Here is a 226,128-nt window from a genome sequence, read left to right as displayed (position 1 = left end):
TTGATGGTTGTTTTCATATTATGGGCATCTGGCTACTAAGAGCTGGGCTGAGATCACCAAATCACAAGCCGCTTTAGAGATGTCTGTTTACGCATGCCGATCCCACAGTGGTGTGATCCAGGAAAGTATTTGGATATGCACATTTCGAGGGGTGGAGAGAAAAAACCAATTTCTGGGATGTGTGGTGAGGATCATTTGTTGCCTGTGCATGCTGCTGTTTTCCGATACCCCTCCTCTGGGACCCAAACCCACAACTTTCCAGTACTCCCAAAATAACCCTGGACTGTGGATGCTTTTCCTCCACTTTTACATCAACAGACTCCTAGTGACCTCTGAGGTACTTGTGATAAAAATAAAGGAAAACTAACATATTACACAGTGGACTCATTCATTAAGTCCTCCCCAGTTACTAGCCCTTTTGTAGCTACTCACGTCTGTGTGAATCACCACTTAGTAATGGCTCGACGATTCCTCAGACATTTCAGCTTTGGTTGCAGGGACGCTCTTAGTTTATAATATATACCAGACCAGGTTGCTGACATCTTCTGTTTGATGAATAAACTTTGACATCCAGGGTCCTTACCCAGAGCTTGATCATCTCTTTTTGTTAGTACCAAAGCACACAGGGGAGACCTCAGGAAGAGAGCGCTTCCCTCTCTTTCCATGCATCTGTTTGGATGTACAACAAAGGCTACAGGAACATTTTTCCTTGTACTTTTAATTGAAGTGCTTTAATATAAAAAAAAAAAAAGTACATACAAGTTCTAAACTCCTGTTTTCTTCAATCGTTTACACTGTTTCTAAGTTGCAACAGAATATTAGCTACGTAGGTAGTCAACACTGCTAACAAACTACAGTACAAGTTACTAATAACAGTACAAGATGCTTGGAATACATTCTTGCAAATGTGTATGAATACCAAAGAAATCCTGCAAAGATGAGAGGTTTCCAACACACATTGCCCTCTTCTCTCAAACCCCTGTAGGATTTCACTCACAGGTTTCCTAACCACCAAGACACAGAAAGGCTGATCCTTGGCTGGTGCAAGCTGCGGTAGCTCCATTAGCGTCCGTGGAGCAATGTCAGTGGTCATGAGCAAAGGGTGTGATTCACTCTGTGCTCAGATAGACACCTTCAGATGGGGGTGAAACATCATGCATGCTTCCATGCATGACAAACTGATGGGCCTTCTCAGTCAGTGCTGGCTTATAGCATTAAGCAACATATTTTTCTGAGGGTTTCAAGACTGATCTCTTTCTCCTGGAAGAAATCAGATCGGGATGACTGAAGAACAGTCAGGAGCACCCTGGATTCTCACACCACTCTAGGTAAAGCTGGCCACATTTCCCTCAAAAAAAGCCAAGCATAAGAACCCATCCCATCACCTCTCCTCCCCCACGAAAGGCTGGCAAAGCTATCAAGCACTTAATAAAACTGAATGTGAGACAAGAAGAGCAAAGGTCCTCCACACAAGCCATGTGAAAACAAATCTCTACATACACACATTATAACAATACAGTCACTTCAGAATTCAAAAGAAAGGTTCACACTTTACAAAGGAGGGAAAGGGGAAAAAAAATAACACAAGAAGCTGTCCTTACAATTATGTACTGGTTCCCAAACCTGTAACCTTAGTCTGTGGCCACCAAAAGTAAACGAATACCAAGCAGCATAGTGTAAACTCCAAAAATGCCTCACAGGGGTTTGCAACAGGCAACCTGGAGGTAGTGTACGTAGCTGAAAAGGAATTTGAAAGAAATGACAGGCATTTTTCTCCTATTCTGGTACATTTATATAATTCAAAGACATAGTGACAAACACACTACAGTGATGTGTCTCCAACCTTGTGAGCCACCTGCTTGCCACCCCAGAATCAGCCACAGAAGGGTTTTTTCTCTGAAGTGAGAGTGATATCTGGGGTATTTTTCAGGCAGTATCTGGGGTATTCTTCAGACAGGAGTCCTTATTTTTTCCCTCACTCAGTTGTTCTGGCTTGCCTCTGTACTTACCTGTGACTAACAGGACAATCAGTTTCACCTGAGACTGCTGGGTTTTTGTCACAAGCATCAATACAAAACCTCCTTATCACTATTGCCATGAAGACCAACATTTCAATGGCACGCTTCAGTTAGCAGCACCCAAAACTCTTCCAGGCTATTCACTGACCGGCATCAGATTATTCTGGTGGGAAGCTACGGAAGTTGGCAAACCCATGACAAGGTTAGCTTTTCAATTAATCAGCACATTCTGAAAAGACTGAACACCAATGGCTCCAGCTCAGAGTAAAGACACAAAAGTCAAGTTTTCTTCTGCTGCAAAGAGGATAAAAGGCTATTTAGGGGATACAGAAGTCGGCATATTGTAGAAAACATGGCGGTGGCTCAGAGTAAGAAAACGTCTTCAGCTTTATCTCCTTTTCAGCAACTTTGATTTTCTATTCATGTTAAGTTTTAAGTATTCCTAGTTTTCTCCAATCACATTATTTTGACACCACAGTTACTATGTTACAAAAAGCAACTATGATGCAGTCACTCAGCATACATATATATCATGTATAGATAGGGGTATGTAAAGTCAGGAGGTGGGGCAGCTTCCAACCCACATTGTGCTGTTTCCATAAGGGCAGGCAGATCCCAGTTAGGTGAGACAGAGATGACCTAGAGCATCCCCAATGTTGAAAAGAAGTTTGTGAGTATATGAGCAGATAGAAACCTCAAAAACAAAATCACAAGAATTCATGTTAGTAGAATATCCCTTGCTTTGTAGCTAACTCCGTTCCTCTAAAATCTCTCTTAGTTCAAATAATTTTATCGTGCAGAATGTGCAAAGAAAGATGTGTTCTCCCCCTGTAAATGCAGGGAATGGATGTGCTTTCACAGCATTGCCTAGAAGTTACCCAGTGTACCTGCTCTCCCCTAGCCCACTCTCTTTATAACAACAGTTCTTTTGCTTCAATGGCTAACTGGTAAGACAAGACTAATTATGAACAAACTTCAAGGTTAATGTATTAGAAGACTGGAAATAGATACCCTGCTACTTTTAAAACAAACGATGCATTGTACACTTAGTGCTTCTCTGAATCCTCTTTCCACACAGCAAAGCATCACAAGGGCAAGATTTCCATCAGTCCTGAGCTGGCACAGCCAGTTCTAAGAATTAAAATGTAGATCAAGCCTTCACAGTCTTTGGCTGCCCTGCCAAAAATGCTTCCTGTCCCCTAGAGAAGCCAGTTCATTCTGAATATTTGTGTGATGTAGACACTTCAGCACTTGGACCCACAGTGGGTCATCAATTTCTCTTATGCTGGCCACTCACCAGTCATTAGGAACATTTTTGATCACTTTGTCTATTTCTCAAACTATGTGCAATAAAAATGCAACTACGTACATTAAAAAATGAAAAACTCTTTATCACATACCCGAATTTATCTACTAGACTAGGAAGGACCACAGGAATGTACTGATGTCCTCAGAAAGTCCTTGGGAAACAAGTCAGGAGCTTCTCATGTTGTGGGATGTTTTTCACCTTTATGCCAAGTCAAGCTTTAGCCCACAACTGTTGTGTGTGTCATTGACCTTGCACTGAAAGGACTTTGAACAAGAAACAAACTTTGCTGATTTCATCACCACAGCATTGAGCATCATCCCGGGTAAAAGGCTTTCTGAAGACCAAAAGAGCCTCTCGGGAACACCTGTCTAACAGCCTTCTCATCAGACCACTCTGGACCTTCCATGACCCTTATAAAACCCCCTTCATTTTTTTACAGAGGGCTTCCAGGACACAATCTGACAAGAGGGAAGCCACAGAAATGGGTGATACCGTGGCTGGACACAGACTATGGCTTTACTCTCTCTGATGACAAGAAGTAGGATGGGAAGAGCCCAGCTAGGCCCCAGAGCTCAAAGCTAAACATTGTTTAAAATACCTTTTCACTTCCAAACTGAGGAGACTTGATAGCAAAATCAATAAGGTACCTCAAATAAAAGCCCTCAACTTACTGTTTGAAGACCTTTTTAAGGATAAACCAGTGCCAGATAAAGGATCAAGTCTCTGAAGTCAGAACACAGTTCTTGGATGTTTTGCTCCCAAATTGAATTATTCTTAAAAGGGGAAGGGAGTAACCTAAAAGCCTTCACAGTCTATTTTTAAATGAGAGGATGTTTTTCATTTAACTCTCTGTAACAGAATAATTTGAAAATGACTGAGGAAGCCATGTAATCCCAGATGGTCTGTGTTCTGTGTGCTCTTGTGAATCTGCTGTAACTCCACTGCATTAAGAAAAGACATACATTATTCTGTAGCAATTGTCCATGACACTGAGGCTTACAACATAAATATTGCAATACCTCATCCAGTTTCTGTATGACACACCATGTTTTATTGCAGTAATGTCTCATAATAGATGAAGGTGCTGCAGGGTCCTGTTTGGCCAATTGCTATAGGACCCTGGAGTGCACTTTCATAAGGAGGGAATATCTCCCGTGGGAAGGGAGTTAAGATGAGGACTAGATGCCAGAAGAACCAGCTAAAGGCTTCACATGCAATCTTAGGCAAATGTTTTCTGTGCCTCATTCCCCCCCACCGCCGCCCCCAGCCCCTCCATTAAATGGGAGGTTCGTTTCCCCACTTGCAGATAGCGCTGGATGCAAGGTAATGGAGCACAGCCCTGCTACGCACAGCAGAATGCCTCTAAATCAAGAAGCCAGTGTTTTTCGCCAACGTGACAGATTGAAAAATGCTTCTGGTACTTCCATGAGTGGGTTACTAAGCAACACTTTGGCTTCCAGGGAGTAGCCGTGCTGGATGTGATCTCATGCGCCGGCAGCCTGACCACATCCCCAGCTGGAGCACTGGGGAAAGGAGGGCGAGTGTGTGCCGGCAGCAAGGCTGCGCGGCTTCACTGGCTGTAAAACAGGTTCCTTTGAGATGAGCTGTAACCACAAAGGAGAGATACCCCAGAGGTGACTATGGGCCCGCTCATGGCGTGGCTAAAAGCAAAGACACTGTCAGGACATACCATTGGGAGAGAGGTAAAGCTTAGAAGGTTTAAGCACCACTCAGTAAACCTATGGCATATCCCGGTCATGCAAGCTTTCAATTCAGCCTGTCTCAGAGCAAATTATGCTGAAGAGGACTGACTCCAGGGACAGATGCTAAAAATGATAGGGGCTGGAAAAGATTTCCATGTGAGGAGACAGAGAGATCAAAAAGACTAGAACAGATTAGAAATGGGTAAGAGAGGGGAGGTTAGAGCTAAGTGAAGTGAGGTCTGAGACAGAAGAGGAAAATCATGCACTGCTGTCCACTGTTTCCTGATACAGCAGTAAGGGGTTGTTTACAGAAAATCAAAAGGCAATACACCAAAACCTGATGAATCAAGTTCAATCTCCATGGAGTTAAAGAGAAATTTGCCCTGGTTGCTGACTGCTCCATCGTTGTCTTTTGCTATGATGTCTCACTTTCCTTTGGAGCTTGTGACATGGCATCACCAGAACCAGGCTGAACCAGAAACAAGTGTAAACAGACCAAACTCATCTGGGACAGAAATACCTATTTTCTTACACATGTTGGGTGTGCTCAACTATTAAGCAGCATACATCTTTTAATAAAAAGTAAAGTCTAAGACTACTCAGACTGGGCCTCTTGTCTTTAAGACACCAGGCCAACCTCTTGGCTAAAGTCAATGGAGGAATGTTGATTAAGAGCAGCTGAGAATCTGGCCTATCTTTTAGAGTATTGGTACTCTTTCATGCGTCAATAAATCATGCTCCAAATAGGTTTGAGATTATGTTGTAAGGGATAAAGTTTTGCCTGATTTTGTTAGAATGCTGACACACCTTTGCAAAACAAATAAGATTTTCTCCCTCCTCCTCCTTCTCCTTCAAGTTGAGTAACACTTATTATAGGACTCTAGATCTATTCCTGATAGGTGAGCAATATTTACTGTAAATAACATTAATATGACACACAAATACATATATATTTACATATATAATTTGAAGTCTCCTTCTAATTAAATGCAGTACTACAGTATCACACAGTAAGGCTCTACCAATGTATTAATGGGAATGTCACTATTTCGGGATCATTACTTGAGCATTTTAAAAGTTGATGACATCACAGTTTTTATCTGAGACATCCACTATGATGTCACAGATTTATCATCCTTGTAACTCCCTTTTGAATAGTGGGCACAATGTTGTCCCAAAGTCAAATAAAGGATCAACAGCAAAGATCCCAATTCAGTCTTCCCCACCTCCAATTTTAGTTGGACATTTTTCTTTGCAATCACTTCCAGTGAAAAAACTATGTGTACACCAATGGCACACTCAGTCTGAAATGGCACATGAAGAAAAGGTGAAGCAATAACTTAACATGTACACAGACTTCTGGTTCTTAGGAGATCTGACTGTCTAGCACAGATGACAATTTACTTGAATGCTCTTGAGCCTCTATTTACATCTGCAATTCAGTGAAATAAATTATTCCCAGGCCTGTCTGACCCAGGCTGCAATGCCGAAAGAAAGTCAGAATAAACAAGAAGACTGTTGATCCCTGCTGCAGCACAAAAAATGGAAAGCCATCAAGGTAAAGAGGAAACGTTTCTCCCTGCATTTTTAAAGAACATTTTATGACTACAAAATAGTCTATATGAACTATTGTGTGACCTTTATGACGAGTTGGGATTAAGTCAGCACATGAGTTTGATTCCCTGCAATGATCAAGGGTTTGCTGAATGCTTCTAAGGGGGAGATAAAAGCTGATGGTTCGGTTTGGGCCTCTCTCTATTTCCAAATTGCTCTAGACCCTTCAAATCAGCTTTGGTACACATTGTCTCTGAAATCCAGAAATATATTGTAAGAGAAGGAAAAAATGAGAATGAACAATAAAGGATATTCTGTAATGAAGTTCAAAGGAGATGACACTTGGAAATTCCTCATGCGCTTGCCTTCCCAAAAGGATGCAGGGGCACGCTTCTTGTGTTACACTCCTAGGAGAGCTATGAAGGAAGAGTACATTAGGCATAACATTCATGTCTCATTCTCTGATTTTCAGCAGATACTTCCCTTTTAATGTTTCTGGCAAAGTTTGCACTGGCAGTGCATAGTGGACATCAAAATGCAGTCTTGAGTCCAGCAGCACCAGATGTTTGGGATGGAAACAGATCTGTGCTCCAGCAGAGTTCATGGGCAGTGGGGGGTTGGCCTTCCAGGCAGAAAATCTTGACAAATCTAAGGGAAATCCTTATCTTGATTTTCAGGACTGTAGACACATGGCTCCTTGATGAGCAGCTTCAAAGTCTTATATGGCAACAGCAGGAAGAGTCTTATCCAAGGGGACAAAACTTCAGACTGTGATATCTCATGCACAGGTGAGACATGCTAGCAAAGGCCCTTCAGACTGCTACAAAAAGGAGCACTCGCCCAGCCAACCAATTCAATCATTCAAGACATGGAAAGGAAATGAACATGAAATGGACTTGTCATTCTTTATCACTCTTCCAGAATACAAAGAATAAAAACTGCCCTTCTCTCTCCTTGGCTTCTGAAAAGTGGGGAGAGAGGAAACGTTTCCTGAGTCACTGTGGAGGTGAAACCTATAGTTTGTTACAATCAGATGGATGACTAGACTGACAGGAATCTGAAAGAAAACATCAATACCTGAAAAATCAGCAATTTCCTGGTATGAAGTGTTTTGTTGTTAACTTCACACACACAAAGGGAGGTAAGCTGATCTGGAAATAGTAGTTTACTTATTTCAAAACAGCATTAACAACATAAATTCTAAATGCACGGGTGAATACTGTAATAATGCTTTACATTTTCATCCAATGTGGCAGCAACACACACCAAACGTTAATAAGCTATTGGCTTGATTCACCAGCTGCAAAATGCCTGGCATTCTCACTGACACTTATGCAATAAGAGGGTAAACCCTAAAAACCCTTTTGTTCCCCAGAAGTAATTGCTATTGTTTATCTTTCCCCCCCTCCAGTTAAGCACCTCGATGCACAGTGGTGGTGGGACTCACCAAACTCCCCAGCAATGCAGCTGGAGAGACACCTCTCCTCTGCCCCACGCTAAGACCTGGCCATCAGGACAGCCAAATTGTGCTCACACATCTTGCAGCCTGGGTCCTTCAAGACAGCCACTGTCCCCCCAGGGCCAGGGATGCTGCCTGGCAGCGTTGGTCACTCTTGCCTTTGTCTGCAGCGCAGTGAGACCCTGTGCTCCAGCCGGCATCGCAGGGGCCAGAACTGGGACAGCTCCAGCACCCTCTCTGCAGAACTGCTCCCCAGGAGCAGGGACGTGATGCTCTGGCCCCGGCCAATGGCACCGGCACTGGTAGGGAGGAGGCTGCCTGAGCCTGCACTGCCATGGGCACTTGATGGGGAACAGGCTGGGCAGCTGCACTTGTAATTCGGTCCCCTTCAGACCAAAGACCCCCCCGCCTCTCCCTTCCCCTCCAGCAAAACTGAGGTTACCTTATGTAAACCAGACCGGGTTTGGTGCCTGCCCTGAAAAACCATTTAACTACTGCCAGGGCTGGAGGTCGTTGTTAGTAATTATATCACCATTGAAGATGGGTTTGGCTGCCTGCCAGTCCCAGCTCCTGCCCTCTTTGACCAGAGGAGAAGCACAGCCACAGTAACTAAAACTTTTCATTTCCTCTGCAGGGTCTCGGCCCTTCAGCATCCAACTTCTGGCTTCTCACCTGCTCCCATCTCCCCGGGCAGCGTCACGGGCCCGTGGCTGGCAGAAATAACTGGTGTAAGGAACAGCATGGGAGAGTTGGCTGTGCTTGCTCTGCCACGGCCTGGCTCTGCAGCACTGTAGTAAATGGCAGCACTCAGTGCTTGCATGCAGTTGGCGGGCTCCAAGTGCTTTACAAAACCAGCTAAGAATTGCCATCCTGCCTTTTCTCCAGAAGTGAGACACAGAGAGTTTGGGTACCTGCCCACAGCAGTGCCGCAATCCCTGTTGTAAGTGGAAATAAACCCCTCACTTTATAACTCCGCTTAGGTGCGGTGAAATGTCATGCTTCCAGCTAACCTCAGACTCTCCAGGCCAGCGGGCAGCCTGGCACAACCAGCAGCTCGGATGGATGGGCTCTCTCCCATTCGGGTCAGCTGCTGTCAACCGAGGCCTAAATTTGGCGATGAGTAAGTATGTGAGCACCTCTGTTTGGCTGGGGGTGGTTTCTACAGACACCCCTTGTTCTGGGGCCTGGGGCAGGAAAGGGACAGCACCTGCCTGCTCCTGCCCCAGCAGTGGTGGTCACTCTGCCCGGCTGCCTAAAGAAAAATAACGCATACTTCCCTTGCCCTGCCAAGTAGTATATCACGCAAAAGTATGAGATGCTAAGATTGTAACAAACCCAGCTCCTCTCTACAGATCTTCACAAAAATGTAGATCTGGTCAGCTCTTAAAATTTCAGGTCAGGACCTCCTCTTGTCCAGTCCACAGCCTCCCATAAAAAAATTGACAAGACAACCCATCTTTTAATCATCTCCTCGAAAGGATTTGCATTTTCTGCCCTCCCAGACTGGTGCCAAATTGCTCCCAATACAGTCTCTTTTGTTTTGTCCAGTTTTTTTATATATCAGGAAAACACAAAGCATTTCCCCCTTCTGCTCTGCAAGACAGTTTTATAGACTAACAGTTGGCATCTCCAACTGATTAGATAGACAGATAGACAAGTAAGATCAACCAAGATTTCTCACTCTAAGAAAGTGCTTCTAGCATTCAAGATTACATTTTCCTTCATTTTATTTATCTTTTTTTACTTTCAGATGAAAAATCAGATCTGAAAAAACTTTTCAGATGTTAAAGATTCTCATTCCTCCATAGCTGCTTTCTTTTAAGTCGATACTGTAAAGTTTTCTCTAATGCAGTTTGACATGCTGAAACTGAATTAACCAGATACACAGTGGTGGATATAACACAAGATCAGAAAATTTGGACAATTTCAATTCAGTTAGACCTGGAAACTACTGAGATCCACATTAAATATTTTGTATCAAATGAAGGCTACTTAATTTTCATTTTTTTCAAATATTGAAGTGATTCATTCTAAAAAGATTGAAACAAGTATTTTCAACTCTTCCAATATTCCCCCCATATTTCTTGTATGAAATAATTTGCCAGATTGAACTTGGACATGTGAATAATTGTGGTTCTCTGAAAAGCACATATTTTAAAAATATATTTATTCCATGCAGAAAAATCATGCCCAGCTCTACCTGGAATTTTCTTGCGCACAATGCACACTATCCCTCCAGCAGTAACAAGCTTAATTAATATTTCTTTCTACCCCCATCCACTCCTCACCTCCCAAATGACCTCTGTCACAACACCTGACGTAGGCGTAAAGAACAGGCAACAGCCCCATAACACTCCATGGTGCAGGAGAGTCTTCCTTTGGGGCAAAATTTACTAAACTCCTTTCAAAGAAAGCTGATTTTGAAGTTGTTTAGAGCAACATTTTCTTCAAAAGAACACACTTAATGGTGGCTTTCCTAGCTCAAGAACTGACCTAAGGTATGTTTACAGAAATGCTGTAAACTCAGTCCAAAGACATGTCTATGGAAGTACAGTTTGGAGACAGAATGGGACCCATCTCATACATGTTAAGGGTATTGCCTTTTCCAAGCTACGGGGGAGGCTCTGACGGTAGCAGGAGCTCACCTCCTCAGTGATACAACTTGGGTGCATCCACTTTTTATGACCATTTCTCCACCCCTCTGGTTTACGAGGCTGCCACTGTAGCAGCTCCCCTCCCCAGCCAGTCTTCCCACCATGGGGCAGAAAACTGGGCAACACAGCACACAAACGTGATGGAGGGAAAGCCAGGACCAAGCCATGCTTTCATGCAATATAGTCTGAATTGTTCAATCTCTGGAACAGCCTGAGATAGCTAACACCAATGTAGCTGCCATTGTGGGCATGAAGGAGGAAATGCTCAATTTACTGCATCGGTAAGGTGATTTTCTATAACTGAACTTTTTTAGGTTATCCAAAATGGGTTAAAAATGAGAAGGATCACGTTAATATGTTTAACTAACATACTTTAAGGCCATTATGCAGACACAGCTTGTATTTAAATACATCCTCTCCCACAGTAAACATCTGTTTTTATAATAAGAACAGGAAGAACAATTACATCATCCAGCCTGACTTCCTCTATAACACAAGCCCTTTTCAGTCAGACATTCCTGTGATTAACTAAAATTGCGTTTAATTAAAATATATCTTCTGGGAAGCTGCCCATTCTTGATTTGAAGATTTCAAGGGATGCAGGATCTACCATCTCCCATGGTAGTTTGCCCTGATTTGTGCTAAAATATTGCTTGTCTTGCCTACACAGAAGAGTTTTGAAATACACCAGAGTTTGATCACCTCAGGGGCTGCCAACAAACTTGCACATCCTGCCAGAGCAAGAGAGACAGAAGCATACAGAGCCAGAGTCCTCACGTTGTTTACTGCCCAGACCAGATCGCTGCTACGAGCGGCCTCAAGATTTGCCTGACAGTGGATGGTGTCACCCAAGTCGTTCATCCCAGTGGTCATGCAGGAAGGCTGTCCCCAGTGGGTACCAGGTGACAGGGAATCTGTTATCAGAGTTTCTGAACACCTCTTCCTCACCCCCATGGCCGTGCCACAACCTCTCCACATCTCAGTAGAGTGGGTACAGCATTGTTCGCTTGGTGGATCGATTAATATTTCTAAAGTGCACCAAAACGTATGGCTCTGAATACCTGCTAAAAACGTCACTCAGAGGTCTGTCCCAGCCCCTTATCTTATACTGAGCTAGTGAAGAAGGGAGACTGTATCTGGAGGAAGTTCTCAGCATGGGAGAGCTGGTATTTCATCTGCTGCCAAAGTCACCTGGTACTGCCTGGCTACACAGCGACACAGCACAAAGCTGAGGAGATGAAACGCAGCTGGACCACCTTGGGTAAGTACCCTATTACACAGATCTCAAACAGCAAACAATATTTTGCTGTTGAAGGTCTAGCAATCTCTCCTTCCATCATATTTCATTAGTGATAAACTTCGGCAAGGCAGCTGAGGAATATTTCCAAACATGAAAAACGCTGTTCACTGCAGAATGGTTGTGGGATGAGAAAACAGTCAGTGCTATGGATCGGAATCACAAAATAGGAAAGCAAGTGTGTGTGCAGAGCACAGCTCATTTAACACTGTCTCTGTCACAGGGATGGAGAGCACTGACTTTCTGCACCAGCCAGTCCCACCAACAAGGCTACCTGAGACTTACCTGATGAGCCACCACTGTCTCCCTAACGCACTGGCTAAAACAATATGCATTTTCCTTTCCATTTGATAATGCAGACATTGTCCTACTCCTCTTCCAAGGTCAATGAAAATACCAGGAAACTGGAAGGCAACGGACATTTTTATGACGGAACTCCCTAAGCCCAGCAGGGCTGGTAGCTGAGCACCAGCCCAAACCCTAACCTACCCCTTCTGCTCCCACCACCAGCACCACCACAAAACTTTCCTCCAGTTCACACACTTCCACTTCTCAGCTCCTGTCCCTCTTGCCAAAACACATGCTTTCCATGAGGAAGCCCAGCAGTGTCCTGGTGAACACATACAAGCACTCCTGGCCACAGCAGCAAGAGGATTTTGGATCAGTCTGAAGTGTACGATGGTCCCAAAGATCCAGGTCAGCAGGGTTCAACCACACCAACAGTGCAGGTGAGCTAGGTGGAAGGGCCAGGGCACTTCCAGACTGGGAGAAAGTTGTTTCATTTTACATTTTTTCTAGAGCTTTGTCCCAACAGGCACCAGACACCTAACGCAGGTCCATGGGGTTCTGCTTTACACTCCCTGCATCTGATGCTCAAATTTCTTTGTACTCTTAGCTCATCTGAGGGGCTGTCACATGGAAAGCCTAAGGTGTTTTCCAACGCAGATGATTCTGTGATTCTGTGATTCTGTGATTCGGTATTGATGAATTTCACAGGTAGCCAGTGCAACTGCTCCACAAGAGATTTGGTCCAATATGACTAGGATAAATACTTTATAAATCTTTTTTTAACAGGTTAAAATACTCCTGCTGCAGCTTGAGAAGAGGCTGCGACAGCATGTGGGAGAATCCCGCAGCTGACACGGCTACTTTTGGCATGCAAGTTGAACAAAATGCAAAAGGTGGAGAAACTATCTAAATAATGAGGGAAAGTGCATTAGGTCAGTATAGCTCATGCTAACTAAGTGTAATTAGCAGGAGCAGGAAGAAAAATTACCTCACCAGTATTCTTTCACAACGTCCTTTCAAGTGTTCAGGGACATTTAATTTTGCGGAAAAGTTTCAACCAATATAAATATGCCAAATATAATCTTTAGTGTCCTTACCTACTTGTACAAGCGACCTGAGTCACATGCTGCTTGGGACTCTCATAAATTTGTATTATAAACCCACTTAAATCTATGCATAGAAAGTAATATACATCATACTCAAGAAAATGGTCATTCTGGGCTACTTGGCAGTTCAGGGAGTTGCAGGTTTTTAACCTTAAAGATGTATCTGGTAGAAATTCTTTAATGTACTCACTTGTCCTCCTAGTGATGTCTTAAATTATTCAGAGAGACTCAACTGTAATATATTTTTTCAACTGATGCTCTTGCTTAATGTTTCTTCATTTCACACATAGAGGTTTGCTTAAATGAAGTACAGCTATTTCTATTTAAATTTAAAAATTATTATGAAAATCTTTCTTTTCATATTAGGTTCAGTAAATTATTCCCTTCTTTAGAGCTGGGGAAGGTTTTCTGACAACTTATCATGTTTGCCAAAAAAACAGTTGTAGAGAAATTGGGGGCAAAATTATTTGAAAATTCAGCTAGATCTTGATAATGACTTTGATTAAAAAAACAGTAACACTTTGGAAATGTTGGAAGTCCTGATTAGGCAATTTCCAGAGTAAAATGCAACTTTAAGTTGCAGAACACTTTAGTTTAGAAATTTCAAAAAATTAATCAAAAGTGCTTCATTTGACCCTAAGCCGAAGTTGTTCCTTTTTGCAGCTTACTTTAGACTGCTCAGAAAACTGACAATTTTACTTTCTATGATCAACTTAAGATGACGTTTTTCTTTTCTTTAATTTTCTGAGCTAAACAGCAAGTCAGTTACATACATAACCATTCACAATTTTCTGAACAAAAATAGAATGATGAGTCTGGACTGTATGCTGGCACTGCAGTGGGACAGTGGGCCTAAATATCCTGAAATCCCACAGACAGTAGGCTTTTCGAAACATCTGTGTGTGTACACACTGGCACTGTTCTTCCTTCAGAGATACTAAAACCAGATTTGATTTCTAAAGATCTGCCAAATCAAAGCATTTGATCCAAGGGAGAAAGCATCACCCCAAAAAATTTTGATCAGTGCTTCTCTCAATGACAACGTGTTGTTCATGACCTGGGAAGTATTGAACTAATGCAACTCTCAAAGCTCCCCTACAGATACAGAGTGGTTGCAGTAAAGAGATTTCTAGTCAAGCCTGTGAAGAGAAACAGCTGGTGCTGCTCCCAGCCAAAGTACTCACCAATAATTCCTTGGGAGATATCTTACTACTTCTTCTTTGAAAAGAATACTAAACAGAAAGCACAAGGCCATACAAAATTGACTTCTCCATGTCGATATAACAACCCTCCCCCTTCTATAATGCATGTGAGCCTGTAACAGCAAGCAGCAACCATGCATAGCAGTGAAGAGATTTCATCTGGAGCATCGGCAAAGTACATGATCCTTCTAGCCCAGGAGGTATGGCATTAGTGACAGTGAATACCAGATACCTCTTCCTGTATTTGAGTGTCCATTCGTTTTGATGTGGGTGTGTCTTTGTGTTCTGGATGGGAATTGTGTGCTGGTATGGCAACACCAGGAGCAAAGTGTTTCTTGACTGCTGGAGCTCCTCAGGCCTGGAAGCCAAAAGCTGACGCTCTCTCTCTGAGCAGCTCCCGGCACAAATGACAACTCCAGCTCCCTGCAAACGAAGAAATCTTTCTTATAGGAATGACATCAAATCCAGGCACTCAGAGTTTATGTCAAGATTGGCTTGAATAAGATATCAAATATCGCTAACTTTGGAATTGCCTGTATTTTTCTGAAGCAGACTCTGCTGCCCTTGGTGTTGTGTACGTAAGCTTTCTATACAAGTTACAACACAGCTGGGTGTGCATTGCCATTAGGTGTTTTATGTTTTCATACTTTTGCTACACCACTTCCCAGTCAAACAGAAGCCTTTAGCTAATTATTAGCTGCATTTCAAAATTTCCCCCTCCTGATTTAGTTTCCTCTTCATCAAAGTTACAAACATTTAGCTCCTGAATGCATGATTGATTTGTAATTATTCTTGTCTTGCCCCTCATGTAAGTGGCAGTCATTTGCACTCACATGTCTCCTTCTCCAATTCTACTGCTCTCTGCAGATTTTAGTCAAAGAATCAATAATGGTAAGAGACTAGTTCCTCTGCTCCACAACCAAGTGACAAACTACAACCAGTTGTACTATAGTCAGACTGAATCCCCTGCAGGGGACATGACTACATACCAAATGTAATATAGACTGGAAAACTCTCACCCTTCCGAGGCACAGACAGACCAGAGAACAAGGGAAGTCATTCCTCTTAATCCAGTCTCCTGACAACAGACCCTCAGCTATTCCAGAGAGGATCTCCCTGTCTGGGGCTTTCTCTCTGGGACTTTGACTTCTTAGGAAGTCCAAAGTCACAGTTCACAGGAGCTCAATTGAGTTGACTAAATTGAGCTGTCCAATGCCATCTGGGACATCCAGAGGTACCCATGTCCACAAGAGAGTCATGTCCTGGAAGAGGAGGTAGAGACCAGGCAGGGCTGAATAGGACATGTCAGAGTACACTAGACCTCCATGACTATTAATTTTCTCTTTCCAGTGCTACCTGCTTCTGCTTTGCTACAGCTTGCTTAACTCTGCATGGCCCAGGCCACCTTTCTGAAATTCTTCCCTTCTCCACAAGGACTTTATTGTGATTTTCAAAGCAGACTTCCAGCATATGTTACCTTCTGGGGGCTCAAAGACTGGTGGATTCAAGCAATACATGTGATAGCCACGGTCACAGTCATCACAGAAGAGCAGCTGGTCCTGAGGCAGGGTTGTTGGGGAGACAGTAGGGAAACAGGGAGAGAAGGAGAGGAGAAGAGAGAAAATGATGTAAATTAGTCTCTTGCCAAGATGTAAACAAAAGCATGGTAACCAGCAGTGCTCAGCTAGGAACGCAGAGCTGCAACATAGAGAGTAAGAGACTATTGGGAACGTAAAAGGCTACAGGCGTCATGTTTGCACATCCACGATCAACCACCGTATTTCTGAGAGGCTGCAGAGAGCCATTCTCATCACAAAGGGAGTTCAGTTTCTAACTGGAAAATCTCTCTGAGAAGTAGAGGACTTCCTCTCCAAGGTAGCCTCATGATGAAGGAGTCAAAGCTGTTAGGCTGGGGATATGCTGTACTGAGAGAAGAGGACAGGCTTTGCTGGGCTCCAATGTGACCACATGCTGGATCTCATCCCTTCAGGGAAACCTTTCTTGTCAAAAGCCTAGACTTAGCCACTTCTCCAAAACCCAACTGAGTAAATGCTCTGTGAAACAGATGGAAATGACATGATCCCACCATGTGGTCTGCAGCTCTTTCATATATTCGGGGAAAAAAAAGCTGCTCTGGAGCATCCCCTGATTCCTAACACAGAACAGCTCCCTGTTTTCAGATTTCCTTATTTACTGCTAAAGCAAAACAAAATTTCAGGCTTCACATTTATTCTGCTATAGGGAATGTAGTGTTAGCTAATTGCCTCCAAAGTTCTCCAGCCACTGTCAATTCTCCAAGTTTCTCACAGACTACCAAGGACCCTCTTAGCACCAGATTTTAACTGAAAACCCTGCAGAGGGGACACTGTTCAGCTGCAGGCTCTGGATGACAGTTTGAAATCAGTGGCACAGGTGATTAAGTGACTAGAGAGAGGCCTAACCATCCCAGTTCAAATGCTTTCTTGTTTCCCAAGTCTTGTAATTAAGATTTAAAAATCATGCCAAGGAAGTAAGCAAAATCAGGGACAGAAGAAACATACCTGCCATCTCTTGGGTTATCACCCATTCACATCTACTCCTGACTACCATATTGAAATGCTACTCTCTTGCAGCTCCCTGCGATGTGAGTTGATGGTCTCCAGCTAATTTCTATTGAACAAGCATACACACCACAAGTATCTCCATCTTAAGTGGCCCTATATGACACCCATGGTGATTTCAGCAGAGAGCAACAGCTGAACAGGGACACTGGGGAGAAGCCCATCTCTACTCTCAGGAGTGGCTCTTCCTCGGAGATGTATAGAAGCAGCAGTAAAGCCATGACCCACACCATTGCCACATGCTCCTCAAGGGCAGCCATGACAGTAGCTTGCAGTGACACTTATTTGCATGAAAAGGTAAAAGAACTCACATCGTTCTCAGAGGTCCCACAAAGGCTGCAGGATTTGCACTCAATGCACTGCCACTGATAGGTTTTAACAGCCTCAGTCATGTTTGTGGTGAACTGCAGGCAGGTCGGGTGTCCTGAGGAAGATCGGAAACAACTGTCATTGTTAAGGCTCACTTATTGCTCATTAATTAACCGGTATTAAATTTGGGAACAAAACGCACATGGACATGGACTGATCACAACATGGGCTGCAACTAACAGATATCAAAGAGGAAAGCAGGCATTAACCCTTTCGCTGCCGGGCACAAGAGAAAATCAGAGTCATCCCCACCCATTCCCCATTGGCAAAGCAGTTTTATTCAGAGCTCTTAAAAATGGTTTGGCTTTGGCTTTGGTTTTTGTGGGGCTTTTTTTTTTTTTGAAAGAAAACAAGAGAAAGGATGAAATCAGAAACAAACCCAATTTCAGAGAGAGCCCATCCATCTTAATAGAAATTGGACTACAGTTTCAATTAGAGTTGTTTCGACCGGACTGAAGGACCTGGTGGAAATGAGGTTATTCTCCATTTCAGAGCTTCCCTTCCTGGTGTCCAAATGGGCGGAGCCATTCTGTAAACTTTGCTTAAATGGAAGCAGTAGCGTACAGAGAAGAAGCAAGACAGGATGGAGGGATACAGCTTTTAATTTTTTTAAGAGCTCTGCCACTAGAGTTGGTTGGCACAGAAGAAACCAAATTGCACAGCTAACCTTCCAGGATCAAAACAAGAAACTGAAAGGAAAAAACCCCAAGCCAACTCCCACAATGAACTAAATGAAAGGAATAAAGAAGGGAAAGCTAGCAGAACAGTCACATCTAATCAGGAAGGACAAACTGCCAGAGTTACAACCCCCGCCCCTACATGCGTGTCGACTCCAGCTTTGCAAAACAGCGGTATCACAGTAGCAGGGTCAGCAATGGGCTTTCTGGAGGGGAAAATACAAACAAACAAACAAACCAAATGTAGGGTCAGTGTTCCTTCTGCAAAACAAAACAAGAAAAATATACCGCTGAAATAAAGTACTGTACTCCCAAACCACACCTATCAGGCTGAGGCAGTCCCTAAATCGCTTGCAAAAAGCCACTGCTTGCCTTCTTGGAAAGCCCCATATTTAGCCCCATCCCTCTCTGACACACGTAAGCACTAACACTGTGCATAGTCAGGGGCGGGGGGCATGGGACAGGGATAGCTAATTGCTCATCTATAGAGAACACAGAAATACAGGTACACACACCCAGCACTACCATGTGCTACTTCTAGAAACTCACACCATCAGGTGTGTGGGTTTTCACCTCTAGCCAATCTGCTGTACTTAGAATATAGCCAATGGGTAGGAAAAAAATCTTTTCCACCTCCACGAGCCTTAAGTGTCTTTTTAAGAGTGGAGAAAGAAAGGCTGCTTCTCCAGTAAGAAAAAAAGGCATGGAAAAAAAGGACATAGATGTGCTATCTTCATTACCAGACCTATCAGTCGTCACAGCACCCGACAAGAAGCTTCTGTATATTCCAGCTAGTGAAGCAAACAGTTGCTGAGAATTGGTAGGTAAGGCAATAATGCTGTGGGGAATATATTTCCTTTATGTGCCCATGATACCACCAAATGCTGTAATAAGGATTTTTGTTCTCCAGTTATATTCACATGGTTGTGATACGAAAACTAAGCCTGTCCAGCAAAGAAATGTGTGTACATAAGTTATTAAGGAAATTGAATAGAAAATAAAGGAGATATTTAAGGAAGGAGGGATCAATGACATTGCTCATATCACTCTTAAGCCTTTGAATAAAGAAATGTTTTGACAGCACTGATGAGCTCAGATGGGCTAAGAAGATCACTGGGTTTTGGAGCCCTTGAAATGTCAGCACAAAACAAGAGTCAGATTTTACTGAGATTTACAGTGGACCAAGCCCAAACTAAATTTCTGGGGACCTTGAAACTGCAACTGTGCAGAAGGAGATGTGACATGATACCTTTTCTTGCTGAGGGGACCTCACATAATTTCTGATACTACCAAACTAGCAGGACCTGACATGACACTGAAATGTTCCTCCAGATCTGATTTACAGCAAATGCGGAACCTCATTCCAACACCAGTAAATAGAACAAATGTGCCACACTACACATCGGGGAGGAATTCATCCCAACAGCAGAGAGTTGGCTTCCAGAAAGATTGTACAGTACTGGAATATATCACAGAAAACAACTCATACAGGGAGGTGAGTTAATCAGAGAGTTAAATAGCTTCAGTCACATTTGAAAAGAAACAGAAAGAATGGAATTAAACTTACAGAAATAAATCACAGCTAAATGCATACATGTATTCACGTGCTCACTTGCCTGCGTACACACATTGCTCATTGCAGAGACTCCAGCTAAAGACTCTCCCTTTCTCAAACGACATGAAGGTCAGGTTCTGTTCACTACTTTATCTCTGTCCCTTTGCAGCCATTGCTGCTCTCTTCCAGCTATCAGTCTTGACTGTCTTGTTCCTCATTTGCCTCAAAAACACCTCTGCGGGTTTTCTGTGCTGCATCTCGTATCGATGGTACCTCATCCTTGAAGTGATCCATCCTATTTTGCAGAGCCCTTCTTAAGAACCACACCTACCACAAGCCTAAAAGAAATGGGCTCTTGCAGGCTGAGGATTGCTTAGAAAATATTACAATGGAGTGAGGGCCACGGTGGCTTCTGTTTAGTGGCAATGCAGAAATATTTTGCAAAAATATACCGATTTATTCACTCCATTGGGCTCTGTCTCCAAATGCTGTGGCTACAAAAGAGTCCATAAAATGCCCACAGCCATGTCTGCATAGCTGCAGATTGCTCTCTGTTAGCCCAGGGCTTATGGCATGTCTAAGGGAAAAAGAATATCTTGTGGACATGTCCTTCTACAGCCTCTAAGTCAGATCCTCTTTCATGTTAAACAGCGTGCCTTCTGGTACCATGACCCCAACCTAATGTCGTTGGAAAGACTATTTTTACTTATGCCAGCAGCGCGATGAGGCACTGTAGTGTATGGCAAGCATGTCAGTAGATACTCAAAACATGAAAGTTGTTTTTCCTGCCCTCGCTGCTCTCCTTCTTCACAATCTCTCTGTTTTCCTGCTACTTTGGTTCAAAACCCAGTGTTTTTCATGACCAATGAGAAAATTCACACATCCAAGATTTCCCAGAACGGTGTTACTGAACACCATCCCTGCTCCATACTCTTCTTGGCATTCCCTCTGTGGCAGAATATCTGAAGACAAAGCCCTGTAGCTGCATATGGCAGGCTACTATAGGTAGATTCAAATTCCCTTTAAGAAAAAAAAAAAAACCCACAACAAAACAACCAAAGGCTAGTTCAGCCTACAAACAATATTGTTTTACACAAAGAGCAGTCCAAAATGTGGTTCAAGTTACAGACACTGTGGCAGCGCACAAGCCAGACAGCTGAAAGTCTTTCTTGCTTAATTTCATCACTTATGTGATCAAGATGAAGAAACAGTCTTATTTCGCTAATTGTGTGATAAATGGCATTTGCTATGGCAAAGGTGTGCAGCAAAGAGTCTGCAGCTGGAACTCAGTTAATAATTCAGGTGGTGGCTCAGCTCTGGCAACCCTGGATCATTCTCACATGTCTGTATCAGCTCTGCAGATCTAACAGGGGGGGAAGAAGTAACACATATTTATGGTGTCACCGAAGTCAATAGACAGACCTCTAAAATACATGCTGGGAGCAGTTCTGTTGAAGGAGAAGGTGGTATGTTAACATCGACAGTTTCTAATCTACCATAACTATCCTCTACCTAAACTTTTGCTATGCTGCAATAGCTATAAACAACATAGACAATAAAACTTGCAGTGGGAAGTTTTCCAACAGCTCATCCCTTTGTCTTAAAGCAATATTTTAAAGTATAGATCAGGACTGAAAGCTCCCTCATCTTTGTCGAAACTCTCCTCTGGTTCTGAACCCTGCAACTGAGACCATATTTTATAGTGACACCCATGTTTCACATGCCACTGGCTTTAATTGTACACTATGTCCACCAGACATCTGGTCAGAGGAGTCGGGGCTGAGCACATTCAGAGACCATTTCTTGTCTCTCACACCTGGTGTGATTGCAGGCTGGTGGCAAGGAGAATTTTGACACAAATACAAATAAATAAATTAAAAAAGGAAAAAAAAAAAAAAAAAAAGAAGATCTAAAAATCTCTTCTGCTTACACTGGCTGTATAACACTAAAGACCAAAACTGACATTAAAGGGCAGGAGCAATCTGCTGCTCCCAGGCGCTCTGTGACCAGTGAAGGCCTTAGAACGGCTCATTAGTGCTTCTTCAATAATGGATTCTGCATCGCAAGATTAATTGCAGCCATGTGCTCTGTCACACCAGCCACAGACTATTTAAATTAACAATCCAATCAATAACCTTTTTCAAACAAAGGCAGAGATTATCTTGAGAAAAAAAAAATAAGCAAAGAATCCCTTTTTAAAACAAATGTGAAATTATTTATACAGAGTAAAAGGAATTTTCAACCAGTTTCCAATTCTTTCCCTTATCTTCACTGTGTAGTGGTGGGCTTTTTAATCAATAGCATAATGAAAACCCACAGAGCTCCTGGCTATATCGCATCAGAATTTATTCCATAAACTATTCAGGTCCTTAAACAACTATAAATACATATTACAGACATAATGACCTATGTCACAGGAACCCCATCCAAATAAGTTTTACGTGCAAAGAAACTGCAAAATTTCCTCCTGCTAAGATTGAATAAGGACTGCTGTGACCACTGCCATTGTTAGACAGAATTATTACCATTACCATACGTACAACAGAAGGGAAAAAGTAACTTGTAATTCTAATAAGGGATATGATTTTATGGTTATGATATAAAAATTTAGCTCTCATTTGTCTGTCTAGGAAGGCATGCTTACAGATATGTAGTGTCAACAACAGACAGATTAGAAAAGGCCCTTAAAAACCCAAACCATACAAGCACACCAAAAGGCTTGGCTCTGCCAGAATCTCAGGGCTCAAGGAGCTGCAACTCTCAGAAGATGACCAAATGTACTAAGGGATGAGGATGCGGAGCTCTTGGCATCTTCCTGGCCCTTCCCATCTTGCAATGTCAAGAAGTTACGATGCAGGGCTGCATCTTGCCTGCTCAAATGGAGGTACTCATAAACAAAAGTCTTCAAAAGTGTTTGTGGGGGGAGGATCCAAGGCACCACTTGCCACAGTACCTCTGTGATACAGGGAAGCAGGAGTATTTCATTACAGAAAAATACAACAGCTTTCCTGGCCACCAGGGCAGGGGTGGGTGTCAGAGGCTGCAGGTGAAGAGCTCTTGTCTCAGCCCCTTCAGCACAGAGCCCTGCTGAATCCAGCTTCTTAAGAAAAACAAACAAACAAAAAAGGAAGTCTCACTCGTAGGCACCACTGGGTTTTATTACTATTAAACAGAAGAGGAGGAGAGGAAGTACTACCACTGTGAATTTCTACGTCCTGATGGAAATGAGAAAACCTGGCTGTTTCTCCCAGTGTCCGAGGCACTGTGTTCCAGCACCGCCAACTCTGCTACAGAAGTGAGTCCGAAAGGACTCGGAGGCCTCAGTGAATAGGCTGGTCAGTCTGATTTGGTCAGAGACCAACTTTCCTCTAATCTAATATGCCACAATGTGCCAGTAATTGTGGAAGAGTTAACGCCTTTAATAATTGATGGAACTCTGAAACCATTCAGCTGTAGAGGAGCTTATAGTTCCTATTATTTCATTTCCTGGCCCTGTAGTCATTCTGGCCAGCATGGACAAAGCTTAAACCGAGCCCGCAGAAAGGGAAGGGGCACTCTGCTGCATTAGCACCCGGGACTGGCAGCCAACTGCACTCCGGAGGTGGTGGTTTGCTTCTCGGTACTGCCAGTTCCAGTGGAAAGAGAGACATAAATTACAAGCAATTGCTCGAATATTCGGCATTGGTAGAAGAGAGCCCACTTATAATTGCTTACCCAAGGGACAAATAAAACCCTGTGCAAAAGATAGTGGTTCAGTCCCAGTCACAGTTACGCAGGTGTAATTAAAGTCAATGGGAACCGAAAGCAGGACAGACCTGTGTTTGAAAGCAATTAAAGCTCAAGATCTCTAGGAATTTATAAAATGGTGGTGTGTGGAAGGTGGCACTTACAGCTCGCCCTCCTGCTGTTCCTTTAACCATGCAAATATCAAAGGGAACAGGGGGGTAGTAAGCTCCAACCGAAATACCCCTCATCTCGAGGCACTCCCTGGAAAATGTTGTTGCCTGAGGAAAGTCCACCTGCCAGCTCAACTTGCTCCCAGCTTTGACTCTACAATGCTGCATAATTTCCTCTGAAATGTTTTGAAGCATCAAGAGCATCAGTTAGGACAAAGAGCCTGGGCTACAGAGGGTACATCAAGAGCAGAGCTTGGCTCAAAGGCTGCTCACGTGCATAAACAAAATGAAGGATCTGTGCATACACAGACTCACGTGCACCCAGAGAGATTAGCTGCAGACAAGGCAGAGTAACTCTGTCTGGCACGGGTCGGCGGGAGGAGCTGGGTGGGATTCAGGGGTGACCTCCAGAGCACGCAAAGAGAAAAGCCAGGAGTGAGTTATTCGGGGCATTCTAACGGTTTGTCAGTCAAATCACTCTCTCCCACACGCTATCCCCTTGGTAGCAAATCCCACAAGTCTTACAGGAAAACTGCTTGAGAAATGTTTTAAAACAGTTTTACTGTGATGGGTTTGTGTGTGCCTTTCCCTGCATAGCCCCCCTTCCCCGGCATGCACAGTCCATCCATACATATCTTAGCAGGGAGAAATGATGAACAGAAGTTACAGAATTTAAAAGCCTCTAAAAACTGCCGACAATTAACTTTGGTGTATACAAATCACCGTCCTGGGAGAACACCCTGATGTGGGCTGGTGGTGCTGCAGCCAGGCCCTCTGCTCCGGACTCAGGTTTGCCAGAGGGAGGATGAGCCCTGCTGGGGTGCCCGCTGCTCTGTGTGTGTCCCCCTCTGGCCAGGCACACCTGCCCCTCCAAAACCCCCTGGGACAGGCTGAAATCTGCACCTCTATTTCATATCACCCGGGGGTTTGGACTGGGGCAGGTCTGGGGCAGAGTCTTGCTCCTCTGTCTTCCCCCCAAGGCCGAGCAGCGGGGATTCAGGCACACGCCTGACACACACTGCTCAGTTCACTGCAGAGATGCTGTGGTAACGCAGAAATAAGGCGGCAAACTGGGCTCTGTGCATTTGCAACCTGGGGGATCAAAAATGGTCCCCAAACTTAAAGGCAAGGGAAATGCCACACACCCGCGATGTCCCATCTCAAAACCAGCCAGCACTCTGCTCCCTCCTGTTCCAGACCGGCCCCCATTAGCCACTCTTGGCTGCTGGACAAAATGGCTATTTCTTGCCTAAGAAAAATAATGTGGAAGCACTCAAATAACCTCATACTGAAGCATCAGCTTGTTAATGCACTGGTAAGTCATGCCAGCACTGTACAATTCCTGGGGGTGAATTAGGTCAGAGTGACCTCCAGAAAACCCACCAGGCTGCATCTCAGCGCTCCGCATTATGGGTAACGATCTGCTAATTGCCAGGAGGCACTTGGGCTGCTTACCAACACCAACAGGAAGGAAACCTGCCTGCAGGCACCGCACGGACTCCATATGCCAGGGACATAGCTCCTAATAACAAGAATAAACCCATTTATAGAGCACGAACTGGCCAGGAGGACGGGCACCGAATGCTAATGCTGCCCAGCAGGTACACCTCGTGGGGGTCAGCTGCGTGAGAACCCCCAGCAATACCGCCCGCGCAATGCAGGGCAGGTTTTGCATTTGGTCACACAGTGAAGTAGGGGTGAGGTAGATGGAGATGAAAATGCAGGAGTGGGAGGAAGACTGCTTATCCAGACAAGATGAATCACCACAACCTGGAAAGCCAACATCCCCTTTGCCCGGGGGACATTTTCGTTACCCTTCAACAAACTGCAGTGGAAAAAAACCTCCGGCGCGGCTCCGACCTCGTCGCTATGCACTGCAGGCTCCCCAGCCAGGCCAGCTCACACACCACAGAGCTTTCAATCAACTGGCAGGCTCACTAAACCCTTTCAAAATGAGCAACCAAGCAAAAATACTTGGTCATAAACACTAAAAATAGGAATGGAGGATTGGGTTTTGTTTTGCTTTTTAACTTGTTGAAGCCAGTTCTTCCTAGTGCATTAAATCCACCTCCCTGGCAGCCCATTTAGAACATCTCCTCCCCCCTGGGAGAGCCAAAATCCCCAGCTATAATGAGAGGAGCGGGGTGGTATTTAAAATGCGAGGGAAACGGCAGCCTGAATAGCCTTCCGTGAGAGCGTTACCTTTGTTAAAACCCCCCATAAAACAAGATATCAGCTCTATCCCTCCTCCCCTCCCTTTAACCTGAACAAGGACTCTGCTACCTGCTTGAACACATGTCTGAGTTCAAATACCTGGTCCTTCCACAATATTCCCAGTGTTAAATTGCCCCACTAACACAGCCAGACAGACGACAGCACGCCTGCAGGGACGCCCAGCGCTGCCCAGCCTACCCATGTTATCAAGGTAGCGCTCAAAAAGACTGGCTCCAGATTTCCAGGCTGACCCGACAAAGCGTCTAACCGGAGTTGGCAGCAGCAGTGGACGGGACATGTCGTTCCCCTGGGGCACTCCAACCGGGGCTTCTCCACTGGGATTACACGGGAGAGCACGACGGAGCAATGCTTCGTGACGTGGGCACCTCTTCACTAAAACCAGTGACCCAGTCAGTTCGGAGAGCATCAAGACAACCCCTTTGCACCACTGTGGTCCTCCTCATGCACTGAGGGCTGTGGGGAGAACTTGAGAGGTGATTTCACCCACAGGCCATGAAACAGTCATCTTATAAATGTAACTGTCAGTTGAAAACGGTAGGCTGATGAATTAGGGGACAGGAAAGGGAAAAAGGAGAGAGTATTACTAATCTCTGGACAAATTTTCTTTCTGAAAGATTAAGGAACAACTCTAGACTAATTCCCTGCCAACATGGTTCCAGAAATTTCAAATCAAATGGCAAACTTCAGAGAATTTATTTAAATATAATCATTTTAATATTAAATAAACTTAACTATGCAGAAGACACCATGCCATTGCATAGGCAGTGACCTCATTGCTGTTACATGAGGTAACCACGTATCATCCAGGTAACAAAATTCAGCACATGATGGGTAAATAGTTGATAACTGAGGCGAACACACTGAAATGCAAGAGGTCTGACTTTCCCACGCAAGCATAATTTACACTGTCGCTAATGTGATTGTATATTCAGTCATAAGTAGAACTGTCTCACTCAACTAAACACAAACAAAACCAGTTTGGAGCAAGTTACTTCAGTCCCTTGTTGATTTAAAGAAACCCTTTCAGCTGCCGAATGGGCAGTGTTCTCCACACACACTCTCCATTGTTTGTAATGCAGTGCCAAAAGCTGGAAAAATCCCATCATCTACTGATTTTTTTTCCCTTCTCTGTTAGTTAAACCCCCTGTCTGGTTGGGAATTTCTAAATACCAATTGAGATTTCATCAATAAGGCAGCCAGTTTTCACTTCCCCATCAAAGTCCCAGCAACATCAATACCTAGAGGAAAGTAAGAGCTATAACTACACCCTGCAGAGCATCAGTACGCACTCAGTAGGGGGGAGTGAAATGTCTCAGTTCACTCTCTAAAAAATGCAATTTCAGAGTGATCTAAACATCTGAGTGAAAGAGTGAATTTGAATGAGGTAGTTTCAGTCAAAAGCAAGCAGGAGGGGAGAAAGGGTTAAGAGGCGGCAGAGGGAGAAACTGATTTTTCAGAAAGGGTGAGACATTTTGTGCCAGTGTTTCACAAACAAGAAGTCGGACATTCATTTTGGAGCAGTACCTTGCTTTGAAAGTGAGCACGATGGAATTGTTTTTAACAGAGGAAAAAAATACTCACAAATGAAATCTTTCATTCAAGCCTGCGCACACTGGGCAGTGGGAAGGGGTAGTTTCATTGAGAAAAGGAGAACACCTTTCATTTCAAATCAAACCAAAATCTTTACTCCTCACCACGGTATTTTTCATTTCAGTTATTTGACCAGCTTTTTTGAGTAACTGTCCAACAAAATGCTGCCAGAGACACCAAAACAGGAGGATTTGTTTGTTTGTTTGTTTTTCACTGGAAAAACACCAGATTAAAATCCGTGATCTGTTTTCTCCGAGCTCACCAGACCTTCCACCCCAGATTAGCCAAGTCAAAGTGCAGGTCATTCTTTAACCTGTAACAAGTGAGTAGCATTGCTTTAACCTACACACCCAATACTTCATAGCAGCTAAATATCACATCACATTAAACAAGAAATTAGCTAGTTCCAATGCAGTGGACACAAATGAGCCCCATTAAACAGTTCACTAGTCCTGCTACTTTTCAGCACCAGAGGGATTGCTTAACAGAGCCTATACAAAAGTAGAATATTATGGTATTTAATGCCAGAAAATGATCTTCCATGGTACTATGAGGATCTGTGAGTCTTCTGACCCTGATTTTATCTGGCTGCTCCACTGGCTAGCGGGACTGTTGCTCGGTGGTTCTGTTAATGGCAAAGAGGTTGTGAAGTCCTCTCCTGCAGGCTGGTCTGACCAGGTTCTGGGCACCCCAACTCTTCTCACCTTTGACAGCTGTTGAGGGTGTTTATCACCTGTGATGTTCACTTTTAGGTGGGATCCCATCACCCATGAGATGTCTGGCAGTTCTCAATGATAGCTGTTCTGAGCCTAATGGGGACCAGTTCTTCTTCACATAATGCCAGACCCCTAAATATGTAAACAGCCACAGAGGAACCTAATGGGTGCAGATGTCTTTGGGAAATTCTTATCCATTTTTAACTTCAGAGCACTAAGCACTTGTAAAATCTCACCCTTCATGGAAGTGAGGAAGGGGTCTTGGAGAGCTAAGTAATGAAGAGGCTGACCTGACCTTGCAAGGGAAATGAATCTCCCTAAGCCAGGGAAGGTCCTCTTCTCCAGCTCTTGACCATCTGGATGTCTAAAGAGTACAACAGCAATCTGAATTCAACCTAGAGAGAGTTTGTGGATGTTAAAAACTCTACTAAGCCTCCAGGCTGATGGACACATTCAGAGACACAGTCAGTGTGGAAAGACCTGACAAGACCTGGGACCTGTTCTTTAAGAAGCCCAAGCCCAGATATTCCAGCAATGGATGAGACTACTGAGCCAAGATCCAGATGCAGAATCCACTGCACCGTAAAACAAGTTGCTGAGCCTGAGGAAAGGGCTGGAAAGACTTTAGTGTTGTTTAACACATTTAAGAAACTCCCAGCAGAGCACTGACGTGAAGCAACTGTGATTTGTACCAACAGAAAATTAATTTCTCAAACCCCAGCTTAAAACCACTCCATGTAAACTCCACTGGACAAAGTGCTACATGAGCTTGAAAGCTATGTCTCACTGGCTATCTGACACTAAAATCAAAGTACCCCTTTAGTGACAGCACAGCTTTCAGCTATTTCCCATCCAATGACTTCCTCTCACCTTGGAGAGCTGGCCTCAGTAGCGACTCTGGAAATCATCATATGAAGAAGTTAATGGCTGTTGTCTAATGAAAGAAATCCAAAATTAGTAAGCTAAGTGTTCATCAACGCTTGACAAAACTCTCTCCAGCATTATTTAAAATCTTAATCTTTTTCAGAAAAGAAGATTATATCTGAAAGACTTGCTCATGTTCATTCTCTTCCTGCAGTCCACAAATGAAGCCACCAACACCAGGACACTAACAGCGAAGTCTGAAGAAACATAATGAGAAGGGGCTTCAGTCCAGGCAAAAAATTACTCATAACACCTGTGCAAACCTAGAGACAAACTAGAAGGTCTTACTGAGAATTGGTTATGGAAGATAAACAGCACTGAGAAATGAAACTCCACTCCAAAAAAAACCATGCAGTGTAAGACAGGGAGGCTACATGTGTTCCTGCTCAAGAGATACCATCCATCAGCTGGAATCCCAAAGGAGTACCCCTCTGCAAGCTCCCCAGAGTGGCTGCCTCTCTCAGGCAGGCAGCAGTAGTTCCAAGAACTTCAAAGCTTTTCCACAGCAGCACCGTAGTTGGTTTGCAGGCCATTCCGAGCTACCACAGCTATTTTAGACAACATTAAACAAAACTGTTTCTAATTATATCCTGGATGGCAATATTAGCCACAACATTGTGTTCCAGAAATCTGTGCTTTTTTAAAGGTAAGTGCCATCCTTCTCCCATCATGGTGCACACACCATGAAATCATGAAGAATTACAGGCTGCAAAGACAAAACGTCATCAAATAACAGATGATATGGTAAAAGTTCCTAACACACACAGCAAGAGCATTTGTCGAAACAGAAAAAAAAAGCAGTCAGGTCTTAAAAAATACACTGGTGAAATTAAGATGCCACAGATGGATGGCTCTCATCTTAAGTCATTAAAATCAAAGATAGGACTAAACTGTGGCAAATGTCCAGCTTTGGTGCAGCAGAAGAAATACAATTTGACAATAATTTCCAAAGGACAATGGGAATCTTAAACACATCAAGCCACAATGTGGACAAGCCCAGCTAAAGCTAAGGGGAGTAGTCACTGCTTACGTGCTCTGCTACGTATGCTTTATGTAGTTGAGGTCCTACTCAGCCATCTTCAACACTAGGGATGGGATGGAGTACAGAGAAGTTTGTGGCATTGCTAATGAGCATTCAAAGCTTGGGTTTAGAGAGAAAGCATTATGGGTTTTTTTATCATCTGTAGGCTGATGAATCTGATTACAAGTAGGGCTCACAGCTCCAGAATGCAAATTTAGCTGGATTTTTTTTCTTGATTCCAAGCAAAAGTTTGGAATAAACCTTAAACCAGTGCAATAGTCTAGTTCAGGTCAAAGCAAAGAAGCTGATGCTGTTTTCAGCCCACCCAGAGAACTTGAGATTCAAGCCCTCAGCTTTGCCAGCCTTCAGCTCAGTCTCAGCCCAGGGAAACCTGGCTTTGCAGGCACCCATTAGCTGCCACAATGCTGGCAGACATTTTTATTCCTTCCTCCTGCCATGTCTGACTCTCACCAGCAAGAACCCTTCTCCAGACAAGAAAATAAGATACCTTCCTAGCCAGCATACCAACATAAATCTGCTCTAGGACTTCTTAGGGAAGAGTGGTATTTTTTTCTGTTCAGATAATTTCTGCAAAATTAAAACTTTCCCTTAGAACATTTCTATTTCCAGACCTGTGGCTTGAACCACCCCACCTCCCCTCCAAAAGCCCCAACAAACAAATAAAAAAGACACAAAAATATTCAAAGTAAAAAGACTTATGCAGAGTTGTTCTCTGGAGTCTGACAGACTGTAACAATAGTTCTGCTGTGGTGGGATAGATCCTATTCATCTAAACGGGGTGTTGACAGACATCCATAAAGGCCAATTTCAACGTACGCTTGTACTCCTGGTTACCTTAGGAGAAATGTCCAGCTCTGCTCTCTGCATCCATCACACTGGGGACAATGAAAATGACAACTGAGTTAGAATGGGAGATGACCTATTGAACAAGAAAAGTGCACTGATGCCACAAGGAGTTTCCTTCCTTCCTTCCTTTTCTTCAACTTTCCTTTCTTTGATTTGTCAGCATTCAGCTTTGCCCTTGGTCCAACCTCCGTCTGGGTCTCTCTGTCCTATGCAACACAGCAGAAAGCTCAAGAGGAGCTAGGAAAAGAACAACAAAAGCAGCAATGGCTGGGGGCTCAGGATCTGTCATCACAGACCCTCCCTCCTCTCTCTGCTTTGGGGCAGGAAAAGATTACTCGTCCCCCATGAAATCCCTATAGAAAAGTTGGTTTGTAGGCCTGCAACTCAGAGTATTGTAAGAATATCTGAGAGCAAATCGTAGAAGGGAAATTGGAAGTTGCTAGGAGGGGCTTTAAATCAGCAATCCTATCACCCAGTATGTGCTCTAAGGAGAGCATCATAGCTACCTTCTCAGCATGGCTCAGAAATACGGTTAGCACCTCACCCCACCTTTTCAGCTGCCTCTGGTTCCCAGTGCCCAACAGGTAGGTGAAAAGGAAGGAAAGACCTTTTTAGCCACAGAACAGCTGAAGAGAACCCAGTAAGGAGTCCATGAGCTGCTCTATCAGATCCCAAACAGGTTCCCAAGAGCCACAGTTACTGAGGACAGCCAAGGTAGCTGAAACTGACTTTTAGTTTCTTCCTTCCTCCAATGAATTGGCCAAAGGCCTTGCACAGGTAAAGATAAAGTCTGGAGGCAAGCAGTGAAGTTTTCAAGTCATATACACCTGAAGAAAGAGTGAAGAAACAAAACACTAATGGAAATTAAAATTACACATGTGAAAACCAAAACTTTATAGGGAAAGGCTGTAAAAGAAACCGGGAATTGTCTGCTGCAAAGACACACACTCTGTCACCCGCAACTGTTAGAAATGAGGCGGGTGGGAGCCCATCTGTACAATTCTGTACAATTCCTGCGTTACCTGACTGGATTAAATTCTGACCTGTTCTTTAGGACTTATTTGCCACTTAATCTGTGGGGGGCAGGGGGGGATAGTTCACTACTGTAAAGGATCTGTACCCACATCAGAAGATCTCTTAAAAACTACAGCTCGGATGCTATTTTTCCAAGCATCTGTCAAAGGAAAAAGGGCCATCTATAGCCTCTACTGGTAGCAGAAAAATTGATGGGAAGGCAGAGGAAAGGCAACAGAGCTTCATAAAAATGACAGCAGGCCTATCAGGAAAGAGGACACACAGAGTTTCCTAAAAAGACGGCATCTAATCTGAAACAGTATTTCCTCTTTTTCTTTCCATCCTATACAAACATACTACTAATCTAATGTGTGTAAAGGGAAAGGGAGCGTTCATGCCTGTGCTGTGAAATGCAGCAAAGGGAACAACAGTTTCCAGTTACTCCACTAACTGGATTAGAAATGGCATAGGTAGGGTCAGGACTATACGAAAGCTTTCATATAATTTAGATTCCACCTTTGAATGTAACTTAATGCAACTCTATTAATCTCATGGAGAAGGTTATTAAAATACAAACACATTTAGGAAGATCCTCTACTATCACCAAATGATAGGAAATACTCTTAAAATGAGTCCTACACAAAGCAGTATTTTATTTCCTGCCTATCTTCACTATAGCAAGCAACAGGGCCAGTTTCTGTTGTCCAATGAATGGAGAAGAGAAAGTAAAAGAGAAAAAGGAAGAGAATTCTTGCTTAACGTCATGCTTCATTAAGAAATACAAAACAAAATCCAGGGACAAAAGTCCTAATTTACAAAATGGAAAAGGAAAACAAAATCAATAGAGGAGGAAGTTTTATTTTAAGCTTCAAAGAGAGTATTATAAACAATGGAGAGCTTAGAAAAAAAAGTATATGTACAAGTATGTTATTCAACAATGTCTTTTTAAAAGAAGATTATTTGCACTAAAAAAGACCTTGTGGAATTGGTTTGATAAACTAATATTTACAGAGGAATATACAGTAGGGATGTTGGAAGCAGAACTTTTATTTGGAAGGAATATTACAGAAACTGAACACAGACCCTACAGTTTGCAAATCTTCATTACAGTTGTGCGTCTTGATATTTTTTGATGAAATAAAATTTAGTTTCTTTTTTTCTCTAGAGGCAGTTCACCACTGCAAGTTTAGAAACCAACAAAATGAACAAAACAAAACAATCCTGCTAAAGAGCCTGATTAGGACATAAATTTTGTCATTTAACTTAGTGGGAGCAGGACTCAGGCCTACCAGACATCTTACATGGCTATTTTTGGCCCTATGTGTTAATCTGGGAAGGAGCAGGAGAAGGGCAAGGGAGAAGATGACAAAATCTGCTGCTATTGACACACAGAAACCTCTCAGTGAGGTGAGTTTGAGTTTTAGGTGTGCAAGAAACACAATGCAGAATCGGGCTCTCTGACAGCTTCACCTAGTCAGGATGTATTTTTTGTAGACAGTTTTTTTCACTCCGAAAGCCAACATAGGCCACATTAACAAAACCACTTTTTCTAGCTATACCCTGGGTCTATACCAATAGGTACATCTGGCACCCCTCTTGCAGAGGAGAAGCTAATCTCAGAGTCAAATTCAATACCCTTCTCCTAGGACACAAAGCATCCTTACTACATCACACATGACAGCACACAGTCCTATCCACTGTGAGCAGATTTGACAGCCAACAAAATCCTCCAGTACTTGTATGAAGCAGAACACCTTATTTCACTGAGAAGATGGCTAACAACTTAGAATTTGGGATGTGAGCGTCCCTCACCGCTGCCTCACAGGACACTTCAGGATTGTAGCTGCAGGAACTCACATTCTTCTCCTGCTGAGTAACCCCTGTTGCTTACTGATGACATGCAGGTGCACCCATATGCTTTTCAAAGTCCATTACCACTTAAGAAAGGGCTGAAGTACACAAGGTTTCTACACATAGCATCATCCTTGACTCCAGCAGGAAGCTCCATGCCAAGAACACTTGAACATTTAGATACTTCCCTTACAACCAATTCACAATCAGCTGTGGAATTACCAAAGCAAAAAGTAATACTAAAATTAACAGAGTTGTTTTCCTTTCTTAAACCCCTCTTTCAGCAGAAGTATTTCACAGAGTTGCTCAAGAGCACACCTCTTTTACTGTGCAGAAAAGACATATCAATCTTACTGGGAGAAGACAGTCCTTTGAATCGGACACAAAATCTGGTAAATAAAAAATCCAGCCACTGAGCCTGGTCTTTGCTATTTCAACAGGTTTTGTTCAGCTTTGTGCCTAACACAATACAGCAAAGTAACTTTTAAGCATCTAATAGGATAATATTATCAAGGAGAAAGTAAACCAGAACAATCTTCACTTACCACATCCAATTTGCAAAAAACAAAGATACCCAGCACATGTATGAATGGCTTCTTTAAAGTAAGAGAGAGAGCAGAGTTGATCTTTATTTTCATTATTTTAAAAAAGTTTTTTCCTTAAAGTAAATATTCAGTCTTTATTTTACATTAAGTGCTTTTTAAAATTTCATGTCTTCACAAAATTGCATTTAAAATTTGAAGTAAAATGTATTTCAAACAAAAATACTGTGCAAATTCAGCACTTCTTTTCTCTCTTAAATATCGAAATAAATAAAATAGTTAAGTCTTTTTTCAGTTTGTTTGTTTTTCAGTCAGTTCTACTGTAGATCAATTCCAGTTTGACCTGGGTTTATACACACGCTTAAAAGAAAGTGAAATCAAGACTTTAAAAAACTTCTTTGTATTGCACCAGCTTAGGGCATCCCCAGAACTTCTCTCAATAGTTGGCAGCTGACTTCCCACAGTCCAGGCTCCTGTGCCAGATGAAACACGGGTATGGAAGGGTCAGGGCAAGGAGAGGAGAAGTATCAAAGCATCCTGGCTTCTCTCGGCCTTCTTCTGAAATGTCTTGCTTGAAGGATGCTGGAGTCCATGAGGGCAGGGCTGACTGCAGAGGGAAAGGCAATACAAAGTAAAACTAAACAAACTCAAACAGACAACAAAAGCAAGCGTTCAGAAAAAAAACAGAAGCAGCAGAAACCAACCTTCCAACACTGCTTGCATTCTAGTTCTTTGAAAACATAGCTCGACAGACTCAGTTTCAACTGACCGTGGGAGCCATAAGTGAATACAAAGCAAAAGGGTATGAAGGAGCATATCCAAAAGAAAGGCACCGAATGCTGTCAATCTTCCCTACGGTGAACATCATTGAATAACCTTCATCATTCAGGTTAGACAGCTGTCTCTTCACTACAGGTCAAGACTTTTGTTTATGAAATCCTGCTCTGATTACCTTGCTATATTCCTTATTATTTGTACAGAGCCACAAGTGTATGCAGCGCTGCACAAAAGACATTTTTAGAAGTCTGCACGACATGCATAGGGTGTCAGCAATGTGATAACTTCTGGAAATAATTGAAAGACTGCATTTTGCATTTCATTTAATCCATGAATTGACTAAGTTACATACTGCTAAAGTCCTGAGCAGTAATAGATAGCCAATAGAATAATCTTTGTACTTCCACAAAATGCAAGTGCCTCCCCCCACATCTTTCCCACACCCCTCATATCAGTTCTGGATGACACAAAGGTTCAAAATCTTAGGAGCTGTCGGTGATGAAAAGAACTCAAAGATATAAAATGGTGACACCCCCTTAACAGGGCTATCAGAATTTGAAATCGCAACAGCTGAGGTTTTTTTCTAAATGTTATTACAACTTGCCTTCTCTGAAATTGGCAACTTAACACTCATGGAAATACAGACAGGGACATGAACATAGTTCTAGCCCAATTTCAGTATTCTATGGTATTTATACAGGTTGGGTTTTTTTCAACCTTGGTAGATATCTGGCAAAGAGAACAAAGGTTGGTAGGGTTTATTGCAATGGCTCAGTCAGCAAAAATTCAGCCTGGCTACATTCCTGTGCTGTGAGGGTTTGTCAAAACAACCCCATGCCAGCATGAACACATGCATGTGCCTCATACTTTACATATAGCTACAAATTTTACATAAATAAGAAAAAATCACGAAGAATAAGAAATGGGTGTTTATTGGAAACATCTACATATGTCGCAGCACAAACTGGGCAGATTTTGCAGTTTTTATAATAAGATGACTCCCAGTGGGGTCAATACAATGTTTGCTTGAGGAATTCATTCAGTAAAACAGCTTGCCATGGGGGAAGAGGCAAATTGCATGAGGAGCCAGGCTTTGAACGCTCCATAGTTTGATGGTATTTGAATTATAATTTTAGCGCCCATCTCAAAAGATCATGGTAAGAATTAACCAAAGAAAAGCAAAGCAGGCAGGAGAGAACACAGTGGTGCCCCAGCACAGTCCGGGCTCAGCGAGTCTCTGGGTGTAGTTCTCATTTGCTCCATGCATCAGCAGGCAGCAAACTGAGTCTCTGTCTTCAATCAAGAGTCTAAGCTGAGGTCTGTAAAATGGCAAACTGGAACTCAAAATGAATAACTAATGTAAAAGCTCAAAGGCAAAACAATGTGGGGAGGGGATTCTAATAACACATTCTGCTGAAACAAATGGCCATCTCAGAGCTTGTCTACACCATACTAGCAAGCGTATTAACAGTGAGGTTTCATTCAATAAAAGCAATAGCTAAGAAAGCCCGGTGCTAATCCTTCTGAAGCCAGTGGCAAAGTTCTCTCTGGACCCTGTTTCAGCAGACTAGGATCATCATTTATGACCTTACCACATATGTACAAAGTTATTCCAAGCACCATTACATATACAAGAAATAAATATCCAACCCACAAAACTGGGGGGTGCCCAGGTAGAGGGAAGAGATGCAAAGTGAAGCAAGACAGATTTCAGTTCCACCCCTGTTCTGCCACATACCTCACAGCCTCCTTTAACTTTTTAACTATTATGCCAGAATCCTGTATTTTCTTAAAATTTTCACAATGTATCTTATCACGCTTAAAATTTTATATTGTTTTCATGCAAGAGCTGAGGTCTGTCCCTGCTAAAATGTCAACTAATTAAGTGCCACAAAAGGGAATATGCTAAGGATCAGTGCACACTCTATGCCGCCTTTCTTCCCCTTAATCAGCTGCTCAAGCAGCACGTCACTTCCTTATTTCTCCTGTTCCCATCTGTGAATCAGAGTTTGCAGAGGATGGCTCAGGAAATTATGTGTCCTTTCTAAGATCCTTTAGTATGGAGCAGTAGAAAGGTGCCTGAGGAGACAGCTCATAGGATTAAACACAGAAAAGTCTGAATTTAGGGCCTGAAATGAAACATGCCTTTATTCACATTTCACATCGGAGCTTATTTTGGTACATGGCTTGCGTTGGACCGTATGTTTCAGGAGAATCTTTGGACATCTTGCACTAACCTTCCTCTAATAAGAAGGATGACTGGAGGAGGACTGGAAGAGCCAGGCTTATGATTAGTTGAAGGACTACACCTTCAAAGATCTTCTTATGAAGCTCAGAACAGCAGGTCTCATTGAACTGCTGAAATCACTGGGGAATACAGAGCATCACATTCCTTTCTGATTTTGAAGATGACTGTATTTTTTAGGTACAACCCGGAATTCATATTGAAAACTCTCTTTATGCCCTCCTAGTTTGGTCTGGGGCTTATGTGTCTTTGGAGACGCAATTGACACCATGCAGTTCCCTCATTTCTGTCCTGGCTATGCTAGTGTCAGGCTCCTTTTTTTTTTTCTTTTCATTGCACTCATGAAATCTCCTCCTATATACTTTCTGCTTCATTAACAGTGTCATCTTCCCCTCGTCCATTTGAGAGGGTCTCATGTAGCAGTCCTATTGCTTTGCTTTTGTCTTTAGAAGCTACCAACATTCTTTCCCTGTTCTCAGCCTTCACTCCAGCAGTACCTGCCCTGAGAATATTTCATTTCCATATCAACACTCCATTCAATATTCACCATTAACACTACTTTACAACCTATCTTAAACAAGTACTCTTTTAGCTTCCATCTCTACATCTTAATTTCCTCACTATGATCGATGCCTTCCTATGGTCAGTACCACACTGCTCAGCCTGCTGGACTAAATTCATGTTCATTATCTCAGTCTAATAAGACATCTTGAGGAATCCAAGGACTACTCTGCTCTCCATAATGATGAATTTATTTTACCTTCCCTCCTCTCTCAGGACTAGATTGAACCAGTGACCATCCATATATACGTTAATGGTATAAATAATGCTGATGGATATTTTTCTATGCTATCTGTAATAAATGTCAGCTGGCAACTTTTATGCACTGTGTGAGCTGTTGCGGCTTCCTTCTGAGGGTACTGCGCTCCCCAGTTGTCACAAAGATGGGCGGTTAGGTTGCGAAAGGATTAAGACTGTATGCATTGTTATAGTAACTGCATTTGTGAAACTAAATCAAGACTTAATGAATTATGGGCATCTGATTATTGTTTGTATTCCAAAAGAGCCCAGAATGTGTTAGGCATGGTTCACAAAAGACAATGGTAAGGACTCCACTTGGAAAAAATTACATTTAGAGTATGCCTATTCTGCAGTTGATGCAGTGAGTGGAGTTCTTCAGAAAGACGTACCTGGGTAGGTTTCAGCTAGCTAGCTCAGGTGCTGCGAGGGCTATAGTTAGCACAGCAGCACGGAGCTCAGGATGGGCTGCAACAGCATGCAAGAAGCTGGGTAAATACAGCACTTAGTAAATGCTGAGCTGTGTGCTGCCATCCCTGTCCCAGTGGCCAGGTGTGTCAAGCCTACACCTCTCGGGCAGTAAAAGGTAGACAAATGAAAACTGAGCTCTCTTCAAGTCCTTGATAATTCAAGTCTTCATTACTCCTGAGAGCCTTTCTCTGACAGAGCATACTCTGATGGTATTTTGAGGAACACCTGATAGAATTTAAACTCTTTTCTTAACCTTCTAATCTGTGTGACATGACTGCTACATGGATAGAAGAAGTAGATGTAAGATGGATGCAAGAAATCATGTTGTTTGTTTAGCATGGATTTGGCACATTTCTGGGTACTTGCTCCCTTTCCATTTTCCCTGTTGTTCATATGGGCACATCACAGAGTAGCAAGAGAAAGAAAAAAAAATTTTTTTAAAGGGAGAGAATATAATACTAATGTCAAAACATAAGGGCAAGGATCGAAGGACAGGAGTAGCAGAAGAAATTAATCTGAACTTTATTTTTTTAAAATCTATAACATTTCAGGTTTGTGGAATTTCTTTCAGAAGTGGGAACAACTCTACTTCTGGACTAGATTCTGCTCTCAGTTGCATGAGCATAAATTTAGACAAAATCCACTGGACTTTACTGCTATTACTCTTTGCTTACAGCAAGGTGAGTATGGAACAAGTGAGCCCACAGAGCCTCACACAAGGGCTTGTTCCACCCATTCTTGGTTGGGAAGTATCTTCCATCTTGACTTCTGTTGCTCTTTTATCTTAATGTCTGCATTACCTATATGTGTGCATGTGTCTGAGTACATATATCTCTGATGTATGTTTACCTACACACACACACACACATATATAAAATGATACAGACAGGCAAATTAAATCCTAACTCTTTCAGGGATTTTGGAAAAGCAGATGCCTGTATGCCTGTGCCTCATGCCTGGAAACCACCTGAACTTTAAACTTTTAGTAAATACAGGAGAGTGGCAAAATATTACAAATTTATCTTGCATTATTTCAGAGAAAAAAGGACTGGTTGTGGAAGGAATGAATGTTTTTATCAGTTAAAATACACTTCTCATTGACAGCGCTAGGTCAAAATATCATTGATTTGACACTTGATCAATTATAATACACCAGCAGGAACAGAATAGCAACAGAAAAGGATTATCAATATGGGGAAAGCTTAAACAAGGCTTTCTCCCGGCAGGTGTGCATGGCTCCGGTATGCATTGTCCTATGGTATAAACACACATTTTTGTAATTTTGTATTTTGTAACACTTTGTAACACCATTCTGAAGGCAGATTATTAATGTAATCTAGACCCCAGTTAGCATGTATTCTGGATTTATGCCCATGTACCTAAAAGCAGAATCTGGCCACTGCTTATTCCATGTCTAAAGTGAAAAATAAAAAAAATTAGAGGCCGGATGCTTTCCCTTTTTTTTGAAGGTTTATTGAGGGGAGGGGCGGAAGTTGAAAGAGCTCTCACAGACAGTATTGTGCTATCCCAGCAAAATAAACAGGAGAAACAGAATCCATTTGGATAGGCTTCATTCATGCATTAGAACAATATATATCCAGTCTTTATTGCAAGGCTGAGATTCTTATTCTGGTATCAAAAACACACACCTCCAGTTTAAGGATTAGGCACTGTCCAGATAAATGTCTATTTTGCCTCTGATTTAAATGAGGTCATGATTTCACCCTGTTTGGAATCATACACATCAGCAAAAATATATCCTTAGAACCTAACCTTAGCCCCGCTCCAGGGAGATTTTTGCCTGCATTAGGACAGCAAAACGTCTCCTACACACTGACACCTTTTGAATCACTTCTGACTGTACGCAAGGCTGGATCCTCCTCCCACAGAACTTCCATTAGCTTCACCAGGGGTGTGAATGTGGCGCATACTCATAGCACAATTTAATCCATGGGACTTACTCCTACAACAAAGCTCAATCAAGGGTCTGTTGAAAATCCAGGGCACAGAGATTTCACAATTCAGTGAAAGACATTTCAGCTCGGACATACCTTTCAAATCCTGCTGCATGTTTCCTCCTTTCTGGGAAAGTCGCTGGGAAGGGAGTCACTCTCTTCTCCATTGCCCTTGGAACTTTAATGAGTATTGCTTTGGTTTATTTCAAGAGAAGCTATTGAAAAGCAAACAAAGTGTCTCACAAGACACCACAGAGAGAAAAAACTGGGCGACACAGGAAAAAATGCTGTGAATTAAAATTTAAAAATGGAAAGAAAAGTATAGGTGAGGTATTTTTCCATATCATTTCTTCCATGATTCTGCTCCTCCATCTGTTTTGTCTTTGACGTCTACGACTTGCCATTCATATTCCATCCCTATGCTTGGAAATTGCTGTCCATGAAGTGAAAGTGAAGGAAAAGAAGAAAAAAAAGTAGAACGGAGTAAGGAAGACATGAAGGGGTGCAGGGAGGAAGAGATCTATTGAGTGTAAAGGTGTCCAAAGGAGGGATGGAAATGTGTTCCCCAAGGTCATGGTCTTCAATGGTGCTGCTTGTATTTTCAGGCTGTTAAAGACAAGCGTAGCAGGTGTACAAGAAGAGCCAAACTCCACATGCTACAGTAAGTGCAAAATCTCAAAACGCAGAAGCCATCACATCACGGGTTTCCTCGTCCTCCGATAAGAGTCCGCCCACAGTGGTTCTCTAGAAACAGTTCTATTATCAAGTAGACATCCATTGCTTTTTTGTTTTTTTGTTTTTTTTTTCTATTTTTATTTAAAAAGTAGTTTTTCTAATAATATATAGAATATATAAATAATAATAATTAAAAAAACCTATTTGGGTTTGCTTTCTGCTCTCCAACCCATCTGTATTTTTCGTGGTTTGCTGATATATATATTAAAAGACAAGAAAATCAACTCTGCTCACTATTAAAAAAAATATTAAATCCACCTTTTATGTTTCCAGAGAGAAAGAGAAGGGGGGGAGGTGGGAGAAAAACAAATTAAAATGGAAAAAATAACAGGAAAACCAAAACCTTCTGTCTCTTCAAAGTAGTTGTCAAGAGCTTTAAACACTTGTGCTTTCAGTGTACACCCCACAGGAAAAGCAATAACAAAATTAAGAACCAAAAAAACCAAAAACCCAAGGACCTAAAATTTAAAAAAGAAAAAGGTAATAATAATCCTAGTAGTAAAAAGGACAGCAAATCGCTCAGAGTTTGTGTGTCTTTTTAGTTATTTTAGCAGCCACCCTTTTTGTCTGCAGAGGGAGAGCTGCCACCACAGCCACCTCCTCGGCTCGAGAGAGGCTCTTCCGCATCATCCTCGTCAAAGCCATGAAAGGTCGAGGTGTCGCTTTCTGACGTGGAACCGAACAAGTCCTCCGTAGTGCGTGCTGGCGCTGCTTCGTCCCTCCTGCCTTCTCTTCCCAAATGAGCTGACATGTATGATGAATATATCAGCACATGGGTTAAGCAACAGGCATCATCATCATCATAATTTTTTAAATCATCATTATTATTAAACAATTCAGACTATCGAGCTCATAAGTGTGTGCTTGTATGTGCCCGCGCACCTCAACAACATAGCTCGGTAGAACTGCAGTAAGAAAAATAAAAAAGGATCAGTTTCTTTTTCAAAGAAAAAAAACCTACAAACAACACAGGTGCCCATAGCTATGGCAGCGAAAGGGTTAATCATGTTTTCCTCTCTTCAAAAGACATTAAAATACTTCCTCATGATTACTTAGATCAATTTTTAAAGATTTTTAGACCGTATAAGTAATTAGACACCATTAGCTCTAAGCACAATGACTGTCCTTCAGACTGGCATCAACTGTCACAAATATACTGCTATAGAAATGTAACCCAGTAGATAGCTCATCAACCTCAGGACTACTTTTATCCCTGTCTTTCACCTAATCCTAAAGAGTCTCTTCTGTAGGTAAAATGAAATACATTTTGAAGACTAAGTGAAACTAACCTAAACAAATGCTTTTATTTCAATTTCATGGCATCTCCTTCAAAAATACCCCCCCCCCCAAACAAATATATACAGTTCAGCAACTAAAACAACTAAGATGAGAGGTGACCTGTCTTGGGGAACCCTAAAAAGTTAAAATGGGTGTGAGCCAATCCAACTTTCAATATGGAACAGGAAATTCTCCACACAGAACATCAATAGCAGCAGCAGCAGCAGCAACAACAACAACAACAACAACAACAAAAAGAAGACTCTTAAAAAGAGAAGTCAGATACTGAAATCTGTGAAACTGAGGTTTCAATCAAACATGTTATGTGATTAATAGTATAGCCTTCAAAATTCCTCTTCAGGAAAGGTAGAGAAAAAGATGTCTCTTGTGCCCTAGCAAAATGAAAGTGTGAGATTTTAGGGAACGGCTATTTTATTATTCAGAAACAGTAGCATGGTATTAAGCAACCATTTGGTCCCCGCTCCAGCTACAGGAATCAGTCATATAACAAGTACACTGCATTGCTTGAGACACGAAGAATTAAATCCTGTTCACAAAAAGAAAATGGATATAACAAAATAATTGGCAGATGAACCACCTTGTAGAGATGTGATTTTACTGACTTTGTGAACGGAAGAAACAATATAATTTCCATGACCTCTCTTTCAATATAATGAAAATGTTCTCCATTATCAAGAAAGAGAAAGATGGCAGACACCAAAGAGGTTTCATTGTTTTAGTTTAGAGATTAGTGTGTGGTTGTACCTTAATCGCTTTCATCACACATCAGTCACAGCATTGCATACCACTATGAACGACCCAGGTGGGTCAGTATTTGTACAAGGATAGCATTTAATGGAACTGATTTTGCACAATTTAGGTTACATGCCGATCTACTTGTTCTATCACACTAAGGAATCAAGGAAATTAATGTATTTGTGTTATATTCTGATATAATCACCATAGCAATGTTTAAATAGCAAAAAAATATGGATTCGTCTCACTGTGCTGTATCAGGACAATGCTGAAATTAGTTATATTGAACTATAACAATCAAGGGGAAGGGCAATGATCTTCCAAGATGGCACCACAGACCCCACAAGCTTCCCCCTTCAGTTATTAAGAAGCAAACACGTATACACTAAAAGGTCCATGCCCCTGACTGCACAGCATTCATAAGGACACCCCTGGAGAAAGCCAAAGGGGATGCCATCGGTCCTCTGGTGACCAGTCAGTATCACTTCAGAGTATCTTCAGAGGTCACAACAACGGCAGAAGGCAATTTGTGAGTTAGAGTCTAGTCCTGCGCCCACTGAACGTGGTAGAGGCTTACTATGAATTTCAGCAGGAGCATAAAAAGGCCATTCCCTTGGCACGAGAACACTCCACATTGCATTTCAGCCATCACGCAACAGACATCTTTCAGTGACTACAGTACAGAAGGAGCAGCAGCAACACTGAATTTCAAAGTCTCTTTGGTTTTCAGATTTCCATATGATGGTCTTATCACTACTAGTATCACCACTGTCCAGAAATATCACAACTGGAAACTTGGATCAAAGCTGGAATATGCAGTTGTTAAAGGTCTCTCATTCCCTCTACCACCGCCACCACCTCCCATGTGAGCTATAAATAACTGCTCAGCTGGGATAAAATTTCCCAGAAAAGGAGAAGAAAAAAAAAAGGAAAAAAAGAAGAAAGAAAGGAAGAAAACAACAGTCCAGAAATAAAGACAACTCAGAATGGGAAAGACACAATTGCCTACATTTAAAAAGAGAGAAGGGAAGAAAACGGAGAAATAAAAACCTCTTTAAACAAAATTAATGATAGTCATCTTGTAAGAGGATAATTCTTGACAGCTACCCCCATCCCTACCCTGTAATTTCCTCCCTCTTTCTTTTTTGGATGAAGAAATGCATGAAATGTGTAATCAATGGAAATGCTTGTCATGCAACTTTCATAAATCTTGTAAGTAATTTATAGTTATAATTGCAGCATTTGAAGACATTAACATTGTCATAGGATTTTCTCCTTCCATTTGAAGAACAACTAGTACACGTACCAATGTTCACAGAAGCCAATAAATACATTAAAACTTTATTATTTCATAAGACCCATTAGCTTAAAAATGTGAATCCAACAACAGGTTTTATGACAGAAAATTTCCCAGTCATCCTTTCCACAAACATAGACAAGAGGCAAGACTTCATCTTCTATCCCCTCCCAAATGCACTGCCTTTCTTCAAAATCTCCAGAAGGAGCAAAAAACAAATCACACAAATGCCTTTGTACAAGAAAGATGCAAGAAGGAGTCACCTACCAGAGCGCCCACAGTCTGAGCACGATACAAGTTCCTCAGGCCGGCCGCTTTTTTTGTTCATATTGGAGCCTCCAAGGCAGAAGTCACAGTAGTTATTGGGAATGATGACCCCATCTGGTCCTTTCTGGGCTGCAGTCGGGTTAGAAATCAGATTTACTTAAAGAGCATTCAGTTTGGACATTTCCCCCTTCTGCTTGATATGATGTTAGCTTGGTGAGTTTGCAGGCCACAGTCTTCCCAATATATTGTCAATCAGAACAAGAAATGAACTTACCTAATAAATTAGGTAGGTTTAATAAATTACCTCCATTTTAAATACACCCTGTGTTGTACCTATTTTGCCTGAAATGCACATCACCATTTCCTTTATAATGCCAGCCAGGCTGGTCCCTCACAAGGACCTCCTGCCCAAAACCTCTGTACAGTTCAGGGACTTTGTAACACATACAGGCATAGAAACAATCCCTAACGCAGAATCAGACCTACGCTGTCAGTAAGCCAAGCCTGGTTTTTCAGACAGCAGTCATGATCGTAAGCCCACAAAATAAAAATTCAGAAAGGAAAAATACATTCCCTGAAACTCAAAAACCAACAGGAGGGAGATGGGGGCATAGGTACCGTAGCTGGTTTTATTTCAAGTAGCCTTTTGGGGGATTACATCTCAAAGTGGCCGGGTGTCCTTAGTCAAGAAATCGGTTCAAATGCTCATGAATATTCACAGGCAAAGCCATTTGTGGGTGGTTCGCCCAAGGGTTAAGCTACCTGCAGCAGAGTGCAAGCCCCCTGGGAGGAGCGGGGAGGGCCATGGGTCCAGCACTACTCCAGCACCCAGCACAAGTGTAAAGAGTCAGCCCAGGGCAGATGTCCCAGCCGGCAGAGTTAAAAACTCCTTCAGCCAAGAAAAAAGGAGGGAAATTACATTCTTATTTTCCAGCTATGAATAGTTGGAAAGGAGCAGGCACACACTGGGTCTTAAGAAGAGGAGGAGGCAGTTCCCCTAGAAAGGAGAGAAGGGCAGAGGTCTTCTGCATTCCTCGTAGTTGAGCTGAACAGCAATGTGCTTTTTCTCTCGTTCACAACTGCCATTTTCCTCCTCTGCTCTCCAGAGAGGAAAAACTACTTGTTCCTGTACACTCTAACTAGAAGCTGGGGAAGGGAGAGGGGAGTGGAGGGAATGGTTTGTCTTTGTTTATCCTTTTTTAACTTAAAAATTCCAGTGGTATACCTGGCCTAAGCCTACCCCATGAAGATTTCCACAAACTATAAAATGAAGACCTTTAAACTGTACCATCCATATTTAATTATCTTTTTAATGCATATTTTGTAACTTGCAGATTTTTAACAGATGTTTTGACAGCCTTTATTAATGGTCTTTTTGTCCACATCCAAATTTCCCCCAAAGAACAATGACATTCTAAAGGTCTTCTGGTAGCAGTCCAAGACATACACTTAAAATTAAAATTTTCTCTGAGTTCAATCTGCTTTTCTGGTTTGGGTGCATCTAGTTATTCATTTACTTCCAGTTGTTGATTAACTGGGCTTTTTGGAGATTGGCAACTGAAAGATTGCAGGTAAGGTGAAATTAAGAAAAGAATTAAACCCCATAAGGCTGCAAATACATCAATATCTTCCTGCATGGTTGCTGAGTCCCTGACAGTATTTATGAAACAATGGACTTTGCTCTGAAATGGTCCTGGTTAGCAGACCCCAGTTCTCCCTAAACCAGTGAGAAGCTCCCAGTGTTAGGTTAGCATTTTGCCTGTTTGCAGAATGGCATTTAATACGCGTATGCAAAATAAGCAAAAAAAGAACAGGAACCAGGTGGAAGCCTAGTGCACAGGCTCATTTTAAGAGCTGTAACAAAATGATCATAAAGTTGCTACTGGTACATATTTTGTGTATAAAAAGCAGATCTCCCTAGCATTTATTTTTCCCACTACAGCCCCATTTTGAAAAAGTTAAGTAATTACTTCTTTATATTGTGCTGCATCTACAGACAGGCCATGTGCAATGCAAACTCAGCAAGCTCGGCATTTAGAGATTTTTTTCATTGTTGTTCCTTATTACATTACTTCACCTTTTATTTGAGTTTCTTAAAGTGCCTTACAGATACTAAGATCCTAATATTAACCTTCAGAGAGGTTAAAAGCCTCTTTTGCCATTGACTCTAACCAAAGTGTTGCTGGGCCCTAATTAAGTCTTGTGGTGAGGAGGCCACATTGCATTTTACAGCTGAAAGACTTGGAGGTAGAGTGATGAACTGGCTTACTCATGAACACACAACAATTCTGTGGTGAGGCCACAAATAAAAACAAGCATTCAAGGTGCTGGCCAGCTGACTTAGGAAAGAGCTCTTTCCTAAGCCGACTTCTACCACCGCTCAGAATGGTATAATTGATTTAATACTCCGCATATACTGACTTAAATTTTTCTAGTGCAGCTCACAACCCTAAGCTCCACTGACTGTTAAACTGGAAATGGGATAGGGGAACTTGTGAAAATACATATACTGATCAATTTGTCTGTGGTGTGGGGACAGGCAGAGGGTATTTGCTGGCTGTGATGAACCTGAAGGGATTCTCCTAGACTACTGGCAAGGCAATAAGCATAAGTTTTGATACCTCTCCTCTCCTCTCCTCTCCTCTCCTCTCCTCTCCTCTCCTCTCCTCTCCTCTCCTCTCCTCTCCTCTCCTCTCCTCTCCTCTCCTCTCCTCTCCTCTCCTCTCCTCTCCTCTCCTCTCCTCTCCTCTCCTCTCCTCTCCTCTCCTCTCCTCTCCTCTCCTCTCCTCTCCTCTCCTCTCCTCTCCTCTCCTCTCCTCTCCTCTCCTCTCCTCTCCTCTCCATTTAATTTTTAATGTGAGTGCCTATGTGCTCATTTATTGCTCATCACTCATAAATACGGACTTGGCTCAGTTGAGCATGCTAGAGATATCAGGCTTGAAAAGTCATACACAGATGAGAAGTTCCTGAAGTTACATCAATTATGTCTTAGATGATGTACCTCTAGAGCCAAATAAGACAGGCAATGTTATTCTCTTTAATGATTTTCTGTTCTAACAGGTGTAAAAACTAGAATCAAACCTGACTCAAGCTTATTTTCTTGATCAGTACTGTACAGTGAATTAAGCCTCAGGCTAAATCACAGAAATTTTGAAAATAGATTTCCAGATAGTAAGCAGAGTTCTTACTTTCAAAGGATTTTTTTGTGTGTACATCCTTGGAGTTTTTAGTTCTGTTTTACTGTAGTTCACAAATGATGAGGGAATTGAGAAACAAAGCAAAGATAGCAAGATAAAACATGCAATATTCATGAGAAGGGTATCATGCACCAAAAACCCAATCCTAATCCCACCCCTTAATCAATAAAATTATCTTACAAAAGTAAGTATGGGAATGGATTCATAAATGTAAGCAATTAAATTACTAGGGACTAATGTGTTGCTGCTTGTCATCTGAGACATAGTAATTACCTAGGTATCCACTTTTTGCACACATTAATCACAAAGTAGAAGGTGCTAACTTAAGACAAATGATAGTTCAGCTAATGAGAAGTAACTCACTAGTAGTGACCTCAGTCATTTGGATCAGGTGACAACAACCAAAGATTTTGTCTAAAAAATGTTCAGCCAGAATCAGAAACTGTTTTAAAGCGAAGCCTTGAAAACCAACCATGGTCTTGTCCTAACTTACTCAAAACTCCTCTGATTTTCTTTTACATTACAAACTGCAACAACAGATCAAAAGTTCTTGAGGAGCTTTGAAGAGTACTGCCTGAGCTAAGGTGTGCTTGTAGGGAGTGTATTTAAATCAGTGCCTCTTGCCATTTCAACTCGGTGTCACTTTCTAGTTTCATCAAAGGCTCTGTCTTCATCTACATCTGCCCCAAAATAAATAGAGTATAGAGTTGTTTAAAATACTTTTTAAAATGGATTAAGGAGAATCATAGAATTGTTTAGGTTGGAAAAGACCTTTAAGATCATCTAGTCCAACTGTTAACCTAGCACTGCCAAGTCCACCACTAAACCATGTCCCTAAGCACCACATCTACACATCTTTCAAATACCTCCAGGGATGGTGACTTAACCACTTCCCTGGGCAGCCTGGTCCAATGCCTGACAACCCTTTTGGTGAAGAAATTTTGCCTAATATCCAATCTAAACCTCCCCTCGTGCAACTTGAGGCCATTTCCTCTTGTCCTATCACTTGTTACTTGGGAGAAGAGACCAACATCCACCTCCCTATAACCTCCTTTCAGGTAGAGAGCGATAAGGTCTCCCCTCAGCCTACTCTTCTGGAGGCTAATCAACCCCCATGCCCTCAGCTGCTCTTCATAAGACTCTAGACCCTTCACCAGCTTCGTTGCTCTTCTCTGGACACGCTCCAGCACCTCAATGTCTTTCTTGTGGTGAGGGGCCCAAAACTGAACCCAGTAATCGAGGTGCAGCCTCACCAGTGCCAAGTACAGTGGTAAAATCACTTCCCTGTCCCTGCTGGCCACGTTATTTCTGATACAAGCCAGGATGCCATTGGCCTTCTTGGCCACCTGGGCACACTGCTGGCTCATGTTCAGCCACCTGTCAACCAACACCCTCATGTCCTTTTCTGTCAGGCAGCTTTCCAGCCACTCTTCCCCAAGCCTGTAGCATTGCATGGGGTTGTTGTGACCCAGAGAGACAGAGAAAGATTGGCACAGTTCTAATGATAGTTTCTCTGAACCTGGAAGTTGATTCATGTGAAGACAGGATGCAGACTGAGAATGAAGTCAATATTTCCAAATAACTTTGGTATGCATTTATTCTGAAATATTTTTTTTCTTCTTAGCCTAATCAAGTTAATTTCAACTATACCAAGCTAAGCAGACTAAAGACCTACTTAAAATATGGTACCATCATTCACAGGAGTCTTCTTGCAAAATAAGTACTGTAAATTAAATAAATTCTGTAGTATATCACACAGTAACTTTGTTTGGTAGACAAAACCTAAAAAGCTAAACAAACTGACTGAGTTTATATATTTAAAATAACTTCTGTGCCTTCTTGATTTTGAAGGCAGGGGCTCTAAACACATTCTAGCTTCCCTTCTCCTTTCACCAAGTAATCAAAAAAACCTGGAAGTTATCTTCCTCATGGTTTCAGTTTAATAATAATAGAAAGCTGCTTCTAGAGAAATAACATCAAGAAATTAGGATTTTTCTTTTCTACATCATGTCCTGGAGCCACATGACTCAATAAGAATCTCATTTTTCTAGCTCTCATGGCTGCAGAGAATATACTGAATGGAAGGCAAGTTCAGAAGAAGCAATTCTTGTCCCTGTTTTTTAATCAGAAATCTCAGAATACAGATATTTTAAACAGCTTTCCTTCAAAAAGTGACCTTTAAATACATACAGACAAACCCCCAAATAAATAGGATCTTACGGTTTTTCAATTTTCTGATTTCTAAGTGAAGTTATTCTGATGGTTTGGATCATGATCTTTAAAAACTTGCAGCTGGAACCAGTACTTAAAGGAAAAACTGATTTCTCTGTTTCTTGGTGCCAAATCACAGTCACATATATTTCTTCAGCCTGTAGGTAATGCAGCATAATACTTAACCATAGTTGAAGCTGGTGCATCTAGGTTTGGTAGCATTTTATGCCTATTTTTTATCATATCCACACTACTGGAAAGTCTGTGGAGAATGAGGAATAGAGTGCGTGCCTTGCTGTCTGGGTGGGGGGCTGTGCATCATTTATCTAAATGACTACAATGAATTGGCTACAGTCGGACATATATGTGCTCCCAAAGGGATTTTTCCTAGCACATTTGGTCCAGCTCTTACCTGTTTCTACTGGGCCTGATCCAAAACCAATAAAGTCCACTGGTGATTTTCAATTCAGTTCGAAAGGCTTTGAATCAGGCCATTTGCTCTGTTTGCAACAAAAATTTGCAGAGGACAATAGAGACCACGGGAACCTACGTGTAGGCTTGAATCAAGCCAGTGCACTTTGTGATGGAGGAAAAGGGATGTATTTGCTTTTTTTTTTTTTTTAAATCTACAAGACTCTTTGTCTGAGACTGGGGCCCGGTTTTCCTTTCTGACTCCTCCCTTTTTCTTGCTGTCGAAGTGCAAGTCCAATGTTTGGCCGCCTGCATAGCAAAACGCCAGCCAAGAGCCTGAGCCTGCGGTCGTCAAGCCCCTTGGAGGACTTGATGACATATAATCCCAACCTACAGCCTAAGTGCTCAGCCCGGACAGGCCTGGCCTGTCTCCATGGCGACCAGAGTGCCCAGCCAGGGCTGCCTCCAGCCTTGCCACCTGTTATTGCTTCATCTCTCAAGTGTAAGGAATCTCAGTGCAGTCCCTTCGTTTGTGGCTCAAAATGTATCAGTGGAGGATAGGCAGGCTCGTGCAAGAAATTACAAGGTGATAATTAAAGAAAAAAATGGTTTTAAGGAGAAGGGAAAAGAAAAGCAGCACTTTGACTGTGGCTTTTCTTGAAGGAAGAGGAGGGAGATGCTGAGCTGGGCACGCATCCAGTCATTGCTGGGGTGTAATAAGCAGTGGCGGGGGTCAGAGAGGCAGGTTGTGGAGGTGCTTCTGTGCTCAGGGCTAGACCCTGCCCTGGGAAGGAACAATAAAAGAACATACCTATAACTCCTGGTGCGGTGAGGAACAGGCCAAGTACAGCATTCAAGGCCATTGCTCTCCCACACGTATGCAGCCAGGCAGAGATGTGCACAGTCATTTCTGTGGCCTCCTTGCCAGTGAATTAAGTGCAGGGTTTCTTCATCACAGTTTTCCAGGAAAAAAATGTAAATCAAACTGAATGAGAGGAAATGGCTGGTCTCTCTGGGCATGTTTACTCTGTCGTTAACACCAGAGATAAGCATGCTGGCTAACCCCAAACTGGGAAGTGTTGGGGCACTTGATACAGAGACCCTCCAGCTGGCTGTAAGTAGAGCTTAGGTTGGTAGCGACACATCTGTGTCAATGTGGCACAGCATTCAACTGAATAAGCTCTGAACTTGGGTGTAGCACTGGGAAACGGCTGCTGTTCTGTTCCCAGAGTCAAGCTAATCAGCCTGCACAGCTCGATGGGCCTCCGCTCGCTCAGGCTCCCCACGCCGCACTCCCCCGCACAGCATGGGCATGCCCTTTGCTGGCAGCCAGAGTAGCAGGCTATGCTACTAAGAGAGGTGCTGCAAACCACCCACCCAAAGTACTGCCAGTTCTCCCTAGTAACTGGATTTTATCTCCTCTTTGAGTTAGTTGGCGCTGTGGGGATAGAGGAAGCTGTTGCCTTTGCACAGTTTTTAGCAGCTCTGACAGGTTTGCCTTTCCTACAGCCCCTGCTCACAGAGACGCACGGCCAAGGAGTGCTACAAGCTATAAGAAGTGCTACAAGAAGGAGGTACATCTGTAGGAGTCAGAGGAAGCCTCTGAATGCAGGAAAGGAAGAGCATTCGATCATGTCTTTTACAGGAATCGATATGTAAGGCCCTTAAGCTGGACAGCTAATGAATGAGCTCGGAGGTGGGCAGTGGAAGGTACAGGTAGGAAAATGCAGCAGCAACTGATCAGATCTTGTAGATCTAGGGAGTCAGCATTTCTGCACCATAAGGCAGCACTTCATAGAAATGTCTGTGCGCTGATCTTACAGGGTTCTGCAGGAACACCTTAAGCATAGGCCAAAATCCCACTGCTCACAGTAAATCATTGTAACTGGGTAGTGCCTCATGACAATAAACAGTAGGAGATACAGAATAGGAAGGCAGACAAGAGTCTGACATGTTAACATACAGACTGCCTGATTTTCAGGGGTACCTCTCTTGAGAATTGGCCTCTGGCCAGTAAAATGCATCATTCCCATTAGCTCAGTGAACTCAAGGAGGGATTATAGTGCCCAATATACAGCCCCATCCAGCAGCATCCCTCGGTATTCAGGTAAGAATGGCCAGCGTTGTGAAATGGGTCCCTGCGACATGTTGTAGGCTTTGGATCTGGAAATTGCTCCCTGGAGGAGTATGAGAAGGCAGAGCACCTAAGTGCAAATTCAGTCAAAACTTTTGGGTTTTACTTGGTTCAAATTCTACATAGAGGAGAAAAAAAGCAAGGACATAGCAAGAAAGGAAAAAAAAAATTATAAATACATAAATGATACCATTTTGTCTCAAGAGCTGATGTGTTATTGAAGCAACACATGGTTTTCAAAAACTATTTAGTCAAATTGGAAACGTGTTCCCATAAACTACTGAGAAGCACTACCTGCTTCTCTTCAGTGAGAGTTGCACATTGACAACATTTCAGGTCCTGCCCAGGCAGTATATCAAAAAAACCCCAAACTATCACCACCCCACCACCCCCCCCGCCCCCAACTGCAAACAAAACAACAAAAAGTCCCCTTTGTGTCCCTGTACATAGGAGACAAGTTTGGGATATTCCACTATTCCAAAACTCTAAACAACTTATTTTTTTCCTCAGCATTCTGAAACACAGGCACAAAAGTCTGAGAAACATACAGCTGCAAACAGGGTTTGAGTGGAAATCATTACACAGTTCCAAAGTCTGCAATCACTACAGTTTCTTTTAGTAGTCTGAGTCTTTTTCCTTATAAAAACAAGCTCTGGAAAAAGAAAAAAGCCAAACAGATTAAACTAATGAGAAGTCAACTCAAGGTAATGTACATATTTTCACTGAAAAGGCACCTGCTGCAGGGTATCTTGTTGCAAGGTGGGCCTTGATGCATCCTTGCATTCAGAAGTAGCTCCCATCATGGCCCCAGCAAGGATCAGCACTGAGGCAGGGAAAAAGTAGGCCTGATGTAGCTTTTCAAATTGATGCTGCTTGTGGAGAGGAACAAACAGCTCGTCTCCAACTGAGGGGCTGACTCTCGTCATTTATTCATGGCCAGCCCCCTGCCTGGATGGAAATAAAAATGTTTCAAAGATGACTGTGTGGGGGAGCTGGAGGACAGCTTGGAGGCACACTGAGGTTAGCACATTAATTTTTTATCTCTGGAGACTGGGTATCCAATTATGCTTAGAGTACACAAACAACTTTGGCTGGTCTCTCCAGTAGAGATTTATCCACATCATAAAATCTGCAATGGAACTGGGCACAACAGGCTGATGCCAAGAAATAACGTAGGCAGGTGGTTTTGCAGGTCAGATGCACAAGCTAGCAGAGTGACAGGAGGGCACACGACTGCATTCTCATTAACTACATGTATTGTAGGATGGACCAACCTGCACACAGCAGCTAGGCCAGCAACAGCCCGCACAACGTGCTTTATTTAGGATTGTCATTGGCCAAAGTGCTTGTGGGCATAAGATCTGTTCAGTTGCTGTTTACTGCACAGCTGCCTATAACTAACGTTTCACACAGCAAAATGCCAGTGAAAACTCTTCTCCTTTAAAGGAGAGGAAGTTTTTCTCCATGTAGACACACTATCCTATTCTCCCAGGAATTAAGGAAGAGCATTTATACTAGTACACTCATTCACACACACATTTCAATAGATGGAAGTCTAAATGTAATTCCTATATGAGAAGTGTCTCAAAATTTGTGAGCACCAGCTGCCCCCAGAGCTGGCCTGTACCCATGGAGTGAGATGGAATAAAACAGCAGGTGTTTTGTGGCAGGCTTGGATGCACCCTGGGCTCACAAATCTCACGCTCTCAGTGCCAACATGTGGAGGAAAAGCCAGCAGAAAAAAAAAGGCTGAGAATGGTGTGGGATCATTTCTTTTTATCAGTGGAGTTGGGGAAGGGGGGAGTTGACTTTTTCAAGGTTTTTCTATAACTTCCTTTTCACAGTTCCATACTTAGGTAAAAAAATCAGAGAGTAGGTCAAAAATAAATGTGAGTGTAGGCAGAGGCAAGACTAGGCACTGAGGAAGGGCTATTTATCTGTGTCAAAGGGCTAGATAAGACATACAAACAAAGTAACTAAAGCTCAAACAAAGCACAGACAAAGATGTTTTGGGAAAGGCAAAGGCCAGAGAAGACTGTTGAACTATCTTCTACCACTGAAGGGTAATCTATAGGTGAGGAAGGACAAAAGGAGAGAGACATGTAAATAAACAAACTTACAACAGTCAAGGACAGAGAGATGCGCCAAGGAGGTGAGACTTGGGGCTTGGGCCAGTCCCTGTTCTTTGATACACATCTATTCGGTGGTTCTCAATTTCAGATAGGTTGCTCCTATCTACATCTCTTTTCCAGACCCTGGATAATTTACTGAACTACCCAAATTGGTCTGTACATGAGGAGAAGAGTAAAGATAAAGGGGACTGGGTGTGAAGAAAGGCAAGAGGCCATCAGCTCTTGAGCTGGACCAGCTGGAGCATCAATAGCAGAATCCTGTAGAGACCCTGCTCCAGAAAGCTCCCACCTGCATCAGCACGGCTGCTGCTGTTACCGCAGGTACTGCAAGGAGCAGAGGCTGCAGAGGAGACACAGGTACAAAGGAAGGAAGTTCATGCTGCAGTCGCCCGCCTGAACTTTGCTGACCCAGTGCTCACCTCCCACAGCACGACAAATTCCAAATGGCTGGTTTGAATTTGCCTTGCCTTCTCTAAATCAGGCTGCTCATATCTCTCTGACACACTGCTAAGCAAATAACCAGACCCTGCTCTATACCGTATCTCTGGTCCTCCTGTTCAGTAGGTTGTGGATTAGCTGTTTGGATTAACATCCCCCCCGCCTTCCCGCCCTCCCTCCCTCGCCCCCACCCCCCAAGCCCATGCAGAGAGGATTCTTGAAGCCCCAGCCCTGCGACACTGCAGACCTGTCAAATCTAATTCATAACACATGCCTAGCAGTTCTTAGGGGAGAGGAAGGATCTGATGCCCTGGCTCCCCACCATCCCCCTGTACAAAGGGACCATTTAATGACTGCACATTAGCAATGTGGACAATTAGCATTCACATGGAAGATAAATGGCAGCATAAATTAAATATCAGTAAGTGAAAGAGCAAAGATGCAAGATCTGAGCTCAAGGCTGTAAACAAACAAACAGGCAAAAAGGAACAAACAGTTACTGCGACAGCTAAGCCATTTGGGAGAGTTACCTTCCGGCGCCTGGGACTTTCCCCAGGGGTGATTTTCACATTTGCATGGCTGTTGCCTGTACCTCACTGGCTCCTGGCTGGTTGTTAAGCAGATTCTTTCTGCTCAGGAACCTGGACCTCAGAGTGGTTTACCCCACTGGTTCTAAACTTCTGCCTGTTTGGGGATCTGTGCATCAGCAGCTTCCCTCTGCCACATGCATCACACAGGAGCTCTGGAGGAACACAAGCCCCAGCAGCTCCTGTTCTACCCTTTCCCATAGTGTAGAACACACATTTCTTTCCATGGGCCAAGGCTGGGCATTCCTAAGCTTACCACAGATTTCCTAGCTCCTCTTCTTGCTAACTTCTATCATTCTTAAGCACCAGAAATGTAAGGACTGAGACTGTCCTTGGCCTCTGTCAAAAGGAGGACACTACCCTTCTTTGTATGGGCATCTGTGCAAGGCCATTATCAATATTAATTCAATACAGACTTGCAATATGCCTTTCAGAAATGCAACTATTAGTGACTACTGCAGCAACAGGGGAAAAAAAAAAAAACCAAAAACACCAAAAAAACCAACAGAGATGATGCAAATGCTAAGTAAACAAAAGCTACTGGCTGAACACCAGCATTCTCCAGCCTGCCCAAGCAGTCACTCTTAGCGCATTGACAGCTCAAGTTTATCAACAGCTGGAGGAGTCAAAATTACTTTTGCTGTGAACCTACAAAACATGTGAATAACTAAAAGGTAGAGCATAAAAGTGACAGAAATGTAGGGACTGCCAAATGGGATCACACTAAACGGCCCTTCAAGCTCAGACAGTGGCTAGTAGCAGATGCTTTGGAGGAAGTAAGCCCCCTCCCACACCTCCCTGGGGACAATTATCAATTATCCTGCTTAGAAAGAAAATGTTTTCCTACTTCCAGATTTCTCCTAGTTCTTCTTAATGTATTAGAAAGTGTTTGCCTGGATATTTTTCCTCATAGGCATTTCATTGCTTTGTCCACATTGTTCATTACTTTGAACTAAAATGACACAGTTCACATGGCAATCTGAAAGGACTTTCTAAAAGTGAACAAAGCTATCTACACAAATCCCAAGGTGAAAGCAAACATCACATAGTATTGCACAACGGAAAACTGAGAAACAGGGGCTTAGAGACTTGCAAAACTCAGTCTCCTTGTCTCCCAGTTCCATGCCTAAGAAGCAGAGGAAGGACAGTCAAATAGGGCCATCCGGACTACTAAGATTTCTTTCATCTCTGTGGCAGAGCAGGGCATCTCGGCACATAACTCTTCTCTCCTCTCATGTTCCAGATGTCCTCCTTGCAGATCAGTACTGATGTTTTTTCATAGATTTTCCCAAACTGTAACTAAGAAGCAGCTTTTGGTAAAGTTGAGGGTAAGCCATTTGGGAAGGAGATGCGGGGACAAGGGGGACAGGTGTTGTGAATTTCATACCTAAAAAACTGAGACATGGATAAATGTCTCTTATTCAAAGGCAAAACAAAGGCACCCCCTTCAAACTACTGGATGTGTATTTCCTTGACATCCCTGCTAACAGCCACTGGGAGACTGCTTGATGATGGGCAGGTTGGGCGTCGCTTCTCTTCCCCCCTCTCCTTGCCACCTCCTCCCCACAGGAGCAGTAATGGAAAAGTGACTTGCTGCAGAGATAATGCTGGGTTTGAAATGAATTTCTGACTAGCTGAGCCAGCACCCGTGTGAGCTGCAGCTGATTAGCTCCAAGCATCCAGGTCCCAATCACTCACAACGGAGCCAGACAATCACGCCAGCCTCTGCAAGGCAAAGACAGGGTGGAGGCAACATCCCTGAAAAGGATCTCAAAGGCAAAGGGAAAATACTACTCACGTTTGTGGTTTTCATTTCTGTGGACAGGGGAAGAGCGGGTCTCCTGCTCGCGGGCTTCATCACCCTCTTCGCTGGCGAGGTGGGTGTGAGCATAGTGGTAGCTCAGCCCAGGCCTGTTCTTGTAACGCTTGCCACAGACTGGGAGGAAAGGAGATACGAGGGAGGGGAAGAGAGAATGGAAACATCAGTGTGACCTGTAACAATGGCAGCATCCTCTCAAGTAACGCTCCCTTCTCCCCCGAGAGCAGCACCACACAATCCACGTGCCTGCCTGAAACTCTTCCAACCAGCATTGGTGAAAGGTGACAGAAGGGCCATCCAGCAGCCACAGGTCCCCAAACAAGCTTTCTTCCCACTGTGCTGCCAGCAGTCCTTCCTACAGGCCTAGGCAAATGCATATTCAGTCTCTGCAGCTCATACAGCCCTAATCCTCTCTGCTAAGATTACTAACATGATTGCACACAAAATTAAATGAAATACCAGTTCCCATGTTGGTTCTGCACCATGCACAGCAAGGGGAACTGGACTGAGAAGAAAGGACACTATTTTCTTCATTACTAATCTCTGAGTAAAGGAAACAGTATTTTTATCTTTAAAAATAAATGTTTTCTGTAAAAGGGTAATAAATAGCTTTATTCGCAGATTCCTAGTCAAGGCAAGGAGATGGAAATCATCCACAGTTCCTTGCTAGAACAACATGTAGTAGTGATACTTATTTGCCCAGGTAAACTTCGTATTCAGCATCCCAATAAATAATGCAACGTGTGACAGAGAATCCTCCTTCTGAACTTCTGTTTATTTTAGGACTAAGTCAACAGATATTAAGAACAGGATCAAATAATTCAGGGTGATGAAAGGTCTACATTTTCACAGGGAGCTCACCACAAGGGCAAGCTTCATAAGATTCATTACATACAAATTCAGCTTCTATAAAGTTGTTAATTCATGTTAATGTCTCTAAAAGTTATCTCTTCATCTTCAAAGCAGTCTCCTAATGTCCATTTTCTTTTATACAGCTATTTCATCTAGCAAATACAATTATTGTCATTTTAAAAGATCAGGAAACAAAGGCAAAGAAGCTTAGTGCCCTTCCTGCAAATTTTTACTCCCAGCCACATTTTCAGCCACTTTATTAGCTTCATTAACCTCAAGGATTTCACACAAGAATAAATGTCATGCCCAGTAGTCTGTCTTGCATAGCTTGCTTAGGAAGGCAAAGGAAGTGATGCCAGAAGGGAGAGCTGAATGCAGCAGTCTTTAGTTCTCTGTCTTGTTTTTAGACCCCTTGAAAAAATCTCCAAGGGGAAAGTCACCATCCACTCCTAAAATCTTCACTCAGCCCCGATACTAAAAATGCATCCTGCAATGTATATAGATACTTACTTCCCATTCCCCAGACACCCAAGTCTGGGAATGTCATAAAGTTCCATAAATTAAAAAAAAACAAAAAAACAAAAAAACAAAAAAACCAAAAAAACAAAAAAACAAAAAAAACCCAAAAAAACCAAAGACCCACCCACCCCAATTATTCATTTACATGTAAGTAAAACTTCCATTATTACACCTTTCTGCTACTACTCACAAAAAGCCAATTGATGATCCACATTCTGGAAGAGATGATAGAAAATTGTAAATCAAAGCCTATAATGGTAACATATTTCATTCTCCATCTCTTCTAGCTGATTTGCAGACTCCCTCAAGGAAAATACTTTGCCTTATAAGAAACATGTAAAACAACCTCATGATATGAATGAGTGATCTGGAATATCAGATACTTTTATCCCAGTTTTCTCCATTCTGCAAGGTGATGATCACACAGTCATCATAACAGGACAAAAGCTTTTTCCAAATGTAATGTGTCCTTAGCCACAGTTTTCTTAAGTCTTTGAATGCTCTTGATTTAGAATTGAGAACTCATGCAGGAGGGAGGGGGGAAAGTTGGGGAGAAATAAAATGCCCAGATACATATGCACATCCATTCTTTGAAGCATCTGCTCTCATTTCGTATGTAAACCTAACTCCATTGCCAGACATTTTGAACAACTAGACTGTGGTTAGATGCATGCTCTCCACAAAACATCAGTTTGGTCTCCCTTCTTCTAGTACCAGCCATGTATTCTTCTAATGGATTCTGGAGAGGGAAATTACTCCTCTGCAGTCCTACAGAGCAAAGGACAAGCAGTGGAACAGAGACAAACATGCTGACAGAGAGTCAAACAATAAGATATCCACAGTTCTGTCACACTGTCTCCACTTTTTGAATAGCGGAAAAAGTGTAACACAAAAGTAATCATCAAAACAGGGAGAGCTACAAAATGTTCACTGTTTAAATTCTTTCAGAAAGATAACCCCCTCTAATTACACAAGTATTACACAGCATTTCTTAGAATGGAGAGAGAGATTTACATTTCTAGCAGATTATTGGAGTATCATACTAAGTATCCCACTCTATCCCTCTTCCTTGTGTGCATTTGAAGATGAAAGTTAAAAAAATAATTCTTCTGCTATGAATTACTGATACTGCTCAAAACCTTCTCTCTACTTAAATTATTTTCAGAGCACTACCAGATGATCAGTGCTGTACTGACAAAGGAGGAGGCACTTGAAGTGCTGTGTGATACATACTACCCAACTCTATCTTGCTCTTATATAGCTTGATCCTGTGTTAATGATAAGCTAGCTGCAAAATCAGATAAGATGTAAAACCCATTCCCATTTACCTATTAGAAGGAGTCTTAAATATCAAAACAAAATTATTTCTAGAAATTCTACCAGACTTCATTTCATTCAGGCCTACCTGAAAACATACCCACAGTTCTAGCTCTACTGTTGTTATCTTACAAGAGCACCATGTTCCTGAATATAGGTCTCATGCATCTCTCTCTGTCCATGCACAAAAGAAAACTTGCATTCCCTGCAGAAAGTCCCAAGGCTGTGGCCTTGCCTCCATTCCCTACAGGATCCTGCAGGGATTTTATCTGCAGAGTTCAGGATGGCATGGGAAATCAAACAGGTCTGCAGACTTGCCCTTCTCCAGCAAAAAAGTATCAGCTCACCAGGAAAAAACAGTAAGTATCAATATAAGCTGAGGCAGTACTAATTCTGTGGCTGAGCCCCTCCCACTGCCAAAACTCTTTCAGATGGCCTTCAAGGGTGGCAGCAAGCTGAGACATGCCTAGCTAAAAAGGAATTTAAAGGACTTTTTAACCAGAGCTGAGGCAAAAGAATTCTGTTTACACAGTCCCAGCAAATCCTTTGTAGGACCAAAGATTTGCAGCTTCCAGCAGCTTTTTTTCTTGGTGTCGAGACTTTTCCACCTTTCAAATCCATGTTCTGTCATGGAAAAAGTCCGAACCAATGCCATGAGTTGAAACTGCAGAGATTTCCTATTCCCCAAGCAAATTAAACTTTTGCAGGGGGAAAAGGGTATCATGATATTAGTCAGGCAAAAGAACCATTGGCTTCAGTGAGACTTTGCTAGAATAAAAGCTAAGTCAGAACTTCATGGTTTCTTCAGCAGATTGAATCTTCCTGAATTCACCCTAATCTCTTATTTTCCAGATAGAGCACATTTTATTAATCTACCATATCACTGTGCTAAGAAGTAGTTTCTATAAAAGGGCGATCATTAATAAACACTTAGCTCTTATATAACTCTTCCCACTGCAAGACTGGCTTTTCAAACATTAATTAATCTTCCTCCATATTCCTGAGTGGGAAATACTATTCTTATTTCACTTCTGAAAAAAAGAACCACAGAGGGGTTAAGTGACTTGCCCACACAGTGATCCTTTGTCATTACCAGGGCTGGAATTCATGAGTTCCAGCATCCAGACCAGTGCTTACACCACATCCTTCTCATTCTCCGAGCTGACAAACGCATAATGAGAACTGGTTCTCCCAGTCTGAAATGTATGCTACTGATTAGCTGTTAACACTATGCAGCTCACACATAGCAAGTGAGAGTATGCCTTTCATAAACTTTGCCGGGTGGCCTTGCCTTTTTTTCAGCAGCTTTGACTTTTTTTATCTTTAATTTTCCTTGCTGGATAGGCTCATCATCCTTGCATGTGGTAGATTTCATCCTGAATCTCAACACTGGGAAGTTGACTTGATCTTTAATTACGTAGCCAAGACCAATGAAAACAGCGGGAGTTTGTAGAATGTAACCCACTCCAATTCCTCCTGCATTCAAAGGATATATTTTTGCTATAACCTGATGTGAATGCCGTCTTAGGAACAAGCTGGGTAAGTAAGTAGTAATACTGTAGTGCAGATGAAACACCATAAATGGGGAAGAGGGAGAGATTTTATTAGGCCACCAGACACTCTGCTGTGATGAACCTTACTTTCCTTCAAGACTGAAATGAAGACGTTACACAACTGTGTTATGGGGAAAAAACATCATTTGCAGACTGTTTAATCACAAGCATTGAGTGTTTCATAAAAGAGAGCTCTGTTCTAAGTTCTGGCCTGTAACAGCCTGCAACTCTTTGGATAAGCAAATTCTCACTCTGTTTACATTTTTCAATGAGTAAAATTAATATAAAATACTTCCCCTGCTTTAAAAGCGGATTTGAAATCTATGACTTAAAAGACTTCCTCATCAAATATTTAATGGCTGTGTTGCTGTCATTTTGAAATTGTTACACATTTGGTCCTTGGCAGGCTGTGAGCTATGTTCCAGCCAGCTCTCCACATACATTTTGCACAATCTGTCACCAGTAGGAGACAGAAGGAAACAATCCATGTTTTTAGTGGAAACAGGAAATTGGGGGAGTACATGCTTTTTTTTTTTGTTTTTTTGTCACTGAATCTTGCCCCCTTCTTTGTCTTTCTTTGCTTTTCTCCTTTGCCTCCTGTTCTTTCTTCTCAGCTGGGCTGTGTCAAACACAATCTTAAGTTAACTGCTGGCAGGCAGTCATTCCTCAAAGTTATCTTCCTGTCCCACCATTCTCTCCACTCCAAAAAAAACATTCCTTGTTTTGCACTGGTTTGGTACTATAATCTCCCCTCTTACAGTTATGTCCACACTCTGGCACATCTAGAGATCTCGAATGCTAACAGTGTATTTTGACCTCCACTAATGGAAAGGCGTTACATTTGTCCCTCTTTGATCAGTACTGTCATGCTATACACCTCTAGTATTACAGCAGTATTTAGTGACTCATTTCTTAAGGGATCTTCTGTAGGTAGTAAACAGTCCTTGTTTCAGTGCCCCTAGAGGACAAGTCCCAGAATCTACCTGCAGTATCAAGATCACAGGAACACTGAACTCCAGCACAAAACATGAAGAAGTCAACAATATATATGTCCACATTTCAATATATTAATTGCTAGCAGGAGCAAAGGACTAAACAGGTAGCTTATATGAGTAGAAAACATTCAACTATCAGAGTCAACGCTATTCCTCTCTTACCATGTGCTCTACTCCAAGTCTATGTTATTCAATATTAAAAAAACCCCAAGTGTCCTTGCCTCTCTAATCTTGGATTTTCTACCAATAATGTAGTTGGTGAATGCCAAGTATAGCAGCTATGGTGGGAGGGTTGTTTGTTGGGCTCATCTGAACAATCATTTGTTCTAGATCTTATTGCTTATTAACTACTTAGGGATTCACTAGAAAGGATAATACCAGGAGATGATTTAGGGCTTAAACTGCTAATAGTTTAAAGGGAAGCTGAAGTCATGATGGAGATTTATGAGAAGCATGTAAAAACATAATGCTATAGTCAAAGCATTTTCAAATCAGCTTGTCATTGTGATATTTAACCAAAGGTCTGTGCTAAGAAGCAGCAGTTAGTAGTGTTGGACTCATTCATGGTAACTGTAAGAATTAAGACAACAGATTAAGTCTCAAAGAACTGGTAAAAATCAAGCTAAATCACTATTTATCTTGTAGGCCTTTTGTATTCCAGCAAACCTTCCAGAGAATCAATGAGATGTTTGTTAAACTGAGTATGACACGATCAGGTCCATTTCAAGCAGATGAGAAAGAAGGCAGGTGAAGTTAGCAAGGTAATTACAAGAGCTGTCACTTCACAAACATATACAATAAAATAGTCCCTAAAGAACAGGCCTCAAGGAATTGCATTTGGCAAGTCATGCTAGAACAATATAGCATTTAACTGGGATTTTCTAAGGAAACTAAAAGAGAGAGATCCTCAGTACCTATTGAAACTCAGTGGAATCTGTTAATCTTAAATCACTTAAACTACCTGAAGACTCCAACCTTTTGTTGGAAGGATCTACAATAAATTTAGGGGAGAAAGGGAATGGGGAAGAAAAAAACTAACCTCAAAATAATGACATTTCAATGGCCCGCTGGATGATGAACTTACAGAAAAAGCAGGAGGATGTTTCAAGCTATAATGATTTAGATGTAGGATCAAGCATTTTAAAAAAACAAAACCATGTTCTGAATAATTATTAGTAGTTCAAAGGCAAGTCCAAAGTGTCCACTTAGAGACCAAGTCTTATATGATCTGTAGGCACAATACAAGTAGATAGGCAGTTAGTAGGATATTCAGGAAAAACAATTTAGGATCCTACCTCCAGTTGAAATTGATGAGAATTAAGAGCCTAATTTTTTTAAAAACTTCACAAGGCACCTTCAAGCACCTGAAAGAGTCTATTTTGGGCCCAATTCTCACCTCTGTTTTCATCATTAATTCAGAGGATGGCATAGAGAGTGAAAGAATCAAACATGCAGAGAACTGACAGTTAGCAAAAATATTGGAATAATAATAAAAATATATCATATGAGCTTCATTAATCAAAGAATTATTTCAAACAGTAACATAATTAGTAAATATTAATATGACATCTAGTATAAATAAATAAAACACAGTATAAACAGGACAAAGCAGTATAATGAGGAAACTAAAGATGATAGCTAATCTGCCTGAGTAGAAGCAGGTTGAACAGGGAAGGAACAAGGAGCTAAAGCAAATGGTATATTAAATATGAACTCATATGGCGGACAAGGATGAAAAGTCCTTTGCCACTGAAACGTGACACAGCACTAGAGAGGAGCATCATGCACTGAAAAATGGTTTACTAAACAACCTATCAGGTCAGCCATCTCTGTACCTCTCATAGATACATAACAGAGCAAGTTGCATAAATCCAAGTTCTATAAGTAACTGTAAGTTACATGTAAATGTATCAACCACTCATCTTCTGAACTGCTTCTATCCTCAGAACAGCACATTCAACTTAGTTCTGGCCCTCGCTACTTAAATGAGACCCTTTGGAGATTCATCAGAGAAAAAAAATAATCTTAGTAAAAGATCTGAAGAAAACACAGTTGAAAGAAGCCCCAGTAACTGTTTACAGGCATTGAAAGAAGACATTGTTATCCACTAAGAACAGAGTAAGAACTGCTGGTCTTAGACTACAGCAAAGAAAATTCAGGTTAAATAACTAGAGAAACCTGAAAATGAAGTTTCTGACAAAAGAATCAGCCTCTACAAAACACTGTAGGATCAGTGTCTCTGGGTACATGCAAGGTTGCATTAGTCACTGATCCAGCAGAGATCATAGGAAGGTTTGAGTCAATTCTCATTTTGCACAAGGAATGGATCTGAATACATATCTCAGCCTCAGAGGGACTATGAATAAAGGATACAATACAAACATAAGTTGTTATGCTAAAATAGCAGTTTATACAGGAATAAAACTAAAAGGAGAAAAGGACATATTGGTAAAAGGAACAGAAAGAAACAACTCCTTTTAGAGATGGGTAAAAGAAATCTTCCACAGATAGAGGGACAGAAAACAAAGGTGGAAGTATGTACGTCGCTAAGTCTCTGTGGGAACATGAGAAGAATGAAAGCAGACAAATGAGGATGGACATCAGGAAAGTTAATCATTTGTAGAGATTCAGCACAAACTAACCGCTCTGGCTAAAGGAAGTAGACATCTGGAGTCATGAAGCTCAGGTGCTACAACAGTTTGCAACTTTTAAACCAGAATATAAGTTTCTAGATAAAACTTCAGAGAAGCTTTTTATATATATATATATATATATAGTGAATAATATATAATAATACAAAAATAGTAGAAAGTTTTTTAAGACGACTGCTGTGGTAGAACTGACGGTTCACCAGCTGATCATTTGACAATGACATGACATCAATTCTTATTACATACATAGGTATTCATACGTTCATTCACTCTGTCCCTCCTTTAAAAATCACATGCCCAGTTTAACGTGAACAGCTGTGGTGGCATATCTTCCACTTCTCTTGCTTGACATCAGAGGTTTTGCTTTGCTCCTCAAGCCCTACTTTTCACTATTCTTTAAGGCACCTGCTCTATCTCCTAGCCAGGTATTCAAGCTGTGTCTGGTCTGGTCTCATACAGCAGCTGACCCATTCAGCTACGTTACCATTTCCAGCCTATACCCATCTCACAGCAGGCTGTCCTGCCACTTTCATTATCCAAGCATTTATCCCAAAGGAGCTCAAGGCACAACACTATCTGATGTAACTGGTTGAAAATCTGACCAACTAGTTTTCCGCTTGCCAATTTGATGAAACAAGGCATTTCACGATGATGTTAGCAATTTTGTCGATGCTTTGCATGGTCAAACATTTTATTCAGAACTTATGATACAGTGCATGCTCAATAAAATCAACTGAAGTATTTTGTTCCACAAAACAAGCAATCAACCACCTTCTCTTAAAAGCACAGGATGATAAAACATTTTGAGCTTTGAAAACCTTCCTCCATATAGAAATTCCATATTTCCAGTCAGTTTTAATATTGGGACCAGGTTTAATATTGGTGTATAGCTGAATGTCTCCTCCAAAAAAGGCAGGCCTTTTCAAAAATAACATTGTTTTCTTCCAAAATAAGGGGCAGTGTCAGCTGGGTACTGCTCTTGCATCATCTTGCTGACACACAGACTAGTTTTTTCCCATAACTTTTTTATTACTGATGAAACCTGGTGATATATTCTTGTTTCCCATAAATATGAATGTGTAACTATGAAAAAAGAGCAGAGTAGTTCTTTACCACAAATCATTTTTTGTGCCCATGCAGTTAAATAAGAAAATTAATTTGGTTTAGATATGCTTAAGCTTTCTTTGTGGTCACTTTCCAAACTGAAATATCAGAACACTTGCAGAAAAAGCAACCTGGAGGTAAATTAAATAATATACAGAAAAAGTGAAGTGTCAACCCATTAAGGTAATTATTTATACCAATAATGTGATTGTGGGAATCATGTTTTCCCAAACAAGAAACAGATTCACTATTTTTGACCTGCATGTTTCCATGTAAAATAAAACTATCTGCCCAAAACCTCTGCATGCGGAGTACTGCAAACCAATTTCTAACCTAACACAATTAGATTGAGATTCATCCATAAAAATATTTAGCAAATAATTTAAAAGAAAAAATCGATTCAAGAAATCCACCCAAGCAGGAAAGAGGCCTCAACTTAAGCCAATTATTCACAATTAATTGTATGTAATATTTCTACAGAAAGTTAACAAGGACAGGATATTACTTCAGAATGATGGCATTACAATTGGGACAGTTCTTTCCTTCTGCTCCACAGTCAGGTAAAAGAGTTCTGCGACCACGTAGCCCTCTTCTCAGCTATCTATAATGAAAAAGGAGGAATCACTGCGTAAAGTCTGGATTCCAAAACTCCTTATGACTCACCCTCTAACTATAAGCTTTTAAAAATGAAGGTATCAGCCAAATGAAATAGGAAAGTTTGTATTTCCAAAACCAAAGAGGAAATTTATGCTCCAAAATGTAAGCCAAGGCAACATTCCATCAGTACAACAATGTACCAGAACCTTGACTTCAGCCCAGATTTCTGCTGCCTGCTTTGATATCTTAGATGTTTTATCTACTCTGTGCAAATCACTACTATGCATGTTGCGAGTTCCCTGTAAGATCCAAAAGCAAAGCAAGATAAGACAATAAAGAGTCATTACATTCAAAATTTCTACCACTGACAAGTGTCCTTGGATTTGGAAGGATGTTCCAGAAAAGAGATAAAGACATTTATGCATATACCAGCAGAGGCAAGCTGTGGATTTCAGCAAGATAGATACTGGGCTCCTGGAAAAGTCTTAGAAGACACATTTTAGTTCTTCAAACACACAAGGACAGCTATTTATCCACAGCAGAAATCTCCTGACTCTTCCTATCCTAAAGAGCTCTTCCTCCTTGATCATGTGTTCAGACAGTCCCATTCACGTTGCTAGTCTTTCCATTTCTACTCATTGCCCTTAGAATATTCACCTTGCTGTAGAATATTCACCTTGCTGAAGCAAAATACCCAACATGTCCATCACTGTACTGTGAAGAGTCACCTGGTCTCACCATAAAAGAATATGATTTGATCACATGGAATATAGTCATTTACCATCCATGCTCCTTATTTCTTCATGTTTTTAAAAATAAGCAGGAAATACCTCCATATATTGATATAGTAACCGTTGGTCTTTTAAGATCAGTAACATTGAAAGATAAGTAAATAGTGGAGAAAGGGGGATTCTAATTGTCCCCAAAACCACCAAACATTTTTGGATCACAGAAGTGAAGACCTCCTGCTATTCTCCTACTTCTATTAACTTTTGTTAACTTATTATCTTATAAGATAGAAGGCACCCAGTAGCACAAACTATCATTGCATGTACACTCTACAGTAAGCCTTAAGATGGGGAACCTCAAAAGCATGTGGGTAAGATAAGTGCTCTTCACAGAAATGACAAAGTGAAGCAAAAAAGAATATCAAAAGAAGGAGGAAAGCATCAAGGACTAGACTGTAAAAAAGAATACATTGTGTATAAAATATTGGAGTCCTTCCTCATATTAGGACTCTGGTATCCTTCTTCAGGTTGGGCATTGGGCTCTGGTATAATTTTTAAGTTGTGGCAATGCCTTAATTCGCCTGCAGTCCCACTGAGAGATGTCAAACAGCATGGCCATATTCAAAGGGAATCTGTATCAAAACAAAGCATTTCGGTTGTGTTTGTTTCTTAGGAGGGTTCAGCTCCTGATGATGCCACAAGAGTACTTTCTGAGTGAGGGATGAGAATAAGACCTTCAAAATTTAGCCCAGTGAGATTTTAAAAGGACTGAAGGAAAGAGAATCACCAAATATATGAAGAGATACAACAAGGGTGAAGTACCTTTGTCGGAGATTTTTGAGTTATGCTTTTGTTTGTAACTATCTGAAACAGAGAAAGAAATAGAGGGTGAATCTTACATGGGCGAAAGGAAGACAAAAGGCAGAGAAGCCAGAAAAAGAGAAAGAGAAAGAAAATATAAGAGATGATTTATTTATTATAGGGCAAAGGGAAGTGGAGTCTTGCCGAAGACTTAATTTTATTTCCTTCATGCAAAAACACCAACAGCAGCAGCAGCAGCAGGTGGCAAACATGCAAGTCAGAGAGCAGCCGAATATTTTGCTGGAAGGGAAAAGATGAAGCCCTGAGTGCACTGAGCTGGTAGGACCAGGCTGGAAGCAGAATCAGCTGTCTGGGTGCTACTTACTGTCACAAACATAGGGTTTGTCATGATCATCCTGGGAGGCAGCATCATTCCGTCTCCTGCCGCCTCCAGATCCCCGAGCCTGCAAGGACAAGAGGAATTGTTAACATTATTCCATCGCCACTCAGGTCTCCTTGTGCCCCTCACCCTCCTACGAAAAATGTGCAATATAAACTAAACAAGTCCTCAGCTTCCATACAGGTTTGTCAAGGGTGGGCTTGACCCTTCATCTCCTAAGATATGCACTATGTTAATGGACCTTGTAAGGCAGTGGAGATCCCCTCCACCAATAACCCAAACTGTTCATCCACAGCAGTAGGTCACTGCCAGCACATATTCAGTTGAGTATCATCACACATTCACTTCTGAAGATGTTCAAATACCTTGCTTAACTGAATATGAATGAATTAATAGATGAACAGGTGTTAGAGGATAAATACAACGATTAAATCAGCCAGAAAACAAGTCCCAAATAAAACAGAGGTAAAATTATTTCCTTTAATATTTTCAAAGGGAGGTTGTTTGTTTTGTTTTGTTTTCTAGCTGAAAAGCAATGTTTTGAAATGGCCTTCTGGGACAAAGGTACCATGGCTAATTAGAAAATGGAGCATTGGTCGGTTAGTGGAAAAGATTAGGTAACATGGCTACCTGCAATAACAGACAACGGGAATTACCCAGAAAGGTCTCTCCGCAGTTCTGTGTTCCTACGACATACCAAGTTGGCAGCCCTGGAAACTGAAAAGCTCTGTTTCTCCACAGCACAGACTGCTCTGTCCTGAGCTCCAGGGGTAAGAGTGGAATTCAGCATCAAAGCTACTTGGTCCTGGCCCTTCTCAGCTGAGATGCCAAAAAGGGGACAGCTCATATCTGTCCAATGGTGAAGGCTGTGATGTGGAACTGGGAACTGAGCCAAGGCCTTGAATTCTTTCATGTTCACTACTACAGTGTGTAGATGACAATAATTTTAGACTTGATCTTTATTTGAGGAAGTGATCTGCAGGTGGATGACTAGATAGCCCTTTATTAATTCTGCCAGCTACTCTATTCCTGGGTAAAAGAAACAAAATTGTTTCTGCTGCTCCTCTTATTAAACTGTTGATGTTTCTCACCCTAGACAAGACTGTCTGACTCAAATTCTTCAAGCTTTTGCATGTGAAAATAAGAAAGGGACAGAGCTTTGTCAAGTAAAGCTGGAGAAGATTTAGAAATTCTAAGAATATTAGTACCCCAAACACCAAGGGGTCTGTCCCCCTTCTATGGATTTGGGACTGAACTAGCACTATTTGAGCTGCATTCCACTGGACATCTAAAGACAAGGAACAAGGAACAGTTTTACACTGGCCTTACAAAGTCTGTCAAAACAGGGATTTATAAAAACTTCACATATTATTTCCTTGGGATTGTTCAGGTCTAACTCTTAACACAGTCCTGAAGGAAAGACATGGATTTGCAGCTGTCTGGATGGGTAAATACTGTTAGGTATGACAAGTATAGCTCTGACTTCGGCAAAGATCTCTGTGCAGATCAGCATACACGTGCAGAGTGAGATTTGTAAGGGTGAACTGAAAAGCAGTTTCACCCTGGAAAAGGCCCCAGCAACAATTGTTTGGTGGAAGCTACTTTACTGACCATATCACATAAAATGATTTTACTAGTCTGCTTTATTTTCTCTCTGACTGCCAGCTCTGTAAACCCCCTCTGGGCTATGAAATCAATCCCAGGCTTGTTCCTTTCTTCCCTCATTACTGCAAAATGTGCTGCAAGCTGAATTTCAGTCCATGGCAGCTCCTATACAACCCTCAGCTCATCAGAGAGTCTTCAGAGAGACAAGTGATTGGCCCTTAATAAATATTTCTGCTGGTACCTGGATTAGGATCTAATTTCCCTATCCTACCAGTTGCATTGGCTCTTCAGGGCTGCGAAAAAGCTGTAAAGTCTTATTTTTGTCACTAGTCAGTAGGTCTGACTCTGTTTACACACTGAGAATGGATCTGTTGAGTAACAAGGTACTATTTTTACATAGGCATCTTTCAGAATAGGATGGTAATTTAAGGTCTGTTGCTCAATTTCACTAGTCCTACAGCCAGCTGTTTCCCTTCAAACTGTTCTCTACAGAAATGCAAGGGTACAGCATTTGTGTCATGACCACACGTCAGATACACTTTTTCATGCACTGAACACACATGGGGAGATTTTTCAAGCCACTGACTTTCAATGGGACTTGGGTTCCTAAATGTCTTTAGTGCCTTTGAAATTGTCCCATGGGATATCCAGCTGAAGAGCAATCTGTACAGGTGCAGCTGCATTCCTCTCATATCTCCTAGCAAACTATCCTTCCCAGCTCCTACCACAGTCTCCCTGTCCAGCAAAGATACTAAAAAGCTCCTTCTGTAAATCCACCTCTTCGGCCTTCAGTGTCCTTCCTAATGCTCCCACAATTTCAGGGCTAGCCTTGAGGGGATAACAAACCAAGCAGCTGCCCCAGAGGCACTAAATTGAGTGCCCTGTGCTTGCTGTCGGCACTCTAGTCTGTTGAATTCAGTCATCCATGACTGCCTTCATTCTCCTGACAGGGTGCAGCAAAGACTACGAGACTTGATGTGTGAGGCCTGGAAGCCATGGCACAGAAGCCTTGGAGCAGCCCTGAAGCAGCCAGAGAGAGTGGCCAGAGGGACAGATGGAGAGTCCAGGATTAGAAATAAAATCATGCTGTAGGGAAAGGAAGGGGCATGTGCAATTTGGAACGTCCAGAGCAGTAATTCTGTCGCATTAATCCTGCATCGATGCTGTCAGCCCTTCTCCTTCTCTGAATCCCCGAAGGCCACACTCTGCAGGATCTAGTTTCCTATGCATGTCCTCCCCCTCTTCTGCCCTCTAAAAATACTCTAACCAACTCCTTCCCAGAAACAAAGTGCTGCCCAGGTTTCGCGTCCTCTAATTTCAAATCCTTAGCCTCAATTCCCTACACTGGGTCAGGCTCACATTAGAAAAGGGCTGCTTGAAGAGTGGCAAAACACTCGTGACCAGATGCAATTCAGGCTTACCAGTTTTCAACAGCTAGAGAATCTGGCCCCAATTTTGAAAACCTAATTTATACCACATTTTGCTTTGGTTATTGATGCCATCAAATAAAAACGAAAATTGCTCAAAGTATTTGGCACTCTTCAGACTTCTCTTTTTTGCACTGAATGAAGCCAGGGTACTAGCAGGGCAGGAGTTAGTTGCAAGAAAAAGGCAAGAGACCCTGCTGCTCCTGCACTTAATAGGGGGCCGTTTCTAGGGCAGAAAATAAAGACATAAATTTATGCTTCAAAATTAATGCAACATCTAGTACCCTCTAACTCTTTTCCCTACAGTAGCAGGGAAGAAGTTTCCTGAACAGGGGAGTAAAACTTTGCACATAACTGTAACTTCAGGACTTTCCTTGTGTAGGCCTGGGATATATGAGTACAGCAAATTCCCTTCTCCTGAGCAGTATATCTCTTTTAGCTATTCATTCCCTTTCACTCACCCTAACCAGCATGTGCAATTTATGTGAGAACAACTTATTAGAAAAGAGTTGTTAGCCTGGAATATTAGTTGATCACTACAGTCAAGTTTGTGTGCATGTATCGATTCTAATGCCTGGTTTTGGTTACTGGTTCATACAAATTTTCTGAAACTTACATTTTTCTGGAAAATTTTTTTCCAGGTGGGGGTCTTTGGCTAAGAAAGAAAGAAAGAAAGAAACTGGTTCAGGTGATTTTGAGAATAAGGAAGGTGAAATATATACTTATCCAATTATTAAAGTGCTTTGATCTTATATTAAAGGACTTAAGCTCCAAAATAAAGAGGAGCAGAAAACTGAAACAACACAACAACAGAGGAAACCAAAGGAGAGGGTCTGATGCATAAGTACATTGCAAGTATTCAATGTGGTTTCAGGTCTCTCTCTCATTCAAAAGCTATTATATCCTGCTCATTTAGCCTAAAATGTAGCCCTTCTTACTTGACTCCTACAAACAATCAAAAGGTACTTCTAGAGCTCCTGTGCCCCTGCAGCACCCACTGGAGCCAAAGAGAGATGAAAATGCTTGAAATTGCTGAGAATTGTGTTCATGTTTATTTAGATGCCTAGCTTATGGGGCCACAATTGAAAATGTTGATTCCAAGTTTTAAAATGTTGGCCTCATTACTTAACTGGTGCCCTGTTGAAATTGTGAAAAGACATCTTAGGTAAGAGAAGGGACACAGACTCCCCTAAGGATAAAATATTGCCCATTTTAACCAAATAGAAGATTTGCCATGGGCTCAAGAGGGCCAGTGTCAGCCACAAAGTGCTACCTTGGAGAAAGCTGCAAAATGTATTAATACAGTTCAAGTTACTTTTATTAATATTTTTTGGGGGGCTGTCATGACTGAATTTGTTGCTTTTCTGTAATTAGTAAATGTTGCTTTAAAGTAAGAGCATTGTAATAGCAGGATGTCATCATAATTACTACAGTTTACATTGCAATTGTAAATACACTACTGTAATAAATTTAATGCAACTTTTTACTCTCAAAATAGTCTTTTTTCTTGGTAATTCACAAAAATAAACTGAAAAAATATTAAAAATCTTTGACCATATGACTGAAAATTACCTATAGTGTTATCATTATCATACATCCATGGGTATACACTTTGCATATACAATACATATGACAAATATACACTAGAAAACAGAGGTTTGCTTCCTTCCTTTCCGTTCCAGTAAACTCTCCACCTACCCGTCCTCTAGGCCTGTTCTTTCGTTTTGGAATATCTTCTTCCAAATCCTCTTCCTCATTCACTTCATCTGCATTTTCATCATTTTCTAAAACCCTCTGTGGTTGAACAATAAACAGGAATGGTTAGAAGAAAAGATGACACATACTACCAACTGCGCTCTTTACCACAGAGACTGCAGGTTATTAAATTACAGTTGATTAATGATATAATGTCAAATCAGATCCCAGAACCCCCTACTTCTTTCCACTAAAGCAAAATTTGCTTTCCCTTCCACCCTCAGTTCTCCAGGGTGTTCTTATTAAAAAATACCACTGATATCAGTCAACTCGAAAAAAAGGTTCCTAAGAAATAATAGTGGCATCACTGAGCACCGATATCCCAAGACAACACAAGTATTAGTATGCATAACTGCAGGCCCTGTCTGGGAAATTGTTTGCATGATTTTTTAAATTTGGTTTCTTGCACCTTAGATTGTTTTGTTTTCTCCTAATGTTGAAAATGTACTTCAAAAAGACAGAAATCAGTGGTTTTCTCCTTGGCAGCTCACGGTTTTCTTTGTTTAGCAAAAATAGAGAAAATTCTTCCATATATTCCAGCGTGTTTAGTGGATCTAGAAAATAACATCTTTCAGGTCTTACACCACAGGTACAACTCTGTAATCTGGAAACAGGGGTCTTGCTGCATGAGAATGCTGAGGAAGTACAGGTCTCACTGAAGTTAATAGGAACAATAGCAATATTTCCTCCAATTAATTATTCAATAGGAGCAATAATTCATCATCTCACATAACTGTGAGATGCCCATGCCAGGGAATTTCAATCTTTTTATCCCGATCTTTTGAAATGTAACCTCTATAGAATCAAACACAGGTTGGCCACCCTGAAAACATACACAAGTCGGACATTGCATGGACAAAGGCAAGAGAAACCATCACAACACTAATGTGGAAAGAAGTCCTGTTGAAATCCCCTCAACCCTTGGTATGTCTGCTAGAAATACAGAAATGGGCCCCAGCCACTCCTGCCATTCAAGGTGCAGTGCCATTTCATAAGGGACCAGTCTGGAATCACTGACTCATCTTTGCCATGCCACCATTCATTTAAATTACAACATGCAACCATAATGTAGATTCAAATCAGTAACATTAAACTGATGAGGAGGTTTTTCAGTCTTGCTGTATTTGTCCCTTCCCTATAATTTCTACTTAAGAGCTATTTGAGAGACAGCAGAGGGAAACAGGAACAAATCACAGTTGCTTTCTCTTCTTCCTACATACCTCAAGCACCAAATTCTGAATTTGTGGGAAAGAACACAACAGAAATTTCACTTTCAAAAAAGCCTGTATTTGGAATACCAACTATACAAGTTTATTCTTATTTTATCAGCTAAATTTTTAAGATTAATATTGGACAGTGTCCCTTTTAAAAAGTACAAACAACTTCTAGAACATGGTAGAGGATCAAGACTTCATCTGGTTTTTGCTCCTTTTATTTTTAAATTTCAGGGGGCTGTTAATGAGGTCAGACCATCATGAAATACAATTTCACATAATACGAGAGTACTAAATACTAGAGGGTGTAAAAATTAAGCAAGTTGCAGTTCTGCATACATAAAATATTTCTTCAAAATTGATGCAATTTCATATATTACTTGACTTCATCTTAGGAAGCTGAAGCATTTGGAAAATGTTATACATGGGGAGACTAGTGATATGTAAGAAAATAAGCAAACTTACTGATACAAATTTGTATTTTCACATTGCTTCATATCTTAAAGTATCTCCAAAAAAAGAGAAGGCTGCAACCATATCGTATGTGGGAGGGGAAGGAGCTAGTTTACAACACTGATACTACACAAGAGCAGTTAAGAGAAATACTACAAACCACTTTCTATGTTTAAAATTGCAGCATCAATTTAGAAAAGAGATAATAAGTAACCAAGTGTGAATTTGATGACACTGCCAGGGTAATGACTTTAATCCTTGATAGAAGGGGCATAGCCTTTCTGTTTCATGGTCAAAAGGCTATTCTTAGCTTTCTCCAGTGAACGATGGAGACACACATTCAATACCAATTTACTGTAGGGCAAAATCCTCAACCCTGTTAAATACCAACTGTAAATAGACTGCATCTATTTAGCAGGGGGAACCCTTACGCTTTTTAGCAAAGTAACTTTTCCTTTCCTATTCTGTCTTTCTAAAACAGTTTCCCAGCCCAATGTACTTCAGTGCAGCAAAGCACTAAGTCTTCTCCTGACACATACTATGAGCTTGAGAGGGTGGTAGGTGGCTGGGACTGAGGTGGGAATTACCATTATGTCTATCCGACCTGCTCACTGTCACCGCCACTGAGGCTGGGCCCTTTCAAGTTACTGCACAGAAGAGCATGCAAAGGAACAACAGAGAGATTTGCATTCTCTTATTTGTCATACAGATAAAAGGCACTGATCATTATTTTAATCTGGTACAGTCTAGCTGCCAGGTGCCGAAGTACACACTGAAAGCTGGCTACTAGTAAAGGCTTCGGCAATCACTGGTGTATAGACTGAATCCAGATTAGCTGTGGTTGCATAAGAAACAACAGCAAGACGTGTCTTTTGCATCTGTTCTCACGAAACGAGCATCCAGGTGACAGGTTACAGCTACAGCAGTTTAGCTGAAAACTTTTTGTATATTTTTGCACCCCCTTCCTGCTCTGCAATGCCCAGACTTGTGTCAGCTCTACTGTCTCTAAAGTCTCTTTCCTTGGATGGCTGCTGGGGATAATTTGGGAGCTCAGATTGCACAGCGACATCCAAAGACACCTGTCAACCTCATAAGGATGCTGCACCATGACTTCTTGTGACTTTGGAAGCAGGTATAAACAGAGTTTTAGGGCTCTCAGCTTAATAGACCCAGATACACTACTGAAGAAGGAAACACAGAGCGGGTCTCGTGCCAAGCTCTTCCCCACTCCACAAGCATGGGATGCTTCCTCTTTGATGGTGCTCCTTTACCTGTGTAACTGGGAACACAAGACCCAATTTTGCTGCCCTTACACATGTGAAATTTCTAGAAAATAAACCAGTAGGACTGAGCTCCAAGTAATATAGATTTGATGTTCATGCTCTTCTGTTTCATTTGGCATGGAGCTGCCCACTCAAATTTTTACTAGTTTTAGGTATAGATGCAACATGTTGTATCTCAGCCAAAATGATTAAGTTTGACACATTGCCAATGGCTCTCACTAAAAATCACTAATGGACACTAAAGGGCAACGAAGCTGGTGCAGGGTCTGGAGCACATGTCGTACGAGGAGCGGCTGAGGGAACTGGGGTTGTTTAGTCTGGAGAAGAGGAGGCTGAGGGGAGACCTCATCGCCCTCTACAACTACCTGAAAGGAGGTTGCAGAGAGCTGGGGATGAGCCTCTTTAACCAAGTAATAAGCGATAGGACAAGAGGTAATGGCCTCAAGTTGCACCAGGGAAGGTTTAGGCAGGATATTAGGAAGCATTTCTTTACAGAATGGGTTGTTAGGTGTTGGAATGGGCTGCCCAGGGAGGTGGTGGAGTCCCCATCCCTGGAGGTGTTTAAGAGTTGTGTTGACATAGCGCTGAAGGATATGGTGTAGTTGGGAACTGTCAGTGTTAGGTTAATGGTTGGACTAGGTGATCTTCAAGGTCTTTTCCAACCTAGATGATTCTGTGATTCTGTGACTCATAGCACGATGGCATTTTAGCATCACCAAAGATGTGCTGCTGCTCCCCTGCAAGAGGCCTGCTTTCCTAGTGATGTAAGATGTCTTTAAACATGACACATACTTACATAAGAACCCATTATATTAGCTGAATTCCTTCTCTGACAGACCCACAGATGTGTTTTGACTTTTAATTGTTAAAGGATGAAATAGAATCTTGACAAATAACTTTCAAACCATAATGCGTGTGAAGAGGCAATATTTCTCATACCTGCATTGCTAATAATAACTGAGATAATTAAGATTAGAATATTTTTAATTATTTATTTTGCTTGTATACTTTCTGAAGGCTTCTCAGAATAAAAAAGGAAATGCAAGGCAACAACACTTTTTGTCTACAGTCAGCAGCTGTGAATTCAAATTCAAATCCACGTCCAAATTCACTTTAAATATGAGGCACTAAAATTCAGTTTATGGTTGGGACCCATCTCTGCTTGTCAGTTTTATATGTAATCATCTCATTGTGCTGCAAAACAAATGCCAACACAGGAGCCGTGCAGAACACAGCCAAACGACCGAGATCCTTGTGACAGGAGAAGTGTGCAAGATCCCAAGTTCATTTTGAGCATCACAATGTAGCACAATGGTTTGGTAACATTTTGACAGTAGAATGACACAAACAGATGCACTGTTCTGCCACAGGACCAAATCTGCTAGGCTTAGAGACAAATTGTAAAATCCAGCCCTGTTGTCAGGGCATGGGGCTCTCCTTTACCTGGATTTCTTGAATAGTGTCTTCCTCTTTAGCGTCCGTTTTTTTCTCTATTCCCTCTCCACGCAGCAAGGCTTCCAGAGTTGTACTTTCTGAGGTGAACCCATCTTTTTTCAGAGGCAGATCAACTTCTGAAAAACAAAACACATTGACTGCATGTGTCTCCCCAGACAGCTAACAAGCAGAAGGACAGAGATGACAAGCAGAAGACTGACAGACGTTCAAGCTTGTTTCCATCTTGAAGGAGAGTTCTTCAAGTTCTTCTTTTAACTGCTAAGGATCTCCACATAGGATTCATTTCTATCTTACTGAAAACCTGGCATCTTTTCAATTGCTGTATTTGCTTAGAGGAAAAAAAAGGCTGGACATATTGTATCAGGAGGAAACAAAGCGGGGGGGAAAAAAGGCTTCTCCTTTATGTAAACTCCCTATGCTTCAAATAAAGAACAAAATCAGGACTTTCTAAAATACTGAAATAACAAATACGAAGATCTGATCTCCTGAAGTAGAAAAGTAGTTTAATGCAATTTAGCATCTGGCACAGTTTATACAGCACAGCTCCAAGCAGCATTCTCCTACACCAGGGCATGTTTTGCATGTGAGAAAGCAGAAAGCTAGTGTGTGGGGCCAATGCCGAGAACTTAAACTGAAAAACCAAAGGGATGTGTCTTGAATTTTCATGTAATATTGACTAGATGAAATCTTTAGTTTGTTTTAAATGGGCCTACACCAATGAAGAAACACCAGTCAGCACAGCTACAGGTACAGAATCTAACCCATAAAACAGGATGACCCCCAGCCACAGCAGAAAGACCCAAAGGCTGGCTCGGGGGCAGGCCTGGGGCACAGGACTCCAAAGACAGTGTGGGTTTATGAGGAAGCTTGATGCAACTTCCTGTACAAGTGAAGAGCCTTATTCCCCTTCTGAATGCCACCACTAGATCATGAGGCAGTGCAGCAGACAAATACAGCATGTTAATTTTAGCAAGATGTTAAAATACACCTAGGGAAGAATTCCATTTTCCTTCTAGATCCTGGCCTCTACCCCACTCATGCAGGCGTTCATTCAGAGCAACCCCATGGCAGAGAGACATCCTGAATGTCTCTTTACCTGACAATGACAGGTATGGATATTTCAAGTACTCCCTCCCTTCTAAAATGAATTCCTTCCTCTAGGCCAATAGATTTATAAAGTAATAATGTACAGGACCGATGCTCACAAATCAGCATCTGGTGTCCTTATTTCACAGCTCTGTCCTCTTCTCATCTTTTAGGACTGTGTTGTGTTCCCCAGTCTGCCTGAAGCTCCCTGCCTTTCTATCACCGTGAGTTGTAAACTCTGCAGGGCAGAAATTCATGTGTTTATAAAGCCCCAAATCACTCCTGCAATCCAAATAATGAATGAACACTTCCACCTGGGATAGTAAAGTCTAATCTGTTTCTTGGGGGCAATTGCGTCCCAGGAATATGTTTGTTCTATATATGAAAAACTCTAAGCCAGCAAATGATTCAGGGTCCCTGATCAGTGCTTCCACAACATGCTTGCTCAAGTCTTCTGAAGTGAGCATTGCTCAGCCAATAACCACAGAAAATCCAGCAAAAATTCCAGCAAAAGCTATTCTATTCATGGAGGGAAAGGCTGAGTACAAACCATGCAGAAAACCCAAACCACTGGGATTTTCAAAGGAAACTCCCAGGACAACCCACACAATGGGATGGGGTCAACTGTGAATTGATCCCCCTTCTCATCACAAGGAGGTCTATTCAATCAGGACTCTGTTTTCAGCATTAAGCTCTGCACACCCACCCCATTATGCCACCTTTCCCAACTTCTCTCTTACTTGAGCTATAGAAAAGACAGAGATGTCAACAGAGAATCATACAGATTGAATTTCCCTGTATTAACTCCTAGTACCCCCCTCTGGATGCTAAATCCAGACATTTCAATAGAAATAAGGGATTTTAGACTTGATTTCTGTGCAAATCCCAACACTTGAATCTAAAGTCACTAAGGAACCTCCCTAATCATCTCTGACTGTGGGCTTGGCTTCCTTTCAAAGTCCTGTGCTTAGGTGCAAAAGGGCATTTGCTCTGTATTTAGAACCTTGTGGGACTGCAAAACCCAAGGGGTCATCATACATTCAGCAAGAGAAGAAGCTTCAAGCAGGCTCGAGGGCATCGGAAACAAACATGTCTTCACTGTGACAAGCTATGCCTGTCTCTGGATACCGATACACTCAGCAAATGAATGCATTAGAAAAGGGAATGAGCAAGGAATGGGTGAGGGATGAGTAGAACATATATAAAAGTAAAACTAGTCCCTGTTTGTTCTGGAAACATTGAACATTAAGTCAGAGGGAAAGGTAGGCTTTAAGGTCAAAACCCAGCAGCTGTCTTTAATAGGCGTGCTTGTTTTGTGTGGCACTGCTACCTCCCACGAGCAACACTCCAGGAGATTTTTCATCCCAAACTCTCAGAGTGTTTTTTAATTATTAAATTTAACATCCCACTGACAAGGCAGTGTGAGGTAATACCTTTATTCCCAGTTTACTGATGGAAAGATTGAGTTATCAAGAAGTTAAGTTAGTGAACAGGAAATCCGGTGAAAAGAAACTCAGGGCAGCTGCTTCCCATCTGCCCACTAAGCTGACTGCTACTCAACTGCTTCATTTTCATCTCCACTGGTAGCTTCTAGGAGTCCATTTTCATTCCTAAGTAGCTCTAAAAAGTGAGCAATGGCAGACACTATCTTATCTGGAATGTAAAGTTTACAGTATAAAAACCTTCAGAGGTCCAAAGACAACTTTTTAGTAATGAATTCAATCTTTGTAATGAATTCAGTCCTTCCTTGAAGATGGCTAGTCTGTAACAGATACAGTAATGAAGACAGGAAATTACGTTTCCAAACCACTTTTTGATTCCTCAGAGATAGAAGTCTTCAAAAATCTAAAAAACAGTTCAGTTAACCTAGAGAAATAGTTAATCACTACCAGGGATCAATAAATTCATTTCACTAAATCCCTAATTTTCTCTTTCCTATTTAACTCTCCAGGATTTTCCCTCAAAAGCTAGAGAAGTATATTTTTCCCTTATGCCTGTACCCTAAAGAAAACTGAGAAGTCATCTCAACACCTGAAATGTAGATTTCATGTGAAAGATCAAGGCTTCTCCCAGACCACAGGAACTGCTGTTTGGAAGCAAGGTGGGGTCTGTTCCACTCACTGTCCTGCTTATGAAGGTACCAGCCAGTGTCAGAAGCTTCAAACAAGGCCAGAGAGAGAATTCTAGGCTTGAGAAATTAAGCCACGACCCCACACTTGCCACTATTTGCTTTGATATTTGTTGTGCTATACTATGCAGTCACATCAGATGCTGCAGAAGAAGGTAGGAGTGTCTGTCAGGAGAGAAATGCAAAGAAAATAGTCTACCCTAATACTGTATTTCATCCTGATCTCTAACAGGTCAGTCCTGATGGATAAATGCAGTATCACTGCCAGATATCCTAAATCTGGCTCTTCTGGAAACACACAGAATAGCCCAGCCCCTTCTGAATTTTGATACACTTTTGCTCTCGATGTTTCCCCACCTAAGTGAGTTCAAGTTAAACTACGGTTTGAAAGAAGGAGTGTTTCACCTTATTTACGGCCTGCCCCCTTGGTCTTGCTATGAGACAGGGAAAATAGAAGTTGCTGACCAAACTTTTTTGTCATTTCTTCTGATTCTTCTTCTTTCGAGGATAAACAGACACAATCTTTTCTATTACTCTGCTGGGCGAAGGTTTCCATATGGCTTTGTCCTGTCAGACCTCTCTGAACTTCCTTTTATTCCTCAATAATCTTCCCAAGATGGACCAATACTGCACCTGATATTTTCAGATGAAACCACATCCCCCATTTAAACAAATGCATTACAATATTCTTTATACTACTCCTCAGGCAGTGTCCTGCAGTGTCCAAGCTGCATACCAAGCAGAATTAGGAACCTCGTAACAGAGACAAGACCTTCCCATAAGTAATACATTCAAGCACATAGGTAACAGATTAAAATGTCCATCCCACCGCCCATTCACAATGCACATTCAGATCTCTCCAGGGAGACCTGCACAGACATCCCTGGCCACAATGGCTCTAAAAATAACTTTGTACTATGTGCAAATCTTTGTAGTTTACAAGGTACTCCGTCTCTCCAGCTTGTTCATTACTATATTACACAACACTGGACCAAACACCAAACGCTGATGCACCAGCTGTTAGCCTTTTTCTAGAATGAAAGTTCTTTGTTTCATTTTGTTCTTTGTTTCATCTCTTATTCTAAAAGTTTTGATCCAAGAAAATGCTTTGTTTCTCTTCGGAGGCCTATTACATACCAAAGGTCTTCAGAAAGTCTAAGTAAATTGTCAACCCCCTTATCTATTAGTCCTTTACATATCATGTAAAGAATTTTAAGAAAGCAGTGAGACGTGCTTTTCCTTGGTAGGAAAAAAAGAAGTCATCAGTTAGAACCTCCTATATCATCATTTCCCAGGTGCTTTACTGCTTATACCTAATTACTGTTTCAATCAATTTCTCAAATGTTCATGTAGAATTTATGGGTCTTTAAATCCTTGAATCACATCCAAATCCTTTTTAAATATAGGTAATAACATTTGCTACCCACTAATTGTTCTGAATTCTTTCTATTGTAACTCCTAGTTTGTATCACAAGCTCTTCTTCAGACATTGCAATTTCAGAGAACACAATCTTTATTACAAGTAATAAGTACTAGTAAAAGTATTATAACTAAAAGCTTACTCTTTTACATAAAAATTTTAAAAAGGTTTGTAGATAAATTTCATTTTGATTAGTCTTGCAAATGCAATAGCACCTGGTTAGTGCAGGAGATACACGAAATAGAGCCATACAAAATGGAAGTGTCAAGTCAACAAAAATCATCAATGAAAAATAAAATGTTATGTAAGAATTCTTCCCGTTTTAATAAACCACGGTATTATTGGTGTCACAGCTAAATATTGTGCATATATTATAATTCAAAGATGTGTGTGTGCATATAATTAAAATTTATGTTTCTTAACTTGGCAGAGTCCCTTTCATAGTGATTAAATTAACATGGTTATTTCTGCTTACCAGCTCAGTGCAGCAACTTCTCTATTTATCAAGGTCCTTAGACCACGGTGGTAGAATCTGAACAAGCACCCATGCCAGCATCATTCCTGTATCTGTTTTCTACTGAACTGCTGTCTCCAAAAGAAGCACATTTTCACAAATCCTACAAAATGGTGGGCTTTTTCAAGTTTTGATTCACCAAAATAGCTGCAAATTCCTGTCCTTAAATATGCTGCATTTGGTTTACAACGCGTTGGGAGCTAAGCAACTTTTCAGTGTCTCTTTGAAACATAAATTAAAAACAACCATCCCTTTTTCTATACAGTGCAATGTATTTGTTTTACAATGGATCATTTCCATCTCCACAGTAGCAGCTGCCACCCAAGCCATCATCTCTGTGCACTCGTAAGCAGCTCCATTTCCAGTTCTAATTGGGAACAGAGATACTTATTGGGTGAGTTCCAGCATGATCTATCACGCCAGAGACAGCTACTATGCAAACCAAAGCAATCCAGCTTCCAAAAACCCTCTTAGACAAACACTGACTTTGCACATAGATTCTTGCATTTTTGTTTCTTGGTGCTGGTTTTTTGGAACATAAAAAGTGCCAGAGGAAACTATATATTAAGAGTCCGTGAAGTGCTGTTTAAGATGGATAAATCCAAAGATATTACCTTAATAACCACTACCTCTTTAATATCATATAGGTGGTCTAAAAAAGCCACCTAATTCACAGCAAACAGAACTACTGCTGAGTGAATGCAGCCACTAAGCTCATTAAGAGGATGTGGCAGGATGTGTCTGAAAGTGCAGTGCAGTGGCTCAGCAAGCAATTAAATCCCATGACAGTTTAAAATGAGAATCTATCAGTGTCACAAGAGTGTGAAGCCTCAGCATCTCTGCTGTTCCCACCCCCAGCGTTTTATTTATGATGGCGTATTGGGAACATGGGAAGTCAAAAAGATTATAATGAAATATGCCATATAAAAACCAGATTAAGCCTGCTCTTCTTTGGGGAAATATGCAGAGAGAGAAGCTGTCTGTTAGCTGTCGAGTTTGCAAAAGATACCATCTTTTGGGATGGTGCTCTCTGCCAGCAGACAGAGTGCCCCAGGGGAAATGGTGGTGAAAAACCCAGACAAGCAGCATCCATCCATCCATCATACGCTCATCTCCACATCTCCAAGGCACAAATATAGCGTTAGAGTGCAAAGGGTGGGGGCAGGGGGAATGGAATCCCTTAAGAAAGAAAGAGGAGACAATGCCTCACGTGAATAGCTGGATTTTGTAGCTTTTCTGTGCGTGCACAACCAGACTCTCCTTACCTAGTCTGCTTGCTTGCTTGTTACATTCATGGTCAGTACAGTGATTTGTTAGTGTCTTTGGAATTGATGCATTCACAGCAGTGACCAGAACCAGGTATACTAAAGGCAGGGCTCTGCAAGTTTTTTTGTAAGCATGCCTCTGCCAGCACAGCACAGCACGGATCTTCACTCCTCCTACAGATCTGGATCTTCAAAACCCTTCTTTCACTGCACCGTCTCCTGCTATCCTGGGGGCAGATGCTCATGTTATTGCTGTTATGCTTTAATCCTGACCTTCCACAGTCCCCGCTACCCCAGCCTGTTCTCCCAGCACTACAGCAATTCAGCACCCATCTGTGGCAAACTTGTCAGTGCAGTTCTACACTTACAATCCTCTCCAGCCCTGGTCCACAGGACCTCCTGCCAGCCTAGCCCTTGGCCTCCCCTAAGACTAGACTGCTGATAACACAGACTCTCACAATGAGTCCATAAAACCAAACAAATGCCCCTAGAAACTAGTAAACATCAAATTCATTTTATTTTTAATCCAAGCCAGACATAATAAAGCCATGGCTGTACCGGAGATTGTAAGGCTACTCCAGTAACTCCTTGTCTCCCCCGCCAATTCCACCCTCAAACCTCATGTATATTATTGCACTCTCAAGATAAACAGGGCCATGGTGAGAAGAAGAATCCAGTCAAAGAGAATGATAAACTGGTTTTAGAAGCAAGGCTACTTGAAAACAAGACAGTATTTGTTTCCTCAGAAACAAACCATGTTGTGTGGAAAGAATAGTTCAGAGGACTATCTGCCATTAAGTGAAAACTGCTCTCCAGGCTGGAGCCATGGGACCCTATAAAGCTCAGAAATTAATCTTAGTAAACACTTGTTGCAAATTTGAGGCACACCTGAGGTTTGCTCCAGGGAACACTGGGAGACTGGAACATCCCAATGCCTCCCTAGCACCTCTTCCTGCAATGCTGCTAGTCTCATGGTGAGGCTGAGGGGGACCAGGGGGCAGGGGGAGAAAACAAAGAGATGGAAGAAGACAGAAGTTATGATATGAGGGGAATGTACACCTTCACTCTTCATCCTGGGAATAAACTGCAGAAAAATCAGAGGACAACTTTGAATTTTAAGACCAGGATCCAATGGAAAGCTTCTATCAGCCCCTAGCTAAGATACATCCCAGGAGGCTGCAACACAACAGGACAGAGAAATAAAGCTGTAGAAAACAGCAGAGGCCCTCAAACATAAGGTTAAGCATTGTTTAGTTTAACCCATCATCAAAATGTGGACTTTACAAGCAGCTGTATTTCTTTGGCAGACTAGAATGCCTCTATAAAATCTCTCAATAAAAAAAACAGCCCTCCTGTCAGTTGTCTCTTGGAAGTTCTTTACAGATTTATTTCTCAGCACAGATATAAATCATTGTCACATATAACATACTGTACCTGCTTCTCAAAGTCTGCCAAATTACAATATCAGCCTAAATGCTGGATTGGGTAACTACCCTCAAGGCTCAAATCATAAAGGAATATCTCCATTCGGCAACGTTATTCTAGCACTCATTTGTGTTCTGGTCACTCTTGCATTTGTGTTCTAGGTGGGCTCAAACTGCAGCAAGACTTTTGCAGCATCAGGCAATAGTGTAGGCAATACCAAGGCAAGGAGGCTGGGTAATTGCTACAATTTAGAGAAAATTCCTGAATACAGAGTCTATTCCTTTGGGCTTTGCATCACCCTAACAGGGCTTCTGGCCTTTCTGGAGTAAGGGAAAACTTGGCCTAGCTATCTGCAAGTGGTCATATAGATACATTCACACAGATGGATGGGCCTTTTGTCCCATCAGGAGAACCAGAATCTGATTACTGTCCAGTAACCAGACAGCTATTAGCAAACACCAGCCACCCCCACACCACGCAGCTGGGCCAGTCACCCCCACACTGCACATTCTGCAAATGGTAACAGGGAGTGGACCTCCACGGCAACCAACTGTACTATTTCCATATGCGACAGCACTGAATAAAACCACTCGTACCAAATGCAAGCTCATACATAAACCATGCGTAAAACCAGCCATGCTGTAACCTTGCTGCAAATTCTGTGAGATTCTGCATAGCTTCTCTTCCTTATCGAGGACAGTGGATACCTTTAGTAACAGATAAATCTCTGTAATGCAGTTATCTCTCAACTGCAGTGCACAAGCATCCCAATTAATTCAGTCTGGGCCTAGCAGAGCCGGCACTAAGCCAGAGCTGATAAACCTGCCAAAGCCAATCTGAGTCCTGCAATGATTCTTGGGAGCCTATTCTGCGCTCTCTCATGCTCTGGACTGAGGGGGGTTATTTGCTTGGGTGCAGTGCTCACCTCTGGCTGGCTCCACATGCCCACATGATGTGGCAACTCCATTAATGAGGCCCTTCTAAAACCCAAAGCGCTGGGGAGCAGACAGAGACACCCAGTCAACTCTGAAGGCATCAGCAAGGATGCAGCAGGGCTTATTAGCACTGCTCAGCCAGAGTGCAGGTGTCCTGGTCCTGATTTGGCATCTCTGTCTGCAATGCTCCCACCTGCAGGAAGACAGTGCCCTGCAACTCAGGCAAGCCTGGGAAGAGGGAGAGCCACATTCACATGGTGCGGTGTCTGAAGAAGTCAACCACACCAAGCAGAGCTGGTTCAGCATCCCTCGCTCAGTAAAGACCAAACCTGCATAAACCACTGAAGAACAGAAAGGCCACAGCAAAGTGGTGATGATTTTAGGATGGGATAGGGAACAATCACCCCAGACACTGCCCTTGGCATTGCTGCTGTCTCACCATGTGATCTTGGGCCAAACTCTATCAAAGGTACCCTCTGCTCTTCCATCACCTGTCAAATGGAGATAGTCTTCATCTATCCTCTGGGGTTTGGTAGAGCTTGTTTAATATTCATAGGCATTCAGGCATTCAAATAAAATGCACCAAAAATGCAAGGTGTTCTTACAGGTTCTCACAAAGCCAGGTTTAAACACGTCTTTTTTCCAGCCAAGAAAAACACTGAAAAAGCAAGGCTATTTCCACAGACACCAGATTTCAGTGGCCAATTCAAAAATTCCAAGGAATGAGGATAATATTTACTCATACAGTAAGATGCATCTGACAGATGAAGCTATATAATTGAAAAATGTTATTATAAGAAGGAAGGCTTGTAATAGAAAAATGGCATGAGATGATAGTAGGTATCTTTTCAGAAATGGGAAAGAACAAAGCAAATCATCTACTGAGGTGCTCAGATCTCTTGCCACAAAAAGGCAAGAAATTCCAAGAGGCCTATAAAGCGTTTAGACAAAAAGGTGAACTCTAGAATTAATAACAGAATGGTAAACAGGAAGATTAATGGCACCAGAGAAAATGCAGATGGTGAAGCCCAGCCTGCAGGCTCAGCAAGCCTCTGAGTAGGGAGGGGGGAAAAGGCAAGGTGTAAACAAGGTGACCTTCAAAGCCACGGGAATGCCTGCCAACAGGCCAGCCAGAGGGCATCCCAAGACACAGATGTGCCATCTGGGGTAGGCTGTCTCATGACAACATGAACAAGATTTGTCTTTTTCAAAATTTGCAGGGAGGCAAAATGGGTAGCAGCAGAAAATATGACCATTCAATTCAAAATGGGCACAATTAAATGTATAGGTTGGAAAAGGATGCTATCTATTTTGTAAAAAAAAAAAATGAAAGAATTCCCTGAATAGCCCCACTCAGAAAGGCCTTGTGCCCACTTGTAAAGCCTGCTCACACAAGGTGTGGGGGAGGCGAAACCGGTTTTCACTAAACAAATGTTTTCCTGGAGGGTTTATGCTTTAGGTTTACAGTAAAAAGAAAAAAAGAACCTCAGCACAAACTGCAAAGCAGCTCTTTAAACCCATGATGGTATAAATTTTCCCCATCTTGGCATAAGTCTATTCACTCCAGATGGTACATTTGTGTTGAAAGCAGGTAAAGATTCCTCAGACATCTCTATGTCCAATATCTGCTTTTACAGAGCTGCTCCATCTCAGTGCTTAGTTGGGCCTTGAATCTCCTAATAAGCTTTGTGTATGCCTGGGAGATCTCAGTTCTTTGCCTAAAAGTGGGAGAGAGAAATTTCCTACCACAGTTCTGCAGGGGAGCCTGGCTCTGTCAGACCTGATGTTTAGACCATTGAGGTCAACCAGGAAAATTAAAAAGTAAATGCAATCACATGTTTTTTAAAAAACATCAGTCAGACACCACAGTGGGGCAGTGCTAAGGGGAACAATGCTATCTCTAAACAAGCCTGCTGCAAAATAAGACAAACATATTCTGCTATGATATCCAGAGGCAAGAATTTTAGGGGAAAACAGAGTAAGCAACCATGTTACAGCTCAGCATGGAAAAAAGCAGACCCTAGCTGTGAGAGTCCAGCGGGTAGTGAATTCACACACCTCTTTTCCTTCCAGCCTGGCTCAAAGTACACCAGATGTGAGTATTTCAGGCAAAACCTGGCCCATCTGAGTTCAGTGCTGAAACTAGTTAATTCAGTGCTAAGTGTACAAGCAGACACATCTGGATGTTTTTTATTCTGGTGGGCTGCATGTCAACTGCAACGAAGATATTGGCACAACCTCCAGTTTCACAGTAGAAACCATGGGTGCTAGATGAGCTCTGGCAGCCTGTGTAAAGCCTGTGCAGCCCCAGCACTGTTGCATCAAGCAGGCTTGACTCAAGCAAGCTTGCGATTGCTGACAGGAGCTGCCATCATGGCTGCGGACATCAGTACATATCTTTCTCCAGAAAGCTCCATCATGTGGCTCTGTTGATTGCTTTTTTAATAGAACAGGAATGGAGAGATGAAGTACACACCTGAAAACACTAAAGTGATATTGAGGAAGGAATCAGGAAGAACAAGGGATAAAAATCAGCAAGATGGAGGGAAGTTGTTGTATTCCTTCCCCTTGCCTACTGCAGCTAAACTATGGCAGGCGTGTTCTGAAAACTGCCCCAGAAAAAAGCCGGGAAAATGGAAGCTTTGGGCCTTGAATTATGCCTTTTCAATATCTCTCTCCTTTCTCCTCTCTGCTAACAGAGAAATGCCTTAAAGTCCTAGATCCTGAAAATATACAGTCTGGGCCCTTTCCACACCTTACAAAACACAGTGAAAATAGATGATAATGGGGAAGAGGCAGAGACAGCCATGCAAGGGGAAAACAAAGTGAAATAGAGAATAGTTGCTCTTCTCTCCTTTTCCCCTGCTCAGCTTTCATTTCCCTTTGTTCATCTAACGTTGAGCCAAACTAAGCCAAAGGAGCTGCCGTGCTGGGCTACAAGATTGATGGCTGCAGGCAGGCTCCACAGTGAAGAGACGGATGACTGGTCATTTCCCGCGATGCACTGAGAAACATCCATCCTTGCAGCCATGCTGAGCCCATTTGTGCTCCTTTTGAAAAGAGAGATAAACACGGGCAGCCGGAGGCACCTGAGTGTCCTTCTCTCTCAGAAGGACACAGTTGTAGTCCTCTGGGTTCCTTGAGAAGGTCGCTCTGTCCATCCCTGAACATCTGGCTGTGGGATTTGCTAACTCTCTCCCTCCCCCAGCAATCATCCATCTATTAGAGCACAGTGCAGGTCAGAAGAAAACGGTGAAGAGAATGGTGTGACAACCTCATCAATCTACAGCTACACGCTTGGCTATTTAGTTTTCTTTACGCTATTCCTAAATGCAGGGCAGGGGGGGGAGAATTGCTACTGGTATGAAAGAGTGAATTGTGGAAATGGCAACGTGGATTGGAGTAAGTCCTTATGACTATTAAAATGTTGTGCATGTACTAAAGCAGTAGGGAACTAATTAAGATTCAGGATTGAAAGGCAAAACAAAAAAGTTGGATGCACTCTGGTTCCATCTGTAGCACTTGCTGAGAGTTCAGATGTACTTGGGGCATCATCTTTAGCAGAGAGAAGTTAATTTTTTTATTTTGCCCATTCAGATATTAACAGAAAGCTCCCTGGAAGAATATATTGTAAGTATATTTATAGTGCCAACCCTGGTATAGCAGCTTCAGAGGCACAAAGCACTTAATCCTGACTCCTTCCGATTTAGTTAATAGTGTCTTTGTTTGCTGATACTGTCCTGGTCTATAGCATTGCTCACAGATACAGCCTCTGTGTTTCCAGTTCTCCTGCCGTGCTGCTACCTCACTTAGGCAATGAGCATTACATGGCAGATGTACCCATAGCATCATTTACAAATGCAGCAGCACTCCAGAAATTCCTATAGCTATGAACCTCACTTTGTCAGAGTAGTAGATATCTGTAACTGTGTCATTCACCGACTGCACCAAGGAAATCATGAGAAGATAAAAGCATTCACCACCTCTCAAAAACACAAAGAAATGAGTCACCTGCTTAAAGTGTTTAAATGTAGTCTGAGCCGGTGTTGAAAATTTGTCTTTTATTCCCATCATGCAATGCTGTTTATTTTAGGCCAACAACAAAAGGATTTTCACTACAGCTCTGTAGGACATGCATAGGATATTAATCATGACCATATGTGTTCCTAAGACATCACCCCCATACTTCCCAAGGGCAATCACATGCATTCAGAAGTGCATCGTTTCCATCAAGAGGAGTAAAGTTTTCAGCCTTTCTCCTACATCAAGAACCATAGCTTTAGCTGATGAAAATTGCTGCTTGCTGTAGTCTTTAATGGAACTGTACCTACCTACAACAGCTAACGTCTTGGCCCTAAATTACCTTATTTGTTTAAGGGGAACCATGCTCCAAGTGCATCCTGTGTGAGATCTCTGGTTTGGAAGACATTGAACAGAAAAGCCATATCCATCTATTCTATTCTTAATTCCTCCCCAAAGGTACATTGCATCAACCCTCCTTTCCCCAAGGAGTTCATTGTTGGGAATGGACACCATGGCAAATACCAACGGTGTCAGAATCCTGAAGCATAAAATACCTGCAATAAACTATTGGGCAATCAAATGCAAAATGCAGGGAATATTGAAAAGAATTGTAATCTAGTAAAAACATACTTAATATCTCTCAGGTACAAGATGATTATGAGGTTGTAAAATGATTACTCCAGAGAATGGGAATGACAGACTGAAGCCTTCCACCATGGAAGGTGGTGGGAGGTGCAGGGATGTGGGAGGGGAAGCCATCACACTCTCCATTCTATTCTCAGCAAATCTGTAAAGCTTGCTTGTAAGAGTTCAAACTGGACTTTATATTAACATTTATTGCTCATTCCTTTATATTATGCACCTGAAAAATATCACCTGCTATAAATTTTATAATATTTCATACTACAAAACAATTTCATTTGCTATGTGTCAGAATGATAAAATTGAATAAAAGGTTTTTAAAAATCATATTTTGAATGTAATGATATTTCATAATCTCTTTGTTATTTTTTGTTAACATTTTCTTCTATAAAATAGCACACAGGTTCTACTATATGGTTGATCTAGTAGTCCAATGACTTTATTGGGCTCTATCTTGCAGGATGCTGAGCACCAAGCCTGCAGGTCTGGTCCAACACAGTACTTTACATGTGGATTTAATTTTAAGCATGTGACAAGTCCCATTAATTACAAAAAGATCACTCATGTTCTTAAAGTCCAAGCTCAGGTGCTTTCCTTGTCTGGGGTTAGACAGCTTGGCATCTTACAAGACTAAGCCCTGGGGACTTGATCCTATAAACCCTTTTTCATGTGATTACCAGAGAACGCCCAGGATTACTCAGATGAACATAAAAAACAGATGCAGTGAATTAGATAAAAGATATCCATTTCCTAGAGTCTTGTGTCCAGTACTTGTATCTAAACTATTTTTGTGCTTCACAAAAATCCTTTTGCCGATGTGGCTTATTCTTTTTCAGGCATCGGTACCAGCTATACTAAGAAAAGTGCCAGGAGTTTTGCCAGGAAAGCTGTTCAGGTTCAGCTCTAGCTGCAAGTCACCTACTTGCAGCTTCCCAACTGCCCCTCCCCTTTGCTGGAGAGCTGATGATTTGCACTTTGGGGGAAACAAATCTGCTGGATTCCAGCATTTCCCCAGGTACCATACCCTGGCACTTTCCCAGGGGTTCCCATATCTCTTCCTCTGAGGAGCCTGGAGGGAAATGCTTGGGCAGCCCACTCCTAGGCCCCCCATGCCTATTTGGGGAGTGCCAAAATACTCTTTCAAAGCCACCTTTTCTCCAAGAAGAAAAGCTCATCCTCAGCTCACCTGCACTCCCCTCTTTTTAAGGTTAAATCTGTTTATTTCAGAAATAAGTAATCCTGATGGTTATTTACAAACATCCATGTTAACTTCATAGTAAGGGGATAAATCCCACAGCATTTTAACTCTCCAGTAGGAGTAGCGTATCTCCTAGAGACACAGTATTCACAGTCAGGCCTTGGCAGCTTAAGAGGCACATGCTGAAAAACCTCTTCTCAAAGACGCGTCCTAGCAGCCAGATGTAGGTCAAACACACAGTAGCCAAGAAAAGCAAAAAAGCAAACAATGGGTTGGATAACACAGAAAGGGTGGCAGCACCACAAGCAAGGTCCCTCTCAAGCAGCCCAGGTACTTCAAGCCAATGCCATCGTAACTGCCTGAGCCCTCCAAGTTTTCCTCACGTCTTACAGATTGAGCCCCAAGAGATGACCTGCAGTCACACTGTAGAGGCTCTGAGGAGTTCATCAGCACAACTCATTCCTTCAGTTTAATGGCCTACTGTAGTGACCACAACGTTTTTCAAAATGGTCTGGTTCCAAAGTCATCATAACTCTATTTTCACAAACGTAATAAATACAGCTGAGACTACACATCGGTAGAAAAATCACCTCTAAGTGGCTGCATTGCTTCTGAGATGACAACAGCCTTTGTCTGTGAGTCACTGCAGATGCAGCCTACATTCCCATTCTCAGGGACAAGACCTGGAGAACTCAGAAACATAGAGATTTAAAAGTTTACAAAATTGCTTTATTTTGTTCAGTTGCTACTTCTGCCTTAGTCTGATGACTAAAGCTGGAGGGGTCTGGCTTCAGTGGGCTTTTGATCAAAACCCGGGGAGGTTCGAAAGCCCTGTGGCTTCTTCACACAGATTTCTCCTAATTATGCAAACTGGCTCAGCCACACAAGAACCAGGAGTAATCCCAGGTGATTCATATGAGCAATTTTAGCTAACCAACACAGCTCTCCTGGTAAAACTGTGCACATAAAATACTTGTAGTGACCTGTTCCAGATCCCACAAATGAAAGAGAAACTATTTACACAAAGTTAATCCTGTAAATTCTAGCAGCATGACTGTGGAGTTAAGCAGCAGAAACAATGTTTTTGTTTTCTTGACTGGACTATTTATAGAATATTATTTGCTTTTCTAGAAAGGAGTGTGTTTTATTTCCATACCTGCAAAATCATGAAATCCCATTTGGCGGAAAATGCATACTCACTCACACTCACTGAGCTGAATTAGTCTAAGAATTTGCAGCTTATCACGTGTAACAATACCCAGAAAGAACAGTGCATGATTTGAAGGAGAAGTTATCACAACCTCAGTAGCCATGACGTACAGAAGGCCAGCTCATCAGTGGCCAAAATGAAGCAAGAAGAGTTACACTGTGCAAAACTTGAGATATCTTTCTAACAGTTACACTGCACAGCCAGCCTTGTGAAAACTGGCTCAGCAATTCACCTGTTGTGAATCTCTTTAGTAGTATATATGGGTGTGTAACAGCTAACTTGGTTTTCATTCCCATCCTGGTACACATAAGCCCAGGTTTTACACCAGAGTTGTTTTGTTTTCATACCAGTTTTGCAAGGCTTCATGCTGATGGCCAAAATGTTTAATACTGGCACTTTAAAGGCTTGGCAAGTAGCATGCTTTATTCATACATTCCTTTTTATTTAAAGGTGTCCCCTACCCCTCCCAAACTCTCTAAAAAGATTTATTAACTACCTGTTAGGCACTTGTCTGAGATAGACAAATGAGATCAGTGTTTTAGCACCTCCATTTTACACACTGAGAAGCTGAGAGAAAAAGAGATATTCCATTGTCCCTGGTCCTGTGTAGTCCTGTACGGGATACAGGTGATGCAAGTACGTGATAGTGGGGCAAGACATTAAATGCAGAGGTTGGCACCTCTGCTGCAGACTGGCAATGAGACAAAGATATTTCACTGCAGGACTTCTATATCATGATTCAGTGCCAGTGAATACATGCAGAAAGGGACGGGTTCTCTGGTATTCTTAGTGCCACGTAAGAAAAGGAAAGCAAACTTTATCTGGCCAGAGACTTGGACCAGCAAAGGTCCCCATTGTAGGAAGGATTTAAAGGTGGTGGATGAGATGGAATAATCTGGTTAAATATGTGTGTAAAAGGAAGAAGCTGCTTCACATGGAGGTCCAGGATGATGAGTTTTCTCTTGGTGACAGAAAGTCACTTTTTCTAACCTGAGTCATAGCTGGATGTGTAAGTGCCATAGAGCAGCAGCTCTTGCCTGTGGTGCCATGTCCTGCTGTGAGCAATCTGAAGACAAGATTAGTGGAGAATTGGAGCCTACTGTTTTGATTCAGTAGCACTGATGGACTCATCTGTAAGCTGCAGGTTTAGCTGATGAATAAACACCTACTTAAATTTAGGCCAATATTTAGGTACTTTGTTGGATAAGATGCCCAAAAGAGAAGGCCCAGTAGAAATCAGTATTTATTTTGGTATAAATAAAAGCTAGAGATGGTAAAAAATGAATTTTCCCCCCATTCGCATGAGAAGTTCCCAATTTGCTAAAAAAAAGATAGGAAAAAAGCAGGTGGGATGTTTAGGGATTCCTACAGCCATGATGAATGTTTCTTTTTTCTCACACATTGAAATTTTCTATCTAGCCCTAAAAAAAAAAAAAAAACAAACCAAAACCAACTCAAACCAAAAAACCAACAGCTTCCAGCATCCCTACTCCCAGATTTGGATTCACAATATAAAGTTTCATTTTATTTCAAAGTGCTACAGAAATGTGATTAGGTACATGATGGACCAACCTCAGGATTCAGCATGGCCAGTGTGCAGATGGGCACCGTAACACATCAAATGAGAACTGAAAATTATCCACCCTCCCTGTCACAAAAATTTGGGGTTTTTTTTTTTGTTCTACGTGGTGTGCCAAAAATAAAGACTGATGGGAACAGTTGAAAATGAGATTTGCTCTAGCTCAATCAGAAACTACAGGATCCATGTGGAATCACTCAGTAAAATTCTTTCATGTGGGTCGTGCAGCCTCGTCAGATATGAAGCTCATCATCATCCACACTCTGTGATGTTGAGTTATTTGACACTTGACCTAATATTTGCCTAACACTTGACCTAAATACACTGCAGGACTGTTGCTTTGGCACCACCTACCAAAATCAAATCCTATTTCTAACATATAACAACTTAAAAACAGGCTATTCCTGCCGCAGAAGAAAATCTGTTAAAAAGTTGACTCATGGAGTAGGCTCAATCCCTCTCCTACCCTGGTTTTACACCCACAGAGCTCCCTTCAGTTCTGCAGAGGTAACTCCTGAATTCTTTCAGGTTTTGTGAACCAGCCAGGCCCTGCCCTTGCACAAAACGCACTATTCGCTGCTCCCTCTGCTGGCCTCGCCGCCCCCCGGCCGCGGCAGCAGCCCAAGCACACAGGAGGCAGAGGCAGAGCCCCTGCCCTGCTCTACCACGGCCAGACACCTGGCAGGGGGAATCAGGCATCGGGGGGAAAAAAAAAAAAAAAAAAAAAAAATCCTAGAATCAGTGATATTTTAAAGCACTGAGGAATATATTACAAAAGATGAGGAGAGTTATTTTAAAAGCCAAAGTACTTCAGAAGGCAGAAGTACTTGAATAAAAAGCAGATTTTAAAAAACATTTTAATTTCAAGATTTTGGAGGGCAGACAGCAAAAGCCACCAGGCCATCTTACATGAGGAATCTAGTCCGGGTCATCAGAGAACAAAAGTTGCCTCTGTCTGCTGGCTGTCATGTCACGTCTGCCCCAAATTTAGGTTTCATGACAGCAAATGTTTATAAAAGCCATGAACGATTAAAAAAACTAAAATAAGGTCTGCACAAAAGTATCTTTGGTAAATTCACATCTTCAGAAACCTGTCAGAAGTCTGAACAATTGATACATTGATATTATAGCCACCTTCAGGAACATTGTATCCAGTTCTTCTGCCTTTTACAGACATACTCTTAGTTGGCACCAGAATTATTCTGCCAGTTTTGGTTCCAAGACAGTCTTAATGGGTCTCAAAGAGGAGACACAGGCAGGTTTTATAATATAACAGGAACCTAACCTTTAATCACAGAGAAGTTTCCATATATCTTAAATAGTAGCAAAACTTTTTGTTAAGAAAAGATGTGCCTTTCCTTAAAGTGTTCATAGTGAAACAACACTGCTGTCATATAGTACTGAACAAGAACCAACGTGTGATTGTACAGAGATTGCTGAAATCGAAACTAGTCAATATTAATTGGCCTATCTGAGAAAAATTATAAAAGGAAATTTTCATTAAATTAGTGTTTTAATTTATTTTTAGGGTCTAGTATCTTTGAGTGACACTGGACATAGCAACTAGGGAAAGAAAAAAGAATACGGAACTCGGAGAACTGACCTCTTTCTGTGTTCTTGGGTTTGATTTCCAGCTCTACCACAAACCTCTGGTTAAACTTTCACAGTAGTTTATTATCTTTGTTGTTCATTTCTCCAGTTTGGAATAAAAGTACTTCCTTTGCTGTATTTGGACTGTAAGATCTGCTATAGTATATGACTACAGCAGAGAGTATAACAGGCCTTCACAATGACCCCCAGGATGATCATCTAACATGCTGCTTGAGTCTCTAGGTGCTATCATCTAAGTGAATTCTGTCCTTTGCTTTTTAATTCCATTTTAACTATCTTGGTGAAGTGCCCCATCTGAAAGAGCAGGGACCTCCACAGACATGCTAAGCATCTTCCACAAGAGTTGGGGACACTCATCGCTTCCCAGGAGAAACACAGTACCTTGTGCAATCAGATACAGCCTCTACAAGGTAAATTGAGATGTTGAAAGAGATAATAGCTTATCTGTAAGGATTCTGTTCATTCATCCACAAGCACACTCCCATAAGTATATCCCATATGTCAGATTAAAAACAGATCAGGCATTGTTTAAGTGGCATCTAAAAATCTGTTATCAATACTTGCCTCAAACAATTCCACCATGGTTCATAATAGCAAATGAAAAAGACTTTTGTTTACTTTTACCTCTTCAACAGCTGGTAAAAAAAAAAAAAAAAAAAAAAAAAAGCCATTTCTGTAGTTCAGCTGACACTAGCTTGCCCAGAGATAAGTAACAGGACAGACACTAGCACAGGACACCAGCTCATTCTCACCACAGTAGCAGCACACACAAACTCTACTCCACACCCTCCAAGTGGGTGAGAAGGCTGCCCGCTGGGAGACCTCGCTGTTGGCTTTCAGTCCAAAACCAAAGGACAGCAGTGAATTGAGACAAAAGCTTTCCAGTCATATTCTTTACACTTACATAGCACGTGAAATAAAAGCTCTGTGTGCATGTATGTACGTATCTATATTTAGCCATCTTGTAAAACTGAAGTAGGACACTACTGATTTAAATTCCACCAGAGTTTTTGGCCATACACACCCTATCTGTTCTCATCTGCATAGCTGCAAAGCTTGGGTAATACCTGACTGTCAGCAGGGTTTACTGTAGGCAATACCACTTTCACAATATTGATACCTGACCTAACACAGAATCATGATACCACCCAGTACCACAAAAACACTAAGTATATAGAACAAGGAGCAATCAAAATTTCAAGGGGCCTTGGGTGTAATCAGGGATCTCTCTTCCACTTCTAACCCTCATCTTTCCAGCTGGTCTGATATTACTGAGGGCCAGAACCCTACTGCTTGCCTTTTCGGCACCTGCAGTTCAAGGTGGTGGTAGGAGAGTTGGAAATTCTCTTTCTTCTCCCATTCCTCTGGAAGAACAGGCTACCTAGCCCAGCCCAATCCTCTCCCTCACCCACTCCCAGACTCACAGATCTCCCATACACAGGAGCTCTGCTCTGCTCTTGCTCTTTTACTGGGCAGGAGAACAGCCAGCTGATGAGTGAGTGTGGAAGCACAAGCTGCTTCCAGCCCTCCCACTGCTTTGCGCTCAAGTGCCCAGTTCTGCAGAGAATCAGGTTTGCCCATACTTGGTTGAACAGAAGTCTAGTTTCATTAATATTATGAGAGTATCAACATCTAATAACTTTAGCATGCTGTACCTAGGCAATCACAGTATTAACATGTCAATAAATTGCCCATGACTGGGGATTTGTTTCAAATCTATACCACTATTCATAGGAGTCTTGACTGCTACACTATAGTGACTTGTGTAACAGCTCGTATCCATTACAGCAGTGAAAACTAGACTGCACTTTAGCCATAATGCTTGGTTCTGATGATATGCATACATCACTGAAAGATGAAGATCAGCCCATATTACTTAGTGTAATTCCTAAAGGTCTGGTAATGATATTGACTGTATTGTCACTGAAGCAGTAAGTTTTGGCAATACTTTATTTCTACCGCACATCTATTGGATAGACTACTGAATGAGATGGAGGACAGTCTTAACATGAACATTAGAAATAGTAGTAACATGAACATTGCTAGTCCCTTGATCAAACAACCTTACTAGGGCAATCCATGCACCTAACTCTGAGTAGTGGCAGAGGAAAATAGACATCTAAAGGCTGCAACAGCAACACCTACTCTAGTGTTCTGATCTTTATGACTTTGGCTGCAACTATTCTTAAAACCAAACACTTCCACTTGAAACCAAATAAAAGCAACAGACCAGGACAATAAAAGCACCATGTTCTATTAAGAAGCAAGCAGCAACTGACCCCAAGAAAAACATTATAGTGCACTTGCATTTTACAAAAAACAGGAGACCATTGGAGCACGATTATTTTCTTTGTTAGGTTTTGGTATTACCAAATATGAAACTCTCACTCACTGAGTTGTGTCATGCACTACCTAAACCTGCAAGGTACCAACACTGCAAAAGTAGGTTGTAAGTCTAAATACTATATTATTACTAAATTATTTATTATACTCTTGAACTGCTAGCAAGACAATAGTATGATTCTACTTACTGACCAGCTGATGATTTACCAAAACAAAAATCCTAGGTCTATGTATCTCCTGAATTATGTAGAAGTCTTGAACGTCTGGATACGACTTAGCACTGTAATGAGCCACTCCAAAAGCCCAGATGCAGTCCAAGCAAGTATTCACATCCCTGGTGCCAGTCCCACTGACTGCTAGATTGGCAGCTTTTGGAGCTAAGATCCCCTTCTGTGTTTGTTACGGTGGCAGTCTTACGAGAAGTATTCTAAACAGTTAACAAATGTAAAACATAATAAAACTAAGGTCTAGCCCTTACTCGATATTGTAGAATTGCATTGCTTTCATGTGTTGTATAACGTACAACCAATTCAACAGCCTCCTGTATAAAAATCAGCTACTCGCATATTATCTGAGCACAAGCACTGTCTAGCTGCTGAGACCAGTTCTAAGCCATGACTAGGATATCCAAGCCCTAGGTGGAGTGAAACTATGGAAGATCTAGATTAGATTTCTTCCAAATTTATTTTAGATGTCCTACAGTTGTCATCTCTGTGCTTTTTAAGGGGTCTTAAATTGCCACATCTTTTCCCCACACAGTCATCTAATGTCTAACTGAGGAATAAAGAGGTCAACATAAGGTAGTTTCCTAGGTTCAGCACTAGGTTTTACCATGGTGTCTGCCTCCAAAACATGGAGTATTTCTGCCATCCATGTTGAAAATAAATTATACTACCTTTTTCTCAAATTGTCAAAAGCTACCTTTAAATGGAGAGCCAATGTTTTCCATAGGTTTTATACTTTCAAATCAGAGAAGGGAAAAATCCCATTTTTGGCTAGTGAGTCTATTCTGGATATGCACAGATGGAGTGAAATTATTTTGTGGTGTAACCAATAAGGAAAGTTAATCACTAGATAGAAATTTGTTGGAAAATAGATTTAAATGGCAGAGCAATGTAACTTGCCTTATTTGGCTGCCACCGGCAACACAACAAAAGTAGCACTCCCGAGATGCAGAAGAGATGTTTATAGCAGGGAAAACAACACAGAGACAGACATGCTGAGGTCTCTTTATCTGATAACTTTGTGGTAATTGTCTTTCATGCCCTGTGGCATGTAGGATGCACTAATTTGGCATTCAGTGAGTACAGCAAAGAAGCATAATGCAAACAAAGAAGAGTCAAACTCTACACTACTGCTTTACCTTACTAAACTACCAAGGTGCAGCAGTGTTTGCATCATCACAAAGTCTGAGGTAGACATTTCTATGGGCAACATGATCCTCTTCCTAGAGTCCAGTCTCATTTCTGTCAGTGCACCTGACTAATTTCACCAGTCCTTTCTGAGCGGCTCTGCTGTGAGGTCTGGTTCTATTTGCTGGCTGAGATTTTTCCCTTGGTTTGAACCCAAACTGAATGGTTACAGGCATTTCTTCCTCTTGTTCAACTATCTGCTGACATCTCCTATATTGAAGGTAGGGAGCCTTCAAGAACTGTTTCTACCAAAATCAACATGAATTTTGCCCCTTGATTTTACTGGGTTTAGAACTTGTCTCTATCTCCCCTTCCTCTCTCTTCACCAGTTACTGCACAGAAGCAAAGCCATCAGTACTGCTGAGCATGGCTCAGTTCCCAGACACCTTCTTCTGTCAAACAGGTTTTTAAAATATTCTTAATTTACATTTTGGGGGTTTCTCCTGTACTTTTTATACTGGCAGTGTCTCACCTCTTAAAAACCACATACAGCTGTGAGAACGTGTGTTCCCTCTTTCTCATAATAGCTGACCCCAAAGACAGTAAGCCTTTATTACTAACTACAGGGAAGAATGCACAACCCTATGCTCTACCTGACACAGCTGTAGCTCCTCCACATCTGCTTTACAGACACTCATTCAGCATCCAGACTCATCACTTCACATAGTTTAATTATGGGGAAAGAGTACCAAGGACAACAAGAATGAAAGAAGAATGGACTAATGTACATATACAGGCATACAAGTGTGTCATATGCTCACTAATTTTTATTATTTGCTGTTTATAATCTGGTCACACCCCTGGTCTCCAGCCCCATTATGAAAAATCTTACCAGCATACTGTTCTACACACAGAGCGGTCTTTTTCACAAAGATTAGGCAGTTGATGCCAAAGTGAGATTTTGTATTAATAACACACTGAGAAAATAATTAGTAATGTATTGATCCTTTACATCCTTATGAATTTGCTAATAGAGGCAAGGATTCACCCCTACGGAAGGTAAATTCAACTCCCATTGCATTCAATACAAGTTGTACACATTTCTGTAAAGGATGAGTTGCGTGCAGAGGGTTTGGTGGTTATTGTTACAGCAAATCAAGTAAGATGCAAAGAGAAATGGTTGGAGAGGGACAAAGATAAAGTCCAAGGTCTAAATGCTAGGTTTGCATGTATGCCAGCTGCTCTGCACCACAGGAAAGAGAGGCAAAGAAATACTTACCAGGTTTAATTTCCAGCAGCTTCAGTCTGGAATCCTCAGGGGGATGCAAACGCCTCTTTTTACGCCAGCAACGTGCTGGGTACGTGTACAGCTGACCTGGGGCCAGGCCTGAAGATTAAAGGAAAAAAATAAATACAAACACATTTCAGTTTGTAAACCATGAGTACCATCTCTAGCGTCTTTGTTCTTGCCCTTCCAGTGTCTCCTTGTTGGAGGGTTCAATCCTGCAAATCATGAGGCAGAACTATGCACTCAAGGCATCCAGTGCTCCTGAGGCTCCTCAGCACCTCTTGGGATGAGGCCTACAGAGAATCTAGGTCTCACTTAGACACTTCACTCATCTCACTGAAATCAAAGCTGCACATAAATAATTTGTGATTTCTCCAGCGTAAATAGAATTTCAGGCTCTCCTGGGTCACAGGGGCGATGCCTCCTTCACGGACAGAGAAAGCCCCTTGGGAGAGAAGAGATGAAGTTCCAACATGCAAATCATAAGGCCCCGATGCACAGAGCAGCTCAGGAAATTTGTGTCTTCCAAATGGGAGCAAACCAAGATCCATGAGGTCTGGCTATTTGGACTCTGTATTTTTGCTATAATTTTGGACTTTTGTTGGAAGACAGATTCTTCATTCTGGTTATTAACTTCTCATGCCAACATCCTGAATGCGGGAGGAGATACAGCAGTGATGTTTATATTACTGCATGTTTATACTACTGCATGCTCCACTGAATCACATTTGACATCGCTGGCTTCTGAGCTGCCCTGGCTCTCCTGACAGACACCCCTTAGCCAACGTTCAAGCTACGCTTTGCTCTCTTGTATTCAGAATACAGCACGGCTTCGTGAATGCATCACTACTAGCACACTGCCAAGTGCCTCAAAGTATCCTCAACTGCCCCAGATACTCATGACACACAGAAATTCCCAGCAAGACACAGAAACATTGGAAGAATTTCATTCTCTCCCCTGCCTCCCCCATCCACCAATTCTGCTTTGGCTCTTCTGCCCTTCTGCTGTGTCTTGAAGGGGCTACAGAGCATGACTGCAGTTCCAGACTCATTGCCCTTAGAAAACAGGTAAGACCACATAAGAGAGAGAACAGGAGTGGTATTACCCTATCTGAAACTATACTAACAGTGAACAGCTGGACAACATCAAGGGGGTACCAGTAAAGCAGGACAGCTCAAGGGCAGCAGGATTGCCCAAGAGTTCTCTCATCCCCTCTGAAGCAGCCAGGATAGTGTACCAGCTTGGGAACAAGTCTGACTCACTGAACCAAATGAGGATAATGAAAAAACCAATATCCTGTTACTTGAGGAACAAAAAGAGAAAAGACACAACAAAACTATTCACCTCAAGGGAACAGGCTAATCAAATTCGGCAAGTGAAGCCTAAGCTCCTGCTTTGAAATATTTCAGCTGTTGGGAATGCCAGTTCAGACCCCAGGACTTTCCACCTACTTCCAAGGCCTTAGTGGATAAACGGAGCATGTACAGCACACTGCCTGGGTATGGCTGAGCGATGGAGTATTTGCAGGGATCCTGGCTGTTCCAGGACACAGAATGCTACTGAACTGGAGCTTTTCACATTCTGCTTTCATTGCTGCACACCTTGCTGGGCATTATGCCCACCCCAAAAAGGACACATTTCAGAGTGGGGTGCTTAGGACTGGTTTGGGAATAAAAATGTGAATAACTAGCATTTCTACAGAGTTTGGACACACTTCTTTATGGCACTTTGCAAACATTAACCACTGCAAACAATTGCTATTATGATGAGGTGGATTGTGCCTGGCTCTGATGTGAGTCATTAAAGAGGTGGAGGCAAGAAGCCTCACCCTTCCAGAACAGGTCCCGTGTAAGAACTTGCTCACAACATTGAAATGGTGGTTGGTAGACCAAAGCAATAGGACAGAGAATCAGCCCTCCATTGCATAGGCATCCACAGAGGAGTCATTTGAATAAAATAAGCACCACAGCTTTGAGCATTTGTCCCAGACACAGAGGAGCAAGGATCTACTGCAGTTTTGGGGGAGTAGCTGTTAAGGTGGGTTCAATTCTTGAGTGCTCTCATATGAAATACCAGTTCTGGATTCAGCCAGGACAGTGAAAGTGCTGAAAGCCCAACAAGAAATGAAGCAGGTATACTTGAAAAGACAGAGGTGGGAAAGCCTCTTCCCTAGAGGACCCATGGCCCACTCCAGGTGGCAGATAGATCAATAAGACATGGATGATTTGACACCCATCTCTGCACCCCCTGAAGTAAGCTTTCTGTTCCTATTCACAGTACCCTTGCTCATTAATACACAGCCATCCAATGAACTTAAAACACATAGCAGACCTTCACTTGATCCAAACCCATCAAATGCTACCTTCAGTTCTCCACCCTGACCCCCATCTATCACTGTGCTGGCCCACATGAAGTGTGGATCTTCGATTGTTTACACAAAGGAGGGGCAACAAGGAAAATGTCAGTTCTGAATGCTTCAAATCTAGCCCCTCCACAGTCAATCTCGCAGTGCATATGGAAATAACGCATATACAGGTCTTACTGTCTTCAGTCCTGGCTCAGTTGTCTCTCCCTCTGGTGCCTTATAGGGCAACCAGAGAAGGTTCCAACCATTTGCTTATAGAGGAAATAGCAGAACCTGCAGTGAGTTATGTTGTTTATCTCATTAGTGTAGGAGAGTCATAACTCAAAGCTGGTGTGAAAGGCCGGGGGAGGAGGGGAAAAGAAGGAGGGAGTTATGTGCAGTATTGTGTGAAATTAACCCTGAACTGTTTATCATGAGATGCAGTTTTCTGACTCCTTTAACAAAGAGGACAGCAAGAAACCAGGTTAATATGCTGAGATCCTGACTCTTCTTTCTGTTTTTCAAGCCCTCCGTAAGTGAAAAGAAGTCCTGGAGCTTTGCCATTTGTCTTTACACAGTTTTTCAGGTTAGGGATAGTAAATGGCAGTGAACACAGCACACAAGACAGATACCAGGGTGGTTGGCAGAGAATTTTCAGAGCCCTTCAGTATGGACATAAGCACATTGTATACAGCCTGAAAACAGGCATGCTAAAACTGTAGAGGGATGCTTTGACCCACCATAATACTACAAGAAATAGATGACGCAAAGACACCCAAGGGAGCACTAAATAGGCTAATAAAAATCAGGAAAGAGGAGAGCAAATATGGGGGAGGAGAGCTGCTTCATTTCACACTGATTATTCTAATTCGAAATAACAAAGGCATCAGATTTGGTGGCCAGTGCAGATGCAGGAGGCTTGTTTCACTTAAGACTCTCTGTGAAGAATATTCCACCATTAGTCTCCACTGCAGACCTGCAGGAGGAATGTCACAGATCAAACAGTTTACTATCAGAAGTGAGGAGAGAAAGATTTGCACAATGAATTTGCTCAAGGTAGTCCAGAGAGCTTCTGGCTGAGCAAGGCGAAGCATTAAGACCTCTTGGTTCCTGGTGTTATGCCATACAACTGTTATGATGATTTCTTCTGTAAGTGCAGAGACACCAGCGAGACCCATACAAGACTATCTGTGTCTATCTTTGTAACAGATGTCTTGCCAAAACATTACTTGTGGGTATAGTGGATGTATACCTGCTTATGACTGCGTTGAAAAGGATAAAAATAGCAGCACCTTACTCATAACCAGATGCTACAAGAACAGAAATTCCTTGGGTAAACGGATTAGCAAAAAAAAAAAAAAAAGAAAAAAAAAAGAAAGCTAGTTTTGCCAAAGTATAATCTCTTAGGAATGGGGAATTTTCAGCTGAAACAAAAACCCAACTGTGGTCATGAAGCAACCTACAAAAGAAGGGTTAGCCCAGAACCTCAGACAACTCCCAGCTTGTAAACCACATTCAGCGGTCCCAGACTACCCCAGTAGTTTTGGCAGCTGAAACATTCTCAGGGTATTTTTAAAGCTGGTAAAACACCTGTTGCTTCCTGCACCAGAAGTGGCTGCATTTTACTTTAGAAGTTTTCTGATGGTACTGCAGGACAATACTAAATCTACTTTGGATATTCTAGGAGTAGGAGCAGTACAAGGATCCTTCCCTCAGCATATCCTAGGAAAGGAAGAGAGAAAGTTTCAGCTAAGCAGTCTTCAGAAATGGCAATTGCTTTCTTAGCCCCAGGAGGGGAGGGAAATATCCTATGCGTTCCTTCCACTCCACCTGGTCAGTAGAGGAGGTAAGAGCAGGCTGCACCTTCCCATAATTCCAGATCTGGAGTTTTGGGGCTTTTTTTCAGTATGGTTTACAGAAACTGTCATGTGTATATGCACACATGTGCATGTCGTGCTTCCGGTGCCCATGCACCCTAGCCCCCTCCCTGCCTGGATTCTCTGATCTGCACTGAAAAAAACAAAAAAATGGAAACGCAGTTTGGTGCTGTCAAAAAATCTGCTCCCTGAGCTAATGGTGGGTCAGATACTGAGCCATACCCTAGCAAAATTCCCCCTGGGGTTCTGGAGTACTTCTGTATGAGTAGTATCTCCAGTCTTTGAACTGGTGACTGTCCTTTGCCTTTCAAACAAGGATTTCAGATGGATTTACTCTAACAAAGGAAAGACTGACCAAAGTCTACAAAAATAACAGTGCTCTTTTCCCTTGAGCTTCACTGAGCTGTGGAACAGGCATTAGCCAAAGCTCTTTAAGAATCATAGAATCATCATAGAATCATAGAATGGTTTGGGTTTGAACGGACCTTAAAGACAATCTAGTTCCAACCCCCCTGCCATGGGCAGGGACACCTTCCACTAGACCAGGTTGCTCAAAGCCCCATCCAACCTGGCCTTGAACACTGCCAGGGAGGGGGCAGCCACAGCTTCTCCGAGCAACCTGCGCCAGTGTCTCACCACCCTCACAGTAAAGAATTTCTTCCTTATATCTTATCTAAATCTACCCTCTTTCAGTTTAAAGCCATTACCCCTTGTCCTGTCACCACATTCCCTTGTAAAAAGTCTTCCTCCAGCTTTCCTGTAGCCCCCTTTAGGTACTGAAAGGCTCCTCTAAGGTCTCCCCAGAGCCTTCTCTTCTCCAGGATGAACACCCCCCAACTCTCTCAGCCTGTCCTCACAGGGCAGGTGCTCCAGCCCCTGATCATCTTTGTGGCCTCCTCTGGACTCGCGTGAGCAGGTCCATGTCATTCCTATGTTGAGGGCCCCAGAGCTGGACACAGCACTGCAGGGGGGGGTCTCACGAGAGCAGAGTAGAAGAGGAAGATCACCTCCCTCGACCTGCTGGCCACACTTCTTTTGATGTAGCCCAGGGTACGGTTGGCTTTCTGGGCTGTGAGCACACATTGCCAGGTCATGTTGAGTTTCTCATCAACCAATACCCCCAAGTCCTTCTCTTCAGGGCTGTTCTCAATCCACTCATCGCCCAGCCTGTATCTGTGCTTGGGATTGCACCAACCCATGTGCAGGACCTTACACTTGGCCTGGTTGAACTTCACAAGGTTCACACAGGCCACCTCTCCAGCCTGTCCAGGTCCCTCTGGATGGCACATCCCTTCACTCCAGTGCATCAATCACACCACACAGCTTGGGGTCATCAGCAAACTTGCTGAGGGTGCATTCGATCCCACTGTCCATGTCACCAACAAAGCCGTTAAACAGCGCTGGTCTCAACACCAACCCCCGAGGAACGCCACTCGTCACTGCTCTCCACTCGGACATTGAGCCATTGACCACAACTCTTTGAGTGCGACCATCCAGCCAATTCCTTATCCACCAAGTGGTCCATCCATCAAATCCATATGTCTCCAACCTAGAGACAGGGATGTCGTGTGGGACAGTGTCAAAAGATTTGCATAAATCCAGGTAGATGACATCAGTTGCTCTTCCCTTACCCACCAGCACTGTAACCCCATCGTAGAAGGCCACCAAATTTGTCAGGCAAAATTTACCCTTAGTGAAGCCATATACTGTGCAAGGTCCACGCAAGGACATATACCAGCTTCTTGCTGCACCCGAGGAAACTGCAGCTCCAGATATCCAAGTAACTTGTCCAAAGCAGAACCAGGAGTTATAGGTATATTTCTAACCATCAGAACAACGTTCACGGCAATAACTGGACTCTCCTTCATTTTACCTCAGCTTTATGCCCTTCCCAATATAAATCCTTATTTTCAGCATTCATCCGAGAAACTCCCACCTCCACTTCTCAACCCTGAAGATAATTCTAGTCCTGCTTAGTGTATTCTGCTACAGACTGGGATCAATAGCATTAAAAGAGCTACAATGATGTGGCCTTAGAAACTACCATGTCAGGCTCTTCTTTGGGTAGAGAGAGAATAATTAGTATGAGCTCTCTGCAGTTACCAAAGGAAATCCCCTGCAGGCACAGAGGTTTAGGCAGCTTCTCTTCTGTGTGGCCTGTAGCAGGTTTGAGCTCGTATTAATTAAACCCCATGAGGGCTCAGTGACCAGCCCTTCATACATGCACATGCATACACAGACACAACCAGCTACCAACCTGGTCCCCTGTGCCTCTTCTCCATCCAGATGTAGCAGTTGTTCTGAGCTACCCCAGTTTGTGAATCCAGGAAGGGAAGGCGGACGCTTCGCTCAGCACACAGCCGAGAGTTGTAGCTGCGACAGTGCTCAATTGCTTCTTTGTAGAACTGGTCCCCGAGTCTGCCAAAAGAGATAGAGCAGAGAGTAAGAAAGATTGCACTGCCCCCTCAAACAAGACTAGGAAAAAGGGGACATAAGGTTGGTTTTAAAATGGACAAGCAGAAAAACTTTCCCTGAACACATGCAAAACTTGCTGACACGAGACGCTGCTGAAGCAGATCATGCAGAAAGTGCCACCAAAAGATCAGACTCTCAGGAACAGGACACAGATCTTTTCAGTAGTGCCTAGCTACTGAATGAGCAAATGATGCAACCACACTGGCCCATGACCCTGGGTCAGGCAACATATACACCACGGCGAACTCATTCTATTGTTTCTCTTTCCCCCATAGTTTGTCCAGCCAATTCAGCAAATCAGTCATGTCAATCCTATGTTACAGCAACTCCTGCAGCATATTTTGAGCAACCAGAAAGCCAGCCAAGTTTAGAAGAACCTCAGTCCAGCATTTCTGGTGTCAGAGAGCCTATAAGAGCAAAGGACATAGTCCTCATATTGCGTGCTTCTGAGGCATGAAAACACACCCCTTTAACAACTAGGGCCATGTCTGCAATGGTCAGACTAGACATTTTGTCATAACCTTTCCAGAGGCTTCCCCAGTCAAGCCTGAGGCACCAACAGCAGCAGGCTACAACAGTGACTGGTAAGATCCAGCATGGCAAATGCTGCTTTCCTCTGGAGCCCAGTGGGAGGAACAGTTCTAAAGACAATGTCACTTATTTCATAAGTAACTATTTGTTCAAAAATTCTGTAGAATCTTCGTCTTCCCTTGAGAAACGTTTAAAAACTCTGCCTGCTGGAGATTACCAAAATCCTCACTCCATTTTCTTCTAAACAGGGAAAAGCATCAAAGTAAAGTTACCCTGAGGACACAAAGCAGCTGTCACACTGGAGCACTGCAAAGTAGGTGGGCCACACTGCTGAACCTCATTCTTGATCTATTGTCAAGGTGAAACTCAGTCGTGACATGAATAGCTAGGAAAGCTACCCATTAGGGGTAAGTTCATTAGAAAATAGGAGCAGAGTGATATATAGCATAACTTGCTCTGACTCTGATCTTCATTAGTGTGCAAAAAGAGTATAGCATGCACAGCAAGGGAGCTGAAGGGATGCATGCACAGAGATAAAAGAGGCTTCCTTTCCTGTTCTATTAGTTTTCCCTGCTACCCTCTTTCGTAGGCACAACTGGCATTTTAAAAGTATACTCCTTTTGCACACCTCTGAATGTCAAATCAGTGCAAATTGCTCTGTTTTACCATCTGTGACTTTTTTCTGACTCACATCTTTTAAGTCACTCCTCAGTTGCACCTTATGACTTCCATGTCAGTCATACTCTTTTCCCCTGGGCTGTTCTGGCCCAATATCCTCTCGCTGACAGGGGCCAACAGCAGACGCTCAGGGCAAATACAGAGGGAGGCACCTGTGGTTCCCCATTCTCACTTCTGATAATCAGAACTTCACTTCCCCAAGTCTTAGGTTACCCAGTGGTGGGAATATTATGTTTAAGAGACCTTGACGAATCTTTCTTCCATGAATTTATCCAACCAACTCTTCACTCATTTATCTTTTTCATACCTAAAATGTTGTGGGGTGATGAGTTCCACAGCTGAAATACAATTCATGTGAAAAAAGCATTTCCTTATGCTTGTTTTCAGTCATATCTCAATTATTTACAAGTCTGTTTTCTCACAAAGCTTCCATCAGGTCATTTCTCTAATGAGCAGAGGGTATCCAACATAGTGAGCCCTTGGATGTGGAACAAGCACCGTGGCTAGATGCTGGAGCCCACCAGCTTCCTGCTGCCCTCCGCCACTCTGACTTCAGCCACCTCATTTCAGTGTCCCCAAGGGAGAGAAGGGGGCAGTCTCCCACAAGCAGGAATTGCACACAGGAGTCAGTACATCCTTTGGCTATGGAGACTTTCTAAGGGTTGTTCAGTGGTTTCGTGCAGCAGTGAACATCTGTGAATGTGGTGCCTCACAGCCCAGTCCCCCTCCGCTGACCAGCAGCTTCTGGGCAGCAGCTGGTGTGGGGATCTCTGCAGGGCAGCTGAAGGACAGAGCTCTCTGAACTGTACAAGCAAGCAGAGGGCAGAGCCGTGGGCAAAGCATGTACAGTGAGATCCCTCTGGACACTGAGTCCCCCGCAATGACCTCAAACCTCTTTTTCCATAAAAAGGCAGGGGGGGAGGGAAGGGGAGTCGAGGAGAAAAGAAAAGATAAGCTGCACTACTATACAAAGAATGTGACTAGGAAGAAATGAAAGCTTATTAAAAGCTGTAATTAAAGTTGTACACTTGTGTAATCAAAGTCAGTAACAAGGAGACTCCAGTTGATCAAAGATTAACAGCTCTTTCCACAAACACTTGAGCTTCCACAGAGCTATTTCAGATTCCCCCTACGTTAAGCCAGGGATGCTCACTAACTCCAAGGAGTTTACTGGAAGGAAGAGCACAGCTGTGTGACAACAAACTGTCACCACTGCATAGATTTTCTTTATGCTAAAAATTACTCCATTCATTAGAATATGCACACCACAAAGCATCCGTATTAACAAACACAATACATCTCAGCAACACAGATACAGGATCTGGCTGGAGATGACCTCACTTTCCACCTTCTTCTAAGATTGAAAATCACTATACATCTTAGAATGTTAAATATTTGGCTTTAAAGGACACTGTTAGGTAGGGTATAAGATTAAATTTCAGCTTTTTCTAAGAGGGAGAAAAGGGGGTTTGAGATCCTAATGGCAGAGAAGCTACCAAGTTAATGGGTCAGATTCACTCTTGACACAATCTTGTAGTCTAGCTGTTTCATTGTATTTATTTTACAGATTTTAAATATGCATCTTTTGCCTTAAAGAAAAAAATAATTTAGAAGCAGCATTTAGTCACTTCCATACTTTAAGAAAGCTTGCCTTGGCTCCACTACAGTGAACATGATCAAAAACCCCAGCCCCTAAGTATTCACTGGAAAGGTATTCAGATACTGGGACCTTGAGGACTTGCTCTGACTTTAATTATAAATGGAATTTTAAAAAGTGACAAGTAATCAAATATAGGAAAGTAAAGAAACAGTATTTCCTTATAACAATCATATCTCAGTGGAAAAGAGCTTCTTCGCAATTATTGTTGGGTGGTTTTGTTTTACTATTAGTCTTCACTGGAGTGACTCTGACTTGTTCCAAATTTCAGTCAGTTTTTTTTAAGGATCTTTAAACTTAGAGATATTTTTTTTCTCTGTTTTCGGAGTCACATAACTAAACACAGCACATTTTACCTTATGCAGGAAAACCATAAAGTATGGTTTGGGGCACAAAAGTGAAAGTATGCTCATCACTGTGGAGTCATGGAGGTGGGACAAATCCCAGCCCGCTCCCAGGAGGTTTGCGATGGAGCTGGAGAACAGACAAGGGCGGGAATAAGACTGGAGAGCACATGAGCTCAAATGAAATTCAAACAGATCGGCTGAATTGGAGCAAGATACACAAAGAGAAAAAAATAAACGGACAATATTAATAATAAAAAATGTATCATATGTCAGAAAGATTAATTATCTGATGTTACATGCTTCATAGTTTTCCCAAGCTGTGTTGCTATGGAAGACTTACACTTCATCTCCTGAAAAAATATCTGCAAAAACTATGGGGAATTTCCGCATTATTTTTATGAAAAGTATGTATGAGTCAGTGCTGTGCTGTGACTGACTGCAAGGGTCGATTCTTCCCGTTGGACACAGGAGTGAAAGGTCATACAGTCTTGTCTAGATTTATATTAATGACACAAAATCATCAGCATATGTGTAGATTTCAAAGATGCTGGGGAAAAAAAATCAAGGAGCAGACATGAACACTGCTGGCCAAGGAAGGCAAACCATACTGGAAGCAGCACCACTGGAAATACAGAATAAAGTTCTCAGCACACTGAAAAAAAGCACACAGCCCCTCAGTGTAGGGCCACAGGTGAAATCCCAGATGCTTGGGACAGGCAGGCCGGTGACACTGCTGGCATACACGCAGGCTTTGCATATACATTCCAGCCTGAGGACACTAAAATAACCCAGTTCTGGCTGACTAATAAAAGCTCCCTGGCTTGGAAAAGAACAACCTATGCTATTATAATCCTCTGCAAGGCTGCATAAGAGAGGTATATATCTAGTAGGAGTTCGGGGCTCTTCTTTGGTGAAAAAGGGCAGGACTGAAACTAAGCAGCAGGCTCAGAGCAGCAGAAGCGCAGCGTGAATGGGGAGGTGAGCACTCTGAAAGCACCACCACCCCGTGGGTCCTGGGACAGACACGTGAGGCTGGTGCAATTCTATACAGCCTTGCAGGTAGTCACTGGCACCAGGATGGAGGATCAGACCCTGTGACTTTCATGGGGTCACTGTCCTTTTAAGCATTAAGAAACTGAGGTTTTCTATCATGGAATCAGGTCAGCTAATAACAAAGGCAGCGAAGAACAATGCTTTCCTACTCTCAACTTTTGCCTGCCTGATCTAACTAGACCATAAGATTTCTGAGCAGACTCCGACTTACTATTTCTCTGTACAGTACCTAGTGCCATGACTCCTCTGTCTAGGCATGCCTTAAATGAAGAAAAAACAACAAGAACTGGCCTGGCTTATAAACCCATAAATTAGCAACAAGGACTAAGAAGAGCCTGGCTTCACTCCAGCTGCTTCAGGATGTTCATTTCTCTGCTGACAAGAGATCTTGATGGGCCCTGAAAGCAGCGGAGCAGCTCTCCACCACTACTTTCCAGCCCATCCTGCAAAGTCCCAGATATTCGAGTGCACTACACATTTTACCAAAGCTACAAAATGGGCAGAATCAAGCACAACCCTCCTGCAGTGCCTATCACATTTCAGGTTAGGATCCAGAGAAGGAGAGCACTCACTGAAGACATATAACCAGCCAAGCTCAACCATGATTACAGGTCCACATCACCCCTGGAAAACTTGCATAACGAAGAATCAGTCCTCTTTAAGCGCAGCTCTTAAATTTTCATGAGATCCCTTGAGTATGAATCCAGATTGTCTCCAGTTCTTGAGGCCAGGCCCCTTTCTAGTCATTTCCCTCTAAAACCATGCTCACTACATGACTAGGCAAGTAAAAAGCTGATAGCACAGAAAGAAATGACTAATCATGCAACAGAAAGCAACAGACTTTTCCTTATGAAGTTTGCAATGGTCCCCAGTCATGATCAAAAATGTGGGACTTGCCCTGCTCAAGACCATGGAGTTTTCATTTACTATACTTATGGCCTCTAGTCTTGTATTTTAGATCATTTGATATTGTGAGGAACACTGAGAATAACTGAAAAAGACATTTTAAATCAGAAATTGTTCTTCAGCAGCACTGCCACCCAGTTTCAAACTGGGCAAGATCTGAGAAGTGGTGGGAAACAAGTGATGCAACACAGCTTCAGAAAATACTTCACATTCTCCTTTTGGAGACATTCATAGAGTCTGGAAGTGAAGAACCAGTGGGGTCTTAGGCCTTCTCACAAAGATGGACAGAGACTAAGAAATCATGCAGACGCTACCTGAGCTACCAGCTGCCTGTGACACTGCAGACCATGAGTACAGCTTGCCCAACTGCATGTCTTGGCAAGTGCTGAGAGACCTGCACTGAGCTGGCTACAGTAGTTCCTTTCCAGTAGATCCCAGGAGACCCCCAACAGGCGGCTGCTCTCCTCTCCAGAAGCCTTGACATGAAGGATGCCACAGGGCTCAATTCTTCCACCACTTCTATTTAATATCTGTGCAAAACCTCGAGGGAATATGATGAAGTATACCCATATATCCATGGCAGAAATGCCAGCCATTACACTGATGACATGCAGCTTTATGTATCTTTTCCCCCTTCATGAAGACAGCACTCTCCCAAATCTCTCAGTGTTGAAGCAAGGGTATCATGGCTGGCAGACGCTGAAGTCAGAAGAGCTAGTAGCGAGGCTGACTGGAAGTGGGAAATGTTACAAACTATGCGCTAACGTTGTTCATGATTCAAAGACAGAAACTAATGTGGGCAATCTAATAGACACAATCATGAAGAGGGCCTTCCTCCCTCTCTCTCTCGCCAGCATAATTCTCTTGTCAAGCAGTGGACTGGCCATGCTCATGTGTGTTTTTCAGATCTGGGCTGGTCTACTATGACTCTCTGCCTTAGACTAGATAAGCAACGAAGACAGAGCTAGTTGCAGTACTGTAGTACCTACCCTATCACAGCACAAGCCAAAGAAATCAGTAATCCCCAGCTTCTCCTCATGCCTTTTCCTCATACACTCTGAAACACCACTGGTTTTCACAAAGGGCACAGTGGGCTAAGTTCAAACCGCTTGAACAGCTGCTTCTCCTTTCTACACTCAGAACAGCAGATGCAACTGGAAACCTGTGCTTAACAGAGCCCAGTATCACCAGACTCCTGCAGCACTTTCAGACAGCAGACCCCCAGCTCCAGAGCATCTTCCTGGAAGAGATAAAGCATTCTGCTCTGCTCATCCTCACATTACATTGCAAGATGCTAACACAAAATTCATCAAAAGATCCAAGCAAAAGAAAGCATAACATATTCAAGAGTATCAGACCACTATTAAGGATTAAACAATAAAGGACTGGCTGGGCCCCTCCTTTGGCTGTACTCTCTGGAACTTCTAGTCTATAGGCAGCTCCTAACCACTACGATCATGCACCCTTTGCAGCTGCAGAGAGGTAGGATACCAAGACTCAACAGAAATACAGAATGGCTTTCCTGACATTAGGTGAAGCATAACAGATTGCTCAAAATCCTACCACAAACTCCAAGGGCAAGTCGGAAAGTGCAGGAATGTGCAGATTCAGTTTTCTCATAACGGTCAGTTGCGTCTGTCCCTGCACAACATCTTCTAATGATGTAAGGGGTGTGAACATGAGCAAAGGCAAAACAGGATTTCCAGATGAGTTACAGAAAACTCAAATTTTCTGGGCTTTCAGTTTTTAGCATAAGCTTGGCAGCTTTGTAAAGACCCACAAACACATGTCTATCCTAGACTCCAGAAGAGCCAGAGTCATCAAGACATCTATTCCATTTCTATACATACTGAGTAATTTCATCTGATGGACAAAAAGAGGTCTGTATAACTTCCCCCAGCATGGGAGTCAGAAAAAAAAAAGGTTAGCAGAACTGTTTCAGTAGTAGACAGAGTACACAAATCAGACCACAAATCAGTATACAGCTGCAAGCAGAGACAGCATTGCTGGAGCAGCAATGATCGAAGGGTAAATGAAAGGAAAGGCTTACAAGGAGAGTTAATGCCTTTCATTGGAAGAACTCATACAGCCGGGCCAAAATAGACAAGCTTTCGAGCACTTGTTCAAAAGTACTGTGCCAGATGCATAGACTGTATGTGGTGCAAGAGATTAGGAGCCATCAGAGAGCTGATGACAAGTTCCTGAGTCAGCACTGGCACAGCCCAGACATTACAGCAGTCAAGGAGATGTCCTGAGCTACGAGTCTAGGTTGAATCCTAGATCAGTGAAAGAGCAGTGTGAGGTTTTCCAGCACCCTCATTCAAGCACCCAGCATTAGCCCATCCCCTATGTGTAGAAGGGCAAAGGAATCCCCTTTTTGCCAGGTATTTATCAGCAGACTTCCCCTGGTAGGTTGGAAATCCCTACTGGCTATTTGTGGCCAGAATCAACAGGCTTCTCACTGCTTGAATCACGGTGTGATGCTGAATCATAGCAGAGAACCTGGCCTCATAGAGTGAGCTAAATTCACTACTCTGGAAACAGTCTTAGACTGTAATTTAATCCAGCGTGAAACTACAGGTATCATCTCATGCAAAAAATCTGTCTCTGAAGAAAAATGACAAAAGGTAGGCATAGCTTACACTTTGGGGAAAATTGATCTGATTAGCTCCATCCTCACAAGTATTGTGGAAGTATGAGAGCTCTGCTAGCATTTCCATTTAAAGAAAAGAAACAGCAGCACAAGTTAATACTGCGAAGAAGAGTGTGGTACATCAGGGTATTTCGCTGACCGCAGCCTGCAGGCCAAATCTGGCTTTCGGGGTCAAGAGCTGCTGCCATCTTTGTGCAGGAAGAAGGACCAGAGCTGGAGGAGTTCCTCTTCCTGCAGCTGCCCGTGGCCTCGCACAAGGCCTGCAGCAACATTCCCAGCTCTCAAAGCCAAAAAAGTGGGATCACTACATGCATCTTACTCAACAGTTAACATGCAGAGTTGTTGGCTAGATACAACAGGTATCTGCGTATGGTACAAGATGATGTGTGCTTAGAAGAGGTATTTCAGAAGATTAAGTTCTTGGCCTCATTCATATATACTGGACTGTGAACAATTATAGTATGGTGCTTGTGGTAATTCGCCCACTTCTCCTCTTACTTTTCTTCCATTTCCATGGAGAGGTAACAGCAGCAGTTTCCATGCCATACACCAGGCTATCTAAAGTTTTTCCAGAGACAGGCATTGCATACAATCTCTATTAGACTCAGCACAGTGACCAATTAGGTTAATCTCAGAGGCAGACTCCTTGGGGATATCTCAGAGCATCTATTCTTTCTCAGGCCAGGGTTTCTGTTTTAAAGAGATGCAGCATCATCCAATTAAATGAACAACAGGTGTGAAAGGTAATAACCTAGACCTCTTCTGTATCTGAAGACAGCAGTCAGAATTCAGCTTGGTCCTAACCTCCCCCAAAAGGTCAAAAATTCTCTCCAATTACTAAAGGAATGAACTAATGAAAACTTCACCAACAATATTAGATTGGACATGACAACATCCAAGAGATTTTTTTATATATATTTTTTAAAAAGCATCTCAAGTTGCTGGGGATTGGGGTTACAGAAGTCTGTTTGGCTTCGTGCAATCATAGCCTTAGGGGCCAGATGTAGCCAAAGATGAAGTCTATCCACTCAACTCTCTCAGTCCTGATTTCCCACAGTGGACCTGTCTCTTGCAATCCTACATCCAGGAGAAAGGTAGATTAGTAAAAAACATAATCTATCACCTGAGCTGGCACTGCGAAGCCACCAAACCAGAATTCTACAAATGACTCTGCCACGACTTCCTTTGTAGCTTTAACAGTTCTCCTGCAGAACATGGGTAACACCCTACACTTACCTCACTAAATAAATTGTGTGCATTACTTTAGGCACTGCCTATACTAAAAGATGCTCAGATCATAAACAGACATCCTCTCCTAGCTCTAGCTGTGCTGGCTAAAAATATCACCCCCTCCTACCCTGCTGCTTTTCACTGTTTGTCTCCTTCAGCTTACTGCTCCCACACCTCCCGCCAGTAGCAATACTTGTGCAAGTGCTCCCTGATCTACTTCAGGCAAGGCCATTTGATCTGTTTGAGCAAACCCAGCTGACATTGCCTGAAGGAACTGAGGGCGAGCTCACAAAACCCCTTCTGTCACCAGAGGTAGTCTCCAGCAGTACAATCAGCAGTAAAATCAGCTTCAAGTAGCACACTTGTTTGTTTGCAATGGGAAAAAGCCTGTCCACACCATCAGTGGTGACAGCTAGGTCACTCAGTCAGCACAGCCCTCTCGGGAGACACAGCATATACAAATGGAAGGAGTTTTCCCCTACCAACACAGTTACATCATCAGCCCAAATGACATCAGCTAAGCTGACAAAAGCATTCCTTTTCATGTGTCTCTATGTATCTCATCCTTCATGAAGCCATGTATCTCCATCAGATCTCAACAGGCAGTGAGATGCCAGGAAAGAGCATGAGGGTTTTGCATGCTTTTAGCCATGTCAGAGTCACAACTGTCCAAGCTCTACAGCACGGTCCTGGTCTGAATGACCTCTGTTAGCCCTGTTGGAAGTTCCCAGGCTGGGATTTCCCCTGCACCTTGTGCAGTTATTTAGTAGACTAATATACAGTGCCATTCAATCCAGATGGCAGAATTTAGAAGTGATTGAAATAAACACGCAAGTAGAAGAGTAGTAGAAATGTTCCTAAATGGCAGGCAAGCTTCCCCACCACACAGAACTGTATTACATTAATATTTTAGGTACTTCCTGTCCTATGACTAGAAAGAGTTAGTGAGCTCACATTTCTTCTGCTGACTTGCTTCTTTTGTAGGAACCTTGTATCTCCTGCTGCAAAGGAAATCCCGCTACCGGAAACAATCCATTTTGCTCAGGTGAAAATGATCACACAAGTAGCAAAGCAGAGATTTATATAGATCTAGAATAAAACCACATAATTATTACAGTCTACTTTGCCTCTGAGGTCAGCCTTGGGAAAAAAAAATCAGCTATAGCCAATACTTTAAAGATAAAGTTACTAATCTTGAATGGGTAGCACTTTTAGTTCCTCAGTCATGATACATATGACAAATAGAATACACATGTAAGAAAACACAAAAATCTACTCTACCCAGTCAATAATTATTAACCACACAAAACACTTACAATGGGAAATCATGTTTTCTGTTCTCTACAAAGTAATCTTAAGCCTAGATAATTAAGGTTATGTTTCTTTGAGTTACTATTTCTCTTGAATACACAGGAACAATCATTCTGTTACTTGTATAAATGTACTGACCTCAGCAGACGTACAGCAGGGATATACTTGACTCATGCTACATAAGGGAATTCCCAAGAGGACTGTGAATTAGATTCCTTTTCTCACCTCCTTCCTGCAGTTGTACCCACAAATGGAAGTAGGGCAGATTACAGGCATTCCTCTGCTGAAGTATCATTATTACTTCTCAAAAAAGAACAGTAAAAGTTAGAAAAGGCGAAACAAATGCACTGTGTCTTCCAACACATCATGTCACAATTCCCTCAGCATAAAGAATGCCCTGTATTGAGAGCACACTTGAACTAACTCAAAGGTCTAGGCACAGGATCTTCTGCACCTGGAGCACATCCCATGGGAGCAGAGAAAACCATCATTGCAAATACACACATTGCTTTAATTCTGAGGAGTGAGGTTTCAAACATCTGTACCCTTGTTTCTGTAGATACTTACACAGCATATAAGAGGAACTCTCTAATAAAGTCACGAGAAAGCACTTGCCACAACTAGCTTTCAGAAACTCAAATATCTGATGGTTGTTCCCCTATACACCAACAACTTTCCTTGCATGTGTTTTTCTTCCAGCTTGCCTCCTGCTATCAGCACCACCTTAACTCAAGTATCAGATTGAGGTGGTTATTACTGTGGAACAGTTAAAGCAAACAGAAAAGTCTTGTAATTCACTTAGTAATTAGCAAAGCTTGCAGAAGTGTGTTGCTGCAATTATCACTGCACAATCCTCTCTTCTGCTCAAACAACTTACTCCTTTGGCAAGTTTCACTATTCTTAAAGACTCCAGGTTGTTTGATGCATATCCCAATCATGCTAGGGTAGATCTCAGATCCATCTTTGGTCCTGTGTGTTCACTGAAGTTTTCAAAGATTCATGATGAAACCCTGCCTGTGAGCAAGCATCAGGTCCCATGTCAGCAAAGCACTTCATCAAGTGCGCAGGTCCCCTTCAGTTCAAAGTTAGGCAGATACTTGAATGTCCTGCTGAACAGAGATGGCAGATGGACAGACAGCACATGCTCCAGTGCACTTTTAGAATGAGGTCTTAGAAGCAGGTACACATGGGCAAGCCTGTTCAGGTCAGTTTATCATGTTTTCCCAGCTGGAACTAGCCAGAGCTAACACGTTACTTCCATTTTCTCTCTGGGATGTAATACACTGCAGTAGTTTAAGCTGTAGGTCACAAAAGTGTAATCTAGGGATCATGAGACAGTCATTAATCAATCAACCAGTGGAAATAGGAGCTAGGGAGATATCATTATCTCTACATTACAGATGAGACACAGAGAGTTTGCATAACAAAGCCATAGCGAGAGAGAAGGCACTTATTTCCAAGTTTTCCTCCATCTTTTCTTCTGAAATTTGTTTTCTCACTCTTCAAGACTTCCTTCCCCAAATGCAATCCAGCAATTTTCTTCATTCAGAGGCAAAGCTGACTCCATGTCACCCCTGAAAGCTAGCTGAAGCTCTTCTATACAAAAATCAGTTAAAGAAACAAGAGCAACCTTTCTTTTTTCCAGACATCCTGTAAAAGCTACCTGAACACTGCAGTGACAATGACAGTGACAAGGAAAGACAATGACTAAACAAGAATTTGGACACGGAACTAGCTACATACTGAGTCTCCACTTGTCTACACCCCAGTTAGTATAGAATCTCCATCACAGTGGTCTATAAACCGGACCAGGAAAAGACTGACAAGTAACTGAAGGAAAAGAACTGAGGGAGTCAACTGTGAGCAAGGAGAGGTTACAGAAAAAAATGAGAGAGAGAGGTTAGCCCATTGCCCTGGAGTAATGGCTAGCCTTTAACACATGGCCTCTGCTCCTGTCAGTATTTCTTCTTGGACAGGTTATCTCAGGAATTTATGCTTTCCAATAATTACCTTTCAGAGGGCTCTCACTTATCTTGCAAGAGGAATCCACCAGTAACCTGACCTGCATTGCTCATGCAATCGCCATCCACCCCCTCTAACCTTTCATCCCATCTCTCAAAGCAAAAGCAAGTAGTTCTTCCCAGACTTCCAGTGCTGCATCAGCAAGGGCTGGTGAAGTTGATAAAAAAAAGAGTTTTAATGCTTAATGCTACACAAACATTGATGAGCTTGTGGGCAAAACCAGTAAAACATTACCAGCAGGTTAAAATACCTCTTGTACTAATGTTATATTATCCAGAACTGAAGGATGAATGCTGGTCTCACACCATCATATGAAGCATTTTTACCTCGGAGTAAGTTTTATTATTTTATTGCAGCAGACCTCAGAGCCAGTCAGTATTGGTTTTAATAAATTTTTGGACTCGCAGGACCCTCTATTTAAGCTCTCTTCCTGTTACCGTCCTAATCTACCTTTCTTCCACTGTGTGAATTGCTTTTCTTCTTGAAACATCACTGCCAAAAGGAAGTTTTTGCTTCTGGCATTCACTCCAGAGCCATTTCAGATTAACTTGTCCATCTCTGCTAAAGTATATGTTATTGCACTCAATGTAATTATACTCCCATTTATGCTCTGATCATGGCTCTCCCAGGTTGGCTGTTTGTGTAAGGGACTCCATTACATCCTGTACAAGCTGATGGGCACCAATTTATTCCCAGTACCATGGCTGGCACAGGGAGAAGGATTCTTATTTTCTATTCTGGATGTAATGAGACATCTCTTCAGCCAGTCAGTAATTGTAAGACAATACTTCATCTTGAAGTTCTAAGAAAGTATCAGGCCTGACACAAGGAGTAAAAAGCCATATAACATCCTACATGGGACTCTGTCATCAGTCCAGAAACATATGGTCAGGGCACATGGACCATCAAATCTCTGTTGCAGCATGGATTTGCCTCAAATGGGCTTGCAGCCACTTCAGACAGGTACCCAGAAGAATCTCTCTCTCTTTTTCCTACACTGGCTACACAACTAACTTTGGCCTGGGAGAATGTCCATGCCTCACTCTGGCTGCATTATTTTAAAGGAGCCACATATTGCTTTCAGACCCGTGAGAACTTTGGACCAATGCACACACTCTCCCTGGCATTCCCATAGTCCCATCTGAACAGGACTGTACCACAAGAAAGAGTTTGATGTGGGGAGAGCATAAGAGGGGAGGGCAAGAGAGAGCTGCTCTTCTCTCATTAAACTTCAATAGGTGCCTAGGCCCAGCAATGCTGCTCTACAGTTTGGATTTATGTTGCCCAATTAACACAATTCACAGCATAAAGTTTTCTCTTTCTGTTTTGAAGGGGGAGGAAGAGGAGAAAAACCACATTCCAAGCATTTGGCACAACAAACTTCCCTAGCTATCCTCTGGGAACAAAAAGGGAGGGAAAAAAAAGGCTTGTCACCACACAATTTAAAATAACCCGTCTTTGCTGGCTCCACTCTGTCTCAGGGGTAAATCCAAGTCTTAGCCCCCACCCATTAGGGCTGCAGGCCCAAAGCACTTGACATTCATCAGGAGAAGCAAAACAGCTCCAAGGCAATGGAAGGGGGAAGGGAAGAGTCCCTCCGTGGGCAGGAGTTGAAAATGGAAGGATCTGCAAAAAGGTCACAACATGAGGAACATTCTGCTTCTGAAGACCATCACACACAGATGAATCATCTTGGTGTAGTTGCTATGGAGCACAAAGCAGGCAGGTAAATGTCTCCTCTGTCCTCAAGTGGGGGTTCTCCATTGTGGTTAGCTTAGGAACCGCTACTACTTGACAGCAACATTACTGGCTCTATCACATGCACAACAGAATGACTCTCCTTTCTCCCCAAATGTACACTCTCCCCTCTTCTCCCCAAAGAGAACCACAAGCCATATGTACTGAATACAAAAAAAAATCTAATCATCTTTGATGAGAATTATGAGAGAAAAGCCCTTCAGATATTCTTTCTTTGGAATTTTTGTGTAACATACACTAATCAGTTACACACTGAATCTTTCTCACCATAAAGAGAAAGACTAGGAGATAGCACCATGTCACTCAATGAAACAGAACATTTTCACAGAAGTCAGAAAATAATCTAGCATATTACATAGCTCAACAATGCTCAACTTGAGTTCCTTAAAACATCACATGTGGGTTCTGGAGGAATCTGTAGGCTTAATCAGAGCCTTTCTTTGCTCAACAAACAAGAAGGCTTAGCCAATATTTCAAAGCACTAGAGATTGTTCTTTACTCTTAGATGTAGTCACAGAGAGAGGCAGAAAGATGGAGAGATGGGAAGCAACTCTCTTCACCAGCAGTCAGGAAGAAAACACAATCACAGAGTTCTACGAGCTAATCACAGTGTGATGATCTGACACTGCACTAAGGCATCTGCTCACAGCTTACCATCAATATACAACAATGATGACAAAGCATCAAAGACAGCACAGCACAGCATCAGGTTACCACACCCTGATGATGATGTCACTTCCTCTTAGTCCATTCAAGAACCAAACTTCAGGTTTGACTATCACTGAACTATAGTGTTGCCTATACACAAACAGATCGCATATAGTTACAAATGAATCAGTGTCACATTGATTCTTGTTTATAAGACTGCCATGAATGACTTTGAATATTTGACTTTGGAGGAGCTACATGAACTCACGCTTGGTTTTTGAATGCAAAAAATGCCTGTGTTTATTTGACATTTTATGTGTTTAGATACAATCCCTTCCAGGTTGTTCTTGTTGTGGGGGCACTGAAGAGCTGGGGGATCCTTTCTCTTGCTTTCCGTGTGACTTCCTGCCAGAAAGCAGTTCAATTATAATAAAATGATACACTTATATGAATAAGTTCATGGGTCTCTTTCTTATACTCCTTCTTTTAGTCTAGCAAGCCAAAAGATTGAAGGAAGGGGAGGAAGTACAAGTACAGAGCATGCTAAAGGAAAATTAACCTTCAGTATGAAGCCAGCTGATAAACAGCCGGCATCTATGTCTTCAGTCAGCATCATCTTAGATGAAATTCTGTCTGTTCCCACTAAGGAGCTCCTACTCCATTTTACCCTTCATAAGTTTGTCCATCAGCTGATGAGGTTTCTCAGTTTTGTCTGGTGCATCCAGAAGCGGAGAAACAGCTGGAAAGCGCTGCAGCATCTGGCAAGCATCTGTGGCAAAAATTTCTAGAGGATTTAAGGTGATAGCAGGTATGGTTATAATTTATTATAGGCTGACATTGCTTTTAATATCCAAATTCTGACACTTCAGAATCATGTTTTTGCTTAGGTTTGTTTACTTGCCTGTTTTCTGTTAATGCTGCCTGCATAAAAGAGAAAATCTTGATAAAATACTGGAGAAGAATCCCAGAACACATGGTTCTGCAGAAAGAAGATGACTAAGTTCTAACAATACCCACTTTTTAGAGAGAGTTGTTAGTGTTCCAAAAATGGCAGCAAAAATATAGTACCTTGTTTCTACAATTATCTGCTTCCTTCAGGGTTGTATGTTCTCCAGTCATTTAAGGAACTTGTTTATGTTACGTCCGGAAGGACCAAACTGGGTACTGTAGTAATATCTTTCCAGGTGATTGCAACTGTCAATACATTTGAGTACAGCAACAGCACAGAAAAAAAAAAGGTGGAAACAGAAAAAATACCACTTGATTTCCTAAAATATTTAATATTGCAGCGACAGGTAAACTATGACAAATTACATTTTAACTTCAGTCTGGATTTAAGACCTGAATCTGAACTTCAGAAATATCATTTGCGCATGCGATTGTACACTTGGTTGCCATTAAAGCTTGCACAGACTGAGCACTCCATTCTGATTTCTTGTAGTATTTTACACTCACTTTGCTAAGGTAAAAAGACTGCACAAAATGGAAGAAGAATGAGGCCTCAGCTTCAGTGTTGGTATTTGCCTGTGTACTGAGGGATTTGTTCAAAGACTGGTGGGTTGAAAAGACAGGTGCCAATCCAAATCAGTCCAATCGGGAAACTGTTAATCATGGCTCCCACTGAACAAAACAGCAATACCATTGGGAATGACAAATTTTAATAGGGAAGGAAAGATGGCAAGGAAAGAGTGAAAAGGGAACAGTAAATGGCACAGCACACAGCAGGGACTGTGTGTCTTTGAGCAACAAAGGACTGGAAATTACAAACTGAAAGATGGAGCCCATTCTTCAGCAACCCCATAAAATAATGTACAAAGTATTTAGCACACAGAGGTCCACGAAAAACTGGGTACAAATTCTCAGTAGTCTAAAAAAAAATTAATATCTATGGTAAAAAAGACCAGGATTCTCAAGTACTATAATCTGCCCCAGAAAGAGAAAAAGGGCATCACCACTGTTCTAGGGCATGCACAATTCCAAGGGATTCGTAGGATAAATGTGCTTAGATGGTCCCAGGAGGTGATTCACATCCCATGCTACAGAGAAAGGCAAAGGAGGAGACCAAGAAGACAGCTGACAAGCATCTCTAGGACTGTGGACGACTCCTATCCATCCTTCTTTTCATATCACAATGCATACAAGGGATGATCAGACCTCAAAACTGTATATAAAGCCCATTCCAACTGCTAGAGATGAAACATCATAGTAGAGGGAAGCAGGAAAAGTCAGGCCAGGCACAACTCCACATCTCCCCAGATTCAGGAGCTTCACAATGTAGTATTTGACTGAAACTTTACTAATAGGTTGCATCTTAAACTTGAGATTCAGGCACATCTCCTATTTTCACTGGAAAAATAGGCAGGAAGGGGATGAAGTCCAAGTTCAAGAAGCTTAACCCTGGACTTATGGTAAAGAAGTCTTTTTTTATCCTGATATTCCCATTTTAATTCCTGTATTCCATCTACCACCTGCACTTGGTACTTTACAATATTTCCAAATCAAACCACTCAAAAAATCATGAGTTGGGTCCTGTTTCTGAACTGGCAGATTATTTTAGATGTAGGTATTTCCACAGCCAGCAGAGCCAGAAATTTCAGGTATAAAACTGAAATTTTCATGCAGTCCCTGGCTTCTAGGATCTGGAGTTGCTAAGAAAGTAACAGATTTTGAAAGCATTAACAAAATCACTGTCAAATGCCTAGAGAAGAAACACAGAATAATACTAGTGTGTTAGGCCCTAACACACATCTTAGCAAAAGTTGGCAATTTGAGTTCAGTGAAACCACTTTCTCCATCAGCCAGGTCTCCCTTAATTAAACAAACTACATACAGCCTATTTTTCTCTTGTGAAGAAAATGCTTTTCTGGAAGAGGGCTGACTCAGTTCCTGCGTACTTCAGAGTACTTTTGACTTCCATCAGTGCAAAAGAAGAATCAGGACGCTTTGTACTATTCTTCCTATAGCTCTGTAACAACAGAAGATGTTTTACAGGGACTGACAAGACTTTAAAAAGGGTGTATTGAAGGAGACAGTTTAAGCTACTAAATTTAAGGTAATTAATCAATCCAAAGGTAATTCTCATCGTTTAGCCTGTTTGTTTTGCCTTCCTAGGTTTGACTATGAAACTTACAGATTGAAATCTGTTGTGGTCCCTGGAGCTTGATTCTGTCTTGAACAAACCAGGAAAATAAACCATGGGCAGAGACTGAAGCAGCACCAGGAACCCTTCCTGTCCCCACTTTTATTCAGCCAGCATGCCCCAAAACTGACGGATGAAGTGGAAGTGTCAGGACACATCCCACTACACCCTCCAATGACCTCCCCATAGCTGGAGTCAAGACTGGAAATAAAAATGGCTGTCCTTTTTTGAACAAAAATGGGTCCTCAGTTTAGAACACAAACATATCTTTGATTTGCCTTCTCCCTTTCTTGAAACTTCCCAGGGAGAGGGTCTGAAAATACAAGTCACTCCTCGCTGTAAATCTAAATTTTCCCAATTCTACCCCACTGAAAATGCACTGAATACCACAGGGCTAAACAAGGATGGACTTTGTCCTACCTTTCTACTACAGATAGCATTTTACTGTCACTAAGGGAATAAAATAATCATAAGAGCATAATGATAGCATGTGTTTTGCTAGCTGCTGTTCTTCACGTGGGGCAATCACTGGCAATTCTCAGATTTAATCTCTCCCCTTCCCCAACCATGCAGTTGATTATCGTTCTCATTCCCAGTTAAAAAACCTTGATCAGCGTAAAGCACATAAAGGAGTCTCTGACCCCAGCTAAAGGAACAACAAGAGATGACATTTGGTTCTTTGAGAGAGGAGTAGATAAAAAGGAAAAATGACAGCTGGAGTCAGGAGGAGCTAGTTAGTGGATTGCAGGCCCAGGAGGGTGCAGGGTGGGGGCCCACAGAAGAGAAACAATAAGAGACTGCAGCCAGACTGTTCCCTCTCCTTCCCTAGGTCTCCTTTGAGTCAGTAAGAATGACTGCAGCAGATGTCAGGACCCATGGGGATCACTCCTTTGGCTTTCTTATTTCTTCAGAAAAGGTAACCTAGAAAATAGAAGAAATACTGGAGAAAAAAGAAAAATGAACCAATATCTCTGCTTTGACACGTGGGAATGAATACAAAGGTGAGTGCCAACTTGTAATGACCTGTGGTATGTAAATACGCTTAAGCCAGCGGGAGGAATTTTTCTGGGTCTGGTCCAACAGGGGCAATCATTTACAGGATTTGACTGGGATTAACCTGTGGTTTCCACTTCAGGATACAAAGGAGAAATACAATAAGTAAGCACAAGGCGAGCAGCAGTTGTGAGGAGCATCCCTGTGCTTCTCCAACACACACAACACAGCCAGAGCTGGCTTGCAAACACACCTGGCAAGCACGTCTCAGTTCTGGGAACATCCCCAGAAAGCAATCAATATGCGTGCGCTTGCGCGGACGTGAGTGTGCCCACACGTGGGTGTGCTTCTCAGCACGCTGCACTGAACACGAGATTTCATCCATTTCTAAAACATCAAATCTCATTCGGCAATACTCAGGACAGCAGACATATAAAACCAAATTTGTCAAAGGCATTTTAGGCCAGATTCACTGCCATTGGTGTAATTCCCTTGAAGTCCATAGAATTACACCAGGGAGAAAGAGGTTGGCTGTTTAATATTTGTGGCTTGCCAAATTGTGCATCTGTGTTGGTTCTTTTGTTTTGGAGACACAATTCTACAAATTATCATTATGAAAGAGATTAATTTTTGTTTTAAAAAGATCACATTCTCAGGGCACAGGAAGAAGTCCATTTCCATTCACCAAGTCCTTCTTCCTCCATTTCACACACCCACAGACAGACACTACACTTTTTTAGATTCACAAATCTGCAAATGTGTACAGAGACATCAACGATTTTAAAGGCTTCAGACTAGGGGTCATTTCCTGTGGCAGAACAATCTAGCAATGACAGTGTTGGATGAATCTTCCTATCTTTCCAAGATTCATGTAAGGCGTTTTGAAAGAGACATTCCAATGAAAACTGTGTGCTTTGGCTTTGTGCATCAGGAGCAAGAGGAAGTTCAGGGACTGCAGAAGAAGAGACAGAGTTCTGACCTCTGAACACGCTTTTGTCCACTTTTATAGCAGGGAAGTTGCATGCACTTGAGGCACCCTCATTGCTAGCAGAGGGGTTTTAATCCAGATTCTTCCAAAATCTGTAATTCCCTTCTTTATAACAATAGGTTTTAAAAATGCAATAGTTTGGAGGTTTCCCATTTCATCGTTCTGGTAAACCCACATTCAAAGAGGAGGAAGTTGTGTGAAGTCCTGAAAAATAAAAAACCACCCCACTACTGTTTTCCTTTGATGGGCTAGTCAGGAACCATCTCTCCAGACCACTTGTTTGACTCAAAGGCAAAAAGTAGTTTACAGCGAAATAAACAGCTGCTAATCAAGGTGAACCTATTTGCTTATACAGCCTTACTGGCTAAAATACAGCACCAGCCCTGAATATTATTTATCTTGGAGGTGGCAACAACAGAAAGTGAGCAACTGATTACACAGCTTCTCCACCAAGTATGAACCAACATTTATCTCCTGTGTACAACCACAAAGACTTAACTGGGCTCTTCAGCCTTTCCTTATATTTCTCAAGCACCCAGCAAAATACTCAGCACCTTGTCTAGCGAAGCCCCAGCACCAAAAACACTTTACAACACTCAAAAGCGGTCTCCCACACCTGCACCTGGAGGGCAGAGACGAATGCTGTTACAGAAAAACGTGTGAGCACTCAAAGTCAGGGACTGTGTTAGTACATGTTTATGCAGTGCCTTGTGCAGCAGGGCCCAAATGCAGAGTGGAGCCCCTGGGCACAGGGTAGGTTTCTTCTTGTTTCTGCATTTAGGAAAAATCATGCAAGATAATATAAGAGACTCAAGTAATAAGGTTTGGGGAATAATCATTTATCTGCTTTCTCTATAAATACCAATAGCTCATTACTTGGGTTTCATGTTATTTTCATCTGAAAGACAAACCTGCTACGATGAGAATGAACTCAGCCAAAACCAAAAAACAGGGCACCAGTGTAACTGGAAAAGGAGACCAACAGTCTGAGAAGGGGAAGTGCTCGGCATTCATCATGGGAAGGAAAAAAAAAAAAAAAAAAAAAGGAAAGACTAGGAAGAACACTAATTAAAGACACAGTGTGGATGCAGGAGAACACACAGAGATCCCCCCCACCCCACCCCTGCCATCCGTATGACAGTGCTGCTTTGTAGAACAGAACAATAGGTACATTATACTAACCTATAATTATCCCGAGAAGAATGATAGCAAAGTCAAGGCATTACATGAACATTGGAATATTGGATACAATCCCATAAGAAGCAAGGGGGTGGAGGAGGTGCTTTAAAAAGAGATTGAAACCTTCCCAGCACAGAACATCAAAGAGGAAATTTCATGTTCTCTTCACATTTATTTGGGTTTTCTTTTATTTGATGTGATGATTTAAACACAATTCCTTTTTTCATGCATTTCTTGGCTTCTTTATGCTGCAATTGGTTCCAGCACTGTAACATCCTCCTGCCACAGCATGGTGGATTTGGCACAAGCAGGAGCTCAGCCCAGTGCGTGACTGCACCATGTGTCTAAGCAGTGGGAGACGAGAAAGGTGGATGGAGACGTACTCCAGCTCTGGACAAAGAAAAGCAGGGGCTGGTGATTCAGTGAATGCATAATCAAGTGTTACCAAGACACAGGGCACACAGGCACTCAATACCTGCACTCCCATTCCAATCAGATAGCAGGTACTGAAATACAGGAAGCAGTGAGGCACAATTCTACACCTGTTTAAAACATGCCGCTTGCATTTGTAGTGTTATACGATGTTGGGGAAATACTGGAAGAAGGACTTGGAGTTGTGGGGTATTGCTGCTTCTGTTTGTTTTTAAGAGACAGTATGTTGCATTAGACACTTTGCTCTTGTCCTAAAGTAACAAAAAAGAGTGTAGTAGCCTATCAATTTTGCAAAATCTGAATGTTCCTCCTTGATTTTTTTTTTTTTTTGAGAGTAGGTAACTATGACAACCTGGTGTAAGCAACTATGTCGCTTGATCCACAGAGTGGTCCATGTAGAAGTATGCAAAAAAGCAGACAAACACAAGCACCTCTTCCTTTTCTCGTTCTAGGTGGACTCTGCTCCTCCCTGTAGACATGATTGATTGGGTCCTGTTTCCTCCAGAGACAACGTCCAACCACTCCAACACACTGTGTCTCCAAATGATGAGCAAAGATTAAAAAAAACTACTAACAAAGCCCTTGCAGGATCTTGCCATGTCACCAGTGTACAGCTGCTCTCAAACCTGAGTGTTCCTAGCAAAGCTTCCCTGCCTGCAGTGTGGTTGGACATGCTTCCTCTGAGCTACGAGCTGGTTGTGCTCTGTAGCTAGGAAATGCCAATGTGAAGTTATTAAAGGTATTTACAGCCCAGTACTGACAGGCTATGTTGCAGGCCAGAACTCAAAGCACTGTTCCCTAATGGGATTCAGACCTCATCTAGTGTTCAAAGTAGGAAAGGGAATCCAGGAGCCCCTACTTCACACAAAGCAGCATACCTCTGATCACTAGTTGGTAGCGTTTAACCTCTGTGGGAGAGCTCAGAGCTGTTGCTAAATTCGTGTAGGCCCAGAAACCAGTTACAGGCTGGGGCGAGTGCTGAACTTCGCAGGAAACACGTGCCACTGCAGACTGTGGGAAATAATCAGCAATATCTCACCTTTGTGAGAGAAGGAATCCAGGTTCCTGCAGAGCTCAAAAGGCAAAGGGACCTGGAAGAGACTGTTTTGCATGGAGGCAAAAGTTCAATTTGCCCTGTTCAAGGGAGGAGCTCACAGGCTGGAAACAACTTGGGACTGGGCCACTGGCTCTGCAGAAGTGTGCTAGTGCCCATCAGCTGTATGATCATCAGCACTCTGCCTTTTCCATCATGTAGCAGCTCCTGAGCCAGTCTGCTGCAAGGTTCTGTGAGGGGAAGGTGAGAGCGGGGCTCTGCCTGAACCCAGAAGGCAGTCTGAAAGCAGCTTTTGCACATCAACAGCCTACAGTACCATCCTTTTGGGAAAAGAAAAGAGAGGTACCTATTCTCTCTGTATACATCCCCGCTCACAGCTCTGCCTGCAGCCACAGCCAAAAAGTCAGATCCCATGGTCAGGAAAATAGGAGATTATTAAGCATTCCCCCACTCACTTTGCTAAATGGGTCCCTAGTCCCCTCTCATTTTTGGCTCCCCCAAACCAGCAGGGAGGGGAATGGAAAGGATATTGACACATTCCTGTGCTCCATCATGCCTCCTCACACCAAGCAGACAAAAAGACAGGAACATCTGCAAGAGAGATAAGCAGCTGTCTGGCTCCATTCAGCAGCATGGGGGCCTCTATTCTTGCTAACAGGTGTTAATACAGACAGTGACCAAGAAGTGTTCTCAGTTCCACCAGGTTAAAAAGAAAAAAAATCGGCATAACTCCATTGACATGGGAAGAATGGTTCCTGATGTCATGCCCCTGAAGCTGTGAGCAGAATCTAGCACACAGGCAATTACAGAAGTAAGTTAGAGGAGACAGGAATCATTCAAGCCAGCCAAAACAACTGGGCATAAATACAGCTTATTTACAGAGAATGCTGGATAGGGCAGTGCTGACCCTTTTTTTTTTACTCTAGAACAGATAACCTCAATAATAACAACCATTTTTATTTGGACACTATGTAATGGAAAACTTACCCTTGCCATTTCACACTTCTCTCACTACAGACACCCAGCTGATCTCATAACCCTCCTCCCTCTGCCACATCCACACATACACGACTATCCTCTCTGTGCAGTGCAGTAACTCATATTTCATCTGTACCACGGGCTTCATGAGTCTGTAACTCTGCCCACTGAGTGTTGTCAAAAAGCCACCAGCTGGAAAGGATACTGGAATGAAATCTATGCAGCTCTGTGGCCTTCTGAGCGATTACAACTATGACACTTAAACCCGTTAATGTGCTAAGCATTTTCTGGCAAAGTTGGTGGGTTACTATGGTATTTTGGGAGGGGGCAGGAGCTTGAAAAGATGTCTTCCTTGGGGAGGAGCAGAAGGAAGGAGACAAAAATATAACAAAGCAAATTCCTCAGCAGTCTGATACTCAGCAAACTCCTGAAACTTGCCATAACAAGGGTTAGATTTCAGAGATCCAAAAACAGCTTCCCAGAACAAAAATAAACTTGTGTGTTCCTGCCAGGTGGATACACGGGACTGTCTTTTGATGAATGTCTTTTGATTTCCTAGAAGAACTAGTAGTTTCCCTTCCTCTTGCCCCTGTTCTGGCTTTGGTCAAAGCAATGTCTGGTAGGTTTATTCTCACGTTTTCTATTTTTTTCAGCAAAAATCACTCTGTCTCTATATCCTTTTTTGACTTAAATCAGATGAGAACCAGAGAGGAAGCTGACCCAGAAGCACCACAGGCTTTGTTATGTGGAAAACCTCCAGGATTGAAAGTGCTGACCAACTGCTCACCATTCCTACTAAACTGGGGGCCTAGGCAGGTTTGGCTGAGAGGCATGGTAAGGCACAGGGAGTCCAGCAGAGCCCCAGGCAGACACCTCATGCAGGATGCCCCACACTTCTCATCCCATCTCCTCCTGCAGGAAATTTTGTACATTTGCTTCTTGCCCACTGTCCCTGCACACACTCAAAACTTGCTCAAAGAATGCCATCTGAGTAAGTGCTGTCAAGTGCTGTTAGGTTAACAACCTGTGGGGAAAAACACCAAAATAATTTTTTCAGAGGTAAGGCCATCTCGGGAGCTATTTTTAAATAGTGGTAACAAGCTGTTCTGAGACAGAACTACAACTTGATGTTCTTATAAGAATCAGAACATGCTAAAATGTAGAGTCAAAGAAGAGCCAGAAATGAAAGTACACCAAATACTATGGTATTTGACTTCTCTTCCACTCACACATGCATAGTGCAGGAAGATGGGAACATCTCCAGAACAAAAGAGATGCAGACACAAAGCCAGAGCTCACTCAAGTTACACTAGTGAGTGGGACATTTTTGCAAAGTAACACAATTTCATGCTTACAATATCGTTATGATCCATCTACTTGGCCAAGGGAAGGTAAAAGTGCATTTGTTACATTACTGGTAGATAAAAGAAGACAAAAGAAATCTTCCATGAGGAAGCTAGTTTATGGTGTCGGTCTCTTTTCCCAAGTAACAAGCAATAGGACAAGGGAAATGGCCTCAAGTTACGCCAGGGGAGGTTTAGATTGGATATTAGGAAAAATTTCTTCACCAAAAGGGTTGCCAAGCATTGGAACAGGCTGCCCAGGGAAGTGGTTGAGTCACCATCCCTGGAGGTATTTAAAAGACGCGTAGACATTGCACTTAGGGACATGGTTTAGTGCTGGACTTGGCAGTGTTAGGTTTACGTTTGGACTCAATGATCTTAAGGGTCTTTTCTAACCTAAATGATTCTATGATTCTATGACAGTCAATGTTGTATTCAAGAGTACTTTTTGACCTAGGAATATGTTAAAATAGTGAAATGACACATGACTTGAGACATATAACTGATCAGTACCATTGGAAATACACAGAAGCAAACCGAAGCATCAATCTTCTTGCAAAATCCAAACCTCAGCTTTTGCTCTAAACCTAGCATGTTCTAGGGGACCTAATGGTCTATCTTGCTTTGCCCTCTAACAGAATCAGATTTAAACGAAATTATTGCACGTGTGAACTTTTCGTGAGGAAAACCAAGAGTAATCAGAAAGATGTCTGCTTAGCAGAGCTACAAGGAAGCAAGTGAGAAGGTAGGCCCCTTCTCAAGACTACTGTTCACTTTCATTAATGTTACAATAGTCCCCATTCAAAACAAAATTAGAGATCATCTCTTCGTACCCCTCAGCATCATCAACAAATTTTCCCTGCTGTCAGCATGGCTTATTCTTCCTCTTCTGGTGGGTCTGGAAACTAGACAGGGCCTAGGGGTATATACAAAAAGGAAGCAACCAGTAGCAAATTTCACTACTAAAGACCTTTCAAACAACATCCTGCTCTTGTTCTCCCAGCTGAGAGGCTGCTAGACCAATTGCTTTGTACTATCTCCCCTATCATGCAGGTGCAGGTGCTACCTAATATAATCTACTTAAGGGTAGAGTCTCAGTGAAAGTTGACACTCCGCCACTTATATAGAGACAAATTTGTAATCAGAAAACATCATTGAGGACAAGGTGGCACTTCTTCCCTGCAAGCATTGTCCCTCTGAACACACACACACACACGCACTGCCTTAGCCTTATTTTTCGGCCGGATCATGCAGCACAAGCCAGAGATCTCCATTGCTGAAGGAAGGTCTGCACCAGGCCACAGAAACTTGCACGGTCCCAGCTAAATGTAAATGCTGCAAACTTTCTTGGTCAGCACAGGCACCTGGTTATAATCTACAAACACTGCCTATCTCTGTAAACCTCCCCTCCTGAGGGCTTTACTGAATTAAACCCCACAGGAGCCCCTTGAGGGAGTTATCTACACTTTTTCTGATAGAGGAGCTAAAGGCACAGGGAGGACATGAACCATCTCCAAGCATGGGACCTGCTACATTAGCTTTAACACCTGCACTATTTTAATCAACCAGACATGCTTTATCTCCTTCCCTGCCTACTACACGGCCACTCTATGCCATAGTCCCACAATCAGTTTAAGCCAGCAATAGCTACCACTGACCTTAAAATAAATGTCCTCTACCCTTCTCTTGCCACTGTTCCCACCCTCACACTGCTCTCCCCCTTATGCCAGCACAAGCTCTCGCATAATCACTAAATGTAAAACAACGATGTAAAAAAAAAAAAAAGTTTTAAGTGCAGTTGGTTCTCTGGCCTGAACTACTCCATGGCTGGTACGAGAAAAAGTAGTGTCAGGGTTGGGACATGCAGTCAGGGACAGCTGGAGGACAAGACTGCAGCACTGGCTTAAATCAGTTATAGACCCACACTATCAGTCAGCAAGTCCTACACATCCTTCACTGATCCAGTGTGGTGGTTTAGCCCCTGCCGGGGTCTGAGACCACGCGGCTGCTGCCCCTCCCCCACAAAGGGAGTGAAATACAAAGCCCGGAGACTGAGATAAGGAAAGGTTTAATACAACAGTGCAACAGCAACACAACAAACAACAACAATAAGAATAACAGTGATAACAATGAACAGAGCAAAGTATATACCGATACAGCAGTGAGAGAACCGGCTGCGCCAACCCACGCGATCACCGATTCTTCCCACGCTTGCGCCAGGATGTGACATCAGCATGATATATGAATATCCCAGCTAGAGCTTCCCCCCACTGCTGGGGAAACTTAACCCTATCCTGGCTAAACCAGGACATCCAGTCATTTTTTTCATATTTTGAAAGAGATGGAAGCAAGAATGTTATAGGAGTTGTCTTTGTTGTTTCAACATCTCTGAAGGATCTTCACCCTGACAAGTCATGAACTTGTTATTTCAGTCTCATTTTACTCTGTTAGCACCTTCAAAGTTTCTGCCATCCATGCTGCAAATTAAGTGTGATCATACAGACACTCTGAAGAGGATGAGACGGTTTTTCCAGGAACAGACTAGTCAATATTACTGTGCCTGCCACCTTGGACTCTCCATGAGGTCACAAAGTTCAACTTTCCTTGCTACTTCTTCTTGCTCTGTTACTCTACCACTTTCTTCTCTCATCCTGCGCTACCAACCATACATCCTTCTAACCACTCTGTCCAGTTTCTCTGCTTGGTATGCAAGGAAGTCATTAATGTACTTTCAAGCGCAAAACATGGGTAGATCTCTCATTAAGAGATTACCCTTGACACAAGTCCAAATGTGGTTCCCTGTTCCCGTAGATGACATTGTGAAGATGCACCAATAGAAAAGACTCCAAAGAAAGAGGCAGTGTTTAGTGAGACAGCACCGCCTGAGAGACAGCACAGAAATTCTTTCCAAATGGATAGTCTGCGTGCTACTCATAAGCCACCCTGTCAACAGGGAGCACAGTTACTCTTGGGCATTTGTCAACATAACATATCAGCAAAAAAAGTATCTCTCTTTCAAAAAGAACCATTCATAAGCAGCAGGCACAACCCTTGTGATACTATTCACACTGGATGCACCATAGCAGAATATGATGGAGCTTCACTCTGCTTAGAAGCAGAAATGCATCTGCTTTGACTTTTTACCCCCTCTCTCCTTTGTGTACTACAGAAACCCATTATACTAAATCACAATGGTGATACAGAAAGAAATCTTTATGAACAGTGTATTCCATTTCAATTAATGTTGCTGTCAGTGAAGACTACTTAGGCAAAACAGGACTTAAATAAAGAACCATGAAGGCCTTCGTCACATGTCCTCCAAGTGCCACCATGGTACTTAGAGTCTGCTACTTCCCACTTAATCCCCAAGGCCTCATCCAGAAGTTACCACCCTTGCTACTAGTCAAGGGGCTTGTGCAAGCATTCCCTAACCTTCATCAGCTAAGATAAACTCCAGTAAAGAGACCTACGCTTAAATTATATGTTTATGCTAATCTAAATTATTTTTTAAAGAGATATCTAAAAGGAGGAGCTTAGCTGGCACACCAAGGGGACATTAACTTTCAGCGGAGGCAAAGACAAGCTGGAAGAGAACAACTGCTTCAGCTGCACAACTGCCGCTTAGCGTACATACATATATTGCCTTGGCCTACAGCCATTCAGTGTGATGAAGATAACTACAGAGTCACATGTTCGGTTCAAGTGTAATGAGTTCAGCCTTTCATCAAGCTATGATATGTAAACAGTGAGCCTATAAATAAATAAATATTCCTCCCCAATGCTCTTGGTAGCCTCAGCAATCTTCTGTGATACATTAAAACAAACAAACATGCAGAACCTTAGCTGCTTCTGGATCAGCTCACACTGCAGCCAATACAACCACCAAGTACTGTGGGTGATGTCAAGTATGTCACTGGTAGGAGGGGGGGTCTCAGAACAACTCCTACCTGCCAAAGTCCTGTTGGCTCCAGAAATAAATCAGAATTTCCTGGGATGTGCCACAATTACAAAAGATTTCTCACCAGCATGGTTACTAGTCCCCAATATTTGCCCTCCTTACACGGGTGTATTATGAACTACTTGGGCACATATTTCAGAGGAGTTTCTGTGTTTCTATGAGTTAGTTTGAAACCCCAGGCAGTACGGAGTGCATAGCTGGTACTTCATGAAGCAATCCTCTGCCCTCAGTGAGTCACTATTGAATCAAAGCCCAAACTTGATGTTAATGGAACAATGTGCAGATGCCCAAATCAGCTCTGAGGTGGAGGTCCTGACACACCATGATTGCTGGAGATCCTATAGAATTATCGTATGAGTAAAATGCACACCAGGGGCAGACCACACTCCACTAAAACTCAGCAGTGAATTTGACCTCATGAAAACAAGAGACAAATTATTCCTATGGGGAGAAGGAAGAGGAGTTGTGTGGTGAATTTGTAATAGTCACACTAGGCTGTGAACTCTCCTGGGAAAAGCACTCACCTTCTGTTCCACCCACAACAAAAACCTCACAGCAGCCCCAGGCCTCTCTACAGTGGGGTGGGAAAGGCTGGGGGTCTTTTGTAACAAAGCTTTCAGTAAAAGGAACACGACCAACTTCAAAGTCACATTCCTATCAGAAGGTTTTTTAACCTCCTGTTAACATAAGTCATACTGAAGGTCACTGTAAGGAAGACACTAGGAAAAAAAATAAAAGCTAATGCTCCTCTGTTTGCTACACTGCAGTTTTTTCATTCTTTGTTTTTATTTGGATATCACTGTTTTTCACACCTTTCATACAGAACTGATGAGAAAAAAATATATGAAAAATAGAAAAACAATTAAAAACAAGTATAAGACAAATCTAATGTCTGAGTCTTCTACTGAATCTGGTTTCATACTAGTAGTCTCTTTAATTCCTCCAATGCAGAGTACTTTTCCATCTTCTTCCTCCAAAACTTGTACAGCCAGAAACAGACAACATGTTTCCATGTTGTAACCATCCTTATAAATATTTCATAACATATACTCATACTTGAATAAGCCCTATATAGGAAAATCACAACTAAATTTTAGTCTATAGACATCTCTGTAAACTAAAAGAAACAGCCTCCTTTCAAACACCTGCATTTGGGGCAGGCACACAAAGCTGGCTAATTGTTTCAGGACTAATTCACTGCTTTTGGAAGTTTTATTACAGCTCTCTAGCCAGCCACCTTGGAATCTCACTAGCAAATCAGTTCAGTTGTGATTTGGACAGAAACTGCCCAGTCTGGCACAACTGAGCTAAGATTCCACTTGAGCACAGCCCTCCTCCAGGACAGCAGAAGCGTCTGCCTTCCCAGCAGGCTCGCTATCCCGCAAGAGCACTTTCACTCTATTTTGGCTTTTCTACTCCTTTTTGCAAGCTGGAATGTGAAAGCAATAGAGGAAATTTTTACTTTTCATCAAATCTGTCATCCAAGAAGGTTCAATTCTAGTAAAAGCTCAAGTTGCTTCTTATTCAATCTGAACTTGTTTGTACTATTCTTACTAAGGGTTCTCCCGATGTAGAGTACAATAATGAGAATTTGTACAACTGCCTCTGAACGTAACTTCTGCTCTTTATACCGGTGGGACAAGCGAGGAGTGAATGCAGAGTTACACTTTATCTGTTAGATGGTAGAGTACCATCAACTGGTGCAGGTCAACATACAACCTGACCATTTTATTTTTCTCTATGTGGTTCATACATAACTATGAAGATCCATCAACAAAAAGAGTTACTGGCAAGTAATACCACCCTTGTGAAGTATGAAAAGCTCCAATTCTGAGACTTTTAGATCTGTAGTGAACACTAACAAAATTTGTGGTTTTCAGCCACACTTTGAAATAAAGGGGGGCTGGGGGAAAACTAGAGAGAAATACTTTGAGAGAATTTCATGTAATCTGCATCCTCACATAGTGTTTGGGGGAGCCTAATTCAGTCAGTAGTGGTCAGATGATGATAGCATGAGCACCTGAGCACCTGTACCACAGGGAGCCTATTTCTTCAGGACCACATGTGACAAAAACAGTTCCGAAGACATTTCTAAGGAAATTGTACCAATTTCTGCTGTGCACACAAGCCCTAGCTTCAGCTGCAATGGTTAGAGTACCACCATATCAGAAGTTACTGCCCCAGTTTTGTTGAAGGAGGTCCCTACTTTGCATCAAGCAAAACAAACTGGGTTAGCTTAAATAGTTTAAATTGGTGGTCAGAACTAAACCGACTGATTTCACCTGAAATGAAAGCAGTTGCACACAAACTGCTCTGCTAGGAGGCTGGGGCAGCAGTAATTTCTGGAAGCAAGGAAGTCACAAGCAGCTTACAATTGCAACATCACTCATCAAAAGATGTCTGTTTTCAGGACTAACTACATTGGTTAAAACATGTATGTGTTTAACTCAATGTCTTTCTATATGGCTTTATTTTGCTTTAGCTAAGTAATATATTGATTTACCTTAAATCAACTGCTTACCCATTTACTTTCTAACTGAAAGAATAAGAAGCATCTAGTTGTCTTGCATATTCAAGGTCCAGTATTGGTGCAGATTGGCAGAACAGCCTGTGAGAAAGTTTCCATTCCTGCTGACAATACTGGACAGGCTCATCAAGAAGGAGATTTAAGTCAACAGGTCTGGAAATCCAGCAACAAGAACTAACTTCAGCTAAATCTGTTTAAATAGGGAGATAAAAAAGCCTACATGGCTACTACAAGCCTGAAGTAAAGTGTGTTATCTCATTTATCCTAATGAAGACCTTGCCTCTGATGTGGAAAACGTTTACAGGACCACAGGGCACAAGATATTCTAATTATAAATCTTTGATCCATTACTTGGTTTCTAGAGACAAAATTTGTTTCTGCTGTAATTCTAGTGAAGTCAGAGTTGTGCCAAAGATGAACTCTCTAGTTAAATATTGTTTGGAGAAAATACCATGTTACAGAAACAAAACAGAATGAGATTTAATACAGTGTGCCTATCTTTTCTAGCAGGAAAATCAAGGTGGTAGAGAAATTAAAGTGGCAGCTGACCTTAGGAAGAAAATCAAGGTACATGTTAAGACTTCAGCGCTTATTTTGCAGAGTATCAGAGTTATTGGACTTGTTGTATTAGCTAAAAATACTAGGTGAAAGCACTGTAACAGAGCTATGTACTTGAGAACATGAATTCTTGTTTCTTGTATAAAAAGAGACACCTGTTCATAAGAGTTAAATTAATGGACTACTGACTGCTCAGAAGTGACGGAAACAATAACCAAGCCTGTGTTTTGCATTTGCTGTAATTCCCGCAATGGCCATTCTTATCCTTGGCTCGAACATGTTCTGGAGCTTGTGACTGGCTCTCATTAAAACTTCTGTCCCCCACACAGCAGGACATCCCAGCCTGCTTTAAAATTTTTTACTTACTCCTGTGATAACTTTTGTTCCAGTGGAGACCCTAAGGACAGTGACTGAAGCTATTTCTCAAGTACACATGAGCCCATCATGTGGAGACACACAAATTCCCAGTCAGCCATCCAATGCTTTCACCAGTATCGTAGAAGACAGCATATGGCAGAGGGTTGTAGATTCCCAACCGCAGTCTCCCTTCCCCACTATTCTCATGAACATTTTTATGCTTACAAGAGATGTGCTGAGATTCCTGATTGAAACCACTTCCCACCGTTACTTCTTAGACTACAGGACACTAAGAATGGTCACAACAGAAGGTTTTTACTCTGAGAGACTTGTCTGGTAGTGGGATAGAGGAGGATTTCTAGGACAGAAAAGACAGGATAGGAGGAGTAATTGCAGAAACAGATTGGACTCTCCCAGATATGCTCTTCCATTTGCCTGAGCAAAAGATGGGGAATTAGTCAATTACAAAGTAGATTCTTTAAGGAACACAAGACACTTGCTCAAGGGTTAATGTGTAAACGTGAAACATTTTATTTAAATACATATTTCTGTGGCCAGCTTTGTGCTGTGCCCTGTCACCCAGGAAAGCCAGATTAGATTCCCGTCCCAGGTTTTTTTTTGGTTGAGTTTTTTTTCACTCCCTGGAGTGACAGGCTAATTAAGGAGTGACAGAGGCTGTCTGAAAAGAGTCCTGTTCAAATATCAAAGAAACAGATGCAGCAAGATAGACAGACCTTCACTGCTAGCTGATGCTCAGAGCAGCTCTCTCCCAGTCCACCATGCCACCACTAGCTTGTCATATGACATGAAAGAGACTCTCTTTTTCTTTTATCACCTCTCTAAACTAAGAGAACTGTGCAAGTTGTAGAAATTAAAACAGTGAAATCCAGGAGCAAGAGGAGAATCAGATCTTCGTTTTAAAGTGAACTTTAAGTGGAGAAAGAAAAAGGAGGGGGAAAAAAGTAATCTCATACATATCAGAGAGGAATGTTGGCTTTGTTTAGCCAGTGACTTCAGTAAGAATGAAATTAGCTTGTGATATCTGCAAAATAAAGTTAAATCCATTGTGCCATTGCTATCAGGCAGTATCAGAATTTGATGTAACTGGAATACATCACACTATCTCACGAAGGCCACTGGTCACTTACTAATGAACAAGGGGTGAACAAGCAGAGTCATGCAGCTCCCCAGAAATGGCGTGCTTGGCTCCCCACCGGCATTCTGAGCTCCAGCTGTACAGCGCTCTTCTTGCCTGTTTCATTTCGGACATCACCACCACTCAGCACATCATTAGGACTGCCTGGACCAAACCCAATGCTCTCTATAAAACAACAGCTACTCTAAAACATCATGTCACTGGGACAACTCAGGCCTTTAAGGATTCACCTGAGAGGCTGACGGGATGCAGAAGACTGTACATAGTACTGTAAGAAGAAACACAGGATCGCTGCTTGTCCACTCTCATAATACAGAACCAGGGCGAGTACTTGCTGAAGACCCTACCGAGGTTATTTCTGTGTACATATTTTTAAAAGAAAACTACACCTGCCCATACAAACAATTTCAAGGATTTATACCCCTCAGCCTGGCACAGATACAAAGCCGTTGAACAAAATGTTCCTCCACAGGCTTCTGTCCTGCCCCTTACTGTGGTCATTGCATGTCCCGTCACACAGTGAAGCTAGACTTTCCACTGAGATCCTGACCACTGCTCAGAGGTTTCCTGTTTGGTACTATGAAAAGGTGATTTATTTATTATCATTTTTTAAATTGCTTAAACTGGGTAAAATTTTCAGAAGACTACATCTTCTCCTTAAGTTACTACATGTACACAATGCCATAGGTGGACAGGTCACCGTAAGAAGAAATGAAACAGAGTCTGATGTGAGGAATTTACAATCTAAATTAAGCATAGCATGGCAAGGGTGACAAAAAACAGCGGCACAGGAGGACACATACCACAACAGTGAGAGCTCACAGGATCTGTTCAGCGGGTGTAATGAACTTAATGATTCTTTTTTGCGTGTCACTTCATTCCACACTTCCCCCCCATTCATAATATTTAAATCTGAAGACAGTGAATTCAGTCTTCATCTCAGTGCAGCAAATGGCAACATTTCAAATTACTTCAGTAGCGTCAGGATTTGGCTTCATATCTGGCATAAAAGGCAAGGGTGGAGAACAGCAAAGGAAGGCTAGCCTAAAAGGAGTGGATTTTGTGAGTGGTTTGGAGGAAAGTTGAGTAGCACAATGCACAGGGTTGAGGAGGCATCATTACATGGTATGGGAAAATGCACAGAGACATTTGTAGCAGGAGAATGCTGGAGCAACACAGCAAGTTCAACTAGGAGAGAAGCTGGCACAAGAAATAAAGCAATCAGATATGCAAGGTGAAATTCTATTCCTGATTTCACCAACATAAAACCACTGACTTAATTGTAAAGAGGAAAGAATATGGTCAAAAAGAATCAGAAAGGTCTGGAGAGAGCAGTGCAGTGCATTGAAGACAAGGATGTGGTGCAAGAACCAGATAAGGGGACCAAAACACATCACAGGGTGTCTGAGAGGTGTGGGCAGGATACATAGGTGGCCCAGTGGAGAGGTAGATGTTTTTGAGCAATCATCCTGTTGTACTTGTATAATGCAAGACAGGGAGAGGTCCAAAGGATGAGAAAAGTGGCCCTAAAGAAGGGGCTAATTAAAAATGGCAATTAGTGGTGCTTCAGCCTCTAAATTGAAACAGAAAACAATAGAATGACCTTTGTTATATGTAAAGAGTCAGCATTTCTGCTTGAAAAAAAATGTAAATACAATCAAACTGGAAGAATGTTTACAAAGGTAAACATGTGGTGGGTGGGTGTCTGTAGGAATGCAAAATAATATAACTAACAACAGTAATGAAAAGGAATATTTCCCAAGTTGCAGGGAATTTCAGACCAAAGATCTTTGGGACAGGTTGGAAGGGGAGGTGGAAGAGAACAGCAGAAAGAATTATAATCCTAATAGGATCTTAAAAGTCATAAACAAAAGACAATAATCAACTGTGTGTTCTCTTCTCCAAAAAGGCCACAGGGAGTCTCCATGATATAGTAGAGGTATCAAGGAAGAGACCTCAGCTGCATCAAGAGCCACCACGGGAATTAGCACCATCTGCTCCACAAAAAGCAGCGGAGGAGGGGGAAGGGGAAGGGATGGGCAACATGCACTGAAGCTTGGTAACAAACCACATCTCTACCCTGCAAAACTGCTCACAGAAGGTCAGAGGAAAAAAATAGGCAAGCAAAGGATTTCCTCCAAGAAAGAGCATCAGTCACATATAAATACTAAAAGTAAAATAAAATATACATAGGGGTGGTAGGGAATAAGAAGGACAATGATCCCATTTGTTTCCTGGTGTACACTGGCACACTTCCAGCAAAGTCCGTAAGGTGACCAAGATTTACAACAGTTGTGAGGATCTGGTCCAATTAGTTCATTTTCTTGCATTGCTGCATTATGAATTTGGCAGAGTAAGTTCCCAGGAAGGGTCCTGTCACCATTACTTTATTTGGAATCAGCAGCACTCATGTAGAGGTTCCCCCGTCGGTGTAGACATCGTGTTTACACCACAAAAGGAGAACCTGTAGAGGTCACGTTTTGTTTAATGGAAAGAACACAACTCTCCATACACACAGCCAAATATTATTAGCCTTGCTTAGCTGAGTAGTTTTAGGATTGCTGATGAGAACGAGGTACCCCAAAATACCAGTCTTGTTCACCTGAGCAGTCTCACTGACTTCATCCTTACCCTGGATGCTACTTACCTACAAATAGCAAATAAGGGATGATAAGGGTTGGTGTGCCTGGTGCTGGGCTCCCAGCTGCCACATGGGAGCTGTGGCATTCTGCGCTACTGGGCATTGGACAGACAAGTATTTTTGTGTGCAGATTTAAATGGCTGTAGTATATTAGGATGGCTAGCATCTCCAGATAGTCCAAGGAAAAGAAACATGAAGAAGTTACAAGCCCGTAGAAGGTGCTGCATATCACTTTTGTCCTCTGAAAATCTTCCATAACTATCTAGTTAAAATATACATCTTTTCCATCTGTCTTGGGAAGCACAACAGTCTGCATAGACCAAAGTCTGATTCAGCTTAACATATATTATGTGAAAGGCCCAGAAAGTGTCAAATGTCCGGAAGAACTTTGTTTTCAAAAAGCACAATGGAACTGCACAAAATACCAGCCTGGTCATTCTTCAAATTTGAGAGTAACCAAATAATAGTTTTAGCTAGATCTCAGTTTCAAGAGAAGGCCTATATCCACAAAGGCTGGGTCCAACAGCACACATAAGCTCCTGAGCATGCACACCAACTGCACAGTGTGTGGAGTCCAGACTGGGATTTTCCAGCACAGGAGCACTGATTAGCCACCGATTCCCCACTTCAATCCCTGCCAGTTATTCAACTGGATTTGTAATCTTCTACCTCTTTTCTTCTTTAGGAAAATACTATTGCAAGGCAAAGCTCTATACAAAGCATTTACACTATTAACACACGTTATCAGATCAAGGTAAACTCTAAGTTCCACTCACCACTTCACTCGAACAGCTAATGGGCTAGAAAACCAGACGTCTTCATGATGATTTTCCCTCCTATTTAAGCTCTGCATGGGTTTACTAACTGAAGGTAAAACTGCGTCACTCTTTCCAATGCAGATGATAGCACCATTGCTTTTCCAAAGCGGATTGCGTGCACTTTTTCAGTACAAAATATACTTAGACCAAATAATTTTGGAAGTCAAATAAATAAAAATACATACAAGCAATGGGCCTTGATGTGTCTTCTTGACATGTCCCTTCTTCATTATGAATTTGAAAGATGTAGGTGGATCTATCTATTCTAAATATTATCTATGTAGATGGATCTATCTATTCTAAATCCAACTACCACTGGAGTCTGCAGAAGAGGTGAAGGAGACAACATGGCCATTCAAACATGGCCAAAGGTTGAAGGAGCCCCCTGAACCACTATGGGTTGCTACAGAGCGAGCCACAGTACTTGGAGATAGCAGCAGAAAGACTGATGGAAGTGGCGTAGCTGCCATGTTAGTCAAGGTGTCCACATGGGGCTTTCTCCTGTGGCCACTGACAGTGTTCTTAAGAACAAGTTTTCTCTCTGGTATTAAAACACCTACACTCTGAGGGTAACAAAAGAGGATGTAAACACAAGATGTGCCGAAGTCAGCCAAGGGATCTACAGGATGGTTCATGTGCCAGGAAAGCCCTAACGCTAGAAACAGAGTTAACAAGGGAAGGCCCTCGGGCAGAGTCAGGAAATTGAAGCATACCAACTGCTTTTCTCCTGCTACTTCATATCTCACACAAAAGAAAGGATTGCAACTTAAGAAACAGAGAGAGATGATACTGGTCATTTGACTAACCAGAGAATGAAACTCTGCAGCTTGTCATGTTTGGGTTGCTCTGAAACACTTCAGAAGCAGTTATGAAATCATGTTAAACCTAAAGAAGTGCCAGAAAGGAAACTTAAGGCTCGCCCCAGTTTTCAAGGCTGGCCCCAATCTCTGCAGGAGAGAGAACCCAAGCACTTCTAAAGGAGCAGGATACTAGTGCTACGATTCAAGGCTATCTTTAGCTCCAGAAAACCGAGAACTATTTGCTGGTTATCAAAATAGTGCATGCATAAATGAGAGAAACAGGATGTGGCAAAACGACCAGAATCATTTAAATTTTATTCCGAATCAAGACTCTGCCAGCCTCCATACCGTATATGGAACATTTCCCCTGCAGGTGCAAGAAGTTTCTGTAGGATTTGCTCTTGCATGTAGTATCCCACAGACTAATATTTTAATAGATGCAACGGTTGATTAGTTGAATTTTTTTTTTTTTTCCGGTGTGGGGGGCAGGGAGGAGAGAAGAAAGAGGAGGTGGAGTAAAAGATATGTAAGCTGCAGGTTTAGGGGGGGTTCTTTCCCTCTCAGAGGCCCAGCTGTATAAACCACATGTGGTAATATAACAAACTACCTGGTCAAACCATAAACAAGTTGAACTAAGAGTTTGAGGGAGAAAGACATGAGGCTTTTCACAAGGGAATAGTCTATTCTCAGACAAGGATGGGAGAATTGATTTTCATGACAGGAGATAAAGTGCAGCAGATAAAACAGGATACTGTTTGATCTGCCCAACAGAAAACACCAGCTGAAACGGTGACCTAGCTGAAGGAGCAGGGATCAGGCTAGGAGAGCAGCAGTCAGGCAGGTGCCATTCTGACAGCACACTGCAAAAGCACCAAGTGAGGAGATCCAAACTGCCCCTCCAAAGGGCTCAGGAACATTATTCACTCTACATCAACAGCAGTTCCCCACCTCAGCCTCCACAGTGAACCTAATCTTTAACAACTCTGTAAACTAAGTTGCACACAATGGAGTATATATGTTTTTAAGAGAACCTGGTCAGCAGGAAAAGGACGCTAATCACTTGCACTTAGATACAACTGTAAAAAGGAAAGGGCTGTCTTCAGAGTGTCTACACGTCCCCACTCTCTCCTGCCAAGCATATCTAAAGGCTTTACTTCCATGACTACTGAAAAGCTCCAATGAGCCCAGACCCTGTGATGAAGATGTTGATGATTTGTTGATTCACAAATGATTTAGCTGGAGATAGTTGTCCTCTGCCCAGTCATGGTCTCTCTACAACTGACTCTCTGTCCCTCATACCACCTTCAATCTAGTTTTTGTTCATTCACTCATTTGTAGGCCTGCCACAAATGTCATGAAAACACCCCATGAATTAATGCCCCCATTCTGGTGCCTTTTGGACAAAACATCAGCATCTAAGCAAGAGACTATGCAGGGGACTGATTTGCCTGTGAGGAATGGGGAAAGGGAAGAAGAAGAGGATAAATACCTCATTTGCCTGACCATGAGTCAGACTAGTCTACAGTGCTAAACTCAGCTAAGCAGATAATTCAGTGGGTGACCTTGTATCAGCCACTCATCTTCCTTGAATTTTTGTTTACCCATCATAAAGTGGGGCAAAAGCAGGCACCTTTCCTGAAAAAACAAACAAGCTAGCTTCCAAACCAAGTGAATAAGTTATGGAAAGTTAAATATATTCTGGCAAACAAGAAAGAGCCTCACTTTGTTCCAGTTTGAGATAGGCTGTCATCACATGAAAAAAAGGGTCAGCTAATAAAATCTGCACAAATCACATTCTCTTTGCAATTTCAGGGAACTTTATAAGCAAGAATCCATTTTCACATGCCTGCTGTGTAGTCAGTCAGTCCATAAACAGGAATCAGGAATGGTCAAGTTCCTATCTTGATTCTCAGAAGCTGCTAGTTCTCAACTCGTTTGCAATATCACAGAAAGTATAAAGCAGCTCTTACCAGTTCCCATGGATTGATTTCACATTTTGTGCAATGTGGTGTTCTTCCTCAAAGTTCAACTCCAGAGTGGTATAATTTACACAGTGATAGCTTTCATAGGTATAAAAGTGTTTCTAACTCTTAGATTTGCAGAGAATACCTTGGACTTGTACCCTAAAGGCTCAAAACCCAAAATGTAAAGACAGGCATTCAAAAAGACACCATTAAAAAAAAAAATCATATTTTTTAACCTTCCTGAAGAAAAGCATCCGTCTGCATCACAATTTTCAGATTAGCCATACTGCAACCCTACACAGTGGACCTAAGCAGCAGTAGTCCCAGTTTTGGTATAGGCTTCTGATTTGTTCAACACAGCAAAGACATTCAGAGAACTATGATTAGAACTTCTTGGATTCACATCTTTCATTCACTAAATCTCATTGTGACATTATTTTCTCACCTTTGGTGATCTGAAGCAGATTTGTTGCCCTCTCCCACAACAGTACAAAAATTGAAAATCTCAGAAAAGTGCATAAACTGACAATACATTTAAAAATGTCTTTAAGTCAATTACAGTGCTTCACTTTGATTTCAACCTTTGGGACCTCTGGAATTATTAAGTAATTTCCACTTGAAATAAATATCAAAATGAAATGTTCCTACGTGTTCTAAAACTTTTCCAAAAAAACCACTTCAATTCTTTGATTTAGGAAATTAATCAAAAATCAACTGTGTTCTGTGAACTGGATTGGTTTTGATGAATTGACATACTTCACTCTAAAACAGTCAGTGAAAAAATTCCCCAGTCTTCTCTAGTTTTCAAACAATTGCCCCAGAAACTTCCTGCTTCCTATACCAACCTCAGAAGCATTCTGCTCTTGAGCAACAATGTAAAGAGAGTTCAGGTAACTCCTTCTTCAATTAGAAGGGCCAGTCCTGCATTTATATGGGTCTTAGACATTCTCTGATTATAGACATGTGAACATCTAAAAATTTCAATTAAAAAATAAAGCTTCCGTTTCTTTTCAAGGTCTCAGAAGCAAGAAAACAAAAAATACATGGGAAATTCAGAGAAGGAAGAAGCTGCCCTACTAAAAGACTCCACCTTCAACCACACCCTTCATTTCTTTGTATTTCTTGTCTTCTCATCCAAGATCAGTAATACCACTGAACTGAAGCAAAGTCCACACTTCTCTATTAAACATCTATTATAAAACTACAGTCACCAAAATCCATCTTTGCCTTTTCCACAAAGCTGTGGAAAGCAGTGACCTACTCTTACATGTGTGGTGGGCATGGTATTTGTGAACTGGGGGCGGGGGGGAGAGGTGTTTCAATTTAGTTTCCTGTGGACAAGCAGGCACATCACTAGAAACACCATTAGAATTACCTCCCTTGGAGAGAAGCCATAGGCTTAAAAGAGTTGTGGAGCATAAAATATCTTCTCATTCCTTTGAATGAAGGATCCCTTGATCTTTTTAAGGCAAGATGAGGGAGTCTTGTAAGATCTTGCCTGTAAGCATGCTGTAGATAAAGGAAAGAACCTGCAACCACCAAAATGTAAGGAGGAGTATTTATTTTCCTCCTTCATCACCCCCTCCTTGCCTAAATTTAATACCTCAGTAAATGTCAACTCCCACTGAAGCAAGTAATTTAACATTTATCAGAAGACTTCTCCTCCACCTTGCAAATCCATGAACTCCTTTTTGAATCCACTAATGGTCAGGTACCCTCAGCAGACTGTGTACCTGAATCAACTGTGTGCATACATGTACATGTACACACATAGAAGCAATCTCCAGTAATCATGAGAAGCAATCTCAGATAATCATGATGCACACGATAATTACACTTTGTCTCTCAATAGGCCCTTTTAAGTCTTTTTACAAGCATGCATCAACTAACCCTTAAACACTCCTTCAGTGCATGTGAGGTTTATTGTTCTCCTTATATAGGAAACGAAACTGAGTTGCTGAATAATTAAACAACCTGTCCAAGGACACTAAGGATGCAACAAACACAAGTTGGGTGTTCTGACTCATTATGCCTGAAATCTAACTGCTAGGTATGCTTCTTATGCTAGTTTCTCCAGGCAGCTTGCAGAGCTCATTAACATTTTCCGGAAACACATAATCTGAACTGTCAGAAGGATTTTCCTGCCCAACTTGACTAGACAGAGAAGAGGATGGAGCCTCTTCTTTTATATACTTACATCTCAGCTTCAATTTTCTTGTCCTAATGGTATTCTTTGAGTTCAGGGAGAAAGAGAGACAGGTTGCTAAGCTTTTTGGAGCCTCAACCTGGCAAAGGAGAGGTGTCCTCTTACAGCTTCAGATGTTCAGTGATAAGTGGAGAGTCTCATGCTATCTACCTTTACCAAGTGTCAGGTTAGAGGGTCAGAGGTTCTGTTTCAGTTTAAAAGCCTTGCTTTCACATAAAATGAGAACAGTTAGGCAACATGTTCAAAAAGTGACACCGAGTAGGGTAGAGAAGGGCGAAGCATGGTGAGGACTTCATAAAGTTCTTTCCAAATTAGGAGCTCCAGGCAGAAACCATTATCATTGCACTGCTACCTACAGTGTATCCAGCTCAACTATCGTTACTCTCTAGCTGTACCCTTTTATTCTGGCATTATGTTTTTCTTAGATTACAGAATCACAGAATTGTCTAGGTTGGAAAAGACCTTGAAGATCATCCAGTCCAACCATCAACCCAACATTAACAGTTCCCAACTACACCAAATCCGTCAGCACTAAGTTGACCCGACTCTTAAACACCTCCAGGGATGGGGACTCCACCACCTCCCTGGGCAGCCCATTCCAACGACCAACAACCCGTTCTGTAAAGAAATGCTTCCTAATATCTAGTCTAAACCTTCCCTGGCGCAACTTGAGGCCATTATCTCTTGTCTTATCGCTTATTACTTGGTTAGAGAGACTCATCCCCACCTCTCTGCAACCTCCTTTCAGGTAGTTGTAGAGGGCGATGAGGTCTCCCTTCAGCCTCCTCTTCTCCAGACGAAACACCCCCAGTTCCCTCAGCCGCTCCTCGTACGACATGTGCTCCAGACCCTTTACCAGCTTCGTTGCCCTTCTCTGGACAAACTCGAGTCATTCAATGTCCTTTTTGTAGTGAGGGGCCCAAAACTGAACACAGTAATCGAGGTGCAGCCTCACCAGTGCCGAGTACAGGGGTAAGATCCCTTCCCTGTCCCTGCTGGCCACGCTATTTCTGATACAAGCCAGGATGCCATTGGCCTTCTTGGCCACCTGGGCACACTGCTGGCTCATGTTCAGCCGGCTGTCAATCAACCCCCCCAGGTCCCTCTCTGACTGGCAGCTCTCCAGCCACTCCTCCCCAAGCCTGTAGCGCTACTGGGGGTTGTTGTGGCCCAAGTGCAGCACCCGGCATTTGGCCTTATTGAAACTCCTACAGTTGGCCTTAGCCCATCGCTCCAGCCTGTCCAGATCCCTCTGCAGACCCTCCCTACCCTCGAGCAGATCAACACTCCCACCCAACTTGGTGTCATCTGCTAAGTTACTGAGGGTGCACTCTATCCCCTCATCTAGATCATCAATAAAGAAGTTAAACAGCAGTGGCCCCAAAACCGAGCCCTGTGGGACACCACTCATGACCGGCCGCCAACCAGATTTAACTCCGTTCACCACAACTCTTTGGGCCCAGCCATCCAGCCAGTTTTTTACCCAGCAAAGCGTGTGCCCATCCAAGCCATGAGCAGCCAGTTTCGCCAGGAAAATGCTGTGGGAAATGGTGTCAAAGGCCTTACTAAAGTCAAGGTGGACAACATCCACAGCCTTTCCCTCATCCAATAAGCTGGTCATACAGTGCAGTTTTTCCAAGGATAACTATTTCAAACTCAAGTCTTGGCACTTCAGAATACATGATCAAAAATGAAAAATACAGCATCCTATCCCACGCAAAACCTAGTGCTTCCAACACTCACTTAAAGTAGCTCCATTGACCCAGTATAGTGCCAATAAATCAACAAAAGTGGAGTCTACAGCTTTGAGAAAAGAAAACATAACAAAATTAAACATACTGTGTGTGTTCTTTCTAAGGAAAGGGTATTAAGTGATTAATATTAGTCTGTTCCAAAAATGTAAGATTTGCAAATCTCCATTATTTTTCCCATTAAATCTCTCTCCAGAGTGTATTATAAATTCCCCAAACCAAACACTTGTGGCCTAGACAGTCTTTATTTACCCTAGTCAAAAATACAGTTTAGGAAAGAAATTATTTCTTGAAAAATATGTATGTCATACACCACAAACAATGGTCACTGGAGGTAAAATGGGTTGTAAGTAAACACTGTTGTGCTCCACCCAGAGAAGGGAGCTGTGAGGATTTTCTCTACCTCTTCTCACATCCATGAACTGTAAAAGAGAGTCACCCCAAGGTAATACTTCTGGTGGGAAGGAGAGAGAAGGGGAGAAGAATGAGCTACATCCCTTTAATGTTAGCAGGAATTATGTGTACCATCTGAAAACGATTACTTCTTTATAGCTGTGGAAAGCTGAAAGGAGCTCTTCACACTGCTAGTTCCAGTGCACAAGACTGTCACTAAGCCCTTCCATCAAGTTCTTGTGTACCTCTTTTACAGCAGAAGAGACCCAGAAACTTTTCAGAAATGGGGAACATTTTACTCTACCATCCCTGCTGTCATCTTTGTTCCATTCTGCTTCCTTTCTGTAGCATACATAGCCTTTTGGAGATTAAATATGAATGCTGATTTGCAACACGAGGCAAAATATTGCATAAAAATCCAAGGATAATTCATGGAAGAGACTTCCAAAGGTCTCCAGTCCAACCTCCTGGCTCAAACCAGGGTCAGTTGTGAGGTCAGACCAGGTTTCTCAGAGCTTTGTCCAGTTTGGTCTTGAAAAACTCAACCTCTCTGGGCAGCCTCTCTCACTGCTTGACTGTCCTCAGGATGAAAAAGCTTTTCCTTACACACCCATTCTGAATCTCTCATTTCAACTTACACTCATTGTCTCTCACCCTCCCACCATGTAGTGCTGCAAAGAGCCTGGCTCCATCTCCCTGATGGCCTCTCTGTAAGTATTGGAAGGCTGCAGTTAGGTTCCTGCAAAGATGTCTCTTCTCCAGCCTGAAGTCCCCCAGTTCCCTCAGCCGCTCCTCACAGGAGGAGGGCTTCATCTCTCCAGTCTAATGATGTTAGATGGTGGTTTCTCAGAACATTAAGAAGAAGTTATTTTAATTGGTTCTCATGTTCAACGTTGTTATGTAAAAGAAACTGAAGAGATGGAACGTCAATAACATCACCTTTCAGACCATGGTAAACTTGTATTTCCTAGGTTGCACATGAGGAGGGAGCAGCCACCTGTGACAAGGGTCACAGAGAGGGACTGATGAAATGACACAAGCAGATGAATCTGTATCAGGAACACCTCAGCATGGCTCTTAACAAGCCCTGTCTCCAAGGTGACTGACAGTCATGAAGAATTGCAATATACATATACATATAAGATTACATAATATCCAGACAGAGGCATGTTTTGTCATGCTTAACACAAGCACAGGGGCCAGCAACGCCTGAATGTTTCTTAATCTTTCTAAAGTCCCAGGCCTGTGACTTCATCTCTCTCTCCCTCCTTCTCTCTCCTCTCTCTTTCAGTTCCCTAATTTTAAAAATGGGAATAACATCACTTGGCCTCCATCACAGGAATTTCCGGTATTAGAACTGGTACAGTGCTTTGAAGATGTGAACTGCTACTCTGAGCACCTTAATTCAAGGCATGAAGAGTGGACAGTGAGGTCTGTCATAATTACACACTTTTTTGACTATTTCTGCACTGCGCACAGAGTCACACAGCAGTGATTAAACACGCAAAATCCTGTCACAAAATTTCTCAGCACAGTTCTTGAAAATAGAGCTGCTTTCATGAAACTACTCTCCTACTCATAGTTCCTGTGCATGTAGAGAAACTCCTGGTAGTATTTAAGCAGTGAATGTAAGGAGGTGTGTTTCCTTACCACAAAGCCTGTAATGAACAGAAGCAAGTATAGGGCAGGCTGTGGCTCCTTTCTTAAGGAGGTGTGTTAGTGGCAGCAGAGGAAGGAGTCTCTGAGGCACATTGTGCAGGATACAGAGGTCTCCCACTGCAGAACTGCCCTGGCCTTCCACGCAATGTCCAGTGCCAGTTTTGAAGCCTGTCCTGGACGGGGGACAGAACAAAGCAGGGCAGTAAAGTCATCCACCAGATTTCTACAAGAAACTACTTGTAGAACCACTCCAAACCATAACTGGAAGACGATGTCCTTAGGACCACAGCAACATTGATTGCAAATGCTGACCTTCTAGAAAACCTTTCCTGACACTGAACTGCTTTTATTCTTCCCCCCTGAAGATGAACGGCATGATGCCTACACTCCACTTCTATGCACTTGTGAGCCATGGTCTGGGCTTTTGTATCCCTTTGTCTCATATCTATAATGTGAAAGAAAAGAATATGTTTGCCTTGTATGTGCTACGCACTGCCACAAAAATGAGAACGCAAGGGTGAAAAACAGTCATTTAGGACAACATGAAAGAGTTGATTCTTAAGCCAATATTTTATATACCAACAGAGCTGAGGCCCGTCCCACCCCTCTTGGCACACCTTGTGCTGTTGTTAACACCTGGTCAAAATGTGACAGGTTTCAAACTGAAGTATTTTACATCCTCTCTCAGTGAACAAACCACCATATCAGGAAAACAACAGAGGCTGAAGCTCACTTACTGAGTCCTTATTTATACTGATCAATTCAGGAAAAAAAAAAAAAAAAAAAAAACAACACAAAACAAAACACAAAATGAGGAACTATTCAAATTACTCTAGCACAGATAGATTGACGGTAAGAGTGGGAAACTGCCTTTGTTGTGTTTGGTGATGCTGTATGTTCACAGCTGTTGTTGGGCAGTTACGACTAAATGCTTTCAGGTCATGCAAAGGCTGCAGGAACTTTGGGAGAAAGTCTGTCCAAGAGGAGCAGAGGGGAAGAAGAGGTGGTCAGATCAGTTTAGCTGCTCACAGCGGGGCAGACCCCAAGAGAGTTACTCTCACAGGATTCCCCTGTGAACCTCCTTCCCAAATTCAGTGGGCACAGAATCCATTTTGTAGCCATGAGCAAAATAAATTATGGGATTACATTTCTCAGTCCCTATAGATTCCTGAGAGAAGAAAGTGGGAGTGGGAATGGCACTGGAGAGGGAATCTGTTGAAGCAAACAGCACCTCTGAAGACAGCATACATTGTCTCTTTAGCCTAAGCAGCTGGGCTCTCGTGATAAAGCTTTCACTGAAGACCCTTAGAAGACACTAAAAATACAGCTTCAAAAACTGTTGCCAAAATAAGATTCTGGATGAGGCACATAACAGGTCTGATCTGGCATGATAAAACCTGCTTAGCAACCCAAGGGTTAAGTCTGTGAGCCAGAGCAAAAGGACCCTTCCTTCTGCTTCCTCCCAGAACAGTAACCCACAAGCTTCAATGTGACAGTTGTGCAATTTTTTTCCACATTGCAATGCACTGGTGCAGAGGTATCCCTGACACCGTCTCTTGTCCTTTCCAGCAAGGCTGCCACTGCATTTCCTGCCTCTGCTCTTCAGTGGGAGGAGGAGGAGGAAAAGAGATTTCCTTCCATTACCAGTGGGAGGAAAAGTGATCAGATCCCCTGAGCTGTGGCACCCAAATAGTTTCTAAAAACCCAAATGCACAGAAGGGTCTCTGCTTCACACCTCCCCCCAGGAACAGGAATACAATTATCACCAGCTTTAGCACCTACTGCTGAAGCTGTGTTTTACTCCCCTTTGCCGTGAGTGTCCTCCCACTCTTCCCACTGCAACTCTTCCCAAACTCTCCCTTGCCACTTTTTTGTACTGGGCCTGGAAAGGAGGTCTTGCTGTTGTTCTTCCAGATCTGAGCCTTCTCATCCAAAATCCCAACATTACGCCCAATGATATCACACTACGCCTCCCAAGCTATCCTCTCCAAGGAATACTGTGGATAGCTAATTGCTCTCATGCTCTTAATTTGCTAACGTATGCCCATCCCATTACATAGCAGGGACCAGGACCGGTGGTAACTGCCAGCTGTAAGTTCTTTGGGCCAGAAACTGCTCAATTAGTGCAAAGAAATCACAGCCTAGTGGGAGCTACTTACAATACTGATTTCTAGTTAATATTAATTTTTAAAGGAATTAATTAAAGAAAATGTCTTTAATTTGTATTACAGTCTGTCTTTTTGTGTCTTCATTTCCCTTCTGGCCTACAAAACCTCTTTTCCTGCCTTACTATGTCTCTACCATGCTTCCTATTCGTTCCCTAATGTCCTTTTGTCAGTCACTTCCCCATGCAGAGCCTTCCCTGTCAGTCCTCCTCCAGTAAAACACTTTTGCCTTAGAATCCAAGTAATGGTCCTCTCTGAGCCTCCTTGTGTCATCACACCCTGTAGCCAGTCTTTATATCTGCTTTCACATCCTCCACTGGACTTGAAAGATTGCTCCCACCACCACTGTCTTGCTCTTCATTAGTATATGAGGACTGACACATGAACTTACATTTTGGAAGAATCCCTATTACAATTACAGGGAAACCAAGTTTAGTGAGGAAAAAAAGCTGCATACATCCCCCGTTCCATGGGAATACCAGTTTCTTCAAATCAAAATGCTGCAAATCTTTTAAAGGATTGGATGCCTTCATACCTGCAGTCCTTTCCTCTGACTTGTTCTCAAAGCAAAGCAACACACATATGTATGCATGCACCCACACATTTTCTTTCCAATCCTTCTCTCAGTCTTGACCTCTTGCCCTGTTTCAGCAGTGGTAATTAATCACTTCACTTTGCTGGGGGTTTGCAGAGCTTCCCCCATCTCACTTTGGCCTTTCCAGGAATTAAATAGAATATCCTAACACCTAGAAATATTTCTATCTTCTTCACTAACAATAACATCAGGTGAGCAAAAACTGGGATTGAGCTTGAAAAACTGGCAAGAAGGGTGTCCCTGGGCCCCTTAAAAAGAAGGGTTAAACTGCAGGAGGGGACTTAGAGTTACGCTTTCACCGTCTTATCAACTACCTTAAAACTGCCAAAAGATAGTTTTCAGACATCCAAAAGGTAGAAAAAAAATCTTTAACTAGAACTAGAACTGGGATTATACACAGAGAAAGGTAGAAGGTGAAACTAAGGCACAATATTCCGATAAATTGAAATATTAATAATGAATTAGAATTTGGTTTTCTATATTAGTTTAAGATATTTGCTCCATTTTCACGGACATTTCAAGTGTTCGATACACCCCTCAGTACTTGGCTCAAAAGGTGCCGTATCTTAAACTAGACTGGGTGTTTTCTTGTGGGTTTTTTTTTTTAATCAATTATTTTACTTGATAACTGGATGCCTTTGGTCACTGGGCAGATAGTGAAGCAGTGCAACGTACACTGACAATCAGAAGTAAAGTTAACAAGGGAAGCCTGAGACAAGACCACCCTCTGAGTATCATCACTGGCAGCATAGGCTGGGGTGAATGCTCTTTGCACAGAGTTACTGTTTGCATAGCATAGAATAACTGTTTGCTAAGTCATGTTTAGGTACCTCTCTACACTTATGCAAAGAGCAAGAGGGCATGGTGGCCTTCATGCAGAATTTACATGTGGGGAAGGGAAAACTACATAAAATTGAGAGAGAGACATCATTCAAATAACCATTTTTTTCCAAGTCAAAACATAGCTGTAACTGGCACTCAAGTGACTTAGAGTGTAAGTGGAAACAAATTTCCAGGGTGAATAGCATGGAATAAAATGTATGGGGGTGGGTGTTGTATTAAATCTGGACAGCTTACTATTGCAATCTTAAGTGCAGAGCAGTGGCTGAATTCACTTGAGCATTGCCTTGAGATGGGCAGAGTTTACTGGGGGAAAAGAATGGCATTTAGGGACTGTCAAATAACACCACTCAGTGTGGCATCTGTGCTCTATGCCACGTGACTCAGTATGGCTCTACAGGTCATGCCTGCAGACAGTCCTATTCTAACTGGTGGATGCCATTTCTTCTTTTACTGCAAGACTCTCCTCACAATCTACACACGTCTTTCTAGCAGCTGCCTGTGGCGGCCCTGTGAACCCATCAGCAAGTGTTGGAAACATGCAATAATATCAAGCAGCAATTGCACATCTATTGCCTTCACATTTGCAATGGAGACTTGCATTCACATCGTGACTACCCCCATACCCAGTAGGACTATCCCACATACAAGCACCAAGCAGATACATTGATCGGAGCTGCTAATTTCTTTTGCTGCAGCAAGGTTCTCCATAGGAACCTCACAGTCCCAGCCATTTCATTTGAAAAGTGTCTGGAAGTTTATTAGTGAAACTTAGAGGTTTGCACAACCACCTGGGTGCTCTCCCACACTTCCTGACCCATAACAGCTTTGAGGCAGAGGACTGATGCAATCCCAGCACTTAAATCCCAGTATTAAAGGCAATCATGTAAGTCGTCTTGGTTGTGCTGCCAAAGTTTGTGTTGTCTCCAAAGATTTCTCAAAAATGTGATGTCTAAGAACTCAAATGCTGATACATAAAAGGAACACATCAGAGCTTCCTCCTGACTGTAGAAAGCTGTGTTAATACCTAGCTAGTGTACTGAAAAAGATATAATTTTTTGTCTTTTATCCAATGTGTACAGTATCCTGGAAATATCTACAGATGCTTAATAGAGTACCTAAAATGCAACTGTTAATCATTCTGCTCACCTACAGCAGCAGCCACCCCTATGTAAAGACAGGTCTCCTGTGAAGGAGCCCCAGTGTGGAAATGCAGCAAATTAGAAGGCCTCCCCCCCAAGAAAAGGGAGCAAAACAGGGCTTGTGAGTGGAGAAAGAGAGAAGGCAGAGCTGAAATACCCCAGCTATACCAGAGCAGCATAAGGACCACAGCAATCAGATGTAATAGCAGCAAGAGCCAGGAATCAAGCCACTTCCCAGAAATTCAGAAATCAAGAAGATTCAAGTCACCTCTTCTGACAGATTTTATTCAGCCCAAAGGAGGGAAAGTCTTAAATAATCCATTCCATTTTTACAATGTGTGTAGAGAAGGTTAGGAACAGAATTTGTTATGTTCATGGCTACATACCTCCCTGCTGAAACCTGATTTAAGCAAGTAGCAGGTACCTGGGACACAACAGCTGGTCACCAAGAATTTTTTCCATGACTCCCTGAAATTTGATACCATCTAGTTCAGCAGCAAATGCTAAGGCAAGTTCTGGTGCCTCTGATGCATTTAATTTTGAACAAGAGCATCTCTTTGGCTTCTCATCGGGATTCAGGCATGCTACTGCACAGCATGAGGAGAGGACAACCACCTTATGTGCAAGTGTCATCAGCTGCCTTTCACTATAAATAATAACTTATAAGACACTTCTGCAAATGGCCACAGGAGCAGAAAAAGAGCCACAAGGAAGAGCAAAGGTCACCTATGATTGTGAATCTGAGACATGACTAGAAAATTCATCCCATAAACAGTAACCTAGTGAGAGCACAAAAACAAAAAGAAACTGTGCAACAGGACAGAAAGGACAAAAAAATAACACTTCCTCTAGTCAGATCAGACCACAGCAGATTTCCCAGGGGTTAACTCTGCCAGTTCTGACAAAACCCACCCCAAACTAATGAATAACTAATAAGTATAGAAACAACTAATTCAGGTTTTTTCCATCTAGAATGAATCTGAATATAGGTTTTACTTCTCATCCAGTCTGAACAAGAGGCCTGTGAACAGACATTGAAGATAGCAAATTTCTTAACTGCAATGTCCAGTAAACAAATCAGCATCAAACACTTTGCATTCACTTACAACTTTTAGCACTTATTTAGCACTTTACAACCATTACTCTCAAACTGCTCTTCAAGGAGAGTTATAAAGGATTTTATCTGTTCGTTTCACAGGGAAACAGAGGGACAATATGGTACAGGACTTGACTAGAAATAGACAGAAAGTCAACGGTGTAGGCAGAAACTAAATGCAAGTCTCTGCATTACCAGTCTGGATCATGCCATTTCCTCTGTATAGCAGCCAAAGCGTATGTTTAATAAACAGGTTGTCTCAGGTTGTTGCAAGACCTGGGTGAACTGGCACACAGATTTCCCCCTAGGGTTGACATGAAGGAGCAAACGTTGCAGAGAACAAAATAAAGCTCTGGTTATTCAGCCAGTAATCATAATTCCATCTTGCATTTCTGGGTCTCTTATTTTGAAACTTCTCAAGGCCTTTCTTGCAACACTGCTAAGTACTATGTGACTGTCAGAGCCCTTGAAACATAAAAATGGCAATACCAGGTCAGACCAAAGGTCCATCTAACCTAGAACTCTGTCTCAAACTTCAGCCAGTAAGGAATCCTAAGGAGGCACACAAAATATGGACAGGATATAGTGATGTTCCGCAGGAAATATACTGGTATATTCTCTCAACCTCTGGCAAACTGTGATTCAGATATCTTGATATTCAATAGCCATTGAAGGATTTTCCTCCTATGAAGTTGACACTCTTTGAACCCAGGTAAATTTTAATACCCCATACATCTCATTGTAAAATGTTCCACAGTTTTATTTAATATTTACTGAAAAACCATCCCCTTTAGTTCCTTTTGATCCAGCCTCTTGATAATCTCATTTGATGCCCTAACTTCTGGCTTCAAGAGAGAGAATGAACATCCATCCCCTATTTGTCCCTGATCTCATGAATGTCTCTCATACAGAGAGTCAGAAATCTTTTTACAGACTGGAAAACCCAAATCAATATAGCAATTCCTCATACGGAAGTTGTTCCTTTTGATCATCCTTGTTTCCTTCTCAGTACATCTTTGAGTTTACTGTACCCTTTTCAAGACAAGGAGACCAAACTGCTCACAGTATTCAACATGCAGCAAACCTTGCATTTACATTGTGTCATAGTAATGACATTTGTTTTCCTGCCTTTCATAGTAACTCCTAACATTCAGCCTATGTTTCTTATTATTATTACCTCATTATTATCTTTCACCATTATTGAGCACAAAGCTTATATTTTGGTAGATCTATTATAATTCAAAAACTTTTCAGTGTCAGTAACAAGTTCTGTCCCTGTTGCTGTATACAATAATTTGGGATTGTTTTTCCCCATGTGCCTTAATCTACATTTATCTAAACTGAACATAATCAGCCATTTTAATGAGCAAAATCATTCAGTTCCATGAGGTCCTTCTTCAACACTTTGCAGAAACCTTGTGTTTTTCCCTCCTGGAATATACTTAGTATTATCAGCTAAGTTTGCCACCTCCCTCTCCACTTCCTTTGCTAGATCATTTGCAAATATCCGGTGGTACAGGCCCAATTACTGATCCAGCTGGGCCTCCACAGGTGACCTGACCAGTTGTTCCTAGCCTGTGATTCCAGGGCTTTAACCAACTGTGCCTCAGGAGGACTTCCCAAAGCTTTCAAAGCTTCTAGAGAGGAGCATTATCCAAGCCATTTGGAAACCAAGCTTAGTGTCACGGCAGCTGCTGAGTGGGAGTGGCTGCCGCTGGAGGAAAGCTCCACTCCCGAGCTGCAGGTGCCATTCCCATCTCTCCTACCCTCCCAGCAGGAAAAGGAGAAGTCAGCATCATCCTCCCCCAGTTCCCCATTCCAGCTCTTCCTACTTCTTCCTTCGCCATAGCCAGAATAGCGCTGGCCTTGGCCCCTCGTCCTTGGAGAGGTAAAATGCAGCTTTGCCTGCACTGCCAGGAAGCCCCAAGTCTCTTTAGAGCACAGGCATCTGCAGTTCCAGGAAGCACCGGTGCAACTAGAGTAAGTGACACCCTGTGTAAGCATGTTGAAGAGTGATTTTGAAGGAATTATTGCAATATAAGTGTGCTGCCAACTTAAAGCAGAACAATAAATGTGTCACACAAGTGCTGTCCCCTACTGTGTAGCTACAATTTTATTATGAACAATCTCCAACTAAGCAAAGGTCTACCAACCTCATGACTCTTCAGTGGTATCTTGGAACAAAATAAGGATTGGGTCTAATATCAGTCACAATGATCAAGTTCATTGTCATATTTTATATGTTTATAAATACATAAAAGGAAACATTGAGTGAATTTCTGAGCAGGCCTGTCAGAAAACCAAACCACTCCACGTAACTCCTAGGTACGTGGTACTTCTTAGGGACCAACAGCAGTTTTGGCTCTTCTCTGATCTCTCTAAGTGTAACACCTCCCCAGTGTGAAAGCCCATTGATTCCCCTCTCTGGGATCAGGTTCTCATCTACACACGAACTCCTGCATATTGATTCTTTCCTACCCATTTTAAGTTCCACACCTAAGAAACTGTTAAGAAGTAAATACAGGAAACAATTGTAACTTTAACAGCAGGAACAAGGAAGAATTTGAAAGGTTTTAAAATAAAATCTACTTGTGCCTTCTCTGGCTGAATTCTAACCTTCTGGGAGGATGCAGCAGCAGGTCTACCGGTATGTCAGCCTGATTCCAGGTAGTAACTACCCAAGGGAGCACCATTTCACCTGGGAAGAGTTCTTCCCCCTTCCTATTTGCCATGTTTTTTGGCTTTGTTAATCCAAAACCACTTTAAGTGTGATCCAGTGAAGACTTCCATGCCAGCTGCCCACTGTTACTACTTGTAGAGTTCATTTATGGATGCTCTTGGCCTTGGTTTTGCCCTCTTGATTTTGCTTTTTCCTTTTTTAAAATCAAACTCCTGCTATTAAACTAACCTGAGAAATTATACAAGAAGCATCCTTCACAGACAGCAAATAATCAGAGAATATATGGCATCCAAAACATTGCAGAGTAGCTCCAAATCTCTCATTAGAAAGATGAAAATTTCTGAACAGCACCATTCTGAAATGACTCAGTGAAGTGAAGTGCCTATAACAAACTTCTGTGCAGGAACGTGCTGGGAAATTTAAAGGCAGTGGCTGCTCTTTACCATCTCGAAGTATGGGACCACTCAGAATGAGCACAGCTTATCTGACAGAAGTGGTTTTACAGGTATGTCAAACTGGGAAGTAAATACCATACAGGGCTGTAGGGCACAAGAGGATCATTTGAAAGCAGAGAAAATTAATCGTACAGTTGGTATTAACATATGGATGAAACATTGCTTTAAAAGTTCAAACAGCAACTGTCAGCTGAACAAAGTTGGCACAAGGGTAACAAATGAGTTTTGCAATTGTGCTATTTTTACTATGTAATACCAATACTGTATAAAAGAACAAATGTTGTGTATATGTTCAATGCCAAACCTAAGCCATTGCTAACAGTGTTGTTATGATGTGACTAAAATGTCACCATCATTATTTGCTGAAAAGGATTTTATCCCCCTCCCCAAGCAAGTGTTTTCATTACTGGAGTTTTACCAGACATGTTTGTGAGAAAGAAAGGTGAAGGAATAACCCAACTCAAATATTTAAAAGCATTTAACCGTTCTGGCTCATTGACAACTGTACGCTCTCCCTGTGATTTTTAAGAGCTGCTGACGCCTCATGGAAAAAACTTTGAAAAACATAGCATTGAAAAACAATTTTGCCAATGTGTCATATTTTCTGTCTTATCCCTTCCCTTGCTTCTCACTAGTAGAAGAATCTACATGAAAACAGAACCTTGATTCTTTAGGTAGACAAAATTTGGATCTGAGTTCTGCCAAAGCATGTGGGTGTTTGGATCCTGTCCATTAAAGACAGACATTTAACTTCAGATCCAGGTTCAATCTTCGACACTCGCAAGAAGTGCTGAGATCCAGGATTTTGTTCTGCCCCATCCCTGTTACTAAGAAGTCATCTGCTGCATGTCCTGCACGTTAAGCTATAGGCTTCTGCTAAGGATCTCATAAGTGGCTGCTGATGTCAACATTTGCTGCCAAATTATAAGCATCAGGCGCTACTGAATATCTGAGGTAGAGGGAGATTCTGAAAATTTAAGGGGGAGGAATAAAAGGAATTTTCTCTGGTAGTACAGTTGTCTTGAAATAACATAGACGTGGTTTGTCTCTCACACTGGCATAACTTTTTGGACTTCAGTGAAATCACACTGACTGAGTACAAACAAAAACCACAGCCTGTATGAAGCTAAAGTTTTTTTTTCACATTCAGTGTGTTGAAACAACACATTCCAGTCCAGTCATAGAAGATCCTGCTGCCTTGTAAGCACAGAAAACAGAGATTCACCCCAAATCTCCCACTCTGCAAATTACTGTGAGTGGAGAAGGAGAGCAAACCAAACTTTCTCAGCTCAAAAAGATGCCAAACTGGACATAATTTCAAAAAAAGAATCACATTTCAGCATGGCTTGGCTCTCTGATTTAGCTACACTGGGCAGAACAATGGAAATGCTGGATAGATACCTTGCTCGGGAATGTGCAGGAGGTTTTTACGTGACCTTGCCCCTCCTTTTATCAAAACACTTCTCTTACTTTCACTGACATTTACCCCAAGGACACTGAAGCAAAGCAAGAGAGGAAGACTAGCATGCAGACTGCCCACCTGCTCCAAGAAAAGCTTTTCATCAGTGGATTTACCAACAACTGAGATATCTGAGGAAGACTGACAGATTCATAAGTGCCCAGGGTTTGTGTTTCACTGTTGCCAAGTCACAAGACAAAACCTGAAAACCTAGCAGAGGACTAAAATCTAGAGTTTTGTGAGAAGTGAGCTGATACCTACTATACACATTGGGAGAAAGAAGAAAATGGCAACAGTGCAATAAAGCAGCCTCCCAATTTCTGAACTGCCACGTATCTGATCCTCTTGCATTGTGCAGTATCACAGTACTAGACAACCTGTCACACAGACTTCAAAGGGGCTACTTAGTTTGATTAGAGTGTGCTGAATTTGCCCACAGAACCCCACCGTCCCTTCCTCGGAAGAACGAGAGACAAGCAGTAATTGCTAGATGAAATGAAAAAAAATAACCAACGACAACTCCACTTCCAGTTCTCCACTGCCTTGCACTTCATGTGGTCATTTACATCTGGGCAAAATGAATGTGGAAACACTTCCAGACCACAGAAGCAGTAATTTGCCCTCACTTCCACTGCATTAGGCATGAGACTGAAGAATCAGGCCCTCTCTTACAAGCAAAACATCCCCGACAATGAATGACGAGTAAAATATAGGCTGTGTAATTCCACTTGTTTTGGAAAACAGTCAATTTAGAAAGGTTACCATAAGACAGCAGCAAAAATCTACTCCTGAACTCCCAACATCTCAAGCCGTAGCCTTGTCAATAGTACACAGGGTGCAAAAGATTATGGCCAGCTCAGGCCATTACTTTCCTTTCTGGGCAGGAATCCCAGCATAACAGATACTTATGCATATTCTGTCCTCATTTTATCTAATTACAAATATCTCTCTAGGGATGGGGAGGGGAGAAGAGGTTTGATCACACGATTTTAGGTCATTTATGCAAGGGAATGCTGGGATATGCATTGATCCAAAGAGTGCTGTAATATTTTAAAAGTTCCCAGAGCCCTCTAGTAAGGAAAAAAAAACAAGTATATATGTATCATTTTTTCCTATTTACATGAGTTTTTGAAATGACCAGTAGGAAAGAGTTGAATCATATACTAATATAAATCAGTAAGAAGTATATGGAAATGTTTAAAGTGCCAAGACATTGATTAACAAACAATACCTTGTTTTCCTAAACACCATCTATAAATACATTCTTTCTTTCCTATATTATACATGCACACAAATGTACATGTATTATATATTAAACACACAGTTTTCTCTGAATAAGACCAATACCATCAGAGAAAAATGGAACAAGGTCATTTAAGAAAAAATCAACTGTATGTCGCTCATTTGGATTGTTACTTAATAGTTGCAATTCTGGTGAAAGACACAACATTGTTTTACACTGATGAACTTTTAAAAGCCACATTTAGGCATGATCTAATTAAGTAAAACAACTTACTATTAAGCAGAATTGTCCTGCTTGCCCTGGATCAACATGGCATACGTCTTCTGCAGTACAAGAATAGGTCCAAAATTGTACAATACCCATCACCATCACAAAGTGCTTCAAACCTGTTCCTGACTGCTTCAGACTTGCTCTTTAAGCATGGGAGGAGTGGAATACAGCAAAACTTGGGGAATTTCTTTAAGAGAAAAATGCAAGAATTGTTTGAAACTTGTATGGAAAGACTGGGGAAGTTATTGGCTGAACAATTACCTTGGAAAAGGACATCAGAATTAAACAGATACCCTTCAGGAACAGAAAACAGTAGTAACAGAAGAAAAAATTGGATCTTAAAGGTCAGGAGGTATAGGGAGAATTGCCAAAGTCAAGAGTTAGAACTTGAAAAAGCTATTAAAAAATAGTAATATTCTTCAGACATCAAAATAAAAGTGATCAAAGACAGTTCAGCTGTTTTACAGTTAGAATGGTACATAGATTAAATATAATGTAGGTACAGGCCAAGAACTAAAGGAATGTTGTGCTTCAGTGGGATGACTGAGGTGGAAGCCACAAAGACATTCGTGCAGTCAAGGCATAAATTCTGAATAATCTCTGCCCAAGAACTGCGACACGAAGCCATACATCTACTAGCAAGTTCTTTAAGCAGATACTGCAAAGCACAGTTACTACTACATTACTGACGTATAGCAAGCAAAATAAAATACTCTTTGTTAATTGTTTTATAACATAAACCTTGCAAATTATTGCAGTAAGGTTGAGCCAGAGTTTACTCACATGCAGTTTTTTAAAGTGTAAAATCATCAAGGACATTCTTGAACAAGGAAACAACTAAGATGCAAGATCCATACCTTGTGCCAGCATAACCTGACATCTTGCTTTCATAAGATACTGATATTCTAGACATCTTCTTCTTAGCTTAGGACTTTCAGAAAACGTTTCATACAGTACTATATGAGAAATTACTGAAAATGGAGAAGATGAGGATTAGTACAGGAATTGTGATATGACTGAAAAACCACTGAAAGAGGGCCGGACACAGGGGAAGTCCTAATAGAGACAGTAACTGGCTGAGAGGAGGTTACTTCTGGAGTTCTAGAAAGGATTGGTCTGCAGACTGATCTTATTCAGTATCAAGAAAATTAAGAATATCAGGCAAGAAGAATTAGATGGAGTAAATTCAGTATAAATTTCACTTAATACCCTGGAGATCATCATCTCAACAACAACAACAGCTGAAAGGACAGGAGAAGAAACATAACAGTATTAGTCTACCACAGGATGACTATGAACCACCAGCACAATACAACCACAAACAAATGCAAAAGCAAGGTGCTCCCAGAAGAGGTGAAAAATAAAGTTATTGTAGAGGGCACAACTTCACCTGGAACAGAGTACAATTCTGTCTACTCACACTCAAGAAAGTTGAATGTGAGTAATCCAAGCTGAGGTAGAGAAGGCAAAGACAATAAATACTCCAGCGATCAAGGAAAGGAAAAGATAGCACAGGCAGTTTAGTATATCAAAACAAAGACTGAGAGGGCTTATAATAGTCTCATACAAATGCATGATAGTGGAGAGGAAGACATGGAGGGAGCAATAGTATTTAAACTAACCACTCCATGCTGGCACCAGAACAAATGGATATAAACTGGTCACAAGTAGGGCTAGGCTAGGGATTAAAATGCTATTTCCAGCCATCAGAGCAGTGGGTTCTGGAACCCTCCCAAGAGGAGTAATGGGAACAAACAGTCCAAGTGGGGATTTAAGACAAGGACTTTTCAGTTTATGAAAGGGATTATCTGACATGGTACCAGGGGACTGGACATAAGACCCAGGAACCCTCTTTTAAACCTACACTTCTATTAATTGAGCCTCTGTGGCCAATTTGGTCTTTCTTTTCTCATCTGAAAGTACCCACACAGGAATCAATTAGTGCCAACTGGGATGACAGCCTTTGTGATATAGGTACCTACCCACTAGAAGCAGGACCAGGCTCAACCACACGTTCAAGACAAGATATTAAACATAGCCTCTTGCTTTAATAGGCACTCTAGTCCAACCTGGCCTTTGATGGTAGTACGACATGCAAGAAAATCATGCTCAAGCCACTGTCACGGCCCCTTAAGTACTTTGCCAAGAGACCACTAGTGCCAGCATCCAAACCATTCTTCCAGAGTTGTGTGCAGAATTCCCTTCAAAGGTAGTCTGTATCAAACCCCATGGGTAAGCATCTCCCAGACACTTCAGCCTCCAAGAACTCACAACTCCTTCATCCAGTCCTGTTAGCCAGCTACTCAGAGGAGACCTCTGCACTGCGGGTGCTGCCTGGAACACCACACAAGAACTACTGGCCAGCTTAATAAGGCCTTTTTGACAAGCAAAATTAAAACCCGAGGGAAGCAAAATGACAAAAACCAAAAGAAATATCCAGGTTTAGCAGAATGTCCTTACACTGAAGACTGAAATTTTCATGCAGCATTTGCATCAGTGTAAAGACCGAACACTCAGCATTTGAGCTGGCCCCTATTGGAAAAAAAAGTACTTATAAAGACAAAAGCAAAAGGTCAAAGTCCTACAGCCCTGAAAATAGATGTGTCAGAGGGAAAAACCTGACAGGTCCTGATTGATAACCATGCTTGAGGGAAGCTGCTGGAGGAAAACTGCTGGAGGAAAACTGCTGCAGCAAAGGCTGCAGAGAGTTACTGTTCCAAAACCCTGCTGCGGCAGAAAAGGCACATGTGGCTGCTAGAGCAGGAGATGGACATGGTTAATTGACTGGGAAAGTTTAGCAGAGATGGAATTAATGCAAAGAGCTCAGAGCCCAGGCGTGCAATTCTGTTACCAAGGGAAGGAACCATTCGGCTGGAATTGCAATCCATTTTCAGGTCAGAGCCTTTCTCAAAGGCAGAGTGCTCACCCCTCATCTGTTCCTCCTCTTCCCCTCCAAGGGGTGCATGGGGCAGAAGGTAACTGGAAACAGCAGCCTGGGAAATAGACTGCCCTTTGAGGGCCAGCCAGGTTTCGACTTTGCATGGTGTGTGTTTAGCAGTGAGGAATTCGGAAGACGTGTCGGGAGAGACAGCCTCTCCTAACCCCAGGACTTTGTGGATAAGTTAGTTGTGGAAACAAAACTAGAAAGTTAATAATAGAGGAGGAGGGAATTTACTTTCAGATCTACTCAGCAGAATGAATACCTGAACCAGATACATTTGCAGTCTGGTCAGATGAGAATTCCAGAAGTTAGTTCCTGTGGAATCCCAGCAACAACATGGAAAAAAATACACCCAAACAATTATTTTTTTTAAAGTAAAGCGGGCTGCAGAGGAAGATAGGAAAGACACAAACACAAACCACAGACCAGATGACATAAATGAACTTATGCAGTGATGCGTCGTCAATATTTTGATAAGTAGCACCCATGACTGTATTCCTTTTAGCCAGTGTCTCAGAGTCACTTTTCTCAGTAAGGGAGGACTAGATCTGGGACTTCGTCATTTCTGCTGCCATTTTAACCAGGGGGCTTTAAATACACTTACACATACTTATGAGTAGCCTTGTAAAATAAATTGAGTCAAACTGTTCTCACATCAATGACATTGAATTGTGCATGAATTGTACTGAACAGACTGCGTCTGGTGTGCAGCATGTATATTTTGAAATGCAAAACTACCTGACACTTGATTTCCATGGTAAAATCTTTGTACCCCAATGGTGCCTTTATCAGCTCCAGGCATAAACCACTGTCATTAAGGATGGTTTAGTGATATTTATCAGTGGACTTCTTCCACCAGAACCAGTCAGACAGTCTTAACTCACCTTCCCACTCTTCTTCCATGTCCCTAATTTCAGCTTGGCCATGGAAGTGCTACCAAGGAAGGATTCCCATTCACTTTCAACACATCACTCATGTACCATCTAGCACTCAACACCAAAAGCAAAGCAATGTGGTTTCTAAACATCCAATTCTGTCGGTGGTTGACAGTGTGACTAGTGAGACCATCACCAAGTCAGTCAGTGCATGCCATTCCTCCCATCAGAAGAACGGAGAAAATCCCACAGAAGGGACTGTGATGCTTACTTTAAGCATGATTATAAAGCATTTTCCTGCTCTGGCATGAAAGTGCCACATACTTTACATTACAAATAACATATTTTTCCTAATTCTCTCATGCTGAAACCTCCTGAAATCCTCATTGTAGGATACATAAAGAGAAAATTCCAGGTGCGAGAAATTTCATATAGCTGCTTTCTGCTGAGTCTGAAGATATCTCACTTGACAGAGCTACTCACAGGAGGCAAAGGTAGTCTTTTGCAGGTAAAGAGAGACTCTCCTTTAGACCTGTATTCATGCACAGGAAGTTAACTACATTTTAGCAACAGGTGCCTGAGAGCATTAGTGCCTCCTCTACTCGGCCTGACTAGCATGAGAGTCATACCTGACTGTTAAAATAAGCTCATGACTTATCTATGCCATACAAAAAGTCAGGGGTCAGATTTAATTCAGTAGGCTCTGATCTGCCACGCTGCAACCATGAAACAAAGCTGTCTCTTGCTGTGCACGGAGGCAGAACACTGAAGCGAGTCTTGCTCAAAGACAGCACCAGAATGCATCACCTCATACTCCCCATCCATGCATCACCTCATACTCCCCATCCTTCTCCAAAACACCAGGGTAGATCATAGAGAGTCCATCCTCCCAGTCCAGAAGCCATTAAAAACTCTCCTCTTCATCCTGTATGAGGGGCCTGAAACAAACATTTCATTCTGGGAAATGACTCAGGAAGAACATGTGAGGAAGCAGAGCAACAAACAACACATAAGGTGGATATAAATCCAGATAAAATATTTAAATCATTAAAGGGTTGCTGCTCCCTGAAGGTTGGAAAAAACGAAGAGAGTTAATTAAAAGCAATCTCCACACAGCGCTGAGCTAGCCTGCCCTGATAAATCAACAGCTAGGACTGCACTTGTAGAGGTCAATGGGGGAAAGAGGTTGGGAGGCGGGGGAGAGAAAAGCTAGGAGAAGATAAAACATTTAGCTGAGACTATTGACAAAAACTAATCAAATCTGGTGACAGGAAATTGAGAAGGGTTTTCCACATATTGCCCCCATCAACATTTTTTGGTTAGATTTCGACTTCAGCAATGCCTGTTTGCCATCAACATAACACCAGCTAACTTGACCAAGTTCCCATTCATTTGTATCAGCCCAGGAGAAGAGAGAGAAGTGTGAAATCTCTGGGGCCCCACTCTACTTGGGAAGGTATTAACATTGCTTTCATCCACGTGCCATTTGATCACTGAGGACTAACATCACCAAAATTAACAGAGGCGCACATCTTTTTTGGAGAAGCACCTCCTAAAAATTAAAGGGCCAGTCAGATATGATGAAGCAGTAGAAGTGTCTCAGTGCTGCAATTGAGAGGGTTTTCCCACACCTGTGGAGAAAGAGCTCACTGTGGAGTCTTCCCATCACCAACTCTCACCCATCACATCTCACCTACCTCTCAACCTGCACTACCCCAACCACAGAAGGTGCTGATCTCTGAATTAAAATTGTGCTCCTGATTTATTCCATATTTCACATCAACAGGTATATGCTAATGAACTGAAAACTTCAAGGATAAAGAATCCATAGAAAACACAAAAACCTACAGTCATCAAAACACCCTTTAGTAATTAAAAAAAAAAAAAAAAAAGCACAAAAGCAATCAGGGTGAGTTTGTAAATACAAGTGGGTTCATGTTATAATTTCCGATATTGGACACTGGTGATTTATCTGAACACTCAGTTGGATAGCAGCCTCAAATACGATGCAGTCTTTATTCATGGTCAAGACCAAAGGAGTTTAGCAGTAAAACAGCTTTCTGATCCACTGTACCTATTATTCTTTATTCAGATTGCGTAGGTTTTAAAGTAATCATAAACACAGAATATATTTGTCCCCATCATTAACTAAATGCAGTCTCTCAGGAAGCAATATTGAGACCAAAATACTTGAACAGTCACCAATCTATGGATTACTTTCTTCAGAACTGTTCTTGAAGAAAATTGAAATATGGACATTACTTTTCCCTTGAAGAAATAATACTAACTTTGTGTCTTCATTGTAACTTTCCCTATAGCACTGTTCACTGGATAGTGAACTATCTGGGCTATAACTCCAGCCATTGCAATGTTTCTCCCAACTCTGTGACTAATCACATTAGGCTGTGGATCCACTAGAAACTGCAAAGTTCCTAGAACCAGACCAAAAATTTCAGAGCCACATGACACAAAGCACTGAACTGGTGTTCACTTAGTCTTCCAAAACATGAAAAGCACCCAAAACATTTTCAAGAGGAAATTTTGTTCCAACAGGCATCATCTATCTTCCTGTGGCTAGCATGAAGCCAACTCAAAGCATAAAAGCAGCATAAGCACTGTACTTTGCGTTTTGGCAGAAGTAGCATGCCTGCATCTGATCAGATCAAATCAGCCCTGCCAGCTGATGCAGGAGGGCAGACTGGAATTAACCAACTCGGGGCATGGCCTTATTTCACTGCACTGCACCTGATTTTCTATGCACCATCCATCCTATTCAAATTTTTGAGACATAAAAGGCAGGAGGCATTAGGCCACGTGTTTGTAGAGAATTTAGCACAACGTCTTAACACCAAGGCCTTGTATCTTGTATCACAAGGGAATCTGAGAAGAAACAAGGCAGAGAAACTGTAAGTTATGTGGGGTTGGTTCCTTTCTTTTGCATACTAAGATTTCATACATATATTTCATGCATATTACAGCTGGCATTTTATATTAATTTATAAAAATTATCAGAAAGCAAGGACAGCATTATCAGATGTCAAAAGACTGATACAACTCATGATGTGGTATGAATGGAGAGATGATCCTCAGTTAGGCTGGATCAGTTCTGTCACCAAGGGACTGCAATATTAAATATCACTTCCAGCCTTTCTCACCAGAAGAATAGCACTGATGTAGTCAGTGTCCCCACCAACACCTGAGCAGGGGACTTTCTCCCAGCTACAGCTCAGCAGAATGCAAAATTAATGACTCAGGATTTGGCAAGCACACGCTGCTGATCACAGCCACCTAGTGCACACTCATCAGTACCCATCCCTGCCCTGTTCTTGCTGCTCCACTGACTCCCTGTGCAGCTTCCCCTCAGACAGTGCTGGGGTACCAACAAAACCTTTCATGCGGCTGGAGTTGCAACTCTCTGACCGCACCCGGCTCAGGCAGGTAACCTGAAAACCGAGACACATGCTGACATACTCCTGCTATTCCCATACTGAAGGGGATGGGGTGTGAAAAGAATATTTGCCAGCAGCCATTAAGACACTGCTTTATTCTTCTCTGAGACATCTGCTGGGAATCTGTGGTTAAAATATGCTCTACTGGGAAATAAACCATATATAACAATTTAAAAAGTGTAATAATTTAGGCTATTAAAGATAAATAAGAATTTTAAACATTCAGTATTCAAGCACTCACTTATCATATTTGTGTTATGTGTCACTCAGTTTAGACAGCAAAAATACACTGGGTAGTCCTGTTCTTTCTTTTGAAATAAGAAAGAAGAAAGGCAAACTGCTTTCTGCTTCTCACGCACTGGTCCAGTGTGTTTGGGTTTGTTCCACAAATTGTAGAGAATATTTTAAAGACAAGAAATAAGCACTTCCATCTGAAAAGTTTTGTTTAAAAAACACCCAAGATTTTAAAAGTATGTTTTCTTTTAGATTGTGTTGATGAGATGACTTTCCTTATAAGAAACAAACCAGTGCTAAAACCAGGACCTGCACTAAGTCTCTGCATCCCGGGCAAAGCTGCCAGGCAAAGCAGTACAGTCCTAATGAAGCCCTCGGAACAGGCCTTAAGCAATGTTGCCTTGGTGCTTCTTCTCTGCACGTGGGAGTATGTCACCCCAGACAGGGACTCCTCAGATCAGAGGTCGGTCTGTCCAAGGGAGAAAAACATCAACTCCCAAAACAGATTCATTCCACTCCTACAAGTCCTCAGGGATAAACAATACAGGGATGGTTCTTGCTCAAGGCAACATCACATACAGACAACACAGTGATGAGCCCAGAATAAATACCAAGATTGTAAAATTGATCTACCAAGCAAAGAAATTCAGCTCTGACATAAAAGACAAACCAGAGTGAGAAAACACCAGACTCGGCAAAAGATAATCCTAAAAGATGGTTTATTTGTGGCCAGTGGGGGCATTGGAATGCCTCATTTCGGGAAAGCAGAGGTACAGCCAACTGTCATAAATTGCAGAAGACAGATATACAAGATGGACAAAGTCTGCTCTTGAGAGCAACCTCCAAATACCACACTTCCAGTTTTAGGAAGGCAGAGGAAGAAATCAATTTTCATCAGGCTACAGAAAGGATGAGCCACATTACCTTCGCCATGACTCAGACTAAAGGCACAGCTCCATTTTGCTTTGTGTGCCAGACGTTGGCATGGTCTGGGTAAACTATTCCCACTTGACACTGCGAATCCTACCTAACAGTCTTTTTATGCCCACTGGGCATGTGCTTACCTTGAAATTATTACACCCTCCAAAATATCATACCTTTGGGCCTCTGTAGAGCAAACCAGATAGTTCAATATTGCTTTCACACACCACACACGTTTTAAAAACTTTTTCTTCAGCAACAAATTTGTGATACAACGTCCATCCGTCCACACAACTAGACAGACTGTGAAAGGCTGGAACACCAACAAAACAAAATTACAAAAGCACTGCAACAACTAATCATGCACAAGCAACTCATGGAACCAGAAATAACACTGTAACTAGTAAGATACCATTTATCAGGCTCGCTCATATTCAAACCAGTGTATCCTCAGGTCTTCTTGTCTTCTCTGCCCCTCACCCCCAATGACTTTGGTTTTATGCTTATGTTTCCCTGCATAAATACAGTAACATTCATCCCTCATTTTCTATGAAAGCTGGTGCTGAGATAGAGAAAATACAGTTTCCATGTGGACAAGAGTTTTGGTTTGAAATGTGTCACACTAGGGCTCATTTATGTTTTTAAGTGACATCAGAGCCACATTGGAAATGCTGTAGAGATTTTGGTATGCGATTTAATGTGCCCAACAACCCTGTTCTGTCAAGCAGAAGAAAATTCCCTTCTGCAAAGCTACATTAAAATCACCTCCACATCACTTGTAAACACTGAATTGGCAACCTAACTGTCCATCTATTTTATTGCTTCCACCTGCTCAAAGCAGCACTGCACATTATACTTTCACTTTAATATTAGAAATCAGCAACCAGATGCTTATGCAACAACATCATAAAAAAAAAAAACCAAAAACCAAACAACAAACCCTCAGTCATCATCAGCACTTAATCAGGACATGGGGCTGTTTCAGGGACGTGTAATGGGATATGGGACCTTCCAGTTAAGAGTCCCCAGCTCGAATTCAAGCCAGGGTTATCACTAATGAAATACTCTTGCCATACAAGACCTCAAGATCCACACTGGTCTGTTGCTGACATGAAACAGGGATGCGAGCACAGACCATTTCTTCACAGGTGTCTCATGCCACAGAATTCATCATCACAAGGATGGCCATTTGGCAGCCCAGGGGTCGGAGCTGGCTGTCAAGGCAATTTCATTTGAGAAGGTACAGCAATTGGAAAACCGACCACTGCTGTGTGCTTGCAGCAGAAACACAGAGACAGAGCAGGCCTGGAAGGGTTTATAAGGTCAGCTCTAGCACTGTGCACACAAGTCTGTGATGATCTGGTCCCCAAACACCTGGCAGGGAATAAGTGTCCCCAAGCACATCAAAGTTATCCAACAATACAGTCAGCGTGCAAGCGACCTAGCCTAGCAATTGAGCCCGAGTTAGCCTCTTTTGTCTCAGAGGCTGTCTTGAGCAAAAGAAAGGGAGAGCACCAGCACTGCTACTCCAGGGCCAAACTACTGGAAGGCAACGGCTCCTCTGGTGAGCATCCAGACAGAGAGCTATACAGCATGAGGGAATCTCACATGCAGAGAAGGCAAATAGCCTAACATATGTTCCAGTGAGTATGTTTAATTGACAACCTGAAATAAAAGTCAGCTGTGGGAGTAAAGATGGAGAAGGGGCGGGGGGAACCCAGCTCTGCTTCTAGATAAGACTTTGTAAATTACAAGGTCTTAATTACATTAAATGCATTACAGTACCATATGCACATTGCTAATAAGGCAGAGGTGGAGGAAATGGGACTAGATGCTAAGACTGGAAGTTGAACGGCTGCATTCTAGACTTGATCTTCAAATTTGAAAGTTCCTGAACCACTTTGTCCTAGTTTAGCCATCCATAAAACAAAGGCAATAATCCTTTCTTCACAGGGGTGTTGAGAGGTTTAATTAATTAATGTTTACAAAGTCCGTTGAGATTTCTGACTGACATTTGAAGTAATTCAGAATACTTTTTAACTGCACTTGTTTCTTCTACTGCACTGCTCAAATGTCTCATATTAAGATATCTAAAGGAGAAGAAGATGGAAAGAAAAAGTATGGAAATAGTACACAGACTAGTGGAAAAAAACAACCCAACGAATCCACTGCTGACCCATCAACACTATCTGCATACTGCCTTTTTTACAGATGAAGAAGAATGTGTTTATCCAGACACCTGCCGCCTTTCCTTTGCAGATCTGTTAAACTTAGATCTCTGATATTTTTGCCCGTAGCACCATGTTGGCAAACAACAAGGTAAGAATGGCAGAAATAACAGGCAGTCATGTTAGGCTGATTGGATCACCAGAGGAAGTGAAGGGGAGAGGAGCAAAGGGGTGAAAGCACCAAACGAGAACCAAAAAGTGAGAAGAGAGTGCTAGACGGAGAAAGAGGCAAGCTGAGTGTAAGGAGGTGCCAGTCATTAATAAGGGACTCCACACACTGAGCTGCTCTATGTAATGTATTCCCACAGATGCTCAGGTACACTGGAATACATTATCCTGAGAGACTAGTCTAGCATGAACAAGGCCACATATGTGTCCAAGTGCCAGAGATAAAACTGAATATTGGACACACTTAAATGCACAAGCACACACAGGGAGCTGCTTGATACCTGAGCTAGGATTTCTCAGTCTCTACATTGTCCCCCATCTCAGAGCAAAACCTTTGTGTGGCCAGTTTCTGTAGGGGGCGTTTGTGGGTTTTGAGATACAATCAAAACGCAGACAGAGGAAATGCAAATGTCATTCAGCTCCCTTTCATTGTCAGGAAGGACACATGAGGACAAAATACTGTGCACTGCATCCCTTCCCCTATTATGTGTCCTGCTGCTTTTGTCCTAATTTATCCCATACATAATTTATTTACATGTGTATTGTTTCCCGATCAGCAACTTTAAAGAATAAGTGAAAATTATAAAATGTTTTATTAAACAACTTGTTAATAAAAAATGCAGATGGTGTCAGGCAGCCAGCACCAATTCTGTTTCCTCCACATAGCATTAGTACTTTAAAAGGCACGCAGAGAAAAGCGAACCCAGCACTTGATGTCTATTGTTTCCTCCTCTCACACCCCCCAGGGGCGAGGGGAGGAGAAGGGAGCTAATTATAAACGGCCTAATCCTGCCCACCCCGACTTTCGCAGCAGCGGGATCGGGCCCCCGATTCCTTTCGGCGCAAGCGGCCCTCGGGCAGGATCCGCCCTCTCCGGCGATCCGCCGCGACTGCTCGGGGAGCCCCACGGTGTCCCGAAGTGCGAGGCGCGGAGGCGCGGTCCCGGCCCCCGCCGGTGGGACCGGACGGGACGGGGCGGGGGGGAAGGGAGGGGGGGCGAGCGGCCGCCCGGCGCGCTCCCACGGCGGCGCCCCGCTCGCTCCCCGGGAGCTCCCCGCCTCTTGCCCGCCGGCCCCAGGGGCCACCGAGCCCGGGCTTCCTCGCCACCGGCAATACGCGCCCGTAGCTCTTCCCAGCGCAGGTGAGGAGCCGCGCGGTGCGGCCGGTGCGCTACGCGGTGCGGTGGGGTGCGGTGCCCGCGCCTGAGCAACGCCCGGCGGCTGGGAGGGGAGAAGTTGCTCTCGGCTGAGGGAGTATTAAGCCCGCCGTCCAACGCGGGGCACGCCGTCCCTTCCGCGCGGTTGTCGGAGCGTGTTCAGCCCCACAGCACCCCCCCGCCATCAGGATACTCGGACTTGTTCGGTTAACCCCCCGACAACTGCGCTCCCCTCTCCCCGCGGGTTTTCAGAAGGTGCTACCGAGGGGACGGGTAAATGAAAGCGAAGGTTTTCTGCTAGGACGGAGCAGGAGAACCGATAAACATGTCAGCACCCCTTCCCGGATCGAGGCTTTCCTTCCCCTCCGGATCGCGGAGAGACAGCGGCAGGAATCCCTGGAAAAACCTTCAAGTGTTTTTCCAACTCCATCCGGAGAGACTTGAGTCGGGGAAAAAAAAAGAAAAAAAAAGAGAGAGAGAAAAAAACCTCGCAGCCCTAATTTCATCTCTGCAAACTCAAAGGTATAAAAACACCCACTCAGCGCAGCCAGAAAGTGCAAACGAAGCGTCACCGCCAGGTACTCTGCTTCCCTCTCTAATGGCAAGAGCGCTGCCCCCGTTAGCAGCGAAGTCGTTTTAAAAAGGTTAAGACAGCTCCTCTCCCCACACACGGGTGCCAAATCCCACTCTCCCTAATGCCTTCAGGGATTAACGGCGTGCGCTACAGACCACAAGGAAAATAAAGGACGCGATCCAGAAGACGACAACCGGCTCCCGCGGTCCCCCTCGGAAACCGGCCTTAAGCCGGGAGCCCCGCAGAGCCCCGCAGCAGCGGCGGCCCCCGCCGGCACACCGCCCGCCGCCTCCCCGGGCGCCCCCCGCCAGCCGCGGGGCAGATCCCCTCCGAGCAGCCCTCGGCCGCTTGTGCCCGCTCTCAAGATGGAAACACAATCAACTCTCTCTGTCACTTTGAAAAGCGAAAGCCTGTCATATGCAAAACAGCTCTCCGGACTTCCTGCCCCAAATCAACGACCGGCAGTCGCGAGTCATTCATTTCACGCGAGTCTGCTTCCCTCCCTCTCCTCTCCGCTCCCCCTCTCCCGCACGAACGCCGAGGTGCGCCGGCGGTGCCCCCACTGCTCCGCTTCCCGACCGCCCCCCCCGCTCCTCGGCCGAGCAGCGAGGGGGCCGCTTCGCTCCCCCTCGCCGAGACATCCCAACTCCGCAAAGACTGGCGGAGGCAACTCCAAGCTGCGGCCGGAGCGCGGAGGCACCGCGCACTGAGCCGAACCCCCCCTCCCCGCCAACCCCGCCGCCCCGCGCTCCCCTGGGCCGGTCCTTCCCCCGCCGCAGCCCGGCGCGGTGACGGGGCGAGCCCGCCCGGACGCTGTCAAGTGCGCGCACCCCCGCGGGGGCCCCGCGGGACGTCGCCGTTGCCGGCCCCGCGCTGCGCTCCGGGAGCGGCCGGCGGGCAGCCCGCCGCCGCCGCCTCCCCCCCCCTCCGCTCCCGGGCGCCAATTAACCGGCGCGCGAGCCGAACAATTTTTCCTCGTTAATTTCGGCGCGAGCCGCGGGGATGTGTTGCACAAAAAACGAGCGAGGCGCTGGGGCAGAAAGGAGGGCGGGAGGAGGGACCCGCCGGGAGGCTGCCGGCACCCGGCTCAGGCTGGCAGCCGGCGCCGGAAAGGCGCCTTTTTTCATATTTAAACCACGCGGAATATGTACATTTTTGATTCCTACTTACGCTTTCAGGGGGTTGTGAATGACAGTCGCCATTTTGCTACAATGTAACAGAATATTGTGTCTCGGAGTTCTAAAGGTTCGCTCAGGGGAAGCGGCCAGCCAATCAGAGCGCGGCATACCGGCCCGCCGACCAATCCGGCGCCGGGGGCGGAGCCGGGGCTCTGCTAGTTATTAGGGGAGCTGTCAAAGCCCAGAGGTCACTCCCTCTCCCTGGAACTGGCGGCGAGCAGGTCTTAAAGGGGCAGCGCCCGCCGGCGGGGCCGCCGCCGCGCCGGGGGGGAGCCAGGGGGCGAGGGCGGGCCGGGGGACGCTTGCCCGCAGCTGCCCGGCTCCCGCCCTAACGCGCCGCGCCGGCAGAGGGAAAGCCGGGCTGGTTGCTCGCCCCTGCGTACCGCCGGAGCTGCCCCCCCGTCTCCCAGGCGGCGTGCCCCACCGGGGGAAGCCGCCCGCGCCGCCCCGCTCGCTCCTCCGTAGCGCCCTGCCCGGGCCGTTTCCCCCGCTCCAGAGCCGCTCTCCCCTCCAGGTCTCCGGGAGCCGCAGGCGCTGGCAGCGGCTCCGGGGCAGCGCCGCTCCCGCTCCCCCTCCCCCAGGAATTTCCCTCTCCCTGTCAGTCATCCCGGCCCGCAGCCCCTGCGCCCTTACATAACGCGCGGCGGCCGGACCGCCGGACCGACCGGCCGGCCCGGCTCTGGCCCGGCTCGGCTCTCCCACAGAGCTACTTCTGCTCCCCTCTTCCCAGCTTTCGGCACAAGGGGCCGCGGGGGGATGAGCCCTGAGCCGCGTTTCACCGGCCGTGCCGCCCGGCAGGGAGAGGGCGAGCGGGCGGCCGGAGCCCGGGAGCGCGGCGGGGTGCAGGCGGGTCCGTCTCGGGGAGTCAGAGAACTCCAGGAAGTCTGGGCTTACCTGCAGCTGATGAAAGGAGCTCGCAAATGAATTATGGAGCATGACCTAAGTGATTTAAGAAGTGCCCATCCTGATCGCACTCTCAGAGGTAAATCCACTGAAGATCACAAAATTACACCAGTGTAAATTAAGTGTCAACAAGAGCAGGATCAAACCAAGAAGTTTTCTTCTTGCCTGCTATTAACGTAAGCTTTGTCATCTAATACTTCTCTCTCAAAGATCTTGCCTCCCTTCAGGCACCCTCTATCCCTTTAAAAAAAACACAACAACCACCACCAAAACCAAGCCTGCTTCTCCATTCTTTGCATTTATATAACCAGAAGAAACCCAACTAAACAGTTAAAATGCACCACTGTAAAAGCAGTAAGAGAGGAGGCTACAGAACCAACTTGATTCACAACTTAAAAGAATGGAAGTGATGATGTTTGTGAGATATTCGAATGTTAACAGAAGTAGAAACAGCAATCTGCCTGAGCTACCGGACAGAACTTTAAAAGGCAAAAGACAACCAAAATCTCTCTCTCAACTGTGAGAAAATAAAACTTTCATATTCTGGGGCAGAAGAGAAAAGGAAAAGGGATGGAGAACAGAAAGATAGAGAAATGATTACCCACAGAGAAGTGGGGAGAAGAGAGCAATGTGGCAGTTTCCCATCCATTAAGGATTCATCGTAAGTCTGCAAAAAGTGAAACTTCCTAAGACCTGTCTAGGGTCCCTCTTCCCAAAACACTGCCTACCCCAGCTACTCGGTCCACTGAGGTACCGCGCCAAGCATGCAGCCCTGGAGGGAATAGTCTCTTCCGTCAATGCAAGCTAAGCCATTTGGTTACAGGCACTGCTTAGGAGAACCAAGCTTTCTGTCAGCTGGAGAGTTGCCAAGATGCTGAGATCTATCCCAAAATGGTTCTGGGAAGCAATCTTTAAGAATATTTCCATTATCATATTACATTATATTATTTAACATAGTAGCAGCCCAGGTGACATTGAACATGACTTCAGACCCTCCTGTTCAGTACTCTCTCACTGTTCACAGGAAAAGCTAACCACAAACTGCCAAGTTTTCATAAGCACACAGTCGATGTACACACTGCAAAGAATTGAACAGCTTGGCATGCACCTGAACTGCTGACCCTGAACTAGTGACCTATATCACATCTCACTGTTATTGGGATTTCTGGTTTGACTTTGCTGGTTGCCACAATATTCACTTAATGACAAACATCAGCCACATTTTAGCATTTACCCTAGGACAGGCAATATTCACTTGTGGGATAACGATGACTTTGCTTCACACGAAAGAAAAAATAGCCTAGGACCATATCACACCGCAGAATTCAAAGCAGATTTGTGCTACTGAGAGAAGGCACCAAAATTCAGCCAAGCTCTAGAAAGCCCTGAGATAGTCTAATGCAAACTGGTGACATTTTCGGAGAATTAAAAAAAACCACACAACTGTTTGAGGTAATTTTTAGGAGTTTAGTTAGTCTCTCTGGTCCTGTTTGGTTGGATATATAGGCCCATTCCTGCTCTGCAGGCAAAGAGCTCTTGGCGCAGCTTGGCAGGGAGCATATTGCAAAAATGGGATTAAGCCACACATGTGCTTCCCTTGCTGCTCCTGTTATTCAGACGTCAGGCCTTTATCAGCTACCAGCAACAAACAGCTAGAACAGTCACAGATGACCCTGTATTGTTGACAGCCCTTTTTCCAGTTGGCCCCCACATTACCAGCCAGGAGAACCAGTCAACAGCACTGTCTTGCTCAGCGGAATCTCCAGGATGCCCAAGGACAGAGCTGCCATATCAGAGCAGTGGGAAGTCTCAGCTGCGGTAACAAAGACATCAGCCTTTGCTCATGTGTCCATACAGTTTTCCTATAATGTGCTTCATGTAGAATTCCACAACAGTTAGGTTGCCATTTTAGCTGGAAAAAAGGCACAGAGCACTGAGTGGCATTTCACTTGTAACAAACTTGTAACTTATTCATACATTCACTATTTGCAAGTAAGGGGACCATCACAAACCTGTTAATAAAACTTTTATGCCACACCAGAGTTACCTCCATTTTCACACACACATCAGTCCAACATCAACCAATCACTTATGAACTACCTTTTAAAATTAATTTTTCTTCTGATTGTAGGGTACTGTAAGTCACTAATCAAGAGCGTTACTGTTGTTTTGCACCCTACAAGACCAACACATCTCAAACACACTCAGTTACACATACACTAAGTTCTAACTTCAGGATTCCTACATTCCTACTTAGCTACTGACCACCTTATTCAGACCCACCTGAAACATAACAAGGATGCTGCAAGAAAATGTGCTAGGTTAACGGTTGGACTAGATGATCTTCAAGGTCCCTTCCAACCTAGATGATTCTGTGAAAATATAAATACTTTAAAAGTATTTGGCATAAAAACCCCAGGCAGGCATATTTTTAATGAGAGGCTGCCAACTGTTTGGACAGCCAATGTTTAAGAAAGGAAGGTAAGTTCTGACATAAAACTACTGGGGTAAAATGTATAGCATTAAAACAAGGCCTAAGCATGCTGCCTCTGTGGGGTTAGAGCAAGCAGGGCTTTAGAAGGCAGAATCCACTAACTCACCTCGAGACCCCGATACAGAACTGCAGCTGGTCTCTACCCAAGTAGAAGAAAAACAGTGTCATTTCTTTTCACGGTATTGGGAAGTGTCATGTCTCATAGATCACACTGCTGCCCTCCTGATCCATCTCAATTTCAAACATTTTTACTATTTGCATAATGCAAGCACATTGATACTTTCTGTGAGGTGTCAAAAATATTCCTGCTCACCCTGCAAAGCCTTATTTTAGCTGACAATCTTTCACTGTGAAAGAGTTTTTACCCTGTATTTATGGTCTCCTGCTTTCCTTTTTATCTTGTTAAGTTTTAATGTACAGTTGTTCTTTTCTGGAGGGAGGAAAAGTTAGATTCTTACTTACATATTCCCTTACTTACACATTGTGAATTGGAAAGTGAAACAAACTAGACACTGACATTGAAAGCCACAAATCTAATTTTGCTATGGAGGGAAACATAAGACAAACAGTTGTTAGTCTACCAGAAGCCACATTTTTCTTCAGCTTTAATATTCCCAGATATTTCCAGTGATATAAAATTTTATTTTCTTCAAATACATTAATATTCAAAGGACCAGATTCATATAGGTCTAAATGGGACAGCATGCTCTGCATGCTGTAACGTAGCTTGTTAAAGCAAAACAGGGCCCCACATGCACAGATATCCTGCAACAGATTTGAAGTCTTAACCCCTTTTTATTTATTGAAAGCTGTGCAGACATCTCTCATACACTGCTTCTTGTCAGTCCTCCTCCTCACTTCCTTTGATCTTTACCAATAGTTGGTTAGCTGAAAGAGGAGGGAAAGATAGCAGTGTGTCAATGTTAGACTCAACACCAGCCCTCTACAGACACATCACCAAAAATTTTACGCGGTCAGCATAACAAAGATAACTATGGAGCTACACAGCGTAAAAATTGGCGCCAACAACTCATTCTTTGCAACTTCAGGAATCGCATTCTTAAAAGGTGACCTCAATTATTATTTTTTAAATTTTTAAGCAAAATTTCCCCTCCATAGCTATAGCAACAATTTTTGGATGCCTTTAGGCTATCTTGATTTCAGGCCTGAGTCTGACTTCTCAGAGTTTTAATTTTGTATTCACTATTCCATTTTCTATCACATTATACCTGAATTACATTTATGCAGCGGTCTGGACTCAAACCCCTTTATTTTTTTAATGGGATGTTCCAATAAAATAAATATATTTTAACACTAAAGAGGAGTCTCTACTATCAAGAAGTACACTGAGGCCTCAATCTGAAGTTTTCAAAAGTTTGGAGACAGAAGTTGTTTAAGGTTCCAGATTCTGGTTCAAGTCTGTCCCCAATTTAACAAACTGCTGAAAATCTATTTAGTGTGGTTGCTGGAAAATTCTTTACGTTATCATGGATGATTCTTAAGTTTCCCCCATAATAGAAAATGACGTTACAAACAAACTGCCTCAAAAGGAGAATACAAATCTTTATGGTAGCCACTGCAGTACTGCAGTAATAATAGGAAAAGGAATCTAATAATACAGATAGACACATGCTCTGAAGAGCACACATACAGTAACTATGGTTGTCCTTTCCATGAGGGGAATCATTGTTACAATTTAGATGGGACAAAACCAAGTTCTCATCACAAAGAACAAGATTTACACACATCCAGGTCTGCCTGCCTTATTTCTTAAGCAAGTAACTAGCTGGTGAAAACAGAAAAAGAAAAAAAGTGAACCCTTTAGGACCCCTTTTCACTCTTCCCTGCATTAAAGGTAGGGGAAAGTATTCCTACATCTACATCCATCAGTGGGATACAGAGGTGATACCCTGATTCATCTGAGATAATGCTGTGTCTCCTGTCTCCATCTACTCCTAGGGCAGGGCTGAAAGGGAGTTTCTGAAGTGCCTCGTATCTTGAAGCGAACAGACCGTATACATTAGGGCATAATTACATGGATAGATCTGACCCTCAAAAAAAGTTCCTCATTACCACTGTGGATGGAGTCTGGGGATTCTGCCTACCTACAGTTTTAACCACCTTTAAACACATATTTCAAATATGGCCTAGGAGTGCTGCAACATGACTTCCTCTTGCCCATGAGTAGAAAACAGAATGCAATACCTTACTAATCAATCTTATATCTAATAAGCACAGAGCACACACTGTAATTACAATTCTAAGACAGGTTTAACATTTGGATTGAGCATAATGAATGACACACTCCCGGAGAAAATTAACAACTGAGAAAAACATAAACTGCCACATTCATCCAGAGAGTGTTAACTTTGAATTTTGCTGTTGATTTCAACAGCTTCACCTTTTCTTCCTTACTGATGAGACCACCTCGAAGAAGGGAATGAATATTTCACTGTGACTATCTACTGACTCCACTATGGAGAATTTTTTTTAATAGTGTAGGCAGAAGTGAGCTGTCCAGACACAGTTTGAGTGTAACAACTTGTTTTCTTTCAGTATTCAAGATTCCTTGTTTATAAAGTGTATTTTGGGCTTTTATAAGGCCAAGGAAACAAACACTATCATAAGCAGGCTACTTCTGTAGCACACGCAGGAGTTATACAGTTTACAACAAAAGCACTCTTTTTTTTCCTTTAACTACACTGAAAATCAGATTTAGCCAGAAAATGTCTCACCTGTTAACTTTTTTTTAGTTTACTATTATTTGGGAAATATTTTTAATTTTTTTTTTATTATTTTAATAACACCTTCAATGGTTTCACCCCCCTCTTCCATATAAATACAAAAGAATTACAGTATTGCATCTTTTAATTTTTTCTTTCCTTCAGTTTTGTTCCATTATTTTCAAAACAATCTGTAACTTAAAATACCTTCCACTTTGCAAAAGTTCAGAGTAAGAAAAATAAAACCTGATGAGGTGGTCGAGGTAGAAAGGAAACCATCCACATAAACAGCAGTTTGGAATTAGTGAGGGGATAAGAGGGCACTAGATCATTTTATTGCATTGATTGGCCAAACACCAGAGGAAAATGCAAGTAAGGGGGAAATAAGACTCTTTTTGTTTAGCTATGCTTTAAATCCTGCTAAGTAGAAAGAGCTTTAAAAGTGTCACAAAATTATTTTCCATTTCCCATCCAACTTTACTTTGGTAGAAGAGGGAAACAACAGAAAAGTACAGACTGACCTGCCTAAAATACCACTTTAGGTCAAGCCTAACTTTAAAAGTTGATGACTGCAAATGTCGGTGGACACACATGGTACTGGTGTGACACACAATCAATCCTGGGAATCTATGAGATTGTTATTGCAGTCACAGTGAAGCCAGCCCTGGTTTACTTCCCCCCAAATCGCCCCAACAATTTGCGCCTGTGGAGCTAATCTGATACAAATTTCCCCAATCCAAACAGGCTCTCAGGCTAGAATTCTCCACTTCAGAATAATTTTGCTGAAACGTTTTAACAGAGATAGCCACATTGGTAAAATCCCTTACACAGAAACAGTGTTGCCAAGGGCAGTGTGTTATTTGTTGGGGGGTTTTGTTTGTTTTTTTGAACAAGGGTGGAGCAGCTTTGCTGCCAGGACACCTTCTAATGCAGAAGCCACCTCTCCAGCAGGAAGCTCTGCCATACAACTCTTGCCCCAGCCATTCTTCTCCCACATCTAAACCCTTGTGTCAAGTTGTCTACTCAGGCTTTTGCTTGAGTTGACAGGCCTTTGCTGACACTGTTTCTCTGTGCTGCCTCAACAGAAAGCAGCAAAGAAGAGCTTGTCAAACTTTATTATGAAATTCCAAGCAAAGAAAAAGGCTGATGGGATACTGCTTGATGCAAGGCCCATATTTTTGCTACCACTGATGCTGCTTTATTAGGCTATTTCTAGGACTATCCTGGAGAGTCCTTGTGATATTCCAATAAAGTCTGCCTAATGCAGGATTTACCAGGCATATACATAGGGCCATATTCTCATCTTTCATGTGTATTACTAATACTGGCCTACTGACTTTAGCAGTACTACTGCTACTATTTACCCCAATATCCACAAGAGTAGGTTTACACAGGCATCATTCCAAAACCCACAGTTAAGAGGTGTTAGCAGTGAGCTCAAGCAGGCTATAGAGGCTCAAGCTTCCTTACTAGTATGCCCATGAACCACACACTCTCTCCCCCACATTGCTACAAGTAGCACTCATATATACTACATATTTAACCCATCTTCTGACCTCAGACCAGCAGGACAGAAAGGATTGCTATCCAAGAGCTGAGAGCAAAATACAAGTCTAAATACAACATCATCACAAAGCTTACACTCTTCATCATGCCAACTGTGCCACATGCAGAAAATCCAAGTTCCCTAACTGGCTATTCCTTCCAGTGCCTGCTTGTGATGTTTTTGTTTGCTTGTTTTAAAGGTCAACAACCAGCTAGGAGTAGGCCAGCCTGTATATATGAAAAAAAAAAAAAAAGCAGGCACAGGCATCTTCAGCTTCAGAAAAATTCCCACCAAGCATGACTGAGGAAACCTTGTAGCATTTAGAATGTTTTGGCACCTGTCATGCTCAGGAGTGATCAAGCACTACAGTTTTTAAACTTAGCAAAACTTTGTAGGACTAGGTGTAAGATCAGTCACCTAAGGATAGTGTCTTGTATGTGTTGAATTCTGCACTCACCTGCAAAACCCAAAAGGTTTGCCCATCTCACACATAGCAGGATGCTCCCTCCCATCTGGTGTCTATGGCTAAAGACCTTACAAAATATGATTTAAAGGCATTAGAACAATTTTGGTGGAATAAAAATGTCTACAAAGAACACTATTGCAGCTCCTGCTGCAATGCTCCAGCTTGTACAAAATAAAATAGCTTACCAAATTATTTTCTTAGGGGAGATTCTCCCTGTCTGGCTCCTGCAAGCATCAGCATCTCACTACAAAATGCAAGCAGCAGGAGTCCAGCTTTCAGGAACCCTATGCAGCCAATGCCCACAAAATAAAGCCTCACAATTGATCCTTACCCAGTTTACAACTCTTCAGAAAGGGTATCGGCAAGCATAACTGACCTGTGTTCTTTTCCACTCTCCTCTGGCCCTGCAACAGATTCTTACTCTTTCCTAGCCATTGGCCAGTTCTTCTCCAAGTTATTTTTATTAAAACCTTTTCTCTCCCCACACAGTAATAATTTCTCCCAGTAATCATGACCACCCGCTCTCGTCATTCTTCTAGACATAGGCATTGGCAAAATCCTCTCGGGGGAAGGGCAACAATAGCACAGAATGGTCTGAAATGTACTTGTATTTGCTGTGGGTGAGAGGTGCTTATTGCTTAAGATCACTCTTGTATCAGACAAGCAATGGATTCCCTTACTCTATTTATATACTTGGAATAATTCACTAGCTAACACTTTTCCCAGCTAAATAAATGCCCACCTCCTGAAATGGATTCAAACTTCTGGAGCACGGAGGTTACACAACAAGGGTCAGTATGCAAAGTCTAGTGCCAGAGACATGCAGCTGTTTCCCTCACTCACACTCCCTCCTTCTGATTATTGAACATGAGAATCTCACTTGTATTCCAGATACAAATGTAAGCATGTTATATTCCAAAGCTGGGCGCTATTCCAAACTGGAGTGCTGGGGATATCCAAGTCTGGCCTACTTGTTAGCATAGCATCAAGATTGCTGGGACAATAGGCATCCATTTTGCAGTTACTGCATAATTATTTTTTTTTCCCCCCAAGAATATATACTCTAACCCACCAGCAAAGCTTTATTTTCAGGCCATATTCTTACACAAATATCCTAATACATCAGCTTAAAGGCTTAGGGAAGCCCTATGCTGTTTTCAAAAATCATACCAAGAAAAGTAGACCCTATTTCAGCAAGGCACTAAAACATTTTTCTATGCATAATCATCAATACCATTCATTTGCTAAAGGTGAGCTATACTATTAAGCACCTTGTGGAAACAAGACTGGGAAGAGAAGCAACACAGGTATCAAACAGGACTGGAAAATAATTTAGGAAGCAATGGGCTGCTGAGGCTTGGATTTTGTAAAGAAAGGATCTAGAATCAGAGTAGGATTATATAGCTAACACAGAGTCACTAACGGCTAAGAGCCCATAACTATAGGACACCTTGAAAAAGCACACTGGAGTATTTTTGAATGCTGCAATATAGCTGTGTAAGCCTAGATTCACACAGTCTAAACTCCATATGGGTCCTTGAGTCTAGTGTTTCCTATTAGGTAACTCTGGGAGTCATCAGATTCAGGGGCCTAGCTTTAGTCTCCTTAAGGTTGAATGTTTGGGCTACAGATGTTAAAAACAAACAGAAAAATCCCTGCCAGTCAGATTCTGTTCCCATTTGTAATATGCAATTCTAACCTAAAGGCTTGGTTCTGCCAAAGCTGGCTTCAGCAGAAAGAAGGGTTGTCCAACATTGTCACAATCAAGTCCAGTTTGTACTGCCAGTAAGATTTATTCTGCATTTATAGTGGTGTAAACTAAAGCAGAACATCATCTATGTTTATATAGAAGTTTTAAAACATATGCATGCTGCCATTGAAGTCTTCTGTGCAAGTTCCATCTACTGTTCTCAAAAAGTCAACCCAGCAGAGAAATTGGTATTGTTTAAAGTCAGGAGTTAAAAGCCCTGACCTGAAAAGAATTAGCATTTCTTTATATCCATAAGCGCAGAATTTGGCCTTTATATGGTATTTCTTTATGAAAGCATGGTCTTCATAAAAAAAAGATACTCTGAAAGAAGTCTGCTAGCAGCAGCATGTAATTCTTCTGTCCTACTACACAGCAATTGCTTAATTTCTCCGCCAGCTCCTCAAATATACAACACAAGTGGGCACGTCAGAATTAAAACCCGAGGTGGATTATGTACAGTGACTACGTGAACCGTTTAAGGTCCCGGCAAATCCTCTCTAGGGTATATTCCCCCGCTCCGCCCTTCCACCGGGCGCTCGCCGCTCCGGCTCACCTGGGGCAATGGGCAAGGCCCGGGGGCGGGGCGAGGGGCGGGGCCCTGTCGCCCCCTGGCGGCCGACAGCGGCAGCGCGAGGGGAAGCGCCGCCTCGCACTTCGAGCCAAAGAAAGCAGTAAATAAATAAAAAGCCCCACCCCGCCCAGCAAAACTCCCTCCCGGCCGGAGCACGTACAGCACTCCTCGGCAGACACGGGCAGAGCAGATACTCTGCATTCACATGTTCACAAACAGGCACAGCTGCACGCGGAAGACGTCCCCCTCTCCCCACGCGTGGGGAGATACCTACTTTATCCTGTTATAAACGATAACTACTTTATCCCGGTTATCTTCTAAACAGGATAAAGTAGTTTTTAAAGTTTCAGCATTTGAACAATCGAAGCATTTTCAACAGTGAGCAAACAAGGTATCTTCAATTTAACAACAAAGTGGAGTGACTGCACGCCTTCATGGCTTTGAAATTCAGACAACTCAGTGAATTTGGTGTCAGTTATGTGGCCTTATAAATTTTCTGTGGAAAGAACACCCACAATTGCCTAAGCCATGAAAAATACTGTCAGAAACCTGTTGGGATGTGGCAACTAAACTCCCAAGGATTCCATCTGCACTTCTGCAGTATTTGTTCCTCACCCAGCAGTTCCGGTTGCACCAGGCAGCAGGAGGGAAGACTAGCACTCTTCTGCTCACCGTTTTCTCTGCTATGTACAAGGGTGGCAGCGCAGAGGAGAGTGGGAGAAAGGACTCAGCCCTGCAACTGAAAACTGTATTATCATGCAATCCACATAAAGGAGATGAATTAAAACTCTGGAGAAAGCCATTGTTCTGGTATCTCCTCCATTTGAGGGCCTGACTTGCAACCTTATGCTACTTTATTTTTTAATATCATATATATGGTATTATATCTCTATATACCCATGATAGACTACTGTGTACCATTCTGCTTTTCCCCAGAACAATGAATACACATACTAGCACTAGGACAAAAAGGTTACACCTCAAGACTTCTATTTTGACCATTCTTTGCATGTACACACACAGAGTCCTTCTCCGGCATTTGGGCATGCACATGCAAGCATGAACACAGATCTACAGAGTATCATTTAACCTTTGAAGTCAGGCTGGAAGCCTTGGGACAATCTCAAAACTACATCTGAAAGCAACTTTAAAAAAATCAGTGCTATATACACAGCATTATTAGTTTTTCTTTTCACTTTGCTGTACTAATACAGAGATATTCCTTGAAAGCCAATTTTTTTAAAGTGTTTTATCTGCTTTTGCTCTGTTCGCTTGAAATCATAGCTCTGTTTGTAAAACTAGTTATTCACAGAGCAGCCAACTCTGATTTTATAGGGATGATGATGATGCTTCAGGTAAAAAACAAAACAGAAGGATCAGAGGAACACCTACACAGAAAGTAGCATTTTCATGCCAAAACTTTTAGTCAGGAGAAATCAGGTAAGAGAAGGATGAAAAACATGCATGACATCTATATAAAGTTTAATATCTTTTTCACCATAATATTAACAACCTGTAGTCAGGGCCACTCAGGATTTACTATGAATGTCTCATAACATGGGACTTGTTAGTCACAGCCTATAGAGCCAAAGAAGCATAGAAGACATTTATTTAGTTGAAGTCTTACATCACAAAGAAGCCAGTTACAGCATTTAAACCTATTTCTTTCATAAATATGAGAAAGTGTCACTCAGTTTATAACACTCCCCAAAAAAGCCAAAACCAACAATATCAGTCAGTGGAAATCCTTGACAAATGCAAACTTATGATTTCAAGATCAGATATTTCTTATTTTAAGAGTCTATACATTATGGTATTGTTTCCAGCTTATTATGGACAGATCTCTTCTTAAAGCAGGAAAAAACCCCACATCAACAGTTAATGCTTTTTTCTTTTTCTGTCTCCAGACTACAAAGAACTTTTCCCTAAAGAACAAAGGGTAAACAAGACATGCAGCCCAAACAATTGTCTCCAGGGGAAAAAAAAAATTCTTTAGCAGTTTAAACATCTTGAGTCCTTCCACTTAGCCTAACTTCTACTGAAGTGGACATAGCTTGAAGGATGGCCCTGTGAAAAGGATACCGTGGTGAAACAGTGTCACTGGCCTTGGCACTAACACACCTGGCAGTACTCTCAAGCATTTTGGAAGCTGGGCAGGACACTTCTGCTGTCACACTAATACAGAGCAAACTCCTGCTTTTCCACCAAACCCTCACAACCCTTCACACCACAGCCAGCCACAGATGGGTGGCAGGGCAGAATGACATCCTACCGTCACCCAGCCTGACAAAAAGCCAGTGGCAGTAACCAATCCAGACCACTATCCATGAAAAGGAATGTGCATGCAAATTCTCCTACAGGAAAGCAGGTGGTGTGGCAGGTTGAAACAAAATGCAGTTGAAAAGCCAAATAAATGAAGTCTTGTAATTTGTCCATTAACATCAGGAATATTAAAGGACACAGTCAAGTTACTACGCCCAAAAATAACAAGACAATGCCTGATTCATCCCTCAGATTAATTTAGGTAGTCACATCACAAGTCTGACCCAGAATACTTACAAGTTACCAAAAATTGTAACACGCACCTTTTGTTGATACTTTAAGTCAATGGGTTTGTTTTGGCTCAGCAAAATGAACTGAAGAGGTGGACTTTGCGTCTCGGGAGATTTGAATGTTCTTAGATAAGAAACCTTTAAATGCCATTCCAGGATTTAGCACCTAATCCACATTCCATAAAAATAATTCTAGAGAATTAAATAGGCTTTGCATTAGATCTATCAGGGTGTGTCTTCCAACTCCATAGCCAGTCTTGCCTACTCGCTAGCTACACCATGACACACAGCAGATCTGGAGCTGTCTACTGCTTGTTTGGTTGGCCAGCTGAGCAAGTTACCACAACAAACTGCGCTAGCCAAGTGTCATGCTTCCTGTAAGCTTTACAGGTGAACAAAGCTGCACATAACACAGCACAGGAAAGGAGCTGCTGGGCCATCAGACAGGATGTATTGTTTCAGGCGCTGTTCCATGCAGGTACAGCAGTGCTAGTTATGGAGCCAGAGGCTGATGCTGACTTAGCTACCCTTCCACTGGTGCCATCATCCCAAAGCTGTCATGCAAACACAACATAAATGCTGGGCATATCTCCAACCGTAGAAAATGGAAGAGGAAACAGTTGGTTTCACAAGCCAGCATAGCCTGCTAATAATGTTTTAAGAAATACTACAGAGGTGACTTTAAACTGGAACACATATGAGTTCACTCCTCCTAATGGGTAGGATACACCTAACGTGTTAAGACTAGTACAGTTTAGATAGAACAATATCTTTATGGCATTGCTTATATCCTTAGATTATATCTACTATAACACAACTAATAGAATGCATTCATGGCACACATTCAGCAAGCAATCGGAAAGCCACACATTTCTTCTACACCCCACCTTGCGTACTGCAGCTCACTACAGGCCAGCAGCAGCACAACAGACACCCAGATTCTGCAGCATTAGCTAAACCTGAATAAATTATTTTTAACTGCAAGTACCAAGTTCTTATCCTCTTTAGAGAAAGCCACATTCTTTGTGGATGTGCTGCACACAAAACTTTTAATAACATCTTTTCCAGTTCCTGTAGCACTGCTTGCCATTACCAGCAACAGTTAAACAAATCAGAGCCACTTAGTAACCTCTTTCCAGTGAAACTTTTTCTTTCCATCGAACCATTTTGCACTAATTCAGAAAGCCTATAATCATTTAATATCAGTCACATTACATTTCTAGTGCATTCCTAATTATTTAATCTGCACTAGAATTGGGAATCTGGAAGTAATGGATTTTTTCCAAGCTCTCCCTGGAAGCAAGCTCCCCTCAGTCCACCTGCTGAAAGTGCACTGCAAGGTGGCAGAGGGTCTCAGTGAGAAGTTCCAGTTGACTTGCAGAGAAGCTTGGGAACTGAACTTTATTCTTCCCACGTAACTGAACTCATTAGCAGTCATCTTTCCCATTTTTTGTTTTGGAGGTTTTCAGAAGATGAGGGGAAGGGAGAGGGAGGAACTGACTCATAAGATATTAAGTGGCAGGTAAAATGTGTGACAGTCACATACATTGAAAAATCCTAACTTTGCATGTACAACTCCAGCCTCTGAACTACTTCTTATCAGTCAAGAACAAGGTATTGGGGTATAAGCAGGAATTATTTGAATACAGCTCACTACTGAATCACAAGTCAAAGACAGCACGCTCTGGGCACTGTACCACAACATAAGAATCTATAGTGTGCCTAATTCCTCAATACTCTGTACAGTTTGTTAGAGCTAAAAAAGACACAAAGGAGTATGACAAGGATGGTCAAAGGTATAGTTTTTCTGTACAGTCAACTTGTACAAACAGAAGTTTAAGAAATGTTGACTCGTCCAGCTGGAAGAGGTGGCTGAGGTGGATTATATTATAAGTCTGTAATGTCATGACTACCAGAAGGGGCATAGGATTTGCAATCTGTCCCTAAAACAAGGATTTTGTATTGTCAAAATTTCTAAAAGGTAGGTTCAAAATTAACACAGGAGGTATTTCTTCACATAGTTAACAATTAAGTTATGGAATTCCTTGTCAGAAGGTGCTGTGCTGCAAAAACTGTGCACGCACTAAAAAAATAATTTCATGCAGTAAAAATACATCAATGGCTTTTTAAGTCTTCCTGGATGAAAACTTTTAAATCTTTCCAGATGAGACCCTGGGCCACTAGATGCATAAGACAGAAGATACCAGTTTACATTCAGAACATCACTGTCTTCCCTGTTACTGGCAACACATAGAAACAACATACTGTCCTAGATGCAACTGTATGCTTAAGTACCATTATATTCTATACTGCAAAGGCAAGGCACATAATTTTAATAAATTTAAAATTTTAGTTTCATTTCTGGAACCTAAGACTTTTTCAGAGACAAATGTCTACTTTGCAACGCACCACCTACTGATTTAATCAATCCCTGCTATTTCAAATTGAAAAATCCATAGACACATAGAGGTTTGGGGGGCTGTGAGGGTTTTGTTGGGGGGGGGGGGGTGGTGGGGGTGGTTTTTTGTTTGTTTTTGTCTTTTTTTCCTGGCTAGGCAACTGTGGGTTTGGTTATTTAGTAAAGTTTCTAAGGCCCTCTGATTTTCTTCAATGACACTGGCATTATCCTTTACTACAGTCACTGTTTACATTACCCAGTCTATACCTATGGATTTCCAAGTACATACAGTATATATGCTGTCCTCAATTAAAAAAAAGAGTAACAGGCCTACACCTGATTGCAATGCTTATTTTATCTCTAAAGCCCTGCTTCCAGTTATTTACCCAACATAAGCTTTTTTAGCCTCCTGCCATGGTATATGCCTGCACAGTAAGCATTTCCCATGTGCATTTCCCATCAGTGAATAGATTCTTCAATACTTTGGTGAGGCTGCCCCATAGCATACTCTCTTTGGATTGAATTCTATATAGATCAAAAAATTCCAAAGCAAAATATAGATGACCCTCAAAATATTTTTCACTATTTCTTTAAGCTCCATTTAACTTTTTTTAAGAAAGAAACTTGTCAAAACAGTTCTTAAAATTTCTACCAAAAAGGATCCTCCCTCACTTCACATGGCTGAGACTGATGACTGCATGAATGGATGCAACTGCCTGTGAGAAAGGTTCCTAAATACTCGTATTCCTCCTAGAACAAATTTTTAGAGACAACCTCAAGTCAGAAGTACTTCTCTGTTGGATACAGTATACATGCAGAGCTACACTGTATAAAGACATTCATCTGCTATTGTAACTTTAGCCAGAACCTGTGGGAGCAATTTTACTTCACTGACTTATCACCATAAAATACTCACCCTTTATGTTACTTCTCTCATAGAAGTTTTCCTAGACCTTGACCTTACACATACTTGGTGATCATCTGTATTTTCCTTTTCTTTCACACTTGGCATTCTGAACAGAGGTGATAAAATATGTTCAGTATTCAAGGTGAGGATGCTCTACCTGCTGACATAATTGCACTGTCTGTTAGCTTTAGGAAAGCAGGCATGTTTTATAAAGAAAACAAGTAAATGCTATTAGTCAACTTACACTCAATTGTTACCTGCATAAGGAAAAGAAAAAAAAAAATAAATCACAAAACAAAAACTACACACCACACACAATTACATCTTGCTGGGTAATTAATACAGCTTAAAGCCCATGGTCTGGTAGCCTCTTAAAGCCTCTGGAAGCTCTTAACCATTTCACACAGAGTTCTGTCATCCTTCCTGATTTCCCACAAGGTTATACTACAGAATTTGTATTATCCTACAGCCAGTTACTTTAGCTATTCTTCTTTCCCTGGGACCTGCAGAGCTTTCCAGCTCCCAATTAGAAAGTGCTTTGCTCAGGGAAATGATAGCTCGAGGAAGCCCATAAACCATCTTCTATATCCTACCTCCTCTTTCGATCTCCATCCAATTAAGCTGAGAGCTAAAGTTTTGTTGGTTGGGGTTTGGTGGGGGTTTTTTTTGAACTGCAAACTGATATATTACATCTTGTATGTGAAACAATTACTGCTTCAGCTCCACAAAGCACACAAGCAGTTTCAGTTGTCTTTAGACTTTTGAAGACCTTCTTACAAAATACTGCCAAGACTACCCTATATGCAGTTTTAATTTAGTGATTTATCTAGTATTTCTTTCCAGAAACAGTTCATTGTTTTCATGTAAGTGTTATATGTCTTGGTCTAAAATACCTTTTTATTTCATTTTTTTTCCACAGGGACACAGAAACAACAGATCATAAACTGTGCAGAAATTTAATTTTTTTTCAGTTTGTAGGTACAGGACAGATCCTGCAGTGCTATTGCCATAAGCAGACTTCTGCACTAGGCACATGTACTGAAATTTGCAGGCTGATGTCTATATTGGTAATTATGACTGACCACAGTTCACTGTTCCAAGCTTCTATTCAGTGCCCAAAAGAGTAGCAGCCTGAGAACCAGATCCTAGAAGGACTCCAAGAAGCAGAGTGTCTATGGAGCTGACCATGAGATGTGAAACAGCCATTATAGCAGATTGAAGGCAATGCCAAGGTCAATCATAAATATCAGTATACACATGCAATTAGAATTACCAAAGGAACAGTAGTTTAAGAATCAAATTTAAGACTGAGGCCACAACGATACATCTGGAAGTATCCAGAATATGAAACAGCATATAAATAGTAACCAAAACATAAGTAGATAATATACAGTGTGATTATGAGACTATGTATCTGTAGATTGGTATCTTTAACTTCCCTTCTAACCTTTCCCCCCGCCACCAAAGAAATCAAAGAACCCACACATACCCTCTACAGAAGATACTGATATATGGAGATTGCTTTCCCATGGTAACCTTCCCTCCTCCCACCCTTCTTCCTTCAGGATGTGCTCCTGAAAGACCTCAAAAGAAACTTACTCTTGATACTTTACACCTCAATAACAGGAAGCCTCCCACGCTAGTCTGCATACACTGGGCTGAGCTTCCTCCTCCTGCTGTGTTCTCCCTGAGAGAAGATTCAGAAGGAAGAATTCTTATCTCATAAAACTTTCATTCCCTTTTCTTTAAAAAAAAAAAAAAACACTTGAAACAAGAAATTCCATCACACATCTTCAAAGACGACAGGGCCAGGGAGACTAAGCAAGTCACTCTTGCATCATTCAAACAGTACTTTTACAAAGGGTACATCTACAGCACCACAGACCATGCAAAGATAACTGAGGAAGCTCATGCTCCAAGACAGCACTGTGTACATTTACTGTTTGTTTCTGAGAACCACACTCACATGATTATAATGCTTGTTGCACACAAGTCTCACCAATTACTTTCCTTTGGATGTGAGCAGGATATAGACATTGAAAAATGAGGTCTTAGTAGCCCTGTGACACTGTGTCTTTAGTTAAGTTGCTGTAAACTTCAAAGATAAAGTGTTGCTTTCTGAAAGCAAAACACTGATTTCTAGACTGACATTTCTGGAGAAGGGTTTTTTCCTGCATTATCATTGGTCTCTACATCTGTTCAAAGCCTTGTATATTTAATATAAAAGTCTACTAAAAAGATGATTCCTATGGTCTGTGTCACAAATTTTTCTTCCAGTGGGAAATCAACTGTCAGAGCCCTGACATCTGCTATTGACATGTAAAAGCAAAACAGTTCACCTCTCTCTGTATAAAAGTACAACCTTACATCCAAAGCAGACAAGGGAGAATGTGAGGCAGCACACAAGATTTTGACCCCAAAACAAAACACTACCTTGGAGACAATGACCAGTTCTTTTCACTGGCAATTTTTAAATATGAGGCTAGAAATCAATCTTGTAGCTGCAAGCACTTAGTGTATTAGAGACCCATAAGATGAACAAATGAGTCTGGAGGTAAAATGAAAAAGCTGCCAGCTGCCACTACCCTAAAGACAGCATTACGTATACCGTGAACTTAACCTTCCAATGCAGATCCTAAGTTTTCCTCCTAGGAAGAAGCAGGACAGCATTATTCAGCACAGGCTTCTTCAGACCACACCATCAAGATATTCTACTCTACAATGGCTCTGCAAGGAGTATCAGGCCCAGTTCCAGTTCTGTGTTCTGGCACGTAAAGGCTCGTTACCATCCCTACCTGCCTGACAGGTCATTTTGCCATCTGCAGACATGATCATTTACCAAAAGAAGATCTCACAAAAGCACTAAAATTATTAACAAAGGGGCCAGTTTTTGTTTTGAACTGACATATGTCAGACCTACAGCAGCACAGGAAACATGGCAGGGCACAGACACCTCTGTGGTCAAAATAATTTGCAAATTCTGCTTCAACTTAGCATTCCCTCCACCCATACACAGAAATATGTGGTAATGAAGTCCTGGTTTTGTACACTGAGATATGTTCATCTATGTGTATAAACACAGACACAACTTACATATACCTATGTAACAACTTACATATACCTATGTAACATAGGTATACCTATACCATTAAATAATGTTACATTATTTAACAATTCTTAGACTGGGCCCACAAGTAATAATGACAGAAGTCAAAAAACAAAAGACATTTTAAAGTGTTAGGTAACTGTTCATACTGCACCTAAATAATATTTAGTATATTGAGCTAAAACATCAAAAATGTTCAAAAGGACTTCACAGATATCTAGCACTTTGACATCTGAAAGACGGCATGCTATTTTGAAAGACCAATATAGTATTGAAGTGCAGCCATTTCTGGAACAGAGACTTACAGAAACTAGCTGGTGCACAGAAGCCTGAGCTACATCACAGGAGTGGCAAGTCTGAACCAAAATGGCAAAGTAAACCCTTCTTTTTACAGCAAAAACTAAAGGACTTTTAACATCCCTTCAGAATCAGAGTCAACAGGAGCTACATTAAGATATACACAGTAACCTGCGTAAAATTTAGCACCAGTCTGGATTTCAGCTTGTCTTTCTAGGGAGAGAGATTTCAAATATAAATCCACATATGCACAATGGAAGTGAGTTACTTTCACAGTAGAGAACCTTATCTTTCGAATTCCTAATCTTAGACTGTTTTTTCACTCTAGAAAGTAACTCAGCAGACATATCACTTCAGTCATTTGACTTGGACTACACACAACAGAGCCAATCTGTTGATATTAGCAAGTATGGGTACACCTTTATTGTACATCTAAGACCATGCCTGTCCTACAATAACAGATTTCATGCACAAGTATAGCAGCCTAGTAATAATATACCTTGGATTCTTGGGTTGTAATACCCATAGAAACTAGAGCCAGAAACACTCACATGTGATAAACACTTGTTTTTCTCTAACAAATTGGCAACAGCAGCCACCAGACCTGCCATTCTGCACTCACTAGGTTGGTGCTACATGGATCAGGAGGTTCCCTGCAACTGTTCCCTTAACATCCAATAGGATTTGGGTTTGGGCTTTTTGTTTTGTTGCAGTTTGGGGATTTTGTTTGTTTTGTTTCCTGCAGTCAGTTCCAAGTGGCAGCAGCAGCAACACAGCTCTGCACTGGGCTACTGCAGTCACAGGAGTGGCATGCAGTCGCTGAGGTAGCAAACACAGCCCAGGCATCTGTGCCTCCCCTGGGAGAGAGCAGACAATGACAAGCAGAAGGTCTCAGAGATGGGTTTTTACCAGATCCCCTGGAATGTGCCAGCCTATGAGACCCATAACACCACAGCTCCATTTCTACCAATATACAAGCCACAGAAATTGTTGGCACCCACTTATGCCTGCATATTCTGCCATCAGGCGTCTGATTATAAGCAGAAGTCATAAAGTCCCTCCAACAGCACCAGCAAAAGTATAACCTAAACATCTTTGTTACTGTCTTTTAGTGAAAGCTTTCTAAGCACCTAAATAATTTTAAAATGGGACTTAATTCTGGTACATTTTACATACAGATTGTTGAGACTTTTTATTTCTTTTGATCCCACAGAAAGAAATCATTAGTCAGCAGAATATTCAGTAGATTATATCTGAACACTTCAATTAAGGACAACACTACTGAAGAGAAGGCAAGGTTTGAACAAAATATTTCTCACTGCTAAGGATACGTGAAAGGAAAAAGACTGCAGATGTAGTCTCAGAGCACAATTTGAATTTATATCAGCTGATTAACTTAAAAAATACATATATATAAAATACTAAGAGCTGATAGATACAGAACCTACCACAAAATCTCCAGGAGTCAGTTACTAGCATACAAGTACTCCTTGCCATATTAACAGCCAGAAGTACTAGCTTTTAAAAAACCTCTTAGCTAATGCAATGATATGAACTGTGAAAGTTCAGTTTCATTTGCCAACTTTTCAGAGTTTTTTCATGACCTCTGACCTGCAGGGGAGACAAAGCTGATACATCAGGAGAAAGAAGCTTCACCTGCTTACTTGGAGAGAAGCCTGGTTAAAATATGTAACACCAGTGCCCCTGGACCTTAGAGCTATAAATACAAATAAATACACTTTAAGTAGTGTTGCAAAGGGATTCGTTGGTGTACTTCTGCTTTTTAAATTGATTTTTATAGGAATTCGATACTTGGTACAACAGAGATCCAAGAGAAATACCCTGCGGAGCCAAGAGACAGCGGTTTTGCGCAAGTGCAGTACTGCCCTCTCCTGGGGCGGATCAGAGCTGCGGCCGCAGTAACAGCAGCCAGCCGCCTCGGAGAGCTGCACCGCCGAGAAAACCAGGACTGCTTTGGGAGATCCAGATTGGAAAGAAACAAAAAAGTTAAAGTAGTAAGCCACACGCACATCCAGAGTAAACGCAGCAAGTTACTGAGCATTATACGAGCTGTGGTAATTCATCACCGTAAAAATGCTAAGCAGTTTGTTCCTGCCTCCATGACCTGATGCAGGAGAACCAAAAAGTGATTTTCAGCATCAACAGCAGCCTGCGGTGCAGCAGAATATTCTGAGAACCAAGATAAAAAGTCAAACAGCAACTTTCACATTCAAGCACACCTGAAAGCTTTGACATTATTACTGCAGGGCTACTGCAGCTCATAATGCAAAGAGTAAGCATACAAAGTTAAGTAGGCTCTTAATGCAATTACTTTGACTTCAGTGGCATTAGAACATGAGTAAATTTTACTGTTGGACAAAATCCTGCTTTTGATTACCCTGCACAAGCCCAGGGTAATTCACATGCCCAGGTACACCTCCCATTTACCAAAGATTAATGAGTTGCCTTATGTAAGCTAAGCTTTAACTGGCAGAATGCACAGTTTTAGTCCCCAACAAGCATGAGATAAAATACACAGCTTAAGCCTCAGCACAAGGACGGTTTAAGCAAACTAATTATAGCTTTCAGACGTGACTGCTAAGAATGAACACAGATTCAGGTACAACAGTTCAGTTGAAAGGCAACTCACTAAACTGCAATAATCCTAAACCTACATCCAAACCATATTCTAATAATAATTCTAATGTTATTAACAAAGTTTGGACTTTACAGAAGGTTTTAATGAAATTTACAATTATACTTTAAACTTAACTAATAAACTAAGTAAATATAGCCTGAATATTTAGCCTGTATTTAATGGACTACATAAGTATAAAACCAGTTCCTCAGGTCAAATAAGTAGAAAAACAGCCAGAGCAAATGGAGGACACAACTCGATGGCAGAGTTTATTGTGCAGGCCAGGATGGCCTTGACCAGTCCAAGAACCAGCCCGAGAAGAGCAGCATTCAACTGAGACCAGCCCAAGCACAGACAATTCCACAAACCCAGACTGAAAACAACTGATCGCATAGCAGTTCTCAAACTGAAGCTCCCCCATCCCTTTTGACCATAAGTTTCACGAAAGTTAACACTGTTGTGCAACTGTAAAACATCATACAACTCTGAAACGCGAGTACAGCCTGAAAAACACACTCAGCACTAGGAAGGCTTCAGCTGAGTAGTGGTATATCCAGTTTTTGGGAACATGCTTCAAAGGAAAGATGTATTCCCCATGGAAAGGGTCCAAAAAGGAAGCAAGAATGATCAAAGCTAAAAGTTGTCATCTGTAATATCCAAGCGAATTGGCATTCTATAGCCACTCTTTCATCTAGAAAAAAAGACTCAAGTGGGACAGCTTTACCAATTTTTGAATACAGTTACAGAGAACAAGGTCATAAGTTGTTTTCTACATCCACAGAAGGCAGAAGGAATAGCAGTAATGGTTTTAAATTGCAGCAATAAGCATTCAGGTAATACATCACAAAAATCTTTTAGTGAAAAATATAATAAAATCATCAGAATAAACCAAACCAAAAGGCTTTAAGAAGAGGTTAGACTACCAATTGCTAAGGAACAGTAAAGAGGCGGTGTATTTTATAGATTTTATTTAATACATACATACACAGAAAACCAGTGATCTCTGAAATAACTTCCAGTCTGTTCTTGTCTATGAATTTCCATAGTAAGTATACACAACACAAGCGAGAAGAAAAATCATTTAACATACTTCTTCCCCGATGGTAATGCTATTTCAGTGGAGACAAACCCACAGCTTACAAGCAGGATATTGGTCACAGAACCTGAAACATTGCTCACTGGCATCAGAAATTAAAAAGATAAAGTCAACAAAAGAAGCAGAGTATAACATTACTTCTTAGACATTCTGAATTACTACCCACAAGCCAGCAAACAACAGGAAGAAAACATTCCCTAGAATCCTGTCCATAGGTGTATCAGCATCAAATTTACATACAGATCATCAAGTATGACTACCATATAAACCATCATTTTGAATCCAGTCTACACCAGTGATGGTATTAACAACAATTCACAGCAAGGGCTGCTGATACAGCTTTCTACAGGCACTTTTACTCTTCTGTTACTGTATTAAAATTCTAAGTTACCTTGTGGATCAGTATCACTAAACCACTATGAGAAACAGGTCTAATCAATGAAAAATGCCTTAGAATTAGGTTATTCTGGTAGTCTGCCTCAAAGACAAAGAAACAGAGTTCACAGACTATACAAGCTGCAGGTGAATTCTCCAGCTGTTCATACCCTTAAAGGCATGCTTTCGTGGGCTGTATTTAACGCTATGCATTTTGAACTTAAAACACACACCAAGTGAGTGAAAGACAGAACAAAAAACTATCTCCCCAAAATTACTCTTCTGCCAAGTAACCCCAGCAAATTTGTGCGAGGTCTAAACATTCAGAGGAACAAGTAGAAAACTACTGCCTATTTTCCCAGTACTGGCATTTTCTTATTTAAAGTTCTTTAAATGACAAAAACCACCTAACTTTTCAGAAGGAAAAAGGCTAAAACCCTGGTTTTCCACATTTTTTGTGAACTATAGCTCATGTTTTGCTGTAACTTTAATCATCCTTAGATGAATAAACATTTTTAGCATACTGGTTTTCATTTTTTTAACTCCTAGATGATGTATAAGTAGGAAGGGGAGGAGGAAAGTCACTGTACAAAATGAGCTTAAGGACACCTTCAGTAAAAAATTGAGAAGGGATTTCTTACAATAACTTCTAAGAGATGGCAGTTACCACTACATCCTTTTGTTGCTCTTTCAGCTTTTGCTGACTACCTGAGGAGTGCTGAGCTCTTCCTGCTGCTGATTACCATCACCCATCTGTTTGTTGCCCAGAAGCAGAAGGCTCAAAATTTAAGCATCAAGAGGCCTCACCTGGAAGGGTCACTTTAGAGCCACCATTCTCTTTTCTAAATCCTTGAGAAGCTTAGACAGGTTGTAACAGCTTCTAGCTCCCCAAAGCATGGCCTTTATCCAATAGGGACCCAGAGAAGAAAGCAACGGTGCCCTTTCAGTGACCCCACCCCTCAAATACACCTCCCTGCCTCCTTCCTTTCTGCCTTCAACGCCAGCTCGCGGAGGAATCAAGTGCTTCCCCTCACAGAGCTCATCTATTGACCCGCCCCGCTCCCTACCCGCACTGCTGAGGGACTCTGCCCCAGCAGCCCCCCTCACAGCCCCCCACTCCCCACAGACTGGCCCGCAGCAGCGGCAGGGCCTTACCAGCTCATCCCCTCACCCCAGCGCTTCCCCCCCCCCCCCCCCATAAACGGGGCCCAACACTACCCCTCACACAGAAACACGCCCCTAAGCGCTGGCCGATAGCTCTCGCCAGGCTCCCACACGCGCTCTCAGCCACCTGAGTGCTGCCACCTCCCTACCGCGCTAAACAGCTCGTTGCTGCCAAAAACGCCCGCCCTAGTCTCCCCTACTCTGGTTTTATTTGCAGGGCCCGCCCGCACCGCCGGGGCCCGCCCCCGCCTACCGCCGCTGTGACCCCGCCCTACCGCGGGGCGCACGCGCCGGTTTGGCCTTCTACTGTTTGGTGAGTGAGCTGTCCATCAAGTGAGGGGCCCGGATGAGGGCCAGTCAGGAGCGCCCGTCGGGGTGTGGGCGGAGCTTTGGCGACAGGGTGGAAGCGGCGAGGTCCGGCGGCGGGGACGGCGACAGTGCTGATGAGGAGTGGGTGGCCCAGGGCCTGCCCGCGGTCGCGCCTCTGCCTCAGGGCTTTTAGTTTCAGCGCGGCGGGTGAGCCGAGCCGTGGAGCTGGGCCTGGCCTAGCAGGGAGGCTGGTAGGCGTGAGGAAGCGCTTGTGGTCCGGGTGGTGAGTGGGCCCGGTCGCTTACAAAACCGCGGCCGGGGATGCTGGCCCGGTGTGGCTGCTGTGGGGAGGGGAGGCCCGGGCCCTTCGGCCAGGCTGCTGCTGGCCGCCTGCTCATACCGCCGCGTCCCCTGGGCCCGGGGTGGGAGGCAGGCAGGCAGGCCGGCCCGTGTCGGGGGCGGGTGGGCCGCTGTTGGTGGCTTCGGTTTGTCGCCGCGTTGAGAGCGCGCCGGTGCTCGGGAGGAAGCTGGCGGTTGCTAACACCCGGCTTCAGCGGGGCTGTGGGGCTGCGCACAGGAGAGCCGAGCCGGTGGGTGTTTGTCAGCGCTGCCCGTGGGAGTGGTCGCCACCGTACCGGGCGTATTTCGGCCTCCCTTCAAACGGCCGACAGTGCTGCTCTGCCTTGCTTTTCTTTAAGATCTGATGCTGTTTGGACTTGAAAGTGTTTCTCTTTAAAAGTAAATTACTTGCTTCAATGTGCCTCCTTGGTTTTGATCCCTAGACCACAACAAGCTATTTGAAAGTGGTTGAAAAGAGGTTGTGTTAAGAGACTATCTTGTATGTTGGACCCTTCCAGGCAAGTAGTATTGAAGTATGTGTGTGTGTTTGCTTTATAGGTAGAAATGAAGAGAAATTACTGGAGAGGCAAAGAAAAGCATGGATGGAGCAATCGCAAGCACAGCTACCGTCCCCGTCGGTATAGAAGACCCAGTCACAATAACCATACTGAAAGCAGGTATGTGCAGCTCAGCATGGGTTAAGCTGTTCGATGTTATACCTAATTAAATTTGAAGAATGGTGCCTATCTAGAACTGGGAGGGTTGCCATCTAAAAATCTAGTGGACAGTACTTCTGGTATATCTGTCATCCCTAGTGGGAGTGGAATTGCATTGATTTCTGGAAATTTATCATATGTTCACAACTGTATATTGATTTTAAACTGAGATGTGGTTCCATGAGCTTTCAGGTATGCCTGATTGTCCATAAACCCCTCATTAATATGCAAAGATAGTTCAGGGAGGAAAACTGTTTATAAGTACTTCATTCCACCTGCCCATTTATTTTATGCCTCAGTGTTTACTAGTGTAAAAACTGTCATTAAAGGATCTTCCAGAAAGTCTGAAAGCATGTTAGTAACATGGTAATAGTACCACATCTAACAGATCAGGAAACTGAAACAGGGTCTCAGGAATAATCCACTGCCTTGAAAACTGATTCTTTCAGAAAACTACATTTTTAACTTTAGAACTTATTCTTGCCTGTTTGAGCTATTTTTATGGCTCTTTCCTGTGTTCTTTCCTTAGCGCCTCTTACAGGAATAAAAGAGGCCAATCCTTTGCTTTAATGCTCTAAGTATTTTTTTAAAACAGATTTTTAGAGGAGATGACACATACACATATATATGAGTTGCCCCATTACTTGTATTTGTGTAAGAAAAGTTAGAAATGCAAATGGGCACTAATTTAGTGAATATAGAAGTAAAAGGATTTTATTAAAAAGCTTTAAACTGAAGTGCTTAGGTTTGGTGTGGGGTGTTTTTCCCCTTTTAGATAGGTTATGTTCTTTAGCTATTTTCAAAGTTGTATAATCAAACAGCAATAGAGCTGATGTTAGGACTAGAATTTCCTTGTCATCTTGTTTTCAATAAAAATTATAGCTCTTGCAAAACATCTTGGCCTAATGCTTTTAAGATGACATGGTATAAGACCTGCTTAAAAAATTAGATTTGTGTGGGTGATTCAGAAAACATCCCGGTGGAATTTTGCTCATCAGTACTGAATTGTGCCCATTTAAATTACTTCAGAAAGAAGAAAGCTGCAGTTACCCTGTTGACTGTGATGTTTATTACAAAAGCAAAGAGTTTTCTTTCTTGGAGTTTTCATTAAACTTTTGTTTATTTTGCATATTTCTGAACCTCATCAATGAAATTCTTGTCATGAAGAGAAGGCAAAATATTTTTGACCTGACATCAGTGTTTTACCCACACTGTCTCTCACTTTACGCTGTGAAGACTTACATGCTTTCAAGGGTGGGCTTTTCTTTTAGTTGGGGATATGGTAAAATGCCCAGAATTAATCTTTTATTGGAAAGGTAAAAGCACTTGCAGAATCAGCAGCCACCTCTAGTATTTTAGCAAGTAATTAAGGCTTTTAAGATGTTGGTATCTCTAATGTTCTTGAGAGGTTTTTAAGATTAATATTTGTACTGTTTCATTTTCATGGTTTAGTGTATGGTGATATGCACAGTGTGCTTAGCACAGCCCTGCAAAATTGTACTCCATTAATGTCAGTAACAAGCTGCTTTCTAGGTTCTTTGTGGGAGAGATGTGTAGGACAACTGTAAGCCTGTCTTGAAGGCAATGCTATTTTTTTAGGCTGGAACAGGAGGAACCACAGACCCCAGTGAATGCAGGCCCCAGCAGCAGTGGAAATCCTTCTTCATCCAGTTTAACACAGAACTCTGTAGTACCAGGTAAGAGAATGTGTTTATGGGTCAAACACCAATGTCTATATTGTGTGCTGACTGTATGAAAAAGGTAGTAGTAGCTGCATTAATAGTATGGTGTTACAGGAAGGATATAAGCAGCAAAGTTTGTAGGGAAAAGTAACATCAGGTGATACAAAAAGATTTAGTAAGGGAGGCTCTAGAGAGCAGGGCCACATGCACTTTCAGGCCCACAGGTGCTTCTCATGTTTGAAAACTTATGTGCTTATCCAAGCTGTTATGAACTGAGAAAGGAGAATTCTATTTCTCCCTCCAGAAATGTTGCTTTGAGAAGAAAATGAACTTTGTTTCCTTTCTCATACATGCTGAAGGTGTTATAAAATACATCTTTCAATAGAAATATTAAATAAGCAAAGAAAATAAAAGAGCATATAAAAAATTATAACTCGCATCCAGTTATTTAGTCTTTTGTAAGACACAACGATCCACTGCTTCCAGGGTGGGGGAACATCTCTCTCTACGCCTTCAGTGTATTTTGTAGTCTGTAAGAAAATCACTCTGGCTAAATGTTTGTTCATTATCAGGGAGTTGACTGGTGAAACCAGACTTGATTCAGTGGCAGTGCTATTGAGGAAGATGTCCCATTTGCATTCTGCTTTCCTGACTTATTAAATAACCCTAGCAAAAGCTAAGCCTCTGGGAACATATATTTCTCCACAACAGGACAGTCCTGAAACACCCCTGATTCTATAACCTCTTAATGCAGACAAAGCCAGAGTTTAGAGAGACCTTTTTTGTATATCACCCTTTTGTGCTTAAGAAGTTGTGAGCATGTTAGGAGATGTATACTGCAAAACATTTTGTTACTGTGTAATTAGATCCTATATACTAAATGCAGTGTACTTTTATGAACCTTACTGATTCATTCACTATCGTTACATTTTTGTTGACCTGAATAAGTCTTGGTCACTTCTGCTAAGCTGCACCCTAAAAGATGCTGACAAGGAGCTGAATTGTAAGCAGCAGCAAAAAGATGTGACTTGAGATGCAATTTCTGGTAGTAGATAAAGGTTTAAATAAAAACTCTTGAAATTAAATGTTAACACTCACCTCTCCTGAATAAAATCCTTTGTCTTGAGACAATGTACCATTATGAATCTGTCAAAATATTTTACCTGTCTGCCTCTGAATTTACTTGGGCAGTGAAGCACTAAAATTGAATATTTCTCTCATCCCAATTTATCTTTGGACGGAGTCTCTGTGTGTTGTCCAAATGTACTCTTGATTGTATCTAAATCTCTCCTGTGTGTTGAAGAAGTGGATTGTTTGGTCTGGATGATACCTCATTGTCAATTTTTTCTTGTTTGGGACTGCCTTACCTCGCCTTTCAACCAAGAGTGTCCCTTCATGATTGATTTATAAAGAAAGGTCATTTTTGTACTGCAGCAAAACCTTTCCTCTCTCCTTCTCTGATCTGTCTGAATTTCATCTTGGGCAGTGGTGACATCCCTTTTGTACCTTTGTAATGGCACTGCATTTGAAAACTATAAATAATCTTTTTTTTTTTTTCCTTTAAGTGGCTGTCATTGATTTCTAGTCTGTGTATCATGCTTGGGACCTGCTGGGAGCAAGAGCTTTGAGCCTCGTAACTCTGACATTCCCATGAAGATGTGGGATGTCAAAGAGCAATAAACAAACTTAGTTATCCATCTGATTTTGCCTGCGTTTTGCCACTTTTTTTTTTCTTTTCCCCTAAGAACTGCCGGGATTTTACTATGACTCAGAAAAGAATCGCTATTTTCGCCTACTGCCTGGACATAATAACTACAACCCACTCACCAAGGAGAGCATTCAGTACAAGGCCATGGAATGCAAAAGACTGAGACTCTTAGAAGAGGAAGAAAAACAAAAGAAGGTACATTCTGAAAAAGATTGCAATTAGGCTTTATTGTGCTGTGGCCCAGGACAGATTATAAGCTAAAGCCTTTCAATTCTGTCTGTGGTACGGTTCCCTAAGCTGTCTGAAGAAATGAAAATTTCTTTTTGCTGAGAATTTATGGTCCTTGAAGCCTTTTGTTTGGCTGTTCCACACAGGAATGAAAGCAAGTCATTAGAAACAAAAAACCTGTGAAGAGGCAGGAACTGTGCTCAGAATTGCAGATTGTCCATCAGTTACACTTGAGTCAGGACATTGGATGCCAGTTTTCAGATCCCTGCCTTGAATTGGTAAAGTGGGGTCTTGATTTTAAGTTTTCCACACATTTAATAAATGTATTGATCATTTTCCTGGACCCTGAAGGAACCATAGTATTGATATTTTGTGGAAGCAGCTTTTTTATGAAGAATTTCTTTGGACAGGTAAAATCAAGGCAGGGCTTACATTTACACCTGGAAAACTCGTATGCTTTTCATCATAAAGTGTTAAAGCAGAGTTACTGCTGATGCTGCATATCTGTAATCTGGGTAAAATACCCAACAGGGATGTTTTTTAATTACCTGAAAGCTGTGTCTTATAACTTCACAAATCACAGTTCAGCTTAAATATGCTCTCATCTGGAAGAAGCAAGCAGTGTTTTTCTCCTTTAGGTAGTGAAGTTCTCACTTCAACCAGCTATTCAGCTCTTCAGTATTCACTGTGAAAGTGCTGCTGCTGGTTTGGTTTTGGCGTTGTTGTTGTTGTTTTAGCTGTTTCCATGAGCAGTTTAGGTTTCATAGATACCAAAAAGCTGCTGGCCTCATTGCTGTTAATGGGAATTGTGGATATACATCTCTTCTCAAAATCTGGCTATTGAATCAGACATCTGAGTTAGGCTCCCAGATAGAGCATTTTGATTTTTAAATACTTGCTTAGTCTAAGCATTATCAAAAAGATTTTTTTACTCCATAACTCTGCAAAGTACTCAGTCCTTCAGTCTCCCCAGAAAGTGTTTGCCTGAAATTTTAAAAAATTATGAATGGAAAAGTAGTTTAGTGCAGCAGTAAGACTGCATAGTTAATAGCAGTCTTGTTGTGATAGAAAATTTTGGTGTATAATAAGAATTTAAGGTATTACTAGTGACACCAGAAGGTGACCTCACACCTCAAGGTGATACTGCTGATTACGTCAAGCGAAAACAGTGGCTGTTGGGTTTGGTTTGTGATTTTTTTCCCCCAGTTTTTGTATTTATAGAAGCACCCCACATCTTGCAGGAATATCTTCTTGTCTACTTATATACTGGTCTACTGTAGTAGACAAGGGAGACGGTGCTGTAATGTGTTTTATAGATGCTCTGAACATTCTAATGTATCTAGGCTGGAGGAGAAAGTTATCTAAATATCTCAAACATCTAAGACCCACAGCCATGTTTGAATCATAAACAAGCGAGTAACTGAGTACAGTTTCATATTATTCTCTTCCAGAAAACAACCAGGGCTGGACTGAACTCATCTATGCTGTTACAGAAAAGGCAGCTGGGTTTGCTCAGCTCCACAAGTTATTGCAGGTACAATGACTTGATTTGTCTTTTGTTTGGAACACCAAGTTCTGCCGTTAGTGCAACAGTTCCTATCTGGTTTTTTGCATTTCTCACTGTTCCACTTAGGACAAAGAAGAACATATTACTTACAATAAAAAATAGTTATATGCGTTTATAATCAGATTACTAAAGTGATGAAAATTCAAATGAAGGTTTCCCAATTTCAGATAAATGGAGTTTAAAACTTCTTTTTTCTTTTTTCCTATATATGCTAGTTTGCCACATTGTACTTTATGAATACAGTGCAGCTTTTCTTTGGATGAATGCTCTTCAGCTGACGTGACCGTTGCCCCTGCCCCCATAAGATAGCTCAGATTCAGTAACAGCACAGAAGACAAGTTAGTGGCTTGCTGTATTTTTGTTTCTGCTGCTGAAGATGTGCTGGGGTTCAAAATAGCAGGGTGAAATTCTGTGAATGTGGAAGATGCACATGTTCATGGGTTATATAAGTGAAATAGCAGCATGCTGGTGGTTCAGCCATTTTATCTTCTGTGATTGAGAAGCAGTTCTGGATAGCCTATCTGGAATTATTCTCATTGGCATTAAACCTAGGCTTACCTGAATTCTTCTCTCTCTGCGCCCTGCCCCCCCACCTGCTTTTACAGGCTGGTCCATGAACTGAAAGTGAACTGCATGCAGAGGAGGAAGATAGAAATTCACAGTCCAGATTCCTCAGTTGCTGGAACCAACAACTTTAAAATAATTGTGGTATGTTATGAGAACTGTTAAGTCCTCAGGATAAAGAGAGCCAATCTTCAGTGAAAAATTCAGGATCCTGTAATCAAATCCCATAGGTCAAATCTTGCGTTCAAAGGTGCATTACTCCTATTGTGTCGGTTCTCAAAAACTGCTTGGTAACTTTAAACAGGTAGGAAGAGGCTGTTCCTTTTCTAGAAAGGAAAATGATGAAAGGCTGGATATGGAAGTGCTTGCGTTTGGTGGTTTTTTTGAACCTTATCAACATGTTCTCCTGGAAAAGAAACAGGTGTTGAGTGGATAATTAGTGTGGGGCTGGGAGGGGGAGTGGAGAGGATTAAGAGAAAGAAAAACAAAATGGAAGAGAAGCATTTTGGGAGTGTTTGTCGTCCAGCGAATCTATGTAAATGTCAGTAATCGTGTTACATCTCACAATCTGCAAGCGGTTTCCTCTGGTTTTGATAGTACTGAATGTGCAGTAGAGGTCTCTGGAGCGAGTATCTTTCATAGTTTATGTAGAAAGCTCTCCAGGATCAGCTCCTGGCCTTGTAAACAGAGTACTGCATAGGTAGTTGAAGCCAGAAGGGAGTCAGAAACTTAATGTCACAGAGGAAAAGTTGAAATGTAGCACCAGCCTTTTTGCTGTGATCCAACAGCAGGAGAATTGCACGTTAACTTTTGATAAGGTTTAAATTTTCGAGTCCTCTACCAATACCAGTCTGTGCTTACTAATCAGCCAGAGTAAGTGTCTAGAAGTGATATAATTGGAAAGAGTATTTATTGTTACTCAAGGACTAAATCCTTTTCTTACTCAGGTTTTTTCTGTGCATGCATACAAAAAAAAGGAGTTGGCCACTGGTTTTAGAGATGAACGGAAAGCAGATGATGTTAAAGGGATGAGAATTAATGTGTTGTTTCATTTTAGACCTCCCTCAAGCTATTTTTTCCTGTAAGTTTCCAGTAAGTGTGACCAGTAAGCTTTTATTTTACAGGCAGATGTTGCTTGTGAACGGATATTCACTGTGAACGATGTAGAGCATGGAGGATGCAAATATGGTATCATCAACCTCAGTGGTTTGGGGAAGGAGTCTCTCACTGTGGAGATGTATGACAACCTCTACTTCACAAACCGCAAAGTACTGTGTTCTGTTCCTGCTTCCTTTGGTTGTAGCATTCCCAGAACGCTGTTCCTGGGAAGCACAGGTGGAAATGCATGAGGGTTGGGGAAGGGGTTAGGAACAGAGAATGGAAGAATCTAGCAATATGAAGCTTGGATAAATGCAGAATCACAGTAAACTTGTTTCTGAAAGTCCTCAGTACCAGTGTTAGTTCTCAGGAATATTGTGCTGCAGTTGGGATGGAAGACTATGTAGAAGTATCTGCTTCAAAGGATAGTGCTTACTTTGGAGTTGCACTTGGCCATACCTGACAAAATTGATGTTGAGGGCCAGAAACTACTAAGATTTGCATGCTTCTTACAAGTAGTTTTGGGAAAATGTGTTTATCCTTGAATATGAAGCATATTTAAAACAGGCTTTCATAATCTCTTCATGCTCAGATTATTTTAAGGATGATCTCTTAAATAGGACGTGCTCAGTGCCTCAGTCTGTGTTTGGACAGACTTCTCAATGCTGCTGTGTCTCTTACATTTAAGAGGAGTATGAGGCTAAAATGCTCGTGCCCTGTTACTGGACTATTTAGTGGGCTAAGGAAGTGTGCACAGCCTATAGTTTTATGTCATCTTTTTGTGGAAATACCCTTTCATGAATTGAACAAAAGATCACAAAAATAGTATGTTGTCTTCTGTCTGAAGGTGAATTCTGTGTGCTGGGCATCATTGACTCATCCAGATTCTCATGTTTTATATCCTTTAAAAAAAAAAAAAAAAAAACAAAAACCAAAATTTCAGTTCAGCTTTCACAAGTCTTTATCATGCTGCATAGAGCCAACTCACTTCCAGGAAGACCTCTCATGTAGTTGCCCCAGAAATTAAGTTTTCTGCAAAACGGAGTAAGTTATAAAAAATTGAAAGATGTTGGAGCTGGTAAAACAGGTGTATGGTTCTGTTACAGATATATGTAGAACTGTTCCAGTGTAATTGTAGGTGAAAGACCATGTTTCCTGCCCTGGGGACTTCCTGCTTCATTAATAGTGTCGATGCCGTATCCAAACTGATGTTTAGAAATTGGCTGGGGCAAAAGAACAAGAGGATTAAGGCAACTCACTTTCTCTTTGAGGTGGAGCTCTTTGAAAGCGGGTTGGTTAGTTTCTGTTGTAAACCATCCCCATATTGGTTGGGGCAAGAGGAGAATGGGAGCAATTCGTTGGCATCGTGCTCTGCAACTTTCAAAGCATGTTCTGCAGATATGTCTCAGGAGGAGAGAAAGGTTGATGGTATAGTAGAGCAAGTAGTAGTGGACAGTGCAGAGCACAGAGGAGAGGAAGTAAAGGGGATTTTAACGTGGGAGGTGGCAGGCAACAGATGTGCTGTTAAAGTGCCAAAAGAGGAAATTATGGCTCATGGGAAAAGCCACGCAATTCAGGACTGATCCAGAAGGTGGCAGAAGTTAATCAGGCTTGCTCACAGCTGGTTAGGAGTTGGGGATTGTTTGGTTTAGTTATTTCGTGCTTTCCTCTAGTCATGTCAGATTTACCCCACTGAACTTGAAATGCAGTTTTCAAATCCTATTTATACCTGGTATAATCTTTAGAAAGTATTTTAATGTAAACTAAAGTGAGTCTTCTTTGCCTCCCCAATGTGTGCTCCCCTTGTTCCGGCTTATCTCCGTGAAAAACAGATCTATATTAATGCAGTGTCATCAGCATGTAAAGATAAGAATGATTCATGTAGGCCATGCATTTTTTTCTCTATCCTTAGAAAGATACCTTAGTGTTCCTCTTACTTTGTCTTTCTGGTAGTGAAAATGCACAAGCAAGAATTTGAGTTCTTTCTAGCTCTTTCCTGTGAAAGAAATGAAAAGTCAAGTCTTAATTGTAAACTCGTAAGACGCATCAAAGATCACAGTACTTTCCCTTTAAGATCTGTGGGTGTGTCAAAGCATCTTGCTTTCCCCAGCTATAGATGTTAGGCAACCTGTTGCATTCTAGGGAGAAATCTTTGTTTTCCTTAACTCACTTCAGCAAGCTGTGTCTCATGGGAATTGCAGAAACACCAGGCTGTGCCAGTCTGCTTCCAGCATCGTTGTTCAGCAGCACTAACCCAGGTAGGGTGTTTTTGTTGGGTGTTTTTTTTCTCCAATTTTCAATAGCAGTTATGGTATGAAAAGAGCACAAAGGAAAGATTATTTCCACGCTTTCTTCAGTAGCTGGTGAGACTGTTGTATTCTTGTAAAACCTAGAAAGTCTGAAACAGTTTAAGAAGTGAACAGATGAAAGAACTTGCCTTAAGAATTAATTAACAAGCAGTATTCAAAGCACTAGTTTATTTTTAGCTGATGATGATGTAGTACTTGACTTTGGCAGGAAAACACCTCACTTGTAAAGTAAACATTTGAGATTTTTCATGAGTAGCTTGGCCTGTAAGTAATACTCAGAAGCTACACGCAAGAAGTACTCAAATTTCCTCATAGACTACCTAGAATCACTGCAGAATCCCTTCTCACGGTAGCTACTCAGGTATGCTCAGTGGATTAATCAAAGGTGGAAAGCTGGTCATGTCTCGGCCCATACCTCCTTGTACAAGGTCATGCTCAGTATAAGCATGACTGATTTGGAGAACCCTGTGCCTTAAGTCTGATGGCTGTAGCTGTATCTTTATATATTTGTTCAATGTTTTTGGGGGCAGGACTTCATTAATTGGACTTTCTTGATAGATGTCAGAACAATGCTTCTTCAAGTCACACAGTAGTCCTTTAACCCAGTTGCCATTCAGACATGATCAGTTAAGTTTATATAGAGGAAATCTGTGATAGATGAAGAGTTACGGATCTATTTTAAATGTCATGTTATTTATGCAGGCATTAAAAAAAAAAATGCATAGAGTTACCATGAACTTGAAGAGTCACTGAAGATGGATGACTACTAGGCCAGCATGCCCAGTTGCTCTGTATAGCATTTTGAGCCCTTCACCGTAATCAGATGCCCTGAGTTCCACCAAAGTCCTCCTGTCTAGTATTTTCTATTGACTGTTTTAGGTATTTCCAAGTTTTTTGACAGACTTCACTCTCCTGAATTGTTGGTTTGAGGGAACCTTGCTAAGTAGATCCTGGGAGCAAAGTAGAACTTAACCTGTCTAAAACAAGGTGGTTTACTGTAAGGCAAAATTAACTTTCCTTTTGTAAGGCAAGTGTTATTTTTCTCTTCCCTGCCATGGTCAGCCCTCTGACTAGTGAATAAATTTCACAGTCTCTCACAGACTGTAAGTCTTCAGCTTAGTCATGAAGTCCCATTTCTGTTTCTCGTCTCTTGAGCAGCACAGGGACACTAATTATGTAACATTTTCTCTGCTTCAGATTGAAGTGTTGAAAGACGTATGGAAATATAGAGAAGCTTTCTGAGTTATCATCCTGTCCTAACATTTTATGGATATTTCATGTGTTGCTCCTCTCCTAGGAGATCGACCTGGAATGCTGTGCAGCTTCAAGATATCCACTGCCTGGTCCTGTGCTTGGTGCCTGAATCCCCAGGCAGACAACTGCTTCAGCACAGGTGATCCACAAGGCTCGCAGCCCCTCCTATCTCAGTGTGAAAGACTTCTTGCATTAATCTCCCAGCTGCTACCCAAGTTACAGCTAAACAAATATAATCTGTCTTCCTTAGGCCTGACAAGACGAGTTCTTGTGACCAATGTAGTGACAGGGCATCGACAGACGTTTGGAACCAGTAGCGATGTATTAGCACAACAGTTTGCCACACAGGTAAGAAGAACCATACACCATTTTTTCAGAGCGGTGCCTCATTGGTCAGAGTTTTATTCTGTTTGTGATGGGACTCATCATGCTGTACATAAGGTTGTGATTACAGTTGCTGTCAGATAGCTGTTCCACAACAGAGCTGACGTGGTCTGATGCTTGCACATAATCAAATAGCAACAAAAAAGATGAACTGTTTTCAAACTCTGTGGAAACACAGAGTTATTAATTTTTGTTAATTGAACAGAGGTGAAAAGACAATGAAGGAAGTACAAAGAGCACAGTAATAATGCATTGTAAAATTGTTTGGGTTTTGGCAAATGACCTCATTTTGTTAACACTGAGTGTATTGTCTCCATCAAGATGGAGGAAACACCTATAAAATACTAAAGGACTTGTTCACAAAGATTTAGTGGGAAAGGTGAAATCAGAATATGAGAATTCCAGTTCCTGTTTTGCTGTTACATTAGACTAAGTTCCAATTCACCTAGCTGAACTTTTACAGCTAAAGTAAGTAGTTGAGGTTTGAGTGGAACTAATGAGTTGGCTGAAAAATGTTGCAGTGTGTAATAAAAATTCTGGTTCTTAATGCCCGTGTTAATAAAATAATTTGACAGCTGCACCAGAAAGCTCAAAAGCTTGACGTGGATTCTGTCTGTGTAGCTTGTAAGATCCTTTGAGAGGTTACATAGTCATTTCTTCCTCTTGGATTCTTCCAGACCCCAATGCTGTACAATGGCTGCCGTTCAGGTGAGATTTTTAGCATTGATGTGCGTCAACGCAACAGGAAGGGCCAGAGCTGGAAAGCAATTCGTTTCTTCCATGACTCAGCAGTTACATCTATTCGCCTTCTTGAGGATGAACATTATCTTATGGCAGCAGATATGGCTGGAAAGGTATGGTTTTGTTGCATTTAGGATATTCTGCTCCTTTTAGTATCTGGGTACTTCTCCCAGTCCTGAGGGCGGATGCCTGTTCTTTGGAGGGTGGTATGGAACTGGGTGGTAGTTCCGTATGTGGGTCCTCTTCCAGATCCACTTATTTATCAACCGTCAAGTACTCTCTGCTTTGTTAATATATCTTCTTTCAAACAATTACTTCAACTTGCAGATAAAACTGTGGGACCTGAGAACAGCAAAGTGTGTGAAACAGTACAAAGGTCATCACAATGAATATGCTATTCTCCCTTTGCATGTAAATGAGGAGGAAGGACTTCTTACAGCAGGTGGGTTGACTTTTTCCCCTCTATTTGTAGAGTGCATGGCAGTGATTCTCTTATGCCTGAGGAGTGTTTCTTAGCTACAGCTGTTGGAAACTGTAAAGCTTTAATTCTTTAAAATTCAAAAGAAATTTAGCCTTGGACATACTGTGATATACTGTGAAAATTAAGAAATAACGTTACGGATGCACACCTACTGTAATCGCTCCTGTGTAGTGCTTAACAGCTTTATCTGCTGTGTCCTGCAAAAGTCCCATTATGCTTTCCACAGGGTGTCTTGAGAGTAGAGCAGAAAACACTTGATTTTGAAATCCAGGGAAACAACCTGTAAACTGGAGATTTGGTGATAACTATATAGAGACTAAAGACCGTGTATATGTTTGTTTGGTGCTTAAGTGGGTGGGGTGGTGATGGACTGAAGCACTGGCCTGTAAGCATAACTCCTTGTAAACTGTCTATACCACTCAGGTTCATTTTGAATATACTTGGCTACAGTCTGAGATTTTTTTTTTTTAATTTTATTTGTGGTTGGGGCTGGAAAGGTAACAATAAATGAAGCAAAATCCCTAAACCCTCATAGTATAGCCAAGTTTCACAATGTCACTGTAAACATAGTGACCTCGCTCTCCTTGGATTTGTCAATAGGTGACAGAATAATGAGAAGAATTCTTGTTAATTTGACAGTGAGTTTTTCTCCCCTTTTTTGGCTTAGGAGCTTGATAATGAGGAAAGCAATCTAACTATTGATTTATCATAACTTATTGCCTAATGCACATTTTTCCTGCTTTTGCAGTATTCGGTGTAGAATTTCTATTTCATAGGGTATTGATAAGCACATTGCCTCTAGTGTGTGTAGAAATGGTCAGGTTTTTTTTCCCCATAGACCTTCTGCTTCTGTGATGATAATCTTGCAGAGCTGTGTAAAGTACTTACTGTGTAATGTTGAATTCTGGTCTCCTTTCCTTTCCAGTTGGTCAGGATTGCTACACCAGAATTTGGAGTCTCCAAGATGCCCACCTGCTTAGAACTATCCCTTCTCCCCACCCATCCTCCAAAGATGCCATTCCCAGTGTGGTGTTTTCTTCAAGACTTGGGGGTAGCCGAGGAGTTCCTGGCTTACTCATGGCTGTCAAACAGGATCTCTACCACTTCTCCTATAACTGACACAATATTCTCCTCAGACCTGGTCTACAAAGCTGCCAGCCTATACACAACTTGAAAATTTTTGCACCAGTCACCATGCTGTTGAGTCACTATGTGCTGCTGTTGCATCTGCTTTACCCATGAAATTCTGAACCTTCTTCAGCAGGTTCAGCAAATCTCGCTGCATACATCTCAGACATCTTGTAAATAAAAGCTGAATGCTTGATAACTCCTTCAGCAATACTCAGCCTCTTTGAAATCTAGCTATAAGCTTTGAAAAGCTGGTAACTTCTGACAAGGGCCTGTCTCTAGCTGAGTTTGTTGTCAAAAGGCTGCTCTAACTCAGTCAACCACCACTTAGCTGTGGTTACATCTATGTTGGCAAGGAGGCTGGGACAACAGGGTGGATTAGCAGAGTGAAGCAGCTGGTGTTGAGAAGCTGACACTACAGGTGTAGGTAAGGCTTTGGTCTGAGTCCCTGTGTAGAGTGTCTCTACTACATCTGTGGGTGGAAGCGGTCCAAGGAACAGCTGTTTCCCCACTCACAGTCGGTCCTTGCAGCTGCGCCATGCTAAACTTTGTCCTTTTCAGATGATGGGAGTGTGTCACTGCCCTGCCACCACCATTCCCCTTAAAAGGCAGCACGGGTAGAACAAAGCCCCTTTCCTGGTCCAGGAGCAAGGCTGAATATCCCTGTTAATTTATCATAGTCTTTCCTAACCAAGTCCACACCAAACTTGGAGTTTGGTCAGCAGTCTGGAATGGCAAGCTTGCTCATGCAGCTGTAGCAGGACCCAAGCCCAGTCTGGACAGACCATATCCTCTTTGAGATAGGAGGTGACGTCGCAGAGTCAGGGCCTTTGCATACGGAGGTACAACCGGGCCCTCAGCCGTGAAGTTGTAGTACCAGCTGTATCTGTATCTGAGAACAATTCTCCCATGAAGCCTCATTCCTGGCAACCAGTCTGGGTTGGGTGAGAGTAGTACAAAGCAGTATACTGCGGCTAGTATACGTAGGAAGCACTGAGAGAGGATCAGGAGCCTAGAGGGGGTAAGGGCCCTCATGAACTAGGTAGAGCTACTGATGGGCTTCACAGGGAAAACATGCTGCGCTCAAGTTTCCCAAAATTGTTAGAAAAGGAATGCAGGAACTGCCTTTTCATCCTGGGATCCACTTGGAGCGTTCAGATGTACAACTGTGTCATCACAGTCATCAGAGACGCCACTTCCCAGGGGGTCGTGCCAGGTCAGCAGGCGAGCGTGCAAACAGGTTGCAATCGCACCCCCGCTGCACAGTGTGTTAAGATGGCGGCTGTGTCCAGCTGGCTCAGGGAGATGGCGGTGTCCCAGAGCGAGGCTGGCTGTCAGCATTCCAAGTGCCTTCTGAAATCGGGTATGGGCTGCACGTGCGCACAAAGATAAATGTTGGTGACCGTAGGTGTCACCTCTAGTTGGGAGCACCCAGCACAGCACTCACACCTGGGGTACCATCTGTGCCTTCACGGCAGCAGGGTGCAACAGTGCTCAGCATCCTAGGAAGGAAGGGGCTTGTAAATCCCCAGCAAAGCTTTTTTACTTCACTAAATTGCATTCTAGGAATAAAAAATGGGACTAATACCTGTCTCTTGGCTGCTTACCCTATTTACTCCACCACATCTTTTGAGCAGGCATAATTAATTTGTTTTCCAAGGCCCTTTGTGACTTTGCTGTGTGTGGTCCTGTGCCTGTAGTCTGCTCTCTGAAACCCTTCCGGGCTTCAGGGCCACCTGCTCAAAGGGGCAGGAAAGGCATCAAGTAGCAGAAACACATTTTCCAGCAGCAGCAGTAGAGCAGCTGTACTCCAGCAGGGTATCTGTTCTCTGTGTATAGGCAGAGGCAGGACCTAGGTACAGGTAACAGTTGTAGGTATGCTGAAGAGCTGTTCTAGTACTGTTACAGCCCAGAAGAGGTGTGGGATGCTCTGATGGTTAATCAGGCACAGCAGGGCACCAAGCAATCCTGTTCCTGCCCTCAGAGAAAACTTTTACCACTACTCTCCTAGGCACGCTACAAAGATTTCTAGCTTTCTTAGTTTCTTGGAAGATACCATTCTTTTGCACCTAAAGCTTTTGGCCAGAGCAACCTACTTACGGAGGGATTGCATCCCACTGCCTTCATCATGATGGGCCATCAGCTCCACTCCACCTCACAGTGGTGCATCTGCAGGGAAACCCCTCGGGCTGTAACAGTGCAGGAGTATTTGCAGTTAAACAAGGTGGCTGGCAAAACGGTTCAGTCAGAGAAGGAGAGTGGGAGCTGCATCATGAGCACAGCACTGTTAAGAGGGATGAGACACTCAAGGTTGTGGCATGAACTCTCTAAGAGCTCATCAAGGACTTGGTGTTGCAGCCAATCCATCCCTTTGCATCCCTGCTAGTGGCCTGAGCTCATCGAGCACACTTCATGAGTGTGTCTCTGGCTTGGCTTCCTCCAAAAGAAGCATCACAAGTGCCCTGCATTGCAAGTTCAATAGAGGGAGAGTCCTTTCACAAGCTCAGTGCAAACCTGAGCATATCCTGTGGTTTTTTTGTTTGTTACCAATGTACTCCTCTCCCCTGCCCTTTTTCAAGTGACTTTGGATAAGAGGTAATTTCTCAAATTCAGGTGGGCCCTACTAAAAATCTTCTCTGTCCTGCAGGGCTCCACACTCATTTCTCCTATCCTCTCACAACCTTCAGGCCTAAGCAATGTGCTGTTCTAGGAAACTGTCTCTCTCTTCTCAGCAGCTCTTATTGCTCACCATACTCTGATGTTATGTGTGGTGATCAGCTCCCCTTTCATTGTATTTCTTTTACAAGTTAATCTATATAGAAGACAATAGAGCAGGAAAACTCTCCTCCTGGGAGCAGTGTAATAACTTTACTGTGTGAATATATTCTGTATTAAATAGCTGTTGCAAAGGTAGTCAAGATGAAAGATGAATCCCAGCAAATATTCAAAACTGTTTCTTCCCTATCTGAAGGAACAGAGCTACTTTCAAAACCTCCAAGTCTTTCTTGTATGCTATTAACAGCCAACTCCCGTTTCCCTGTAGGCAGATTAAGCTGTGAATTCCTTGCAACTATGGCTCCCCTGACACATCTGACTTCAGCGTTCCTCTGCAGAGCCTGCTTTCTCACACAAAGCAGAGTGGACGCTGCTCACAGCATACTCTGTGCTGCCTCTTCTTTCTACAGACCTTGTTTATAAGACCAAGGGTCCCCTGTTCTCATCAGAGGATAAATCAGTTTTATAGGCTCTTCCCATTCCCTCTAGTGCCCTTGGATAACCAAGAGATCTGATTCCTGGCTTGCTTTTCTTTTCAATTTGAGAAAATAGTCTGCAATTTGTCTTGATTAGTTATGTTAATTGGGGACATTTTCTGTTGCATGCACAGTGATTAATGCATGCAGCACAACTTTCAAAAGCATTTGCATTGACTTAGTTAATGCATGCTGCACCTAAACATCTGTTCAGGAAATAGAAATGTAGCTAACCCCATCCCACTGCAAACTCCTGATGTTACATCTGATAATTAATTCAGTGTTGAGTTGGAACATATTTTACTTTAGATTGATATTCTTGCTAGTAATCGTGTGGTTCAAACACTTGCAGGTAGCAAACTACAAGGATCACGAACTCTCTTAAATAAAAAATAATTCCAAAATTTAAACTCTTTTTAGTGCTCTTAACTCCAGTAATGCCTGTTCTGCAAGAACAAGACCATGCAACAATTGTGCCCAGTTACCGTGGGAAACACAAACTAGAAATTGTGGCAGAAAGGCATCTTGCATAACTGAAGATGGTTTTCCTTTGTTCCCTTTTAGGCAAAACTCATAAAACAAAGGATACTCATTTGCTTTCTGTTATTTCCAGGAGCCAAACGCACACACATGTCCCTGCAAACGCATTCACCCAACTAGTGCTTTTGCAGCCAACACTTTTAATTAAGCCTGCAAAAGCACTATGAAAGGAGAGGGGAAGCAGGACAAGAAGAAAAGCAATTTGGCTTCAGTGACAAACAGCAAGCAGCCTGCAGGCAGTAGCTAAAGTATATTAAATCAACTATTTCATTATGCAGCACTAGCTAGAACCCTAAGGCAGTTAAAGAGTAAGGAACTGCAGCACTCTTCCCCTCTGCTACGGTATCAAAATACCGTATTTCTTTGCATCATCTTCTCAGGAAGTACTGAACTAGTAGGCAACTTCAGAAAGGCCAAACATGCATTCCTAGATAGGTTGCAGCATCCCTCATCCAGCAAACACAATTTTAGGCCCTTTTGCTCGCTGGAGCAAGGCTCAGAGCAGACCACCAGGCTCTGCTCACTGACCAAACTGCCAGTTCCTCCCATCAACATGACTGTTTCATCAGCCAGTCTCTCACCCTTGTTCTGTTCCATATACCCTGCTTCTATTAGTCATTTCTCAACCCTGATTAAAAAGACTCATTCTACATAAACGCCTTTAGGTCACATTAGGTTCTTAGACATAACAGGTAGAAATTTAAACTTCTACAGTTTTAACTTGAAGTGTCTAAAGCAGGGAGAGGATTTGCTTTTGGGTCTTCTGGGGGGGGATCATGTCCTTGTGTTGGCCCTGATTTACTGCAGTACAGGGCTTCATGGTCATTCTTCTTCTGTTATCCAGATAAATACTGAAACCAAGAGGTTAAAAATTAGTTTACTAGTCATAATTTCACTCTGGTATTTTTACATTTTTGAACTTAATAGGGACCTATTCTAACAGCACTAAAAAATTAAGCATTTGTTGTGAGGAAGTGAAAATTCAAACCCAAATGCATACATAACCTCAAGATGTCCCCTTAACAGTAGCTGCTTTCAGAAAAGTTATAATCTGGCAGTGAATAATTCAAACTTTGGCTGCCAAACCTTCAGTTGCTGGTGACTGCTTGCATATACTACATATACTGTGAGCTGAATTAAGCAGTCAATACCAACCCGAAGTACTTCCTAGACAGTTCTGGGGAGAGGGGCTGGGGGTTGAAAGATGCTCAATACAAGTGTTCAAAGCACTTCATGAATTAGTTTCATGTGGCAGCCAAGGCACCAAGCTGTTAAACCGTTTTAGGTAATGTCTGAAAATATAATGAAGATCACCTGCCTTTTCTTGTTCAAACAACTTCTTTCCTACCTGAACTTCTTTCCTACCTGAACTATTAATACCATGGTAGCTGTGAAGCACTCTGCTGCCTTCCTGACAAATCATTGTCTGTACGTTGTCATACATACACTACTGCTTCTCTCCAGTGCTGCTGTAAAACTGCCTTTTAACCAGAACCAGAAAGATTGAGCCAGCTTTTCAAAGTGTCAGAAATCAGCATTTCAAAATCTCCAGGCATTCTTGACATTAGAATTTTTGTAATGCTGCAATTGAGATATTTCCTATGTGAGGACTTTTTTTACATATATATACACATACATATACGTATATACATGTATATAAAACTTGTACCTGTATTGCTTTATTTTTTACTGGAGTTATATCCAATAAAAATGAAGTTAAAAAGCTGAATTCACTTTAATTTTGGCTTAAGATAACTAACTGCCATGCTAGTTTAGCTTTGTCTTTGTCACATTATACTGTTGATTTTGAAAGCTCTCAGTGAGTTTTTATTTATTTCGGCATTGTCCTGATTTCATTGTTGATGTGCCTGCACTGCTAACAAAAACATTTTGTGACATACTATATGCTGTGACTGAGAGAATATACATATCAACATTGCTCTACCAAGAGAGTGCTCAGCTAAAGCAGGGGGTGGGGATGAGCCATGGATGACAAAAACCAGACAGTTCTATCGCTTGTCCAAATCACTCTGTGTTCTCAAATTACTGGCAGGCAAATACATATCTGTTGGTGCCAAATTATATTACAGCCATCAGCAATAAATC

General features: G+C 42.3%; 2 protein-coding genes across 13 annotated transcripts; one reads left to right on the top strand and one right to left on the bottom strand.

Annotated features, from left to right (window-relative positions):
- Window positions 1–697: 697 nt before the first annotated feature.
- On the bottom strand, window positions 698–180,804 carry DPF3 (double PHD fingers 3). 9 transcript variants are annotated; one of them, XR_012623258.1, is made up of 14 exons: window positions 180,730–180,804; window positions 109,163–109,323; window positions 102,675–102,782; window positions 78,653–78,780; window positions 74,203–74,298; window positions 73,121–73,159; window positions 69,458–69,536; window positions 69,094–69,135; window positions 57,935–58,072; window positions 45,027–45,155; window positions 17,502–17,614; window positions 16,068–16,149; window positions 14,823–15,013; window positions 698–12,398 (listed from the first exon to the last, which is right to left on the bottom strand). XR_012623258.1 is itself a non-coding variant. In XM_074824286.1 (13 exons), the coding sequence occupies exons 1-13, from the start codon at window positions 180,759–180,761 to the stop codon at window positions 14,943–14,945; spliced, it is 1,218 nt and encodes a 405-aa protein (XP_074680387.1). In that variant the 5' UTR covers window positions 180,762–180,804; the 3' UTR covers window positions 698–14,942. The 9 variants fall into 9 exon arrangements, 5 of the variants coding, with proteins under 5 accessions (XP_074680387.1, XP_074680389.1, XP_074680388.1 ...); XM_074824286.1 differs by having other exon boundaries at window positions 698–15,013; XM_074824288.1 differs by lacking the exon at window positions 69,094–69,135 and having other exon boundaries at window positions 698–15,013; window positions 180,730–180,780.
- A 25,275-nt stretch (window positions 180,805–206,079) lies between these two features.
- Window positions 206,080–220,438, top strand: DCAF4 (DDB1 and CUL4 associated factor 4). Of its 4 annotated transcripts, none has more exons than XM_074824284.1 (14): window positions 206,080–206,173; window positions 206,930–207,048; window positions 208,687–208,784; window positions 210,515–210,672; window positions 212,157–212,239; window positions 212,878–212,980; window positions 213,961–214,104; window positions 214,782–214,831; window positions 216,113–216,192; window positions 217,541–217,636; window positions 217,748–217,845; window positions 218,559–218,735; window positions 218,950–219,064; window positions 220,029–220,438. In XM_074824284.1, exons 2-14 carry the CDS (start codon window positions 206,936–206,938, stop codon window positions 220,220–220,222), a joined length of 1,509 nt encoding a protein of 502 aa, XP_074680385.1. In that variant the 5' UTR covers window positions 206,080–206,173; window positions 206,930–206,935; the 3' UTR covers window positions 220,223–220,438. The 4 variants fall into 4 exon arrangements, with proteins under 4 accessions (XP_074680385.1, XP_074680384.1, XP_074680382.1 ...); XM_074824283.1 differs by having other exon boundaries at window positions 206,080–206,239; XM_074824281.1 differs by having other exon boundaries at window positions 206,081–206,283.
- The last annotated feature ends 5,690 nt before the right edge of the window (window positions 220,439–226,128 follow it).

The sequence above is a fragment of the Strix aluco genome, chromosome 4 (assembly GCF_031877795.1).
Source record: "Strix aluco isolate bStrAlu1 chromosome 4, bStrAlu1.hap1, whole genome shotgun sequence".
In the NCBI taxonomy this organism is placed as follows: Eukaryota; Metazoa; Chordata; class Aves; order Strigiformes; family Strigidae; genus Strix; species Strix aluco.
Note: the sequence above shows the minus strand (reverse complement) of the source record. Positions and strands in the feature narration are given on the sequence as shown.

Excerpts from the sequence above, each read along its gene's own strand:
- DPF3 (XM_074824286.1), bottom strand. The coding sequence starts at position 180,761 with ATGGCGACTGTCATTCACAACCCCCTGAAAGC. Across the intron at positions 78,781-102,674 it reads GCTGCTGGAAATTAAACCTG|AAGTTGATCTGCCTCTGAAA; the intron begins GTAAGTATTTCT and ends TTTGTTTTTCAG. Across the intron at positions 69,136-69,457 it reads CAAACCCTATGTTTGTGACA|ATAGTTACAAACAAAAGCAT; the intron begins GTAAGTAGCACC and ends TCTCTGTTTCAG.
- DCAF4 (XM_074824281.1), top strand. The coding sequence starts at position 206,167 with ATGAGGAGTGGGTGGCCCAGGGCCTGCCCGCGGTCGCGCCTCTGCCTC. Across the intron at positions 214,832-216,112 it reads CATCCAGATTCTCATGTTTT|GCTGTGTCTCATGGGAATTG; the intron begins ATATCCTTTAAA and ends TCACTTCAGCAA. Across the intron at positions 216,193-217,540 it reads GTTCAGCAGCACTAACCCAG|GAGATCGACCTGGAATGCTG; the intron begins GTAGGGTGTTTT and ends CTCCTCTCCTAG.